Raw genomic sequence first — 235,776 nt, 5'->3', positions numbered from 1 at the left:
CTTACTGAAGGGAAAGTGCTGATTCTGCCTTCAAAACATTTAAAGCTAATGGTGAACTGAATTAAACTAAAGCCAAAATAAAGCCTAGACCTAGGTTAACTGAGCCACTACTCAAGTTGGTTGAAAGAAAAATGGGCATGCCCCATTTTGAAGGTAAGTAATATTTCCTTCGGTTTCTCCTGTTTTTGTGTGTGTGTGTGTATGTGTGCAAAATGTCCAGCATACAATCAAATCAAAGGCATGTGCAAAAGTAAGAAAATGAGAAACAGAGGAAAGGTTCAATAGAAGCAGAACTAGAGACAACCTAGATGTTGAATTATCAGGATCTTAACTCTGATTAAAATGCTAAAAATTCTGGGGGAGCCCAAACACTGGAATCAATAGATAGGGTTTTTAAAATAGCTATGATGAAAATGCTAAAAAATCTAGTGGAAATGTAGACAACATTCATGAAGAAATGGGAAATTTTAGCAGACACATGTTAACTATACAAACATAATGAAATGCTAGATATGAAAAATACAGTATCAGGAGCACCTGGCTGGCTCAGTCAGTGAAGCATGTGACTCTTGATCTCAGGATCATGAGTTCAAGCCCCACGCTGGATGTAGAGTTTACTTAAAAAAAAAAAACACTTTATTTAAAAAAAATACAGTATCAGAAATAAAGAATTCATTAGATGGAGTTAACAGGAAAGCATTTAGGGAACTTAAGGACAGCTAAATGGAAAGTATCCAAACAGAACAAGAGAAAAGAATGTGGGGAAAATCATCTGAGATCTGTAGGATAATATCAAATCATCTAGTATATGTGAAGGGGGAGTCCCAGAAGGAGAAGAGAGGTGAGAGAGTATGGAACAAGAGAAATATTTGAAGAGATAATGGACAAGAAATATCCAATATTAGTGAAAAACATCAACACAGATCCAAGAGATTAGGTAAACTCCATACAAGGAAAAACATCTGTAGTCAATCTGCTGAAGATCAAAGATAAAGAGCAGATATAATCATGGGAGGTGGGAAGGTGAACCTACATTATGCACAGGTAAAAAAAATAAAAATGGAGGATGACTTCTGACCAGAAACAAATGAGACCTGAGGATAAATAAATGACTTCTTTAAAGTACTGAAAGAAGAAAGAAAAGGTCAACATAGAATTCTATATCCAGGGGCGCCTGGGTGGCTCAGTCGGTTAAGCGGCTGCCTTCGGCTCAGGTCATGATCTCAGGGTCCTCTGATCGAGCCCCGCCTCCGGCTCCCTGCTCGGCGGAGAGCCGCTTCTCCCTCTCCCTCTGCCTGCCACTCTGCCTGCTTGTGCTGTCTCTCATCTGTCGAATAAATAAATAAAATACCACTCAAAGATAAAAGTAAAATAAAAACATCCTCTGACTCGGGCGCCTGGGTGGCTCAGTCGTTGAGCGTCTGCTTTCTGCTCAGGTCGTGATCCCAGGGTCCTGGGATCGAGCCTCACACCGGGCTCCCTGCTCCGTGGGGAAGCCTGCTTCTCCCTCTCCTACTCCCCCTGCTTGTGTTCCCTCTCTCGCTATGTCTCTGTCAAATAAATAAATAAAATCTTTAAAAAAAATAAAAAAACACAAAACATCCTCTGACAGATAAAAGCTGAGATAATGCATCTCCAGAGAAACTACAAGAAAAATGCTAAAAGAATTTCTTCAGATTAAAGAATAGAAAGTCTATAAATAACCACACAGTCAACTGATTTTCAACCAAGTTGCCAAGTCAATCTAATTGGTGAAGAAAAAATTTTTAAAACAAATGTTGCTGAAACTGGATATCCATGTTGAAATAAACTTCATTTTGAACACAAAAATTAATTTGAGATGGATCATATACCTAAATGTAAAACTCCAAACCAAAGATGTAAAGCTTAAAACCACTGAGATGGATCATAGACCATCTGTGATCCACCTCAACATAAAACCCCAAACCATAAAACTTTTAGAAGAAAATATGTTCTTTGTGACCTGGAGGTCATAAAGCTATAAAAGAAAAAATTGGTAAGATAGACTTTATCAAAATAAAAATTCCTGCTCATCAAAATATCCCAATAAGTGAGGAGATAACCCATTGTCTACAAACAACAAAATTCACAGCACATATATCCGTTAAAGGACTTGTATCCAGAATTCATAGAATAATCATCACAAAAAGACAATCCAATGGGAAAAGACATGAAAGACACTTCATGAAAGATATACAAATGTAAGGTAAGCATATGAGAAGTGCTCAACATCATTATCAGGGAAATGTAATGTAAATTAAAATCACAGAGTTATTTCATACCGACTAAAATTGCTAATAAAAAAAACACTCATTAACAACAGTAAATGCCGACAAAGATATGGAGCTACTAGAACTCTATCACTGATGGGAATACAAAATGGTAAACCACTTTGAAAAACAGGAAGGCAGTTTCTTAAAAAGTTAAACATACACTTACCATATGACTCAGTAATTTTCTACTCTTCGGCATTTATCCAAGATAAATGAAGACATGTATCCACAAAACAAAATTTAAAATTTACATAAGAATATACATAGCAGCCTTATTCATAATTGCCCCAAGCTGCAAACCTAAAAGTCCATCAATAGGAGAATGGATAAAAAAATTGTGGTATATTTATAGAATGAAATACTACTTAGCAATAAAGAATAATTTACCAAAATATACAATATTGTTGAATCTTTAGAGCATTTTAAGTGAAAGGAGAGATGCAAAAGCGTACATATTATATGATTCCATTTTTATAAAATCCAAAAGTAGGCAAAATCTTTAATGATAGAAAATAGCAAATAGTCACTGGAGTAGGGATGGGAGAAGAGATTATTTGAAAGATGCACAAGAGAACTTTCTGGGTTAATGGTAATGTTCTCTATCTTCTTCTGGGTTATTACACAGATGTATACAATTGTCAAAACATCAAACTTAGCATGTAAGATGTGTGCATTTTATGAAATATTGATTTCTATACATTAATTTAAAATAAAAGTGAGTGGAGGATTCCTATTCCAGGAGCATCTGTCTCCAAACCTTTACTAACCTATCTGATTTGTTCTCCTTCCTACGTGTCTGTTCAGATTGTAGATTGATTATAGAATGATTGATTGTAGAATTTATCTTGATTATACCTTGATTATAGAATTTATCTTAAAGGACACACAATTGAGTGTCTCAAGGAAATAGCATTTAGAATCTATGAAGCAATTTTGTTGAAATAATAGTTTATTTCCATTGGTTAGTGGGCAACCATTTGACCATCGTAAGGCACTGACTTGTACTAACATGATTTTAACACGAACAGATGGTACAATAATTAACCTACTCTATTGCAAGCTAGTAAAAAAAAAAAGGCAAAAATTAATTCTTCAAAGGCATATAGAACACTATCACTCTTCATTAAGCCCATTCTTTGACATTTGCAGCCGTGACCTTTACAATGCTCCAAACCAGGTGCAGGATTTTTGGATACAAACTCATTTCCTATCCAAAGCAGGCATCTTTCCCCAAAGCTGTTGGGACACTCGGGTTATGCTTTCTTTTTTATTAGAAAACTCTTTAGTATTTGCTCTAGTTATGTAGAAATGAACCACAAGGCAGGGTTATATGGTAGGAATTTATTAATGAGCAAACAACTTTGTTCATACCAGGAAGACCAGCAATTAGGTTATAAATGACTTGAGAGCATATGCAAGAACTTACAATTTTAGAGCATTCCATCAGAATGTCTACTGCCCAAGTAGGCCCACAAGAGGTGCTCCATAAATGCTGGCTATCGTTTTATGCTGTACTCCCTCTGAGCAAATGATGTGACCTGCAGAGGGAGAGTACACATAGGGAGCCTCCCTGTAAGGGTAAGCTGGAAAATTCAGTAGCTGGTGTTTTTAGATTCTGTCCCTCAGAAAATTTAGGATGAAATCCTATGCTGTTTGCTCACTCCCCAGGAATCCCACCATGGCCCATTGATTCCACAGAACCGAATCCTCACTGTACAACCCCCAGATTCACAATTCTAAGAAATAGCCATTTAATGCACACTTCAGTGGCTTCTAGGGCACCGCTTTATTCTTATACAGAAGCCAACATTAGCCATCGGAAGGCAATCTAAAATCTACAAAGCCTAGAGAGCTCTCTGGAGAATTAACTGTCTACTATACAGAATTAATTTTATATTCCTATGATCACCTTCAGAACTCCTAACCTGAAAGTAACTCGAATACTCCATGGCAAAAAGCAGGCAGCTTGAAAAGCAAATACCAAACTTTTATACAGGTGCCAAAGAAGACACCAAGCCAAGAAATGTTACTCTGTGCATAGGAAACCAGCTCACCATAGGTAAGATTGGCCTTCTGAAGAGGGTTTGAGAATATGAAGCTTGTTTCTTAACTCTCATTAAAACACTAGGGTGGTTCTCAAATGTGAGGCAGAAAAAGGCATACTTTGGGTCCTTCTTAGTACAGTATCTGAGTTAACAACAAAAGAAACATTTTGAGGAGAGAAGAGCCAAAAATAAGAACTGGTCATTGAGTCTCCAGGGCAATCTAAGGCTGGAAATCCCTTAGCCAGTGAAGGTAATTTTAGCAGGTACTTTTGGCCAGGCTGTCTAAAGCAACTAGTGTGATGAAATACAGTGTAATGGTCAAAATGTGCTTCCAGCTCTGCCACTGTCTGGGGGACCTTGGACAATCCATTGAGTCTTTATGTAGAATCAGGGTTAATAGCTTCAGACAAACCAGCAGACTCTGTTCACTGCTGTACCTCCAGTGAACAGTGCTTGATACTGTGGGTATCACTGAAGGATTCTAGGTTTGAATTTTCATTCTGCCATATACAAAAGGAATACCTCAGGAAAATTACCCACCTTTTTTGAGCTTCTATTTTCTTACTTATAAAATGGGTATGGTAATTCTTTCATAGGATTTTTATTTTTTTATTTTTAATATACGCTCTACACCCAATGTGGGGCTCACACTCACAACCCTGAGATCAAGAGTCACACGCTCTTCCAACTAAGCCAGCCAGGATTGTGAGTTTAAAAAAATATGGACCTGAAGCAGTTAGTAAACACTAAATAAGTTAGCCAAAATTGCCTACTATATACTAATTCTTTACATTTATTTTTAAAACAATTTCAGGGCGTTTTGGTTTTGTTGAAGACAATTTTTGTGACATGCAGCTAGCAAACCATGACCTCCCAAGATCTGCCTCCCAACCCATAGGGGTAAGCTCTCAGGAGCCACATTTGTACAGATGATCCTGGCCCACCGCTGTGTGGTTCTCTCATTTGTCTGGCACAGTTAATATGTAACACCTGGGGGGCTACAGGGTAGCTGACAGGAAAAGCAGAAGCTGTTAGAATGATGTGGATGTACAGAAGATACACAATGCCAGTTTAGTTCCTGGGTCCGATCTCATCCTGCCTTTGGGAGTCTCTGAGACAACTCTGGATCTTTTTTTTTGGTCTAAATTAGTACTAGTATGCTTATTATTTGTAACTAGGCTTTGTTTTCCAACTAATTTTCTTTGATTCTTACAATATCCCCATAAAACAGACAATAGAGCATGATGGAATGAACACATGGAATTAGACAAGCAGGACCCTGCCACAAACTCTAATTTTTGAGTTAATCGTCCATGAACCTGTTTTCTCATTTATAAAATAGAATAGCAATGTCTACTTTTAGGGCTGCTTCTAAGATATAAATAATATAAGGCATCTGGCAAGAAGCACTCAGCAAGGTAGGGCTCCTATTAGTATCCCCATTTTACAAAAGAAAAACCCATAAAAAACTATGGCTAATATTGAGATTTTTTTTCCCACTACACCACACTGGGAATAAAAACAAGAAAATCCACTGTTTTAAAAGACACAAGAATGAAAACAACGGTGATAACCTGGAGACTCTCAAGTGCTCTGAACTTAACTCTCAGTGATTAAGTACATTGACTTGGCACAAATAGCTTAATGACAGCTTTGCTAATAACCCATTCAACTACCTTTGCTCAGACTCTACACTAATTTACTCCCCAGACAGATTCCTCCCCCTTGGGAAGAGAATATATTACCAACTGATGGGAACATCCTACTCTGCTCGTCAGTTCCACTGTTCTTTTGGTTTTGTGAAACGAATTATTTTCTCCAAGGTGTACCACATACCAGAAAACTGACAGAAAACAAATTGGGTACTTTGCACTAGACCCTTAGAAGACACCAATCCACAAACCCCACTCAGCTAGGGCCTACAGTATAGCCCTTTCCTGAGCTTGTGAATTTGCCACAGGTCCATTGTCCTTTATGACCTAGAGTGCTCACCTATACTCCCTCCTTGAAACTCCTTGATCTAGACTGGGACAGTCTAGATCAACTGTCCCAACGTTGTCTGCATGTCTCAGACTGTGTTGCATAATCATCAGGGATAGGAGTAAGGATAGGACTTTAAAAATTATTGATGCCCAGGGCACAACCAAAGTGATTAAATCATAATCTCTATGGGGTGCAACGTGGGCATTAGTTTTTACTCTGCTTAGTGATTCCAGTGTCTCAGATGGACAGTGGCATTCAGCAGCAAACCCAAGATTAACACAAACTGAAAAACAGTATGGCCCAAGTGTAATTTTTTTTGACCTACATTTAAGAATATTGTGAATTACCAACATCTCAAAATTGAGAATTCACATAGTATTTCCCATGCTCCTCTCAGAGCCCACTTAGCCCACAGTAGTCTATTAAAATATTTACCTGGCTCTTGTAGATATGATTTTGAGATTCCTCTTACTTGACACCCCTGGATTACTGTAATAAAGTGCGTTTGGTATTGTCAGAGCTGCTACATATCAATGTGTGATTGACTTATATACTAATTGGCTCCTATTCTGAAAAGGCCCTAAACAAGCATATCTGTGGTTTAATCATAGTCTGAAAACTGCTTTTCAAAAAAAACTCATAGTATTTTTCCCAACCTGCTGCCTAGAGAAAGACCAACAGTTGCCTTAGAAACTGATTTAATTCCACAATAAGCAAAAAATTAAAACTCAGAAGTTGTCTGTTTACTCCTACAATAGGCACTATTTATTTCCAAATTGAGCATTTCCAGGTTAGTCATTTCATCTTGGGAGATTAAGCAGCAAATTCCTTAAAATGAACCAGAAATACACCAACTTTACCCCCAAAGAAACCTGACAAAATCTGAGGGGCCCACACTTTTTCCTGTTCCTGAAAGAGCGAAGATTTCCCCATAATGCTCACTACTTATATTCTTAAAGCCCCATATGCCATCCAGTTCCAAGAAATGCTGAGAACAAGTAGATTTCGGTTGTTTGTACATTTTCAGTTATCACTTACAAAACAAATTCTGTAACAAGTTCTAGTAGGCTATCCAAAATTCTTTATATTAAAAATTCACTTGAACAAATAACTAGACCAATTAACTACAAATTGCTTGGCCACTATATCAAATCAAATAATGTTGAACCCTTTACTCTCAACTATCACATGCGATAGTCTTCCCATGAGGACTGTCCTAATCAGCAAGGTGGGAAGGGCTATTTTCTCATGGCTGGTTTCATTTGATTGGGCAAAACATAGAGCCACATTTGTTGAAATTACATCAACAAATTAAAGGTCAGAGATAGTACATAACATTCCTCAAACAGTAGCAGTGACAGGCGTTTATATAGTCTTTTATGCGGTTTCAAAGTACAATGCTATAGTTAAGAGCCACCTTTCCAGCTACTGAATGCTAGGTCATTCTGAGACCAAATTAATATACAAAGAGGTAGTACAATGTTGATTGAGTCCCAGATAGAAGAAGCTGTGAAATCGTGGGCAAGTTACTTAACCTCACTGAGCCTTATTTTCTTCTCGCAGATGGTAATAGAAATTAAAGTGCTTTGAAGATAAAAGTGATACATGAACTCTCGTAAGTATAGATCCAAATAAAACCAAATTAAATTGTCTTCAAATCTGGATTTGGCTAGAATATCAATGATGGAGATCTCCGATTTATGGGGACCTTCTCTAAGAAAAAACTCTCCCTCCACCCCTACAGGAGATACTTAGTAGCTTTTAAGAGTGAGCTCAATGGAAGCAACGTGAGGGAGTTTAAATGACTTTTAAAATATTTTGTTTAAAAATTGACAAAAATCTGAGCATCTAATATCACTGTTACAACCCAAAGAGCAATTTAAATTCAACGTTCAAGACAGAAATTGGAAAGCTTTCAGAAAATGCTCCGAAGGCTTTATTAACCAAGTTAATTGTTGGGGATGGTCTCATTCACAGTTCCCTGCAAAGAAACTGAACCAAATCTCATCATTTTATATTAAGTAGGAACAGTGAATAAGGCACATTAATATAGGTGACTTGGGCCACCAATATATCTTTTTTTTAAACTATAAAAATAAACATAAGTAACTAATGGAATAACAAAATAAAAGTTTATTTTATTAGAATTAGGAATGTTCTTTCCCTCTGGGCAACCTGAACAGTCCAGTTACAATGAAAATCTAAGAACAGTTATTTCCACACCACAGGGTGCTCTATGCACAAAATTACAGGGTTAGGAGCATTTAATCAATTTACCAATCTGATTGTCTCACCAACCCGCCCCCTCCCATCCCCCAAGTGCTCTATACCGGGATTTGTAGCTAAAAGATTTTGTTACATCAAGTCCTTTTCTCTCTTGTACTAAATTTCAGTTCCTAATCATGGCTGAACCACATTTTACACTGCAGATTCAACCATTTCAAATCAAGTCAGTCAGTCTTGGATCTGTTATATATGTGTGTATGTATACACATGTGTATTTAATATATTTATTTAAACACACATAAAACACATACAATCTGGGTCGCAGCAAATTACACAGAATTTAGAGTTTGATGATATTATATGCTACTCAATTTTACCACTGTGTGTATCCTGAGCTTTGGATCAAAATTTTATTGAAAATCATTTAAAGTCCATCTACTGCTCAATGAATTGTTCAAATGAAGCATGCACTTTCAAAAGACAATGTAACTGCCCTCAAGAAGACAAGGAGACCCTGGTGCTTACCGTGAATAGAGCCCTCTGACAAAAAGACAGGTAGGTGAAATAGGGAAGCTGTCATACAATATGGCTTGCCTATCGCAGCTGGGGTCACTGAAGCTACTAATATTGAAAGCAATTAACTCAGGGAATTCCGTCAAATATGGAGATAGCTGTTAAAAGCTTGGAAGTTCAGAGAAGGCCAGTTCACCTTGATCCATACAAATTAGGGAATGCACCCACACCTGCAATACCCTTAGGTAATATGCCAACACTGAAACTAAAAAGCATCTCTAAAAAGCACTGTTCCTCCATGGGTGGGGGCTGATATTATGAAGTGCACACACTGTTTTTGGATACTTGTTGCAAGGGCAGCATGTAAAGAGGATTCATGACACTGAAACCTAGATACTGCAGTTAACTGGTAAGATTTTTAAAAACACCACACATACACAAAACATTTTAAGGGAGCCACATATATCTAGATAGCAACTCTGGCTGCTTTTCAAAGTTACCAGGGAAAGGAACTCATTCAAGCTTTCTGTTAAAAAAAAAAAAAAAAAATCTCCTTAGTTTTGATAAATGTCTTTTAAGATTGATGCAGTCATTTAAAATAAAGTCAAATGAATGACAGGGGAGAGGGGAGGAGAAGAGACTATGGAAGAAGCAGACACTGAGTTCAGATTTGCACCTGAGGTGGCAAGGGAGGAGGGGATATAAAAGGTATGGGTGAAGTTGATCCTAAAGCGACAAGTGGTTTAAGGAAGCAGCATAATATACTCAGCAAACATTCACTTGATTTTTGATGGGAAAAGAACAGTTGCAAGTACATCTCATGTAACAACCTTTTTCTAAAAGGAAAAGTAGGGTTGATTCAGCAAAGCCTAACTTAGGCAAAAGGCCAGAGGAAAGTGAACCTACTTCCCAATGGAGTAATAAGATGTACAATGCAAGAGCAGACAAAGCTGCCTCACAAATGGTAAACACTCCCTAGGCGCAAGACATTTAAAGGAAGACAAAGAGGTCACGGAAACTGGTATTTAATATTAAGACCTCTTGATCTAGTTGCCTAGCTCACTATGCACTCCTGTATAAAACTGACAGATTTAGGGATGCTGACCTGTTGAAAAATACCACAGCCAGAATGGCCTAAACAGGTATATAGTTAATAAAACCACCACCATCCTTTACTTTTAACATAGCTCTTAGTAGAAATTTCATAAAAATGGACATCACAGCTAAAATGCATTATTAATTCTCCTATCTGCTGACAATAGAAAAGAAGCGAACTCAGTGATTTCTATTTAAATGCACTAGATGGGAATATTATGTTCTAGGGGTGTTTGCCCTCAAACTGAACCCACAGCAACACACACAAGCAATTTCAGTATCTGCCATTTTAAATTCACAATCTGAAACTAAGTGAATGGCTATTTATTTATATTTATATTTAAAGCAAAAACATTCTATTTGACACCCTAATGTAAAGAAGGGGTGAGAGAAGAGCCATAACTAAAATCTTAAAAGGCTCAAAAGCAGCAATTAAGGGGGAAAAAAAAAAAGAAAAAAGTTGAAATGTCTCCTCTGGATGTGACAGGGAGCGTAGGAAGCCTTCAGGTATGTGCATGACACGGGTGCACAAAGGCTTAGGTAGATGAATGAGGCCATGGGGGGGGGGGGGGGAAGGTTGGGGACTGGGTCATTCTTGAACGACAGCAAAAAGCTCCCTGTTGCAGCCCTTATCAGGCCATGGCATTTAGTCAGAGCTTGACCTCCCTGTCCCTGATCAAGAGCTGGAATTCAAGGCATGAGGCCCATGGCCAGCAACAGACATATCAAAACGAGAAAGGGCAAAGTAATCTCAGGAAAGGAAAATCACAGAGCTCTAGTTAGGTCTTCCAGAGGTGCTAAACCAACACACCTTTATCCCAACCCTCAACCCTGGAAAGATAAAGCAAACTGAAAGAAAATGCACAGCAAATAGACATAATCTTGAAGATTTTTAAAGAATAAATATTTTTTGTAATTAAACATTATGCAAACACGTGCCACGCTTGCTTTGTCCATGCATATGCGCTATATACAATTTTGAAAAATACTGTGTTGTCTTCTTGTTTTAAAAGTCATATACAAAGTTTTTTGTTTTTTGTTTTTTTGTTTAATTCCTCTTGCTGCCTACCCCTTTCCCCGCCCCAAGAATTTTCTTTACAAGGAACTAATTCACTAATTCACTCATGACCTTGGGGTATGAGAGAAAGAGAGTCAGTCTGTGTGTGTGGGTGTATCTGTATGTGTAGGGGAGGAAGGGGAAGAAGTCCTTTACCAAAGTACAACAAAATGGCTGGTTTGGACATGAAAAGCAGTGTCAAGGAGCGGTTTTAAATTTTAACTGTACTATACTCAGGAAAAAGAAAAAGAAAAAAAGGAGTCAGCTTTGAGAATGAAGCTACGTTACAAGTTAAAGTTGGAGGGCTTTTAGTGTGTCTGTCACACTTCTGTTGGCGGCCTAGAATACTGTTGTACAATGGTTTATCTACCTTTTTTTATTACAATATAATTTACTTAAACTTTCCGTTAACAAAACAGAATTCTGGTACTACAGACCAGAGGTGTCAGAACAGGCTTAGTGCCTCCGTGTTTGTGTTTGTTTTGTTTTGTTTTAATTGCATGAGCACTCTAGATGGTAAAGTTTTCAGAGTTCATTTTATGCAGGGCCCCTCTCAGTCCTCAATGTACTCCCACAGGTCTTTCTCATAGCCTTCATGCACGTGCTGCAACAGAACCCTTCGGCGACTCTCACAGTATCTGCAACCAAAGAAAAAACAAACACTTGTCAGCCTCCAATAATAAAAAAGAGGCATTTACTTATTTTTAAAGGCACTCCTACAGTTTATCCAGACCTGGAAGAAGCATTTGTTTTGTTTTTTTTTAACAGGCACATTTTCAGGTCTAGATGTACACAACAAACCGTTTTCTGATTTTAAAAAGGTATTCTTCAAAAGTTGTGATTCCCAGTTTTGAGAATTAATTCTAGAGTAATAAACTGTAAGAAATCCCTAAGTCCCTTTAGAAAGCATTTGATTCAATTCTGTCATTCTACAGATAATAGTTTCAGAAAGAAATCATTTCAAGGGTTATTGATTCACATCTATAAAATCTTTGTTAACTGTGAAAGTGACCATAAACACAATGTAGTAACTATAGTTGACTAAGGGAAGTGAAAATATTACTTGGGACTAAATCTCCAAGTCTTCCAAATGCATTTTCCTACTACTATTAAAAAGATATTAGTATATGTATGTCAGGAAACAACTTTGGGGAAAACAGCTCCATGTTGAGAAAGTAGACATTCTGCATCTTTTTGTTTTTTTTTAAAGATTTATTTATTTCTTTATTTGAGAGGGAGAATGAGATAGAGAGAGAGAACATGAGAGGGGGGAGGGTCAGAGGGAGAGGCAGACTCCCCGCTGAGCAGGGAGCCTGATGTGGGACTCGATCCTGGGACTCCAGGATCATGACCTGAGCCGAAGGCAGTCGCTCAACCAACTGAGCCACCCAGGCGCCCTGACATTTTGCATCTTTAGCTTAAGAGGCAGCACATTTTGAAGTACCCTCTATCCCTAGGACAAAGTAATCCTCTCCTTAGAAAAAACAAATCTAATAAAAACTCTAAAAAAGCTTGGTTAGCTCACTTGTCGATAGCCATGAACCCCAGAATCCGCAGGCTACAACCAGCACCCTAATATCATCCCTCCTCATAATAACCACTTGCCCTTCCTTAGGTTCCTTACAATGTGGCAACTAAGTAGATAAAGCTGAATGGAAGACGCAGAACCTGCCAATGGGATAAATGCTTGACTAGCACTACTATCTGCAATTCGTTGCCCAAAAGACAGAAGCAATCTGTGGGAAACATGGCAGCAACACAGTTACTGAATATGCTAAATCCAAGTTTCACCATCATCTAACTTCACCACTAAGACATAGGGTCAGAAACTTTTGCTCAACAACTGGTAAAGAAATCTCACCTGTACTTATCTTGTACTTTTTGCTTTATATCCTGCAGAGAATCTTGAGAAATATCTCGTTCAAGGTAGCCCGAAAGCACCTCTGTAGCATTCTCTAGATCTGCTTGGTTATTCTGCAAGAGAGGAGGAAAAATACATAGTAAATTTTGGCTTAGATGAAAGCTAAAAAATACACCATCTGCTTCTTTGCCTATAGACTGCTCTCAACACTGACTGCGTAATTTTCACAGGTGGTTTCTGCACCTGTAAGCTCTTTAATCGCTTTCACCTCTAACAACTTGTTCTCTCTTTTCCAGGATAATTTTTTATATGTTAAAAGAACGAAAGATTTACCCATTACCACTGGAAGAATATCAAGAAAAAGTCCTGAAAGTGATTAGGAAAAGTCTTTTGGAATATTCTAGTTCTGCAAAATGCTATCTGCTGAAACACAAAGAGAGGGGAAACTTGAGGAAAAAATATAAACCCATTCCTGTTTACAGCTGGCTGCACCTACTTCTTCTAAGAGAACAATGCATGTAAGATTAAAATTGTTATCCTTTACTACTATGGCTAGTTCTGTACATTTACCAATTTAATTCCCATCTGCTAGTGAGGGTTATTGTCTAGTCACCTATGAGCATCAGTGTTTTATGCATCAATTTTTAATATGCAGTTTACGTTAGTTTCAGGTGTACAATACAGTGATTCAACAATTCTTTACTCAGTGCTCATCACGGCAAGTGTAGTCACTATCTGTCACCAAAAAACGTTAATGCCATCTTATTGACTAAATTCCCAATGCTATACTTTTCATCTCTGTGATTATTTTGTGAGTGGAAGTTTATACCTCTTAATCCCCATCATCTATCTCAACCATCCATCCACCCACTTCACCTCTGGCAACCACCAGTTTGTTCTCTGTATTTAAGAATGCCTTTTTTCCTCTTTTTTTCTTTGTTTGATCATTTGTTTTGTTTTATAAATTCCACATGAGTGAAATCAATTTACTTATTAGAATTACATTCTCTAGGTCCATCCATGTTGCTGCAAAATGGCAAGATCTCATTCTTTTTTATTATACATTAATTTTAATTTTTTTAAAAAGATTTTATTTATTTGAGAGTGAGCGAGTGAGAGAGAGTGAGGGAGCACAAGCAGGGGGAGCGACAGAGGGAGAGTGAGAATCAGGCTCCCCAGTGAGCAGGGAGCCTGAAGCAGGGTTCGATCCCAGGACCCTGGGAACATGACCTGAGCCAAAGGCAGATGCTTAACCACCCAAGCCACCCAGGCACCCCATGCATCAATTTTATTTTATTTATTTTATTTTTTTTAAAGATTTTATTTATTTATTTGAGAGAGAGAATGAGAGAGAGAGAGAGCATGAGAGGGGAAAGGGTCAGAGGGAGAAGCAGACTTCCTGCTGAGCAGGGAGCCCGATGTGGGACTCGATCCCGGGACTCCAGGATCATGACCTGAGTCGAAGGCAGTCGCTTAACCAACTGAGCCACCCAGGCGCCCTCATGCATCAATTTTAAATGAGCATCTCTACTTGAAAACCCTTTACTGCTAAAAGCCCCCATTAGTCATTACTCTTCCACTGAAGGTAACCACCATATTAACTTCTAATACCATATATTATTAGTTTTGCCTGAATAAAGGCTTTTTAACTGAGAACTTATGATGTGCCAGATGCTATATAAGCAATATACATGTATTGTCTCACTTAAACCTTGTTAACATCTTTGAGAAGTATTTACTCCATTTTAAAATAAAGATATAGATAACATTAAGTAATTTGCTGCAAGTCAACTGAGCTAAAAAGTGATTAAGTCCAGTTTCAAATTCAGGGCTGACTCCAGAGCCTGCACACTTAATCACTAGCTGGCTGAACCACATCAACTTGAATGCAGTTTAGGACAAGAAATCTAAATTCTCAGCAAATAGGAACCTTTAAAACTCTATGTATCTTATCTATGAAAGACCAAGTAGACCTATGACACAGGGATATTTTCCCCCACTCAGTAACTATTCCTACCTCAAAGATAATGGACTGGTTATTCTTTTTGAGGTAGAAAGCGAAGACATAAGTGTACATGAGTGTGGCACGACACTGGCAGAGGACATCAACTGCTTTCTTCAGGAATTGCACCTCAATCCAGGACATGTTGTGCTGTTGCATCTCCTCCATTTTCTGCTTCACCTGAGCATAGAGTTTGTGCTCAAAGCGTAGACTCTGCATGTGGTTCATATAGCGATTACAGTAGAACAGGTACCTCTGCAGGGCTGCCCTAGATCGCTGTCCCATTAAGAAAAATTATGGACATGTAATTATAACAAATGTATCAAATACACACAAAAGCTGGTGTCATATTTACAGATGAAACAGTATAGGAATTTAGGGTAAAATCAGGAATAAAAAGGTATCTCTTACCACCTTTTGTTATTTAATATGCTATGAATATCCTATAGCTGCACTTCCCAATATGGCAGACACTGGCCACCTGTGGCTATTTAAACTAAAATAAAAAATTCAGTTCCCCAGTGCTCAATAACCATTTGTGGTCAGTGGCCATAAAGAACATTTCCATCACAGAAAGTTATACTGGGTAACACTGTTCTGCAGTATGTAATAAGTAAACAAGTAAGAAGCATCAACATTTTAAAGCAGAAAACAACAGAGAGATAGCCAGACATCATCTAACTCCTCCTATAATACCAAACAAAGTCTACAGTATCAACAGGTAGGTGCCCCTCTCACTCCCCAACTGAGTTTGAATTTAAGTATCTAGAATTAACCACCAGTTTCAGGAAATACAGGGATAAAAGAACCTATTAAATGATACCAGGGAGTGACAATCAGCAAAATCCAGAATGTGAAAATTTAACAGAACAAAATGACTTAGTTTCCTCAACAAATAATTGGCAACGTGGAGGGGAAAAAGGAACGGCAGACCTCTAGTTTAGAGCATACTCAACTTGTGGACCTGTGTGGATCCTGATTTGAACCAACTATAAAAGAAAATTTATGAGATAAATGGAGACATCTGAACACTGGATAGTTAATGATATTAACAAAGTATTGCTTTAAAAACATATATATACAAAGATAATAATGGTATTGCAGTTATATTAAAAGTTTTTTGTTTTAAAGATTTTATTTATTTATTTGACAGAAAGAGACACAGCGAGAGAGGGAACACAAGCAGGGGTCGTGGAAGAGGGAGAAGCAGGCTTCCTGCCGAGCAGGGAGCCCCATGTGGGACTCGATCCCACGACCCTGGGATCATGACCTGAGCCGAAGGCAGACACTTAACGAGTGAGCCAACCAGGCGCCCCAAATCTGTTTTTGTTTTTGTTTTTTTTTAATTCTATTTATTTATTTGACAGAGAGAGACACAGCGAGAGAGGGAACACAAGCAGGGGGAGAGGGAGAGGAAGAAGCCCGATGCGGGGCTTGATCCCAGGACTCTGGGATCATGACCTGAGCCGAAGGCAGACGCTTAACCAGCTGAACCACCCAACGCCCCATATTAAAAGTGTTTTAAAGATACATGAAGTATTACCAAAGAAACAGTATGATACCTGGTCTAGATTTGTTTTATAGTATTTATCAGACTGCAAAAATAATTCACCTTGGTCTCTCACAGTATACTGTAAATCTCTAGAGACAGACTTTTTAAAAAAGTAATATTGTTATCTCTAGTGCCTAATATGCAGAAAATGATTAATAAATGTCTGTTAAATGCAACCACTATGAAAGGGTTTCTTACCACACATACACATTTCTTTTTTAAGATTTTATTTATCTGAGACAGCGAGCAAGAGAGAGCACAAACAGGGTAAGGGGAAGAGGGAGAAGCAGACTCCCCGCCGAGCAGGGAGCCCGATGTGGGACTGAATCCCAGGACTCTGGGATCATGACCTGAGCTGAAAGCTGATGCTTAACCGACTGAGCCACAAAGGTGACCCTACGTATTTCTTTTTACTGTCATTTCCTCCTCCTCTCCTTATGCCTCAGAGACTACAAATAGCACAGATGCTACTAGGCCCATGGTTGGGTTCCTGCTTAGAAATACTAACTCTGAACCACATAATTAGCCAATTACATGAGCCAGTATCAAACAACACTAAAACATCTAAAAAAAAAATCTATTCCTACTCAAGAATCAGAGAGGTATCAAATCAATGCTTATAGACTGGAAAATTATGCCAATTATATGTCATTGTTATTAGATTAAAAGCAATATTAATGTTATTAAATATGCATTAATTGAAAAATTAATGCCAATTATGTCTGAAATCTAATATGTAGAAAATAATCTGCTTGGCATTTTATCTCCCCCGGAAGCATTAATACTTTCAAGTCTGTCAAATTTCCAAGATTAAATGGAAACACTAAACTACCATATAAAATATATGATGTTAGCAGACTTTAGTAACTGATTTAATGATTCAATAATTCTAAAATTGCTTCTCAACTAAAATACCTCTAAAATTCAACATGAACCCATTCCACCATTGCAAATAAGACTAACTTTTAAATCAAATGACAGAACCTGGATTGAGAAATGCACTAAGTTTGGAAAAAAAAATCCAAAACAACAAACCTGACTGCTTAAGAGCTTAGAACAGGGATAAGCAAACTCTGGCATGTGAGCCAAATCCAGCTGCTTCCTGGTTTTGTAAATAAAGTTAACTTGGAACTTTGTTCAACTTCTGTCCATAACTCTGGCATGACTACTCATCTGACTCTATGGCTGATTTAGCATTACAAGATCAGAGGCAGAGTCGAATAGTTGTAAAGAGACCATATAGTCTGTAAAGCTGAAAATATTTACCATTTGACTCTTTACAGAAAAAGTATACTAATTCTCCTGGCCTAGAAAATAAGAAAATTCAAATGTCCACCACAATCAGCACCATGGCACAGTATGTTAAGTCAACAACTTTCTACAACACAGGTACACCTTTCTAAAGTACTCAACTACCCATCTATGTTCTTTCTGGACTGTGTGCCAACCTTCTAGTACTTTTTAAGGCTACAACTCTCAGTGAATAGTATGTCAGATTATGGGAGTAGGGAAAGTGAGGAAAGAAGAGGCCAGATGAGCATGTAATGGGTGTGCTCCATTCTGGGAGGAACAGCTCCCACTAAATAAAAAAACAAATAAAGCCACTCATAAAATCTTTCTCTGTACACCCACAGGATCAGAAGATTCTAGTTCAGTCCAAAAGATACAAACTAGAAAAAAATAATGTGTTCTACCCTCTAGAATCTAATGTTAGAAACTGGTTTAGAAGCTATGCACAATAATCTACCCTCCCTGTGGATCTTAGAAAGAGATTCTACCAGCACCCAAATGAGGCCAAGGATAACTCATATACTTTCTCTACTGATGAATACCATATCTGGCTAGATCTAGCTAGATTACTATTCATTCAGAAGTAAAAACTAAAAGCCTATACCACAGTAATTAGGAAAAATATAATGCAGCTTAAGAAAAAAAAGAACATTTCTCTGTAGACTATTCTCTGTAGGATAACTATTATCAGAATTATAATAAACTTCAGAGAAATTTAGGGTTTCTTCAACAGGATTTAAGACAATTGTGACTGCTTAAAACAGAAGGGGAAAGCCATAGGGAGAAAGGCTAATATTAAAACAAACAACAACAGAAAGAAATGCAATGACAAACTCAGCTAAATAAAAAAATACAAAGGTAGAATCAAGTCCAAATGGGAGGTTGGAAAAGCATGACTCTTCAGTATAGAACTTTTATAAAAACTACATGGTGTGATGCATCTCAAATTGGAGTCTAATCATACTCAATGGGAGTGGGGCAGGGGAGCCAAATGATCTGGTCTAAACAGACCATAGGATTTAAAAAGTATTTTAAAATCTGATGACAACCTAAAGAAAACACAAACACTCTGGGATAATCTCAATGAATTTGTAATTAAGAACCAAAGTTTTAGTTCAGGTCTTACATTTGTGAAATGGCTGAAACTGGCATTAAGCAACATTAATTGTACTAAGCTAATGAGGACACAAGTGAAAGCGAATACATCAATGATAAATTCTGATCAAACCAAATCATGATGCACTATAGGAATAAAGATTTGCAATGGCTGAGATCTAGAAAGTCAGTGGGAAAACAAGTTGCCACATGGCACTTAGTAGCATAGTACCATTCAATTTAAAAAAACTTGGGTCATCCAGCAGTTTATCAATAGTAATTTAATTTCAACAAACAATTTACCTGTCAAATTAATTTTAACTTGAGTCTCAAAGGTTTCGTAGTTTCCTTGGTTTGGTTGTATAGTTGTATATGAGCATAAAAGTTTATAGCTGGTTTTATGTTGAAACATTTAAGTAATATTATAGTGAATATAATTTAAATCAACACTGGAATTTGTGGGCGTTTTTTTTCCCTTTAATTTAAAAGGAACACAGATATTGTGAGACTCTGTGAAAACACCATTCATCATTTAAAAATACAAAATATTATTTTCCAGCTTTTTAAAAAGTGAGACACAGAACTCTCACTTCTAACAATATGATAGACTAGGCTGTATATATTCTTTTGTATTTATGGTCTTTTTAATTAGAAATCAATTTTAAAGGAACATTTAAAAGGTGAAAAAATAAGCAGATGTTTTGAATGAAATCCTAGTAAGGAAAACCATTTGAAAAGAACATTTTTGGGACAACTAGGGAATTTCAATATGGAATAGATGAATGTAAGGAATAATTAAATTCCAGGCTTCTACAATTATGACAGAATTACTAAGCTGAAAGGAACTCAAAGTGTCGATGAAGGTAATTCACACCTAGTGTTTGAATCCATCTACAACAGTGAGTTATATCCCTAACTAGTAATAGGGAACTCTCCCCTCCTGAGGCAGTCCATTCTAAATCAGCTCCTCTATAATCCTTACCACTTCTTGATGGATGAGGTTAAAAAAACAAACAAACAAAAAAAGAATCTATATAAACAGCAGCAAAACTATTTAACAAATACTGTTCTCTGGACTCCTTGCTGGGGTGAGAAAATCTTGACACCAAAACTAGATTAATGAAAAGCAAGCCAACAAATCTATAAACAGGAGTGCTACTGATAAGCATTTTGGGTAAGATTCCCTTTCTAAATGTACACAGATACCCAGTATTTACTGGGGTGTCTTTCCACAACTCTTTCAGAATTGAGAACTTCTGCTGAATCATTCCCTAATAAACCCGTGAGCACATTCTCGGTCACCTGTCACCTGAAACAAACGTACTTACCTCCTGTGCATCTCTCGCTGCCTTTGCGTCATCCTCATTATAGCGGTTACAGTTGTACCTTAAAGTAAATTAAAAGGATTCCGTAAGGCCAAATATCAAGGAAAAGGGAACAAATCACTGAAGTTTGGCCTGGATTCAGAGATTATCTAGAAGCAATATTGTTCTTTATACAGGTAAATGGAGGTATTTAAAATGCCCAGGGTTCTACCTTTATGACAGAATTACAAGACTGAAAGGAAATCAAAGTGTTGTTGGATTCCCCACCTCCTGAAGTAGTTCATTCCAAATCAGCTCCCTGGTAATCATTAGAAAACACTGTCACTCTAGAATTTCCGTTCCTGACTGCAGTGTGGACTTAAAAAAAAGAAAAAAGATTTTATTTATTAATTTGAGAGAGAGAGAGAGAACGAGTGGTGGGGAGGGGCAGAGGGAGAGAAAGAGAAGCAGATACCCCGCTGAGCAGGGAGCCCGATGCGGGGCTCGATCCCAGGACCCTGAGACCATGACCTGAGCCAAAGGCAGACGCTTAACGACTGAGCCACTCAGGCGCCCCTGCAGTTTGAACTTCTAACTCAGTTTTTGAAGAAAGAGGTCTTATTTCCTAGGTTGTCTGTTATATAAACCAAATATTTCCATTTTTTCCAGTTACTCACCTTCTTATCTTTATAAACCAAAGAGAACCAACAGTTGATGGACTACCATGTAACAGTTGCTGTGCTATATGCTTTACATGCTATTACAGTTTACAAGAGTCACTGAAAACTGAATGACACACAAAATGAGAAGCAGGAAAAACGTGCCCAGAAGTCAGCTCAGAGTAGAGATGAACAAGACTGGCATTTCCCTTGTTCTGATTAACTCTACCTCTGCTTTTCTGGGAGTCTACATTATGGGAGCAGCTGATACTTGAGTGCTTACTACATATCACCCACTTACTACTAAAGTCTTTAAATGTACTATCAGATTCAATTCCCTGAAACACCTTATGAAATGTGTATTATTATCTTCATTGAGCAGACAAAGAATTAAGTTTTGAGAAGATAAGTAACATACTTAAGGGTCACATAACTAGGGTTTCAGAGCTAAAAATGCTTGTCTCCCAACTGAGGGCCACGCCCTTAATTATGGATTATATTATTCACATGCTGTAAAAGTCATGTCTTCAGAATCTTTTTAACAGTAATCCTTTTAGATCTAAAGGAAGAATTCTGAATTTAATTTAAATCTTGTTAAACTGGACTCATTGTTCCAGCTTGTCAAGTTTTCCAGGATTTTAATGTCTATAAATTTAATGTTCTTCTATGATGTTACCCCAAAATGTATGCATGATTCTCTAATTAGTGAAAGAAAGTCATCAGTAAAACTGACCAGAAAAGCAATAGACAGTTTACGTGAATAAAAAAGGTAAGGACAAAACCTTTCGGCAAAACCTTGGAAGTATTCCATTAGGAAGACTCAAATTCATTTCCTGTAACTCCAAGAAATGGACATTCAATTAATCCTAAGTATCTCTGCGTGTATTCATAGCCTAGGCCACAAACATCTCAGCTCACACTGAAATACCTTGCTGAGGTCTACAAAACACTCCCTAATCCATCATCCTAATAATACCATTTGATTTGGGGATTTGACATAAGAGAAAAGTTATGTGGTTTATATGTAGTTTGTGGAATCAATCACAAATTTTGGAAATTTGGGATTACATTTTGTCTGCTTTCAGTTTTTGGTAGCTTTCAATTTTCCTTAACTACTCAGTAAAATAACCAACTATAGCTTAATGATCTCATCTTTCAGTTTTTAAAGTAACCCACACCACAATTCACTCAAGTCAGGAGATTTATTAACTTCCCCCCAGCTTGGGTTATAATCCTCTCTTACCAAAAATTACTTTACTCAATTTAGCCCAAAGATCGGCTCTTCTTGCCCTCTACTGGTCAACTATTAATACCTCTTCTTCCTATCTAATATATCCTTAAAAACGTTCCTTTTGATATTTTTAAGGTATTTATAAGCCTCAACTCATTCTGAACTTACTCAGCCAAAATTATTAAGGAACTGAAGGCCAGGAAAGCAAAGAGAATTCATCTATACTTCTAATTCAGATGATGGATAGTGCTACTTGGAATGCTATTTTGAGGATTCTGAGGCATTTTCAGATTTAAATAAGGAAGCATAGCATGATTCATTTGCAATGTTAGCTATGGGTAAAGGCAAGACACAGGAAACATTTCTGACAACCCCGGTCCAGGCCATTCTTCATTCTCCTGTATCCATCATTTGTTTTGCTTCTTTTGTTCAGTTTTCTTCCCTTTTTTTTTTTTTTAAAGATTTTATTTATTCATTTGACAGAGAAAGAGAGAAAAAGCACAAGCAGGGGGAGCGGGAGAGGGAGAAGCAGGCTCCCCACAAAGCAGGGAGCCCAATGTGGGGCTCAATCCCAGGACCCAGGGATCATGACCTGAGCTGAAGGCAGACGCTTAACTGACTGAGCCACCCAGGCACCCCTCTGTTCAGTTTTCAATATAGCTTCTTTAAAATTTGAGTTATGATCAGAGATTTCCTTACATACAAAAAATGTATCTTTGGGATACCCAGGTGGCTCAGTCGACTGAGCGTCTGCCTTCGGCTCAGGTCATGATCTCAGGGTCCTGGGATCGAGTCCCGCATAGGCTCCTTACTCAGCGGGGAGAAGCCTGCTTCTCCCTCTGCCTGCCACCTCCCCTGCTGTGCTCTCTCTCTGATAAATAAATAAAAATCTTTTTTAAAAAATGTATCTTTAACAAGAAATGTATCTTTTAATAACTCTTCTTCTCTATTCATTAGGCTTATTGGTTTAAATATACTAGAGTGAATTTAGTTTCTGGGCATAGTCTAATCCCCCAGTTTGCTTCTTCAAATCTAGAGTACCTGTCTTCTTGGCTTTGACAGTGGCAAAATCACTTTCTTTACTTCCACACAACCAACTAGTTTTACCTAAGTCAGAATTAATTTCAGGCCAAGTAATCCCTCTCACTATTCCTTTAATGAAACTAATAAAAGTTCCAATGAAACTAAAAGAAAAGACTTGCCATTGTCCTAAGGTGAGATCCTCCTCCTGTCCTGCCCCTGCAGTTTCTTCCCCTCCCACTCACTCTCTACAAAGCAGCCACAATAGTGAGGTAATGTATGTAAAGCACACAATACAGAGCCGTCTCATCTAAATTACAGATCTAATCAGGCCACTCCCCACTTAAAACCCTTCTGATAATGTCCAGACTACTTTAGGTCCCAGTCTACTTTGTAACTCTTTTCCTATGCCCCACAACTTAGGAGGGGCCACAAACTGAAATGCCAATAAGCAGGTAACACAAATTAGTGAAAATGGGTCATCTGTGTATTAAAACACTCAGAAATACCTTCATTTTTACCAGAAGATATGCTAGCTCCCTTTTTTCTCAAACCTCAAGACATCACGAATCTAACTTACATTTTCCCAAACTGCTAAGAAATATGGACAGAAGGGAGATATATATTATCTCTACTAAAAGTGATGCCATCTTTTAAATACATAGTGCCATCATGATATATGCAAATGCCCTTAAGATTCAGTCTTGGGGAAATATATCAAACTAGAAAGTAAAGGCCTCATCTAAGGGGCTACTAATCAATTCCAGGCAAATGCTGCCAAGCAGGAATGCAGGCTTGTTCCTATGTTTCAAAGAAAGGCTAAAAATCTGATTGCAGTGGGCAATTTTCCAATTTTTAAAGTTTGGGACATATTTTTGTCTAATAACATACAAGGGTAAATAAAACATAAGTGCAGGTTGGGTCTTGCCAATAATCTTTTAGTTTTCAACTATTGCCTAAAAAGACATATTAGACAATCCAACTCTTCTCTAAATAAGTCATGTACTTTCACATCGTTCTACCTTTGTTCATGAGGCTCCTTTTGCCCTGAACATTTTTCCTACCACTTTCAACTAATGAACTCTTAAGCCCCCTTAAAATTCTCAAATATTACCTGCTCTGTGAAATATGCCTCATTTATCCCTGTCTCTGGACATCTTGCATATACTTTTAACAATGATCACACACTATATTCATTTATCTAGCTCCCAAGTTAGATGGTGACTTCCATGAGGCAGAAACCTTGTAATACACAGCATATATTACATACTTATGTGAACATTTTCTCCCCTTCATTTCCCCAACCTACCAGGCAGATCCATGTGGTTCCCAAGGGCCAAGACACACCCAGCAAAACTCTGCTTTACAGTTCTGGTTACGACAGACCATGTGATTACAACCGCCATCCTTCTCAATTGTGACATGGCATTTGGGACATTCCTATGAAGAGAAACTATAAAGTTGGTGTCAATGCTACACTAGGTTGTATTACTACCACCAAAGAGAAGCCAGTTCTAGATTTGGTTTATTTTTAAATACCACATTTATTGTTACGAATACACGTAAAGAAAGCACTCTGAACAGTGGTGCAATACAGTAAGTACTACTAGAAAAGTTATTACCATTATTACTGGCTACTAAGATATACAACAATTAAAAGATTTGTTTTAGCAGGGTTGGGGACAAAAACATGGAAGTACTTTTAACCATACATGTAGAATAATAGTTTTACAGGAGGTAAAACATTTTGTTCATGTAAATATAATTAACTGTCCGGTGTCATCTAGAAATAATTATTGAGTACCTCCTGTATACCACACACTGTTCTCGGTGTTTTATATGCATTAACTCATAATCCTTAGAGTGATCCTATTTTCATTTGTCAGATGAATAAACTAAGGGAGAGAAAAATAATAAAAACACTGGTCTGAGGTCACACAGGTAGCAAATGGTAGAGTCAGGATTCAAGCCCAAGCAATTTGGCCTTAAGAATCAGGCAAGTAGGACTGGTAAGATAGGTAAATTCTTCTTGTGGCTACTGAATTCCCCAACTTTCTTCTGTCAAATACCCTTGTTTTATTTATTCTTGTTGTTTAAGCCCCACCCTCAACATGGGGCTGAAACTCACAACCCTGAAATCAAGAGTCACATGATCTACTAACTGAGCCAGCCAGGCGCCCTCAAATACCCTTGCTTTAAGTCTTTCTCATTGTGGTCCATTTATAACCGTGCTACAGAGATCACAGCTTTTTCCAAGTCTGTGTCATATTCCTGGTTACTAACGAGCCAAAGTTATTACCCTACAGCAGGTCTATTGTTTTTTTTCTTTTGGAAAATCTAGAAAATCAAACTTATTCATTTTAATGAAACTATAAATAAGATGCAAAGCTTATATTTTTGCTGCGTTTGTTTGATGCCTGTAACTCCCACGAGGGGGGAGTATCACCCATTATATTACTTACACAATTCTGCCTTTGTGAAACAGACTACCCTGGCCCATAAACTATAGTCATTTTAAATAGGTAAATATGGCCATTTGAAATCAAGTCTCTGAAATCAACTAAGATATTTTACATTTTCCCAAAGAAGCAAATTCCAGGTCTAAAATATCTGTTTCATTCTATATTTCTGGGCTATAATTAACGAAATAGTATTAAGCTCTCAATATGTTAGGATACCACTGATAATCTGCAAAGCTGTTTAAGGAGCAAATAACAATAATAAAAGCTTCTGAAGCCTCTCAAGAGAAAAACTCTTTGGTTTTTCTCAAAACTACCAAGCAGATAACTTTGTTACTACTAACTGCCATTCTTCCTTAATAATCTACTTTCTAAACAAAGTCAAACATATTCAAGCCTATACTCCATATTTTATTTTTTTTATTTTAAAGATTTATTTATTTTAGAGAAAGAGTGTGTGCAGGAGTGGGGGGTGGGGAAGGGGAGAAGAAGAAGACTCCCCACTGAGCTAGGAGCCCAATGCAAGGCGGGGCTCCATCCCAGGACCCTGAGAATCGTGGCCTGAGCCAAAACCAAGAGTCTGATGCTTCCGATGCTTAACCAACTAAGCCACCCAGGCGCCCTGTACTCCCTATTTTAAACATCTTGGGGGTTTAGAGTATTTGGGGGATTTCTCTAGATGCAGAAAGAGGGCTACAGTTTAATCAAACTACTTAGTAAAAATACAACTGTCCTATTCTAAATACTAGTTTTACAGAGCATACTAAAAGATTCTAGGGCTTTAATGAACACATCTGATGGAAAATCAATTTTCAAGAAAGTATGCCTGGCTAGGAAATTTTTTCAACAACAAAAGTAACCACTTCCTAACAACATAGAAAGGTTTTCTTAAGTGACATGAGTTATTTCTACCATGATAATTTTAGAGAGCACAAAAATACTGATTTCAACCACACATTCCTCAAAGGCATAGGCATTTGTTTAATGTGGCGAGACTATTTCACTACTAAGGCTTTCTGGGAGATAAAAATATATTCACATTTTAATCTTTTTGGGTACAACAGGGTACTAATGATATAAAATTGTGTGTTTTGGCCTCCATCGTTTAAATACTCTTTTTTATCACTGTCCTGTGACTGGGTGATGGAAAGCTCTAAATTAGCTAGTCAAACAACTCAGTATTCTTTAAGCATCACCTTCACATGTGAAAGGCAATACTAAAAATGAATAGTCCATGAATAACACTACCATTCATCACCCTAGTCACTTCCAATACAGATAGGATATAAGGTTGAATTAAATAAAGATTGTTATTTATACAATTTCTACTAAGAAATTGCTGGGTACACCGTTGGGACTCAAACATACACTTATTACTTTGTGACAGAAAAGAAGGGTGCTCAAGACTACATCCATTTGCAGAACAAAACATCTGTCTAGGGTTAAAGCAGGGGTCCACGGTCATAAGGAGACTGAATCTTAAAACTGGTATCATAAGCAGTAGTGTACTTCAAAAATAAAAACAAAAGAACAAGGGATATCTATATTACCCTCAAAACTTCCAGTTCTTAGGAGTCAATCCTCTTAAATCATTATTTTAGAAATTTAGTATGTTAAAGGTGTCAAACATGTTACGCCCAGTGCAGTTACATAATAAAAAGTTACTCAGTTACTCTTGATACTGCTCTAAAGAATGACTCCTTAAGGAGGGGCCCCTGGCTGGCTCAGTCAATAGAGTGTGTAGCTCTTGATCCCAGGGTTGTGAGTTCAGGCTCCACACTGGGTGTAGAGATGAAAGAAAAGAAAGGAAAAGGAAACAGGAAAAGGAAAGCAAAGCAAAGGAAAGCAAGCAAGAAAGAAAGAAGTAAAGAGTTACACCCAATGTGGGGTTCAAACTCACAACCCTGAGATCAAGAGTCGCATGTTCTACCACTGAGCCAGCCAGGCGCCCCAAACCATGGAGATTTTTTAAAGGCAGAAACATAAAGGCAGAACAATATGAAAAAGCATTATCAAACCCCTGGTTAGAAAAATTGTCAACTTTTTCTTCTATAGGAAACCAATGTTTTCCTAACAGATAAAAACTTCTAAAGAGTACTGTGCATGTTGCAGTAGTGCTCAATAAAATAAACTTGGAACACTAAAAAATTGACATTCTGGGGGAAAAAAAACAAAACAAAAAAACCACAAACTCAACCAAAACGCCCAGCCCCCAAAATAACCAAAAAAACCCCAAATCTTAACTGACGAAAAGGTAAAACGAAGTCCTTAACTAGGAAAACTTACTTATTCTGCTAATGCACCTATTCTTATAACAGTTTCACTACCAAGAGTTTACTGAAGGAAAACACCAACCTTTGTGTTGGCTGCAATCCAATTAGAGGTTTCACTATCATCATCACACTTTTTAATCCACTTCTTTAACCACTGTTTGAAAACAACAACTGTTAGGGTACAACAAAAGACTTAAGAAAAGGATAGCAAATCACTTCAACATTAAAATACAGTCAAGTTTAAATGTAAAAGGCAAAGCACGAGATTATCACTGGATTTACTTCCTTTTAAACCAAGGGAATCCTGTAGTTCTCATAACCTATATATATAAAATCAACCAAAGGAAGACTTTTTCTGGCTGAAGCCAAGTAGGGAACCTAGAGCTTGATGAGAAGCCCAGCTCCAAGATGTGTCATTCCCCTTAGCTAATTACAAAGCCTGCCCAGGGAGGTGCCTTAACCACTGTTATCCTGATAATCATCAGGAAGGGACTTATTCCTAAGGAATGCTTCACGAATACTTGCGATGATCATCTGAAACAGAAAGGAAAAACACAATCTTCTATCTATAAATGGATAACAAAATTGTGGGCCCTGGTTTTCAGTCAAGTCTCAGAAGTGTTCTATTACGTTATTTAAAAATGAAAATACCAGACAAACTCACCTTACATTTAACAGGATCGTGCCAATTTTCTCCACAGTTAAAGCTGTTAACATAAGAGTTAAAAGAAGTAAGTCCTACCGAGTGTAAGTAAGTAAACAAACAAACAAGCAATTTCATGTTTTATAATTTCTCAGTGGTTTCATCCATTTCTAGCAACTGGCAAATACAAGGGCATGAGCCAAGTTTACATTATTCCACAGATTATTTAGAATTTAGTGTTAGGAGAGCGTGTATTGTGGTGTGTGTGTGAAATAAAGAAATGATTATAGGCATGAAGACATGCTCTGATGACAATTATATAAGGACTCTCTAAACATCCACCAAACTGTTAAGATAAAAAAAATTCAGTTTAATCCCATCTGTATTTTTCTGATCGTTTTATATATGTACAGTTCTGTGCTGTAAACAATCTTGAATTCACCAAATAATTTTCACTATTTTGAACTTAAATTTTGACCAGTGCTTTATTAGCATGTATTAAATCTCTTAACACCCCAAATGAAGAGTAAAAGTCTGATTTTGTAAAGTAATTATGTAATTTAATGCTAATGCACAGTGAGCAATACTTGGGAAGTAAACAGGTCACATCTTTGCATGATCCAAACAAATGAACCTCAGCCCTATAGAGATAAATTGTACCAAGTAAAGTATAAAACAAAAGAGTGTGACGAAATATTTTCTAAGAATATACTAATTGTTAATTCCTTCCCGTACTCTAGGCACATGGTATATACATTTAAGAAAGTATAAATTAAGAATAAAAATGCTTATGAAAAAATAATTGCTGAGTGGCTATTAGCTAATCAAGTAATTCAGGGGTGCCAAAAATCCTTTGCAAATGAGAGGAACAAAGTGCTATCAATTTAAATGAAGTCAAAGATAATGGTTACTTCTGGACAAGAAGATGGGGAGTGGGATGGAGAAAGGAACAAAGGAGCTTCAAAGGAATCTGTCATGTTTTATTTCTTAACAAAAACAAAATACTAACTTTGTGTAAGCTGGGTTAATAGCTACATAAGTATTCACTGCTGTTATTCTCTGTATTTTGGTATCAACTAAAAATATGTTATAATGTAGGTATACAGGGGCGCCTGGGTGGTTCAGCTGTTAGGCGTCTGCCTTCGGCTCAGGTCATGATTCCAGGGTCCTGGGATCGAGCCCCGCATCAGGCTCCCCACTCAGCAGGAAGCCTGCTTCTCCCTCTCCCACCACCCCTGCTTGTGTTCCCTCTCTCGCTGTGTCTCTCTCTGTCAAATAAATAAATAAAACCTTAAAAAAAATAAAGTAGTAGTATATAATCAGACTGCACCTCCTGTCTATAGGGTAAACTCTAAAACAGTAATGTAACCTCTACCAAAATAGTATGTATTTCATACATATTTAATCTCTGTGAGTTTACCTGCTCCTTTTTGGAAATATTCAGTATTAATGACGTGTAAGTCTAATTCTATAGCTGTTTGTGGAGGAAAAAAAAGAATGGTACGGGATACCATTATAGTATCTATTTGCTAGCTCTTAGAGCTAACTGGTTTGATTGTTTTCTTACTCCTAAAAGATCCACAAGGAAAAATGGAAAATCATCTTAACTCTCTAATAAGAATATGTGGTATTGGAAATTCTCTATTAACTCAAATCTAGAATTCAAAGGCCGAGGAGTATGTTATAAACTCCAAGAACAGAGGTTACCAGGAAGGCTGGGGCCAGAGGAGCCACAGGGAAAGTGTTGGTTAAAAAGCATATCTCATCAACCATGTTTTATCTCTCCAAATTTATCTGCACATTTTCTTTCTAGGAGTAAGATTAAACTTGTCAGAGCAAAGGAAAAATAATCCTGTGTATTTTATTTTCTAAGAGATAACTTGAAAACAGAGCAAGAACCATAAAGGAACCAAACATAATCTGACAAAATAAGCAGTCCATCAGAAATGAGAAGAACTAAGTTCTTGTCCCAGATCTGTAAGTTTGCTCCCATATTAGTTCCAGTGGAGCACACAAGAAAATGTGATTATAGCTGCATTTTTTCCCCCATTAGAAAAAAGAGCAACAAGGAAAGAGAAAAAATTATTTAAGATGTGGCCTTTTAATCTAATTCTTATTTAAAAGAAATACACACTATTTTAAGTCAACATCACCTACCCTCCGCACCTGAGGTAAAAAAAAATTTTTCTACTATTTTACTACCAAGAATAAATAGAAAAGCTATGTGTACTATTTCAATTTGGGAAATCACTTGCTTACCAAAACTGGCGCCCACATTTGCAGCGAACAGGTTTAGCATCAGGATATTGGACTTTAACAACATGGTGGCAATCTGGGGCAGGACACCACTTTAACAGTCGATTGCACTGAAACCCAAGTTAGAAAATAAAAAATGACAACAAATTAAATCATGATGCAAGATTTTCTAGTACAACAAGCAATTAACTTACATTGCTTTCCCAGTGCAAGGGCCAAAGACAGAGATGATGACACAAGCACATAAAAGCCTGCCCCCAGTATTTAGTAGTCTTCTAAAGTAATGCTTTTAGATGCACTGTTTTTCTAAGATTACAGATCCCTTGAAGACCTGGTTTTATAAATATGTGAACTGTCTTACTGGTTCTACCTTCAAAATCGTACTGATAAACTTTAAAATAATTACCCATTTGTGATCATTAAGAAGCATCGATTTGGTTATGGTTCTACTTCAGGGCAATTTTCAAAGATGTAAGAAAACAACATACACTCCTACTTAGGGAAGGTGTTTAGAGCTATAGAATATACATGTAAATTTCTCTCTTTGACCATAAAAATGTCTTCTAAGAACAAAAGTCAGTTCCTAAACCATGGCAACAATCACATTTTCGTTCTTAAAAACAAAAAAAAAAGTAAAACTTTTGAGGTATTTTTATTATGAAACAAAACATGGCTCAACTAACACTCTGCACCAGAATTAAAGTTTATTGACCATTTTAAAAATATACTATTCCTAAAATACACAGTTTTCTAGAAGATCTGACCTTCAGTTTAATCTAATAGACATAAAAATTACTTTGCAGAATTAAAATACCAATTTACATTCACGATCTTATACAGAGGCTCACAAACATCTTCTATAAAGAGCCAGATAGTAAAGATTTTTGTTTGTGACAGCCACAATGGCTTCTGTAGCAATTACTCAACTCAGCCACTGTAGCACAAAAGAAGTCATAAAACAAATGGCATGTTCAAATAAATATTTACAAAAACAGGCAGGTCATAGTTTGCTGACCTCTGTATTTGATAAAAGAAAGGCATTTGATAAAAACAAGTAACTATAAGGGCACCTGGGTGGCTCAGTCAGTTAAGTGTCTGCCTTGGGCTCGGGTCAGGATCCCAGAGTCCTGGGATCGAGCCCCCGCGTCACGCTCCCTACTTGGGGGGTTGGGAGCAGCCTGCTTCTCCTTCTCCCCCGGCTTGTGCTCTCCCTCTTACTCTCTCAAATAAGTAAATAAAATCTTAAAAAAAAAACAAACAAAACTACAGCTTTCTTTATTAACGAAGTTTATTGCTAATGGAAGCTAAAACAAGCAGAAATATAGCAAGGTTAAACTGCCAAGCATTATTAAACATCACATCATTAATAATCAGCTATAATTTTTTGCTAGCGATAAAGGAAGAATACTGAAAAAATAATTTTATCACCAAAGTTCTAGATCTATGAAGAGACATCTACATACTGGTTTGTCACATTTCTTTGAGAATAAAGGTATTTGGTATACCTCATGAATAAAGTCCATAATCCAAGCCCTTTAGGTCTTTCTTACTATTAGGAGTGTTTCATATAAGAAAAACTAATTTTATAAACAATTCCTCTTATTAAAAAAGGGAAAACTTAAAGAGAAATCACTTACCTCTACAAAGCTATTTGTTATTAAATGCTGATACTTTAATTTAACTTTTGAATCTGTGATCAGGCGCCTGAGAGCAAGAATAAAAGTAGTTTATTAGGAAGTTCTCAGCCAAGAGTATTTTCCCACATTTATAAAATAAAATTTCAATGTGGTGGCTCTAAAAACTGCCCTAAATTGAAAATATTTAAATGCTTATAGACTATCAACAAATATTAACTATAGAAATCAAGACAATTTCAAAGTTTCTGTAGTTTTATTTGGTAGAACCCCCATCCCCAAGTTTCTTATACACAAAATTTTCCATTTTTACCCAGTTTGTTATTACAGTCTAATGACTTACTAACTATTGTGGAGTTTAGGCTCCTTCCAGTGTCTTACTTGCCTAAGACAGCAATTTGCAGCCAACTTCCCTAAGACGCTCTCCCAAAAATCAGTGTGTGAAATCAGAGATATTGACAAGAATGTCAAGATCCACGTTTTGCTATACATAAATTTGAGGGCCTTCTTCTGAGATCTTTTGGTAATTTACCAGAAATGTTTACTGACTGCAACCTGGCTTCTCTTGTCCACCTAGAACATTCTGTATATTCATAGCAACTTCTAGAACTCATAGGAATCCATGAAAGTAAAGAATCCTGAAGCTTAAGTTTTATTAGTTTTAATGGTAAACACTCCTGTGAGTGTTTAAAGAAAATGGTGTTAAAGCAGAAAAAGAGTTAACCACTAACAAAACCTATAAAAACTATCTAAAGTGAAGACAACAGACAATAAAGTTTTGTATAATCTGGCCCCATCAATCTTGAGTTTCTTATGGCACTGCTTGCCTTCCACAAGACCCCATCTTGTCCTGGGCTACTTTCAGTGTACTCCTGTCACATTTGTATTCTTTCAAAATAGTGGGTATCGTCCTTCCTCAGAGGCTTTTGCATAGGGCTACCTCTCTTGAAAAAGAAAGAAGAATATCACGGTGGGCTCAGATGGGACAGCATACTGAATGCTGGATTCACACTTACTAGCTATGTACTAGGGGTAAGTTCTTTGACCTCTCCATTTTTCAGTTTACTCATCTGTAAAATGGATAGCAGAAATAAGAGTTGTGAACTAGAACAGTGCCTGGCAAATAGTAAACACTCAATAAATATTAGATGCTGCTATGTTATTATTATTTTATTTAACTCAGCTAACATATAGTTACCAACTAAAGGAGGCCTTTTCTGACAATTACCCACACCAGTTCCTGCTCAGTTCTCATGGCAGCTTTTACATCTCCCCGTCAGAAAAGTGTCATAATTTTTTTTTACTTTTAAGGATTTAAAAAAATAATTATTTGACAGAGAGAGACACAGTGAGAGAGGGAACACAAGCACGGGGAGTGGGAGAGGGAGAAGCAGGCTCCCCGCTGAGCAGGGAGCCCGATGCAGGGCTCGATCCCAGGACCCTGGGATCATGACCTGAGCCGAAGGCAGACGCTTAAAGACTGAGCCATGCAGGCGCCCCTGTCATAATTTTCATTAGCAAGTTATCTGTGTAGAGCTGGAACAAACAATCCTAAAATTTGTATGGAACCAGAAAAGACCTTGAATAGCCAAAGAAATGTTGAAAAAGAAAACCAAAGCTGGAGGCATCACAATTTCAGACTTCAAGCTGTATTACAAAGCTGCAGTGATCAAGACAGTATGGTACTAGCACAAAAACAGACACACAGATCAATGGAACAGAATGGAGAGCCCAGAAATGGACCCTCAACTCTATGGTCAACTCATCTTCGACAAAGCAGGAAAGAATGTCCAATGGAAAAGACAGTCTCTTTAACAAATGGTGTTGGGAAAATTGGACAACACATGTAGAAGAATGAAACTAGACCACTGTCTTATACTATATACAAAAATAAACTCAAAATGGATGAAGGACCTAAATATGAGACAGGAATCCATCAAAATCCTAGAGGAGAACACAGGCAGCAACCTCTTTGACCTTGGCCACAGCAACTTCTCGCTAGACAAGTCTCCAAAAGCAAGGGAAGAAAAAGCGAAAATGAACTACTGGAACTTCATCAGGATAAAAAGCTTTTGCACAGTAAACAGTCGACAAAACTAAAAGGCAACCGACAGAATGGGAGAAAATATTTGCAAGTGTCTTATCAGATAAAGGGCTGGTATCTAAAACTATAAAGAACTTATCAAACTCAACACCCCCCAAAAACGAAAAATCCAGTCAAGAAATGGACAGAAGACACGAGCAGATATTTCTCTAAAGACATACAAATGGCTAACAGACACATGAAAAAATGCTAAACGTCACTCAGCATCAGGAAAATACAAATCAAAACCACAATGAGATACCAGCTCACACTGGTAAGAATGGCTAAAATTAACCAGCCAGGAAAGGACAGATGTTGGTGAGGATGTGGAGAAGGGGGAACCCTCCTACACTGTTGGTGGGAATGCAAACTGGGGCAGCTACTCTGGAAAACAGTACAGAAGTTTCTCAAAAAGTTAAAAATAGCCCCATATTGGGCTCCCTGCTCAGCAGGGAGTTTGCTTCTCCCTCTCCCACACACCCTTCTTGTGCTCCCTCTCTCTGTCAAATAAATAAATAAAATCTTAAAAAAAAAGTTAAAAATAGAACTACCCTACCATCCAGCAATTGCACTACTAGCTATTTACCCAAACGTTGTGATCCAAAGGGGCACCTGCACCCCAATGTTTATAGCAGCAATGTCCACAACAGCCAAACTATGGAAACAGCCCAGATGTCCATCGATAGATGAATGGATAAAGAAGATGTGGTACGTGTACATGTGTGTACACACACACACACACAATGGAATACTACCCAGCCATCAAAAAAAAAAAAAGAAAGAAAAAGAAATCTTACCATTTGCAATGACATGGATGGAGCTAGAGAGTATAATGCTAAGTGAAATTAGTCAGAGAAAGACAAATACCATATGATTTCACTCATATGTGGAGTTTAAGAAACAAAACAGATGAATACAGAGGAAGGGAAGGAAAAATAAAATAAGATGAAAACAGAGAGGGAAGCAAACTATAAGAGACTCTTAACTATAGGAAACAAACAGGGTTGCTGGAGGGGAACTGGGCGATGGGCATTAAGAAGGACATGTGATGTAACAAGCACTGGGCGTTCTATGCAATTGATGAATCACCAAATTCTACCCCTGAAACTAATAATAGAGTAATTATTAATAATATATAATATAAATTATATTAATAAAATTAATAAGTTACCTAAATTAAATTTAAATAAAAACTTTTAAAAGATTTTTATTTGTGAGAGAGAGAGAGAAAACGAGTGGCGAGGAGGGGCAGAGGGAGAAGGAGAAGCAGACTCCCTGACTGAGCAGGGAGCCCAATGTGGGGCTTGATCCCAGGACCCCGGGACCACAACCTGAGCTGAACACAGATGCCCAATGGACTAAGCCACCCAGGCGCCCCTAAATAAAAATAAAAATTTTTAATCATTTGTTTAATATCTGCCTCATGCTCCCTTAGCCCCAACCAAACAATAAGCTCCATGAAAGGATCCCTAGTATCTAACACATTGCTTGGCCTGTAGAAATTATTTTTTAAATGAGTAAAACCTCCACATTTCAGGGATGCTGGAACTGAGGTCTAAAAATAATTAGTGTATCTGGTGATTCCTCAACAGGTTAAAAACACAGGGGGTGCCTGGGCAGCTCAATCTGTTGAACTTCTGACTCGATTTCAGCTTGGGTCATGACCCTAGGGTTGTGGGATCAAACTCCACACTCAGCAGGAAGTCTGCTGGAGGTTTTTCTCTTGCCCTCCGCACTCCCGCCCACCCCTGTGCACTCACTAGAAGTGCCCTTTCTCTCTCTAAAATAAATAAATCTTTTTTTTTAAAGGTTAAACACAGAATTACCATATGACCCAGCAATTCTACTCCTAGGTACATTTATCCAAGGAAAGTAAAAAAACAGGTGTTCAAATAAAAAACTTGCACAGAGATGTTCAAATAAAAACACAAATTTTTTCACAAAAAATGGAAATAACCTAAATGTCCAAGAACTAATGAAGAAACAAAATATGGAATATTTATCCATAGAAAGGAATAAAGTACAGACACATGGTACAACATGGATGAATCTTGAAAACATTATATTAAGTGTAAGAAGCCAGGCAAAAAAGATCACATGCTGTATGTCATTTAAATGAAATGTCCAGAATAAGCAAATCCGTACAGACAGAAAACATGTGATTGTCAGGTTCTAGTGGAAGGAGGGAATGAGAAATGACTGTTTAATGAATATAATTCTTCTAGGGGTGATGACAATGTTCTGGAATTAGACAGTGGTGATGGTTGTACCACCTTATGAAAAACCACTAAACTGTATAGTTTTAAATAGTTAAAATGGTAAATATTATCTTACGTGAAATTTACATCAAAAAATAAAAAATAAGAATGAGACCCGAAGTCAGATGCCCTGACTTCCCATTTATTTCTATTACTCAATGCTTCTCTGATGTGACAAAAGCCAATGATTTCTTATAACTGATCTAGACTAGCTGGTGAGAACAAAGGTTAGCCATAGGTACTAAACCAAGGTTATTAGGTCTCAGTTATTAGGTCAGTTTATCTTGTGATAGAGAAGAATAAGGAAGTGATCTCTTACCCTTGAGAATGAGTACTCTCAAGAAGACAAGTGTTATCCTGGCTATTGATAAACTACTTCTCTTGACAAAGACCTGTTGCCATCACTTATATCAAAAATAGTTATTACACCAACTCTCATAGTAGAAGGCAGCTCTTTATGAAGGTAAACGTAAGGACTTCTACTGATAGTCTACTATACATTATAAGCACAGTGTCAGATGCATTTAAATACCCTTGAGTTTTGGGATAATTCTGTTTTTACAAATGAGATAACTGGAGAGTTATGATTTGAAACCAGGTGACTTTAAACAAAAGGATTTTAGTATACCAAGTAGTAAACCACATCTTATGCTGATTTAGCACCCTGAGTAAATCAATAAGATTGTTTCAATTTAGGACTAATGATAAAATATTTTTCTGTAAAAAGGGTTTTTTTCCCCTGACAGACCAATTATAGACAAGTATAAATAAGGAAATAAAAACCACCCGCAACTGTATCACTCAGGAGAAATAACCACTTAACATTTTTATAACCTGGACCTTTTCCTCTTTTTGGGGGGTAAATGTAGGATATATAATTTTATTTTATTTAAAAACTATATTCATTTTCATTTATTTGAGAGAGAGTCCTAAGCAGACTCTGTGCTGACTGTAGAGCCTGATGCAGGGCTCAATTTCACCACCCGAGATCACGACCTGACCTGAAACCAAGAGTCAGATCTTAACCGACTGTGCTACCCAGGCACCCTGGATATATAATTTTAAATAGAGAATGTATTACATATAATTTATTTTTAAGATTTTATTTATTTATTTGACAGAGACAAAGCGAGAGAGGCTCAAGCAGGAGGAGTGGGAGAGCGAGAAGCAGGCTTCCCACTGAGTAAGGAGCCCGATGCAGGGCTCAATCCCAGGAACCTGGGATCATGACCTGAGCTGAAGGCAGATGCTTAACAACTGAGCCACCCATGCGCCCCTGTACTACATATGATTTTATATCTTAGCTTCATCACTGAGATTATAGGCATTTTCCAATGCATTAAAATAATCCACAAATCTTTTTAAAGATTTTTTATTTTTTATTTGAGAGAGAGTACAAGCAGGGGGAGCAGCAGGCAGAGGGAGAGGGAGAAGCAGGCTCCCTGCTAGGGGGCTCAATCCCAGAACCCTGGGATCATGACCCGAGCCGAAGGCAGATGCTTAACCGTCTGAGCCACCCAGGCGCCCCCATAAATCTTTTTTTTTTAATTTTTGTTTTTTAGGATTTTATTTATTTGACAGAGACACAGCAAGGGAACACAAGCAAGGGGAGTGGGAGAGGGAGAAGCAGACCTCCCGCCGAGCAGGGAGCCCAATGCAGGGCTCGATCCCAGGACCCTGGGATCATGACCTGAGCCGAAGGCAGACACTTAACTGACTGAGCCACCCAGGCGCCCACACAAATCTTTTTTTTTTTTTTAAATAAACTTGAAATAAGGTACCCCAACATCCACACTTTTTTTTTTAATATTTTATTTATTTATTTGACAGAGAGAGACACAGCGAGAGAGGGAACACAAGCAGGGGGAGTGGGAGAGGGAGAAGTAGGCTTCCCGCGGAGCAGGGAGCCCAACGTGGGGCTCGATCCCAGGACCCTGGGATCATGACCTAAGCCGAAGGCAGCCGCTTAACCGACTGAGCCACCCAGGCGCCTCTCCAAACCTTTTCTTAACGGCTATGTTATATTCCATCTTCCTTGGACATTTGGGTTGTAGGGTTATGATAATGTAATCAACATCTTTATAATAAATCTGCTCAATTTCTGGTCATTAAAAATGGATATAACATTCACTATCATCTCTGGCTCATCTCTTCCTCTTATACTCCATTCTCTAATTCTGACTTTACCCTGAAAATAAATAAATTCAAAATCCAACCATTTCTTACCACCTCCTCTGTTACCATCCTGGATCAAATTGCCATCATCTCTCACCCCAGACTGCTCTAAGAGTCTCCCAACCTCCCCACTCCTACTTAGTCTCTTTCTAATGCCAGCAGTCAGAGCAACTCTCTATAACCATGTCACTCTTCTGCTCAGAATCCTCTCATGGCTCCACCTCAGAAAAAGCCAAAGATCTTATATAATGGCATATAAGGCCCTACACAATCAGCTTCATGCACCCCTCCCACACACTTCTCTGCCTCCCTTCAATATATTAAGTTTACATTTATAGTTCAAAAATATTTTCAAAACTTTAGATAATTATCATCAGTAACTTACTGTCTATATACTTGGTCTTGTGGACTACTGAATTTTGACAAATTTTTTCATTTTGCATTTCAAGGAGACTAGGAAATTATTTCAGTATGAACTTGAGCTCTGATCCCTTAAGCCATGTATTTTAAAACAGACAGTATTCTATAGCTTTTGTACTAAATTTCCTACTTTAGAATACTAAAGTAGTACTCTTCTATTTCACTGTGGAGAAATAATGGGAGGCATTCAATTTATTCCACTATGAGACACACAACTCTAATGTCACATGTTACCAAACCATTCTCCATAAAGTCTCAGTGGACTACCTTAAAAATAGATACAATCTTGGGGCACCTGGGTGGCTCAGTTGGTTAAGCGTCTGAACTCTTGATTTCAGCTCAGGTCATGATCTCAGAGTTGTAAGATGGAGCCCTGCTTTGGGCTCTGCACTGGGGATGGAACCTGCTTGGGATTCTCTCTTTTCCTCCCTCTCCCTTTGCCCCTCCTGCACGCCCCTTTTACCCCTACAACCTTGGAGTAAAAAAAGATTTGAGTAGCAATAATCATAAATGGGGAAAAATGATGAATTAGATGCCATTAAAATGAAAACTTTTGTTCATCAAAAATCATTGAGAGAGAGAAAAGGGAAGCTACACATAAGGGAATTTAGTTGTAATATATATCTAACAAAAGACTATCAGAATATTTAAAGAATTCTTATAAAGCAACAAAGTAACAAAATTTTAAGTGATCTGAATGGGCACTTCATAAAAAAAGATATCCAAGAGGCTAATGGAAAGGTGTTTGACATCATTACCCACCAGGAAATTAAAAGTTAAAACCCTAAGGAGATATGCTTACATACCAACCAGAATGGATAAAATTTAAAAGACTAGTGATTATAAATATAGGTAAGGAGTAAAGCAGTCACACACAACTATTTTGGAAAACGACTTGGCAGTATCTATTGAAGCTAAAAACCTCACTTCTGAGTATATACTCAAAAGAAGTCAGTGCATGTTCATCAAAAGACACATATAAAATATTTTTTTTAAGATTTTATTTATTTATTTATTAGAGAGTGAGCGAAAAAGAAACAGCATGAGAGGGGAGAGGGTCAGAGGGAGAAGCAGGCTCTCGCCGAGCAGGGAGGCCGATGCGGGGCTCAATCCCAGGACCCTGGGATCATGACCTGAGCCGAAGGCAGTCGCTTAACCAACTGAGCCACCCAGGCGCCCCACATATAAAATACTCTTTCTGGCTTTTTCATAGTAGTCAAAACCAAGCAAACAAACCAAAAAACTCCCAATGTCTTCTCTCAGGAGAATGAAATACATTAGTCATAATGGAAAAAAAAAAACAAACCTAAAAACATAGATATATTTAATACATGTACATATCTCAAAGACATTAATTACGTTAACTGAAGCAGATACACACTCACAAGAAGAATACATGCTACATGATCCCATATAAATGAGGCTCAAGAACAGGCAAAACTAACTGATGGTGACAGAAATCATGACAGGGAACAAGGGTGAGATGGATCCCGTCTGGTAAGGCGCCTAAGGATGAACACTCTGGGTACTGGAAAAGTTCTTGATTTGGGTGGTTAGTAAAACAAAGTTTTATGTGCTTTACATACCTTAGTCACTATATTTAAAAACTTAATAAGAAAGTAAAATAAAAATCAACATACAGCAAACTGAGTCTATTGTACTGAAGAATGAGGATTTTCCAAAGATGAGATGCTTACAGTACTGAGATTAACACATATCAAAGTTTAGTCTGTCTCTTGCCTCGGATGGTACAAACTGTATGACTTCAGCTTCTTAACTGTATTTGTAACCTTTAAGATACTGTTAGAATAAAAACCATATGGTTAAGATGTTAGGAATATTCTTCTTGGAGCAGCACTGACTTAGAAGACTACATTTACTTCTTTCTGGATCCATTCAACTACTTGATGTAGTATTTCTGTAGTTATATTACAAAAGTACTGGTTTACAATTTTGTGAATAAACTTATTGACAAAACATCAAAGAATCTGTTCCAGAACAGAAAAAAAACAATTATAAAGTTGGCAACATAAAGTAATTATATATCTAATAGAAACTAGGAGGTGAAAGAGATAAAAGTGAATGACAACAAAGAGGCATCAATTTCTTCACCTTCCACAGTAAGGAGTTAAGATATACTGCTTACAGCTGATGGAACAGAAAATAACTATTAAATAGCATTTAAATTATATTATGTAATTTAAAACAATTTATTTCTGCATATATGTAATATCCATTCTGTAAGGCATTTAGAAGAGAATTTAAAACCAAATGTAGTAACAATGGCTGTAAGAGTGCTACTTGCATTCTACTTTGAGAAGAGTCATTTCAGGGAATGAATGTAACATCTACTTTGTATTGAATGTAGAGAAGTGTTTAAAGTCATATGTAATAAAGATGGGTAAAAGAGTGCTTATAAAAAATCTAAAAATTAAATACATAAAAAATAGAACAATTTATTTTTCATATACCATTTTTAAAAAATCTTATGTATCATTAAAGCTCAAAGTAAAAGCATTTGGTTTAATTTTGCTAGAAGTGAGCAATGAGTTCCTGTCATCATCTGTTTTAAAACCTCCATATATGAAAATAAATCATAAAATTTTTTAGCAACATCTCCTAGGATGTTGAATTAGAACACCACAATTCCAGATGTGTTAGCACTACCAATGATTAGTCAAGATGAGACTAAATAATATTACTGGAAGGTATTTAAAGACTTAATAGATACAAGGTTACCTTTACCATCCCTAAGATTAATAGAGAAACTATACACAGAAAAGAAATTTAGGCCCTAAAACAACTATATTAAAAAAATAACTAAGTGCTAAGACAAATAAAAATAGATGAATATTTATTTGGTCTCAAGTGATAAATAATTTAGAGAAATGATTTTCATTAGTCCATGAAAACATCAAGGACAAATCTTAGGACAAAGAAAAATTCTCAAAGTATCCATTACCCTCCTGACTGTGGAGGTATAACATTGTGTAGGGGAGACCCACTTAGCCAAATAGCCTTGATGGTATAGCACAAATCCATCACTAATGTATACAATGATGATCTATGCTTATAAAAGAGAGAATAATATATTTCCAATTACTTATTCAAGGATACATGTGTATTACATACCCATTGCTAAGGAATAAAAAAAAGGATCTACGACATAACTTATCTTAGGCATTTATGATCACACATCTTGAATGGAAATAGGCATTTAGTGAACATAAATGGGGGTCTGGGGTCATACGGCTTATGGTCTAAGAAAGAATACAGACACGAAATAGGCAATTACAAAAATGTATAATAAGGGAAATATGGGCAAAATAAGGAGCACAGAGGATATCTGCCCAAACCAAAATGCAAATCTAAACTAAGACCTGAAGAATGACTAAGAGGATGAGTAGGTTAACAGAACTGAAGAACAAAATAGGAAGAGAGTATTTGCAAATAAGTCAAAAGACCTTACAGAAAAAGTAAACAAAGTCAAACCAAACCAAATGCAAATAAAATGCACAGTACTTTCAAGAAGCCAAGTTTCACATGGCTAGAAAAGAGAATGTGAGAAAAGTTGAGATGAAGCTGCACAGGTAAGCAATACAGAATGGAAATGAAGAACTGAAAGGTGATGAAACAATTTAAGGGAATCACTCACGAACCAGTCACAGATTGCCAGCTAAGAGAATATGACAGCCTGGATCAGGTTAATGGCAGTAGGAACAGAGGGAAATGGATGGATTTAAGACTAATTAGGATGTGGAAATAACAGAATGTGGTGTAAGGATCATTCTGGGAGAAAAATGAATCAGGGATATCATCAGGCTTCTAATTTAGGCAAGTCTTTAACACTTAGTGGTTACCATCTCTTGATACTGAGCAGACAGAAGAATGAGTTTGGTGGTGGTGGTGGTAGGAGAACTGGACAAGGCAAAGCCTGAGGAATATACATATGAAGATGCCTGATAGGCAGTGGCATATGTGGGTTCCAAACTCAGAAGAGAGAGTTGACCTGGACATACAAATCTGGGTCCAATGTATGATTAAGAAGAGTGTATAAAGTGAGAAGAAACCTAGAACCCCAAAGAGCAATATTTTAGGAAGAGGCAGAAAAAGATGATTTGGCAAAGTCAACCGGAGTAGATCTGAAATAGGCCTAGGGAGGTGGCCTTGGGCGTTGGTATCTGGGTAAAGGGAGTTTTACTGGAAATGAATACATTAGGAAAATGAAAGGTAGTTCTCAAACTCAAGCATACATCAGAACAACACTAGGAGAGCTTGTTCAGATTGCCGGACACCATCCCCAGAGTTTCTGATTCAGTAAGTCTGGATCTGGGCCTGAGAATGTGCATTTTTAACAAGTTCCTAGGTAATGCTGATGCTGCTGGTTGAGTGATTACATTTTGAGAACCACAGGGGTTAGGGTAAAGAATATACATACGGACAGTGAAATCACACTGGATGACAGCAAACCTTGGGAGAAAGAGAGTGAGGTGTTAACACTATAATTAAGTGGGAGCGACCCAAGAAGTCAAGCGAATAAAAGCAGAAAAGACTACAGCATAGTTGGATAACATAAGACTCAAGGGTATACATGGATTTTAAACTGAAGGAGAGAAACTAAGGGCTTAAGACAATGACTCTGCCTCCTGACCATACGGTATATCAGGGAAAAAGCTAGCTTCAACTTGAGAAGGTTACAGGAGAATGTGTGTTCAGGAAAGGATCTGGTTTCAGGTTCAAGTCAAGTTCCAAATGAGTTGAATTCAAATTAAAACAAGAAACTATTTTTTAATCTATCAAATTTAAAAATTAAAAATGATAATACCGTGACTGTGAAGGAGTCCATTTCTTTCATACTAAGAAAAAAAACTGTTAAGCATATTTCAATTATTTATTTATAAGAAAGAAAATGGAAGATATATACCAACAGTATACAACGATATAAAGTAAAAATAAAAATTCCTCTTCCTAATCCTCAAGCCCTACCTGATATCACCATTGAAATGCTCTTATAAGTATTCTCCAAATTTTCTGTGCAAGTGCCAGGCTATGTGCCAGGCTGCATATCTAAAGAGCACAAGAAACCCCAGAGGATACACACAAAGAGAACCACATCTAGATAAATCACAGTTGAACTATCTTAAGCTAAAGACACAGCAAATCTTAAAAAGTAGCAAACAGGGATCAATAAGATTAACTGCTGACTTTTCAGAAACAATGAAGGCATGAAGGCAGTAGAATGACATATTCAAAGTGATATTAGTTCATGAAAGGCCAAAGAGCATATAAATTTGTAGAAATTGTCAAACTGCATTACAAAAAGGTTGCAACAGTTTATATTCTCTACTGTACTATATTCTCACATTACGTTTTACCAAACTGTTTAATCCTTACTAATCCAAAATGCAAACAAAAAACACAACTTTTTAAAATTGGAGTATCAAATTCTGATTTACATTTACATAATGTTTATTAGCATTCAAATTTTTCTTTTCTTTTTTTAAGATTTTACTTATTTGTGAGAGAGAGAGAGAGAGGCGGGCGCACGCACAAGCAGGGGGAGCAGCAGCAGGAGAAGCAGACTCCTTGCTGAGCAAGGAGCGGGACGCAGGGCTCGATCCCAGGACCCTGGGATCATAACCCGAGCCGAAGGCAGCTGCTTAGCCGACTGAGCCACCCAGGCGCTCTTCAAACTTCTTTCATCGTGAACTGCTTTCCATAGGATTATCTTCTTCTTGATTTGTAAGAGCCCTTATGATATTAGCCACATTCATTTTATGTGTTGAAAATATTTACTCCATTCCCCGCAAAAAAAATTTCATTCATTTTCATAAATTCATAGCCGCATCTCCCTATCCAAATGCCTCCCCAATCTAAACTATTCTCCACTATACCAAAGTTGTATTTTTTTTTTTAAGCTCATTTATTTTTAGTAATCTGTATACCCAACATGGGGCTTGACCCCATCAAGAGTCACATGCTCTTCTGACTAAGCCAGTCAGGTGTCCCTGACCCCCGCCAAATACAATGTATTTCTCAAAATATAAATCTTATTATAACAGTCTTAAACCTTCTATGATGAAACTCAAACTATCAAGGTCCTTTTATCCTCATCTCTAATAACCTGCTACACTCTACTCTAGCCACCACAGAATACTTAATAGAGAAAAGCTCATGAAATATTTTAAAAATATTGGTATTCTTTAAGCAGTGTTACCCTCCACTCCCTCAATCCAAATTTTTACCCCATTTATATTACTCCTTAGACTCTTCAGGTGGAGGGGCGCCTGGGTGGCTCAGTCGGTTAAGCATCTGCCTTCAGCTCAGGTCATGATCCTGGAGTCCCAGGATAGAGCCCGATGCATCAGGCTCCCCGATCAGTGGGGAGTCTGCTTCTCCCTCTGCCCCTCCCCCTGCTCCTTTTCTCTCTCTTGCTCATTCTCAACTAACTAAAATCTTAAAAAAAAAAAAAAAAACAAACCTCTACAGGTGGAATAATTTGCTTCTTTCTAACTGTACTTTATACATGCCTCTATATATAAAATTTAAACTCTGCGTTTTAGTATTATGAACCCCTTGGGAGAAAGAAATATACCGTATGCTTCCAAGTAAGTGTTTGCATAATGGATAAAAGAATATAGTGACCTGTACTGATGAAATGTACTGATGAAACTGATGTATTGATGAAAGAACACAAGGAATCAAAGTATCAAGGGATAAGATATAGACAACTGGAAGGATGGTGGTACTTCAGGATGATACATAACTTATTTTTACTAGCTTAAAACAATAATGGAAAAAAGGTTCACTGAAAGATAGAACCAGTATTAACATAGAGCTAACAACAAGCAATAGTAAATATGTTTTAGTAAACCAAAGTAGGTTGAGGTTAATAAACTGGAATCAGTGAGCTATATAAACTGTATTGGTTAAGTCCATTTAAGGCTTTAGTAGGTAGCTTTGGAAATTTGCTCATTAAAGTCCATGGCTGTTTTTACTTTTATTACCTTCAAATCCCAGTGCTTAAACACAGACAAACCTTTCTGTAGAGGCAATTATCCAGTACTAACTACATAATTTGTTTGCAGATAGTTCAGGCCCTCAATCTGTTTATCTTCCTAGAGTGAAGTCAATTAGGTAGCCTGAAGCTATGAAACAGCACTGATTCAAGAATTAAACAACCCAGGATATCACCACAGGTTCAGGACTAAAATCTATGCTTGTTTCTTCAACTTTCTTTCTCCCTTCCTAAGAGAACCTTTCTCAAGAGCAGTTAGCCAACAACTTCCAGATGTAGTACCTTTGGGAGCAGTGTTCCAAATGAACATTCCCCCTGGGTACCTCCTAGTGAATGATGGAGCCTGGAAGGGAATTATGGCCCAGCCATTTCTGCTTCCTTAGTCTATAGGCAATCTATGGAGTGGAGTTCCCTACAGGGCTGCCAGAGACTCACAGCTGCCCCATAGTCAGCGTCTCTTCCTACTGAATCCTTCTTCCTTGTCTCTTTTAACAGGTGTCATACCTGAATCAAAATGTGTCTACTCTTTTCTCTTTAGCCTGCACAGATGCTATCCCACAACATCTCCTTCCCTTTTAACTCCTATCTTGGCATCTGCTTCCCACAGGACCTCAACTGACATACCAACATATCCTATTCTCCAATTCCAAGGTTTACTAAAATCTAGCCATCATATATTGCCCAGTATTTTGCCATATGTTTACAAGAATAGTGTCTGGGCATTTAACTAATAAGGTAGAAATGAACTTTTGTACAACAAAGGAATGTAGATTAGAAAGTCTCTTCAAACTAAAAATTCCACCTCCTCTGAGGTTTGAGCAAAAATTAATTTGGTTTAACCAACTAACCAATATTCAACATGCATAATCTATCAAAAATACTTACATAACTGTGTTGTCATCCACTAAGATATCACAACCATGAGCAGGACACGAAATAGTCTGAAAAAGATTGAAATTTAAACTATGTCTTCATTCAACAAATATTTACTGAATGCTTACCATCGCCAGGCACTTCAGTAGGTTGAGAATACCTTAACATTTATAGGATCTTAAATTGTTCCCTTTCTATTAAAGGAAATGTATGTGCGTGTTTATCACCATAAGGTAACTAGAACGGCTGACCTGAATAATTGGTTTCTCAATATAAAACTTGAAAGGCACAAGCAAGACACCTGACAAAATTGTTCAAGTTTAGCCTATATACACATCCTAATGCTGCTGAGAAAACATTCCCTGAACTATATCTTTAACTGGACTGCCACATTGTAAACAGAAAAAAAGCCTTAATTATCTTTTAGTCTTAATACAGAAAAAAGTTCCCCATGCAATTCATAATTGACAATGCTTCACCTGTTTATATTTCTGCAAAGGTCGAAACACTGAAGGAAATTCAACAAACACTAAAAATCAAATTGGCATCTTTACCTGTCCCATGCCTTCCTCCATTATTTTGGTAGTTAAATATTCGCTCCAGCACTGCATACAAAACTTATGTCCACATTCAAGGCCAGTGAAATACTGCAACAAAAATAATACATGGACTTTTAAAAGACATTATCAGAAAAATCACTATACATAGTTACTCAGTAAGTCTCTATTAATTAGGTCACATTTCTCAAAGTGGCTAAAATGTCCAATTTGACAAGACTAGCTGGTCTCCTAAAATAAACTTCTTGGTGGTGAAACTTAGACATGCAAATACATTTAACATAAAATACCTAACTAATGAGAAATGCATCTACAGTAGATATTTGTTTTTTTAGGAAAGGCAGACAAGTTCGTATTAAATATAAGAATGTTATACACCAATAAGCATATGAAAAGATGCTAACAATCCTTACTTATCAGAGAAATGTAAATCAAAACCACAATGAGACAGGACTTCACACTCACTAGGACAGCTATATTCAAAAAGATAATAACAAGTGTTGGTAAGGATGTGGATAAATTAGAACCCTCATACACTGCTGGTGGGAATGTAAAATAGTACAGGTGCTTTGGAAAACACTGGCAGTTTCTCAAACAATTAAACATACTCATGATCCAGCAATTCCGGTCCTAGGTATATACCCAAAAGAAATGAAAACATAGCTCCACACAAAAACTTGTATACAAATATTCACAGCACAATTATCCATAGTAGCCCCGAAGTGGACACAACCTAAATGTCCTTTGACTGAAGAATGGATAAACAAAATGTGGAATATCCATATAAAAGAATTCAGGCATAAAAAGGACTGAAGTATTGATATATACCATAATGCAGGTAAGCCTTGAAAACATTATGCTAAATGAAAGAAGCCAGCCACAATAGACCACATATTGTTTGATTTCCATGTATATGAAAAGTCCAGAGAATAGGCAAATTCATAGAGAAAGTCGATTAGTGGTTGCCTCAGATTGAGTGGCTTGCAGGGTAAGGGGTAGCAACTCTAAGAGGAGACGAGGTTTCTTTTTGGGGTTATGAAAATGTTCTAAAATTTACTGTGGTAATGACTGCACAACTCTGTGACTATACTAAAAACCCCTTTAAATTAAGTGAACTGTATTGTATGTGAATTATATCTCAAAGCTGTATTAAAAAATGTCACACACACACACAAAAAATGTCACACAAATATAGACTTCTGAGTTGCATAGAATATAGCTTACCTAGATAATCAATAAAATCTTATGGAAACCAAAAGATTTATTCAGATAGCTAAGAATAATAATAGTAACATTTGTTCTAATCTTGTATTACTGACATGATTTGAAATACTACTAATTTGATGGATAGTTAAATGAAGTATATTATATCCTATAATATACAAATAACGGTCACCAGTTTCAACTAAGAATATTTTACAATATTTACTCTAAAATATTTTTAAATGAATAGGTAATACAGGTTCATGGTTAAAAACAATTATTTAATAGTATGAGTTTATGTTGAAAAATAAGTTCCATTTTTTAAATTTATTTTTTTTTTAAAGATTTTATTTGACAGAGAGAGCGAGAGAGCACAAGCAGTGGGAACGGCAGAGGGAGAGGGAGAAGCAGGTTCCCCACGGACCAGGGAGCCCGATGGAGGGCTCGATCCCAGAACCCTGGGATTGTGACCTGAGCCAAAGGCAGACACTCAACCAACTGAGCCACCCAGGTGCCCCTGAAAAATAAGTCTCCCTTATGCCCAACCTTGTCCTCTACTTCAGGAAAGTAATCGCTATTTCAATATCTTACATATTCTGCCAGACATGTTCTAACGTACACAGGTACACACAGCAAGAGTAGGACACACTCTCATCTTGGTTAATTATTATTTAATAGATTTCTCACGTGGTTCTACATTAGTACACATGGGTTCACCCCCTTACACAGTCTGTGTGAAGGTACCATAATTTATTTAAACAATCCACCATTAATGGACATTTAGACTATTTTTTTTTTCTTCCACCATGCTACTGCACTGGCTATATATACATCATTGTGATCATGCAAATGCATCTTGGGACTAACTTGTACAAGTGACATTATAATATATTTACATTTTAATAGATTATTAAATACATTTTACTTTACATTTACACTTTAATAGATTATCAAGCTTCATTCAAAGAGGTTGTAGCAGTTTATACTGTTCGAGAGAACCTGGTTTCCCAACAACCCTGTCAACATAGTATATTATCAAAACTCCTTGAATTTCGCCAATCTAACAGGTGAAAATGAGGTAACTTCATTAGTTTTTAATTTATTTTATGAGTGAAGTTTAAACATCTGAAAGAAGATTTAAGGCTATATATTTCTTTTTCTGTGCACTCTCTTCACCTACTTTGCCCATTTTTCCACTGGGTTTATATTTTTCCTTAGTGATTTAGTGGGGATTGTTACCTATTTAGAAAACTGGCCACTTATAAGCATAGAAAATATTTTCTGTTTTAAATCCGAATGCTCACATTTTGTTGCCACGAAGAAGCTCTCTACTTGTATGTAGCAAAGTGTATTAGTTTTAAAAATTTCCGGCTTCTAAATTAACTTTAATATAAAGAGTTAGGAAGGAATTTAAGATTCTACTCCAGATGGCAACCAAGTTGTTCCAATACCATTTACTGAAATCACCTTATTTGAAATGCCCCCTTCTACAATACACCAAATTCCCCTCACACATATTTAACTCTATCTTGTTCCACTGCACTAATTATTCTTGTATTTGGTAGGACTAGTTCCTCCTTACCCCCGTCAATCTAGTCTTCTTTTTCAATATTTTACTATTATTCTATCTCTCCAAATACTCAAGTCATCTTTTTATCTCCTTTAGTATTTAAAGTTTTCTTCATAACAGATCTTTCACATTTCTTGCCAAGTTTATTTCTAGCTCTTTCATTCTTTTTGTGGCCCACATTAAGTGGTACTTTTTATTCCATTCCATTTTCTAACTAGCTGTTATTTGAAAAATGCTCATGAAATTTCTGATATTGCTTAATGATATTCAGATACAAATAGTTAGGATACAAAATTCTATACAATAGCACATCAACTATATACAGAATGGCCAGAAGCAGATATGGAAAAAATGTATCAAAGTCCTGAGACTAGTCTTATGGATCAAATGACATGGAAAATATCTACCCAGCTTAAAATGTGGTGCTATTCAGATTGACAAGGATTCTAACTCATTCACAGAACAAGGTAAGTATTTTAGAAATCAATATTCTCATCCATTAAAAAAAAAATCTAGGAAACAGAAGAATCTATTCTCAATACTCCCCATTGGTAAAGGAGATCTGGCACTAACTTGTTGTCAGATCACTAATGGAGAGCATCTGATTTTCAAGGCTATGAGAAGGAGCATTCTGTAAAGGACAATAATAGCAGTGTAAAAGATCAATAATTCTAAAATGTTTTATTCATGACTTAAAAATACATATGCATCCTCATGTGCTTTGTTTTGTTTTGTTTTGTTTTTTTCAGATAAGAATCCTTGAGATTGGGCGCCTGGGTGGCTCAGATGGTTAAGCGTCTGCCTTCGGCTCAGGTCATGCAGGGTCCATCGGGCTCCTGGCTGAGCGGGAAGCCTGCTTCTCCCTCTCCCTCTGCTCATGCTCTCTCTCTCACTCTCTGTATCTCTGTGTCTCAAATGAATAAATAAAATCTTAAAAAAAAAAAAAGAATCCTTGAGATTAAGAGACCACAGGTCACAATGGTTACCAAGTGATCATTTCAAGTAACATCTCTACCTTTGGGAACTTGTGCACCAACGATCATTATAAGAAAAAAACAAAGCTTTTTATTCTTTAAAGGCCTCTTTTTCAATAATTCTTCTAATTAGATAACAATACCAAACAAGATAAATTAGAAAAATAAATCACACACACATGTCTAAAGATATAGCAAAAACTAACCTGTGGTATAGACACATTTATCGTGCTCAAGAGTGGTGTCATTATCATGGACTATCTGGGTATCACCATCCGGTTCCACTTCCCTTTCTGTCCTCCTCTCACATACTTGTTCCCTTACTACCTTGTGTTTACCTACTCGGGTCCCTGACTCAAGGGATAGGATTACTTATCAGCAAACTTATTCATAAATAAATCTGACACAGAATACACTAAAAATACACAAAGTATTACCTAAAACAGAAATGAATGGTCCTTTAAAAAAAGAATTGAAAGAATAAACTCTTAAAGGGTCCATTTATCCCTGCCATGTTACATACACAGCAACTAATGTCAAACAGCAGTAAGAACATTAAGAAATATCTTTCCTCCATCAGAAGTTGCTCATATAATCTCTAAAGTTAAAGTCATTTTGTTTATAAAAAACGGAATAATCAGGGCATCAGTTCCCTCAACCAAAAAATGGAATGAGTTAAAAAGGAATATAGGTTCGGACTTAGATTCCCAGCACAAGGATTCAGAGGTGCCTAAGGGCTGAGGGATGGGAGGGTGGATTATCCTCACAATCGTCAAAGTTGCCTTTATGTAACATATCTGATTCTTAGAATATACAAATTATTTACTTCATAAAAATGAGATATCACAGCCCAACCTATATTCCCTAGTAGAGTGAGGGTGTTAGCAAAGCTAGATCTTATGCTTTAATTCAAAACAACATTATTATAAAGTGAATGACTGTTGCCAGGGCTAAGAAACCCTTGTGTTGCGGCCAATGTGTTGGGGAATTTATGAACTTTAAAAGTGCCCCAAAGTCTCAGGAACTTGTTTTTAAAGAAGAGATCACCCACAATAGTTAACCCCGAAGTGCTGAACTTGTTTGCATGTGGCACTGTATAAAGCTAAAGTTGCTTTCTGGAAAGATAAAGGTATTGAAGATATACATTAATAAAAGGCAAGTATCAGTGTTTGAAGAGAGTGATGGAAACTGAAACATGGGAATTGTACAACAGAGGTTAAAAAAAAAAGTCATTCACCCAATTAAAGCTTTCATGGCGTCTCAGGTGGCGTTTACTTGCAAAACTGAAGAGGTTAAAATTATCTTTCTATATTAGTCTAAAAACCATGAGAAAAGAAGTCCTAGTTTTATCACCCTATATTTTTCATAACACTTGGCATAGTTTCCATAACTCTTTAACTTACTTTCCAACCCATGTTGCTGTTTGCTTTCTTGTCCTGTCATTTACATAGCCAAACTTCCTTTAAAGAGCAATTTGTTCATCTTTAGTGCCTCCACTTCCTTTCCCATCTTCAAGTCAATGATTTTTCAGCCCATGCAGTGTGGTGTCTCATCTTACCATACTACTTAAATTAACTTTCCAATAGCATTGGTAAACTTCATGTTGTTAATTGCAAATTCACTTTTCGATTCTTTGAAGTTTTTTGCAATGTTTTTACCATTCTTGGAGGTACAGTCTCTTCCTCTGGCTTCTGTATTGCTCTATTTTCCTGGTTCACCTGACTATCACACTTTCAAAGGTTATTTCACAGGTCAATTTCTGTGGGAAATTCTCCCTGATCTGACACTGGGTTAGGTGTCTCTCTCCAACACGTTCCCACAGTATCATGCCCTATTCAAGTGCTTACCTTTCTTTCTGAATATGTCATTTTACTTATCTACCCAGCTAATCTGTAAATTATCTGAAGCAGGCATTATGCCTTTATTCTCCATTGTGTTTCTAACACTTAAAATAGTGCCTGGTGCATTGAATAAATGAATAGCAGGTTCTCTATCATCAGTTACAAGTGCAAGCAAAATTTACAATGCAAATCTCCAGTCTTGATTTTTAATTCTAATTTGTTAAGACTGTTAGACAATACCAAGGGCACTGAGAAAGTTATAGGGGATATTTGTAAGCAGCTAGCTTCAGTATTCAAATTACATTTAAGATTTAAACGAGGGAGGAGCTGGTTATAATAGAGCAGGAGGAGAAATGCCAGGGAATAAGGAAACCCTGTATAATCTGGGACAAATTCCTTGGGTCTCAGTATTACCTCACAGAAACTTATGAACTATACAAATGTCACCTGGCAAAGAGAATTTGTTAAAGACAGACAATAAAATAGTCAAAACATGAATTTAATTATTTTTAATAGTAATGTTTTTTTTTTAAATACTCAACTTAAGACTGTGATTTAAAGGAGGGAAATTATACAATTCTCAGAATAGCAGAGATCTGAAAGAATATCTTAACTCATTTGAAAGATAAAAATAACTCAGACCCAGTGAGATTTAATAATTATACAAAGCCAAATAATTAGCATCAGAGCTATAATCAAAACTTGAACATTTGGAAATTCAACTCAACACTTTACCTACAAAGTTATTTTAACTCATTGTTCTATTTCCCTAAGGGTACTTAATTTTCTTTTAAAACCTCTTTTCTAAGCACTTGGATGTGAGCAAATTGGTTCCCTTCAAATGGGCCTCTACAGAAATACATATATAAACTTCTAAAAAAACAATGAAAAAACTTCAATGTGTCAAAATACTGGTGACAAAGACTTTGTATATAGTAATTATTAGAAAGAGCTGCTTAACTATTAAAGCAGAGAATATGAATAAGATAGTTAGAATTAAGTTATTTCTTAGATATCTTGAAATATCTTAAAGAGGTGAATTCCAAGTGACTAAATACATTTATGCCACAAATAGTATTTTCTTGTAGTTACTAAAGTAAGGCCTTCATAGGAAGATTATGTTTAAGCCTAAAATTCTTTACTAGACACACCAAAATAAATCGTCTATATTCAATGGGTTTTAAGGGGGATACTTTCACTCAATTAACTGGTCCCAGTGTCTGCTCCAACTCTGTCACCACTTGCTATATTTAAGAATTTCCATCAGAATGGATCTGTATAAGTGAAACTCTTCTGTTATGAAAAATCTTGAAAGCTCCCTAGTAAAATACTATTAAAGACATTTTATTAGTGTTTTGGATATTTATTTTAAAATGTTAGTTTTAAATCTACCTTATTTTGGATAAAAAATAATTCTACTCACTGCCCACCTATTAAACAATTCTCCCATGATAGCAAAATAAACTCAAAATAGATTTAGGTGTTTAATGACAAGTTGCTGCTTTAAAAAGCAAACGGGGAAGAAGGGGAAAGAACAAGCTCTATTCTTTCTCTTCCTTTCCTTTATCCTTAATATTCTGATAGGTTATTGTTTTACTACAATACAATCCCAGACTCCCAGATCTTCCTTGGTTTAAATAATTTAAGTTGATTTACCCTCTGAAACAGAGAGTTAGTGCTAGCCTTAAACTACCAGATACTCACCGAGTTAGGGTAGTTCAAGTAGCAGATCTGACAAGGCATATCCTGTGCTGATGACCTTGTATTCATCTGGCGTGTTCGAGACTTTTTACTTGGATTAATTACATGACACTCAGCAAAGAGCTTCTCCAGGTTTCCATCAAAGTACCTGCATTATTTAAACAGAAAGGATGAGAGCCCAGCAATAGCACACTGTTAGAGCTCTCCAAAAACCTGATTTTCTATAGGGAACAGCAATGAACTGAATTAAAATAAACCCAGATCATAACCTTTTTGGCTCAGAGGAAAGGAGGTGTATGGCTACAAACTGTAGCAAAACAGAAGTGTGTGTGTGTGTGTGTGTGTGTGTGTGTGTGTAAAGCAGATTAAGTTTTTGTTGCTATTTTGGTATTTTTTACTTCGTTTTCATTCTGGGAAGTTAACCTATTAGAATTTTAACAGTACTACAACTAAAATTTAGAATGAAAGCTGTACTATCTCTAGTGTACTTTAATGAAGAGCAATAGTATTTTAAAAGGCTAGGCTAATATTTTAAACAAATGACTTTATTAATAATTTTAGTTACACCAGCTTAAATATATTAGCAAGTAAACTACCTACAAAGCATATCTTACCCCACAAATCACTTACGTGTCTCATTCTACAAAACAGATTTCATTTCTAAATTTTTTTAAAAATAATTTTTAATTTACTAGCAAAGGGGAGGGAGGAAACAAAAAAGTGTATCTTAAAATGTTTTTATATCAAATAATCTATATACTTAACTTTTCATAAAATAGGTTTATTCTTTACGTACAAAAAAGAGGTTCTCAACTTAAAAAATAAGTGATACTCAAAGGAGATTTCCAATTATTTTTAATGCAGGTCTTGTTCAGGTTTTGTGTCAAAGTACTTACTATATCTCTAGGAAAATCACTCAAATGAGAACAAATCACATCACTCTCCCAAGACTAACAAACATCTATTTATAAATAACTGCAGAATGTTTCAATGATCAAATTATTAATCAAAATGTCAACACATTATAAAAGGGGAACTCACATAAAGTTAAAGTTGTCACTGATAATTCAGCTAATCAAATTATATAGAGCAGAAAATCAAATGCTTTCCTTCTAATTATCTCTCAGAAAACCTAAAATGTCAAGTTTTATTTGAAAAGTAGAAAGCAGGGGCGCCTGGGTGGCTCAGTCGTTAAACGTCTGCTCAGGTCATGATCCCAGGGTCCTGGGATCGAGCTCCCCCTCAGGCTCCCTGCTCAGCGGGAAGCCCTCTTCTCCCTCTCCCACTCCCCCTGCTTGTGTTCCCTCTCTTGATTTGTATCTGTCAAATAAATAAATAAAATATTTAAAAAAAAAAGTAGAAAGCATATGAAGCTACTAAATATGAACAGGTAAAGCCATTAAACACCTCGTGTTTAGAAAAAATATTCATGCTCGTAAGAAGAGAAACTTCTGCCATCCAAATTTGACTACATGAAATTAGTAACTCCTAATACTCTGGTGATATTCTAGACACCATTCTATGCATATACAGCCAAAAAGACATGTGTCTATAATTTCATGTAAATAGTATTTACTGCAGATTTATAACCTTCAGTAAGCAATACATTAAGATATTTGTCAATAAACATAAGTTTTCATCACTACATAATATTCCACTGTAGGTATGTACTGTAATTTACCTAACTAGCCTTATACTAAGGGACATTTAAATGTTCCACATATAAATAATTCTAAATGAAAATCTTGGCCCATCTGATTGGGGGAAAATATCTAGACTTAACTTGCATTTCTTTGTTACTGAGGCTGAATACATTTTTCTGTGAAGATCTTACTATTAATTTATGAGTTCACTATGTCAACAGAAAGGGTAGACCTTCTCATGGACTACTTTCTTCCCCTCAGTTTCTAGTTTGCCCTCAACCTTGTTTAATGATGTTTAACTGTCACATTTAATTGTCATGTAGGCATACTGATCATGCAACCCTGTTGTGAGTTCTGGACTTCATATCAAGCTTTACAAGATCTCATTACCTAAAGATTATAAAAATTCATCCATGATTTATTTAGGCTTAAACTGTTTTCCATTAAAACTGTTGATTCACAGGAAATTATTTTTGTGTAATAAGGAATAAAGTTGGGATTCCGTTTTTTTTTTTTGTTTTTTTTTTTTAGATTTGTGAAAGTGAGAGAGAGAGAGGGAGCACACAAGCAGGGGGAGCGGCAGGCAGAGGAAGAAGCAGGCTCCTTGCTGAGCAAGGAAAGGAGCCTGATGCGGGACCCCATCCCAGGACCCCAGGATCAGGATGGGAACCGTTGGGAACCAAAGGCAGCCGCTCAACCCAGTCACCCAGGTGTCCTGGGATTCTATTTCATTTTAATCTAAATGGCTAACCATTTGCTGAACGGTGTTTCAACTACCCCAAACACTTCCTCCTACCTTTAGGTCTCAGCTTAAGGCTCAGTTCCTCCCCACTGTGGCCCCCAAATTAGGTAAGGTTCCCGGTATAACCTTCTCATGGTACTTTGTGCTCTTGCACAACACCTAATCACATGATCAACTCTGAAATCATTTACGTTTTCTCTGCTAGGGTGTAAACCCCATGAGGACTATCTTATTATTGCTGTAGCCCCAGTATCTAGAAGAATCTTATTATAATCATTTTTTTTTAAAGAGGAACCGAAGTAGAGTAACTTCTTAAAGATAATCCACAGTAACAAATCTGAATTCCTTTGCTTTAGGCATATTTCAGACTGTAATGGGTTTATCAACTTTTTGAGACACTCTGAAGACTTCAGAGAACTCTCAATTACTGCACAGATAAACAGAATGGGGAGTTTAAGAATCCACTCATATGGTCAGACATAATGGGCCTAGAAATCTTTTTCTTTTATTAAGTTCCATTTTATAAGAAATTTAACATTTTAAAATTTTGTTTTGTTTTTATTACATGTTCTACCAATGACTGTAATAGTTATTTGGAAATATTGAAATCTAATTTATTTTCACTAAACACTTAAAATCAGTACTTAAGTTTATTTCTTAAGTTGTCGACTTTAAATATATTGGGCACTTTTAAATTTTTAAATAAAAGATTTTTAAATCTTTTTAAAAGATTTTATTTATTTATTTGATGGAGAGAGAGACAGTGAAAGAGGGAACACAAGCAAGGGGAGTGTGAGGGAGAAGGAGACTCCCCACCAAGCAGGGAGTCTGATGCGGGGCTCGATCCCAGGACCCTGGGATCATGACCTGAGCAGAAGGCAAGCGCTTAAGGGCTGAGCCACCCAGGCGCCCCTGATTATCATTTTATGTAATTGTTTCACTAATCATATACATTGCTTTTACATTATATAGCTTTCCTTTCAAGAATGGTAAAAACTTTTTTTGTTCCTTAACCTGATTACTTAATTACTCAGACATAATTCAAATGCTTACTTTGGCCAAAATGTGTCTCCCCCGCCCCCATATTCTTTATACTGACAGCATCCATTTCCTTCTGGTACCTATTGTCATTGAAGTCTGTGGTCAAAATAATTTTTCTCATTTTATAATTCAAATCCTTTTTCAATTGGCGTATTTATAATTTTGTTTTCTTCATTCTTGAAATTTAGTAGTTCTGTAGGCTTTATCTTAGCATTCAAACTTTCTCTTTTTTTAAAGATTTATTTATTTATTTATTTATTTATTTATTTGAGAGAGAGAGAGAGACAGTGAGAGCAGGAAAACAAACAGGGGGAGTGGGAGAGGAAGAAGCAGGCTTGAGCCCGACGTGGGGCTCAATCCCAGGATCCCGGGATCATGACCTGAGCCAAAGGCAGACGCTTAACAACTGAGCCACCCAGGCGCCCCTCAAACTTTCTCTTTCAAAATGCATTCAGGTCTCAAACACTTCAAGATCCTTTTTAGTTATTAAGGCTGTGTCCCCCGGATTTGTACCTAGTCTTTGTTAATTTGTCCTCTGTGTCTACCATTTGCTAATTCCTTCTTTGTCCTTTTCCTGTCTTATATGTCTCTATCTTCCAGAGTATCTGCTCTGTTTCTTGCTGTTGCCAATGTGGTTTAAGTTGTGTGAGATTACCTGTCCCTTTTTTCTTCTTAGTTTCATCAGCTTCTTTTTTATCTTGTTCTGTTGTTTCATCACTTCATCTTTGATCCCTCATCTCACAGTCTATGTTTAATTTCCTTAAGAGAACAAAGAAGCTTTTTCTTTCTAATTATGATAGTTTTATTAAAACTACTATGCTCAAGAATATGGGTGGATTCTTAACTCCCATACTTTGTTTACCTGGTCACTATTTGAAAAGTCCTTTAGTTACATCCTCCCTCATGCGAAACAGGCCAAAATGAAGAGACTGATTCAGTGTGAAGCACTGCTGTTCAGGTATCTAGTTTAATCAGTTAAGACACATTTCTCTCTGCTTCTATGACTTTACTAAATAGCTGCAAAGCTTATCCTACGACGTTGCTTCCCTCCTTTCCTTTAACTCTTGCCACCCACCCCTTTCTGAGAAAACTATTCATTTGATGAAAACAGAAATAAGAATAGCAGTGTGGTCTTTCCTTTAGTGCAGTCTTTCCTCAGTCAGGGAAGGGTAGAATTAGAGTAACCCCACCTCATCTATCACATGGCCTAGACTTCTCTAGATTAAGGTTGTTAGAAGGGCAACTGGAGAGGTTTCTCAGTAGAGATTTTAAATCCTCTTCTCTAAGGTTTTCTGTTCATTTAGCATGTTTACCAAAATATGGTTAAGCAAACCGGCACTTAATTAGCCAACTTTCCAGAATATCTAGATCTTAATTTCTCATTTTACTTGACTTCTGGACAGAAATATACCAAACAATTTTAATTAAATTTTAAGGCACTAACAGTTATGGCCTAAGAACTGTGTGTGATTGTGGGGAAAGGAGACACGCTTGGTAGGGTACATAGTTGGCTATGTTTCTTTTTGAATTCTGAATGATGGTAGCATCATTGTTTGCCACTTCAATATTTAATTTTGCCATTAGGAGTTTACCTTAAAAGCCTCTACATTGGGCACCTCGGTGGCTCAGTTGGTTAAGCGACTGCCTTCGGCTCAGGTCATGATCCCAGGACCCTGGGATCGAGTCCTGCATCGGGCTCCCTGCTCAGCGAGGAGCCTGCTTCTCCCTCTGACCCTCCCCCCTTTCATGTGCTCTCTCTCTCAATCTCTCTCTCATTCTTGCTCTCTCAAATAAATAAATCTTTAAAAAAAAAAAGCCTCTACATCTTCACACTTCATAAAAAGACCACTGTTGAAGACGTACTTATTTTCACAACAGAATCAGAAAAGCAAAAAGGTTAAGCTAATTTAAAGTTATATAGTGTGCTTTTCTACTGTATGTTCTGAGGCTGTTCAGAGTTCAATCCTTACAGGTTTTTAATGTTCCCATTATGTATTATTTGTAACAAGTCCGTTATCTAATGCTATAGTCTAAGAGGGAACAAAAACACACACATACATGAAAACGAATAAAAATAATTATATATGTCCATGTATAACATGCATGTACACACACTTTTATTTTACTTCATTATTCTCGTGTGGCATTTCATGGGTACCAGACTTCAATTTCAAAAGGTCACAATTATCCTATACCTTAATTATAGTTCTGATAAAGCACTGAAAAAGGTCTGTGACTCCAACATCTCTTCCAGGAATTGCGATTTCAACTATTCTTTGGGTCCTATTAACCTGCTTCTAATGGTGTAATTTTTCTACTTTTAGAAAAAGTATCCTTGGGCAAAAATGTCAAAGGAGCAAAGGAACAGCTTAAGTTTGTTTAAATCATATGGATGAATAAAAACTGTGATATTTATGAAAAGCAAAAATAATAGACTATGAAGGAGTCTTAGAACGGTACAACTGAACAACAGAGTAAAAAATACACTAAGAGAGAAGGCTTTCCCACATATAAACATTAGTTTCAAAGCTTAATCCTCATATTTCATAGAAAGAAGCCAGGAGATGCAGTATAGTAGTATAAGAAATAGTAAAGCCAACAACAGTTCTCTCTTCTAGGGAATGAGATTGACTAAAACTGAAGATCTGGAGCAAGAGTTGTCATTTAAAACACTAAAACTATTAGACTTTTAAAAACCTGTTACTTTGATAAAAATTTAAATCTAAAAAGGGCTCTTCAAGTAGAATGTGGTTTTTAATGGTATTCTTTTAAAAGAAGGACTAAAGTGAGAATGTAAAATGACTGGTACACATATGAACCTGTACCAGGTAAAGTTCAGAATTCCAGAGAACTAAAACTTAGGGATAGAAAAGTAAGGACTTAGGGATAGAAAATCTTTTTTCTAAGGAAGACTTTTGGCCCTCATAAGAAAAAAGATGTCTATAAAAACTTGTTTTAAAAGTTTTGTGCTTTTTTATGCTAATCTAAAAAGTTTAGTTCTCATTTTAATATTAATGTATTTATGTGGTTTATAGCAAAATAAACATACTGGTCATGTATTTATTTTTTTTAAAGATTTTATTTATTTGAGAGAGAGAGAGGGCGGGGCAGGGGAGGCAGCAGGACCCTGGGATCATGACCTGAGCCAAAGGCAGATGCTTAACCCACTGGGCCACCCAGGTGCCCCGGTCATGTATTTTTTTTAAAAATACTTTCTGAGATTATAAGACTTTTCTCCTATGAGAAAATCAACCTAATTAAAAAAAAAAAACAAAAAACGCATGATCCTGAGCTTGCTTACTGCTGAGCAAGAGACCACTTAACAAAGAAGCTACTAAACAAGTTGCAGTACAAAAATTTTGTTTTTTTTTTTTTAAAGACTACATTTTTAAATAGTCTCTACACCCAACATGGGGCTTGAACTCACGACCCTGAGATCCAGAGTCACATGTTCTACTGACTGAGCTGCCAGACACCCCGTTATTACATAACTTTTTAAAGTTTTTATTTTGAAGTTTAAAGTTAACATAGAGTGTAAATATTACTTTCAGGTATACAATATAGTGATTTAACACTTCCATATAATACCCAGTGCTCATCACAACACAGGTACTCCTTAATCCCCATCACCTATTTAACCCAACCCCGCACCCACCTCCCCCCTGGTAACCACCCGTTTGTTCTTTATAGTTAAGAGTCTATTTCTTGGTTTGCCTCTGTCGCTTTTTCCCTTTGCTCCTTTTGTTTCTTAAATTCCGCATATGAATGAAATCATATGTATTTATCTCTGACTCATTTATACTCTCTAGCTCTATCCATGTTGTTGCAAATGGCAAGGTTTCATTCTTCTTTATCTTATTGCATAATTTTTGAAAAACTTTCTGCCATTTGTTCCTTCATACTTTATCCTTTCTGGTTCTGAGCCACGACAAAAGCAAATATATTAAGAAATGAACCTCAGTGAAACAGATGCAAGATAACTCCTTCTAGGCCTGAACTAGCACAATTGTAACAGAAACACAATAATCTATGTCATCTTCCCAAAAGACTCACACCCCATTACAAAAAAATTTAAATATACTAAAGTCGAAAGAACAGTAAATTGAACTCCCACATACCCTTCATCCAGCTTTGACCATTATCAACATTTTGCTAATCAAAAGGGTTTTCTGAGAAATAAATTTTATTCTCATACAAACTTTTAAGGTAGATCTGAAACTATGCCAAATATTTTAAGAAGAAACTAATGACTATTCCCTCACAGGCAGCTGTCCACGTTCCCTGGCTTGATTAGAATTATTTCAATTTACCTAATTCTTCTAACCTAAAGCTTCTGAATCTTCAAAAACATTACAATATCCAAAACTTTACAACTTATTTACACATGTGCATTTCTCCACACCACCCCCACCTGAGGAAAAGCTTCAAAGCTTTTACTATTTTCCCAAAAGATCTATGGCCCCCAAAATGACAAGAACCAATATTATTTTCTGAAATGACTATTTTACTTCAAAGAAAACGAAGACAGTGGCTTCTGTGCCCTCTGTCCAAATATGTGCATGCAAGGGAAATGTCTACACCCTCTCCTCTGCTCAATGGTCTTTTCCTCCTGCTACACAGAAGCAGCACAACTTAGTAAGTAAAATGAAACAAACTACTTGTTTCATGCAATAGTGGATCTGATTCCAACTAAAGAGAAATATGAAAAATACATACAAAATATTTTAAAATGGTATTTTATTATTTTGATAACGATGTCTCAATATATTTAATGAAGTCCTTAAGTCATAAATGTTGAAAGCTTATAAACCAAAAAAGTATATTTAAAATCTAGCTATGCTAAAACTAAGAATAAGGCATCAAAATACAGGACAGTATATATTTAATATCCATTTTTACACAGTTCCCTCACATATGAAGTAACTCCACGTGGGAACTGTGCTGGTCAGTGGCAGTGTTTATGGCTGTGAAGAAAAGAGATGGACAACTATTTCAATACGACATGCTAAGTGTACAAAAGGGAGGAGGAGAATGTCAGTTATGTATAGAAAACAGCAACTAACTTCAAGAAGTTAAAATGACTTACCAGTAAATGTGTTAAGAATTCAGACATTAAGGTGATCCTAGGGGGATCAGATGAGTTGCATATGATACAGGATTGTACATGACGTCTGTGAGTACAACCCCAGAAAGAAATATTACTGATGCTCTCTGAATTTGTATAAAATACAGCTCTTGAGAAGATCGGGGCCTGAATAGTCAAGGGCATCCTGACAGAACGTAGAGAAGTAAGTAGAGACATACAGAACAGAGTGAAGGTATCGAAGGTTTTCAAAAGTCTGAGGGTACAGCTTTGATGTGGTAGGAACCAGAAAGGTAGTGGAGGTTGATAAAATGAGCTGACATGGTCCAAGTTTAGGACGGATGTGATACTAGAGCCCAGGAAGGCAGTGAGGAAACTGTCTTGGCAAAATGTTGATTTACTTCTGGTAACCAAAGACACTATTAAACCTAAAACAATCCAGAAAACAAACCAGATCTTTCCCTTTTAAGGTTGTTCCTTTTCCTCTGTGTACAAATGTGTTTTAAAGTTATTTTTATTGTGATATAACACAATTCTAGAAAAGTGCATACACATCAATGGGCAGCTTACAAATTGTTATAAAGCAAACACCTATGTATAATCAACCTAGGACAAGAACTAGAATACAGCTAGTGCTTCAGAAACACTCCAACATCCCTTCTCAGTAACAAACTCCTCTTCCCCTGAGGTATAATCACTATCCTATTTTTCTTTATAGTTTTACCACCTAAATATGCATCCTTAAACAATATGGCTTAGTTTTGCCTGTTTTTGAATTGCGTATAAACAAAATCATATAGGACATAAGGTATTTAGAGGCCTTCCTATCACTCGATATGATGGTTTTTAAGATTCATCTATGTAGTCAGTTGCAGCTCTAATTTATTTTTTGTTGAAGTTATTACAGAAATATACCACAATTATAACCATAATTATAGGGTTGTTCGTAGGTTGGAGTTATTATAAATAATGCTATGAGCATGCTTATGACTTTCAATTTAGATGTGCATATTTCTTTCTACTAGGTACATACCTGGAAGTGGAATTATTGGGTCAAAGATATGTGTGTAAATATGAACAGAAAAAAATAATAAAACATTTTTACAGTCTTTCTAAATTAACTTATCTGTAGATTCCTTTGGATTTCCTATGTACACAATTCATATCATCAGTGAATATTAATTATCATCTCCCTTACAGCTATGATACTTTATACTACTGGCTAGGATCATCCTCAGTATTATGTTGAACAGAAGTGAAAATAACAGATATCCATGTCTTGAATTCTATCTAAAAAGGAATTTTTTTCAACATTTCAGCATGAACTATGATATCTCCTACAGGTGTTTTTATAGATTTACTAGATTAATATACTTCCCTTTTGTGCCTATTTTCCTAATGTCTTCTTTTTAAAATCATGAATGATGACTGATATTTAGGAACAGCTCCTCTCTATTGAAATGTTTTTCTCATTAAAATTTGTTCAAGTGACCATACTGAATTGTTCCAGGCTAAACAAACCTAGGATTCCTGGGATAAATCAGAGTTGTCCAGGCTGGGTTATTATCCTTTTTATGTACTGCTGAACTATATAATTTGCAAATATTGTGGGTTTTATTTTTTGCACCTATATAAATGAAAGAAACTAACAAGTAATGTTTCAGTTGGGTTTTGGAATCAAAGCTGTGGGTTTGGGGTTTTGGAATCAAAGCTGTGACAGCCTTATGAAAATGGGGGATCACTCATTTTGTTTTCTAAAAGAATCCAAGGTTACAGAATATAACGTTGGAGTTACTATCTCACTAAGTGTTGGTAGAACTTTCCAGTATATCCATCTGGACTTAGACTTTTCTTTACAGAAACTCTGACTTTATAGTGATAGCTCATATAGGTTTTCTATTTATTTCTTGTCAATTTCAATAAATTGCAAACTTCTAAGAATTTATCCATTTCGTTTAAAATTTCAAATTTTGACACAGTTATCCACAATACCTCAGAAGTTTTTTTTTTAAATATCTGCAGGATTCAAAGTGACATTCTTTTTCATTCCTGATATTAGTGATTTTTCTTGATTAATCTCACCTGGGTTGTTAATCGGTCTTTAAAATCTTTTGGTTCCTTGAGCCACTCTACTGTATGTTTCTTTTCTGTTTTATTAAATTCTGTGCACTGTTATTTCTTCTTGTAATTTCTCTGAATTTACTTTATTGCTCGTTTTCTATTGTGAAATGTCTAGTTCATTACTTGAGACTTAAGATTAAAGCTTAGTTCGCTTTCTGCCCGTGGACGCCGCAGAGTAAGCATCGTTTAAGTCTCCCCTCCCACCGCCGTCATGTCTAAGTCAGAGTCTCCCAAAGAGCCTGAACAGCTGCGGAAGCTCTTCATCGGAGGTTTGAGATTTGAAACAACCGATGAGAGTCTGAGGAGCCATTTTGAGCAATGGGGAACGCTTACGGACTGTGTGGTAATGAGAGATCCAAACACCAAGCGCTCCAGAGGCTTTGGGTTTGTCACATATGCCACTGTGAAGGAGGTGGATGCAGCCATGAACGCAAGGCCACACAAGGTGGATGGAAGAGTTGTGGAACCAAAGAGGGCTGTCTCAAGAGAAGATTCTCAAAGACCTGGTGTCCACTTAACTGTGAAAAAGATTTTTGTTGGTGGCATTAAAGAAGACACTGAAGAACATCACCTAAGAGATTATTTTGAACAGTATGGGAAAATTGAAGTGATCGAGATCATGACTGACCGAGGCAGTGGCAAAAAGAGAGGTTTTGCTTTTGTAACATTTGATGACCATGACTCTGTAGACAAGATTGTCATTCAAAAATACCATACTGTGAATGGCCACAACTGTGAAGTAAGGAAAGCCCTATCTAAGCAAGAGATGGCTAGTGCTTCATCCAGCCAAAGAGGTCGAAGTGGTGGTTCTGGAAACTTTGGTGGTGGTCGTGGAGGTGGTTTTGGTGGGAATGACAACTTTGGTCGTGGAGGGAACTTCAGTGGTCGAGGTGGCTCTGGTGGCAGTCGAGGCGGTGGTGGCTATGGTGGCCGTGGGGATGGCTATAACGGATTTGGTCATGATGGAAGCAACCCTGGAGGTGGCGGAAGCTCTAATGATTTTGGCAATTACAACAATCAATCCTCAAATTCTGGACCCATGAAAGGAGGAAATTTTGGAGGCAGAAGCTCTGGCCCCTATGGTGGTGGAGGCCAATACTTTGCCAAACCACGAAACCAAGGTGGCTATGGTGGTTCCAGCAGCAGCAGTAGCTATGGCAGTGGCAGAAGGTTTTAATTACTGCCAGGAAACAAAGCTTAGCAGGAGAGGAGAGCCAGAGAAGTGACAGGGAAGCTACAGGTTACAACAGATTTGTGAACTCAGCGAAGCACCGTGGTGGCAGGGCCTAGCTGCTACAAAGAAGACATGTTTTAGACAATACTCATGTGTATGGGCAAAAAACTCGAGGACTGTATTTGTGACTAATTGTATAACAGGTTATTTTAGTTTCTGTTCTGTGGAAAGTGTAAAGCATTCCAACAAAGGGTTTTAATGTAGATTTTTTTTTTTTGCACCCATGCTGTTGATTGCTAAATGTAATAGTCTGATCATGACGCTGAATAAATGTGTCTCTTAAAAAAAAAAAAAAAGATGAAAGCTTAGTTCATTACTTTCCTTATAAGCACAACTTAGACTGCATTCCACGATTTCCCCCTTAATATTAAAATAGTTGCTTAAATAACATTATGAACATGTGACACTCTGACAACATTGGTAGAACTTAAAATGTTGACTTAAAAGAATACAAAGGTTAGTTACAACATAAAAGCATTTATACTAATTAAAAGATGGTACTGTTTATGAAAACATTTTCCATGAACACAGTGTTTTGTTTTGTTTTTTTTTAAGATTTTATTTGACAGAGAGAGACACAGCGAGAGAGGGAACACAAGCAAGGGTGGTAGGAGAAGGAGAAGCAGGCTTCCCACGGAGCAGGAAGCCCAATGCGGGGCTCGATCCCAGGACCCCGGGATCATGACCTGAGCCAAAGGCAGATGCTTAACGACTGAGCCACCCAGGCGCCCCTGAACCCAGTATTCTAAATTGGCATTTGTCTTTCAACCTACTGAGGTATCCTCTTACTATCACTTCCACTGTTGCTGTTAAGTCAGCTGTTCTCTAAAAAGAATATATAAGTATATACTTTCTATATATTTTTTTCTCTATGTACATAATATATACACAAATTTTTACTCTTTGAAAGTAATCGTCCTTGTATCTAGCTTTCATGATTGTCTATTTTTGCTGTTGTTTCTGTAGTTGTACTATGATGTTTTAAAATGTGGATTTCAGAAAAAAATATGTGGATTTCTTTTTACCATATTTCATGAAATCTAAAATGCTTTGGACCTGAAATTTCATGATCTTACCAGAAAGTGAAATGGGAAAATTTTCACATAGGTCAGTCTATCAATCTTGTTGGACTTACAAGTTGCCATCAATTGAAAGATGCATTCAAATTTTAAGCACAATAAAATATCTTAGAATCAATGAAACAGTATTTATTATGCATGGGAACTATTAGGCTTCTTAAACTCTGTGGCGTTTTTTTTCTCTCACCAAACTGGAAAATTATCAGCCATTATGTCTTCAAATACTACCTTTGGCTCATTCTCTCCTAAAACTCAGTTAAGATCTTCTCGTTATATCCTCCACATTTTTTTTTTTTTTTAAAGATTTATTTATTTATTTGAGAGAGAGAGAATGAGAGCGATAGAGAGCACGAGAGGGAAGAGGGTCAGAGGGAGAGGCAGACTCCCTGCCGAGCAGGGAGCCCGATGTGGGACTCGATCCCGGGACTCCAGGATCATGACCTGAGCCGAAGGCAGTCGCTTAACCAACTGAGCCACCCAGGCGCCCATATCCTCCACATTTCTTAACTTCTCTTCTGCATTTTCCATCTTTTGGTGTATATACTTAATTTAGATAGTGGTTTGGTCTGATCTTCCAGTACACTAAGCCTCTCTTTAGCTTTGTCCAATATGCTGTTCAATTAATTCACTGAGTTAATTTTGCTTATTTTGTTTAGTTATAGAAATTGTCTTTTTCGAGTTGTTTTCCTAACCTTGCTGGAACCAGATCTTCCTGAAACTGCTGAAACTGCTTCCTAACAAGCAGTTTCAACACTTACACTTGACTTATTTCAATAGCTGCTTTCAGTGTTTAATTTGACACTGGTTCCATACCCATATGAGCTGCATATAAAGAAATGGAATTATGAATTGAAAAAATAAAACACAATAAACTAAAAATAAATTAATAATAAAAGAAAAAATCTTTTTCATATCTTTAAGATAGCTCATACTTTCTAGTTCCCTGTTGATGGTATACCCATTTGATCCAGTTCTGACAATTCTAGTATCTGGAGTCCCAAGTTGTTATGTTTTAATTAAAAAAAATAATTTGGGGAAGTAGTTTGAGGCCTTAATGTTCTTTTCCTAGAAGAGATTTTTATTTGTTTGTGTCAAATGCCTGGATACATTAACAGTCTGGGACCATCTTAATCTACATTCAAGGTTTAAGGTTTTCTAGGGTACCCAGATGACATGAATACTATCTTTAATCTTTAGAAGAACTGGTTTATCTAATCCTTATTCTTGGTGGGCCTAAGACTCCAACCTTCCCCCCCACTAATTAAAGGGCCAATAAAAATCACAGCTACTTTAGCTACCTCTCCTAGATCAGAATATACTTCCAGTGCAAAGCAGACTGGAATGCTTGGCTCATCTCTCTAGATTTCCATATTCTCTAAGGCCTTAACCCTCTAATTCCTATTTTACTAATTTTTTTGATATTCTTGATTCTTAAAAAAGATTTTATTTATTTGAGACAGAGCAAGAGAGAGCGCACGAGCAGGGAGGAGGGACAGAGGGAGAGGGAGGAACAGGCTCCCCAATGAGCAAGGAGCCCAATGTGGGGCTTGATCCCAGGACCCCAGGATCATGACCTGAACTGAAGGCATTTAACTGACTGAACCACCCAGAAGCTCCAGATATTCTTGATTTTTAAAAGATGTTTCAATATCATACAGATTTCGTTACTATATCTAGTGGATAGAATGGTCCAAATTACCAGGAGTTTCCCAGAGTCTCATATTTTCTCTGTCACAGTTAAAACTCCACCTTAACATCTCTTCCACCCACTCTGCTTTCAATTAACCATCACCATCCTAAGTCAAGCCAACATTTTCCTTTTACCTGGGTTATTAAAATAGTTTTCCAATGGGTCATCCTGCCGATGGAGAATCAGCTCATACTGTCACATTTTTTTACTGCAATAATGCCCTTATATCACATTTCTCCATAAAACAACCTTCAAACCTTTCTGCTTAATAGGAAAAAAAGCCAAGTTCACTTGCTTAGAATTCAAGGTCCTCCACAGTGTGCTTCCTACTAAACATGCCCCATCATTTTCCTTCTATCTTTCTTGTACTCCAGTTACTCTAAATCCCATTACCATACAACATATGCTCCTTAAACTACCCCCTTCCCCCGACTTGATTCCTGAACCTGAAATGCCCAGGTTCCCACTTTGCCTGCTCTCCCAAGCCCAATCAAATGCCATCTCATCAATAAATCCTTTCCTACCTGAGCCAGAAAGAACCTTTTAGGTATTCCTTTAAAGTTTTATCTATAAGTACCTTAAGGGCAAAATGGTGTATGATACACTGTTCTGTGTACCTCTTCATCACCAAACCTCTGCTCAATGTCTTTTACACAGCTGATATTCAAAAACATTCTTGAAATTTATGAAGTAGTAAGATAGGCAGACTAGGGACAACAGAATAACGTCAGATGAAGTAACTAATGGAGAAAACTGCTCCGAGTTCATACAGCTAGGTGGTGGAGCAGAGATTCCATGTTCTTAACCACTATAGTATAATAAGAAGGTACATTTGCCGCTTTCCATACATGCTCCCCGATAACATCTAAACTGTTTAAACAGTAAAAACCCACTATATTATATTAGAGTGATGAATGCCATCACAAAAGCCTAGTTTCTGACAAACCAAATTTACTCTCACATCTCAGAACTTAACTGTGAAACAATGTATTATTAGTAATGTGGCTAAGAAAAGTTCCGTACCATCATGATAACATACAAGTACTGGTTCTAGTAACTATTCACTAAATGGTGTTAATGCTTCAGAATGAAAACCGGAAAGCTATTTGCAACATAGTCTGCACTGAAATCAATCTTCAAGATTCTTTGATTATACCTGTCCATGAAAAGCAGTGAGTCATCGACCACCTATTTATTTCCCCTTACCTCAAATATACCAGTTAACTCATTAACACCAATCTTATAGAGAAGATACTTATTTATTTTTTTTTACTTGTCATCAACTCTAAAAAAGCTTGATTTGGGGGCGGGGGGGCAGTTGTCTCTAGTTCCTGACATATTGAAATCTGATTTACATGCTTGTCATAATTTACAGAAATTACATGCATATTATAAAAAAGAAAACCTAGAAATGGTTGAACTAAAATATTTACTAATCACTGACTACATATTAGGAATTGTGTTATGTACTAGTAATGGAAGATGAGTAAGATAGTTCTTAAGCACAAACAAGTCTAACGAAAGCATTTAAATATTATATCAAATACATATAAAAGGGCCAATGAAGAAGTGATTAACTGTCTTGAGAAATAAGAATAGCCATCTTAGAAATAAAGCTTAAGTTAAAGCTTTATTTAAAGAACAATTAAGGGGGCTCCTGGGTGGCTCAGTCAGTTAGGTGGCTGCCTTTAGCTCAGGTCATGATGCCAGGGTCCTGGGATAGAGCCCCGCATAGGGCTCCCTGCTCAGTGGGGAGTCTGCTTCTCCCTCTGCCTGCCACTCCCCCGCTTGTGCTCTCTCGCGCTCTCTGTCAATAAATAAATAAAATCTTAAAAAAAAAAAAAACAATTAGGAAAAGGGACAATATGGAAGGCATGCCAGGCATGGGCCAATGACAGTACAGTTCCAAAAGTGCTCCCTAGGGCTTTGTAGCTAACAGCCTACATAGATATCCACAGAAGCCCCATGTCAGACAAAGGAAACAATTGCAAAGTTGAGTCAACACAAAAATGAATTTGGTGACATCTTAAAAGCTGTGTACTACTAAAGTATAATATGAGAACAGAAATAAAGATAAAAGAAAGGCAGACAGAAGCTGGATTTTCAGAGGTTCATTTATTTGAGAGAGAGAGAGAGAGAGCGAGCACAAGCAGGGAGAGGGGCAGAGGGAGAGGCAGAAGGAGAGAAGCAGACTCCCCACTGAGCAGGGAGCCTGATGTGGAGCTCGATCTCATGACCCTGAGATCATGACCTGAGCCGAAATCAAGAGTCAGAAGCTTAACCGAATGAGCCACCCAAGCGCGCCAGAAGCTGGATTTTAAATGTCTTGTCAGGGGAGGTGGGTGGGAAGAATGGGCAAAATAGGTACATACTTCCAGTTATAAAACGAGTTAAGTCACAGAGATGAAAAAGTACAGCACAGGGAATATAGTCAGCAATATTGTAATAACATTACATGGTGACACAGGGTAACTACATTTATCATGGTAACCACTGAGTAATATATAGAATTGCTGAATCATTATGTTGTACACCTGAAACTAACATAACATTGTACATTATATTTCAATAGAAATAATAAAAAAATCTAAGATTAAAAAAAAGTCTTGTGATAAAAAGAAAGGGAAAAAAAGGACAACTCACTTTCCCAGTCTCTCCTGCTGAAAGGATTCAGGCCTAGAAGGAGCAGGGTGACCTATAGTTATGAAAAGCACAGTACTTGAAGAGTTGATGAGGAATTCATTCTGTCAAAGGGGTAGGATACATCCATCTTTCAGAGGCCAAAACAGCAGAAATACTAGTTGTGCTGTCACTTGCCCAATATTCATGATATGAGCTGTGATGCCTGTGACCAATGGCAAGAGCAATAGCACATTTACTAAAATAGTCTGACACTATGATTTGGGCACTTTTCCTGGATGCATAGTCTTCACTTACTGGCTGATTTTCCCATCTTTAATGTCATTTTCACCTATCCTCTTCAAGTATATTTACAACTAAAAACCCTGACTGATATACCAGGAAAGGAGAGGGCTCAAGATAATGACAGATGAAATAATGGAAGCAACATCCCACAAAAACTGTAAGATCAAAGCCCAGATGGAAAGGTTAGCCTTTAAAGTTTAGAAGTAGAAGGGCAGATAGAGTTGTTGCTGCACTTCTGATTCTCTGATTTGTTGTTCTGCTTCATGTGGAGGAGCATGGGAAGAAATCTAGTGAATAGAGAAAATTCTATTTAATTTATACAACAGAAAAGAAATTAGTCTACATAGTAAAAAGTCAGAAGGCTGGGCAGGAAAGAAAATGGCAAAGGCCTGGAAAGCTGCTATGAGAGAGAAAAGATGACATCAAAAAATTTCAATGGTCACTTCTCCATTAACCCCTCACCACCTTCACCAAAATGTATTTTTAAAAGAACAAATTACTTGGTTTTGGGGTCAAGACAAATTTGTTTAAACCATGGACTGGAAGTCTGGAGAAAAATAAGAATTATTGGCAAGAGGGCACCTGGGTGGCTCAGATGGTTAAGCATCTGCCTTCGGCTCAGGTCATGATCCCAGGGTCCTGGGATCGAGTCCCGCATCGGGCTCCCTGCTCCTTGGGAGCCTGCTTCTCCCTCTGCTTCTCCCTCTCTCTCCCTCTGTCTCTCATGAATAAATAAATAAAATCTTGGAAAAAAAAAAGAATTATTGGCAAGAAATCTTATAGCTCTATGGCCCTCACTAGACCGTAAGGTCCTCCTCCATGGCAGGGACTAGGGCTCCCTAATGAATAAACAAACGAACAAAAAATTAATATGCCTGGTATATGGAAATGAGGAAAGACAGCAGAAAGAGATGACAGAATTTGAAGTACTTCACAATTTTGCCTAGGGTAAGACTTCTCTTTAAGGATGTCAAAACGAATAGAAATGATGCTTGAATATATTGTGTTACCACCTGGGAAGTACGATTTTTTAAAAAAAAAATGCTATCTAGGGGGCACCTGGGTGGCTCAGTCATTAAGCGTCTGCCTTCGGCTCGGGTCATGATCCCAGGGTCCTGGGATCGAGTCCCGCATTGGGCTCCCTGCTCCGTGGGAAGCCTCTTCTCCCTCTCCCACTCCCCCTGCTTGTGTTCCCTCTCTGTGTCTCTCTCTGTCAAATAAATAAATAAAATCTTAAAAAAAAAAGGCTACGTAGGGGCGCCTGGGTGGCTCGGTTGAGTAAATGTCTGCTTTCAGCTCGGGTCGTGGTCCCAGGGTCCTGGAATTGAGCCCCGTGTCGGGCTCCTTGCTCAGCAGGGAGCCTGCTTCTCCCTCTGCCACTGCCCCCTGCTTGTGCCCCCCGCCCAGAAAGCAAGCAAGCAAGCAATGTAACAAAATTATTGGCTATACTGTCTAACTTTTCTTATGATTCCTGGGATCCTAAATTGTTACAAGATTGTCATACGAGTACACCTTCATTTTTATACTAAAGGAAAGGAAGATGCACAGTGTCACTCACATTCTGAGTTTCTTCTCATTTTCCAAAAGGGTATTAAGGGATGGGGAAGGAGAAAGAATGGAAAGGGGCCTAGGCATTGGTGTTCTTTAAAGTTCTCAGGTGATTCTAATGCGCAACCACTTTAATAGTTTATCAGTTCATTCTTTAGGGTTTCCCAGGTAGATGATTATATGGTCTACAAAAATTTCTCTTCCTTTTTTTAAATTTTTATTTATTTGACAGAGAGACAGACAGTGAGAGAGGAAACACAACCAGGGGGAGTGGGAGAGGGAGAAGAGGGCTTCCTGCCAAGCAGGGAGCCCGATGCGGGACTCAATCCCGGGACTCCAGGATCATGACCTGAGCCGAAGGCAGTCGCTTAACCAACTGAGCCACCCAGGCGCCCCTCTCTTCTTTTTTTAAATAAATGTTTTCATTACAAATGAGTTCTTATTTTCTGAATTACATAGTTAATGTGTTATTATAACACTTCTCCTGGGATTACTGAAGGAAGTTCACAGAATACATAAAAGTATAAAGAAAAATCTAAATATAATCCAAATACTCCCATCGCCAATTTTTATACCACTTATTTAATTTTCTATGTATTATTTTAAATAACAGTTATCAGAACTTCCGGTACTTTTAAATGCTGGTGACAGCCAGTACCCTGTTTGATTTTATTGGACATCCTTCCAATGTTTCAAAATTAAGGATAATTCTGCTTTGGATTATAGCTGATGCCTTTCATGACACTGAGAAATTACCTTCTTAGTTTGTTAAAAATTGTTTTTTTTCTAAATCATGGGTATCACTAACCCGTTAAAAAGTAGTAAATACTATAGATGAATTATTTTTTCCCTAATGGTGACATATTCTTGCTTTCCTAGGAGAAATCTACTAGACCATTAATTCTTCCAATTTAAATATTATTTATGAATTCAACGGCTATGTTCATAATAAAGGTGATTTATATCTTATGCAGTCTTTCTCAAATTTTGTAACAAGAGTTATTCTGATTTGGCTAATAGGAATTAATGATGTCTTCTCTTTTTCTATGTTCTGAAATAATTCTCAATAGAAACTTGCAGTTCCTTGATGGTTTATTACATAGAACTTGACCATAAAATCATCTAGTGGTTTTTGGAGGAGAAGGATCTTTTAGTAAATATTTACTACATTTTTCCATGGTTATTTTTCTACTTCTTGGGGGACAATGAAGTAATTTCCATTTCTAAGCTTTCAAATATATTGGTAAAAGTGGTACTCAGTATTTATTTATAATTCTGAAATATTTTTCCTATCTATAATTATGCATTATTCCCAATGTTGTTTATTTGTGCCTTTCTCCCCTACCCCCATCGTATTTGCCAATGGTTTACTTCCTCACCCTTTCCGACATAGCTTTTACTTTTTTAAGAACAATCTTGGCTGACAGCAAAACTCAGCAGAAAGTACACAGCATTCCCATTTACCCCTTGCCCGCCCCCCACACACAACCTGACCCACTATCAACAAGTCATACCAGAGTGGCACATGTGATAGAATCAATGAATCTACATCGACACATCATTATCATCCAAAGTCCACAGATTACATTAGGATTCACATTTGTGTTGTACATTTTATGGGTTTGGACAAAGGTACAGTGATATATATGCAACATAACAGTTTCATGCAGAATAGTTTCACTGCCCTAAAAATCCTTTTTGCTCTATACATTCACCCTTCCCTCCACCTAACCCCTGGCAACCACTGACCTTACTGTCTCTGTAGTTTTGCCTTTTCCAAAATATCATATAGTTGGAATCATACAGTATGTAGCCTTTACAGATTGGCTTCTTTCACTTAGTAACATGCATTTAAAGTTTCTCCATATCTTTTCATGACTTCATAGCTCATTTCTTTTTAGCACGAAATAATATTCAAGTGTCTGGACGTACCACAGTTTATTCATCCATCCACCAACTGGAGGACATCTTGATAGTTTCCAAGTTTAAGCAATTATAAATAAAAATGCTATGAATATTCATGGACAGGTTTTTGTGTGGACACAAGCTTTCAGCTCATTTGGGTAAACACCAAAAAGTATGACTGCTGGATCCTATCGAAAGAGTATATTTAGTTTTCTAAGACATTGCCAAACTGAAAGCAAAGCAGCTATGCCATTCTGCATCCCCACCAGCAATGAGAGTTCTTGTTGCTCTGCATCCTCATCAGTATTTCGTAGTGTCAGTGTTTTTGGATTTTAGCCATTCTAATAGGTATGCAGTGGTATCTTGTTTTAATTAGCAATGCCCTGATAATATATGACGTTGAGTATCTCTTCATATGCTTATTTAACACCTGCCTATCTTCTTTAATGCATTGTCTATTCAGATTTTTGCCCACTGGGTTTTTTTTTAATTAGTGAGTTTCAGGAGTTCTTTGTATATTTTGGAAAGTCTTTATCAGGTATCTTTCACAAATATTTTCTCCAGGTATATGGCTTGCTTCTCATTCTCTTGATATTCGCCTTTTAAAAAATCATTTTCAAAGATGTTTTTGTTTTATGTATTTTTGTTATCTATTTCAATTATGTTGCTTTTATCTTAAGTACTTATTCTACTGTCTTTGGGTTTGTGTTTTTCTAATTTCCCGTTTCAAAGGCTTTGTTTTCTACCTCTTTTTCTTTTTCTTATAAAGATACTAAGCCTGCAAATTCCCCTGTATCTCTTCAGCCATATCCTACATTTGTACTGTCACTGTTTAATCATAATCATTTTTGGATAATGAGTTACTTGAAAATGTGAAAATAGAATGCATATTGATTTTTACTGGAATTTATTATAGCCTAAATTTGACCAATTTGAAAATAACATACTCTGAAAGGTACCATACCAAATACCAATACATAATTTAAATTCTCTCTGTTTACTGATAAACAGTCTAGAAGAAAACACATTAGTGTAGAAAGAATTATGTGCCAAGGGAGATAAGGAAAGGAGCATCCACAAAACAAGAATTAAGTTACTAAAATAAATAAAATGGATACCGTTGAACTAAACAATTCAAGATGGCTCAATAGCACAATGCGTGCAAAAAGAAACGCAAGTTAGTGAATTAAAGATAAACATGAGGAACTTCACAGACCAGAGTAGAAAGACAAAGATAACAAGTACAGAAAAAACATCTTGAAAAAAAATTAAAATTAATTTCCAAAAGGGATCCAGAAATTTCAACATGTGACTAACAGGGATTCCAGAAAGCACTGAGAGAATCAAGAAAAGAAGAAATAATAGCTAAGAATTTCCCCAAACCAAAAATATTAGTTCTCAGACTTAAAGAGCCCAACTGAATATGCTTTCAAAAACTACCCAAAATTTCAGAATATTAAGGATTTCTCTTAGAGTCCTTAAAAATTTTAATACATATGAAATGACTTAAATGACTAAAGATATATTCTGGGGAGAAAAAAGTAAATTTGGAGAAAACGGTGGGATGCAAGAGACTAGCCAAAAGGAAAAAAAAAGTTAAATATATGTTAGTAAAAGTGCTCATAAAGGTGCCCACTAGAAAAACTGAAATAAAACATGTAACTCTGAGATTGGGGGGGACAAAGGGGGAGAAAGACTTGGTATCAAGGCAACAAAAAACCAAATAGAAAACATAATAAATACAAAGCACAACTTACAATGGCAGTAATTAAATCTAAACGTATTAGTAATCATAAAGTGTGGCAGTGTTAATATCAAACATAGAGTATAATGTGAAACTCATTAAATGAGACAAAAAGATATTGCATATTGGTTTTAAAAACACTATTTAAAGATTTAAAGGTTCCCAATAACAAATCTTCAGAATATACAAAAAACTGAAATTACAAAAAGAAACTGAAAAGTTCACACACACAGACATTTCCAAGGAGCTACTTTTTAATTCATACTTACCACATCTAAGTACAGTATTTAATTGAAAAATGCTTTCAGCAGTATCAACAGTGTTATAAGAGAAAATTTTCTTTGAAGAAATACATTAATAAGAAACAAACTGTTAAGTCAGAAGAATATCAGATATAAATAATGAAAACTCCTTTTCCTAATAGAAGTGTCACAAAATAAGCCAGAAAATAAATGTTACCAAAATTAAGAAATACCACTGACTTCAAAAAAGGTGGTCAGATCCACAGGGGGCGGCAGGGGCAATCACAGTCAGGAGCATTTTATTCTTCATGAACCCTGGGAAAACTATATATGTTTAAGAACATAAGCTTTGGAGTCCAACAAACATGAGTTTGAGTGCTAACTCCTTGTGTTACAAAACTGAGATAAATATATTAAGTCTTACTTTCCATATCAATTAAGTGGGGATAATAGTTTCTAACACCATAAAGCTATAAGGAGGATAAAATGAAATAATGCCTGGCACAAAGGGCTCAATAACTGATAACTACTACTTGTTACTATTAAATTGTAGTTGGGGTGCAATGCGTGAGAAATTGAGCAACAGGGACGCCTGGGTGGCTCAGTTGGTTAAGTGTCTGCTTTCGGCTCAGGTCATGATCCCAGGGTCCTGGGAGCCTGCTTCTCCCTCTGCCTGCTCCTCCCCCTGCTTGTGATCTCTCTCTCTCTCTGACAGATAAATAAATAAAATATTATAAAAAAAACCACACACACAAAAAAACACAAAAAACTGAGCAGTCCTCTTAGTATTATTTAATATCTGTTTTGCAAAGTTCTTTCAATTTTAAAATCAAATGGGAAGTATTTTCCATTTATTTCTCATAATATTGGGGTTCTCAATTCCCAACTAGTGTTAATTCTTTATTAAAGGATTGCTAATTTTAGACTGAAGAATATGGTTGACAGAATAAATATAGGCTGTCACCCTACCACCTTAACAAGTACTCCTGATTTTCAGTCTAAGAAAAAAGATTAAGAATGGCAGTAATATTGTCCTTCACTAGTCCTGTAATTTCTTCCCTTTTAGAACTAGAAACATTTTGAGAGAAAATATAAAAAAATACTCAATGGAATATCATCCTGCCTGAAATTAGAGAACCAGTCCGAACAGCTATTTTGATGGTCAGGATACCCTGAGCAACTTATTTTTACTGAATAAATGTCATTAATATGCTTAACATAGATTTAAAGTTTTATGGGCAAGAAAATTTTAAGTAATTAATGGAAGGTATTATTCATATGTTTGAGGACTGTATCAAGTGCTTTTTAAAATGCATTTTATCCTCTTCCTTTAAGCAGGCTCCACACCCAACTTGGGGCTTGAACTCAGGACCCTGAGATCAAGAGCTGCATTTTCCACCAACTGAGCCAGCCAGGTGCCCCCTCGACCACTTTTTCAAAACACATTTTTAGTTCTCAGTACTCAAGATGATGTAATTTTGAAGATACTGAAGGAGAGCCCCCACCTTAGCTCCAAAATAAAAGGAACATTAAGTCTGAGTTCCCTTAACATTAAGTTTATTGCAAAATTTACAGATGAGGAATACAAGAAATTAAAGCACATACTACTTGCTCACTGGTTATTTTCATATACTGGTCTATAAATCAATTCCTTATTTGCTTCTTGTAAATTCAGTTCAACAAGCTTTCTGTGCTACTTTTAAGTACAAAGCTGACAATAGTTCCTTACCTTTCCATTAGCTTCTCTTTATCCCAATTGAAGTGGCTAAGGAGTATTCTTGTGATAGTTGCTGGATTCTAAAGAAGGGGGGAAAAAAAGTTATTTTAAGGTAACAGTACTTCATTGACATTTAGTGAATTTTTAGGTTGAATTTAATTTCATCCCACCCAAATTTCCTTTCCTAAGATATTTCTTTATTCTACAAAGAAAATACAAAAATAATTGTGAGATCAAGACTATTTAAAAATAGTCTGCCACACAAATTTGTCAGTTTTCTATAGGATTCTAAAGCAGAATTCAAAATTAGCCAAAAAATATGAATAAGGAAAATGTGGTTCATAAATACAATGGAATATTAATCAGCCATCAGAAAGGATGAATACCCACCATTTGTATCGACATGGATGGAACTGGAGGGGATTATGCTAAGTGAAATAAGTCAAGCAGAGAAAGACAATTATCATATGGTTTCACTCATATGTGGAACATAAAGAATAGCACAGAGGACCACAGGGGAAGGGAGGGAAAACTGAATGGGAAGAAATCAGAGAGGGAGACAAACCATGAGAGACTCTGGACTCCAGGAACCAAACTGAGGATTACAGTAGGGAGGGGGGTGGGGGGATGGGGCAACTGGGTGATGGGTATCAAAGGGGGCACGTGTGGTGAGGAGCACTGGGTGTTATATGCAACTAATGAATCGCTGAACACTACATCAAAAACTAATGATGTACTATATGCTGGCTAATTGAACATAATAAAAAAAATTTAAAAAAAAGCCAAAAAGAAATTTAATGAAAACTTGCTGTATTAAATCAAGCACTAATTAAAATTAAATCTTACAATTAAGATTTAGCAGATTGTCACTCTGTTAATCAACAAAATTTCTAATTATAAAATTTCTAATACCTTATTGTATTGAATAGTTACAATTCAATAATAATATTGAATGGTTTAGGTCCTTCAGAGATATTTAATGAAAAAGACAAAATATTTGTACTAGGTAATAATTTAGAGAGTATAATCTGAGGATGCTGTTTCATTTCTAGAAGGATAGGCTAACAGCATGAAATAAACCCAAGTCTGACTGTCCTATTGTTTAATGCTGTCATTTATTTTTATTAATATTTATTCCCATTTCTCATGAAACTAGTCAGGTTACTATCTGGGTACAGAATTTTTACTTAAAATGCTAGTTACAATGTCAGAGGTGGAACTCAAACCTGAATCAAATAACATTTCAAAAAGGATCTCTGCATAAAACTACTTTTGTGTCACCAGAGTTAGACCACAGTATTAGTTAACAACTGATTTAATTAAAAAGTAATCTTGTATAAAAATGTCATGAAACAATGCAATTTGTCACAGGAAAATTCACATACATTCAATACCCCCCGCAAAATCCAAAGATGCAGACATGGTAACTCTCATTCACCCACTTTAGACACATTTTGCTAATCCATTTAGGTACTCCTTGCTTCTTGGGCCCAGACTCCCTTAAGAATCCTCCTTTAACATAGCATTCAGCAGACACCACCACTTTACAAGAGTCAATATGTGAAAAAACAGAACAAAACAAAAAACCCCTATTAACTGATCCTATTTTATGTTTATTTGTACAGAATATACAGACACTGTTCTGTCCAGCTCTTTCTCAGAAATATGATTCAACAATTTATTAACACTCCAAACCCCCTAACCCAACCCAACTCTGTTTGGAAACAGGTTTTCACAACAGGATTTGCGCCTGAAATTGAAATAGTTATTCCTTTAGGTTTAGTCATATGTAAAATAAAGGCAATAATCCTATCGACTGGGAGAATTAAGTCCAATAGCATCCATGAGAATTGTGTGACTATAACTCTGTGGCACCCAAATACACTGTGTTCTCTGCCACTAGACAGAGTGCTTGAGGGAAGATGTTTCAGGAGTTGTTGAGTCTTAACTTGCCAAGAGAAAAAAGGGAGAAGAGGACAAATGGCCTCTGATGCCCTTTGATGTTGCTGTCGGGTCTTTTCTGTGCTTGAGTTCCAGTATCAAAACCTGGTCCCATCCAGAGGTTCCCAAACCTGTTCCTGGCTCATCAAAAATTATTATGGAGGCGTCTTCTTCCTGCCTTGTTTTCGGCCTTTTTGCTCTCAGAGCCGCTGATAGCAAGATGTCTTCGGGAAATGCCAAAATTGGGCATCCTGCCCCCAACTTCATAGCCACGGCTGTTATGCCAGATGGCCAGTTCAAAGATCTCAGCCTATCTGACTACAAAGGAAAATACATTGTGTTCTTCTTTTACCCTCTTGACTTCACCTTTGTGTGCCCCACGGAGATCATTGCTTTCAGTGACAGGGCAGAAGAATTTAAGAAACTCAACTGTCAAGTGATTGGTGCTTCTGTGGATTCTCATTTCTGTCACCTGGCATGGATCAACACACCCAAGAAACAAGGAGGACTGGGACCCATGAATATTCCCTTGGTATCAGACCCCAAGCGTACCATTGCTCAGGACTATGGAGTCTTAAAGGCTGATGAAGGCATCTCCTTCAGGGGCCTCTTTATCATTGACGATAAAGGTATCCTTAGGCAGATCACGGTAAATGACCTTCCTGTAGGGCGCTCTGTGGATGAGACTCTGCGACTGGTTCAGGCCTTCCAGTTTACTGACAAGCATGGGGAAGTGTGCCCAGCTGGCTGGAAGCCTGGCAGTGATACCATCAAGCCTGATGTTCAGAAGAGCAAAGAATATTTCTCTAAGCAGAAGTGAGCGCCGGGTCGTTTTAGGGCTGGGCTGCAGTGGGTGGCCATGAAAACAAAATCTCTCTTGTATTATTGTCATGCTTAGAACATAAGACTTTAGACTGTGCAGATGTGGTATGGGGACAGGACAGGCCTTTTCTGCAGGGGTTGGGGAGGCCAGCCTTTCTTTTCTGGAGAGAAGGGCCTGAGCTGTTATGGGGCAGGCCAACTGTATGTACAGTAGCAGGGCATCACGTTTTGTCTTTTGTTTCTATTAAACTTGAACCGAGAAAAAAAAAAAAAAAAAAAAAAATTATTATGGAAAGTTCAGTTAAAACACAGATTACTAGGGTCCACCCCCATATAGGTTTGGGGTAGGGCATCCCCAAATGTGATCATGACCCAAGGGATTCAGAAAATTCGACCAGCAGTCCCCTAGGATGAAGAAAACGTGACAATTTTTCTATTTCTTATCTCATCCTTCCTGTGTAGGTGTATGTGCCTGATGTACATATTACATCGAAGGCAGATGCTCCAAAGTTTTTCCTAATGGGATAGACTGAAAAAATTCATCTAAACCACAGTGGCATGATAATGCCAAAATACTTATATATTCTGCCAGGGTCTAGGCTATGGGGCAGGAGATATTTCACAATACTAAATAATTATATTTTGGTCACTATTTCAACGTAGCTGGCTCAAGTCATTTATGTGCACTGCATATAAGGAAAGGCACTGGGAGAATAACACATAATGTGAATCTACTGTACGCCAAGCCCTGTATAAGGCACTTTATATACCCCATTTAATTCTCAAAGCTCTCTGTAAGAGAGCACTTACCTGCCATGTTAAATACGAGAAAACCATGACTAGATTCTTTGGAGGTTATAAAAATCACCCAATATTATCCAGTTAATTAAGTGAAAAAGTTGTGAATTTTAGCCTAAAACAATCTGAAACTAATATTCTTTCACTTATTCCATGTAGTAGAACCTAAAGGAATATTAAAGATCTCATTTAACTACTAGTCGTATGTATAAATACCCTTTACATACTAAACCAAACGGTGTTACCAGGACAGGATGAGGAGGGGATGGCAGAAAGCTAAGAGACGCAAGGGAGCTCTCTGGGAATGTTCTATTTTTTGAGTGTGATGGTTGGTTATATGAGGGAAAACATTTCTCAAAAACAAACTATACACTTAAAAATGGGTATATTTAGTCATATAGTAATACACCAATAATGTTAATTTAAAAACAAAACAATGTGACTTCTGGTCCTGGCCAAGACGGAGTAATAAGCTCACTGCAGGGGCTCTCTCTCCCACTGATTACAACTAAAAACTCGACAAAATGCTCTTAAAATTAAACAGCAGGCAGACTGGGGAGGGAAGTGAAGAACAACAAATAAGATGGCGGTGAGTATTCTGCTTTTTATCGTTTAGTTCCTGGCTTCGACCCATGAGTGGGCCAAATAGGAAAACTGTTGTAGCAGGCATGACTAATACTAAGGAGAAAGCATCTTTTTTGCTAGAGGATTATGGCAAAAGGCTCCTAACAATGTAGGGGAAATACTTATCTTTTTTCTTTTTCTCCTGTTTTTCTAGGTCCTGCCTGAGGCCAGCTGCAGCCATGAAACTACACCGCTGCAGAATGACAAGAGAAAATTCATTCCCTTGAACAGAAGAATCAGGAAGAGGGCCCCTGTTGTGAAAAAAAGTTGGGGGATCCCTATTCTTTTCTTTTTTCTCTTGCCACTTCACCTCAAGGCATGACAGGTAAGAAACTAAAACCTAGAAAACTCCATGCTTCTGGCTAGAGGAATGAAGGAAAGGGCTTCTGGGACTCAGAGTATAGGGGAAATCGCTGAGAAGAGAAAGATGGAGGAGTAGACCCCTAATTCTGCATATGAACCTGGGCTCACCCTGCAAGCTATGCACATGTGGAACGCAGCTAAAGTATAGATGAGGCTTTTAGAATAGAACTATAAGTCACCGCCCAAGTCCTAGATCAATCTAAGTGGGAATGGAAGGGCAACTCAACCCAGCAAAGGCTTTGAAAACTGAACAGATGATGGAACCACCACCTATATAAAGTGAGAAAGAATATGCAGTTATAACCTAACTGGATTGACTTGTTTACTGAAACAAAAAATCCTCACCTCTCTAAAGGATTTAACAGGATGCAGAATCTCACAACATAATATTCAAAATGTCCAGGATAGAATCCAAAATTTAACACACATTGCAAGAACAAAAATCTGACCAACTCTCAAGGGAGAAGATAATTAATAGATGCCAACCCCAAGATGACCCAGATATTAGAAATACCAAAGACGTTTAAAGTAACTATTGAAAACATGATCCATTAGGTGAGAATGGACACCTTAAAATGGATGAAACAAATTCTTAGGAAAGAAGTTATAAAAAACCAAATGGAAACTTTAGAACTAAAAAACACAAAGGTTACTAGATAGGCTCAATAGCAGAAAGGAGATGACAGAGAAGTCACTGAACTTGAAGATGTATCAATAAAAAATTATCTGAACTTAACAAAAGAAAAAAACTATCCTTTTTGTTTTGTTTTTAAAAGAACAGCCTCTCGGGGAGCCTGGGTGGCTCAGTCGTTAAGCGTCTGCCTTCGGCTCAGGTCATGATCCCAGGGTCCTGGGAGCGAACCCCCGCATCAGGCTCCCTGCTCAGCGGGAAGCCAGCTTCTCCCTCTCCTACTCCCCCTGCTTGTGTTCCCTCTCTCGCTGTGTCTGTCAAATAAATAAATAAATAAAATCTTAAAAAAAAAAAGAACAGTCCTCTCAGGGCCCTGTGGGAGAATACCAAAAGCTGTCAGCCTAGAATTCTATGTTCAGTGAAAGTATAGTTCAGAAATGAAGACAAAGATATTCTCAGACAAAAACAAAAAACAAACAAAAAAAACTGTGAGAACTCACTGCCAGCAGATCTGCTCTAAATGAAATGCTAAGTTCTTTAGGTGCAAGGGAAATGATCCCAGGGAGGAACATGGAATTTTGGGGGGAAAGAGCAAGAGAAATGGTAAATGGGTAAATATTAGGGACTATTTTTCTCCTCTTACGTTCTTGAAAACATAAAATTACTGAAACCAAGAAATTCTAACATGTAATGGAGGGGGAAAGGGTTAAACACATATGTTTACACATATGACAACTATAATATAAAGGGACTGGGAGAAAAGTAATCTATACAGATGAAGCTTCTATGTGTTACCTGGAGCGGTAGAATATTAATTCTAAGTAGAATGTGAAGAGTTAAAACATTTATATTATAATCCCCAGGGCAACCAACGACTAACTAGAAATCAAAAAGATTTTAAAGAACCACTTACAATAGCACCCAAATTTGAAATATTTAGGTATAAATTTAACAATATATATAAAGAATCCATATGCTGAAAACTGCAAAATACTGATGAAGGAAATAAAAATAAATAAATAAATAAATAAATAAATAAAAGACCTAGATACACTACCTTCATGGGTTTGGGAGACTCAATATAATTAAAATATCGTTTCTTCCCAAACTGATCTATAGATTCAATTCAACACCAATCAAAATCCCAGTAGGATTTTTTGGGTAGGTATCAACAAATTGATTCTAAAGCTTATATGTAATAGCAAGGAAACTAGAATAACGAAAATAATTTTGAAAAGAACTGATCAAGACAGTATGGTACTGGTACAAAAATAAACACACAGATCAATGGAACAGAATAGAGAACTCAGAAACGGGCCCACAAGCAGTAAAGAATATCCAACGGGGAAAAAAAGTTTCTTCAACAAATTGTGTTGGGAAAACTGGACAGTAATATGCAGAAGAATGAAACTGAACCACTTTCTTACACCATACACAAAAATAAAATCAAAATGGGTGAAAGACCTAAATGTGAAATCCTAGAGAACACAGGTAGCAACCTCTTTGACATAAGTCATAGCAACTTCTTACTAGATATGCCTCCTGAGGGAAGGGGGAAAAAAGCAAAAATGAACGATGGGGACTTCATCAAGATAAAAAGCAGGTGGTTGAGCAGCTGCCTTCAGCTCAGATAATGGTCCCAGAGTCCTGGGATTTTGTCAGGCTCCCTGCTCAGTGGGGAGCCTGCTTCTACCCCTCCCTCTCCCTTGGCCGCTCCCCCTGCTTGTGCTCTGTATCAAATAAACAAAATCTTAAAAAAAAAAAAGCTTCTGCACAGCAAAGTAAACAATCACAAAAACTAAAAGGCAACCTACAGAGTGGAAAAAGGTATTTGCAAATGACATATCTAAAATCTATTAAAAAAAGAACTTATCAAACACCCAAAAACCAAATAATCCAGTTAAAAAAGTGGGCAGAAGACGTGAATATATATTTTTCCAAAGAAGACATAACAACAGACTTAACACACAGATGAAAAGATGCTCCATATCACTCATCAGGTAAATGCAAATCAAAGCTACAATGAGATATCACCTCACAATTGTCAGAATGGTTAAAATTAACAACACAGGAAACAACAGGTGTTGGTAAGGATGCAGAAAAAGGGGAATCCTCTTGCAGTGTTGGTGAGAATGCAAACTGGTGTAGCCACTCTGGAAAACAGTATGAAGGTTCCTCAGAAAGTTAAAAGGAGAACTACCCTACGATCCAGCAATTGTACTACTAGGTACCTAAAGGATACAAAAATAATGATTCGAAGGGATACATGCACCCTGATATTTATAGCAGTATTATTAACAATAGTCAAATTATGGAAAGAGCCCAAATGTCCACTGACTGATGAATGGATAAAGAAGATGTGATACACACACACACACACACACACAGGAATACTACTCAGCCACAAAAAGAAATGAAATCTTACCATTTGCAACTACCTAGATGGAGATAAAGAGTATCATGCTAAGCCAAATAAGTCAGTCAGAGAAAGACATACCGTATGATTTCACTCATATGTCAAATTTAAGAAACAAAACAGATGGACATGGTAGGGGGAAAAGAGAGGCAAAGCAGAAAACAGATCCTTAACTACAGAGAACAAACTGAGGGTTGCTGGAGGGGAGGTGGGTGGGGGGATGGGTTATATGGGTGATGAGGCATTAAGGAGTGCACTTGTGATGAGCACTGGGTGTTGTATGGAAGTGATGAATCACCAGATTCTACACCCGAAACTAATGTTACACTGTATGTTAACTGGAATTTAAATAAAAACTTGAAAAACAAATAAATACATTAAAATGTTACTATTAAGAAAAGAACAGAACACAACCTGATCTCAAAATATACTATAAAGCTACAGTACTGGCAAAAGGATAGATATACCAATCAAAGGAACAGAAGCCACAAATAGATACATACAAATATGGCAAAATGACTTTTTACAAAGATGCTACAATTCCAAGGGAGGAAACAGTTTTTTCCAAAAACAGTGCTAGAATAACCAAGACATCTATATGTTAAAAAAAAAAAAATCAACTTTAACCTAAACCTTAGACTTTATACAAAATTAATAATGGATCAGACCTAAATGTGAAACACAATACTATAAAACTTCTAGAGGAAAATCTTTGTGGCCTCGGTTTGGGCAGAGTCCTTAGATAACAAAAGCACAATCCATAAGAAAAACTGATAAACTGGAATTCATCAAAATGAAAAGGACACTGTTAAGAAAATGGAAAGAAAAGCCAGAGACTGGGAGAAAATATATGCAAATCATATCTTATAAAGGACTTGTATTCAGAATACATATTTTTAAAATCTCTTGAAACCTAATAAGAAAACAAAAACCCAATTTTAAAAATAGGCAAAAGCTTTGAACAGACACTTCAGCAAAGAAAATCTACACAGAGGCATGAAAAAGAACAAGATGTTCAACATTATTAGTTATTTGAACACAGGAATTGAAGCCACAAGGTCACCACTACAAGCCTGTGTGGGGTGGAAGAGGCACCCTATCAGACAAACCCAAGTGCCGCAGAGTATGTGGTTTAACTGGAACTTTCATACACTGCTGGTGGGAATGCATCATAATACAGCCAAGAGGAAAAAATTTAGCAGTTTCTTACAAGGTTAAACATATACTTACTACAAGCCCCAAATCTCACTATTAGGAATTTACCCTAAAACTTATCTTCACTCAAAAAAACTATATAACAAAGTTTATAACAGCTTTATTCCTACCTGGCAAAAACTGCTAACAGCCCAAATATTTCACAACTGGGGAATGGTTAAAGAAACTGTGGTACATCCACAATGGAATACTACTCAGCAAAAGAAAGAACTATTGATACATACAACAATATGAATTAATCTCAAATACAAATTCTAAGTGAAAGAAGCCAGATTCAAGAGTCTACATATTGTATGATTCCATTTATATGACACCATGGAAAAAACAAAACTACAGGGATGGTATAAAAATCCCTGGTTGCCAAGAATTAAGGGTGGGGGAGGCTTTGAACAAATGGGCAGCAGGAAGGAATTTTTTTTTTTAAACATTTTATTTATTTATTTGAGAGAGAGAGAATGAGAGATAGAGAGCACAAGAGGGAAGAGGGTCAGAGGGAGCAGCAGACTCCCTGCTGAGCAGGGAGCCCGACGTGGGACTCAATTCCGGGACTCCAGGATCATGACCTGAGCTGAAGGCAGTCGCTTAACCAACTGAGCCACCCAGGCGCCCAGCAGGAAGGAATTTTTAAGAAGGCCATTATGGAACTGCTCTGTATGTTGATTGTGGTAGCAGATACAGAACTCCAGGCCCTGGTGAAAATTAATGGACTTGTACACCCAAAAGTATAAATTTTATATAAATTAAAACAAACTTAAAATATTAAGTTATAAAAGTAATTTAACCTCACTTGAGCATCTATAATGGAGTTCTGACCGTTTAAAGTAAAGTAAGTGTCAAAAGAATGATGCTGAATGGAAGGAACACAGACATGAAATTATTCAGTGCCAGGCACTCTTTATACATCATACTTCATTTAATCTTCACATCAATACTTTATACAAGATAGGCATTATTTACATTTTACAGATGAAGTTAGAAAGATTAAGTCATTTGACCCACGGTGAAATAGATTAATAGGATCTGAATACTAGGAAAATTTTATAAAAATTTATGTTGTAGCACCACCCTTAAAGATTCTGATTTAACTGCTTTAGGCTGGGGCCCAATCAAAGGAGAGAAATCACCTATGCATGCTACCAAAATTCTTGATTAGTTGAGTAGAAAGTCAATTCAAACTCTTGGCTGAAATAATTCTTCATCCTATTCTTATTGGCGGTCCTCATTTTTTAAAGATATAAACAAACAAAAAGATTTAAAAAGTTAACAAGCAAAATCAACATAATTAGAAAATTAGTACTAGCAGCAGCACATTTAACTTTTAGGGCAATAAAACAATCTGAAATCTCGTATATTCTCCAGTGGTAAACTCTAAAACAATGGTCCCTCATTTGGGCTAGATATTAAAATCTCTTGAGGAACTTTAAAAATACCAATACTTGGGGGCGCCTGGGTGGCTCAGTCATTAAGCGTCTGCCTTCGGCTCAGGTCATGGTCCCAGAGTCCTGGGATCGAGCCCCACATTGGGCTCCCTGCTCTGCAGGAAGCCTGCTTCTCCCTCTCCCACTCCCCCTGCTTGTGTTCCCTCTCTCACTGTGTCTGTCTCTGTCAAATAAATAAATAAAATCTTAAAAAAATTAAAATTAAAAAAATAAAAATACTAATACTTGGACTTCGCCACAGCAATTCTGATTCAGTTGTCTAGAGTGGGACATGGATACGTGAATTTCTCACCCCAAGTTTTTTTTTTTTTTAAGCTGTATTTATTTTGGAGAGAGTGCACACGTGCAGGGGGGAAGGGGAGAGGGAGAAAAAGAATCTCAAGCAGACTCCTCACGACCTAGCAGTGTAATACTGTAGTAATTTAAAGAAAATTACATTCTAAGGTTATGGCAGCAGTATATGGTTTGAAAGTATCTACAAAGTTCTGTTTTAAAAAGTGGGTGTGATGGGGAGCCTGGGTGCCTCAGTCAAGTGGCTGCCTTCGGCTCAGGTCGTGATCCCAGGGTGCCGGGATCAAGCCCTGCATCAGGCTCCCTGCTCAGTGGGAAGCCTGCTTCTCCCTCTCCCACTCCCGCTCTGCTTGTGTTCCCTCTCTCGCTATCTCTAACAAATAAATAAATCTTTTTTAAAAAATAAAGTAAAAAAAAATAAAAAGTGGGTGTGAATATGCCAACTCTCCAGCTGAGGCTTTAATATCAATGCACTATCATCATCCTCCATCCTTTGATCAAGTGGTTCTCAACTTTGGTAGCACATTAGAATCATATGAGGAACTTTTAAAAGCCCAATGTGCAGGCCACACCCCACACCAAATACATCAGAAGACCAGGGTGAGGGAAGAACCTTGGCATTACCGATTTTTTGAAGCTCCCTGGCAATTCCATTACATAGCCAAGGTGAAGACTATTCTAGATATATAGATGTAAGAATATAACTGGCTGAAAAACAAGAAAATATTTAATCTCCTTAATTACAACAAGTGTTTTTAATCTACCACAATGGCTAAGATCTTAAAAATTTACAATATCCAGGGACGAAGGAAAGGAAATTAACATTTCATGTTAGTGAAATGCAACTTTTGAGAGTAGTCTGGCAGAACTGATCAAAATTAAAAATGCACATGACCTAAGATAGGATCTAAAGATTCCACTTCCAGAAACCTACTCTGCAGAAATATGTTAAGTGTAGAAAGGGGGCACCTGGGTGGCTCAGTCAGTTAAGCATCTGTCTTTGGCTCAGGTTAGGATCCCAGGGTCCTGGGATCAAGCCCTGCATCAGGCTCCCTCTCCCCCTGCAACTCCCCCTGCTTCTGCTCATTCTCTGTCAAATAAATAAATAAAATCTTTTTAAAAAACAAAAATAAAAATAAAGTGTAGAAGGGGAAGAATAAGAAATTTCACGTGTACATTATTTGGGAAAGCAATGAAGCAAAGATAACCAAATTTTTCCAAAGGGGGACTGTCTATAAATTACGCCATACCCATACTCAGATTATGCAATAATAAAAAAAATGGAAAAAAAATCTGTATGCACTGACATGGAAGGATATCCATGAGACATCACCGAGTGAAAAAAGGAAGTTACTGAGCAACTTACAATATTCCATTTTTTAGTTACAAAAAGAAAGTTAAGTTCTCTCTCTCTCTTTTTTTTAAGATTTTATTTATTTGAGAGGTGCCTGGGTAGCTCAGTTGTTGGGTGTCTGCCTTCGGCTCGGGTCGTGGTCCCAGCGTCCTCGGATCAAGTCCTACATCAGGCTCCCTGCTCCGCGGGAAGCCTGCTTCTCCCTCTCCCACTCCCCCTGCTTGTGTTCCCTCTTTCGCTGTGTCTCTCTCTGTCAAGTAAGTAAAATCTTAAAAAAAATATATATTTTATTTGAGAGAGAGAAACATGAGTGGAGGGGAGGAGCAGAGGGAGAGGGAGAAGCAGACTCCCCGCTAAGCAGGGAACTGGATCCCAGGACCCTGAGATCATTACCCAAGCAGAAGGCAGATGCTTAACCGACTGAGCCACCCTGGCAAAGTTCTATGATATACTCAGTATGTAATAAAATGTTTAGAAGGATTTATATTAAAGCTGCTCTGGAGTTACCATCCCTGGGGACTGGTCTGGGAATGGGGTGAAAAAAAAATGTGGTTTTTTTTTTGTACTTTATAATATGAATAGAAATTTAGAGTATTACTTTTATAACAATCAACTATAAACAGTACAAGGCCTTGCTTCTCAAACTGTAGTTCACAAAATCACAATCACCTGAGTTTGTTAGAAATTCAGAATCGTGGGGCGCCTGGGTGGCTCAGTTGGTTAAGTGGCTGCCTTCGGCTCAAGTCATGATCCTGGGGTCCTGGGATGGAGCCCAGCGTCGGGCTCCCTGCTCAGCTGAAAGCCTGCTTCTTCCTCTCCCTCTGCCTGCCTCTCTGCCTACTTGAGCTCTCTCTCTCTCTCTCTGTCAAATAAATAAATAAAATCTTAAAAAAAAAAAATTCAGAATCCTAAGTCCCAATCCACATCTACTGAATCATTTCAACCAGACTCTCAAAAGTTCCTGAGGTGATGTGTTATGTACAGTGAAACTGACAAGCACTGATATAAGCTACAGCAAGTTCTGAGAGATGGTTATACTAACCATAAAAGGTTTCATTTCCAAATTCTCCTTAGATTCAATTAAATACTTGATTTAAGAAATTATCATGTGTAACCCAAGTATGATTTTTTTTCTTTTAAAAGGTATATAAGTATGCTGAGAGCTTTATACTAAGAGTTACTAAAAACTACAATATAATTAAAGCTTAGTCAATGACATACAATAAATTCTTTATGCATCCAAAGTTCATACAGTACCATATACAAAATGGAAGAACAGTACTTGTCACCAAAAGATGCTCTTGACTTTGATCATTCGGGGTTTGGTGAAGAGTATAAAAACCCAAACTAGATATCTTGAGAAAAGGGAGAGTTAATAAAAGGAGTTCATGCTTAATTAGTAGAAGGACTGGAGGAGTGGGGCTATAAGGCTATGTCTACAAGAATGACACCAGAACACAACACACTGAATCACAAGGAACTCTCCCTGCTTAAGCCACCAACAGAACCACTAAATTCAAGAATAACAGATGATTGTGATCCCAGGATTAGAAAGCACGAATCAGGAAGTCATCACTACCACTGCCACCACTGCCTCTATATACCCAGGATGATGTACACAACAAAACAGTCTAGCTGCTGCCTTTGCCACAAATGCCTCTTGATAATGCAGAATGATGAAGAATGGATAATGCAACGCTACCTTTCTACTACTGCAGAAAAATCTCACACCCTTACAAACCAACAAAAAAAGGGGAGGGGGTGATGGGGCAGTGGCAGAAAAGAGAAGAAATAAGTTTTTGGCTTCCTAGCCCAACACAGCACAGAAAGGTAATTTTGGAGAACTGAGGAAGATAATCACAGAATTCCCAAAAGTTATATGCATTTAAAACAAATTTACAACTAAACAACACAAATTCTAAGTTTCCAGTTTCAAATATGTACTTCTAAGCTATCCTTCAAGAAAGAAGGTAAAAGAGACGGGGGAAATGTTGAAAGTAATGATGTTAAGAGACTTTCCCAGTGGAGATGCTCCTTGGAAGATTACTTCAGCAAAAATCTCACAGTTTAACTCACTACCCTCGGAGATTAATTAAAATGAAAATTTAACACTGACAAGCTCTAACCAAACATAATTCTGTAGATCCATGACACTTAACTTGAAATTGTGCTGAGGTATGCATCTGAAATACAAATGTAATCCTGATGTACCAAAACTTGTCAATGAGTGCATTTAGTGAACTACCATCAATAACATCTCAAATTTGGCTTTGCTGTTCTTCACTTGCCCTTGTCCACGCATTTTATGAAGTTAATTACTTCCTTCTATGTCATCTCAAATTTAGAGAGTCAAGATTTCACCTCTAGAAGAATGTCAAGAGTTTAATCAGAATTTAATAAAATATATAAAATGTTTCTGTAAAAAGAAGCAAGGATCCTATTACTGTGTGTAATCATTTGATTTATTCTGTAAAAATTCAATTGCAAACCAAACAGGTGTGTGATGAAAGGGACACATTTATATGAAGGATAGGTAAAACTTCTATTTTACATCAGAAAACAAAGCACTGCATGCTTCAGCATCTAGTTGATCAAGAGCCACGTCACCTCCAACAAACATAACCCTTGTTTTAAACATTTACCATTACATGAGGCCCCACTCGAAGCAAGATTTTCTTGGGTCTCAGTCTCCTGAGGGGGGAAAAGTCCTGCATACTCTATCAAGGAGAAAAAAAAAATCCTACAAATAAAAGCATAAGAACCAAAAGGAAAGGCCAAGAACCAGGTAACTACCAATTCCAAATTACCGTGGTATAACGGAGTTAATTTAAACTATAAATGAAGATTCTATACAGACCACCTTATATTACTTTACTATTTTTGCAGTAATTCAGAACTGTTAGAGAATTACTTAAGAATCTTCTTAGTTATCTGTTCATAAGCTCACTTCTGGGTTCCAATTGTGAAGCCCGAAGTATTAGCATTCTATACATAGCTATTGTGGGACACACTGAAAATGTCCCACAAACACACAACGAAAACATCTGAGTGACTTCAAGGTACTGCACTTCACTTAACACAACCACTAGGCATCTCCAAACTACCTAAAGATGGCATACAAATTGAATTAGTTCTGCAAAGTGAAATGAATATTAAGTGTTGTGTAACAGTTATTTCTTCTGGAAGCACTTCAAAAAAAGAGATACATACACATTCCCAACTACTTCTTAATAACAAATTTTAACAGTACAGTATTTGAACTAGTACTTCCTCCTTTCTCATCACAGCAAATCAAAATACATATTGATAAGTGGTAGGATTCTGATTAGCAATTCACTATTTACTTACACTCTATATATGTGTAGATGGTACACAAAAATTTGTAAAATAGAAACATAAGTGAGATTCTTTAAAAATCATAGTGCTTATTTAAAGGAGTATAGAAGTTTTAATCTATCTCAAAAAGACCCTATTAAAAAAAAGCCACTGTAAATTTCTTTCAAGCTCAAAAAGTAGCATAAATCCAAATGATCTTGAAATAGACACAAATATACTGCTGTATCATTTAAATAAAGTTTTATAACCTAGCTGTAATAGGCAATGTATGTCTCCAATACGTTTTCCTGCCAATTATTCTCAAAATACACAGGCTCAATGACTAAGAATCATGAAAAAGGAACATGTGGCATATACAACTGGAACCTTCCTCCCTTCGTGAAGTTTATAATGAATACCTGGACTGAGAACACTTCTACATATATTTGCTGAGAGGATTTTAAAAGAATGAAGATAGCAGTGCTCACTTCAGCAACACATATACAAAAACTGAAACAATACAGAACCCTGTGCAAGTATGACATTCAAATTCAGGAAGTGTTCCTTATTTTTGTGTCAAAGAGTTTAGAGAACATCAATTAAGGAAGAATTTTCCTGGTTGATGAAAAATGACTGTTTAAACATTTAAACCTTTTAAAGATTTTATTTATTTATTTGAGAGAGAGCACACGTGTGCATGAGCAGGGGGAGGGTCCGAGGGAGAGGGATAAGCAGACCCCCCACTGAGCAGGAAGCCAGACATGGGACTCCATCCCAGGACCCTAAGATCATGACCTGAGCCGAAGGTAGACACTTAAATGACTGAGCCACCCAGGCACCCCTGCTTAAACATTTTTTTTAATTTAGTGTATGTGCACAGTTTTAGAAGTTAATTATAACCTCAAGGTTTAACAATCCTGTCTGCCACATCTCAGTCACTACTGATTTCCAATCCTCTGAGGCAAGCATTTTAAATTCTTTTCCCTGTTTCTTCTGGTGTTTACTACTTTTATCCTAAATAATACGCTTCTGCTCAGCTACTTACTATCTTTCTATTTTAGATATTATCTATTACCATCCTTGCAAATGATGAGGATTCAGCACTCTTAACATTCACCTTCCCTCCTATCTTTCTTATATAATTTTATTATCATTTTTATTTAAGCCACTATCCATTGTTTTTAACAATCATAACAGGAATTCCAGAGGAGAGAGAAGAAAATTACCAAAGCAGTATTATAAATTTATTTCCCAAAGCGTTAGAAGGACACAAGTCTTCCAGTTGAAAGTGTCTACCAAGGCCCAACACAATGAGAAGATTCACACTTAACACATCTCTTCAGACAACCAAGGATAAAGAGAAAAGGCTGAAACTTAAAAAAAGTCATCAAGAAACAAGAACCAGACTGGTCCTGGATTTATTAGCAACGGTTTAAGTGCAGAAGGCAGTTATCTTTAATAAACATTCCAATCTAGACTTTCTCAGCTAGCCCATCCAGCAACCAAAGTTGAAGGCAAATTAAAGACCCATCAGGGCCACAACGAATAATATCATAAGAAAAGTTACATGGGAGTTAAATTAAGGATGTAGCCCACCAAATGAGATTAAATCAAGAAAAAGACACAGATCTAAGAAACAGAGGCTCCAACTCAAGAGTATAATAAGAGGCTTAGTGGGAAGGGCATCCTGATTAGAAGAGCAGGATGGAGGATTCCAGGAGAGTGTAAATACAATCCAAATGACCTTGATACCAGAAGCATTGTTCTCAGGAAGGTCCAGAGCATCTGGTATTAAGCCTGTTTAAAAAAAAAAAAAATCCGAATATACTACTTAGACTGTCATAAAAGCAAACATTGTTCAATAGTGTCACTTAAAAAAAAAAATCAAGCTATGAGCAAATTAATACTTGGCTATGATCACAAACCAAAAGGACTTTGATAACATAAAAATAAAGGTGGCACAGAATGGGTTATCAAAGGTGAGAGAAGAAAGGAAGAGGAAAATGTCAACAGGTAATGGAAAAGAGATATATTAAAGTTATAAATGTAATCATTTGGAGATAATAACTTTTTCATTTGTTACCACATACATGTTTAAAACAAGTAACAAGTTGGAGAAAAGAGCTACAGTAACAATCATACATTAAGAACTCATTAAGAAAAGGTGCAAAGGATATGAAAGGACAGTCTAGAGAAATGTTCAATTAAACCAAGCAATAGTTTATCAGGGTAATGAAAATTTTAAGATTCTTAATAGTGTCAGCAAAGGTGCAAAGAAAATGACAGTTCACACACTACTGGTGTAAAGATAAACTCAGTAACCTTTGAAAACATTCCATCTTGTTTAATTTATAAAAACTATAAATGTCTATAACCAAAGTCCAGCAAGCCCACTTCCAAGGTCAGGTTAGGTCAAGAAAGGAAAAGGAAGGGAACAAGAGGAAGGAGACACACAATATGGAGAGGAAAAAATGCCAAACTGGTATGCTCATATCAGAAAATACTGTACAAACAATTTTTAACTCCACAGTAATACTGAAGGAAAAAAACAGCAACTTCCAGAATAAAGTGGAAGAGCAGGAAGTAAGAAAGAGCACCAATATAACCCACTTTTCTTCTAAAATATTTCAATTGTAGACTGACATTTATTGACATAAGAACACTCTTTTTTTTTTTAAATCAAATCTGATGGGGGCCTCGGTGGCTCAGTTGTTAAGCGTCTGCCTTCGGCTCAGGTCATGATCCCGGAGTCCTGAGATAGAGCCCCGCATTGGGCTCCCTGCTCCGCGGGAAGCCTGCTTCTCCCTCTCCCACTCCCCCTGCTTGTGTTCCCTCTCTCGCTGTGTCTCTCTCTCTGTCAGATAAATGAATAAAATCTTTATAAAAAAATAAATAAAAATCAAATCTGAGCAATGATAGATCCAGTTAACAGTTCCCATCTTCACACCCTTACTAAGAATCCCTTTTCAAAAAGACATTAACCAAATTTTGTAAAGGTACCACCAACATCCATTTTAAAAGGGAAAAAAACTGAGAAGTAGAAGTTATTTCTGAAATGTCAATCATGGCAGAGTCAGGATTAGAAGGAACCTAGGTCTCTAAAATTCAGAATTAGTTTGTTTATATTGATCTAGATTGGACAATTTTAAAGAAATTATAGACTTGTGACAAATACTCATTTTAATACAAGGTAAACAATGATTTACAATCTATTTAGACCATGAAATCCTTCAAATACATTTGGAAGAAGGGGCTAAATATGAAAATAGGAAAGTAAAAAAGTTAACCAAAAAGGTTTCCAAGACCCCCAAAAAAGGGCTCTCAAACACCAAAATATCTTGTTTCAACACAATTGATTCAAAAAACCTCTATGGTATACCATGAAACTTCAAAGAGATTGCAGACTAGTTCTTCTCAATGTAGTACACAGTTTATTATAGTATGAACTACTAACCCCAGCCTTTTGGGCCAGAATTTAAGCAGTGGCTACTTGAGATCTTAGGTTTTATAGTCATTTTGAAAATCCAGCAATCTTCACTTAAAACCAAATACAAACCTGTATCTGCCTTTTCATTTAGGAAGTCTTGAAAAGCACTGTATTAACCTATTTAGAAAAACATAGCCCCTTCCTTTGAGAAGCACATCAACAAAGAAAATGATGCAAATATCTGTATCATTCAGCTATCCCCAGAATCACTTTGTCAGCCAATACTAGAATAATATAAATAAGCAACCTCATACTTTACCTTATATGTAAGCTTTCCATTTCTTTTTCTTCAAACATTTGCATTAGACTGCCTGAGTTCTTAAAGGCTGCCTCTGATTTAGTCTTAGAATTCAGTATAAAAAATGCTGTTGTTCTCTCATTCTAACACAGCGTTTAAAAAAGGAAAGAAGCCAGGTACTGGTATTGCAATTGCTATCATTTTGCAAGCAAATGGATATAAAAATCTAAGCAAATGGTACAAATATTTAAATAGAAATCCTTAAACTTCCTCATAGAAGTTAAACAACATAGAAAATTTAGATTATTTCCATCAAAATATTCCAGATTCGGACATAATAAAATATACACACATGGCCAGATCAATCTAGCTTTCTTCCTCCTTTTTCTCCCAGTTTTACAAATGGATCTTCTGTCATCATAGTTTCTAAAAATCAACCAGGTCCATGAATCAAGCAATAACATTAATATCCTCCATTTAACCATTTCTTCTATTATCCAGCTTTTTTTTTTTTAAAGATAGTGGCAAACACCAATTTACTTTGTTGCCTAAGTAATAAAATTAAAACTGTGCCCTTTATAAGTGGATATATCAAGTTTGTCATGTCAGAACAGGCTTGTCATCAAGATTTACAGGATAAACGGTATGCCCTTAAATAATGAGGTACTTGCTACCAAAATGTGCTTGCACATATGTGTGTTTATAATGGTCCTTTAATGACTTGTCTTTGGAATGATTCTGTCCTACCTTTGCTGCTGCAGCCCGCCTGTCCTTTGCATCACTGAATTCATACTTCTGGAAGTACCCAATATGCACTGTAACAGACAGATGGACAGATCAATGGGCCACAGCGGCAAAGGCCAGATAGACAGACTTGATAAAAATTAAAATCAAGGTATATAAAGGGAAGGGGGAAACCAGAAGAGAACATGTCTACCTATATTCTATTAAGCAAAATACCTGAACTTCAGGCCTACAATCCCATACACATACCCAAATGAACTATTTCTGATTTCCATATCATTCCCTTCTTTCAAGCAGAAATAGTACCACTGCAATTTGCAAAATAATCAGTATTATTAATACCATCAACAGTTACAGAGCAGGCATTTCTGTAACCATGCCACACAATTTCCTCAGAGGTAGTTACTTTTTAATACAAAATTATTTTTCACATCCAAAGACTTTCTATGCCAAAATTAATTCGGCAATTATCACATGCAGAAAACTTCTGTAATACCAGGGTCTATGTGATTCAAGTATACTTGGAATCACAAAGTAAAAGTTGTATTTCAGCATTTTACCATTCTACATTTCCCTTTCTATGTAAAAATGGTTGCTAGCACCACATCTAGATAACTTTAGGGGCTTAAAAAAATATATTAGCATCATTTAGGCCAATTCCCAAGATACAGTAAAACATATACAAAATTACCAACAGTATCTTTAAAATCCATTTAGAGTCCTCCTGTTACTTCAAATCCATTCAAACAAGTACTCACACTTCAAGAAATTTCCAAGTTATTTTATATTTTTTGTAAAGATTTTATTTGACAGAGAGAGAGAGACAGCGAGAGAGGGAACACAAGCAGGGGGTGGGGGAGAGGGAGAAGCAGGCCTCCCGCGAAGCAGGGAGCCCGACACGCGGCTCGATCCCAAGACCCTGGGGATCACGACCTGAGCTGAAGGCAGACGCCCAATGACTGAGCCACCCAGGCACCCCCTGAGTTATTTTAAAAACACACCTTAATATCTCAAAATGCTAGCTCGCTTAAGCTTCATTAAAAGCTTAGATCCATGTAAAAGTCCCAAAATTTTAATCAAACATTTTATTTTGCATGCATCTAAGATAATGTAGATTCTTTCTCCATGTTTAAGAAAGACCGAGGAAAAACATTTCCCCTTTCAATTCCAAGGGGTCTAACCATTCATTTCTTATTGTAACCTCTCAAAAACATGAGCAGGTAATTAGACATGATAATCAAATGTAATGCATGATCCTGGATGGAATCCTAGACTGGAAGAAGAAAAACTATAAAATGAAGTATTGGACAACTGCAGAATCATGTGCATGTGGTATGTATATTAGTATTTTCTATGATAACGTTATTCAAATATAATCACATACCATAAAATTCACTTTCAAAGTATATAATTCAGTAGTTTTGATTATATTCAGAGTTGTGACAAACAGTTCTGTCAACCATTAATTTTAGAACATTTCATCAGCCCAAAAAGAAACCTTATACCCATTAGCAGCCACTCCCCATTCTCCCTTTCCCCACCCAGCCTCTGACAAACACTCATCTTTTTGTCACTGTGGATTTGCCTATTTGGGACATTTCATAAAAGTGACATCAGGACACCTGGGTGGCTCAGTCAGTTAAGCATCCAACTCTTGATTTCAGCTCAGGTCATGATCTCAGGGTGGTGTAGTTAAGCCCCATGTTGAGCTCTGCACTCAGGGCAGAGTCTGCTGGAGATTTCTCTCTCCCCCTCTGCCTCTCCCCCTGCTTGCACAAGCACACTCTCTCTAAATAAATCAAATCTTAAAAAGGGGGGGAATCAAAGTATGAGGCCTATTGTGACTGGTTACTTTTGTTATTTACTTTTGCTTATTTAGGAAGATCAACAAGCTGAAGGCTTGCCATGGACATCAAATAAATCTGTTTTACTGAGGGACTGGAGAGGAACGATTAATCTGGCAAGTCAGTTAAATGAAGGCTGCTTAAAGTTTCAACTAAACTATTTTTCAAGTACTCATTTTACAGATGAGGAATTTATTAATAAGAGAATTAAATAACTGACACAAAATCATAAAACTGGTAAAAAGCAAAGCTTTACCTGAATTTAGTTCTATATATGATGCCAAAGACTTAACTACTAAGCTATTTCGTCTCTTACTAAAATCCACCAGTTCTCACTGATTCCACCTCCTAATTGCTTGAACGCCTCTCCCTTCTCTCCAGCCCAGCCCCACTAACCTCACCAAGTATTTCTTGCTCAAATGGTTGTTCCAGACTTCTCGCTACTCCCCTTGCTCCCTAACCTCATCCTATTCTCATTTATTCCCTAGACTGCCATCAAAGTGGTCTTTCGAAACACTAATTCCACATTAATTTGTTTCCCTATATCCTAGGGGATAAATACATCTCATTTAGTACGACGTTAAAACCTTTCACAAACTGCCTATCCGTCTAGCCTCAGCTCCCACCACACTACTTCCCAAACCAGACCATTAACAGCTTCTGCCTTTGTACATTCTACTCCTCCTCTTCCTCTGGCTGGATGCCTTCTCCTATCCCACCTGCCTAGTGAGCTACGATTATTCATTTTTCAAAACCTACCTTCAGACCTATCTCCACCAGGAATTTCCTTCTCTGACCCTGTATGTCAGATATGTCAGTGATACGTTGCACCTATCACTATAACTTATTTATACGTGCCTCTTTAAAGAGTTGTCCGGTATTTATATTCCCCCAGGATAGCACAGCAGCTAAAGAAATATTAGTTGGTAAAAAATCAAGTACTCAACGTACTTAATGTTCCCGATTAAAGTGAAGTATTATGTTGAAGATCTCATTAGCCTCAGAGAATATGCAATGAGAAAAAGACAGCCTCTTCAACAAATGGGGTTCGGACACTGGATGGCTACATGCAAAATAATGACCACTGGCTTACACCATACCCAGCAAAGATACATTTAAAATGGATTAAAGACCTAAGGTGAGACCTGAAACCATAAAAATCTTAGAAGAGAAACACAGGTGTAATTTCTGACATTGCATGTAGCAACTTTTTTCTAGATAGGTCTCCTAAGGCAAGAGAAACAAAGGTAAAACTGAACTATTAGGACTACATCAGAACAGAAAGCTTCTGCACAGCAAAGGAAACAATCAACAAAACTAAAAGATAACCTACAGAATGGGGGGAGAAGGTATCAGCAAATGACATATCCTATGAAGGATTAATATCCAGAATATATAAAAAACTTATATAACTCAACACCCAAAAACTAAATAATCCAATTAAAAATGGGCAGAAGACATGAACAGACATTTCTCCAAAGAAGAAATACGGATGGCCAAAAGACACATGAAAAGATGCTCAACGTCACTCATCATCAGGGAAATACAAATCAAAATACAATGAGATATCACCTTGCACCTATCAGAATGGCTAAAATCAAAAACACAAGAAACAACAGATGTTGGAGAGGATGTGCAGAAATAGGAACCCTAGGGCACTACTGGTGGAATGCAAACTAGTGCAGCCACTCTGGAAAACAGTATGGAATTTCCTCAAAAAGTTAAAAATAGAACTATCTTATGATCCAGTAATCACACAACTGGATAAATAGCCCAAAATACAAAAACACTCACTCAAAGGGATAGATGCACCCCCATGTTTACTGCAGCATTATTTACAATAGCCAAGTTATGGAAACAGCCCAAGTGTCCACTGATAGGTGAAAGGATAAAGAAAGTGTGACACACACACACACACACACACACACACACACACACACACACACAGGAATATTATTCAGCCATAAAAAAGAATGAAATCTTGCCATTTGCAACATGGATGGAGCTAAAGAGTATTATGCTAAGTGAAATAGCCAGTCAGAGAAAGACAAATACCATATGATTTCACTCATGTGTAGAATTTAAGAAACAAAACAAAAAAGGAAAAGCAAAGAAAAAAAAAAGGAGTGAAAGATAAACCAAGAAACAGACTCTTAACTACAGAGACCAAACTGATGGTTCCAGAAAGGAGGTAGGTGGAGGACTGGGTAAAATAGGTGAAGGGGATTAAAAAGTACACTTATCATGATGAGCAATGAGTACTGTATAGAATTGTTGAATCACTATACTGTATACCTAAAACTAACATAACACTGTATGTTAACTATACTGAAATTAAAATAAACTTAACAAAAAAATTTCTTTTAAAGTACATGTGAGGAGGGCACCTGGGTGGCTCAGTCGGTTAAGCATCTGCCTTCAGCTCAGCTCATGATCCCAGGGTCCTGGGACTGAGTCCCACATCAGGCTCTCTGCTCAGCTGGGAGACTCTGCCTCTCTCACTCATTCTCCCTCTATGTTCTCCCTCTCTCTCTCAAATAAATAAAATCTTTAAAAAAAACAAAGTACATATGAGGCCTTTAGCAGTCAAGAAACACCTAGGCATTCCTGAAAAATCCATTCTCAGCACCCAGCATTCCTTCCCACCCCCTATAATCCCATAATTTAGAAAAACTGCCCCCACTCCCAAATATCCTAGGGTTATGAAGGCATTTTAATTGAGCAAATGACTTTAACGGCACAGTAGCAAGAATCTGAAGGTCCATTCCCAGAATGGATGAACTTTTTCCTTAGCTTATGGCTGCGTGCAGATCCTTACCATAACTCTAACTGTGGTTCTTCAACTTTTATCATAATATAGTAATTTGGAAAAACAATTTCATCTATATGGTTTATGTCACACTATAGAAATGAGTAGTTCTGGTAGTGCTAATCTTTTTTTTTTAGAAACTGAGGGGGCAAGGGCAGAGGGAGAAGGAGAGAGAGAATCCTAAGCAGGCTACACGCTCAGCGCTGGGCTCCATCTCACAACCCTGAGATCATGACCTGAGCCAAAATCAGGAGTACGACACTTACCCAACTGAGCCACCCAGGTGCCCCTGTACTAATCCCTTCTTAAAACAATTGTAGACAGCCCTCTTCCAATCAGGAAGCATGGGGTAGCTAGAGCCCTGGAAGCCTCCCTAGAAAGTCAGTCAGACCCAGAGAGACTATTTTTTAAATCTCTCCTCAAAGATTTGTTAGTATACGCTGAACTGTCTAGCTTTGACACACAAATAAGTGAGCTAGGGGAAAAGGTATCTAATCTTTGACACTTTATTTTAATAAAAATTGATTAGATTCATTCACTAAATGACTATACAATTAGAATAAAAAATATTCTACAATGTAGGAAGTCGAACATTTTATAAGTGTGACTCATCTTTATACATTACATTTTCCTCAAAAGTATAGTTGAATTAGAATGCAAAGAAGTGGAACACAAGACGCCCTGGCTAGCTGGGTAGCTACACAGAACACACATACACACACATGCGCACACACACATAGCTTCAAAAAAAAAATAAAACAATGTGGACCTGTTCCAATAGCTGGGGATGGAGAAAGTAAATATTCAGGGAGAAAGCATCATATCCTTCAGGTTCTTTTTCCTACCAGAAAAAGCCAGGTAGGAGATGAGCTTTTACCCTGACCACTATTCCAGTTTTCACAGGCTTTTGCAGATCTAAATATTCCAAAGTGATTATTACAAGAGATGCCATAGAATACACAGTGCTTTTCTGTTCCTAAATTAATAGGACAACTTTGTAGACAGAAAAAAAAAAAAAAACCATCAGCCTCAGAAATTCATAAAATAATCCTATATGATATTTAGGGTCTCAAAAGGAGGATAAAAATCAACTTAGAAGGGTGGAGGTTCTACTTTTAAGAGAAAAGTATTAAGAATGAAGATATTAATAATAGTGATTGCCTCTGTGGGCGTAAACCAGGTGGTGAAGATATAAAGGTAGGAGATTCTTTATCTTTTGTACTTTTTGAATTTTGAGCCAAGAAAATACATGCATAGTCAAAACAATAATTTTTTTAAATCCTAAAGAAAGTCTTATCAACAGTCTTAGAATACTGAGGTTTTAAAAAAGTTTTTAAATCAAAGGTTATGGAGGAGAGTTCAGTCATATTGAACTCAGCTTGCAACTCACTTCTGTATTTTGTGTTGGTAACAAAGAATGAAGAAAATCCTGATTATAATTATAAAGGTAAGTTTGCATTGCAATTTCAGGATATTCTTCACTTAAACTGACCCAGAAGCTTAAAAAAGGGAGAAAACATTTTATTCAGAGCTAACTAGCTAACACCGTCTAGCAACTGCCTTTATTTTTACAAAGCAGAGTCAGAATAAATGTATAGAACACGATTACTAATATGGTAACATTAGAATGAATAGGTATATTCACTTGCTACTACAAAACCTTCCAATGTCTACAATGAGGGTATGATTAAACAGATCTGCTGCCTTTGCCTTCTCTGGCATTTATTTAACTGAACAGGATACATGTGCTGCTGTAGCATTCCACCTTAGGTAACTTTCTTGAACAGACACGCACAACTCTGAATCCAAAAATAATCTTCCTAATCAACAGTCCATAAGAAGTAAAGCAGAAGCTTTATACCAGATTCTACACACAAAAAAATGTTAGTCTGGATATAGTTTAATGCATTGGTAGTCTCCAATATGTCAAATGAATCTTTAAAATAATAGAAAAGCTGGGGCGCCTGGGTGGCTCAGTCGTTAAGCATCTGCCTTAGGCTCAGGTCGTGATCCCGGGGTCCTGGAATCGAGCCCCACATCGGGCTCCCTGCTCAGCGGGAAGCCTGCTTCTCCCTCTCCCACTCCCCCGGCTTGTGTTCCCTCTCTCGCTGTCTCTGTCAAATAAATAAAATATTAAAAAAAAAAAAAGAAAGAAAGAAAGAAAGAAAAGCTATCAGGAGGAAGGGTTAGAATCAGGTAGGTTCAAGCAAAAAAAAGCTACAGAGAGACTATTAACATATGGAGAAAATCGAAATCACAGCTGTTTAAATATGAAATGCACTCACTTCTAGAAGTGGCCGTGAAGGTTTAAGTCACTAAGAATAGGCCGAGGGACCACTTAACAGGGAGCTAGTGCTTATTAGTAAGTGGTTGGCCAGAACAACCTTTTTTTTTTTTTTAAAGATTTTATTTATTTGACAGAGAGCACAAGCAGAGGGAGAGAGAGGGAGAAGCAGGCTCCCTGCTGAGCAAGGAGCCCGATGTGGAACTCGATCCCAGGACCCTGGGATCATGACCTGAGCAGAAGGCAGACGCTTAACCGACTGAGCCACCCAGGCATCCCCAGAACAACGTTTAAGATCCCTTTTCATCCTTGTTAATCTGACTCTGTGTGAATCAAAAACAGTGCTGACTCTGTATGAGACAAAGATTAGGGAAATTTACTGCCATCCTTAATTCTTTTGTTTGTTTTAAGTAGGCTCCACACTTGAAGCCCAACGCAGGGCTTGAACTCACGACCATGAGATCAAGACCTGAGCTGAGAACAAAAGTTGGAATGCTTAACCAACTGAGCCACCCAGGCACCCCCTTAATTCTTTAGCTATTGTTTATTTGTTTATGCTTTCATTCCTAAGGATGACTAGAAAATCTTTGTGAATTTTAAAGTCCTACTTTCACCCTTTAGGCTTTATAGTAGAGCGGAATGCAACATTATAAATCAATCTTCAGACACTGCCATATGTTCCAAGGACCCAGCTATTAACTATAGTAATGCAATATACATTGAGATGATTACAACAAAAAACAGATAGAACATTTAGGTCCAGTGAAATGAAATTATTACATTTAAAAAAATCAGTTAAGGGGCACCTGGTTAGCTCAGTTGGAAGAGCATACAACTCTTGATTTCGGGCTTGTGGGATTGAGCCCCACACTGGGTGTAGAGATACTAAAATAAATAAATAAACTTTAAAAAAAAAGTCAGTTAAACTGGTGAATAAAATTATACACATACTTTCCTTTCCACATTAAATAACAATCTGAGGTCCACTCAAGTTTTCACTTCAAGGTTGAAAGGTAGACATTTCCTTACATGAGTTTAAATGGTATCAGTAATAAGCTCCTCTGAGAACTTCACAAAAGAACTATCTTATTATTGAGCAAAATGAGTCAAGTCAGCCATTCTCCCTTTAAACATATCAAGCACTTGTTATCTTGTGCATCTGTAACAATTTCACAATGTTATTCTTCCAAAATCTCTTGGTGCTTCTATCACAAAAGAATGTTGTTCGACTTTGCAGACCACTGGTCTCAATTTGTAATTTCATATGTAAATCATGAATACATTTTGCATAGTATAAATGCATTCTGTAATGTAGGTCAAGCAATGGAATTATTTAATGTTAAAATGTTTTTAAATGCTTACACTGGACTCCAAAAAGTAAATGTTAACAGCAATTCTGGCTTGAAATTTTGAGGTACATATGTAGGTTGTAAAGTTTAAATGGGGCATGTGGTAGACTTCTGACTCTATTCCATTCTTGTTTATTACTTATTTGGATTCACAGGTCATAGCAATGAAGTCACAAGTCAGAGCCCATTGGACTCAGTCTGTACAAGTCAGTCTCCTGGGGCATAGAGCTGGATGGAGAAAAGTATAGTGGATCTAGAGGGATAAACAGAAAATACTCAGCACACAAGACAGTAACATTCACGTTTTACATTTACATGTTTTATATTTAATCATATAAAATCCTGAGTTCCAACCCCAGCTATGAAAACCTTGGCAAGTTATTCAATTCCTCTAAAGTCTCGATTTCCTTATCCATAAAATAGTAAAAACACCATCTACTTCAGAGAACAGTTGTGATGACTAACATTCTCTTAAATAACCGGTTAAGAACAAAAAATGGAAAGCAGATTAGAAAATGAGAGAAGAGTTAATTCAGTGAAGCCAAGAGGAATGTGAACTGACAAAAAAAAAAAAATGAATAGTATCAAGACTAATTTTTATCAATAACAAAATCAAGAAAATTCATTCATATTTAATTTTGACTATTCAATCAATGTTTGTTTAACAGCTATGTTCCTGGAACTGTGCTGGTCAATGGGAATGCCAAAATTAATACAATGATCCTACCCTCAAGGATTGCAGAATCTATTTTGTGGAAGAATAAAGAATAGCGATAAGAGATTTTTAAATAATAAAAGTATGTACAAAATTTTGAGACCCACTTACAGGTAAGGATTCAAAGAAGAAATGACGTTCAAGGTGGGTCTTAAAGTATGAAAGAGTTTATCAGGGGAAAGCATCAAAAGCAAAGGTAAAGACTTAACAAAGGATGGAACTGGAGGGTGTTATGCTGAGTGAAATAAGTAAGAGAAAGACATGTATCATATGACCTCACTGATATGAGGAATTCGTAATCTCAGGAAACAAACTGAGGGTTGCTGGAGTGGTGGGGGGTGGGAGGGAAGGGGTGGCTGGGTGATAGACAATGGGGAGGGTATGTGTTATGGTGAGTGCTGTGAATTGTGCAAGACTGTTGAATCACAGACCTGTACCTCTGCAACAAATAATGCAATATATGTTAAGAAAAAAAAAAGAAGATAGCAGGAGGGGAAGAATGAAGGGGGGAAATCGGAGGGGGAGACCAACCATGAAAGACGATGGACTCTGAAAAACAAACTGAGGGTTCTAGAGGGGAGGGGGGTGGGGGGATGGGTTAGCCTGGTGATGGGTATTAAAGAGGGCACGTTCTGCGTGGAGCGCTGGGTATTATGCACAAACAATGAATCATGGAACACTACATTAAAAACTAATGATGTAATGTATGGTGATTAACATAACAATAAAAAATTAAAAAAAAAAGACTTACAAAGGCAAGAAAAAACTTCACATCATTACTTTGCTATGCCACTATGAGTAAGAAGAAACATCAGATAAAGCACACAAGGGTCCAATTAGGAAAAGCCTGATCTGTCATGCTAAGGAATCTTTCACCGTAATATGCATCCTCTTGTAACCTAGTCATTGCAATCCCTCAGCTTAAGAAGGTTTCTCATAAGCATGATTTCCTATCCCATTTCCACCCCACTGCTTATCATAAATGAAAAAGATTTGGTATACTTTGGTCTCAAACTATAAACTAAGGCCAAATATGAACATTTTTTACATTGTTATAAACTGAAAAGGATGACCACCCTGTAATAAAAAGGAAACAGGCAGCATTTTATCTGTGGTGACCATAATATTGTCACAAGGCCCCACTTTCTATCAATATCATCCTTTTCAGGTTCTTTGGATTTTTCTAATTTTGCCAATGAGAGAGGCTTTCTAATAACCTCTAATAGTTATAACAAGACTCTACTTGTCCATACAAAAGTCAATTAATTTGCTTCTTTCCCAAAAACCAACAAATGTCTTTGGAAGGCAGGGCTTTCCTTAACCAAGTAGCAAAGGTAGGTCAACACACAACACAGTGAAACACAACAGGGTTCACCGGTATAAAAATAATACTTCAAAACACAAACTGGTAAGTTGTGGGATTTCTGAGTAATGGCAATACACTACGAACCTCAACTTTGAAAACCAGGCCAGGGCAAGACCAGAAACAGAAAATAATTGAGATCAGGCTACAGATGGTTAAAACTGAGCATGAAGGGTCCTGAGTTACTGCCTTTATAATCAAGTACTTATTTACACGTCTGCCCTTCCTAGATCAGGAGCCCTGGGAAGAAATGTTCTCTGCTCATCTTTATACACCTGCCAACCACATGAACTGAGGGGAGGCATAGAGATGTAAAAGTTAAGTACTGATTTGGCAGAACATGGTGACAGGGAGATGTACAGTAGTCTCAGGAATAGTAAAATCTAATAGGAACAAGTTTAAGATAGACTGTGGCATTAGAGAAGATGGAAAGGAGGTTTGGTCTTTTAGTTTCCTATCTTGAAAGCATCCACACTATCTTTTGCCACTTGTACTTGAATTTCATAACTGGGTAAGAACTTCAGAAATCATCAAATCCAAATCTTTCCTTTGTAAGGGCAGATTCAGACCAGAGCCTGATTTAGTCTAAGGTCACACAGTAATACAGGTAAGAGGACTAGACTCTAGTCTAGACTATAAGGTACAAGAGTTTTACAAAATGTGAATTAAATAGATAAAATGATTGTTATGTACCTAAAAGTTTCAGAAATACTTGTTCTCTCACATATGGAAGAAGTTTTTAGATACTGATTTTGGTAAATCTACTGTATTACACAAAAGGAGGCTGGCTGCTCTATACCCTTCTTTCAAGAGGGCTTTCAAGTTCACGTTTTATTACTTATTAAATGTAGCCATCGGGCGCCTGGGTGGCTCAGTCGTTAAGCGTCTGCCTTCGGCTCAGGTCATGATCTCAGGGTCCTGGGATCGAGCCCCACATCGGGCTCCCTGCTCGGCGGGAAGCCTGCTTCTCCCTCTCCCACTCCCCCTGCTTGTGTTCCCTCTCTCGCTGTCTCTCTCTCTGTCAAATAAATAAATAAAATCTTTAAAAAAAAAAAAATGTAGCCATCAAAAAAAAAAAAAGTAGCATCAATTTTTTTTAAATCTCATAACCCAGGGCGCGTGGGTGGCTCAGTCGTTAAGCGTCTGCCTTTGTCTCTGGTCTTGATCCCAGGGTCCTGGGATTGAGCCCCACATCAGGCTTCCTGCTCCAAGGGGAGCCTGCTTCTCCCTCTCCCACTCCCCCTGCATGTGTTCCCTCTCTCGCTGTGTCTCTGTCAAATAAATAAATAAAATCTTTAAAAACAAAAAATAAATCTCATAATCCCAGAACTAAAATCTAGTCTTATAGCCATATCCCTATATTTTACCCTTCCTTTCCACATGCTATCTGTAGTAACTAGCCTCCTAGATGCCACAAATGATCCTTTCCTCCTGGTATTTGCTTAGACCCCTCCCACAGTAGGTTCAAAGGCTAGGTCATAGAAGACATTACAGCATCTGTCTTGCTTTCTTTGATTACTTGTTCTGGAGGAGGAAGGACACTAAAATAGCCCTATGGAGCCCATGTTACCAAAAGCCAGTGAGTGAGCCATCCTGAAAGCACTTCCAGCACAAACCAAGCCTGCAGCCTCAGCTGACAAGATAATCACAACCTCCTTAGAGACCCTGAGCCACAAACACCCAGCTAAGCCACTCAAAACTGAGATAATAAATGTTTGTTGTTTTAAGCCACTAAGCGTTGGGGTAATTTGTTATGTAGCGACAGTCAACTAGCTAGTCAACGAGCTACAGTGAAAATCATTTTAGTATTGTAAAGTTTCTCTACACAAACACAAAGAAAACAGTACAAGAATTTGGCTCAAATAGTCCAACTAAAATCTGGAAAGTTCAGTATAGCAGAAAGAGCTTAAAAGGCGGGACACCTGATTGGTGTAGTCCGTGGAGCAACCAACTCTGGTTTCCGCTCTGGTCATGATCTCAGAGCCCCAAGTTGGCCCGGCACTGGGCTCTGTGCTCAGCACAGTCTGTTTGGGATTCTCTCCCCTCACTCTGCCCCTCCCAACTGTGCTCGCTTGCACTCTCTCTCTCAAATAAATAAAATCTTTAAAAAAAAAAAAAAGCTTAAAAATCAAGAAGACCCAGTGTCAAGGACCTCCACCAGTCAGCTTCTCTAACTTCAAATTACTCATCTGTATAATGGAAATAATGCTATTTCCCTGGGATTTATAACAAATTAATACATGTGAAAACACCTAACACATTCCACAAATGTCAGCTATTACTTTTGTCTATGTGAGTCTCCCCTTACATAAAAATTAGTGAGTCAGATCTTTTTCCCCTCCATACTGTTATTTTCCCACATCTCAGATTCCTTACTCCAATCTTTAAAATGTCATACTTTCTGGGGGAAAAAAAAATGTGTGTGTGTGTGTGTGTGTGTGTATATACATATGTAACTAAAAAATTAAAAATGTCATACTTTCTGGCTGGAATCCAAGTTCAAAAGTACATTCTACAGTCCACAAAGTAGTTGCTTGCTCCCATGGAATGCAGGTTTCAAAAATCCCCAAGACAAATCTCATAGACTAAAAATATATTCACAGTTTTTTTTTTTTTAAGGATTTTATTTATTTATTCGACAGAGAGAGACACAGCGAGAAAGGGAACACAAGCAGGGGCAGGGGGAGTGGGAGAGGGAGAAGCAGGCTTCCCGCTGAGCAGGGAGGCCGATGTGGGGCTCCATCCCAGGACCCTGGGATCATGACCTGAGTCAAAGGCAGACGCTTAACTACTGAGCCACCCAGAGGCCCCTATTCACTGAGTTTTTGAATATTTATTGTTCCCTTTCCAGGTAGGATAGAGTAGCTAAGAGGTAAACCAGCATTCCCTTCCAGAACTGGAAAAGCCAGATAATGTCCAGATATTATTTGTCTGAAGGCAGTAGAGAGCTTTAACCTGGCAGCACTTAATAAATTCTGGAAGCAAGCAGAATAGTGGTTCTCCCTAAGATGTTCATATTCTATTACCTGCAACCTATGAATGTTAAATTACATGGTGAGGGCACCTGGGTGGCTCAGTTGGTTAAGCGACTGCCTTCAGCTCAGGTCATGATCCTGGAGTCCCGGGATCAAGTCCCGCATCTGGCTCCCTGTTCGGCGGGGAGTCTGCTTTTCCCTCTGACCCTTCCCCCCATCATGCGCTCTCTCTCCGTCTCTCATTCTCGCTCTCTCAAATAAATAAATAAAATCTTAAAAAAAAAAATTACATGGTGAGAGGAAATTAATTAATGTTGCAGATGGGAACTAAAATTGGTAATCTGCTGACCTTAAAGAGATTATCCTAGGTTATCCAGTCAACCCAGTATAATCAAAGAGTCACATTCAAAGTTAAAGAAGTACAGGGACAGGGCGCCTGATTAGCTCAGTTGGTAGAGTATGCGACTCTTGATCTCAGGGTCATGAGTTCAAGCCCCATACTGGGAGTAGAGCTTACTTAAAAATAAATAAAAATTTAAAAATAAAGTAAAAAAAATAAAGTGAAAGAAGCACATGTGAGATTTTTTTAAAGTGGAAGAAGGGGACAAAAGTAAAAGAATCAGAGATTTAAAGATGCTATGCTGCTGGCTTTGAAGATCCAGTAAGGGGCCACAAGCTAAGGAATGCAAGTAGCCTCCAGAAGTGGGTAAGTAGGTGAGATAGCCCAGTGAGATTCACTTCGGATTTCTGACTTTCGGAACTGTTAAATAATGAATTGGTGTTTTAAGTCACTAAGTTTGTGGGAACTTAATGCAGCCAAAAAGGGAACTAACACTGAGACTTGAGGGGTGTCTCAAGAAATGGAGGAATGGTTGGCCTTTCATCAGGACATCTTCTGAATCCCTGGACTAAAAATAGGGCCAAGACTAAAAATCTAAAGGTAAAGTCTCTGAAATCAGAGTGGTGCTTCCAGCAGTCTTGGGAGTCGATGATTAAAGTCTGAGATCCCTAGGCAAGGGACTGCTGAGAATAAAGCAAGTTCCTAGTTGAAGATTCTAAAGGGCCAGAGGCAGATCAGAGGCTGAAACTAAACAGGGCTAAAACTCAGCCTGGCTGGATTAAGATCATTATTCACTCTCTAACCACCAAACAGGAGGAGGAATGAAAATCCTCTCTGGAGAAATCTATCGTCATCCAGAATCTCTAAAATACTTTATACCCAACATACAGCATGCAACCAAAAGTATATCAAGGACAGGAACAAGGAACACATGACTGAAAACTGGGAGGGAAAAAAATATATGAAGAGACTAACAGTTAATGGAATTAGGTGACAAAACTTTTAAGAATAAATGATTATTATGCTGGAGAAAACAGATGAAAAAGAAGTCACCAAAAAATCAGCACCTACAAAAAAGAATCAAATGGAAACTCTAGAATTAAAAAATACGATATTGGGGGGCGCCTAGGTGGCTCAGTCTTTAAACATCTGCCTTCAGCTCAGGTCATGATCCCAGAGTCCTGGGACAGAGCCCAGCATCGGGCTCCCAGCTCAGCGGGAGGCCTGCTTCTCCCTCTCCCACTCCCTCTGCTTGTGTTCCTTCTCTCGCTGTGTCTCTCTCTGTCAAATAAATAAAATCTTAAAAATAAATAAAAATAAAAAATAAAATATTGGAAATTAAGAACTAATTAGGTGTTTAATAGCAGATCAGACAAAGGAAAAGACAGAGTTAGAGACCCAGAAGATAAATCAATAGAAATCATCCGATCTGAAGCAGAAAAAAGAGAAGATACACAAAAGAGCAATGAACACATCTGGCACTAACAAAAAGCTCTAATACATGGGTAACTAGAGTCTCAGAAGGAAAGGGGATGAAGGCAGAGCTGAGAATTTCCAAAATTGATAAAAAGACATCACCCCCAGATTCAAAAGGATCTGAAAACCCAGAGAGAGATAAACACAAAGAAAACCACTAGACACAAAGTAAAAAATCTCACAAACACCCAGAGTAAAAACTTCATTAAGCTTCCTCCCACCACAAACAACAGAAGCCAGACAACAGCAGAATCTTTAAGGTACTGAAAGAAAATAACTACAACCTAAAATTATATACATAGTAAAAAATTCTTCAAAAATGGAACTGAAATAAAGTACATAAGAAATATTTACTAAGTACCCAATATGTGCCAAGGACTGTTCTGGGCACTGGGACTGCAGCAATGAATAAAACAAAGTCCTGCTCTCACACAGCTTTCATTCTACTGTAAAAAATGAAAATATAGACAAATTAACAAACGGAATATGTTGAGTGGTATCTCTACTAGCTCCTCCTTGAACAAATTAAGCCTCCCATCCCATTTCCAACATCTTTCCCCTACTAGTCATATCTTATGATTCACATTTCCTAGATTTTATTTAAGTACAGAGGCTAATATTTGTTAATACCCCCCAGAGCATCTAACATAACTTATAAGTTTCTGATTAATCAGTAATACTTAATTTGTAACTTATAAACTATTGCTAATTTATACTAAATTCAAATAGTGTGCTTAGTCCTATCTCCTGTTTGCAAGCCTACATGACATTTTCTTAATGATTCAGAAATATTTCAGAGTATCAGAGCAGCAATTCTCAACCTGCTTGATCTCAGAACTCCCTATTCACCTTAAAAATTAAGGACACCAAAGAGCTTTGTTTATGTGAGTTATAACTATCAATATTTATCATGTTAGCTACTAAAACAGAATTTTTAAAATATTAACTCATTAAGATAACAGTAATAGATCCCATTATAGATTAATACAAAAAATACTTCAATGAAAATAAATTATATGTTCTAACACAAAAAAGAGGGTGAGAGGAGTGCACTATTTCACATGTTTCAAAGTCTCTTTAATACCTGGCTAAATAGAAAATAGCTGGATTCTCATATCTGTTTCTGCATTCAGTCTCTTGGATGTGTTGTTTCTCTTTAAAAAAAATTTTTTTTAAATTTTAGAGAGAAAGCACAAGCGGGAGGGGCAGAGGGAGGGAGAGAGAGAATCTCAAGCAGACTCTGTCCTGAATGCTGAGCCCAAGGCAGGGCCGGATCTCATGATCCCGGAGTTCACAATCTGAGCTGAAACCAAGAGTCAACTCACTGTACCACCCAGGCGCCCCTCTTCGATATGTTGTTTTATTTGAAGAATAAAGGAAATGTAGCTTCATAAAAATAAGTAGTTTGAAAAAAGAGGAGCACTTGGGGCTCCCAGCTGGTTCAGTGGACAGAACCTGCAACTCTTGATTTCGGGGTTTTAAGTTTGAGCCCCACACTGGGTGTAGAGATTACTTAAAAAAAATTTTTTTTAAAAGAGGAGCATTTTCACTGGCTTTTTAGTTAATTATGGATATTCTTTTTGATAGTACACCAAAATTCAAAAAGTGGTTGTTTCTTTTTTATTTTTTAAGATTTATTTATTTATTTTGAGAGAGTGAGAATGAGAGAGAGAGAGAGTACGTGAGAGGGAGGAGGGTGAGATGGAGAAGCAGGCTCCTCGCTGAGCAGGGAGCCCGATGTGGGACTAGATCCCGGGACTCCAGGATCATAACCAGAGCCGAAGGCAGTCACTTAACCGACTGTGCCACCCAGGTGCCCCAAAAAAGTGGTTGTTTCTTAAAGGCTGTTTGCAAGGTAGAATTTGAAACCATGTCAAAGAACTTTTCATACTCTTATATTAAAATATGGTGGTCTATCTTGCACTCTGAATGGATCATTTACCAACGCATGATTGTGAAGTATCATAACTGGTCAATGGAAAATTGGTCATCTGGAATTAAGTTAAACTGATCTTCCAAATATTGATATATTTTATTACACAATATTTCATCAGAAGTTTTTAAATATTAGGAAGCAGTCTCACAGTGGCAAATAGAAGTTTTCCAAAATTCTAATTTTTACTTAAAAACTTAAACAAATGTTATCATTAGCAAATACATTGTAAGCAGGTTTCCTTGAAATAACAGGTGTATTTCATTCATTTGGAGAAACATTCACCATATGTTTGCCATTTGTCTAAAAAACCAGTTTGTCATTCTTTCAAGAAAATATGGTTTTCCATCAAACAAGCGGCTTGTTCCACTCACAAATCAAACTGCACAGATGTTTATCTTCTAGTCAACCTCTGAACTTTAGTATGCCCAAGTGCTTCATGCTTATCTCCACCTAAGCCTATTTTGCCACCAAAGTTATGAAAAAGATGTATACTTAAGTGATAAGATATAATAAAACTAGTAACTTTTAGTACTTCATCCAGAACAAGTGAAAATGGTATTTTTTACTGTGTGTAGAAGATGAAGAATACAATGACTACTTGTATAGTTGAGTAACACTGATTTGATTTGTGCTAGGATTCCCATGGTTTTACCTACCCACTGCTTTCTGCACCATCAGAACAAAGGTCAGCACATTAAAAAAGGCAGAAGTCTTAGTATTATCATACAGTAGTTTTGCTTTCATGGACCATACTTTGAGAACCACAGCATTAGTGACTCAACTGTTTTTAAATCACTGTCAGTTCATATAAAGTGCCAGGGAACTGCATGCAAACAAAAAACTTTTTAAAAGTGTCACTATATATTCAGAGCGCTTAAAAAGCTTGTCCTCTTGGAATTTAAACACTTTTTTCTTGCTTCTTACATTATCACTGTGGCATTACCTACAAATCATAAAATAACTTCTTAGCACCAGAAGAAAATCTTATCTGGCTCCCTTTGGTTTATGATAAGGAAATTAAGGGAGCAAGCATTTACTAGCAAGGACAAACTTCAAGTATTTACTGAGTTTCTACTATGGCAAAGACTGTTAGTATGCCATATGCTATGGATGCAAAAGATTCAGCCCCAAAACTCAAAACCCTCACATCCAGCTAGCTGGAGACACTTAGGTATTGGGATGGCTGTATTACACAACCTCATGCAGGTTATACCAATATGCACATGAAGTGCCATGCAAACAAAGATAAGGAAGCACTAGAAAGGTAGAGAAGAGGGACCTGGCAAGAGATATGGTAATATCTGAGAAGGGTCTGAAGAGAAGTACATCAGGCAGTTGAGAGGAGAAAGAATATCACAAGAGGGAGGAGCATGAGCAAATTCAAGAAAACACAAATGTGTTTTATATATTAGGAAATTATAACCCCAACACAAAGCAATAAAAATAAAGAAATTATAAGTGGTGCAGTTGGGGGAGATGGGAGAATCAGAAAAGCAGCAGCTGACACTGAAAAAAAAAAATCAGCTGACACCAATATGAGGAAGCCATGAATGCCATATAAAGGAATCTGGACTAGACTTACAATAGTAAGGGGTAGGGGTGGACAATGAAATTTTTTTTAGCAGGAAAATGACTACTACATTTGTATTTGGTAGTATGACATAGACTGGAAGCCTGGAGACAATGAGGCAAAATAAAAAGAAGTCTTAGATTAGGATTAGTTAGTAAAAACAGGAATAACAAATTTCAGAGGTAACTTGATCAGGGCTAACTGGATATGGGAAATGCAGAGGGGAAAAAACTAAGGATGACTCTCAAATTCCAAGAACAATTAACTGGTAAATTAGTCAAAGAAAGAAGAGCCTTGAGGAGACAATGCAGTATAAATTTGGGTTTCAAATGGGTTTCAGAGAAATACCTGTCCAAAATGTCACATTTTACAGGTTTTGACTTGTAAATACTTGCTAAGAATCAGAAAATACTTCTCAGTCTCTAGCTTATACTTAATCCCTTAAAAAATGTATAACTGTGATTAAGAGAAAGGATATATTACCAAGTAATTGGAGTCTGTTAATATTTGAATTAGAAGTATGACAGTTTCAAAGGAGATTGCAAAGTAAGCCTGGGGAGAAGTGTCTGGGATTATAGCTATTCTTAGCTTTGTCTAAACAAATGTCTTAGTTATAAGGAAATGTTACCTAATACTTCATTATCTGCTGTACTTTTTGCCAAAATGTATTAAGTGTCAGGTCACTTCTGACACTTCCTTTAAATGGAACATAGCAAAAATGAAAAATGTTATTGAATGATGTTTACATTAAGAAAAAAATCACCTGGGGGGTGCCTGGGTGGCTCAGTCAGTTAAGACTCTGCCTTCAGCTCAGGTCATGGTCTGGAAGTCCTGGGATCAAGCCCACATCAGGCTCCCTGCTCAGCAGGGAGTCCACTTCTCCCTCTGCCCTCCCCCCCTGCTTGTGATCTCTCTCTCTCTCTAAAAAATAAATAAAATCTTTAAAAAAAAAAAATCACATGTAAAAACTTCCAGTACAATATTTGGATTTCTCATTCAAATCCTCCCAATCTTTTGACCTTAAATGAAAAAAAAAGTTGAGCTCTGAAAAGTTAATCTGCCAGAGAAACTGCTATTTCAGTAAGAATTTTTTTTTTTAAGATTTTATTTATTTATTTGAGAGAGAGACAGAGAGAGAGAGAGAGACAACACAAGCAGGGGGAGTGGGAGAGAAGCAGGCTTCCTGCTGAGCAGGGAGCCCTACACGGGGCCTGATCCCAGGACGCTGGGATCATGACCTGAGCCGAAGGCAGACGCTTAACGACTGAGCCACCCAGGCGTCCCCAGTAAGAGCTTCTTAAACTGCCTTCTGAGATACAAACTACCCATCAGCTTAACTCAAATACCAACTGGGCATTTACTGTTCACCAAGATACATCAAGAAATGAGACATTATTCAAGATAAAGCCAGATGACCCCCAATCACTGATTAAATGAAAATTTAGGAATAAAGCAAAAATTCAGATTCTTACATATGATTGTAGAAATCCAATGACTCTATAAAATGTGCCATTCTTTTAGAACTGAAGACCCAACAATGGCCCACATTTAATTCACTTGGGCAGTTCTGTTTTGCTCTGTTTTAAATATACTAGGTTTTTTTTTTTTTTTTTAAACACTGGGGGGAAAAAAAGGGCAAAAACTGCCACTACTATCTCCACAGGCCCCAAAGGATACGGCCAAGCCATGTTAGAAGCCTCTTACAACTGATCATCAAATGCCAGTCCAAATAAATTCTTTATTATATTTATCCCATCATTTAATAAGAATAATTAAGCTATTTAACAAAAATACATAGTAATAGTATGATAACATACAAAGGATGACCTGTATATTGTTGAGGTCTTAGCCAAGTTACGGCCTGTGATACTATGCCTATTAAGAGAAAGTGTCTAATAGAAAATAGAAAAGCAGGCAATATTCATTTTATCAAAAATACGGGTTCATTGTTGTACGAAGGAGGGTCTGATTAACTTCAGGAAGAAAAGCTTCCAAAACAATAATTATGTTAAAAAAACAAACAACTTTATCCAAAGGGTGACCCTAGGAACAATGGGTGAAAGTTACAATAGCAGATTTTAATTACATTTAAAAAAATCAAGAGTTAAATTTGAAATGAACTACATCACAAAATAGTTCACTGTCATTTATTTGTAGTTAAGCAGAGACTGGAATGTTACTGAGAAGATTCTTAGAGACAATGAACAAGAACAGGCGCTCTCAACCCTGGGTGTGCATTAAAATAACCCAGGGAAAATTTCTGTTTAATGAAAATGCCTGGTCCAAACTCCCAGAGACCCATTGCTTAGTCTGCTGTGGGGCCTGAGTGCCTGCATTTAAAAAAAATCTCAGGGAACGAAATCTTGAGTAAGACTGAATCAATGTCAATATACTGGTTGTGACATTATGCTATAGTTTTGCAAGATGTTATCATTGCAGAAAAATCAGCAAAGGGTATGTGGGATCGCTATGCTATACATTATTTCTTGCAACTGCAATTTAAAGTGGGGGAAAAAAAATCCTCAGGTGATTCCACTACGTAGCTAAAGTTAAAAAAAAATTAGTGGACTGAAGAAAAATTTCTGCCAATTCTAAGAGACTGCAAATTATTCTTTTAATCTTAGCCATTGAAAAGTTATTAGGAATACTTATTTAAAGTTATAACGCTCTGCAAAGCCAAATACAAATAATTTATAGTTAATCCAAAATAAAAAATCCAAACTACTATGCCTCTCATTTGTATATAAATTAAATGGATAGATAAGCATTATACAATGGTTGTCATTCACCTCTTGATGAAGCTAAATGATATATATATGATGGTAGAATGTCTAAGATGGCCCCAAGGATCCCCTCACCTCTTGGTCTTCACACTTGTGTAACCTCCTCCTGAGTGTGTGGATACAGTTAATCACTTAAAACAAGTAGAACAGGACAAAGTGATGGGATGTCAACTGAGATGAAATTTTTATAAAGACTGGCTTCTATCTTGGGGGCTCTCGGACTCCTCATTCTAAGGAAAGAAACTGTGTTATAAGCCACTTTCTGGAGAAGCCCACATGGCAAGGAACATGTATCTCTGGCCAACAACCAGCCAGTGAAAATCTGAGGCCTGACAATAGATGGGGATCCTCCCCTCCTCAAGCCTTGAGAACTGCAAGTTAGCTGATACCTTGGTTGCAGACTTAACAGAGTTAACAACAGACCCTGAGCCAGAGGCACCTAGCTCAGCTGCACCCAGAAACATGACCCATAGAAACTGTAAGATAGTAAGTGTTGTTTTTAAGCCACCAAGTTTTGGGGAAATGCAGGGTTAAAGATAACTAATACATAATGCCACCACAGGTCAAACCCAAAATTAAGGAACCTAATCTGATGGCTTCCGCCTACCTTTCTTCAGAGTATCAAACCCCTCAGCTTCTGCAACATTATCACCCACAATTTACAAACTGTCACCATTATCCAGTCACCTTCCTTGTTCTCCCTTCATTCAATTTCTTAAAATGGCTTTCTATCCCTCTTTCCTATCTATCCAAATCCTAGCCATCTTCCAGATAACACCCACAGATTTCTCTTCCATAAATACCTATTCCTATCCACTTAACGCTTGATGAAACAACTTTCTGACCTAATACAGCTTTGAGTGTCTAAATTCAAAGAGATCATCAACTCCTTGGGAATGTCTTCTCATATTCGCTTCACTATTTAGTACAGTACTGTACATTTACAGTATCCAAAAGCTTATGTTTTTTCCAATATATTAAGTAAAGAAACTCAAATACTTTTGTTTCAAAAAAAAAAATAAAGAAGTGGGAGGAAAACCAAGTGCTCCAACCTAGAATGTAAGATGCCACTAATTTGGTTTGCATGTTTGAAATAACTGAGTAAAGACCACTTTATCTGAAGGATAGCAATAATGACAAATCCCCTCCAACTCTATTAGCTCAGCAAGTGCTGTCCAAGCTCTTGAACAAATGTTCCTTTTATTAGTTCTTAAACAACTTGCTTTCCACCATTAACCCACCTCTGTTGTAATTTATCACTAGTGATAACACACGGAGAAACAGTTAAATTTCAACTAGATCAGTGGTTCTCAAACTTGAGCTTGCATCAGCATCACCTGGAATGCTCATTTAAACAGACTGCCGGACCCCACCCCCAGAGTTTGATTCACAGTACTGCCATAAGCAATTTAACAAGAATTAATATAATTTGAAACTTACGACTCAAGTAAGTTCAAGGAGATCAGGTGGGAAAAGATAGAAGTTCAAGAGGAATAAATCATCCCGAACACTTTTAACAGCTTCAAGATATACAATTCTCTCCCCTTCCTCTCTCACTCTTCCACCCCCTACCCAAATAAGTTAACCAATTGAGTTCATCTTGATTTGCACACTTGAATTCATTTCTTGGAAACAATGAGCGTCTCCAATTAACTAAGGTTTTAAAAGGATGTTACATAAACAAAACATCAATGTAAAAAAAAGGCCAATCTAGTAGTTCAACTCTCTTCACTTTCCAGATTAAAAAAACAAAACCAAAAACTGAAGGTTCTGAGATATAAACAAAACTTGCCATTTGGAGGAAAAGCCAGGGCTAGAACTGACTCTGAGCCAATATGCTGGTATATACTGCCTCTCAATTTATGCTTGAAACCTCACTTCAGAAGTTCTTTAAGTGTTTTTTTTTTAATGTTTTATTTATTCATGAGAGTCAGAGAGAGAGAGAGAGAGAGAGAGAGAGAGAGAGAGGGAGGGAGAGAGAGGGAGGCAGAGGCGGAGGGAGAAGCAGGATCCCCGCCCAGCAGGGAGCCCGATGCGGGACTTGATCCCAGGACCCTGGGATCATGACCTGAGCCGAAGGCAGACGTTCAACCATCTGAGCCACCCAGGCACCCCTTAAGTCTTTTAATTAAATAAATAGGTGAAACAAAATTAAGAAATTCAACAGCCACCAGAAAATTTCCCCTGTAAGGACGAGATATCTGTTGTCTTTAAAACAGGTTATTTAGCATAATAAATCTTAAAATAGCAAGACACCCACCCACTTCTTTATACCTCCTCTGTGACCACTCACATCCATCAGCCCATGCTCCTCTTCTGCAGCACATCTTTTAAAAGTGGTATTCCCGGGGCGCCTGGGTGGCTCAGTAGGTTAAGCATCTGTCGTCAGCTCAGGTCATGATCTCAGGGTTCCTGGGATCGAGTCCCGCATTGGGCTTCCTGCTTAGCGTGGAGCCTGCTTCTCCCTCTCCCTCTGCAGCTTCCCCTGCTTGTGCTCGCTCTCTCTCTCAAATACATAAATAAAATCTTAAAAATAAAATAAAATAAAAAAATAAAAGTGGTATTCCTAGGGATTACTGCCCTTCTCACTCTACTATTCTCCCTGAGTCAAAATCATGACAGATGAACTATGACTATTCCAGTGGTTGAGAACTATCACTGGAGTGGCTAAAAATATATAAATGCTCAGGCTCCAACTCAGACTTAACTAATGAACAACAATCTCTGGGAATGAAGCCCAAGGACCTCTATGTTCCCCACCTTTATATGCTCCTTAGGCAAGAACCATGCCCTCTAATCTACTTAACACAGTTGACTGGCATACATACACAAGCACAACCAACATTTGCTGAATAATGTTGTGGAAACACAAAATAGCAAGTTTAAATGCCCCTCAATTGCAGAATTGTGTGGTGTTTAATAAATTACCGAGCTACTAAGGCAATTACATTAGAAAGCCACTGTTTAATAATACTAGTTAAGTAAATACAGTTGGGTAAGTTAAGGGCTTTTAGTACTTCTCTAACATTGGTATAGGTTAAAGAAAACCCCTGATCTTTTCTTGAAAGTTCACAAGATAATCTAGGCAGCCATAAGGATTTAAATATAACAAAGCCAAATTAAACAAACTGTAACAAGAGCGTTATAGAAAGCTAGAAAACCAAGAGTCTTCTAAAACAAAGTGTTTACTCATTTGAAAGCTAAAACTAACCTGCAGATATCTACAAATTACAATATTAATCTACTGTTGCCCAGAACTAATCTCCCCAAAGTAGTAATCAAATTCCCAAGGAAAAATTAATCTGGCAATCTTTTCACATTTCAATCTTTTTCTCCTGCAAATTTATTTTCAAATTCACTAATAACATACCTGATTTCATACTGAAAAGTAGCACTGGAAGCAGGGGATTTAAATTTTTTAGAATTAACAATAAGCTCTCTAATGTGAAGTAAAACAAGGGTTTTAACTTGATAAACTTAAAACTTATTGCCACACTAAACAAACATTAATTTTTTTTTAACGTAAAAACCTAGACGGGGCGCCTGGGTGGCTCAGTCGTTAAGCATCTCCCTTTGGCTCAGGTCATGATCCCAGGGTCCTGGGATCGTGCTCAGCAGGAAGCCTGTTTTTCCCTCTCCCACTCCCCCCCCACCCCCCACCCCCGCTTGTGTTCCCTCTCTGGCTGTCTCTCTCTGTCAAATAAATAAATAAAATCTTAAAAAAAAAAACAACTAGACAACTGATATTTAAAACCTCAATGAATATAAAAAGGTCTTACAAATCAATAAAAGATAAAAATCCCAAAAAGGGAGCAAAATGAGCAAAAGCAAAGGGCAATTTACAACAGAAATAACAATGTCCAAGAAACATGTTAAAAGTTCAACTTCACCTTTTTTTTTTTTTAAAGAAGCAAATTTTTGAAATGATGACTATTTTATCCTAATCGAGCACTGACTGGTGGGGGGAAAACTAATAACCTTTCTGAAAGCAACATGGTAGGCAGTATGTATCAAATGCCTTGAAAATAAGCACATCATTTGACTCAGCAATTCGGTTTATCCTAAGAAAATAAAACATTCAAAGATTTACCTATGAGGATATCCCCAGTGGAGTTAATAAAAGCCAGAAACCAGAAAATAAAAAGGAAGGCCAATAATAATGGACTGATTAAATAAATTAGTTTAGATTTATAATCAGATATAACACTGGAAATGGTTATTAACAAGAGAAAGTTGTTGAGATTCCTTGTTTTTGTAACATTTTTTCTACTGAAAACATAGAATATATAGTATGATTCTGTATGATTTTATAGTACGGTTTTCCTTGCCTAGTTTTTTCTTAGAGTGTGCATGTATGACCAGTGTAACTTTTTAAGTTTAAATCTACTAATGTAAAAAACCCCTAACATAACCAAAGCCTAGTTTAGATCTAGGAAGCACACCATTTCGAGAAAAGATGACCTGGGATAAATCCTGTTCTTTGATTTACTGGTAGCTCAAAACAGAAACTTAACAAGGAATTGATATTTATATATTCAGGAATTCCATTTAAGAGCATCCTTAACGCGACAGTTTTCAAAAATCAGCCATGGACACCTAAAAAAAACACAAAAAAACCCTAGTATTTTGTGGCCCTTATTAGCTCTGTTCATCTGGGTTTATTCTCTCTCCTCTAAACTAAGAAAGAAAGAATGATATCATATGCATTAGGTACATTCCTGTTCCAGAAGTGACATAAAGAACTTGTAAGGTTTGGCCTCAGTGCTTAAGACACACCTAAGAGCTGAGAAAGTTGGATGAGATTTACTACATGAAAACAAAAAAGTTAAATAATATCCACTATCCATGAGTTTTTAAAAACCTAATTAACATGTCAATAAACTAGGTAAGTTTGAAAACATCGGATTTTATATACTGTAGTGGTAAATAAAAAGAGAATTCAAGGTTTTACTCTAAATTCTTTTAATAAAGTTTCCTCAAAAAAAGAAAAAAATCTCCACTTAGTGGCCTAAGAACTGTCATATTTTTAGAATCAGAAAAAGGGCAATAAAACTTATCTTCCTTCTATATCCCTTCAATTTCCTCCTTAGATTGCAGTATCCCTATGAAAGTTTCAGACGTCCACTGTTTAGTAGTACCACTATATACCACAGATATTTTTTTACTATTATTCAAAACAGGGTCTCCAAATGAGCCAAAATAGAGGGCTCAAGTGGAAGTGTTGCTTACTAGACAATATTGTAAAAATCTGTTAATCATGGAAACTGAACAAGTGGGCAGTGACATACTACTGCCAATTTCCCAGTGAATATTAGCCAATTAATTTTAAAGGAGGAAAAAAAAAGTAATGACTGACATACAAGAAGGCAATAGTAACTTGCTCCTGTATATAGTTTCTACATATGTAACTAATGTTTCCTAAAAGTTGCCTTCTTGAATCATATCCCTCACCCATTATAACTGTTTTTCCCCCAAACAAATGTAAACTTTGGAATTCCTGAAGCTAAAAATGCAAAATCTGACCCACGCGGTTAAATGAGTTGTGGTTATCAACTTAAACCAAGCCTAACTCACCAAGAAATAAAAATTATCAGAGAAAAAGAGTCCAGAAGCAAAAAGCCCTTCCTAACTCACAATAGTCTTATCTAATAATAGGCAGTAACACTGCGTTTTGTTGTTTTAGCTGCAGGGCTGGGTATGCAATCTACAATAACTATTCCAACAGCTTCAAGTAAGTCATAGGCTACCAATGAAAAAGTAGCATTAGGTCTCAAACAAACAGCAAAGACATAAAAAGATGAGAGCAGAAGCCTCACCATCGGAAAAGAAGGCCCATCAGCACCTCTTCCGAGATACAGTTCCCTTCCCCCACCCTTAAGTAGGCATTTAAGACTGCCAAGCAGATCCATTTCTTTATTAACTGGTGCCCACTTGGGGCAACCGTACACCAAGCTGCTCTTAGGCCTACTCCAACCCCTTCCAAAAGTGCTCAAGCAAGACTGAAGGCCGGGATAACCCTCTCTGGGGCCGCGTTCTTCCTGCTCTTCTCCACCCGCACCCCCTCCACCCCACCCCGCCCCTGTAGGCGCTCCTCCGGCTAGAGGAAGGACACCGGGCCCAGGGACGGGCAGGAATTGCCCGCAAGTGAAGTCTTAGGCGGCCAGAGGCCTCCGCCATAGCAGGACCTGGAAAGCACCGCCCCCAGCGCACCTCCCCACACCCGGCTAACCGGCGAATGTCTGCTTTCAACACCCCCTATCCCCAGCAGAGGCAGCGGAGAAGACAGGGCTGCGCACCAGGCCGGGGCCTGCCCCTCGGGCCGCCGAATCTGCTCCCCTGTCTGGCCAGGTCAAGCCAGAGCGGCAGCCACCCTCACCTGGATGACCTCGTTGACCTCCCGGATACATTCCACCATGTGTTGCAGAATCTGCTCGGCCGTGAGCACCTCGTAGCGGTAATCCTCCTCCTGCTCGTGCCCTGGCCCGCCGCCGCCGCCGCCGCCGCCACCGCCACCGCCGGGACCCAGAGCGCTGCCGCCGCCGCCGCCCGTCTCCCCGCACAGCAGTCCGTCCCGCTCCCCGCCGACGCCCAGCCCGGGCTCCACCAGCTCCACCTCGCCCAGATCCAGGTTATCATCGTCCGGCTCATCATCGTCCTCGTCTTCCTCCTCCTCGGCGCCGCTGTCCTCTTCGCTGCACTCTTCGTCCTCGTCGAACTCGTAGTTGTAGCCCTCGTCCGAGTCCATGGCGCGACACGCGAGGGCCCGGCGGACGCTGGCCCTGAGGCGGGGAGAGGGCGGGGACGCCGAGGCCCCGGCTCTCGCTCCGGCTCCGGTTGATGTCCGGACGCAGGCCTGGCTCCGGCCCCGCGGGCCGCGGCTCCTCCCCGGGCGCGGCGGTTGGCGGTTGGCGGCTGGCGGCGGCGGGGAGGGCGCGGAGGAGGGAGGGAGGGAGCGAGGGGGCCGCTTGCCGCCCGCCTCAGTCAGACGCGGCTCCTCTCCGGCCTCCGAGAGAAAACAGTCCCCAGCGCCACCTCCACGGCCGCTGCTACCGCTACTGAGCCAACAAAGGGGCGTGCGTCACCGCGTCGCGCTGCGTCGTCGCGTCACTCCTCTTGGCGTCACTGCGCCCCGCCCCGCCGCCCCTGCGTGGAGAGCGGGGAGACCCCATGGCCCGGTCTGGCCCTGGGAGCGCGGCACCGCGGGAGTCGCCTTCTCGGTTCCGGCTGCGGTCGCTTTGTGGACCGACACCAGTGAATCTTGTTCCTGAGAAGGGTGCGGCCTCCTCGTCACCGAGAGAAAGGCCCCTGGACCCGGTGGTAGTTTTTGCCGCAGGCCATAGGGATGCAACCCCCTCACTGAATCTAGCGAAGGTGGCCTTCCCACCGGGCGGTAGAGACACTTCCCGCCCGCCCTGGAGTAATTCGGGGAAGTCCTTGGCTGTTGAGCTAAAATTCCTGTTGCCTGAGCTACTAAATGGAAACCTGTTTCATGCGGAACCCGTGAACTGTGTGACAGGTGAACCTCGTAGTAGTTCTGTACTCCGGTACAACGTGCAGTGGTTAAGTCGCTGATAGTGACGTCATTTTAGAGAAGCGTTTCCTGAACTGAGCTCAGCAGGAACCTACCTATTCAGAGCCCTAAACAATGTAAACAGTCATGGCGTTCTTTAATGGAGCACCATGTAAGGGCTCTACACATGTTCTCTCTTCTTTACGGAGTCACAGTACCCATTGTATATCTGAGGCTCGAAGGGAAAGGGACTTAGACCAAGATCACAGAACACGCCCTGTTTCAGCGGCTGGGTCACCTAAAACATCAATCATAAAAATACTTTATAATGCATAATATGGATTGGGTACTACAGAGTATGTAAAATGCATTGTGATATAACCCAAGACAAGCAATAATAGAAATATCTACAAGGACCAAATAATAGCAGAGAGACAGTGCTTGTCTCTTCCCTAGAAATGTACTGTGTGAGCTGCGTGTTAATTGATGGCTAGGAGTTTAACAGAAGGTAGGGAAGATGATCTAGCCTGAGAGAATACCAGAAGCAAAAGCAAGTAGGTGTAAAGTAGTTTCGTTTCAGCAGCTTATAGTGCAAGGAGGGTAAATGGGAAAATATTAGGCAAGTTAGGGGTCAGACAGTAAGAGTATTTTATGCCATTCTAAGAGTGGACTTAAATCTTTCTAAAGTAAGCAGAAGTTCTAAGTTCTCTCAGGAGAACCAGAGAAGTGTCCTGAAGGAGGAAGAGGCCTAAGAAAGCACCCTCATGGGATACCCTGAAGGATTGGCCAGATTGGACATTTAAAAAAAATCTGAATCCCGGGGCGCCTGGGTGGCTCAGTCGTTAAGCCTCTTGCCTTCGGCTCAGGTCATGATCCCGGGGTTCTGGGATCGAGCCCCACATTGGGCTCCCTGCTCAGCGGGGAGACTGCTTCTCCCACTCCCCCTGCTTGGGTTCCTGCTCTCGCTATCTCTCTCTCTGTCAAATAAATAAATAAAATCTTTAAAAAAAAATCTGAATCCCTAATTTACTGATAAATCTTACTGTTAAAACGACAGATTCCCTTTGGAAATTGATTTTTGAAATTGAAAAATTCCTTTATAATGTAAATAAGCTTCTACCAATTTGTCAATTTTGTAAATGTTTAATCAGATTTCCTAAAATAATCAGGATTTGTAATTTAAAGCTTTTAACATAAATGCTGGTAGGACTTGGTCCTTTGATTCTGTTTCTACTTAGCAATTTTAGGTTGTTGCTCCAGCTGGGGTAAGCTAACGACACTAGCAACCCTTCTCTCCTCTACCCCATCCCCATTGTTACGTATGTGGGGGGAAAGTTCAGTAACACTTGTGAGTACCCTCAACTCCTTTGCCCCATTTTTCTTTTCATCCTACCCCTATCTTGAATAAATCCTACCATCCTTATTGTCCCCTTTGGTACTGGAGCAGCTGACCACTACTGGAGAAATTTGCATAATCACATGCATTCTATCATTAAATTCCAATTATCAAGCACAACTGAACCATCAACACCATTCAGCAATCCTGTTAAATTTTTCTGAACTGTCCTCCCTCTCTAGACAACTTTTGCAAACCTTCACCAGTTTTCTCAAACCCCCACTGCTGTCTTTTCAAATCCTCTCGATAACTTCACATCACAGAGAAATTTGAAATCATAAGGACCAATGTGACAAGCTTGCTGAGCAAAGAAGAGAGTGTTAAGGGATAAAGTCAGAGAAGGCCTATCAAGGCAGTGGGGCCAGCCGGGCTTGTAGGCTATCTTAAGAAGTTTACATTATTGCAAAGGGAGGCATTAGCAGGTTTTAAGCAGAAGAATGAAACAATATAATATGCATTTCAAAAAATAATTATGGCTAAAAGAAGATAAGAACTATGGCTGCTTTGTGGAGAATGGACTATGAAAGCAGAGACCAATTATGAGGCTATCTCAGTAGTCTGGGTGAATAATGATAATGCCTGGGCCCGAGTTGTGACAGTAGAGATGATGAGAAGTAGTTTCAGGTATAATTTGAAAGTAAAGCCAATAGCTTTACTGATGGCTTGACTGTGGGGTTGATAGAGGAATCAAGGATGCCTACTAGATTTGGGACTTGAACTGGGTGAACGGAGGTACCATTTTCTGAAACGTTAAATTTGAAGTGCTTGTTAGACATCCAATTAGAGATATTGAATAGGCAGTTATATCTACTGGTATACAAGACAGAAGGTCAGGGGAGGTAGGGCTGAAGATAGAAATTTCTGAGATTATGTCAACAATGTTGATAAGCAGCATAGGCTAAAGGTTAAGAGCTCTTAGGCTTTGGGGGAAACAGACCTGAATTTGCCTATGCTCCTTCAGTTGCTGTCTGTCACCTTGACCAAATTACTGAACCTCTCTGAGCTTGACTTTGGAGGACTATAATTCCTATTCTCATAAGACTATTTGTGAATATCAAATAAATAATGTATTTAAAGCACTTGATACAGTGCCTGACACATAGTTAAGTGCTCACAAAATTTGAACTTTAAAAAAGTGTCATAAGGCACCTTGCATCTTGTGGGAGAAACTATAGCCAGTTGGATTTATAACCTTTTAATTGATTTTTTTTAAATTATGCAAGTATGCACATGGCCTCAGTCATCCTCATTTTCTGAGGAAGAATATTGGTCTGCTTCTTTCTCAGAAATCTTTTCCATAGTCTCATAACTTCTTTTTTGGTTAATATCATGGACAACATCATAGGGCTTCTGAATCTTGGGGCCTCTTATTCATGGATAAACGTTCCTAACCAGATTTTTAGCAACACTCATTCCATTGATATTTTAGAAATTATCTTGCAATCAGGTTAGGTTATAGTGCTATTTAAGGAAACCAGTATAACAACTTCTCTCTGGCCCCAAATTGTCCAAGGGATGACCCACATACGATGTTTTTTTAAGTGACTTGAGCTTAAAGGTATTGTCGGTATACTGCTTTCTCAGTTGTGGTGATTACTGGGTAGAAGTACAGTAATCTATAAACAACAGGACAAGGTCCTTGAAAAAAATAGACAAGTTAACATTTTCTTGATGCACAAAGAATCGCTATTGGTAATTAGGTACTCCCATTACCCCCATGTCCTAAAAAGGTCAAAAGATATCAGTATACATTTATTAAATATCTACTCACAGAGCAAAACCCCATAAATATTGATACGCTCACCAAATGGTATTTAATGAATTTCCAATAGGAAGAATATGCAAATGCTTTTCAGATATATAAAAATTAAAATAGTCCTGGAATTTTTCTAAGGGCAGATATACAGAGCTATAAGCTATGGCCTCTGGTAATGGCGGGGAACTAGGGTGAGCCAACCCTAGCTGGTACAGAACAGGGGTTTGCTGGGATGTGGAATTTTCAGTGCTAAAACTGGGAAATATAAGGCAAACTGGGATGGTTGGTCACCTAACCTGGCACCTCACCAAAAATTTTTCCATAATGTAATTAAAACACCGTTTCCAAAAATAAGTGGAAAGAAATTATTTTTATCATGTTGTTTATAAAGTTTGTTTTAATGCAGCATTTTTTGCCCTTTTAAAAAATGTTTTAGTTGTTCTTGTGCTTTGCCAGGCAGGAGGTAAAAAAATTAAATTTTAATATAAATTTAAGATTAAATTTTAGCACAAGTGTAGAGATACTAATAAAGTAATTGAGTACTTTGAATTTCTTTAAAAACATCTGTCTGTGTACTTACAAATTAAGTTAGTACACAAACGTTACATCATTGTTGAGAAGTAGATCTTATCATACCAGTTCTTATTTTTTTTTAAGATTTTATTTATTTATTTAAGAAAGAGAGCGCAAGCAGGGAGCGGGGCAGAAGGAGAGGGAGACCGACACAAGGTTCAGTTGCAGGACCCTGGGATCATGACTTGCGTCAAAGGCAGACAGACACTCAACCGACTGAGCCACCCACACGCCCCTTGTTATACCAGTTCAGTGTGGTAAAAATAAGGCTTTGAGAAACTGAGGTTATATGCTTCATTAGAAGTCTGGTAGAGATACTAATAACCGAGATAGAACCTGAAATTCTTGACTGCAGCCCTTACTCTATCTTTCTTCCAGAATACAGGGTCTAAGGACTCTATTATTGAACTTAAGATTTTATGAAAGTAATTATCTACAACAGGTGGTAGGATAATGCTGAAACTAGAGGGAGAGTACATGCCCTCGTGCAATTAGACAAATGTACAAAATGTACCATAATGTCTCTGTTCCCTGTAAATGCAAGACACGCTAATTTGGCCTTAATGTGTGCTTATACTCCAGCAAAAAATAGCAAATGATCATCCCCCCAAAAGGAAACATGTTTGTCCTAATGACTTAACCACTTGAAGAAAAGAGTGGGTTTATTTTTTTTAAGATTTTATTTATTTATTATTTGAGAGAGAGGGGGAGATTGAGAGAACGAGTGGGAGGAGGGGCAGAGGGAGAACCAGACTCCCTGCGGAGCAGGGAGCCCGAGCAAGACTCAATCCCAGAACCCTGGGATCATGACCTGAGCCGAAGGCAGACACTTAACCAACTGAGCCACCCGGGTGCCCCAAAAAAGTGGGTTTATAACAAAAGTTTTCAAAAGAAATGCTTCTCTGTGGTTTGCAGTATTTCTAGTTTGTTGTGTTGCCTTATGAATGTATTTGAATGAATGGATGAAAAATAGGCAGAAAGTGAACAAATGTATTATTGAGTCTCTTATGCCGCAGTAGGTGTGTGTATGTTTTTAATTTGGTCCTTACGATCTTGTGAAGTTGGAATTCTTAATTTTGTTTAATAGATAAGGAAAAAGGCTCAAAGATGAAAAATAATAAAAATAAAGTTCACAATGGATACAGAGCTTTGATTCACATCCAGGTTTTTAGAGTTCAAGTCCATTGTTTTTACCATGCAATTCTCACTAATTGTAATAAGATCTTATTCCTGTTCTAAAATGTGCCTTTGTATTTGTTATAATGGAGTAATGGCTATCAAACCTACAGTTGTCCAGATTGGCAGCATAAACTGACTGTGTGAAATGTTTGTTCCTGCTTAGAAATAGGTCATAAAAACAGAATAGTGAATAAGTAGTGTTATCCTCTATTTACATAGTCCTGCTTTATTCTTGTAGATACAATCTTAGCATTTTTAATGAAAACTTAAAATATGTAAGTCATGATTTTTTTTGGTCAATGAATCAATAATTACTTATTAGTGTTTACCAAGTGCAAAGTACCTTTCAATGGCATTCTGGAGAGATTAAAAAAAAGAAGACTGCCACCTAAAAAATCAAATTATTTAAGGGGAAGAGACTTAAATGAACAGGTTAGCTATAAAAATGGTAACTGTGCATCAACAAGAGATCACAAATCAAGAAGAATGTTACAGGTGGTAAATGCTAAAGGAGCTTAAAGAAGACAGATGTCACTAGACTGGGGTGTTCTAAGAAAGTACTGTATGCCGGACTTTCTCATACCTTTATGCCTTTGCATCTGCTATTCCCTCTGCCTGACATCCTTCCCAGCCACTCTTTACCAGCACCTAATCCACATGCTTAGAGACGGCTGTTTTTCCAAGCTATTCCAAATCTGGCACTTGATGCCTAGAACATGAGTAGTCTATGTATCTCCCATTCCTAACAAACTTCCAAGTTTTTGATACTGTTGGAATGCATTAATATAAACCAGAAGCTGTAGGCCAATAGACATTTATTGCCTTCTTACCACAAATGTGTTGAATCTTGTCAACATTATATCATCGTTGATATTCTTACCTCTTAATTCTAGGTCTTTATGAAAACATGAAGGTTGTGTGGAGGAGGAGGAGGGGTCCGTTGTGCATGTCCTCTACAGCTCTCCTGATCTAGGGTTTCTACAGGGCAAATACCATCCCCAGAGGTACCTCAGCTTCTCACACTTCATGGCAAGAGAGGCTTGATGTTGGCATTCAGGAGATTGGACGCAACTGATACAACACAGCCAGGTTATGAATGGGTAAAGGACTACAGCAGGGAGCCAAAGGGAAATGCCTCAAGGACCTGAAGATCAGAGTGACCAAGGGGACCCCGGAACAGCGGCACCTGACAGGCCCACCTGGCCCCAAAGATTTCAGAAATGAAAAAGCTTTTTGTTTTTAAAAGTCTTCCCTTTTGGGGGGGTTCTCTCTTGGTTTGGTTTTTTTTCCCCCCATCTGTTTTGTTTGAGACAATAACCTTGATTTAAAAGGCATAGTCGCCTCTTCTAGCTCCAAGAACCAGACGCCACTCCTTAAGGTTATTTTGCAATGTGGCAGGAACCGGTTTTTCAATTCTGTCCTTCCAACTGTACCCTCACAGACAGCATCAGTAAGGTAGTAATGGAGGGCTTGTGGTACATGACTTCTCATCCAGAAGTCTTCATAAGCTGCTCCACATTTTGCTTTCATGAAAAGATAATTTCACACGTCACATGTGTGGTTTAACACACTCGAATGCTGAAGCACTGAAGAGAGTTCCCATTTCAAAGATTTTGGAAGGTCAAAATAATGAAAATTGTTACATTCTATCTAAATGTTATAAAGTGGAATAGTCCCAAAGGATTATTTCATAGTTATTGATTGGTATTTTTTTTACATAAAGCAAAGCTGAACAATAACAAACTGCAAGGATGACGTTGAGCCTTTGTTTTCTTCTAGGTGAGTGTGTGTAGGAGGTTGCAGGTGGAGAGGGTGAGACAGAGGAATGTTGTACTCAAGTGAATATTCTCACCCAGCTAACCTTGAGAGGCACTGTAGGGTGACAGCACCATAGACTCCAGAACAAGAAGCCTCACTTATTAAGCATAAGACCTTAGACAAGTTACATAACCACTTAAGAGCCTGTGCTCCCATCTAAAAAAATAGGAATAACAATAGGATTTTCCTCACTGGATTGTAACACCTGACAATGTGAAAGACTCATTATGCTTATCATTATTGGACAGAGAAAATGTACAATGTTTTGTTTTAGACCTGAGAATGTATACAAAGATGATTATTCAGGGGCACCTTGGTGGCTCAGTTGTTAAGTGTCTGCCTTCAGCTCAGATCATGATCCCAGGTTCCTGGGATTGAGCCCCGCATCGGGCTCCCTGCTCAGCGGGAAGCCTGCATCTCCTTCTCCCACCCCCCCTGCTTGTGTTCCCTCTCTCACTGTCTCTCTCTGTCAAATAAATAAATAAAATCTTTAAAAAACAAGCAAACAAAAAAACCCAAAGATGATTATTCAATCAATTTTTTTTAATTTAAATTTTAGTTAGTGAACATACGGTGCAATATTGGTTTCCAAAGTAGAATTTATTCAGTCAGTTTTAAAGCAATGGCTCTTATCTATCAAATTGTTGAAAAATGTGGCTATGCTCCTCTCTCATGCCTGTATTTTTACTAGTTGATTCAACAAGCCCATTGTTCATTCGCCAAGTATGTTAGGCACTGCTAGATGTTGAGAATAAGAAGATAAAACCATTTCAGTTCCCAAGATGCTCACACTAGTGAGGGAAACAGACATGTAAACCATTAATTACATTACAATATGATAAGCACTGTAATAAAGTATGATCTGAATGTTAGGGGAGCAAGAAGATAGGCATCTCAGTGTGGGAGGCAGACAAGGGTGTCATGGAGGGCCTCTTAGGGAGGATGTGGCTTGAGCTGAATATTGGTGGAAAAATAATGTTCTGGAAGGGAGTGTGTATCAGTATGAAAGAATATGGCATATTGGAGCCATGACCTGTTTGGGGAATTGCCAGTAGGTCAACATACCTGAAATTTAGGGTGTAGATAAGACTTTTAACAATGCCCTTATCTCTTCTCTATATTCTTTCTATATATCTTTCCCTTCTCTCATTCTTTTTGGTCCTCTTTCTCCTTCCTCCTTCCTCCTCAGGTAACTTGGCTAAAGATTTCACAACTTTCAAATGGTAGAGCTAGAAATCAGGACCTGATTTTGTCTTTCTGTTTCCAGAGTCTGTACTTCTCCTACTATGCTAAGAGTTTTCACTCTTTTAATAAAGTTTGTCATTATTTTCCTGGGATTTTTGTGAGGAAGACTATGTCAGGTTGTTTGCTTTTACTAAACTAATTTTGATCATTGTATTTAGGTTTTATGGGGCAGTAGATTGGGTACAAGGAGGGTAAGATATGTTGCATGTTAATTCAACTAAGTATACATTTACTGAATGCAATTGAACATAAACCATTGTAGTGGGTGTTATTGAAAATACAAAACAGGTTACACTTCCTATCCTTAAACTTACAATCTAATGTAGGAAGCGATACAGGAAATAATCTATTGCAAGACAGCTCATCTACCTGCTGTCTTTTAAGCTTAGCACGAGAGCAGTATTTCTCAACTTTTTTTTTTCATTAAGAGCCCCCAAGGAACCTTTTTAAACCTTTCCATCTTAGTCACTTACCCCCAATGAAATTTTACTACCACAGATAGACTGTATATCTATGTACTGTATGTCTATCAGTGCTTTATACGTAAAAAGATTACTTTTTTTCACACACACACACCCAGAACCAATTTTTGCCCCCTTAGGGTCAATATTGGCAGTGTTGAGGATGTATGCACTCGGCTAACACTATCACTTTCAAAGTCTAAGATTGGCGGTCAAATTCTAGTTTCAGAATTTCTGTAAATATCTACTAAGATTAAATATAATTTAAAAATTAAATTTCCTGAGTTAAAAATAAAACCCATGGAGGGGCCTGGATGGCTCAGTCGGTTAAGCATCTGTCTTTAGCTCAGGTCATGATCTCGGGGTCCTGGAATCAAGCCCCGAATAGGGCTCTCTGCTCAGCGGGGAGTCTGCTTCTCTCTCCCACTCTCCCTCTGTGTTCTCTGTCTCTCTCAAATAAATAAAATCTTTTAAAAAATAAAACCCACAGCATTAGATCAAAAAACAAAATTATTGGATATATTCATGCCTGTGTGGCTGAGTTTGGGGCTGCCACCCTGCACCTCCAGGGGAGTAGATTCACAGTACAGTCTGTGTGATAGGAATGGAGGGAGAGAATGAAAAATAATTTGAAGCTATAACCATGATGTGGTTGAAAGAGAAACTCAAGTTCATAAATCATTTCAACTTCTGCCCGCTCTAATCATCTTAAACTTTTCCTGACATTCCTATCCTATACAGAATTACGTGTTTGTCCCCTTCAATATGTAATTCATTCTTTGTGAATGCTTCATTCACTCACATATTAATTTACATACAGACCAGAAATACACACCAACCAGAAAATTCACAGTGTGCACACACTGATTTTAGTCCTCAGTCCCCAATTAGGAATACAAATGCTATGCAAATAATTTTTACACCACCTAGATACCTCTTTACAAATCAGTTTATTAAAACTGAAGTGCCCACCCTGGGACAAAACTGAATTCTCCTGGCCTTAAATGTCAAGGAACTGAGGGGAGGTCTCCAGCCAACAGCCTGTGAGGAACTGAATCCTCAGCAAGGAACTGAAAGCCTTGGTTCAAAAGTACCGTGAGGAGCTAAGTCCTGCCAACAACCACGTAAGCACACTTGGACGTGATTCTTCCTGCAGTCAAGCATTCCAGTGAAGTTGGAGGCCTGGCCAACACCTTGTTTCATCCTTGTGAGAGATCCTGAGACAGAGGCCAGCTAAACCACACCCAGATTCTGACCCACAGATACTCTGAGATAATAAGCGTTTGTTGTTACTGTGTTTTTTTCATTGAATTCTCCTTCAATTCCAAAAGATCTCCTTTTAATCGTTCAATAGGTGTCAGAATAACCGATTAGATTCCACCTACTCTACACGACCGTAGAATTTAGCACTTCTTTGTAGCACTCACCAAACTTGTATGATGTCTGTCTTCTCCAAGTTGGTTAGTTATGTAAGGGCAGAGACTATTCCTGTCATGTTTATGACTAGGGACTACATACATATACAACACAGATTTCCGTACTTAGAAGACATACAACAAATAAGGCGAAGATCTAACTTGTTTTGCCATGTATTCCTTCTACCAAGTTAGATGCTAATCCTGTCATATGTCAAAATAAAATCCAGATAAATATTTAAGTACAAGGAAAGAAAATATAAAATCAGCACAAGAAATATTGGTGAATATTTAATCATCCGGGAGTAGGAAAAGCCTTCTCAACGATAGTACCAATGACAAATCCACAAAGCAAAAGATTAATAGGTATGACTACATAATTTGATGCTTCCTTCTGTAAAAACAAAATCATAAATAAAAGACAGACAAAATAGGGAAAATCTTCACAATGTGTATGACAAAGGGCTATTTAACGTTAACGTATGAAAATCTCATGAATTAAGACATATATACACAGACTTAGTGCGTTTGGGGGGTTGGACAGAGACATAAACTCAAATACAAATATCCAATAAGTAACCAAAAAAGTTCAACTTTACTAGTAAATGAAATGGAAATAACAATATACAATTTCACCTGTCAAAATTTTCACCTGTGTAAGTTTTATAAAATTCGAATACTGAGTTTTGATGGGAGAGAAACAGGAACAGAATGATGACTTGTAAGAATACAAATTAGTACAGCTTTTCTAGAGGGCAGTTTATAAGCAAGAAAAACCTTAAAATGATCATATCCTTTGATGCAGTAACATATTTTCTAGTAACTTAACCCAAGGAAATTTGTACCAAAATCTGGCTGCAAAAATGCTCAGAGAATGAATTGGTTAAACAAATTATAATATAAAATCAAAAACTGTGGTACCATTTAGGGGTGCCTGGGTGGCTCAGTTGTTAAGCGGCTGCCTTCGGCTCAGGTCATGATCCCAGGGTCCTGGGATTGAGCCCCACATCGGGCTCCCTGCTCCGCGGGAAGCGCCTGCTTCTCCCTCCCCCACTCCCCCTGCTTGTGTTCCCTCTCTCACTGTGTCTCTCTCTGTCAAATAAATAAAATCTTAAAAAAAAAAAAAACAACTTGCAAGAAAGGCAGCCATCATTTAAAAAAAAAAAAACTATGGTACCATTTAAAATGACACTGTAGAAAAATATTTGATCTGTAAAGATTGTGATATCTGGATAAATAAGGGGGGGAAAAGGAAGTTAAAACCAGTATTAGAGGATGGTCATGTGGTGTATGTACATTTGTATGCGAGAAAGAAAGCAAGAGGATTTTAAATTTACATATCATAAAATTTTATTCATATATCATAAAATTCAACCATTTTAAGTGTATGACTCTATTATTTTTAATAGGTTTACAGAGTTTTCCAACCATCACATTTCACTAAAAGGAATTTTTCTCATTTACCTGTTTTTTTTTTTTAGTACTTCCGCAATAAGGGTATATAACTGGTCACTTTAAGGGTTAAATTCCTCTTTTACTACTGACTTCTCCAAACAAAGAGGAGGCAAAATACAAAATGTCAAAATAACTATAATGGTAGTTAAAATGTTTTCCAAAGAATGAAAAAGGAAGCGAGCAAACACACTTTAATTCTTTTGGAGGGACTGAAGACACACAGAGATTGAAAGACCTGCTTTCAGCTTCTGGAAGTGTGCCTATTTGCCAAAGGGCCTTACTCTTTTATCCCTACCTGCTCTCTCTCCTTGATCTTGCTGATCCTCTCCACGTATTTCAGCTTAAAGGAATAAGGGGTTTTAATTTTGGAGCCATTCAAATTTCTAATTCAATCTTAATTCTTCTGATTTTTTTTTTTTTTTAAGTAAGCTCTATATCCTACATGGGGCTTGAACTCACAACTTGGATATCAAGAGTCACATGCTCTACTGACTCAGCCAGCCAGGCGCCCCTAATTCAATCTTAGTTCTTAAAATTAAATTGGACTTAGACTTGATAAACATAAGGGAAAATGAATTCAAGAAATAAATAGGAACATGGAAGAACATGGAATCAAAAAAATGATAACAGAATAGATTGATGTTTCAAGGATCAACATGTAATAACCAATTTTATAGCTGTGGAAACTGTATGATACATGCCAAAGAAACACTGATTTCAAAACCACAATAATTTTCCGCCTTTAAACATCTAATGCCGCCATGGAGAGATCAGATTTTTAAATGCCAGATATATAGAGATGAGATTTGAAATTTTCTGAAGTTTTATCCTACCCAAAGATATTTTGTTTTATAGAAATAGAACACATACCTGTGTTTCACTGTTAGCATGTAAATTAGTTCTGGAATAAATATGAAAATATGGGAGAGCAGGGTGAAATTCCAAAACCTTTCCATGCAACAGCAGGAAAAAATAAAATTCAAAAATACATTTTTCACACAACAGGATCACAGAATATTATGAAATGACATACTAGTTATCTCTACCTCAATCTCTTTATTTTATGAATGAGAAAATCATAAAGATCATGATCTGTCCTCAGTGATATTAGCTTAGTGTCAAAAAACTTAAAACTCTCATCTCTTTCTTCTTAATCTACTGCTTTTTATTTTAAGCCATGTTTTTATGGGAAGCAATATAGTAGAGTCTCTGGAATCGAAGTGTTTGGTTTTGCAAGAAAAAAAGAGACAAATACAGGCTCTTAACTCTAGAGAACACACTGATGGTTACCAGAGGGGAGGTGGGTGGAGGGATGGGTGAAATAGGTGATGGGGATTAAGGAGGGCACTTGTGATGAGCACCGGGTGTTGTATGGAAGTGTTGAATCACTATATTGTACACCTGAAACTAATGTAACACTGTATGTTAATTATATGGAATTAAAAAAAATTTTTTAAGTGGTTTCAAATCCTGGGTCACCACCTAACTAGCTACGTAATCTTTGGTAGGTCACTTAATCTTTTTGATTCTCATCTTATAGCAGTAATGTCCACAATAGCCAAACTGCGAAAGGAGCCGAGATGCCCTTCAACAGATGAATGGATAAAGAAGATGTGGTTCATATATACAATGGAATATTACTCAGCCATCAGAAAGGATGAATACCCTCCATTTGCATCGACATGGATGGAACTGGAGGGGATTATGCTAAGTGAAATAATCAGAGAAAGACAATTATTATATGGTTTCATTCATATGTGGAATATAGGAAACAACACAGGGACCACAAAGGAAGGGAGGGATAACTGAATGGGAAGAAATCAGAGAGGGAGAAAAACCATGAGAGATTCTGGACTCCGGGAACCAAACTGAGGGCTGTGGAAAGGGAGGTGGGTGGGGGGATGGGGTAACTGGGTGATGGACATTAAGGAGGGCACAAGATGTGATGAGCAATGGGTGTTACACACAACTAATGAAACATTGAACACTATACCAAAAACTAATGATGTACTATATGTTGGCTAATTGAATTTAAATTTAAAAAAAGAAAAAAAAAGAAAGTAGAGGAACTAATAGAACTTCACAAGAGTGTGTTAAGATTGCGATATTATATGTAAAATGCTTGATAACATCTATTATTATAAAATGGCGTAAGTGCTTGATAAAGAGTAGCTATTTATTACTCAATGTAAATAAAGTGTTTATATGGTAACATGATAGGCAGGAATGTGACTAAAACATTGTTAAACAGGGGATCAAAGAAACTGAACTTATGTGTGGAGATGGGGGAGAGAGAAAAGGGAATGGGGTGGAGAGAGAAACTATGGATTAGGAATGGGGTGGAGAGAGAAACTATGGATTAGGAAATACACTAGGAGTGAGTTAATTAGAGAAAGATAACCAGAAGAAAACTGGATCGTATGAGAATTTTAAATCAACGGACCAAAATCTCTATGGAAATCTGGGCTGTGGTGGAATTGTGAGCCTTCGAGTGTTAGTAGGAATAGGCTTCCAAGACCATGTTCCCTGAGCCAAGCGAGAGAAAAAGCCAGTGTTAGGCGCTTGTCCGCCCAGAGCAACTGAAGGAAGGAGCTGAGCAGAAGTGGGTAGAAATAGCAAGGGATTAGGAAGATGTATCAGGCTTCTTTTGGGAAACCGAGGCACAGGAGAGATTGACAGTTGCATGGAAGGAAGGAGGTCAAGATGTTGGACAGTAAATGCACAAAACTAAGAAACACTCGCCCATAACCAAATCATCCATAACCGTTAGTTCTAAAACGGTAATGCCTTATACTCTTAAAAAGCCAGCCTAAGGGTGATGTGGTTTGCAATATCCTACCAAACCTAGAGTCAGAGCCAAAAGTTTCCAGGGGTAGCTGATGGCACACCCATTTACTTTTGGTAAACAAAGAGGCTTTTGTCCATATGTTTAATGGCTTTTGTCACCACTTTTTCCAGAGAGATTTGTTCAGTTACCATCACAGTGATACGACTCCCACCAGTTCTATGGACCCTATCTAGAACTTTTCTTGTGAGATGACAGGGCTCAACATGCATAATCTCTCTAAAACAGCAGAGAGAACTGGGAATTAGAATCTTTAAAATACGTGCTTGGCTCCTCTGAATGTTCAAACAAGTAGAATCGACTAGGTTTAGAGCTGCACGGACTTAAGAAGTCCCTCATTTTAGTGATTTTTAAAGATTTTATTTACTGGGGCGCCTGGGGAGGGGCTCAGTTGTTAAGCGTCTGCCTTCAGCTCAGGTCATGATTCCAGGGTTCTGGAATCGAGCCCCAGGTCAGGCTCCCTGCTCAGTGGGAGCCTGCTTCTTCCTCTCCCATTCCCCCTGCTTGTGTTCCCTCTCTCGGGGTGTGTCTCTCTCTCTGTCAAAAAATAAATAAAATCTTAAAAAAAAAGTTTTATTTATTTTCGAGAGAGCGAGCAAGATCGGGCATGAGCTGGGGGAGGGGCAGAAGATGAGGGACAAGCAGACTACCCGCTGAGCAGGGAGCCTGGGAACCTATGGGGAACAAGACTGGAGCTGAAGGCTGACGCTTAACCGGCTGGGTCACCCAGGCGCCCCAGTCCCTCATATAATAAAAGGAGAAACTGAAGTTCCACAGAGTAAACTGACTTGCCTGTTCTCTAAGTGACCAACAGCAGATTTGGCACTAGAATTGCAATTGCCTAACCTCTTGGGCAATGCCCTTTTCACCGTAATGGATTATTAACTTGTATTTTTAAACTGATCTATAAAAACAAAATCTGATCCAGAGATAACTAAATATGCATCCAGGAACTGGTGCTAGATTGGCTGCAACAAATTATTAGTAGTTCTTCTTAGCAATGCATATCTTGGGCTCCAAAATGAAATTAATGAACACAATTCCATTTACAATAGCATCAAAAAGAATAAAATAATTAGGTATAAACTTAACAAAAGAAGTGCAATGCTTCTAAGCTGAAAACTACAAAAAGAAAGAAGTTAAAAGATCTAAGTAAATGGAAAGACAACCCAGGCTCATGGGTCAAAAACCTTAATATTGTTTAGACAGCAATTTTTGCCAAATTGATCTACATATTCAACACAATCTTTAACAACAACAACAACAACAAAAACCCAGCTTGCATTTTTTTTGCAGAAATGTACAAATCAATTAAAAAATTCATATAGAAATATATAGCGTACCTAGAACAGCCAACACCATCTTGAAAAAGAAGAACAAGATTGGATGCCCCACAGTTTCTAATTTCAAATCTTACTCCAAAGCTACAGTCAGTAATCAAGACAGTGTGACACTGGCAGAAGGATAGACATACAAAAAAATTAACTCAAAATGGATCATAGACCTAAATGTAAGAGGTAAAAATATAAACCACTTAGAAGAAAACATAAGAGTAGTTCTTTGAGACCTTGAGTTAGGTAATGGTTTTTTCGATATGACACCCAAACCACAAGTGACATAAGAGAAAATAAATTGGGGGGGGTGCCTGGGTGGCTCAGTCAGTTGGGCATCAGACTCTTGGTTTTGGCTCAGGTCATGATCTCATGGGTTGTGGGACTGAGCCCCCCATAGGGCTCCACGCTCGGTGTGGAGTCTGCTTGGGAATCTCTCTCTCTCTCTCTGCCCCTTCCCCCACTCATGTGCACGTACTCTCTCTCTCTCTCAAATAAATAAATAAATCTTTAAAAAAAGAAAAATAGGGTGCCTGGGTGGCTCAGTTTGTTAAGCAATTGCCTTCGGCTCAGGTCATGATCCTGGAGTCCCGGGATCGAGTCCCACATCGGGCTCCCTGCTCAGCAGGGAGTCCGCTTCTCCCTCTGACCCTTTTCCCTCTCGTGCTCTCTGGCTCTCATTCTCTCTCTCTCAAATAAATAAGTAAAATCTTTAAAAAAATAAAAAGAAAAATAAATTGGATTAATCAAGATTAACAACTTTTGTGCTGCAAACAGTACCATCAAGAAAATGAAAAGACAATCCATATAATTACAGATGACTCACAGAAAATGAAATCCAAATGATTCCTGCATTGCCTTGGCTTTTTACCTTCTTAGTGATATTTTTTGATGAACAGGAGTTCTTAATTTTAATGAAATTCAGTGTATCTATTTTTCTTTTACATTAGTGTTTTTTGCGTGTGTGTGTATTTCCTGTTTAAGAAATCTTTGCCTATTCTGATGTCATGAAGATGTTCTTTTATGCTTTCTTCCAGAAACTATCGTATTTAGTTCTATTCAATTTTATCATGCGGTTAGGTTCATGTATTCACTACCACAGTCAAGATACAAATAGTTCCATCAACACAAGGATCCCTTCTGTGTCTTTTAACAACCACAACACCCTTTCACCCTGCTCCCCTCACTCGTCCCTAACCTGTGGTAACCAACAATTTTTTTTCCATCTCTAAAATGTTGTCATTTCAAGAATGTTATATAAATGGAATCATTCAGTATGCTACCTCTAACGGTTTTTTTTCATAATTCCCTTGCGATCCATCCAAATCGTTCTATCAGTTTTTTCCCTTTTTTTCAGCTGAGTAATATTTCATGGTATTTATAGACCACAACTTAACTGTTAACATTTACATCTCTTCCAGTTTGGGGCTACTATGAAGCAAGCTGCTACAACCATTCATGTGCGTGTTTTTTGTGTGAATATAAGCCTTCATTTCTTTAGGATAATTGCCCTAGAGCTCAATTGCTGGATCGTATGGTAATTGTATGTTTAGTTTTATAAGAAACTACCAAACTATTTTCCAGAATGGGGGAACCACTTTACCTTCTCACTAGCAATCTATGTGTGATCTGGTTTCTCTGCATTCTCAGTAGCATTTGGGAGTATTATTATGTTTTATTTTAGCCATTCTACACAGGTGTGCAGTGATATATCACTGTGGTTTTTAACTGAGTTTTTTCTAATGCTTAATGATGCTGAATATCTAATGTGCTTATTTGCTGCCTGTATATCCTGTATGGTAAAATGGCTGTTCATGCATCTTGCATATTAATTAATTGCATTGCTCCATTTGTCTGTTTCTTTTTTAGTTGTTGAGTTTTGAGAGTTCTATATTCTAGATACTGGTCCTTTGTCAGATACGTGGCTTGCAACTATGTTCTCCCAGTCCTCTGTAGCATGTTTTTCTTCTTCTTAATGGGGTGTTTCACAGAACCAAAGTTTTTAATTTTCATGGAATCCAATTTATCAACTTTTCCCTTTTATTGATGCTTTTGGTGTCCTATCTAAGAACTCTACAGTTTGCATTTAAGTCCATGACCTATTTTGAGTTCATTTTTGGATAAGGTGTGTGGTTTAGGTTGACATTCATATTTTTAGCTATGGGATGTCTAATTACTCTAGCACCATTTCTTGAAAAGGCTATCCTTAGTCCACTAAATTGTCTTTGTGCTTCAGTTGGGTATATTTGTGTGATCTCTAGTCTGTTTAATTTATCTACGTATGTACTCCTCCACCGGTACTACATTGTCTTTATTACAGAGTTCTTTAAGCAAGCCTTAAACAGTGACTCCTCCTACTTTTTCTTTTTACTGGTTTTAGGTTTTCTAAGGACTGTGTCTTTCCACATAAATTTTAGAATAAGCTTATCTATGTTACCAAAAATCCTTGCTGGGGTTCTGATGGGAATTACCTTAAACCTATATGGGGAGAATGAACATTGTTACTATGTTGTCTCCTAATCTACAAACATGGTATGTCTCCCCATTTATTTAGACTTTCACTGATTTCTTTTTATCAATGTCTTATAATTTTCAGCATACAGATCATGTTTCATTAGGTTTATACTTAAGTATTTCATTCAAGTTTATACTTAAGTATTTTCTTTGAGCAATTGTAAATGGTATTATTTTCTGAATTCTGGTTTCTACATGTTCATTGTTCAATCCTCCTATTTTAAAATCTTCTGAATCCCTTTGCTTGGGAGATACATTTTGTATATAACACTCAGATTTTGTTTTGTGGTCCAATCTGAAACACGTAGTCCTTTTATTAGTTAAATATTAAGTGTCCACATTCATTAATGAGTTACATTTGGCTTTTTGAGCATATAGTTTTCAGATATGCTTCTGTTATAGCTTTAATTTTCTTCAAAATGTGGTCTGTGCTTCCTTCACTTTGTGTTTATATTTCTTCTGGCAAGTTGGAAAGTTTGCATTTTTTCTAGTGAACACAATTATACTGATAACTTTATATAAACCTTTAATTCTCATTTTCTATAGATGGGTCTAAAGACTTCCTATTTGGAGAATGATTAAATCAGTAGTAGTATTTTCCTTCTCTTCCACCATCTGATTTTATATTTTTGTTTTGTAGTATTCACACTTTGTATTTGCTAGAAAAGTATGTAATAGAAAACTAACACTGTTTTTTTTTTGTTTTTTTAAATTTACTTATAACTTTATTATAAAGTGGATAAGAAACAATTACAGTAAACACTGTCTTTAAAAGTAAAGCTTTATTTTTCTCACAGAACAAGAATTCTGGAAGGAGGTCATTCTCAGCATTGTTTCACCTGCTCAACAAAGTCATTAAGGACTCGAGCTTTTTTCTACATTTCTGCTCTGCCATCCTCAAATGTTAGCTCTTGACTTCATTCTTGTTGCTTTGTGTTTCTAAGATGACTGCTGCAGCTTCAGGCATCACACTAGCACTTAAAGCAAAATGAAAAACCTAGAAGCAACACCCTGAGTGTCTGTAAAGCAAATATATAATCTCTGTAACTCCACAACATACTTCCTCTGATGTCTCATCAGCCACTCGTATGTAACATGATCATCACTAGCTGTAAAGGAGGCTGGAAGCAAAGCAGACTAATTGACTGACTAATTAGGTGGTATATTACTATTTAAATAGGTTTTCTGTTCTGTCTTACAAGAAAGTTGTAGTTTTCTTCACATAGATCTTTCACATTTGTGTTTATCCTTATGTATTTTCTTATTCTCTACTGTTGCAAACTTTGTTACCTTCTCTACTAGTGATTGTGCTAATTTTTAAATTAGCTGTTGATTTTTGAACGTTGATTATACTGATTTTTTTTATTCATCCGTAAAACTAAAATTTTTGTATTAGTTCTTTTTTTTTTTTTAAGATTTTATTTATTTGAGGCGGGGGGGTTGGGCCAGAGGAAGAAGCAGACTCCCCGCTGAGCAGGGAGCCCGATGCGGGACTCAATCTTGGGATTCCGGGATCACGACCTGAGCCAAAGGCAGTCGTTTAACCAACTGAGCCACCCGGGTGCCCTGTATTAGTTCTGATAGTAAGTTGGGATGGTGAAGTGGAGGAGGCTGGAACCTCTGACACTCTGGAATGAGGCATTAGGACTGCTCTTCCTTAGGCCCTACTGCAAAGGGAGGCCCTTTGAGCTAGCTTACCCACCTAGGGAGGCCTGGGGGCCTTGAAGAGGAGAGCAGTGGAGCAAACATCTCCTCTAAGAGTGGAAGAGCTATAGCAATTGCCCACAACAGAAGGACGAGAAAGGAAAGCATCGCAATTTAATACTGTTTTATCTTTTCATCTACTCTTAGAAGGGGAAATCATAGACCAGCTTTTCAAAATACTGCAAAGGGCAAGTGTAACTGAGGAACTAAATCCTTCCTCTAATACAAGGGGATGGACCTTTTCTAAAACCTAGAGTTTTAATATTTTCAATAATATTTTCAAATAATTAGCTGAGTCCTTGGGTCTCCATAAAGAGACCCAGAGGTGATATCGGGTATAAGGTTTGAAGAGAGGTGAAATTTCTGTGTAAGAAAATGGGGGGGGGGTGCGTCTGGGTGGCTCAGTCGTTAAGCGTCTGCCTTCGGCTCAGGTCATGGTCCCCGGGTCCTGGGATCGAGCCTCATGTCGGGCTCCCTGCTCAGCGAGGAGTCTGCTTCTTCCTGTTCGGAAGGAAGCCTGCTTCTCCCTCTCCCACTCCCCCTGCTTGTGTTCCCTCTCGAGCTGTGTCTCTCTCTGTCAAATAAATAAATAAAAATCTTTTTAAAAAAAAGAAAGAAAGAAAAGAAAATGGGGGAAAAAAAGAAATGGATATTGCTCCAAAAAAGAGCAGGACAGCAAAAAGGAAAAGAAGACAAGGGAAAGAAAGGAGAAAGGAAAGCCAAGGACTTATGACAAAAAGCTAGAGTCCAAGGAGCAAAAACAGCCGAGTAAATTTTGTTTTCGCTTTTTACCTTTAAAACTGAAATATAATTTTAAGTTGTTGTGTTGCTGTTATGTTATTCTGTTTCCAGAATCTTTGAGAAAGTCAGCTTCACACTAAAGACTTATTCAGTGGTTCTTCTTCTAGATGAAATCCTATGTTATCATTTTTCTTTTTCAAGACCGAGCTCATTCATGTTTTACCAATTCAAGTAGCTTTCCAGTAAGCCCCTAGACTGAATAGGGCTGTGTCTTCCGTGTACTATTAGAATTCCTGAAACCAGTGTTTTACCCTTTACTCATATTTTCTCTATCCCCCTCTATGCAGTGAACTACTTGTTAATGTTCAATAAATCGTTCACAATTTTTTGATGGATGGATGATGCATGGGAAGACGAGTATGAATACAAGAAAATGGTGGGTACAGGTTTCCAAAGCAGCCAAACTCTGAATACGTTCATGGTGCTCGACAAAATTGTAATGGAGGTGAAGTCTGTCTTTATCAATCTCCCACATTTCTTCTTACTCTTTCAGTTTGCCTGCCCCCCGCCCAGGTAGTCAGCCCCTTCATCCCGACCAAAAGCTCTCAAAATTCTCCCTCCCGTTAGACCTTCACTTTGCAAAGTTTCTTTTTCTCTTCTCTCACCTGTCAAAGCATCTGCTTAGTTGTATTTGGCTATGTAATTATCTGATTGATGCAAGCAATACAAATTAAAGTACGACCAAAACCTTAACTATCCCCTTAGAGAATCTGTACTTTAAGGCAGACATCTGTTAATTCGTATTTGCTGGGAGGAATATCTTTTCATGCTTCCTGCCCTGTCCATCTTCGTCTCTCTCCTGGTTCCTTGCCTAATATTCCAGAAAGTCAAATATGTGGAATGGAAATGATATCATTTATTAAAATCTCTTTTAAAGATGACAAAATTAAGGGTCAGAATATTTGATTAGCTAGAGGCCCAGGCAGCCAGCAATAGTAAAACAGTGAATGGTTTAAGGAGTTAAGAGTGGGTTCTCATGGTGAACGACTAATATTTCCAATCAAAAAACTAGCTTCCAGTTTCAAAGGCCACAGTCCCTTCTGTGAAACTGCTTAACGCCCCAATGAAATTCCCTCAGTCTGTATGGTACACTCTCTATTAGAGAGTCTGGGCCCTTTTGCCTTTATTTTTTCCCTTCCTTTCCACTTCTTCTAAACAGTTGGAAACAGTGAGATTCACCTATATTTTTAAATGAGATGACTAAATAAAAAATAAGAAGTGAGTTGCCAAAAGTAGCATTGGAGGTAGATAACCGAATTTAGTGGCTCTGGCTACACTGGGTTACCTGTTAAAATAACCCAGGGTTGTCTGAGCCAACAGGACTAACTTCTCCATTGCTTATCATTCGTAGCCATAGATAACACTAGAGGAGATCTCAAAGCCTTACCTAGTCAATGAAGGGTGTTGGGACCAAGAAAGTTAAATGTTTGCTAAAAGTCAGCCTAACAAGTTAGGGAACTAAGGACCAAAAATGAGAGTTTGAATTTCCAAGCCAGAAGCTCTTTCAGACCTGCTGAGAGGTTCCATCGTGGGGTCATGGAAAGCGGGAAAGTCTTGTTGGTCTGGGCCTGTCATCTCTTGACAGCCTCTCCCAGTCACAGCACACAACACTAACATGGAAACTTCCTTTAATAAGCTTTGCTTTGTTTTCCTCATGGTCCTTAAATTATTGGTGGCTTTGCCCTAAGCCATCCTAATCACCTGTATGGTTCACCCATAATATCAACTTGCTCAGTGAAGGAGGTGTAATCCGGGGCGGGGGAGGGGGGGTGTTCCACAGAGCCATTCTACTGTTACCTCAGAATTACTTCAGATACTCCTACCACACTTGTTACAGACCCAACAAAACATCGTTAAGCCTGAAGGGAAACCTTTCTGCCAGCACCCCCCCTTTTCTTTAATATCTCTGCTCTCACTACCTTGTATCTAGGATTAATTTTTTGTCTTGTCATCCTTATTTTTCTCAGCTGACTCTCTGTCCTCATAATCCTTGACTTTGGTCATTCTGATTTCATTACCTTCAAGGCAATTACTTGACATATCACCAGTCACACTCCCAATTATCTCCGCCTCAGGCCTTGGCTCTACTGTGTCAATTGGTTCTATCTCAGGAGTCAACCTTGTAATTTTCAATGCATGTCTTATCACTGATTCATTTCCTATCTCTGGCTCTGTCTGGGTCCTTGACTTAACCTGGACCTCTGATCCGGTCTGAGTTCCTAGCACTTTTTGGGCTACTATCTTTGTCTGGGTCACTGGCTCTGTCTGGGTCCCTACCTCTGTTTGAGTCCCTGCTCTGTGGACCCTTGATTGTGCCACTGAACCTGACTACCTTTCTAGTACATGGCTCATCTGTGTAGAAGCACCTACATTCGTTTCAGTTAGCCCCAGTTGTACTGTGGCTATACTTCCTATCCTTGTTCTTGTTATAGGGATCACAAGGAGATTTTGATCTGGAGGGGTAACCCGAGAACTTTAGATTTTATTTATTTATTTATTTATTTATTTATTAATGATTTTATTTATTTATTTGAGAGAGTGAGAATGAGAGATAGAGAGCACGAGAGGGAAGAGGGTCAGAGGGAGAAGCAGACTCCCTGCCGAGCAGGGAGCCCGACGTGGGGCTCAATCCCAGGACTCCAGGATCATGACCCGAACCGAAGGCAGTCGCTTAACCAACTGAGCCACCCAGGCGCCCAGTAATAGATAAAATCTTAAGTCATCAAACACCCCTGATACACTGGCTTAATTATAATAGAATTTGATTTACAATACATTTCTGAATATCCTGTTCATTATCTTTAGGGACCTGGGATTCAAGCATTGATCCCGGCTTTTCTGTAGTACAGTGTTTCCCAAGGGGTATGCAAGTCAATTCACTGGGCCATGGGAAGAAAATAGTAGTTTCTTTTTGTATTTTTAGCAAATTTTGTTTTCAGTTCATTTTTGAGTATATTTTACAATGTAATGAATATATTCATGATATTCATTCATATTCATGGAATGCTTGCTGAGAAGTGTTTTACTAATAGGGTGTATGATGCAATGGTTTGGAGACTACTGTTAATTAATGAATAAAAATAAGTATATGGCTTAGAAGGATGAAAGGAGAAATGTTATAAAGGCAAAACTCCTATGTTACCATTTTGTTTTATATTGGTAATATGACAGAGGAACATACGTCATATGTTGAAGCTTTATTTTGGAGATTCATAAAAGTGGAGAGGTTATTTGATATGATAAAAGGAGAGGAGGACTTAAGAACTGTCTTCTGGAAGGACAGAAGAACTATGAGTAGCTCAGTTAATGCCTGTGCCTTCTTCCTCTTCTTCCTGAATCTTGCTCCTATCTGTGTAGGGACAGGTATCATTATAGAAAAATAATGTTTTAGATAAATTGGAAGGACGTGCTCTTAAGAATTGTTCACTGACATGGAAATAACTCTTGTAGAGCCCTTCCAAATTATGAGATTCTAATATGTCAAACCAAAAGAAAACAGAAGAGAGAGAGATGGGACCAACCATGTAGAAATGTCTTTTCTGTGCCTTCACTGTTTACATGAGTATTAACTCACCAGCGATCATGTAGAAGATACTGCTCCATCAATTGAGGCGGTAGACTAATAGGAAATGGGGCTCTAAGACGTTCCTACTGTACAATTGCACTTGCATCAGGAACAAAATGAGGCAGAGGAGTAGGCAGGTGCCTGGGATCAGAAGGAAAACTATCACTATCCATCATAACCCTCCTTCTGCCATCCCTCCCATCCACCCTCTTCCCTCTCTCTGCACTTCCTTGTCACCCAAACCATCTCAATTATGTCATGGAAGCCTATTACCTATGGCAGTTGTCATGGGAAGACCCACTTGGCAATTAACCAAGGTGGGAGAGCAAAAGGCTTCTGCTTTGACTGGAATAAGGTTGTCAAGGTGGAGCCTAGAGAAAAGACCAATAGAACAGGTAGAAAGCTAGCTGCATAGTAATTTTCTGGGTTCCAGAAGGGCCCCCAGCCTATGATATCTCCTCTACTAGTCCATCAGATAACAACTCCCAGAGATGTTTCCAATGGGTTAAGCATAATCTCTTCAGGGTTCCCTCCTTAAGAGGAATTAGCCCCAGGAGGAGTCAAAGCTTATCAAAAGTTTTCTTCCTTTTGGGAAGAGACACTGTCCTATGATAGCAGTGTTCATGTGAGGGAAGGAACAACTTGGTAAAATAAGGGAAAATGGCACAGAAGGGGAAGAAATACAAGGACCCCAGGGACAAACTTTTCCAACATCATCATGTACCTGAGATGAAAGAGAAGATGGATATGCCCAGATCTATGTAGGTTTTGTCTCCTGGTCCTTTGATGAGAGAGATGCTGAACCATATAATAATAATGAAGATGATGAGGGCAGAGATGAGGAAGAAGGCCCTGGAGAATTGGAGGTAGTCTGCCAGGAAAAGTGGAGAAGGAGATGTTTGGCTGGAGCAGAGGTGACCTGCCCTTAAATAAGGATAGACAGGGTCTAGGGAAGGAACTGAGGGTCAACGGAGGACAGAATTAGGGCATGTCTTACATGTAATGGAGTCGGAGTAAGGAGCCACCAAGTGGGTGGCTTCACAGGCACCAGTAAGGACGCTCTTTCCATCTCCTCATTGACATGTGGAATTCCTTTAACAAGGAAAGAAATTTATTGCACAGTGAGTGACAAGTTGAGATTATAACTATAACCTTGAGAGGTACATTATGAGGTAACTTTCATATTAATATTTCTTTCTCCTAGGAAGTTGTGAGTGCAAAGGTAATAAAAAGCACAAGGTCACTAGGCATTAGCTTCCAATAATTAAGGAGTTGTGGCTTTTAAGTCATTGGGGAAGTCTAGTCCCAACAAACCTGGGTAAATTTACCCTGTTCAGAGGAGTTGTCCTTACATGCTTGTGAATCAACAGAGAAAAAAAGAGGCAGGGCGCCTGGGTGGCTCAGTTGGTTAAGCAACTGCCTTCAGCTCAGGTCATGATCCTGGAGTCCTGGGATCGAGTCCCACATCGGGCTCCTTGCTCGGCAGGGCGTCTGCTTCTCCCTCTGACCCTCTTCCCTCTCGTGCTCTCTATCTCTCATTCTCTCTCTCTCTCTCTCCCTTTCAAATAAATAAATAAAATCTTTAAAAAAAAAAAAAAGAAGAAAAGAGGCAGGGTTGTGGGAAGGAGAAAGGAAGAGAGGGGACGTGGAGGATCTGAGCAAATCTACCAAAGGAGGGGGCTCTAGGATATGGAAGGCACTCACATGGTGCCTTTGGCACATGGAGCCAGCAGAGATCATGGTGACACACAGTCCAGAGCCCTGAAAAGAGCATCTTCTTCTCTTTCAATATCATGAACTTCACCCAATGTAAAAGGGACAAGCACAGCAGCAGGACAAAGATGAAGCCCAAGAGGCCAGCACAGAACATGCAAATGTAGCTTCAGGTCTTCTCTAGAAGCTGTAGCTGGTGTGGTGACAGAGAAGAGAAGCGGTGCATGCAGTAGGGGAGAATTGGCTGTGGTGGGGAAGGGAGGAGGACATCATGAAAGGAATGTCATCTCAGGCATCTCCATCTCCACTCACAGGAAACACAAGCCCTGGGTTCTCTGCGGGGCAGGAACTCTTCCTCCCTTCACACTTCAGGGTCTTTTTCTCCTCTGACTCCCACAACTTCTAAAATATATTCCTTTTTAACTTGTCCCCAGTTAAAAAAAAAAAAAAGATGGAGTGACCTTTGCCTCTCCTAACTTGACATTTCCCCCATCCATACACAAGCTGCTTCCTGCAAAAGGACCCCACCACTACCTAGCCTACAAAAGGTTTCCTCGCCCTGTATGTTGGGCAACCCAGGATGCTGGAATTGTAAATACTGTGGAAGGCCATGGTATGTCCTTCCCTTCTTTCCATCCTAGTCTCTGGCCCACTGCTCTTAGAACCTAACCCACTTTCCTGTCCCTCCCCCCGCCACCCCAGGAAACAGAACTAAACAGGAAGTGTCCAGTGTCTCTGCTCATTTGCCAGATCTGGTTCAATCCATTTCTCCCATCCCGGTGTCTGTTGAGCTCCAGAAACCTATAGCAAACTGCCCGCCAAACCCAGGTTTCTCACAGACACACCACACCCAAGAGGTCATTGAGAAATGGAGGCATCTTTTCTCTTCATCCTACACCCCCTTCTTGTGCCCTTTACTTATCTCCTGCCAGTCAATCACAACATGTCCTGACAATTCCAACTCTTTAATGTTCTCAAGCCCATCTTGGATTTCTGTTTCCTCTTCCTTAGAACATCTTGTCATCTCTGTCCTAGATTGCTATAAACAGCTTTTTACCTGGTACCTCTGCTACAAGTCTTCAGTTTATTCTCAACAGATTTGCCTCTAAAATGCAAATCTGATGTGTCTCTCCTGTGTTTAAAATGCTCTGATTGCACCCCACTGCTATGAGGTAAGGTCCTAACTTGTTAGCATGAATTAGCTAAACCCAGCAAGATCAGGTTTCTGCTTGCTATCCAACTTCATTCAATCATTCAATACCTCCTCTGTGCCAGGTGTGGTGTTAGGTACTGAGGGTGGATGTCTTCATCCTGATGATCCAAAGGTATGTCCCTTTGGATCCACTCTCCAACCTTATTCAAAGAGGCTGACTGATATGGACTATATCAATGGGTGCCCTTGCTGTCCAGTTTCTGATTAGGTTTAACCAACAGCAGTCATGGGCAGAAGATCAGAGGTCCAGAGGTCTGTGTGTTTATTCACTGGATCTTTCCTTACCAGATTACTGAGGGTTGTCTGTGTTCTCCTACTTAAAGCAGAGTTCCTCACAGGCAGCCTTCTCCATAGAGCCACCTTTTTCTGTTCTGCTCCTTTCAATTATGTGATCAGGCTTAGGAGTGGTAATAACTTTTTCACTGATGGTTTCCCCAAATCCTTTTCAGTTCAAAGAGGACTTTATAAATAGTCCTTTAACTCCCCCAGATTAACTTGTTTGAGCAAGCCATCTGTTTCATGCTGAACATGGTCCTTATTTTCAAGAAGCAGAAAGCCTAGTGACATTTAGGCTCATTTTCTCCCTCCATGTTCTCTTGTGCTCCAAACAAATTTATTTTTCTTGCAGTTGCTTAAAACTACCTTGGTCCTTCCTTTGCACGTGGTGCAAATGCTATCTACTTGCATATGGTATCTATCACACTTCCCACTTTATCTTTGTCTGAGTTAACATTAGTCAAGATTCATTTTAATCTAACCCTTTTGGAGAAGCCTTCTCTGAATTCAACCCTCAGTCCCAGACTTTGTGCTCCCGCAGCACCTTGTGCTTGCTTCTTTCTTAACCTTTATACATAGTATTGTAATTTGCCTGTCTATATTTCCTTTTGTAATTTGTCTGTGAACTTCCGCAGCAAGGACTTATCTTATTCTGCTCTATAATACTCGATATCTAGCACAGTGCTTGGAACATAATAATGATTCAGGAAATGCTTATTGATTGAAAATTAAACAGGTAAAAAAAAAGAGTGGACTTCTAATTTCTAGTCTGGCATGCAAGGAGCTTGGAGGTGGTCACTCCATTATAAGATAAGTAGAAAGCTAAACAAACTGAAAAATCAACAATTCTTTTAGGCTCATCAGAGAAATAAGATCACAAGGCAAACTGTGGCTCCCAAAATTGGAGAGATGGAAAGATAAATACAGACAATCACAACTACTAGAGCACAAATTCCTGCAGGAACCAGTACAAGGATAGGTAAATCTGAATTGTAATTGATGAATTGCTGGAGGTTCAGTGTGGACAAATCTAAAAGATTACAAACTCTGTATCCAGTCTTAGAGAGGTCCATACCCTTTAGTGAATTTTAGCTCCAGCAGCTTGACCAGGTTTTCACAGTGAATATCAGAGAAAAGTCCCCTTACACTTGGGGATGGAGGAGAAAAGTAACCATCTGGAAACATGCTAGAGCATTCTGTTCTTCTTACCAAGGCCTTCCCTGAAGGGAAACTATCTTACCAACACCTAAACTATTGGAGTTTTATCAGAGCTTAACCAATCTGGGGGAAAGAAAATACTCAATTCCAGCCTGCTCTAAACTTTCATGTGGGGCAAGGGAAATGCCCAACCCCAGCCCACTCTGCCATCCTGTCTCTCCCAAGGACGGGAACCGAGAAACACTTGTGAATTTCACAGAAGCTTTCCCACAAAGCTCAGGAACAAGGAAAGGGTGTCCCCTCCCACCACTCATTTTCAACATCATACTGGAATGCAATAAGACAAGAAAAGAAAATGTATAAATATTGGGAAGGAAGAAATAAAACTGTGTTTACAAATGACCTGACTGTGTAGAAAGTCCAAGTGAATTGACAACTACAACAAAAATTCTGGAAACAATAAGTGGGGTGCCTGGGTGGCTCAGTTGGTTAAGCGACTGCCTTCGGCTCAGGTCATGATCCCGGAGTCCCGGGATCGAGTCCCACATCGGGCTCCCTGCTCGGCAGGGAGTCTGCTCCTCCCTCTGACCCTCGTCCCTCTCGTGCTCTCTATCTCTCATTCTCTCTCTCTCAAATAAATAAATAAAATCTTTAAAAAAAAAAAAAAAAAAAACAATAAGTGATTATAGCAAAGTTGCAGGAAATAAAGTTAATATACACAAGTCAATCATTTTCTGGGGTGCCTGGCTGGCTCAGTTGGTAGAGCATGTGACTCTTGATCTTGGGGTTGTGAGTTTGAGCCCCACATTGGGTGTAGAGATTACTTTAAAAAAAGAATTATGAATTTTATTCATAATAATGAATAAAAAATTCATTATTATTTTTGATGAAATTTGATGCTCACATTTCCTCGATATATATATCATTTTCCCATATACCAGTAATGAGCAAGTAAAATTTGAAATTAAAAACATAATATCATTTCTCCACAATGAAACACTTGCGCTTACAGCTAACAAAATACGTACAAGACCTATATAAGGAAAAATACAAAACTCTGATAAAAGAAAACAAAGAATTAAATGAATGGTAAGGGGTTTATTGATCTTATCAGTTCTTTCAAAGAAACAACTCCTAATTCTGTTGAACTGTTCTACTGTTCTTTTGGTTTCTATTTTGTTGATTTCTGCTCTAATCTTTTATTATTTCTCTCCTGCTGCTGGGTTTAGGCTTTATTTGCTGTTCTTTTTCCAGCTCCTTTAGGTGTAAGGTTAGCTTGTGTACTTGAGACTTTTCTTGTTTCTTGAGAAAGGCCTGTATTGTTATATACTTCCCTCTGAGGACTGCCTTTGCTGCATCACAAAGGTTCTGAACTGAAAATTTTCATTTTCACTTGCTTCCATGAATTTATTAATTCTTCTTTAATTTTCTGGTTGACCCGTTCATTCTTTAGTAAGCTGTTCTTTAACCTCGAAGTATTTGGGCTCCTTCCAAATTTCCTCTTGTGATTGAGTTCCAGTTTCAAAGCATTATGGTCTGAAATATGCAGGGAATAATCCCAATCTTTTGGTACTGGTTGAGACCTGATTTGTGACCCAGTATATGATCTATTCTGGAGAATGTTCCATGTGCATTTGAGAAGAATGTGGATTCTGTTGCTTTAGGATGGAATGCTCTGAATATATCTGTGAAATCCATCTAGTCCAGTGTGTCAAAGTCCTTGTTTCCTTCTTGATCTTCTGCTTAGATGATCAATAAACCCCTAGCCAGACTAATCAAAAAGAAAAAAGAAAGGACCAAAATAAATAAAATCACAAATGAAAGAAGAGAGATCACAACCAACATGGAAGAAATATGAACAACTATAAGAACATATTATGAGCAATTATATGCCAACAAATTAGGCGATCTGGAAGAAATGGATGCATTCTTAGAAGGCTATAAACTACCAAAACTGAAACAGGAAGAAATAGAAAACCTGAACAGACCCATAATCAGTGAGGAAATTGAAGCAGTACTCAAAAAACTCCCAACAAACAACAGTCCAGGGCCAGATGGCTTCCCAGAGGAATTCTACCTAACATTTAAAAAAATTGTTTTAAATATTTTATTTATTTATTTGACAGAGAGAGACACAGCGAGAGAGGGAAAGGAAGCAGGGGGAGTAGGAGAGGGAGAAGCAGGCTTCCCGCGGAGCAGGGAGCCCAATGTGGGGCTCGATCCCAGGACCCTGGGATCATGACCTGAGCCGAAGGCAGATGCTTAACGACTGAGCCACCCAGGCACCCAAAGGTTTTATTTATTTATTTTTAAAGAGAGAGAGAGAGAGAGTGGGAGTAGGGGGAGGAGCAGGGGGGTGGTAGAGGGAGGGGAAAGAATCTCAAGTGGACTCCGCACTGAGCACAGAGCCTGATGCCTGGCTTAATCTCACAACCACTGAGGTCATGACCTGAGCTGAAACCAAGAGTCGGACACTTGATTGACCGAGGCACCCAGGTGCCCCACCCCTCACCTATATTTACCAACTATTAACATCTTGATACATTTGCTTTATCTTTCTATCTTTCTATTTTTTTCTTTTTGCTGAATCATCTGAGAGTATAGAAATCATGACACTTCCCCTCAAAATATTTCAGTTTATCTCCTTAGAAACAAGTACATTTCATACATATCCACAGGATCATTAATACCTCTGAGAAAAACCACACGATTTCAGTACAACTCCCAACATACTCTCTACACTCAAATTTCCCCACTTGTCAAAAAATGTTTATACATCTGAAAAAAAATTCAGAATCAGGCGCCTGGATGGCTCAGATGGTTAAGCAGATGCCTTCGGCTCAGTTTATGATCTCAGGGTCTTGGGATCAAGTCCCCCATCAGGTTCCCTGCTCAGCAGGGAGTCTGCTTCTCCCTCTGCCCTTCCCCCAACTCATTCTCTCTCTCCATCTCTCTATCTCATCCTCTTTTACTCTCTCAAATGAATAAGTAAAATCTTTTTTAAAAATTTTAAAAATTAGAAAAAATTCAGAATCAATGAATTTCATGTTTTATGTCTGTAGTCTCCTTCAGCTAGAACAATCCTATCACCTGCCTCTGTTCTTCACGATATTAAATCCTTGAATAGTTTGGGTCAGTTGTCTTGTAGAATGCCCCGCATTCCTGATTCGTGTGACTATCATTAAATTCAAGTCAAATATTTCTAGCAAAACTCCACACAGATGATGGTATACACCTCCTACTGTTTTACATCATGAAGCATGTGATATTAAGCTATCCTTCTATTGATGATGCCAAGCTTGACTATTTAGTTAAAATTGTGATTGCCAAATCTTTCTATTGTACATTTCCCCCTTTGAAATTAGTAAGTATTCAGTGAAGGTATAATTTGACATCCCGTTCCCCAATAACTTTTCACTCAATGATGATATACTGATGATCCTTGCTGAATGATATTGGGGATTATAAAATAATGATTTTCAATATCTATCATTCCTTCTATATTTATTGGCTGGCATTTTTCTATAAAGAAAATCTGCCTCTTCTTTTCTTTCTCCTTCCACCGTTTCCCTCTTTTTTTGAGTGTCACTACAAACTCATGGATTTTTTTAAAATTCAAGTGTTGTAATCAATTACTGTCATTATTATTTTTGATGCTCACATTTCCTCGAGATGGGCCAATGGAGGTTTCTAAAGTTTTGCATTTCACATTTAGGTCCTTACTCTATCTAGACTTCTTTTTTTTTTTTAATATGGCCATAGACCAAAGATCTAGTTTTATGTTTTTTTTCCTTATTTAACCAGTTGCTCCAGCCCTACTAGTTGAACAGTTCATAGTTTCCTCATTTATGAATAGTTCACAGTTTCTTCATTTTTTTAATACTACCACTATCATATGTTACATTTCCACTTGTGTCTATTTTTAGGTTTTCTATTCTGTTCCATTTGTTTGTTTATATCTGTGCTAATAACACACTGTCTTGATTACAATAGATTACTAAGTTATCTCCATATCAGTAAGTATCTCCATCTTCTTATTTTTCAAAACTGCCTTGCCTCTTTTTGGTTCTTTGCAATGAGAAGAGAATAACTGCCCTATATCTTAGGACCTGCTTGACATTCTCCACAAAAAACAAAAACAAAACAAAACTGTCAGGCCTTGTTTGGAATTGCATTGAATCCACAGATTAATTTAGAGCTTTTTAAAAAAGATTATTTATTTATTTATTTGTGTGAGAGAGAGAGAGGGTGCATGAAAAGGGGGAGGGTCAGAGGGAGAAGCAGACTCCCTGCTGAGGAGGGAGCCTGATGAGGGACTCGATCCTGGGACTCCAGGATCATGACCTGAGCCGAAGGCAGTCGCTTAACCAACTGAGCCACCCAGGCGCCCTAATTTAGAGATTTGATATCTTAATTGTTCAAAATGTTCAGGAGACACTGATAGGATTACAAGGAAAAAAACGGGAAAATCTAAAGCTATCAGGGAGATTTTAACAGAGAAACACACAAATAAAGAGTAGTAAAGAAACAGAAACATTTTCATATTTTTTTAAAGATATTATTTATTTATTTGTCAGAGAGAGAGAGAGAGCACAAGCAGGGGGAACGGCAGGCAGAGGGAGAAGCAGACTCCCCACTGAGCAGGGAGCCCAATGTGAGGCTCCATCCCAGGACCCTGGGATCACGACCTGAGCCAAAGGCAGACAACCGACTGAGCCACCCAGGCATCCCGAAACAGAAACGTTTTTAAAGTTTTTATTAAAATTCCAGCTATTAACATACAGTGCAACACTAGTTTCAGATGTACAATATAGTGATTCAACACTTCCATACATCGCCTGGTGCTCATCACAAGTGCACTCCTTCATCCCCATCACCGATTTCATCCATCCTCCCACCCACTTCCCCTCTGCTAACCATCAGTTTGTTCTCTGTAGTAGTTAAGCGTCTGTTTCTTGGTTTGCCTCTCTCTTTTTTCCCTTTTGCTCATTTGTTTTGTTTCTTAAATTCCACATATGAGTGAAATCATATGGTATTTGTCTTTCTCCAACTTATTTCGCTTAGCATTATACTGTCTAGCTCCATCCATGTCATTGAAAATGGCAAGGTTTTATTCTTTTTTTATGGCCACATAATATCCCACTGTATATATGTATATACCACAACTTTTTTTTTAAAAGATTTTATTTATTTATTGGACAGAGAGAGAGGGAACAGAAGCAGCGGGAGAAGGAGAGGGAGAAGCAGGCTTCCCGCTGAGCAGGGAGCCCAACATGGGGCTCGATCCCAGGACCCTGAGATCATGACCCGAGCCGAAGGCAGACACTTAACGACTGAGCCACCCAGGTGCCCTTATACCACATCTTTTTTATCCATTCATCAGTCGATGGACACTTGGGCTGTTTCCATAATTTTGCTATTGTGGATAGTGCTACTATAAACATTGGGTTGCATGTATCCCTTTGAATTAGTATTTTTGTATCCTTTGGGTAAATAGCTATAGTGCAATTGGTGGATCATAAGGTCGTTCTATTTTTAACTTTTTGAGGAAATTCCATACTGTTTTCCACAGTGGCTGCAGCAATTTGCATTCCCACCAACAGTGCAAGAGGGTTCCCCTTGCTCTACATCCCCTCCAACACCTGTTGTTTCTTGTGTTGTTGATTTTAGCCATTCTATAGGTGTGAGGTGATAGCTCATTGTAGTTTTGATTTGCATTTCCCTGATGATCAGTGATGTTGAGCATCTTCATGTGTCTGTTGGCCATCTGTATGTCTTCTTTGGCAAAATGTTTGTTCATGTCTTCTGCCCATTTCTGAATTGGATTATTCATTTTTTGAGTGTTGAATTTTGTAAGTTTTTTACATATTTTGGATACTAACCCTTTATCAGATACGACATTTGCAAATATCTTCTTGTACTCTCTAAGTTGCCTTTTAGTATTTTTTTTAAGATTTTATTTATTTATGTGACAGAGAGAGAAATAGCGAGAGAGGGAACACGAGCAGGGGGAGTGGGAGAGGGAGAAGCAGGCTTCCCGCGGAGCAGGGAGCCTGATGCGGGGCTCCATCCCAGGACCCTGGGATCAGGACCTGAGCTGAAGGCAGACGCTTAATGACTGAGCCACCCAGGCACCACAGGGCTTTTAGTATTGTTGATTGTTTCTTTCACTGTGCAGAAGCTTTTTATCTTGAAGTCTCAATAGTTTATTTTTGCTTTTGTTTCCCTTGCTCAGGAGACATATCTAGAAAGAAGTTGCTATGGCCATTGTCAAAGAAGTTACTGCCTGTGTCTTCTTCTAGGATTTTTATGGGTTTCTGTTTCATATTTAGGTCTTTAATCCATTTTGAAGTCTTTTTTAAAAGATTTATTTATTTTTATTTTAGAGAGAGAGTGAGAGTCGGGGGGGCAGGGGGAGAGGGAGAGAGAAAATCTTAAGCAGACTCCCCGCTGAACACAGATCCTGACACGGGGCTTGATCTCATGACCCTGAGATCATGACCTGAGCTGAAATCAAGAGTTAGATGCTTAACTGAATGAGCCATCCAGGCTCTCTAATCTGTTTTGAATTTATTTTTGTATATGATGTAAGAAAGTGATCCAGTTTCATTCTTTTGAATGTTGCTGTCCAGTTTTCCCCAATCCATTTGTTAAAGAGACTGTCTTTTTTCCCATTGAATATTTCTTCCTGCTTTGTCTAAGACCATGCAGTTATGGATTCATTTCTTGATTTTCTATTCTGTTCCATTGGTCTATGTGTCTATTTTTGTGCCAGTATCATACTGTTTTGATTACTACAGTTTTATAATATAACTTGAAGTCTGGAATCGTGATACCTCCAGCTTTTCTTTTTTATTTTTTAGAGGTTTTATTTATTTATGTGTCAGAAAGCTAGAGAGCACAAACAGGTGGAAGGGCAGGCAGAGGGAAGAGCTGACTCCCCACTGAGCAGGGAGCCCAATGTGGGACTCGACCCCAGGACCATGGGATCATGACCTGAGCCAAAGGCAGATGCTTAACCAACACAACCACCCAGGTGTCCCAAGCTTTGCTTTTCTTTTTCACAATTGCTTTGGCTATTTGGGGTCTTTTGTAGTTCCATACAGATTTTAGGATTGTTTATTCTAGTTCTGTGAAAAATGCTATTGGTATTTCGATAAGGATTGCATTAAATATGAAGATTATTTTGTGTAGTATAGACATTTTAACAATATTTGTTCTTCCAATCCATGAGCATGGAATATCTTTCCATTTCTTTGTGTCATCTTCCATTTCTTTCATCAGTGTTTTATAATTTTCATAGTATAAGATCTTTTACAACTTTGGTTAGGTTTATTCTTAGGTATTTTACTATTTTTGGTACAATTGTAAATGGGATTGTTTTCTTAATTTCTCTTTCTGCTCCATTATTGGTTTATAGAAATACAACAGATTTCTGTACATTGATTTTGTATCCTCTGACTTCACTGATTTATCAGTTCTAGCAGTTTTTGGGGGGAGTCTTTAGGGTTTTCTATATTTAGTATCATGTCATCTGCAAATAGCGAAAGTTTGACTTCTTCCTTGCCGATTTGGATGCCTTTTATTTCTTTCTGTTGTCTGATTGCTGAGGCTAGGATTTAGAGTACTATGTTAAATAACAGTAGTAGAAGTGGACATTCTTGTCTTGTTCCTGATCTTAGGGAAAGGCTCTCAGTTTTCCCCACTTAGGATATTAGCTGCGGTTTCTTATATATGGCCTTTATTATGTTGAGATATGTTTCCTCTAAATCTACTTTGTTGAGGGTTTTTCATCATGAATAGATGTTGTAGTTTGTTGAATGCTTTTTCTGCATCTATTGAAATGATTATATGGTTCTTATCTTTTCTTTTATTAACGTGGTGTATCATGTTATTGATTTCTGAATACTGAACCACCTTGCAGCCCAGAAACAAATCCCACTTTAAAACCCCACTTACATCAATGGACAGATCATCTAAGCAGAAAATCAACAAGGAAACAAGTGCTTTGAATGACACACTGGACTAGATGGGCTTCACAGATATATTCAGAGCATTTCATCCTAAAACAGCAGAATACACATTCTTTTCAAGTGCACATGGAACATTCTCCAGAACAGATCACACATTATGTCACAAAACAGGCCTCAACAAATACAGAAAGATTGAGGACATACCATGCACCTTTTCTGACCACAACACTGTGAAACTAGAAGTCAACCACAAGAAAAGATCTGGAAAGACCACAGATACTTGGAATTTAAACAACATGCTACTAAACAATGAATGTGTCAAACAGGAAATCAAAGAAGAAATTTAAAAAAAAAACATATGGGCACAAATGAAAATGAAAACACAACAGGCCAAAACCTTCAGGATGAAGCAAAAGCAGTCCTAAGATGGAAATATGTAGCAATACTGGCCTACCTCAAAAAGCAAGAAAAATCTCAAATACACAACCTAACCTCGCAACTAAAGGAGCTAGAAAAAGAACAACAAATGAAGCCTAAAGCCAGAAGAAGGAAGGACATAATAAAGATTAGAGAAGAAATAAATGATATAGAAACTAAAAAAAACAATAGAACAGATCAATGAAACCAGGAGCTTGTTCTTTGAAAAAATTAATCAAATTGATAAACCTCTAGTCAGGCTTATCAGAAAGAAAAGAGAAAGGACCCAAATAAATGAAATCAGAAGTGAGAGAGGAGAAATAACAACCAACACAAAATAAACAGAAATTTTAAACAATAAAATATGCTTGAGTAACATATATTTAATGTTATATATATAAATATATAAAAATGTGTATGATATCATTCCTGAAATTATTTATGCTTTTTCTTTTTTCTCTTAATTAGATTTGCTTGTAGTTTGTCTGTTATTTTATTGTTTTCCAAAGAATTAGGTTTTAGGTTGTTTGAACCTAAAAATTTTTTCATATTTTACTGTTTACTTTAAATTTTTTCTTTCTTCCCCTGTTGGTTTATCTAGTTATTCTTTCTCAAGTTCATGAGTTGACTGTATAATAATTTATTTTAAACTATTCTTTGTTGTTTATTTTGCTTTAAATAAATGCACCTGTGGGTTTTTATGGTAGCAATTCTTTTATTGTTGTTCTAGATATTTTGTCATTTCCATTGTGATTTCCTCTATACTCATTTTTTTTTAAAGATTTTATTTATTTATTTGACAGAGAGACACAGCGAGAGAGGGAACACAAGCAGGGGGAGTGGGAGAGGGAGAAGCAGGCTTCCCACTGAGCTGGGAGCCCGATGTGGGGCTTGATCCCGGGACTCTGGGATTGTGACCTGGGCAGACTCTTAACGACTGAGCCACACAGGTGCCCCTACTCATCATTTTTTTAAGAAGCATTTTTTAAATTAAAATATAGAGAATTTTTTTAAAAATTATTATTTTTATTGAATTCTAACTTAATGTCATTGTGGTCAGGAAACACTGACTGATTGATAGCCTTTTAAAATTGTTGAAACTCTGGGCACCTGGGATACGAGCTCCCAGCGGGGAGCCTGTTTCTCCCTCTCCCTCTGCCTGCTGCCCTGCCTGCTTGCTCTCTCTCTCTGTTAAATAAATAAATAAAATCTTTAAAAAGAAAAAGAAACTTAAAAAAATTGTGGAAACTTTCTTTCAGACATATTATTTGGTCAATTATTCTAGATATATATGAAAATAAAATATTTCTCTTTTTGTTGAGTGTACTATCTAGATTTTTTATTTATTGACTTTTTATTTTAATGACTACTATATTTTTCATTTCTATGATTTCTATTGGGTTCTTTTTCATTTGAACCTGTTCTTGTTTTATTTCCCTGTATTTTTGTTTCATAGTTTGGGGTCTTTTTTTGTAATCAATGATTCTGTCATATATTTCTGTATGTATCCTAAGAATACTTAAAGCCTCTATCATACTATACTGCAAATTAATCTGAAATTAATTCATATTCTGATTGTTGACTTTGAGTTTTTTTCTGAACATTTCTTTACATGCTTGGAATTCCTATTTGCAGGCACACAAATTTTTTTGTTGCCTTTTTTTTTCTTTCTCTCCCTTTATGCTCATACCATCGAATGGTTTGGGGGTTTCCTTACTTTGACCAAGTGCCCCAGTCCAGCGTCAGTTCTCATAATATGGTATTTCAGATTTCCTGTTCTGCTATGTTGTCAGGGAATATCACAGACCTGGTTAATGAACCAGTGGGCTGCTTGGTTAAGCCCCGTTGTATTTGTGTCTTTTTACCTCTTCAAGGATTGGTCCAAGTAAGCTATAGCCCCAGTCAGGCCTTGGTGACTTTCCATAAGTCCCTAGTTTGATCTAGAGCCATGAACCCATCTCTAGTCCACGTCTTGAGAAGTACTTTAACCCTTTTCACTTTCTGGCAGCTGACTTCCTGTTCACTTGCACTTACTTTTGGACTTAGAGCCCATTAAATCCATGGCTTAACTCAAATCACAGCCTTGTGTTTGGGTCATTTTTCTGGTCTGTGAAAATGCTTGTCTTGTTTTAAACTGGCTATATTTCTCATCCTTGCATCTCTCTCCCTCTCTCCCTCTTCCACCTTCTTGCCTCCCTCTCCCTCTCCCTCCCCCTTCCACTTCACCTATCATACAGTGTATTTGAAGTAGAGGGAAGGTATTGAAGGGTGATTTACTGAGCTATCTTATTGGAAATTCACTTAAGTTTTTAAAGGAATCTCTATAAGAAAAGAGAGAAAGAAGAAAATAGAGCATTCAGTTTCTAAAGGAGAAATGAAAGGTTGTCTCTTTCTTATAAGATCATTTCCTGCTTGCAAAGTAGAAAACTAAGTTATAATTACTACGCCTTCTCTCCTAGTAGCCAGGGCCTTTATGGTTACTCTCTTAAAATCTAGCATTTTCCGGGGCACGTGGGTAGCTCAGTCATTAAGCGTCTGCCTTCGGCTCAAGTCATGATCCCAGGGTTCTGGGATCGAGCCCCACATCGGGCTCCCTGCTCAGCGGGAAGCCTGCTTCTCCCTCTCCCACTCCCCCTGCTTGTGTTCCTTCTCTTGCTATCTCTTTCTGTGTCAAATAAATAAATAAAATCTTTAAAAAAATAATCTAGCATTTTCCACTCTCACTCAGACCTACTTCCTTCTTCTCATCCCATTTAAGACTTCCATTTCCTAAAGAGTCATGAATACTTAGCTGTCAGTTTAGTCCTACACCTAAAGTATTCCAACTGAATTATAAGTAAAGCTTGTGACCTTAATGAACTCTTCCTTAGTCAGTGTGTGGGGTATACTTAGTGTATGAGGGGTGTGGGAGGAAGGGGAGCTAGACTTCAATACATACCTATTCTTGCAAAGGCTCAGGAATAGCCTGAGGAGCCTCTGAAATGAGGCCCCTTGAAGTAAGGAGGCACCAGTCATTTTGCTATAATTAAGGTCACCTGCTAAGAAGAGGCACCAACATGGAGAAAGAGTTTTCTAAGATAGGGTCAAAATGAAGTGTGTGTATATATGTGTGTTTGTATCTGTGTCTCTATGGGTGGGGGCACACGTGCTTGTACTGCTAAACTCCTATCCTTAGGAATAAAAGCTAAAATATTAATCTAGGGCACCTGGGTGGCTCAGTCAGTTAAGCGTCTGCCTTCGGCTCAGGTCATGACCCAGGGTCCTGGGATTGAGTCCCGTGTCGGGCTCCCTGCTCAGCCGGGAACCTGCTTCTCCCTCTCCCTCTGCCCCTCTGCCTCCCACTCATGCTCTCTCCCTCAAATAAATAAGTAAAATCTTAAAAAATATTAATCTAATGGTCTTTCAGTTACCATTTGGAAATGTTTGGGTATTCCTGATCAGGGACCAGGATTATAAAAACTACATAAATTGTAAGAACCACTCAAATAAAAAAAAAAGAACTACATAATTTCTCCATGTCTGCTATGTTGGTTTTCTACAAAGGTTACCAATAAATCTCTAAATTAAACCAAAAGGACCCAAAAGCTTATCTTTAAGAGCAGCAAGGGGTGATGTTGGGCATTTTAGTCCATTCCATTGCTAGATTTGGGGAGGAGAAGTATGGACCTCAACCAGTGGAGTAGTCATGGTAGCTTCTAAAGGAATAAAGGACAAAATGGATGTCAGGGACTTTCTGCATGGAATCTGGTTTGGGTTTGAAAGGGATCTCTAGGCATCAAAAGACTTATGTGATGGCCTGAAATCATCACACCCCCCCTTTACTTAGTTTTAAGGGTGTGTAAAACATGGACTAATCTTTCAACTTGATTCACACAGATACTTAGGCTGAAGAAAGTCCTTTAGCCTCATTTGGCTCATTAAAACAAAATTGATGCCTAAGGAGTCAAAAGAGTCACAGGCCTATCAAGAATCTGGTGGAGTCTGTGGCTCTCTTCACAGAAAAGTGCATACATAAATTTTGTGTAGAATATCAGAGAGCTTGTGGGGACCTGGTTAAGATATTTTCCCACCTAGGGAGAAGCACTGGGTTCAGTAATAAGACTGTAAGTGTTCCAAATTACCAATCCTCATAGGCAATGGGACCTCATGGATTCCCCAGAACCACCCCCCCAGCACCCTTCAGCTTCTTTGGATTGTAGATATTATTGCCACTCATATTCATTCCATTGCTGGTAATGATCTGCAATTCAGATTCAACAATATTGATAAAATGCCTTCCACCCTGAGTGTGCCCAAGGCCACTCATAAAAAGAAAATTTCAAGTAGAATTAGGTGGCATCTTTCTCCATGAATCCTTCTGGTCTGTAAGATCCCTGATGCCCAAAGATATCTCTGATCTACACAATGCACCTGTTGTTAGTTTCTTTCATTCACGACCATAACCACTGATGTTTTCTCTTAGAAATTTTTTAAGTAAAATTTTATTATTTTATGACTATAATACATATTTTAGATCCAGTGCACACAAAACACATTTCAGCAGCTTTAATGCTTTCTCTTTCTTTCAGTAACATGGACATGATATTAGGAGAGTTTCCTAGAATCTGCACCATCATTTCCAATTCAGCCTCTCCTCCGTTTTTAAGACAAGCAGTAGTTGGGTTTTCCTATCACCATCACGGTTCTGCTTCTGGGGCTGTTTTCTCTTCCTCAACTGGAGATTCCTTATCAGACTTTAACCTTTCATCTTCATCAGGTACTACTGTAGTCACTGGACCAACCCCCAGCCTTGACTGCTCTATGGGAATCGCACTGACATTTCGATCAAGGGAAGGAAATCTGAAAGTTATGTAGTTGAGGAAGGAGATGATCCCTAGAGGAGAAGAATTTGAGGTGAGTTTCAATAGATAGATAGTCTTTAGACTTTTAAAATTCTTACTCATGCTTTCCTCAGTTCTAAAAGCCAACCCTCCTCTCCCCCAGCACAGTTACTTTATCCTCCTGTGCTATCATTGCATTATAGTATTTCTCACATGGTGAAGACAAAGCTTGAAACTCCTAGATTCAAATGATGGTTCTACGACTTTCTGTGTAGTCTTAGGCAAGTCACTCAACCTGAGCGTGCCTCAGTTAATGGTAGAACAGGTTGCTAAATCTAGGTTTCCAGACTCCAAAATCCATGCTTTCCTCACCATACCATGCTGCCTCTCCATGTATGAATGTTCTAAATGGCAACAGTCAGTGCTTCTATTTCTCCTAGACTTCTACCTCCCTTTCAAGAAGTGACTTCCTCTTCCATCCTTCTTGCATAAGGGGATTGACTCACCAGAAAACATGTATAAGAAGTCACTCCACCAATTAATATGATAGGCCCATAGGAGATCTGGCTCCAAGGCATCCTTAGCATGCCAGTGAACCTGTGCCAGAAATAGGACGAGGCAGAGGAGCAGGGAGATGGCTAGGACCAGAAGAAAAGATGTCACAACCCATCAGTGTCTTCAGTCTGCCTTGACCACCACCCCCAACTCTCCTTCTGCTTCCAGATGCCATAGGTATGGCAGAATTAAAATGTAGGGATTGACCAAGATGGGAAAAAGAAAGGAGCTTCTACCTCTCCCCCGGGCTAAGTCAGCTGAAGTGTGTTTTATACAGTAAGATAGGACAGGTGGCTGGCAACTTGATGTGATACTGAAGAAGAGGAAAGGGACAAGAGAAAGAGAATGAAAGGCCCAGGGAGAAACTTGGTCCCCTTGACAGTTTCACCCTGGTATTACCCTGCCAATCTAGGTCTGTACCTGAGATGAAGCTGAGTATGGATACCTTCAGATCCAAGTTGGTGGTTATTAAGCTTCCTCTTCTAGGCAGGCAAGAGCTGATGAGCCAGCCAAGGGTAACGAGTGTGGAGAAGAGAGAGATAAGGAAGAAAGCCCTGGAAAACTGAAGGTAATCTGCCAAGGGAAGGAGAAAGGGAAGGCTTGGTTAGTCCAGCGGGGGACCTCTCTTAAAACCAGAAAGAGTCTTAGAGAAGGGCATGAGAACTAAGGAGATGAAGCAGGGCTTGTCATGTGGCATCCAGGGCACAAATAAGGATCTTATTTCCCAGTTTTTCCATTGATACTCAGAATTTATTTACTGTGAAGGCAAAGCCTTTGTTGTAAAACTGAAGATAATATACAAATAGTTCTGGATGCATTAACCCATTTAACTTAGACGTAAACTAGCTTCTAAGAAGTGTGACTCTAACATCACGACACATATTAAAACATTTTCTTATTCCTAATTCTAATTCTAAAAGTAATACATTGTTCAATATAAGCATTGGAAAGGCTACAAAAGTACCAAGAAGCAGGAAAAAAATCAGCCACAATCTCACTACCCAGGGCAGCTATTGTTAGCATTTTATATTATTTCTTTCCAGTATTTTTCTATCCTCTGTACATAGTGGGTATGATACTGAATATCAAGTGATTTTTTTCTTAAGATTAAATGGTAAGATATTTTCCCCAGTCACGTGTTGTAAACATCATTTTTAATGGCTACCAAATAATTTATCATATTAACATATTTCGCTTAATGATTTAACCATTGTTGGACTTGTAATTTGTTTCTATTTGTTTTTTCTCTTTTTCTCTTTTAAAATCTATCTGCACAAGCCTTGTCAGCCTATGACTACAAAATGAAGTCCCATTTACTTAAACCCCCATACTGTAATGATTTCAAGCCTGAATTTACTGGATTGCAGGAATTTAACACCCTAAAAATATCTTCGATTTGTTTTTGTTTTTGTTTTTCTTGAGAGTCCCTCAAGACCCTGCCTCACGTTTGCTCAGGGAGAGGTCTGCTAGAGTTCTTTAACTCCAGAGCCCTTACCCAAGTACCATAACACTGCTTCCTTCCTCATCTCCTGGCTCAAGATCTCTGCTCTCTGCAGACTGGATGTTGGTAAGGGAGAAGAAAGGGCATGATAAACATTACTTTTTGCTACCACCTCCCTAATATGAAACACATCCTTCCCTTGACTTCGACAGCAATTTTTTAAGATACATGCACCCCAATGTTTATAGTGGCATTATCTACAATAGCCAAATTATGGAAACATAATCAACAGCCCATGTCCATTGATTGATGAATGGATAAAGAAGATGTGACACAGATATATAGATATAGATAGGTATCTATATCTACACATATATCTATAAATATACTTGATATTACTCAGCCATAAAAAACAATGAGATCTTGCCAACCGCAATGACATGGATGGAGCTAGAGAGTATTAGGTTAAGCGAAAGAAGTCAGAGAAAAGACAAATACCATATGATTTCACTCAAATGTGGAACTGAAGAAACAAAACAAACAAGCAAAGAGAAAAAAAGTGAGAGAGAGAGAGAGAGAGGTAAACCAAGAAACAGACCCTTATCTCTAGAGAACACACTGATGGTTGCCAGCACGGAGGTGGATGGAGGAATGGGTGAAATAGGGGATGGAGATTAAGGAATGCCCTTGTTGTGATGAGCACCGGGTGTTGTATGGAGGTGTTGAATCACTGTATTGTACACCTGAAACTAATATAACACCGTATGTTAACTAACTGTAATTTAAATAAAAACCTTTAAAAAAGAAATAAAGGATAACACACAATTGCAAGTAAATATAGCTCTCCTGAGATGCTACAGATCCTGCAATCTCTGTAGTATCCTTTAGAGGGTGCCTACTTGGCTAGCTTTTTTCCTTTCTCAAGGTAACAGGGGCCAACTTGTCTCTACCACTGAAAGTTCTCTAAGCACTTCTATGCCTGAGAATCCTAGTCCAGCTTCCAAGTAACCCAGAGAGAAGAAACTATATCAAAGCTTATCCCAGTTTAAGATCTGCCTCTTAAGTCTTATTTTGTTCTCTAGAAATCACCACTTACTAACATCATCGATAATAGTAAAGTCCATGAAGAGAAACCACACGCCTACCCATAGAGATGAGTTGTTCTGTGGCCAAAACAAGTTAGCCACATTAAAACATGATAACCCAAGAGCAACGCATTTCCTGAAACCCAGGTCATTCAGAATTGCAGGATATGTAGCCAGTCAGAACCATCAGCCTGCTTTGAGCTGCATGAAGCCCAGTGTGATAGGCATCGTTCATGGTATTTAGCCCACAATCCCCCACAAGACCTAGCAGCCCTTGCCTATAGCCCTGGCCCTTTGCCTATAGTCCCCTGACCATAGCTAATTGGAAAAAGGAAGGAGATCTGACCTAAGTTGGACCAATTTGATTCTTATGCTTGGAAATTTGGATTTGAGACTGATTGATGCTAATTTCCTTTTTTGCTTGCTTGAACCAAGAAGATACATAGCCAGACTGAGATACCACTTTTTGGGCACTTGCACACTAATAAACAAGGAAAACTGAGCTGTAGTGATAAAGCAAAGTATAAACAAAGATGAATGACAAAGCAACTCTAGAGAGACTGAGTGGTAGGCTTGATTTTCTTCGTCTGAGATCCCAGTCTCTTCTGGAATCTCCTAAGGTACAACAAACTTCCTGCCTTTGGGAATCTATGAGATTCTTCTGAATCTTCATGAATAGTTCACTCTTTATTTTTTTTAAAGATTTTATTTATTCATTCAAGACATAGAGATAGAGAGCGAGCGAGCACGAGCAGGGGGAGAAGCAGAGGGAGAAGCAGGCTCCCTGCTGAGCCAGGAGCTAGACGTGGGGCTCGATCGCAGGACCCTGGGATCATGACCCAAGCCGAAGGCAGATGCTTAACCATCTGAGTCACCCAGGTACCCCTAGATTCACTCTTTAGCTTATGCTAGTTCAAATGAAATAAAACACAAAAGTATACTGAGATATCCAGTCTAAGTCCTGTCTAATATATGTTATGGTCTAGTCTTTCTTCCACCAATGAGGGGAAAACTTGCCTTCATGTTCTTCCAATCTTCTCTGTCTTAGATCCTCATCTCCTGAAACTACATAAACAAGATCACTCACACCTCCAAAGGAACAGCTAAAGATTTGCAGCATAGGATAGTCTCACCTCCAAAGGAAGCAAGCCTACTAGTCATACACAACTAATTATTTGACCAAACTGAACACTTAGCTCCATAATATAAAATGGCTGCATTTGGTTAACTTTATGGTTTTTTTCTAATTCACTGAGCAAAACAAAAGAAACATCCTGAACCTGAGTTTGAGCCGCCATCTCCTATAAGACCAAAAGCTATGTCAGCTTTTAAACATCAGTTTTTACAGCAGCTTACCTGTCAAAGTTTCAAAGATCTTAGGACCTAAGTTACAAAAGGCCCTACTTGTCAGTAAGAAGTTTTGGTCCAGGAAAAGAGAAGCACCCTAGATATAAGGAACACCCACGGGTAGGTCATCTGTATCCAAACATTTCTGAAGATTTCCTTAGTAATATTCTTTGATGTGGCCTTGGGTTGCAGGAAAAGCAAGGCAAACACCCCAGTTTACTGAAGGCAATGAAGCTAATGCCCTGGGAAGAGAGGAGATGTCACTTTGATTTTGGAGAGGAAGAAGTCCAAATCATTTGAAAAGCTTGGTAAGATCCTTGGTAGGGTCCTCAGGGTCGTCCCAGTCAGTGATTCTGTACTTCAGAACACCATCGGGTAAGACATAAAAGCTGCCAAGACTGGAAGCAATACGACCCTCCCAGAAAGCAGTAATGATTCTCGGTGAACTGAGAACACTCACCATTTGGTGGTTTATAACTGGTGGGCAGGATCTCCTGGAATTCCTCTTGCTGTACCCTAGGTCCTTCAGCAAAAATCAAAGCCAGGATAGGGAGGCAGTCCTCCAAAAGGATCAGGATCCTTTTAATTGTGAAGGAGCTAGACTGAGTGAGTAGAGGTGGGGTGTGGATATGGATGAAGAAGGTGCTGCTGAGGGATCGGCCCACTTATTTAGCCAAATCTAAACCTCCACACTGTTGACATTGCACCTTCATTCCAACAACAGAAGGCTGAGACAAAACCTCCCCAGGCTCAAGGAAAAGAAGGAGGTTTGGGAATGGAAAAGATCATGGATGGAGACCTAGCATCCTGGAGAGGAGGCTGTGGAATTGGCTGAGGATTTGGGTTCCCTGGTAACCTGGTTGGAGTGCCAGAATTAAGCATCCCCACACAGCTTGGCTGTGTTTCTTGTACAGTGGTTCCCAGGGCCCTGGCTCTGGAGGCTCCAGTGCTTGGACTAAAAGACCTACTCTTCTTTCCCACAGTCTTCCAGATGGTTTAAGTTACCCTCTGTGGCAACACGTTCCTTTACGCTATGGTCTGATCTCACCTGTGCTAGAGGGGAGGAAACAGAAGGGTCTGTCCCACACTTGAGACCTAGCAATAAAAGTGAAGGATGGTGCCTACTACCTCCCACCCCTTCTCCATTCCTTTAGCAACAGCTACAGCAGAGAGGCTATCAGTCATCTAGAACCAGGTGAAGTCAGAGCCAGAGCCACAATGGCCTAATGTGAGTCCAGGACACAAGATCATGAGCATACATATTCTTGAGCCCACCAGAGAGAGTCCCCATGAAACTCTCAGAAATGACAGGGGGTACCATGGGAGAGGGGGCTGAATTCTTGCAATCAGTACGGGAAAATTCAAAGTTCTCGAATTTGGATAATAATGTTTGGGTCAGTAATAACATATTGTCACAGGTTGATGCGGCCTGGACATACTCATTACATTTGGGGAATTCATTATAAGCTCTGTATTGCAGACTACTTACTGATCTTAGCATTAGGACTAGTTAACACTGGAAACAGGGTAGATACTTGACTTATAATTGTATACTTAAAGGACTCAGTTGACGTTCTCTAAATCATTAACAGTTGGCCTCAGGTGAATTCCAGGCTGCAAGAAATAAACTATTTGCTACTGTAAGTGACAAAATTCCAAGATTCTGACTCATTAAACATTCAAATAATAATCTCAAGTCCTGAATTTTAGCCTGGGCACAAATACATAAATATGATTACAGCTCAATTTTTATGCCTATATCTTTTACTCCATTTCCCTAGAAATGGAATTCATGAGTGTAAATCTCCAGATATACATAATCATATTGCTTTGGTTGTACCCATTTATGGTCCCCAGTGTATGTGAGAGTGTCCGACATTGTGCATCATCATTTAAAAATCTCTGCTAGGGACGCCTGGGTGGCTCAGTCGGTTAAGCGTCTGCCTTTGGCTCAGGTCATGATCCCAGGGTCCTGGGATCGAGTCCCACGTCAGGCTCCTTGCTGAGCAAGGAGCCTGCTTCTCCCTCTGCCTGCCTCTCTCTCTCTCTGATAAATAAATAAAAAAAATAAAAAAATAAAAATCTCTGCTAATGTCCTGTTTGAAAAATCTTATCTCATTGCTCGTTTGACTTGCCTTTCTTTAATGATTAAGGTTAAAATAGTTTTTCTGATGTTTCTTAGATACTTTTAGTTTTTGTTCTATGAATTGTCTATTTATCAAGAATTTATTGGGGTATTCACCTTTTTGGTTTTTTTAAAAAACTATCAAGGCCATTAGTCTTTTATCTTTCATATTTGTTGCAAATATTTTCCCTAGTTTTTCTTTTAAGCTGAAGATGCTCTTTTGTTAGGGGCCTGCTCCTTAGTTCCACATGCCATAGATGCTCCAGTTCAGGGTTGAGCCTACGTGCAACCCCCAACTCCACCTCCAGCATCTGGGACCCCTGCTTCTCTGAGAAGGAGAAAAAAATGCTTTATTCGTGCATGTTTTCTTTCACAATACCTGTTTCTCTATGTAAATGTATCTTTTGAGGATGACAGGGAAACTGTTTAGTGTAGTTATGTCTTTCCTCTAAGTCTTTGTTCTGATTTAAAAACTTATGTATATGGTATCTTCTAGCCCTAGAAACTTATTTTTAAATGTTTTGTATTGCATTTTCAGATTTACCTAAATTCATGTAAAATTTGACGTTAATAATGTATTCTAAATAGTTGGCATTTGTTATACCACATATCTGACATGCATTTCTCTTCCCTTCTACTGTTAGCGGAAGAACAAATTGACCTTAAAAGTTAAATCTGGGGGCATCTGGGTGGCTTAGTCGGTTAAGCATCTGCCTTCACCTCAGGTCATGGTCTCAGGGTCCTAGGATCGAGCCCTGCATCGGGCTCCATGCTCAGTGGGGTGCCTCCCTCTCCCCCCTACTTGTGCTCTCTCTTTCTCTCACTCTCTCTCAAATAAATAAATAAAATCTTAAAGAAATTTTTTTAAAAAGTTAAATCTGATGGAGGCTGAGACACTTTGCTTTGTTTCCCAGTTCTGATCAATTACTTCTATTTCTGCAAGCCACATTAGGATACTCATCTCATTGCTTCACAGTGACAGCTTATAAAGGCCCAAAGAGTTCTTCCCAGAGAGTAAAGAGAGTATTGACTACTAAGTTGGGAGAGAAAACAACCGGGAGTAGGAGGGAGAAAGGGTACACTGAGACACCGGAGAAAAGGATGGCTATATCCACAATTTGCCTGAGACCCATCTTGGACTCGGAGCGGTGAGGGCAAAGAGATCTTGGAGGAAGAAAGATGAAGAGCCAATGTGGCAGAAAGCTCTGGGAACTGTGGGGCCTGTGGCATTTGGTTTGGTGGCACTCACAGGGCGGTTTGGGTGTGCGGCTCCAGCACAGCTCATGGTTGCATGAGATCCAGAGTCCTGCGTAGAGTTCAAGGCCATTCTTGACCACCAGGAACTGTACCCAGTTCAGTGGGGTTGTGCAGAAGAGCATTAGGAGACCAAAACCACACAGGCTGCCACAGAACATTCGGATGTAGATGTGTGTCTGATCCACATGGTGCTGCCGCCTCTGGGGTGGTATCGTGGCACTCGGATGTTTGCTGATGGGGAGGGTAGGCTACAAGGAGGAGGGAAATATTGCCTACCCAAAAAGATCACCCTTGATCCCCAGGGTCTCCCACTCATCTCTCCCTTAAGTATCCCCATGCGGGTTTGATCTGTGGATGTCTCTCCTTACCCAGGGTGATATTTCTCTATCTTTAGGGCACTCTGTCTAGGCCCGCCTTTAGGTAAGTCCTCTTTCTCCCGTCCGACCTACAATTAGGTACCTCCTCACCCTTTGGTAGTTCCGATTCCCCTGAATTTTGGGAGCCTTAGGATTATAGAAGGTCAAGACTAAGTGTTCCCTCGTCTCCATCTTGGCAGCCGGCTCGCTTTCTAACTGCCACGGAATTTGTCTCCGCACCTCCCACACGTGCTGGCAGAATCAAAAGGGGCCAGAACCCATGGGCCAGATTCCATGTCTGTTTCCTCTTCTGGGTCTGATCAGATCAGGAACAAGTCATCACATTTTATTCGGGTGCATGCGTATACGCTGCTCCCTACCCTCCCTTGTCTGACTCCTTTCAGCTCCTTCATTAAAGAAATCCATAAATATTCTGTCAGCAGTTACTGTGTGTCAGCCTTTGTGTTAGGACCTGGGAGAGAAAGATGGATGAGACACAGCTCCCTAACAGCAAATAAAGAAGTTAACTCAGGTGGCTTCGGGACTTAGCAGCTTGCGGTTAGAATTCAAGATCACCAGTAGCCGGGATGGCCCCAATCCTGTTCCCCACCCTGGACATTTATTCAAATTAATTGCCAGCTGCATTGCCTGCTCTTGTTTTCCACGAGCAGATAAACTCTGAGTCCGCAATTTGGGCTGAATCAGAATGCCCTATCACACTTTTCTCTGAGCATGCCCTCTCCTCGCCCGCCCCAACCTGTCAAAACCTATACTTTATGGCAGCTGGGGGTGGGGGGGCAACTGGCACTTAGCTAGCTTATGTCCACGCTCTAGCATGATGTCCTCTTTCTCGAAAAGTGTCATTTGACTCTCTGTTTCCCAGCACTTAGCCTAGTGCCTGGAAAGAACAGTATTTAATGTTAAAGGAATGAATGAGCAATATATATATACATATATATATATATTTAAAGATTTTACTTATTTATTTGCGAGAGAGAGCGGGAGATCACAAGCAGGGGGAAAGGGTAGAGGGAGAAGCAGACTCCCCTCTAAGCAGGGAGCCCAATGCGGGGCTCGATCCCAGGACCCTGGGATCATGACCTGAGCCGAAGGCAGACACTTAACGACTAAGCCACCCAGGAGCCCCTGTATTTTATTTTTTTTTAGGTTTATTTATTTTTTTTAGTAATCTCTATACCCAGTGTGGGACTCGAACTCTTGACCCTGAGACTAAGAGTCACATGATCTCCTGACTGAGCCAGCCAGCCATATTATTCTTTTTTAAACTGTCTTTCCAAGTTTGCTGGAGCATGACCTTGGCACAGGCCCCCTTGAGACAGAGGAAATATTAACGTTGATGGACAGGATGTGTCACCAGTCCCCACTTCACTAGTACCACTAGACCGGAACATTACCAAAGAGAGGATATTGATGTAATGTGGGGTAACAGGTCATTTTGTGACCAGTGTCTGATTGGTAAATGATGCAACTCTCCAGCTATTGAAGGAACAGGTCAGGCACCACTGGACTCTCAGGCCTACTGAGAGGTAGGATGCTCTGGCCAGCTGGGAACTTGCTAGGGCCTGCATGCATATGACAAAACCAGCATTCATGCGTAACTGGTGACTGTGTATACTGCTATTTCCCCACTTTATTTTATTTTTTTAAGATTTTATTTATTTATTTGACAGACAGAGACACAGTGAGAGAGAGAGAGAACACAAGCAGGGGGAGTGGGAAAGGGAGAAGCAGGCCTCCCGCTGAGCAGGGACCCCGATGCGGGGCTTGATCCCAGGACCCGGGATCACAACCCGAGCCGAAGACAGACGCTTAACGACTGAGCCACCCAGGTGCCCTATTTCCCCACTTTAAAAAGCAATTTGGGGTCCCCAGCCTGTCTAGCAGCCACTGCCCTGCAGCCTCCGGGGTCCAGGAGGAACATGGCTGAGGCCAGTGGACCCTGAGCCTCCAGTGCCAACTTGACACAACATGGAGCTGCTGCAGAAAGCAGATTATGGGGGCTTTTTATGCTCCCAGCCCCACCCTGCAGAATCCTGCAGCTCCACTCTTGCCCTGGTGCCCTTCAATGTGGAACTGGCTCAGGCTGGTTGAGGACTCAGTCTCTGAGAAAACAATTGGACTGATGTGAATGCAGTTTTGGAAAAACATGTGGATGGTGTATCCTTTAACATTTCACCACCACAGCAGGTGGCCAGTGAACTAGATGAGGCACCAGCAGAGGCAAACCCCTCTCCTGGGCCCCCAGACTGACCCTGCAGAGCCCCAGCGGGAATGAAAAGCCAGGCCCCCACCACGGGGAACTGAAGGAAAAAAAAAGCAGCTGGGAAGTTGCTATCAAAAGATACACTCTGACTAAAAGATGGCTTATGACAATCATTGGTAAAGGAGACTAAAATTTGGATGACAAAGCATATAACATCCGGGAACTGAAAAATTCTGCTGAAAACGCACAGAACTCTCCTCTTCATTTAACAATAGAACTATTTACCCAACAGGAACTTCATGCAACTCATGCCACAAGTCACGCCGGAAAAGCACAGGGCATTGTCACATGCTTGACAGCAATGCCCTATCGTGGTAGCAGAGGAGGGGCGTTCCTTCCCTTGGATATTTGTATATTTGACAAACACAACACATGGTGTTTCACAAGAGGATTTTCTATGGAAGAACCAAGCTATAAATGTGAGAGATGAAATATTTGTGTCATTGCTAGCCCAGGACTCTGGCACTGAAAGCATGCTATGTCCTTCCACAAAAGTGTTCTTGTGAAAGCATTTCCTGCTTTTCTTCAAGTTGCTCTGGAGGACTACTTAAAGAAAATTCAGCAAATGAATTTTTATATATTCCACCCATCTTTACAGCAGAAGGATGCTTCCCATTACTTCCATTATCTGTGTATATTCAGTCATGAGGAAGAAGAACTTAATTTCATGGCATTGGGTAAAAAAAAGCAGTTTGGCTAGAAGAAAACAGAGTAATATGTTTGTGACCTTGCAGTAGGCCAAGAATTTTTTTTAAAGATTTTATTTATTCATGAGAGACAGAGAGAGAAAGGCAGAGGCAGAGAGAGAAGCAGGCTTCCCACCGAGCAGGGAGCCCGATGCGGGACTCGATCCCAGGACCCAGGCGTCCCGGCCAAGAATTTTTTTAAAACAGGGCTTCTAAAGGTGCCTGGGTGGCTCAGTCGGTTAAGCATCTGCCTTCAGCTCAGGTCATGATCCCAGGGTCCTGGGGTTGAGCCCCGCATCGGGCTCCCTGCTCAGCGGGGAGCCTGCTTCTCTTTCTCCCTCTGCTGCTCCCCCTGCTTGTGCTCTCTCTCACTCACTCAAATAAATGAATAGAATCTTAATAAAATGAAATAAAATAAAATAAAGAGGACTTCTATTCACCAGAAGATGCCATTGACACGTAAAAAGGCAATCCATAGAGTGGGTAAGATCTTTTCAATATGTGTATCTAACAAAAAACTCATAGCAAGAATATATAAAGAACTCTTACAAATCAATGAGAGAGACAACCTAATAAGGAAATGAGCAAAGTCCTTAACTGACATTTTGCCAGATATGACAATGGCCAATAAACATATAAAAAGGTGCTCGGCTTTGTTAGTCATGAGGGAAATGCAAATTAAAACCATAATGCACTGGGGCACCTGGGAATTTTGGATTGATTTAACAATGAATGACTTTTGAGGTAGAGGTAGATGATTCTTAATAAGAATAGAGTAGCAGGGGCACCTGGGTGGCTCAGTTGGCTAGACATCTGTCTTCAGCTCAGGTCGTGATCCCAGGGTCTTGGGATCGAGCCCTGATGGGGCTCCCTGCTCTGCGGGGAGCTTGCTTCTCCCTCTCCCTCTGTCTGCTGCTCCCCATGCTTGTACTCTCTCTCTGTCTCTCTCAAATAAATAAATAAAATCTTTACAGAAGAAGAATAGAGTAGCAGTTATGATTGTGCCTCAATTAAAATTTTGGCAGTACTACTTACTAGCTCTCTGATGTTGAGCCTGTTATCTAACCTTCTATACATCAGTTTCCATATATGTGAAATGGAAATAATGGTACCTTCCTCCCAGGGTAGTTATGAGAATTACATGAATTAATATTTGAAAAGCATTAGAATGGTGCTCAACGCATAGTATGACATTTGGGTTCCTTAATCATATAACACCTAAAACTAAGTAAAAGTAGTTTCTGATCATGGATATGTAGAGAAAATAATATAATTTATACCAAATTTTATTTCATCCTTTTAAAACTCCTATGTTGTATTTAAATGTGCTTCTTTAAATGACAACTAATCTGTGTATATAATTTATAAATTGTGGGGGGTGCCATGCAATTATTTTTTGTGCTGGATCACAATTTGACAACTGCTGTTCCAGATTAAGAATCGGTCTGTAAAACTGAAACAGATATTGTATAGGAATAAGTTATGTAGAGAGCATCACTGTTCTTTCATCATGATTAGTATTCTGCAGATATTAATGTGTCTTGTACATTTTTAAGGGTGTGTTCTGGGGAATCTACACTTCACAGAGCCTCTCTGGGGAAACCTGATGTACCACGTGATTGCTGTCAATTACCTCTATTGGATAATAAAAGGGTTAACCACTTGAAAAAGAAAAGAAATCATAATGCAATATCACTACACATCCACCAGAATGGTTCAAATGAAAAAGAGCTGGCAAGTATGCAGAGCAACTAGAATGCTCATACACTTCTGTTGGGAGTATAAATTGGTATAATCACTGAAAAGCTGCTTGGTGGTATCTGCTGGAGCTGAATAAAAAAATGCCCTTCTCATTCTAGGTAGGTAGGCAACGGCAAAATGTCCACATGTCTACCAAAAGACATGTATTACCATGCTCATAGCAGCACCTGTCATAATAGTCCCAAATTGGAAACTACCCAATTGCCCATCAACAGAAGAATGGAAAACTGTGGTACATTCATACAATGAAATACTATATAGCAATATGAATAATCTACAGGCACACGAGCAATATGGATGAATCTCATAAACACAATGCTGAGCAAAAGAAGCCAGATACAGAAGACTACATAGATATGATTGCATTCACGTGAAGTGCAAAGCAGGCAAAATTAATCTGTGTTTTCAGAAGCCAGAAATACCCTTCGGAGGAAGATGACTAGGGACTAGGAGGAATACATAAGGGGATTATGGGGTGCTGGAAATGTTCTATTTCTTGATCTGGGCATTGATTACCAGAGTCCTATATGTATACCATATTTTAAATAATTTAAACGTTAAAATAATAATTCGCATGTATAAAATCAAGAATCTTTTTTTTTAATTTATTTATTTGAGAGAGAGAATGAGATAGAGAGAGAGAGCATGAGATGGGGGAGGGTCCAAGGGAGAAGCAGACACCCTGCTGAGCAGGGAGCCCGATGCGGGACTCGATCCCGGGACTCCAGGATCATGACCTGAGCCGAAGGCAGTCGCTTAACCAACTGAGCCACCCAGGCGCCCATCAAGAATCTTTTTTTTTAAAGATTTTATTTATGTATTTCAGAGAGAGAGAGAATGAGAGATAGAGAGCACGAGAGGGAAGAGGGAGAAGCAGACTCCCCGCTGAGCAGGGAGCCCGATGTGGGACTTGATCCCGGGACTCCAGGATCATGACCTGAGCCGAAGGCAGTCGCTTAACCAACTGAGCCACCCAGGCGCCCCTAAAATCAAGAATCTTAAAAATTTATTTTTTGTCTCAGCGATTTCACCTCTAGGAATCTATGAAATCAATATTATTTTTATAGCTTGTTAATATAACCTCTTCTCTACTAGGAACCGTGCTAGATGCTTTACATACATTAACCCACTTGCTTTTGTGAATCACATTTTTCCCATTTCATCTTCTAATTATTATTGCTAACATATAAATTAGCTATTTTTGTTTATGTATTTATCTTTTATCAGGCCACTTGACTGAGTTATTTTAATTCCAATAGTTCCTTTGGCTAAATCTCTAGGGTTTTCTAAGTGAACATTGTATCATCATCAAATAGTAATAATTCTGTCTCTTCCTTTACAAAACTTGCCTTATTGAATTGATTGGACCCTCCCAAATAAATAAATAAATCTTTTTTAAAAATTCCACATATGAGTGAAATCATATGGTGTTTGTCTTTCTCTGATTTATTTTGCTTAGCATAAACTCTCTAGCTCTGTCCACGTTGTTGCAAATGGAAAGATTTCATTCTTTTTGATGGTTGAGTAATATTCCATTGTATATATAATCCACATCTTCTTTATCCATTCATCAGATGATGGACATTTGGGGTCTTTCCATTATTTGACTATTGTTGATAATGCTCCTATAAACATCAGGGTGTGTGTGCCCCTACGAATCAGTATTTTTGTATCTTTTGGGTAAATACCTAGTAGTACAATTACTGGGTCAAAGGGTAGCTCTATTTTCAACTTTTTGAGGAACCTCCATACTGTTTTTCAGACTGGCTGCACCAGTAATATCAACATGCACAGTTACTGGTCACCATTTATAAGGAAAATATAGCTTTGTTGAATTAATACATTAGCCATTCTTTGTATAATATTGATATTTTTTCCTATCTGAACTTGGGACATAGGGGAAGCTACAATAATTTCAATATCATAATCAAAGCATAAGTTTCTAGTACGTTTAGTTGTCCTTTTATTTTTCTATTTTTTTAAAGATTTATTTCAGAAAGAGCACACGAGAGGGGGGTGGAGGGGCAAGACGGAGAGAGAGAAAAGAATCACAAGCAGACTCACTGCTGAGCACAGGGCCCAATGCAGGGTTTGATCACAGGACTCTGAGATCATGACCTGAGCCAAAATCAAGAGTCAGACACCTAACCAAACACTAACCAGGTGCTCCTTTTTTAGAATTTTAAAAATATATCCGCATGTTTAGATTTTTTTCCCAGTTTTAGTATATTATGGTCAAAGAACATGCCCTGTAAGAATTCTACTTTTTGCTTCTCATCACAAGAAAAAAATGTAACTATGTATGCAGATGGATGTTAACTGGACTATTGCAATGATCATTTTTCAATATATACAAAGATCAAATCATTAAGTGGTACACCTAAAACTAATATAATGTTATATGTCAATTATACCTCAAAAAATGAAAAAAGAATTCCACCTTTTGGAATTTAGTAATATTTGTTTTTTTTGCCAGTTTTTCTCAATGTCCTATAGACATTTAAAAACAATGTGTAAGATACAAAGCTTTAAATTTACTTGTGTAGAAAATGATTCTAAATCTATTACACATTATTAATATTATTCAGGATGTTCCTATTATTTACTTTTTCTGCACTTGATAAGATATTCCCAGATAAATTTTAATTTATCTTACTATAATTATAGTCTTTTCTTTTCCCTTATAATTTTTCCAATTTTTGCTTTATATTTATACATTTTGTTGCTGTTAGTTATGTGATAGTTCATGATTTCCATCTTCTTTGTGACTTGAACCTTGTATTATTAAAAATATTCACCTTTGTTCTATTTAATTGTTTTGCCTTGGGTTCTGTCAGATGTTAACTTGTTCTTTTTGTTTACATTCTCCTGGTATATCTTTGATATACCATTTTTTTTTACTGTCATCGTTTTGGTATCATTTTATTTTTTAATTTCTTTGAGTATAGTTGACCCACAATGTTACATTAGTTTCAGGTGTATAACATAGAGATTCAACTTCTCTATATGTTATGCTAGGCTCACCACAGTGTAGCTACCATTTGTCACCATACACCACTATTACAATATCATTGACTATATTTCCTATGCTGTGACCTTCTATTCTCATAACTTACTCCATAACTGGAAGCCTGTATTTTCCACTCCCTTTCAACCCATTTCTCCCATCGCCTACCCCCTTCTCTCCAGCAACCTTCCATTTGTTCTCTGTATTTAGAGATCTAATTCTGCTTTGTGTTTATTCATTTGTTTTGTTTTTTAGATTCCACATATGGGTGAAATCATACAGTATTTGCTTTTCCCTGTATTATTTCATTTAGCATAATACCCTCTAGGTCCATCCATGTTGTTGTGAGTGGCAATATCTCATCCTTTTTATGGCTGCATAATGTTCTATTCTATATGCATACATATGGGATATATATATGGGATATATATGTACATATATATGTGTGTGTATATATGTACATCCCACATCTTTATTCATATATCTATCAATAGACACTTAGGCTTGGCTATTGTAAATAATGCTGCAATAAATATAAGGGTGGGTATATATTTTCAAATTAGGGTTCTCATTTTCTTTGGGTAAATACCCAGTAGTGGAATTATTGGATAATATGGTATTTCTATTTTTAAATTTTTGAGGAACCTCCATACTGTTTTCCACGGTGGCTATACCAATTTATATTCCCACCAATGGTGCATGAGGGCTCCTTTTTCTTCAGATCCTTGCCAACACTTGTTATTTCTTTTCTTTTTGATTTTAGCCATTCTGACAGGTGTAAGGTGATATCTCATTGTGGTTTTGATTTGCATTTCCCTGATGATGAGTGATGCTGAACATCTTTTCATGTGTCTGTTGGAAATCTGCACGTCTTCTTTAGAAAAATGTCTATTCAAGTCCTTTGACCATTTTTATCTTCTCCCATTCAGTAAGTTGCCTTTTGTTTTGTTGATGGTTTCCTTCACCATGCAGCTTTTTGTTTTTATGTAGTCCCAATAGTTTCTTTTTGCTTTTGTCTCCCTTGCCTTAGGAGACACAGCTAGGAAAATGTTGCAATGGCCAACATCAAAGAAATTAATGCCTATGTTCTCTTCTAGGAGTTTTATGGTTTCAGGTCTCACATTTAAATCTTTAACCCATTTTGAGCTTATTTTTGTGTAGGGTGTTAGAAAGTGGTCCAGTTTCATTCTTTTGCATGTGGCTGTCCAGATTTCCCAGCACCACTTATTGCAGAGACAGTCTTTTCCTCCGTTATATATTTCTGCCTACTTTGTCATAGGTTAATTTGGTATCATTTTAATATTTTTTAAAAGATTTTATTTATGTATTTGACAGAGAGAGAGAGCTGGTGAGAGCAGGAACACAAGCAGGGGGAGTGGGAGAGGGAGAAGCAGGCTTCCTGCAGAGTAGGGAGCCCGATGAGGGACTCGATCCCAGGACCCTGGGATCATGACCCGAGCGGAAGGCAGACGCTCAACGACTGACCCACCCAGGTGCCCCATACGTAAAGTTTTTTTAAGTTTTAATTTAAATTCCAGTTAGTTAGCATACAGTGTAATATTAGTTTCAGGTGTACAATATAGTGATTCAACACTTCCATACAACACCTGGTTCTCATCAAAGTGCCCTCCTTCATCTCCATCACCCATTTAACCCATCCCCCTCAACTCCTCCCCCCCCCCCCCCCGTAACCATCCGTTTGTTCTCTATAATTAAGAGTCTGTTTCTTCGGGGCACCTGAGTGGCTCAGTCATTAAGCGTCTGCCTTCGGCTCAGGTCATGATCCCAGGGTCCCGGGATTGAGCCCTGCATTGGGCTCCCTGCTCCACGGGAAGCTTCTCCCTCTGCCACTCCCCCTGCTTGTGTTCGCTCTCTGTCTCTGTCAAATAAATAAATAAAAATCTTTAAAAAAAAAAAAAGAATGACATCTTTTCCTAGCTGGACCAATCATATTCTCTCTCGGAGAACTTAAAACTGGAATACTGAGGGAATAAATTAGGAAGAGAAGGAGAATGAAACAGATGCAGGGGCGGGGATGACAGGTAGGATGGGTCCTGAGAGACCAAAGGGAGACCTTGATTCCTAATAGATATTACAGCCCATTTGACCTTGGCTATAACTAACTTCCTATGTCTAGATGCTTGTGAAGATGATAAACTGCTCACTGTTGAGCTATCTGGGGTTCTCTTTCTCTGAAAGATCTCTAACAAGAATATCAAGTGTTTAACCTTTTGCACATAGAACACGAAGAACCATTTTGATTTCTGAGGCATTCTTATATTACATATCATCACTCATAGTAATTAGAAGGATCACTGTTTATTTGACCTTTTTCTCCATGGGTAGAGCTCTGATTACCTCGTAATTACCTGGGTGCTCACTTGTTGACTCTGAACAATTCTTTATCCTTCCACTGGCCTCCTCCCACTATCTGGCTAATGTGAACTCAAGGAAGGTTAACGGATTTTATTATTTCCCTAAGCAAACTTTAGGAAGTCAGCTACTGTCAAGGGAGAGAAGCACTGGCCAAACACAGTGACTTTTATATTACTTGCATCGTTGCTTCTTTCTAGCTCTAAAGTTAATTGAAAGTTGCCATGCACATTCAAATCCAGTGATCATTCCTTTCTAGAATAAGGCAGGGGGCTAAGAACAGGATGTAGGCTTAGTGGACTCCATGATTAAACTGCATTCAATCTCAAGGAGACTAGGTGACTGCAGGCATTTCCAGAGGCACAATCCAGTGGGGTAGAGAGAATCCCAGTCAGGAAGGCCACACATCTGTGGTCTGGTTTCAGCCTTACCACTCTCTGACTATATTTGCACCTGGTTGAAGAATTGCAATAGAAAAATTTATTGGTGTACCTACTACACCAATACAAAGCACTGTATCATGTGTAGCAAGGAATGGATTTAGTCATTTGACAAACTTTTACTGAGTGCTTGCCATGTATGTGTCACTAGGTGCTGCAAGTTTCACTATGAACAATATCCTATTCTTGCTCTTGAGGAACAGCACTTCACCTCTCTAGTTCTCAGTTCTCTTAGCTCAAATGAGAAGTAAACTAGATAATTTCTAAGATCATATCTAGGTCTAAACTTCTATGCCTCTCAGAATTTCCTCCTAGACCTCTGTGGTTTGTTATTGTTTTAATTCAAGCAAAAGTTTACAATAGAGGATTAAACAGTTCTCAAACATACATTACAAACAACATATATATAATTTTTTTCATTTTTAAAAAGATTTTATTTATTTGAGAGAAAGAGAGAAAGCACGAGTGGGGGGCAGAGGCAGAGGGAGAGGGAGAAGCTGACTTCCAGCTGAGCAGGGAGCCCGGTGCAGGGCTCAATCCCAGGACCCCGAGATCATGACCCGAGCCAAAGGTCGATGCTTAACTGACTGAGCCAACCAGGCACCCCTATATATTTCCTTCAAATAGCATATATTGATTTGAGTTCAGTAGTGTACTGTTCCTCCCTAAATCTTTGTTAGAAGCTGAACCTATCTCTATGGAATTTCATGAATGCTTGACCTACTCATGATTGTATGAGGCCAGGAGCAGAATATTCAAACCACTGAATTTTGACCAACTGCCTAATGTGGTCAGGTCCCTATGGAAGAGGCATGCTGAGGATACTCCAGGCCAAGGAACACTATAGCTGGGGCCTTGATCCAGATCTTGAATGAATACTCGATACAGGTAAGCTAGGCATTACTACCCTGGTGCCACAGGGACTCCTGCCTAGCCTACATATGCATCGTGCTCCTCCCTTTCTTCTGGACACCTCCTGACTCATCTCCCCATTTCTCTCTCAAGTGGGAGGAAGTCCCAGGGCATTTTCTGTGCCATCCACATGGCAGAAAAATTCTGAGAAGGATAATCAATCCCGATACAGAAAAAAATCTAAGAGAAATCTAAGAGAAGATCCAAAGGCACTCCCAACAGAAGACCTCTTAACCGTGCTCTTTTGACAAAGAAGTCTACCCGTAGAATCGGTGAAATTGGACATTTTGGAAACCTGAATCACAGCAATATACCAGTAATGTTTTCTGAAGTCAAATGTTAGTAGATGGCCAAAGAACAGAGATGTTGAAGGGACCTGTGCTCTAGGTTTCTTGGAGGCTATATCATGGCTATTAGTCAAGGAAGGAAAATAAGACATGGAGGACCCAAGCAGGAAGAGAATGGTAAGAAGGCAAGGAAATGAGTGATAAATCTTTTAGGACTGATTGGGGAATTCCAGTGGGCAAAGGGGGTAAATTATTTTCCATAAGGCACTTACATAATCAGTTTAAGGTTTCATCAATACCCCACTCCCTGAAGGGAGCTGCAGATTACATCTGTGGGTTTGGCTAGCATGAGCATTTATAACCACTGAGGCGCTAGGCAGAAGGCTTAAGAGATCAGACTGGAGCCAAGATACTCCTAATCCAGAGCAGCCACCAGGTTTCCTGGAGCAGGATGTAGTTTAAGCAAAAGAGGCCCCCACTGAAAGGGCCTTAAACACCACACAACGGTCTTACCTTTAGAAACTAGCCCTTTTTTGGTCCAAAAATCCCAACATCAGAGGCTGTTGCCCTAACCCTGGATAGGATTGCTGATATTTTCCCATGAGAGATGAAAGCTTAAAGTAGGCAAAAGTCTTAATCAAACGATGGTAAAGGGGAAACTAACATCTTTATCAGTACTCCTCTTCATACACTGTTGAGTCTAGACCAACAGAATTCTTACCTCCCCGATATTACTCCAGATTCTTCAGAGATCTCTGCCTAGGTTCGGTGCCATTTCATTCTATTCTTTCAAAATTATTCATTAAATATCTCTGCACCAGACACCATTCTAGGGCCTGCTGGATCCTAAACCAAACAAGTTAGATGAAGTTCTCCTTCAAATTTGTAGTCCTCCTTCATGAACTGCTTTTTGTCTACACATTGATATTCTGTCTTTAAAATTTTAACACAAATGCTCCCTCATTCATGCATTCTTGTGAAAAATTCTGGTTGAACACTTAACTATGTGCAGAGTCCCGGCTCAGGCAGTAAGGATTCAACTGTGAAAAAGACACCATTCACTCAGCATGTGGTCTGTGGTAGACACAAACAAGAAGCTAAAGTGAGGGTGTCATAAAGAAGTACCCAAAAGGAAGAAATGCCTAAGTGCTTCTCAAAGTTTCTCATAGCACATACAAGAGATTGCTCTTGGCTGGAGGTGACCGGCTAGAAGGTCTAGCTGTCCCAGGCTCTGCCTGGCCAACCTAAGGACTGAGAGGATCACTGTCTCAGCACACTTGTACCCCATTCATAGCATAATTGTTGGTCTGGTCTAGGCTAAGGCCTGAAGGATGAGTAGGTGCTAAATTAGAGAACACATATTCAGTGCCCTGTAGGTGTTCATTTAACAAGTCTTCATTGAGCATCTACTATGTGCCAGACACTGTGCCTGGGGCTAGGAATACAACAGTGAACACAGAACCTGTGCTTAAGGAGATTTTACTCTAGTGTGGAAGACAGACAATACAATACTATGACATAAGTGCTCTACTGGAGGTAAAATCAAAGGGTTATAGGACTTTACCCAGGTCTGAGAAGTCAGAGATTTACAGGGTGGTAAAATAAATGTTAAGACCTTCAAGGAAGTGGAGTGGGAGTGGGAGGTAGGAAAGGCATTCCAAGGAGAAGAGTATGGTAAAAGTGAGATAATCAAGGCACATCTCCTTTTGCTATCTCCAAAAACCCTATGCTCAATACAGATTCCTCACTATCTAAAAGTAGAGCATTCCTATGACACCTTTCATAAATCAAAATAGTGTAAAGGTGAAGCAATTACCATTCATTTATATGGAAAATTTTTGAGCATTCCCAGACCCAAAAAACAACCTCTCTTAGGCTTTTCTGATACCTTAGGACACATCTTGCTAATGGATGCACAAAATAAACTGAGATAAAACACAGATCTTCACAGACACAGTTTAAAGCTATGGCAGCTGAGGATGGTTCCCAGGGGAGCTTGATGAGGCCACTCTTGCTGCTTGGGACGCGCACTGCCTCTATAATGGCTGGCTGCAAGACAAATGCTGAACAACACTATTTTCGCTTTATTTATTTATTTATTTATTTATTATTTTTTTTTTTGGAAAAACAAAAATCCTCCAGATTTCTTTAGGTTAGTGAAAACAGGTACTGATGTAGGTCTTTTGTAAAAGGGAGTGGCTTAATGACAACTTTCAAAAACCTATATGCCATCTTTTTTCACTCCTCTGTGCTTTGCCCATGCTCCCTTTCCTGCTTGGCTAACTCATGCTTTAGGAGCCAACTCAAAAGTCACCTCCTTTGAGAAAGACTTCCCCAGGCAAAATTAGTCATTCCCTCCTCTCTGCTTCTACAGTGATGACTGAATGAACTAAAAATCTGGACACGTCTGATATGTCTTTTTCTGATATGTAAACTAATTTTATAAGAAGCCATAGATATGAAATTAAATGTTTTATTCATTTAACAAGCTCTTCAATAAAGGGAAAAATTAGGAAAACAACCAAATATCATATACTATATTATCTGTGTCATTATTCTTGTTATTCATCTGTTAAAATTGATGGCAATGTTGAATTGAATATAGACTAATTTAAAGAATCCATACTGTTAAATAACTGTTTAATTTACTTTTGCTACTATCTCTATGCTGGTCTCTAAATATTTATATGGATTATGATGGGTTTTTTTTAAGATCGTGTTTATTTATTTGAGATAGCAAGAGAGAGAATGAGCGGGGAGGAGAAGGAGAAGCAGGCTCCCAGCTGAGCATGGAGCCATGGCCGGGCTGGATCCCAGGACTCTGGGATCATGACCTGAGCTGAAGGCCGATGCTTAACCAACTGAGCCACCCAGAAGCCCCTAATGTTGTTTTGTTGTTGTTGTTGTTTAACTTCTAATAGTTGTTCATTACTTTTCTGATTGTCTAATATAGTGGTGAGAGAGAGGATAATTGGAATAATACGTTTGAAATATTCTCTCAACAGGACTCTTTGTATTTCCATTAGTTTTTACAGTGTTTATTCAGAGTCCAGCTCCTTTATTTTGTAACTTAAGTAAATGACTCCTCTCCCTTGGTACACGCTGAATATCACCTAAAGGGGTGCCCTGGCACATGCTCAGTCCTGAAATCGTACTTTGACCTACTGTTCCTGTAGTAGTCCCTCTGCTTCTGGATACCCACTATTTCCTGGATCCGCGGTCCTCTTCCTGCCCCACTGCTCTGGGTAAGCTCTCATTATCTCCCACCCCCAATAAACAAGGGCCCCCTAACTGGTTTATCCATCCAACTATTCGACGTGAGATTTGTAAAATGCAAGCCTTTGGCATGATTTTCACTTGTCCAGCCCACGGAATAAAGTGCTGACTCTGGGGCTTGCTACGTAAGCCCCTGAAGGGGCCTGTCTGATTTCCGGGTATTCGCCATCTTGCACCCAAAGTCTAAGCACTGTCTTAATGCTCGCAGTAAGTATATACCCCAGTTCGCGGAGTTTTGTTTTGGGGGCAGGGACTTGGGGGGGACTTCCTAAGAGATTATCAACCATCGAGGAAAGAGCCCACACCCGAGGCAGGAAATGGGATGCCTGCAGCTAGCTCTGAAAGTACAGATTTTTTTCCAGTCATAAATACATCTCATTCTTGTGATCTCGTGATCTCTCTCTAGAAGAACCAGACTACCCGATTCCAGCCCCTTCCGCCCCACAGCGTTTTCCATTAAAACCACCAGTGGTTTGCATCCTCCCATTTTCCCGCTTCTGAACTTCCCTGAGCCCGGGACGTCCTCCAGCTCGTTCGCCCTTCGGGCTGGGGAACATGTCCGTTCCCGCTCGCCCCCGCCGCCCGCCGCCTGGCGCTCGCACCGCGGCGTGCGCTTCTCGGTCTAGGCGGCCGGGGGGGCGCGGGGCGGGTCGTCCGGGGGCGCGGCCGAGGAGCCGGCCGGTCACGTGGCACGCCGGTAGTCACGCGGGCGCCGCTCAGCTGACCGGGGGCTCACGTGGCCCCGCCGGCCGGGAGCGAGGAGAGCGGCGAGCCATGGCGGGCTCGGGGCTCTGGTTTTCGCTGCTGCTGGCGGCAGGGCTCGCCGGCCGGGCCGCGGCCCTCTGGCCCTGGCCCCAGTACATCCAAACCTCCGAGTCCCACTACGCCATCTTCCCGCACAACTTCCAGTTCCAGTACCACGTCAGTTCGACCGCGCAGCCGGGCTGCTCCGTCCTCGACGAGGCCTTCCAGCGCTACCGCGACCTCCTCTTCACCTCCCGCCCTTGGCAACCTCCTGAACCCACAAGTGAGTCGGACCTGCCCCGCCTCGTTTCCGGCTCCGAGAGAGCCTGCCCGGGGGCGCCTCCCCAAACCTCCCGAGACGCCCTTCTTCTGGCTTCTGCCCAACCCTGTCGTCTAGTCACAACCCTCTGGTCTCCACTTCCTCCCGCGCCCTTTCTCCAGCTGTCATCTCAGACCCACCCCCATCCCCCCCGCCACCACCTTTAGTCCCCAGCTCCATTCTCTGCTTCACTGAGCTGACTTCTGGAGCCAGGATCTCTCCGGAATCCTGCTCCCCCCACCCCGCCCCGCCCCGGGCTCTGTTTCACCAAGAATGCCTGCTACCGGACTGCAGTTCAATCAGGATATCAAATTGCTGAAAACATTGGGCCAGGAGACGTCGAAGGTGATCCCTCTGACCGCGTTCAAGTGTCGCAGGGTCCCAGTGAGGCTGTGACCGGGGCTGGGTAGAGGACGTCAGAGCGGACACCAAAGATTGGCAAGATAAGACATTAGAAATGACTTGACCTATGCAAAATTACATAAAAAGTGTCTGATACATGGCATGTCCAGTAAATGTTTAAACTGTGAGAGAGATCGGAGAACACTTCCATAGGGAAATGAGTTTTGAGCAACCACTTAAAGTGGGGCGGTGGATATAATTGGCCAGGACTGAAAGTATTCCCGGGAGGAAGAAAGGCTTGAGCAGAGGCACCGATGGTTATGATTGAGCTCAAAGTGCTTTGAGGGTGTATGTGATGAGGGTGGGGCTGGGGAGTGGGGAAGAATGAGGTTGGGGAGAAGTGTGGGATTGAGGGCAAGTCAGGAGTGCTTTGAATACTAGTTTCATCTAAAACAGCAGGGGTGAGCAGTTTTCTTTAAGGTAGTTGCTGAAGATTGTATTTGTGGATTATTTCACAGAAAATTGGTAAGAAGAGTCAGTAACGCAAAGGAATAAAATTCTGCTTTCGGGGCTTAAAATTTAGAGTTTTCTTCCCGCTATTTTGGAATCCAGTTCTCTGGTTATGATGTGTAGGTAGTTATGGGGGGAAGCCATATTTATGATTGGGCCATATGGTAACATCATCTTGTACTGTGTTTCAAGTGTGATTAAATTACTTTCACAAATGTTCTCATTTGACTTATAGAATTAAATGCATTTCATTTAACAGATGGTACTTAGATAATCTAGGGAAAGAAATAGAGTCTCAGTATCAGGGTAGTTCTTAACTGGTAAAATGGATTAGGCTGGGAAGGATAAAAGGCCTGCTATTGTGTGTGGCAGATCAGGTATTTCTGTGAATCTTTTGACAAGTAATGCCTTAGACAAGATTGGCATTCAGAATGTGTTATTTTTGTATAGAACAGTTAAGGCCTGGCTTGTCCAAAAAAAAAAAAAAAAAAAAAGATCTGTCATCTAATTGGTATGTGCCTATTCTAGTGCTGGGCACTCTGGAGGTTACAAGAAAAACATGCTCAAAAGTAGACTCAGGGCGCCTAGGTGATGCAGTCGATTAAGTATCTGACTCTTGGTTTCAGCTCAGGTCATGATCTCAGGGTCTTGAGATCGAGCCCCACATCAGCCTCCACCTTCCGTGGCAAATCCGCTTGAGATTCTCTTTCCTTCTCTCTGCCCCTCCCGCTGTGTCCTCCCTCTCTTTCTCTCTAAAACAAATAAGTCTTAAAAAAAAAGTAGGCTCAAGCTTTGAAGTCCAATTGGGGAAATATGAAGCAAAACCACACAGTGTGTTATAAAACGCTTAAAAGATATTCGAATGTTTGCTACTATGGTATAAATTCGGATAATTCCTATATATCTAAATTAAGCCATTACCTCCATTGCTATAGGTCTAGAGTATAAGGAAGAAAATAGAAATGGGGATGATATGTGACAATGGTGTCCTAGTAAATTCCCTAATGAAAGATTTAGAGACAGATAAAAAAACTAAATAAGATGTTTATTTCAATTTGTTACCTTACTGTGAATCAGTTTGCTGTATTTGAGGGTTCTTATCCATTAAGAGGTAATGAAAACTGGTTTGGATCAACATTACCAAAGACACAGAAGTAACTTCCTTCTCTTTCGTTCTTCCTATGAAGCCTTCCCTTTGGAATATTCGTTTCCTGGAAGGCTTTCAGATGACTTGAACTGTAATCCTCTTTCTGCAAAAACAAGGATGAATCCCTGGAGGGAAAAGCAACATAAGCACAGCCCAAATCAGACTGTATTTCTCTATGGGGCTGATTTTAGTAAAGAAAACAACATATGCAATTTAAATCTTAGCTTTAAACAGCTTTCCATCTCCTTCTTCCACATAACTTCCTTGTAGGTTCTGGGCGAGTGTTCTTCTTAATATAGCACCACTTCTGGTTTTGATCTGAACCTGGAATTCAGTGGAATCCATACTTCCCGGAAAAACAAATCTGTTATTGAGGTTTGATTTGATTCTGAATTCACCTTCAAGGATTAGCTGTAGCCCACCAATTGCCGAATGGTCTACGGAGGTGTTTAGTGTTTGCTACCTGTCTTTGTCATTGAGAGGTGTTTCTGCCAACTGGACAGTGTGTGTTGCATGTTGTTAAACCTGTTAAATGGAATTAGTTTAAGCTCTAGATACTTGAGTGAACCCAATTCTCTGTTTTGATTATTGAGCCACATCTTGTTTATGAATCAAAGATCTGATCACTTGGGATAGTACCTATCTAATGTTGCCCCAGATACTTTTCTGGGTGCCTGATGGAGTTGATAAAGCCCAAATTTTTTCAGGTAAAATGGCTAAATCTGATTATGTCATTTGACTGAATTCTTCTTTGCTTTTCTGAAACAAATTGTTTGAAGCCATAGTACTTAATGGTTTTTATTAAAGTTCGCATCCAGTTGTGATAGTCACACACATATCCCTATGAGTTACTTAGGATGCCATTGTCCCTGAATAGAGTAACTCGTTTTAGGGGCGCCTGGGTGGAAGCGGTTGCCTTCGCTCGGGTCATGATCCCAGGGTCCTGGGATCGAGCCCCGCGTCAGGCTCCCTGCTTGGCGGGAGCCTGCTTCTCTCTCTCCCTCTGCCTGCCGCTCTGCCTACTTGTGCTCTCTCTCTGTCTCTCTGTCAAATAAATAAATAAAATCTTTAAAAAGAAAAAAAAAGAACAAGTCCTTTTATTTTAGAATGGAAGGAAGATTATTATATGAGTATCTGGATCCTTCTGCAGCCATTATCAGTATTTGATTTGCTCATCCTCAGACATGACACAAGTGACTAATAAGTGGCATAGCTGATTACAATCTAAATCTCCTAAAATACCTCCTTTGACCATTCCTTCTATTACAATGCCTGGAACATAAGAGATACTTAATTATTTGTTGGCTATATTAACTTAAAAGGGCTACTTTGTATAAAAGTAGAAAGTCATACAATTTTTGTCTATTTCTAAGATCATCAAAAAGATGATTTGCAGATTTCATTTAGAAATTACTGCCTTTCAAGTTTCAAATCTGGAATGTTAGCATGTGGATTCCAGGGAAAGGAGGCTCACGCTGTGCTGTGGTCCCAGCTCAAACTACTCTTATCTCATTACAAAATTGGAGATGCTTTGGGAGTGCATCTAGGGAGTGTAGGAGGGAAACGGTTAAGGTTGGGCAGCTGGGCTGGCAAGAAGGAGCAGTCCTGCTTAGTGCTGCACTGTAATTGCATAGTGGCTATGTACCTTTTAACCTTTTCCGAGACAAGGACAAGTTATTCCTGCGAAGACTTTATTGCCACTAAATTTATTGTTTGAAAGCAAAAAGGAAGAAAACCACACAGGAAGAATGTTTTGTAGTAGAATTATTCTTGTGAAGGGGTATGTGGAGAATGGAGGGATACATAAGGAGGAGAAATACAAGAATTTGGAAGGAGATGGGTCGCAGGATAGTTTTTAGTGAGGGCCAGAATAATTGTTGTGCTCCGTTTTGAATCCCAAGGCCTAGACTAGCTTGGCCTCCAATCCTCAACCAGCCTCTTTCCCCACAACCTTGGTTTTGCTTTATTGTTAAGTCACAATATTTTTCCAACAGCCCGGGATAGTGCTGAGCCCAAGAAGCTCAGCTTGGTCAGGATGTATGTGGGTAGCCTGGGCCTGGTTTATGAAAAACTCAAGACTTTCTTGAGCTGTCGTCACTCCCCCTGCCTTGGATGTTCTGCTTGAAAACCTATACAGTAGAGGACTCAGGGTCTGGAACAAGATTTATTCAGGAGTCAGCCAGAGAATGTTTATGAATCACTTGTTTAGCTATGTGCCCTCAGGCAAATCGCCTAATTTCCAAGTAGTTGCTGCTTTTTTTTTAATCTGTCTCCATTTCAAGAATTTCTGAAGATAACGGAGATAGTGATGACTATCTTTACAATCTTTGAAGGAGGGTACAGGAGAAGGAAGAAGTAGGTCATTTTAAAATAAAACAAAAATTAAGTCTGAGCCCCAGAGCTGTCCTTCCTCCCATCTCCTTCCACCTCACTTCCTCATCTCCAAACAGAAGAGTGAAGCAGGGCATTGCCGGGTTTTTGCCAGTTGGTACTTTGTTTTTGTTTTTAATAGCAAGTGTGAGCTATCTTTTCTTATAGCTGCACAGTTTTTTGCTGGGGCACATTGTCAATTTCTTAGCCTCTTTAAGGCATAAACCTCAATCCTTTTCCTGTGGATTACATTTACTGCCCAACCAATACTTCTTTTAGAAATAAAAGAGGTAACTTTTATATTTCTGCATCTTCCTAAATTTCCTCTGCTGTCCCTGGAAATAATGGATAAGGGGTGAGACAATGTGTATCAAGAGGGTTAGCCAGTTGGATTAGGAGTTCTCCCACCTTTGTAGAGTCAGTGACAGTGAGGACAGCTGAAGAGAGGTGGTTGGATCTGTGGAGGTGATAAAGTTTTTTTTTTAAATGTTATTTATTCATTCATGAGAGTCAGAGAGAGAGAGAGAGAGAGAGAGGCAGAGGGAGAAGCAGGCTCCCCGCCCAGCAGGGAGCCCGATGTGGGACTCGATCCCAGGACCCCAGGATCATGACCCGAGCCGAAGGCAGACACTCACTATCTGAGCCACCCAGGCACCCGAGGTGATAAAGTTTTATGTGTGAAGCGTTTTCTGGGATCTGCCTCAAGGTTTATGGATCTGTATAATCCATCGTAATAGAGAAATGGATTTGCTTTTCTTCTCAATTCCTGGCTATAGTGAAGAAGACCCATTACTGTCAACTTCTCTCTTTCATTTCCTTTGCTTCTGTTTTAAGCTTTTGTTACTGCTTAAGCTTCCTTAGCATTGCACTCAGCCCTGAATCTAGACAATAGTGGTGTGCTATTGATGTCCACTTCTTGAAGGTGATTGGGCTTGGGTATGGTGTGGAGCTTTTTCCTTTGGAAGTGTATGCTCGGATGCAGGAAGTTTGGGTGCTTATCACCTTGGGTGTCAGTAAGCAGCCTCCCCTTCTTTTGCAAAGCTTTGGGAGCAAGGGAGATGGCTTACCAGGTACACTGTATCCTAGTTGAAAAGTTTAACTGTTGTCTTATTTGACCTTGTCCTGGTAGTAACTAGTACTGAGATCCCACATTAGTGGCTTTGATCTTTGGACTAGAGCCACAGTCCTAGTTTGAGGTAAATTCAGTTCTAAGCTCATGTCCCTTTTATATTATTGGAGTCTCAGCCTGTTTGCCATACAGGGTGTCATCACACAGTAGTGGAGCCTTCAGGCTCCTATGAGAAGCTCATGAAAAGCCCTCAGAGGAGCTGTTCTGATGGTGTGGTTATCCCACAGGACACCCCAACTCTGGGCTCCTCCAGCCAAGTGGCAAAACTGACTTTTTAAGAAAAAGGAGTAGAAGGTGGAAGGAAACTAGCATTTATTGAGTGTCTGGCACTTGCTTTATATTACGCCCTTTCATCTTTTTAATAGCTCTGTGAGGTTGGTGTTATCCCCATCCTTCAGAACTGAGACTCACAAAGGCTAAATAACATGTGCAGGGTTTCACAGCTAGTATTGGTGGAGCAGAAATTCCAGTCAGGTCTTTTTGTCTACAAAGATTTTGCAATCTTGGGGCAGTCTACTACTCACAAATATTTTCAAGCATTATACCGATTAGTGATTTGGAAAACTACTGGCCTTTGGTAGGAGTAAGCCCTGATCATACTTTAGTGTTAATTACCTCAGATAGTAACTTCTAACATCTAATTGCTTAATCATTAGCACTCAAGTTATGAATGTTTTGATCCCAGGCCCATCATTATCAGATTCCAGTAGTGTTTCTGGCCAGCTTCCTTCTTTCCTTCCATCCTTAGTACAAGTAGTATTTACTAAGCAACTATAATTTGTCATTAGCACTTGTCCAAGAATATTAATTGAACTGTCCTTGTCCTTAAAGAATTTATAGTCTCTGGAAGTGGGAATACAATAAAGTATCAGTAAAGTGATTTTTGCTGATAAGTACAAGGTACTTTGGGAACATCTGACCCACGTGTGTGTGTTGGGGTGTAGGAGAGGGTACATTTTGAGAAGGCTTCCATAAAGAGCTGTCCAATCATATTCGAAAGTAGGAGTTGGTGGAGTAGGTAGTAATCCACATGGAAAGAACTGCATGTGGGAAAAGGCTTCAGGAAAGAAGTCTTCGTGTCATGTATTTAAGAAACTCAGTGTCACTGTGGTTGAAGCACACAGATCTAGGGTGGTTCAGCAGGTTAGTTATACAGTATGGAAGCTTGAGAGAATGAGTTGGAATATCTCCAGGGGACAAGAAGTTCCAAAAGGTGACCATGGGAGGTTGTTAAGGTGTTGTTGGATAACTGCTAAGCTAGAATGTGGGTTAGTACTTCCTCTTGACTGTTGAAATCACCTAGGATGAAAGCCAACCTTGGAATGGAGAGGAAGACTGGAGACCAGGATCCAAAGTCTTGGGTAATAAAGAGGTGACCAGGATGTTGCAGTGTTGGTGACAAGGAGAGGCTCGAGATTTTACAACTGAATATCATGAGCCCCAGAGAAGAGGTGCTTTTTTCACTTGATGGTAGAGACTAGTTGTCCTGGAAGCAGCTGAAAAGGAGCTGCCTCTCAGAGCAAGTTGTAAGGGAAATAATATTCCTGGGGAGAGCCAGTCTTCAGTTAAGGAGGAAGTAGAAGAGACTGAGGATGTTGGTAGTTCAATAACAGGATTCCAGAGTCTTGTGGGGGTAGGTGATATGTAGTTCAGGTGGCTTGGTGGAGGACAAGAAACAACATTTATAGGAATGGGAGTGTGGGTCCAGAACAGAAATGAGCAGAGGCGTCTATATACTGGGCAGCATGACAAAAGATGATAGCAGTATGACATGGTGGATCCTCCCAACTATAAGATTGCCATGAAAATAAGCTCCAGAGACAAACGAGTTCATATACATGGGAGAATTTAATATATGGTAAAGGAAACATTTCTAATCAAAAGTGCAAAGATGTTTAGTCAATAAATATGTAAGGATGACTGGTTATCCATTTGGGAAAAAATAAAATTAAATCTATATCTCATATCAAACACAAAAGTAAGTTCCAGGTGGTTAAAGATCTAAAGATAAAGGCCATGCCATAAAACTATTAGAAGTATAGGAAACTGTTTATATGGTCCCAGAGGCAGAGGTGGCCTTTCTAAGCAAGTGGATAAAGGAAACCATAAAGGAAAAGATGAACAAATTTGACTACATAAAAACCAAAACAAGAGAACCATAAGGTTAAAAAATAAGGACACAATGGGGGAACTATTTGCAGTCTTAAAAGACAGGTTAAAATCTAAAAAGAGCTCTGTAAATCAAGAAAAAAACTTTTAAAACGTGCAAAGAGGGCGCCTGGGTGGCTCAGATGGTTAAGCGTCTGCTTCGGCTCAGGTCGTGATCCCAGGGTCCTGGGATCGAGTCCCGCATCGAGCTCCCTGCTCCTTGGGAGCCTGCTTCTCCCTCTGCCTCTCTCTCTCTCTCTCTCTCTCTCTCTCTCTCTCTCTCATGAATAAATAAATTAAAAAAAAAATCTAAAAAAAAAAAAAAACGTGCAAAGAGTATGGCCAGTAAAGGGGTACCTGGGTGGCTCAGTCGGTTGAGCGTCTGGTTCTTGATTTTGGCTCAGATCATGATCCCCTGGTCATGAGATTGAGCCCAGAGTCGCTCTGAGCTGGGCGTGGAGCCTGCTTAAGATTCTCTCTCTCTCTCTCTCCCCCTGCCCCACTCTGCTCCTCCCCCGCCCCCGCTCACTCCCTCTCTCTTTCAAAAAAAAAAAAAAAACACACACACACACACATGCATATATATGGCCAGTAAATGTGACTGATTTTCAAATTCAGTCATATTTAAAATACAGATTAAAACAGTGGTATATTTCTTTATCAGGCTGGCACAGTTGAAAAAGAATTGAGATAGTCTAGTTTTGGAAGGATGTGGAAGAATGGGCTCATGTATGTTGGTTCAGATATAAATCAGTTTTATACTTTGGTTCAAATATAACAATTTGGAAGAGTAATTTGGCAGTGTCAGAACCAAAAATTTTCATATCTTTGGCCTAGCATTCTCTAGTAATTTTCCTACAGAAATCTCTCAACCAATGCTTAAAAATATATAGATATAGATATCTGAATGTTTACTAGAGCATTGCTTATACTATCAGAAACTTAGAAGCATTCTATAATGTCCACAAAGAGAAGTTGGGACTTGCTACTTTTTAAAGTATATTTCAAAAATGGAATTCTATTTAGCATTTATAAGTAAAGATACAGATCTATATATATTGACATTAAAAGATCTGCAAATCATTTGGTAAGTGGGGGAAAAGTTACAAACTATTATATATTAGGATCTCATTTCTGCCTTAAAAATAATAAATCTGTGTATTTAGGGAAAAAAAATTGAAAGACTGTGCAAAATGTTAACCTAAGTTATCTTTGGGGATCCAGAATTACAGGGAGGTGCCCTCTTGTGGGTAGGGAGAGAGGAAGAGAACAGATTAAGTTTTAAAAGTAGGGGAAGACAAGAAAACTTTTAACTACAACATTTACAAAGAAGGTAGAAGGGAGAACATTCAGGATTCATTTATGGGCTGAATAGATTGCACTTCTGAGTGGATATTAGTAGTCTCTAGAGGGTGAAAAGTCTTGGGACTCGTAGGAGGAGGCACTATGGTCCAGACTGAATTCAGCAGCACTGTGGCAGGGCTCCAGGCTCAGGGGCAGTTGGGTTCTCAGACTCCTACTTTACTGGGATAAGAAGTTTGACAAGGGGTGGCCTTGCCTCTTCCCCTAGCCACAACAATGTACTTTTGCATTGGCTGCTTTTCCCCTGTTGGTAGCCTGGCAAACACCATCTCAGGGTTCAAGGTTCTGCTCAGAAGTCCTCTCCAAGGTGAAGCAACCCTTCCTTTCTGGAGGTAGCTATAATATCCATCCTTAACCCTAATCACACTGCTTTGTAATTGTTGTTTGTATTTGTCTCTGCTACTAGACTGTGAGCTTCTCAAGGGCAAGGACTGGGCTTGTTTTTATTTTGAACTGCCCCAGCACCTAGCACAATTCCAGATGTACAGTAAATGCTCAAAATATTCTGGTTGGAATGAAGAAATGAGTGGTAAATGAATGATTTCTAGGGCTTTCATTAGACTGAATATGGGGAGAGAAAGCCTGAATATGACAGAGATAAAGGTGGGAGGGGGAGAGGAACAATGTGGATATGGAGAATCGACAGGGCACCAGCCTAGGAGAATACCAGGACACAGCGGGACAGGGTACACCCGAAAGAGCAGGAAGGTGCCTGGGCTGGGTTGACTTTCCTAGTGTCCACTCCAGAAGCCAAACCAATGCCACTTTATAACCAAAACGAATGTTTTCTCCATGCTGCTAAAATCCTGTGAATTAAACATATTGATAATGATGGAAATATTTTGGTTCATGGAGGAGCAGGTTGGGTGCAAGGAGAAGCTGTTGTGCACTGAGGTAAAGACATATTTTCTGGGTACCCTGATGCAGGAATGAGTGCTCCCTTCCAGAGAGTAGAAAGACCTGAATCTTTGGATTAATGGAGCCATGGTTCTTCAAAGCAGTGTCTGAAAAGGCACTTTCTGTATGCCTGGGGGTCGTCTTACCATTCCCCACCCTAATCCCAGGACTTCACAAATACTGGGTTTGGGCGTATAAAAGTAATCTCTCCATTAACTACTTGCCATTTATGCCTGATTATCATGTAGCACAATCATTATGCATACATAGCATTAAATGTGCATTTTTTAATTCTAGCATCATTCATTTTTTCAGCAAACATTTATTGAATGACTACCGTGTGTCAGGCACTGGAAATACAAAGGCCCTGAGATTGGCCCCTGCTGTTGAGGAACTTACAGCTTCGGTGAGGAGATAGACAAATAAACAGCAAATATTAAGATAAGTTATGAAAAAATGTATGTATACGTTGTTTCATGATCTACTAGGAAGGTCTCTTAGGAAAGGGTGGGGGAGTGACAGAAAAGTTTTATAAAAGGAAGAATCAGCTATTTCATAATTAGGTGAGAGGTGGAGGCAAAGCAAAGTTTGCTTCACTTGGAGGAAGCAATACGTGCAAAGGAAAGTATGGAGAAAATGTGGCATTTTCAGGATTCTGTAAAGAGTTCATTGTGTTACTGTGAGAATTCCTGCACAGGAGCAGAGAAAAGATCTTCATATTAAAAGCTCACAGACGATGGTAGATTGAAATGGGGTATATATGGAGGCAGAACAACTGGGAGATTTTTTTAGTCATTCAGGTGAGAATTTACGAGAGGCTGAATTAAGGCATTGACTCAGTGAGGGTGGGAGGGTGGTAAAGATGTTGAGATAAGGACTTTGTTATAACTAGACTTACTTGGTTGGGTCTTTCTTTTCTAGTGTTGTAATCTCAGTGCTTAGTTTGACACATAGTAGGCCATCGGTAAATATTATGGGGGCATGAATTTTTAATCTCAGAAAGATGAGGGAAGGAAGAGGTTTCTAGTCTGGATAAATCAATAGATGGTACTGTTATCAAACTGAGAGAGAAGATCAGCCAGGAAGAGGAATGAAGAGTTAGTTCAACTTAGTATTTAAGATTTGAAGGGCTTTTAAGCTATTTGAGTGTAGGCCTGTGAGTCTAGAGTCCCAGAAGAAGAGTTGGCATGGAAAGGTAGATTTGTGAATCATCAACCAACTGTGGGTAGATGACATTGTCCAAGGAGAGTGTAAGTGAAGAGAAAAAGAGAAGCCTAGAGACTTTGGGGAACATTAGCACGTAGGGGCTGACGAAGGAAGGGGAGAATGAGGAAGCATATTCAAGGAGCTTGAGGGAAAACCAAGAGAGAGACGTGTCCCCTAAGCTAAGGGAGTGTAGTTTCATGAACATTAGGGATGTCTGATGCTGCCAGGAGGTCCCCCAAGAAGTGAGTGGCCACCAGAATATTACCTCTGGGACAGCAGGGATTTTTGTCTGTTTTGATCACTGTGTTGGGACACACTGTGTCCCCAGCACTTAGAACAGCCTGGCATATAGTAAGCACTCAATAAATAACTGTTGAATGAATGAATGAAGAATGAATTGAAAAGGGTTCCTTGAATGTAGTTGTAGAACCACAGGACCTTGGTGAAGGCATTTGCAGAGGAGTGGAGGAAAAGGAAGCCATGTTATAGTGGACTAAGGAGTAGATAAGGATGTCAGAAGTGGCTACCAAGAGAGGACTACGGTTGGCCAACTCCATGAGCTCCTGTGTCTGGGCACTGACTAAGCCCTTTACATGCACTGACTCATTTAATCTTCCCAACAGCCCAGTAGGGTAGTTACCAATCACGATCCCCATTTTTTGGATTAAGAAACTGCAGCACAGAGGGAAAATAACTTGCCCAGGGTCCCACAGCTAGAAAGTGTTGAAACTAGGATTTGAACCCAGGTGTGTATGGCTTTGAAGTTCAGCACCTAACTGCTTAGGCTGCATTTTCTCTGGAGTTTCTTTGGGACCAGAAGGCAGAAGAAAGAGTCTGTTGGAGATGACATGGAGTTGAAACCAGGAAGACTTGCAAATATTTGAATGCTGTTGGGAAAGGATCAGTAGAAACAAATAATTGGAAGATTTGGGGGGAAAGGGAAATCATTTATACAAAAGGAGACTGAGGAGAGATCCAGAGCACAGGTGAAAGGAAACCCCTTCAACCAGGATAGGAGGCAAAGATAAAGACCAGGTGTATGTTGCAGGTGTTTTTGTCAGGGAGGAGAGGAGAAGTAGAGATGGATGGGAGTGCTCTTTTGATTGTCTACTGAGAGTAAGGGTGGTGGTGATCGAGTTACAGGCTTGAAGAAAGTGGCTCAAATTTGAAATAGCTGTTGCAGAGAATAGAAGAAAGCAATGGTGGAGACGGGAGATGTTCAGGGCACAGCATCAAGGGCCCAGCCAAGATGAGAGACCATGATTTTACAGCAGCCCAATCCTGCTGTTACATGATTTTCTCTCTTCCTTCCAGTAGGATGCAGTAGCCAGGGTCGGTGCACAGAAGGCAGGTGTTAATTGATCCACTGGATGCAGCAGAAGAAAAGGACAGGTGGCTGAGAGCCCTGGCTAGGTTGTGTTTGAGGTGATGGATCAGCACACCTAGGCCAGCAGGGAGGGAAGTGAAGATGGGAGAGAACTGAGAGCAGAAGGGTAATAGAAGGGTCATAGCACTGGCATCTGGAGGAAGTTCAGCAGCAGGACTATGGTAGAAAAAGGGTCTCAGGAGTTCCAGGTCCAGAGCTCACCTGTCTGTGTAGGCTAAATGATGCTGAAAGGGGAGGGGTGCCAAAGGTAACTAGCTCTTTTGTTGTAAACACTTCTGTACTGTTTGAATATTTTCCCCTTCCTAAATTTAGAAGGTGCAAACTTTTCAGTAAACCAGAGGAAAAGAGCAGGTGTACATGAAAGGGGAATGGGGAAGCAATAGAGATAGGAAGTAATGGTCATGGACCGGGACCTTGGAGCATACTATCTGTGTGTGGAGTTACCAAGTATTACCTCTTTGGAGGAGTAGCCGGAATGTGGTCCTATCTTGCCATTGTTTGCAGGGGAGAATATGGGAGCCCTGAGACTCGCTCAGCTTAGCAGCAGCAGAACCAGAACCAATCTTTCCTGATTTCCCAACTCAGTGCTCTGTTTGCCATGCTTCTTCCTGAGCACTTGAGGCTTCAGAATTTCCTGTTGTCCCAGCCGCGCTCATTGTGAGTGTGCAATGCCATGCTTCCTACACCTCAGTTCTTCCCAGTGCAGAGCACGTGGGTGCGTGTGGAGGAAGCTGGCCTGTCCCTTGCCTATTTCCTGCTTGCTTCAGGGTAGCAACTTGGAGGCAGAAAACCACAATGATGATACGCTATTTACATCCTTTTAAATGACCCAGTGCCCCTCCTGTTTTTGCCAGTTCTCACATTGCCGCCTCCCCCAGACCTTCCCCCTCATGGCTTGTTTAAATAGCAGCCATGACTCTACCTCCTTTATCAGCCCAAATCCAAATGAGTCACTGAGAACGCTTTGGACAGGGATTCTTCACCATAAGATTAGAGGCAGGGGGTGGAGGGATGAGTCCTTAGTTAGGGCCATTGTTCTAGGGGAAACAGTCCTTTCATTTTTATTTTCATCAGATCTTGTAAGGAGTCTACAGCCCTCCCCCCGAAAAGACTCTGGTTTTAGAGGACGGAGTGCAGGTGTGTTTTAGGAAAAAAAAATATTAGCAACAACAGAAGTTAGAGGTTTTTGGTTTTTTTTTATGTTCCAGGCAATAGTTCAGATAAACCTGGTGTTTGTGCAGCCTCTAAATGTCATTAGGACAGTGACTGTGGCAGTTGCACATGGATAGTTGTGATTTCTCCTCAATTTCGTAGGCTGAGGTCCAGGGAATTAACACTAAAGCTCAGGACTTTGCCCGCTTTTGGATGGCCGCCTGGGTAGTATGCAGATGAGCTCTCCACATATTGGTACTGGGGATCTGTGATGTATGGGATTGGAGTGGGGGCAAGGTAGCAAGGGATGAGGGCATAGTTTAAGGAAGAATATTCTTTTATAGTTTTCTTCGCTCCTACCTCTCAGTTAAGTCCTCCTTGGTCTTAGGGGTTTGTAGAGATGGCCTGTCTGCTTGGGGAGCTCGGGAGGGCCCTACAGATTCTGCTTTGAGGGTAGTCTCTGCCCTGACAGTCTGTTTGTTCTCTGTTGTTGGAGATGAGTTTTCAGGGTTTAGAATGGAGTTGTGAGTTGGTCTGGCCCAGAGTGGCCTCAAATTCCCTTCTCCCTGCAGGATTTAGGTAGGTATTAGTGTGGGATGCAGGATATTTACAAGGAGGGGAAAGAATACATTTTGTTCTTGATGATAGAAAGAGGCGCCTTATTGGCCTGCTTCTTGGCAAGCCCAAAAGCTGAGATGTGGCCGTGTGGTAGTGCTCAGGAAGTTTGAGCAGGTTTTCTGGAAATGGCTCAAGGCTCTTGGGTTACTTTTGTCCTAGAGATGGATAACATTTGGGATCCAGTTTGGTTCTGAATCCTCTCTCCCTGCCTTTTCCCAGGCCATTCTATCCCTGACTTTGTGGTTCCATAGGAAGTCATGGTTGTTGTGGTGCCAGTGTGGATGCATGTGGTTCCAGAAAAGAATAGAAAGAAGGAGTTCATTGAGGTCAGGTTTGGGGCAGTACAATCAGAACCACCTTGAAGGTCACAAAGAAGAACCATTAGGTGGATGGGAAGGGATGGTGCATTAGTATTTTGGCTTTGGCTCTGTATTTTTGGGGGTGGGGTACATCTGAAGAACTATGCTAGATGTTGGCTCATACTTGGTGGCTTTCCACTGTTGGGCAGAAGACTGCCTCAGACAGAGAGCCTGTTTGGGAAGAGGGAAGGAAGCAGGATGGGCTGGTAACCATGTACCTTTGCTGGGGCACCAGCTCGATGATCTCAGGCCTCCTTTGCGTAGGAGCTCCTCTGGTCATCTGCTTCATCTGCTTGCATCAGCTCCTGGGCTTTTACAAAGCTGGAAACCTTTTACCTGGAGCCCTCCAGAACAGTGCTCTTTCAAGCGAGAGTCTGCAGTGAGAGGAGAGGTACACCGGAATGTAAAACTATTCCCTTCATTAAAAAAATGTGTTATGAAAAATGTTAGGACTAAACAGTGTGTTTATTCTGACATAATTGATTTACATTCTGGCATTGTATAAGCTTCCTATCTATCAGTACCTTTCCTTTCAACCAGTATTGCAGTTTGCAAGTCAGCAGCTAATCTGCAGACCACGCTTTGAGTAGAAATGCCCTCAAGCTGCCTCTAGTTTAGAAGCAGCTGTTGAGGTATTGGAATCATGCTTCCTGTACCAAACTAGAAGTATAGAGCCCTGGTTACAAAGAACTGCTGCTAAATCATTGATACATGGGTCAGGGCAGGTTACTGGGGAGAGAGGGCAACACAACCAAAATGGGAAAGTTGAGCAGGTGATGAGGCAGTGCCTGTGCCAAGGGTAAATGCCCTCTCCTCCCTTGCCTCTTCCCACACGCATGCGAGCAGAAGGGACTAGAGCTTAGGGACCTTCCTGCAGCACCTTGGTTTTGCCTGTCGCTTCTGGTGGCAGGTCAGCCACACTGAGTTTACCCTGTCCCTTTCAGGAAAACAGCATGCACCGGAGAAGAATTCATTGGTTATCCTTGTGGTCACTCCTGGATGTAACCAGCTTCCTTCTTTGGAGTCGGTGGAAAACTGTAAGTACCACCCTGTTCCCTGTTGTAGGCAGCAAGCACTTGTCTGGGACCGTAACTCTGGTTGGTCTGACCTAAGTTCCTGATGCTAGGCCTACAGCCCTCCAGGACTGTGGAGACCCTGGGTCATCAAGGGCTGAGAGCCATAGAAGGTGAATTTTTCATATGCACTCTAACCAGTGTCTGAAGGTTGGCTGTGGAACATCACAGTGGCTTTTCACGGAGTCCCACAGGACACTTGCCTTCTGGACTGTGTCTAATTCTGTTGCCATTTTAGGAGTTTGTACCCTTTGCTGATTTTCTTTAAGAGACCCCACTCTGGGGAGAGAAGGAGTTTTTGGTCATAATGTTTTTGGACATAATGACTGAATAAAGTCAAGTCATTAGCCCTGTGATGCCTCCTGTCCTCCCTGAGCAGCAGTATCTGGGAACTTCTCAGTCTCCAAAATGAACGTTCCAAGTCTTGGCTTCCTCCTCACATTCTTGGATGAAGTAGCTATATGAAGCCTGGAGACGAAGGGAAAGGAGGGTGATTACAAAGGCTTTGGGAACACCATAACCTGGACACGCCCTCCAAGCATCCCTGTCCGCCTCATACTTTCAGCTAAGGGCTGGCAGGAACTCATGCTTCTGGAGGGGTAGACTGAACCACAAGGCAGGTGGTACTTTTCTTCTCTAGCCTGGCCCTCGTGCATTATCTTCTAGGGCCCACAGAGCCTCTGGGAGACCACCCTCCCACTCTGACCCAAGCCTAGCTGACCTGCAGCTGCTCTGCTCTGGGGATATCTCCTCTTTGAAAGGAAAAAAAAAATGTGATCTTACTGTTGTTTTTTAATCCAAGGATTTACACAGGGCATATGATCTGTAATCTGAGAGTAGAAGTCCTTAACCAATGGAGTCATTCCTGTCGTTTCAGACACCCTGACCATAAATGATGATCATTGTTTCCTCCTCTCTCAGACTGTCTGGGGAGCTCTCCGAGGTAACATGGGGACTGATGCTGGGAGAAAAAGAGAGGGATGAAGTGGGAAGGTTGGCATTGGTGGGTTGGGAGCACCAGGCTGGGGGCCCAGCACGTACCTTCAGTGTAGGAAGCTTTCTTTATGAGACCGATTGGAGTGTTTCCCCATCTCCCTGAAGGGTGTGTTCTCCTTAACAGCTGTCTCTAGAAGTTGGCAGGTGTCAGCCCGTGCAATGGTGGCAGCAGCTGTCCTGGGCAGGTGCTCTGGGGAAGCAGTGAGAGACTGCAGGCTGATGCTCCGGGTGCCAGCAGGGAACAGGCTGCTTGGGACTCTGCCACAAACACTGCCTGTTCGGCTCTCACTAAACACATGTAATTGGAAAGGTTCTTTATTTTATTTTATTTTTTTTAAAGATTTTATTTATTTGAGAGAGAGAGAGAATGAGAGATGGAAAGCACGAGAGGGAAGAGGGTCGGAGGGAGAAGCAGACTCCCTGCTGAGCAGGGAGCCCGATGCGGGACTCGATCCCGGGACTCCAGGATCATGACCTGAGCCGAAGGCAGTCGCTTAACCAACTGAGCCACCCAGGCGCCCTGGAAAGGTTCTTTAAAAAGGAAAACTTGATCACAAGAAATAGATAAATGTCAAAAAGAAGTAAATAGTATAAGTCATGTAGAACTATAGTATTTCAGGAGAAAATTGGAACTTTACTAGCTAACATGTGATGGGCCTCTGCCCTTCCTCTTGCTTTACTGAAAAGGTATTTCGTCCTTAGATATAGACTTAGCCAAGTACCTCTCCTACTTTTGCAAAGCCCCTGCTGGTGAATGAGGAGGGAAATTGTCACAATTTGAGACCTTGTTTTGGTTCGTCTTTGTTCCCTTACCGCCCCTCTCCTCCTCTCCTGCGTTTTGGAGAAACAGGGAGCTGACTCCCTTCTCTGCTCTCTCTATACCTTTTGTGCAGGCGCTATGATTAGTCGGGTTGGGGCAGCGGGAAGTCTGGGACCCCAGAAATGTGGGTGTCAGAATCAAAATGAAAAGAAGCCAAAACAATGTCAGAGCAGAGTGCCTCGAAGTAGGTGCCAAGTGACCGCTAAGACCTCAGATTCTTTCATGCGGAAATTTTGGGACTCTGGAAATCCTTCTGGATTTTCAGAAGAGGGGCTCCAGCTGTCGAGAACATAGAACACTCTGGACTCAGCCTGCCTACCCTTGCGCCTTGCTAGAATCTAGGAGTTTGTGTCTGGGGCAGTCCTTCTGGGGCCGTTGCTGCCTACCATATCTTAGCTCTCTCTGGCTAGTTCCCTTCTCAAGAGGAGAGGTAGATGATTCTTGGTCTTCGCGGTCCAGCTGTGGACCCAAGCTCCTTGGAAACTTCAGCTTATGACTACTTTTTCACAATTCAGTCTTGGATAATAGAAGGGGCAGTAGATTGAGGACCCCTTTTTCTCAGCTCCCTTAGCTCCTGATCAGTATTAATTTGGAAAGCCTTAACCCATGTGAGCTGGCTTGTCCCCGTATCTGTACTCATAAGCAGACATCTTGGCTTCTCTTAATACTCTTGTGAGTTCAAGGCTTAGGAAATATGGATAAGAGGTATGTGGATTTTGAGGGTTAGTATGTTCCTAGGAGAGGCACTAAAGTCCCTTACACTGCCCAAAATAAAATGCGGAGTAAAAACAGATACTGGCTTCCTAGTATCCCCTTTGCATCCGTGTTGAGACTCATCAAGCCCATAGTATATCCACTTTTACCATGTGCCCAGGCATTCTCCTCTGTCATGTTGGGAACCTTCCAAATGGGTGCATCTGTTTTCCCACATCCCTAAGCCTTTACTCTGTCTCTCTACTTCCGCATAGGTCTGGAGACTTTTAGCCAGCTTGTTTGGAGATCTCCTGAGGGCACGGTGAGTGGGGGCTCTCCGAAAGGGTTCCTTTTATACCTCTGGGGATTTGCTCCGAATGTTGAGAATCCTGGGAATAACTTACTTTGTCTTAGACAGAGTCCTGGTGGCTCATGATGGCCCCAACAAGAGTTAGAAGGAGACATGAGTGGAAACCAGTTTGGTAGATTTGGCCTATTTGTAATCACTGTAATTTAGTTCCCCTGCGTCATTATTTAGTAATGACCTTGAGACCACACTGCTTTGAAGAAAAACAGATTAACAGTGAAAATCCAGAATGTGTAGGCTGGGTAGTGTGTGGGACAGTTATATCTGGCTAGCATAGGACCGGTACCCTCTGACAGGTGCCTGCTTGTGGTCGCCGAAGTTGAGATGTGGGGCATTTGGGGAGATAGTTGCTCTGCAGAACAGTCATAGATTGGCTTTTGAAGGATCAGGAGAGTTTTCCTCATTCCCCTCCACCCCCATGGTGAGTTCCCTTTGAATCTTGATATGTTCAATGTTTGGTCTGCACAGTTCTTTATCAACAAGACTGAGATTGAAGACTTTCCCCGCTTCTCTCACCGGGGCTTGTTGTTGGATACGTCTCGCCATTACCTGCCACTGACTAGCATCCTGGACACTCTGGTACCCAGGCCTTAAGGCCATCTTTGCCGTTAGTGTTTGGGGTGATGGGGCAAGGGGTAGACCAGTTGCCATATTTCTAAAGCGTTGGAGAGGGAATGTATGTAACTTCATGAGCTCCTAGGGAAAATGGAAAAGATGACCCGCTCTAAGACAAAAAAGGAGTGATTTAAATTTACCCCATTGGCTGCTCTGGATCAATGTCCAGGTTATCTCCAGGAATACAGAAGGTGGTTTGGGGAATTGGCTTCTTTGATCAAGCCGAGCTTATTTTAGCTTAGTTATGGACAAGGTCATAGGAGAGAGATGTTCAAAAGCCATAGCTCAGGATGTTCCTAACTATCTTAAGTTTGCTGGGCAGTCTTACCTTACAGTTGCTGATCGAACTCATGTGTCTACCTTTCCCTTTGTTCCTCTTCTGGAGCCAAAGGAGGGGACACATCCATCAGTCTTGGCTTCTGAGATTTATGGATTATGGGGCCTACTAAATTCAACAATAGACTTCACAGTTTGGATAAATGTTAGACAATCCAGAACAAATGGCAGGAAGATATATTAGTCTTCAGGGCATGGTGGTGCTTTTGGAAAACCAGGGTACCACATAGTTGCAGCTGTCCTCTCAGTGTGGCTAAAAAGGAGGAGGTAATGCCTTTGTCAGACGTCTTTGGATGTGCCCTGGGAGAAGAAGAAATGTGCTAGGTCTTCCTTCCCTCTATGGTAAGGCATTCCCTGATATGGGAAGATTTGATAGATAGACCCTATAAACATTGATCAGGAAGCTGGTACAGATTGAGCCTGGTGGGTATGTGGAGCAGCCTACCAGTCTGCCTTACCTTACCAAGTTTGAGGCTGAAACTGGAGAATCTCTGATGGGTTTACAGTGTGTGCTCTGATCTACAGGACGTCATGGCATACAATAAATTCAATGTGTTCCACTGGCATCTGGTCGATGACTCTTCTTTCCCATATGACAGCTTCACTTTTCCAGAGCTTACCAGAAAGGTACGTCTTAATTTCTCCAAGAGCAAGTTTGTGGGCTGATGTCTGAGCCAGGCTGTGGCCCTGCTGGCAAGGACACTGGCTCTCATCCTCACCAGCCAGTTTGAGGGACACACGAACTTAGGGGAAGGGCACTGGATTTGGACCAGGAGACCTAAGTTTGAGTCCAAACTTTGCCATTAATTTTCTCTGACAGATAATCTCTCCTGGTCTCATTTTCTTTTTGTTTGTTTATATTCTGCTACCAGCCTACCTTGTTGTCTCACTGGCATTATGACTCTCAGGTAAAGCAATAGATGTGCTAGCTTATGGGAAATTATGATAAAGATCCTTGGAGATGGTCCCTGATACCAAAGAGCTGTGGGTAGATTTCCTGATATGCAATGAGTCCTGGAGGCATTTTGAGTATCTTCTACTCTGCTAGCCTTCAGGTAATGACATTGTTAAGGGTGTCTTGTGCCTTTCAGGGGTCCTACAATCCTGCCACCCATATCTACACGGCACAGGATGTGAGAGAGGTGATTGAATATGCACGACTTCGGGGTATCCGTGTGTTGGTAGAGTTTGACACTCCTGGCCACACTCTGTCCTGGGGACCAGGTAAGAATAAAGTCAGATAGAGTCTACTGATCCCCCTCGGTGGGGCTTCAGGGCATTGACTCTTGGATGTGGCATGCCCCGGCCTTGGTCCCTGGAAGAATGTTTTCCATCAGCTCCTTCCACCTGGGACTTGAGGTAGGCAGAACTTACTTTGGACAAAGGAGGCCACTGCTTACCATTAAACTATGGGCAGATTCTTCTCAGATGTTCTTGTCTTAATGATGCTCTTGCAAGTTGTGCCCTAGAGTGGAAGAAAAGGTCTTGCCAGTTTGGCTGGATCAGGCAGTCTCTCTCTACTGCCTAAAGGCAGTATGAGGAGAGCAGCCTTTGGGAACAAAGGTGAGCCCTGCTGTGTGTCAAGGCAAGAGTGTGTGTGTTGGTAGCTCTCTGGGAGTAACCCATCTCTGACTGTCTGTGATTGTGGATATACTTATTTCTTTGACTGTGACTAAAAGCTCATGATCACCACAGTCTGTGAGTGCCTGATGGTCCCTACCTATGTACGTGTAATGTTTATGAACATGATTATCTTACTTTGTGCAGCTTAATGTCCTTAAGTATATGACAGTGTGGGGGTCTATGTATTTGTGACACTTGTGTGGGATTCTCTGTCGGCTTAGGTGTCCCTGGATTATTGACTCCTTGCTACTCTGGGTCTCATCCCTCTGGCACCTTTGGACCAGTGAATCCCATTCTCAACAGTACTTATGAATTCATGAGCACATTTTTTCTGGAGGTCAGCTCTGTCTTCCCGGATTTTTATCTTCACCTTGGAGGAGATGAGGTTGATTTCACCTGCTGGTATGATCCCTTTGATCTTCCCATCCCTGCCTGATGAATTGGTCACTCAGAATGGAGGTTAGGTCCTAAGAGGCTACCTACCTTAGGTGCTCCTCAGGGGCTAACCTCTGAGAACAATCTGTCTCTGTCCAGATGGCTCAGCCTTGGGCCTTTCCTCTCTCCACCTACATCAAGGCCCTCCCTGATTTTGGCAAGGCTGTGAACGTGAAACTGTCCCTTTTTCCTGTCATATCCTTGATATACTTAGGGAAGAACCAGGTCTGGGAACAGAATTGTCTTGGGAAAGTCCAGGATAGAGAAACATAATCCCCACCTTTGTAAAATAGTCTGGTTGAAGGGTCAAGACACAGATGAATTTGACACTAATGTATGAAAGTGTCTAGTCAGTATTAAAGTGTGAGGTCCAAACCCTCAGATCCACTTTGCTCAAAAGAGGTTGATGGGCTTCTCTGAGAAGTGGACATTAGAGCTGGATCTGGGTGAAATAGGCTTTTCCAAGAAGTGGAGGAGGGGGAAAACATTCCAGGAAGAAATGTGAGCAAAATGCAAACGTTCTTGGGGAGGGAGCCACAGCAGGTAACAGCAACACTTACATCCAGCTGGAATAAAGAATAAATGAGAAGAGAAGAGCAGAATATGCCTGAGTGTGGGGGGTTAAACACGGAAGCCAGAATCCAGTGTGCCAGAGCCCCAGACCAAGACCTCAGAGCCACATGCTATAGACTAGACAGGTTAATACGTGTTCTTGTTGAGAGTTTAAATTGAAAGCTCTTGGGGTCGAAACTCCTCCTTGCTCAGCCTATGTCAGTGGCCCCCCCTCACACAGCTTTGTTCAGCCGCACCTGCCATATTTGGGGCCTCTGAGATCCGAAGTTGACTGGTTTTTCAAGTGAAAAAAGAAGTTGTGGGAGGCCAGGTGACTAATCCCCAAGCTTTGGGCTTTGAGGATGTTGAAAGAATTAATCTTCATTTTCTCTTGGGATTCAGGAAGTCCAACCCAGATATCCAGGCCTTTATGAAGAAGCAAGGCTTTGGTAATGACTTCAAGGAGCTGGAGTCTTTCTACATACAGACGTGAGGAAGGAAAGAGGGTGGGCAGGGTATCTTGGGGTTACCTCCTGTGCAGCCCTCCCTTTCCATACCAGGGCCAGGCCCTGCTTGACCACTCTCTGGGCCCTTGAAGGGGTACTTTGTCCTATCTTTTCAACTTTGGGGTAGTCAGTTCCCAACTGGGGAAGACACTGCTCAATCAGGAATGAGCCCCTAGGCAGCCTCAACACCTTGAGCACTGGCACCAACAGCCTAGAACCTATTTGAGCTGAGCAGACCCTTTCTTTACTCTCCAGGCTGCTGAACATCGTCTCTGCCTATGGCAAGGGCTATGTGGTGTGGCAGGAGGTGTTTGATAATAAAGTAAAGGTGAGCCAGGGGCAGAGAGAGAAGGAGCCACCTACAGTGCTTCCCTCTGGTCTCTCAGCCCTTCTCTGCCTCTGCACAGACTGGTCCTCCCTGGGTTTGGATTAGGCTTTAATATTCAGAGCACTGAGGGGCCATCTCTCCTTTCCCCTCCAGAAAGGTCACAGAGGTCTAAGCCCTGGGTGTGAGTGTCAGAACATCTGTCACTCTTCCCTCACCACAAACTGATCAAGAGTTATTTCTGCTGCCACGTTACTTAGGATTCCTGAGACTGGCATGCTGGGTTGGCTTTTCCTTTCTGAGTCATAGACTAGGGGTCTTCCAGGTTTGGGAGCAGGACTCCTTTCTCCTTCATTGTTGATCAGTTAGGTCCCAGCCTCTTGCCAAATGCAGGGGCTCTGCAGGAACCTTGTTTCATCCTCAGAAACATCTGGAGATTCTTGGACATGGTAGCTCTTGATGAGTCTCCTGGGCCCCACTGCTTGTCTGCCTTAGCTCATAGCCAGTATTACTGTCTTATTCCCGACAAGGAGGCTGCAGAAGGACTGGGGGTGGAAGCAGCAGGGAGGACTCCTAGGTCCTATAGAGTCCTTGGCCTCTGTTCTGTGCCAGGCGCCCAGGGGTTAGGAGTCACAGAGAAATGGTTAGCTGCCTGAGAGCAGAGTGGGCACATATCCCTTGGCCTGGGTTGCTTGCATAAGCATGTGGGCCAGAAATCTCAGCTATGTGCCATTAATTTTCTGACAGGTTCGGCCAGATACAATCATTCAGGTATGGCGGGAAGAGGCGCCAGTACGTTATATGAAGGAGATGGAGCTGATCACCGGAGCTGGCTTCCGCGTCCTGCTCTCTGCCCCCTGGTACCTGAATCATATAACTTATGGCCCTGACTGGAGAGAGATCTACATGGTGGAGCCCCTGGAATTCAAAGGTGAAAGCAGGGAGCTCTCCTTGCTGACCAGAGGAGGCTGGGCTGGTGCACAGAGCGGGAGACAGGAGGGTCTGGGCTAGACCTTTCAGGTGAGATGAGATATGAGCTATCTGGAGAGGGGCCTACGATAGGAAGGTGGTTGGGGGGAAACCCTAGGGTTACCCCCACCCCTGCCAGCAGCGACCTGTTGGTCCTTGTTTCCCCTTAGGTAGCCCTCAGCAGAAGGCTCTTGTGATTGGTGGAGAGGCCTGTATGTGGGGGGAGTACGTAGACAGCACCAATCTGGCCCCCAGACTCTGGTAAGGGCTTCCTGAGAATGTGGGTGGTTGAGCTTGTGGGCACGGGTTCTTCCTTACAGACTTGCTCCTGTCTAGTCACCCCCAGACAAGTACCCTCCTTCCAGGCCTGAGAGAGAAGGAGCTGTACATTTTGAGAGCACCTGCTGCTACTGTCAAAAACAGTTCATGATCCCTTTACAACTTACTCTGGTTCCATATCTCTGGGAGAGGACGGGAGTGGGATCACGATCCACCTCTTAATGGAGATGGAGCTGAGCCCTAGAAGTCCCCAGGAGCCCCCCAGCCAGGTTGTCGCTCTAAATGACCTTGGCCCTGAGTGCAGGGTGCCCTAAATAAGAGGCAGCAGCCTATGAGTGTCCAGCTCCCTTGAAGGGAGCCAACCTGGTGCATGACCCTTCCCTCTAGGCCCAGGGCAGGGGCTGTTGCTGAGAGGCTGTGGAGCAACAAGTTGGTGACTAACTTGGACTTTGCCTTTAAACGTTTGACACAATTCCGCTGTGAGCTCCTAAGGTAAGCAAGCAGGCCGTGTTGGGGCCTTCCCACAGTGGGTGGGCAGATGGAGGACTTACAGGAAAAACAATAGCGAATGCTTACAGAGGCTTACTTTGTGGCAAGCACTGCGCTGAGCCCTTTATGGGCATTATTTCATTGAATCTTAACCATAACTCCGGAAGGTAGGCAGTTTTATCCTCCCTTTAGAGATAGGCAGCTGAGGCACGGAGAAGTTAATGTAAAGCCGCAAATCACTCAGAACCAGAAATTGATCCAAGCCAACTTCAAAGTCTATGCTCTTAGCCATGGCCATGCCTTTATGGGCTCTCATGGCACCCGTGCCACTGTTGGGGATGGGCCTGCATAAGATGGTCATTTCCCTGATTTATTCATTGACTAAGTCTTGAGGACCTGGAGGACTCAGCCTAGCATAGAGCTGAGAGCCAGCCGTGGCAAGGTCTAGGCCTCAACTGTGTGTAATTCACTGGGCGACTTTGAGCTAGTTCCTTACCATCTCTACGCACATTGCTCGTTTGAATAATAAAGAAGGCATGCCCAGGGGTCCCCTGTAGAGACTGGTCACATCCTGGAACTTGTGAGGCTAAACAGGATTTCATGTCCACACCCTGTGCGTGAACAGGACAGCACATTGGTCCCCCACCACCACTGCATTTATAGCATTTGAGCCATTATAGGGGGGCTCGGTGGGCCAAGAGCACTAGGCATCCCTTAGGCATCAGCTCTTTTCTAAAGGTACTGCATTATTTGGGACTCGGGTACAGAGACAGGCAGGTTAGAAATAGGTGTCCCCCCAAATTTCTGGATGTCCCTGTGTCAGAATCACCTGGGGCGCCTGTTCAAAATGCAGATTCTTGCCAACACGTGAGCCCAGGCCAAGTAAGAATCTCTGGAAATGAGATCCCTGAGCAATTCTGGTGTACAGTGGCCGTTCAAGATGCACTGAGATAGGGGAAGGGGAGACTGTTGGTTGTGGCAGAGGTGTTGCGGGGGCCTTGGACTGACCCCTGTCTGAGTGGCTCATCTTGCCCTGTTTCTTCATGTCCTCTTGCAGGCGAGGTGTCCAGGCCCAGCCCCTCAGTGTAGGCTACTGTGAACAGGAGTTTGAACAAACCTGAGCAAGCAGCCCCAGGCACTGAGGAGGGTGCTGGCCCTGGGAGATTGGGAGTGGGGCCAGGCTTCCACTGTATCCCGGCCGGGGGATGGAGCCCCTTGCCCACATGCCCCTGTGCACAGAGAGAAGGGGGCCAGTGTTGGCACTAGCATCCAATAAAGAGTGATGTGGCATTTTTCCGTAACGAACATGGATTACCTGTGTAAGAGAAATGTGACCGGCCCTGGCGTAGGGAGCTGCCTGCACTGGCCTTCTGCTCCCGAGAGCGACAGGGCGCAGCAGCCCAGCCAGGCTGGGATCAGTGTCGGCCCCTGGAGGAATCTCATAAGTTGACAGCTGGAAATGAAACCCTGTGCAGCCTCTGAGCTGTGTGACGCCTCTCTCACCCCCAACACTTAGTCTAACCACATACCCCCATGCTCAGTCTGCTCACTTCCCTTCCCTCCAAGTGCAGAGGTCACTTAGGCCTCCAAGGCTTCTGTGTATGGAAGAAGGCATTATAGTAGCCCCAGGAAGTTCTGGAGAGTGGCAAGGGCTCCAGACCCAACCTAGTTACAGAGCAGCCCTCCCCCATGCATACTCACACACTTCCTTCCCCTAGAGCTTTTCTTCTGCTTTGGGTTTCTTGTTAGTTCAGTTTTGTACTACCGTTATTTTAATAATATTGAACATACATTGTGGTCTTGACACTGTGGTAGGTGTTGCATTTGAAGGATTTGGTCCCAGGAGGCCCTGGTCCATTCCCCAATATGCCAGCAACTTCGACCCACCTCCTCCCATCCATTTGCGGCCCAATAGCATCTTCTCAAAGACTTGATGGCTCAGCTGAAGCCATGAGGGGACAGCCCCTGAGGACCGGGAGGTGGGCAAGTGGCTCTGGTAGAGGGTCTTTACACATGTGACCCACTTTGCCTAGGAAGAAATGGCTCACTGTTGGGCCAGACTGCCCCTTGATGGTTTCGTGTTCAGAACCAATGATGCAGGGGCGCCTGGGTGGCTCAGTCGTTAAGCATCTGCCTTCGGCTCAGGTCATGATCCCAGGGTCCTGGGATCGAGCCCTGCATCGGGCTCCCAGCTCCGCGGGAAGCCTGCTTCTCCCTCTCCCACTCCCCCTGCTTGTGTTCCCTCTCTCGCTGTGTCTCTTTCTGTCAAATAAGTAAATAAAATCTTGAAAAAAAAAAAAGCAGGAGCAGCAGCAGTAATGCAGTCCAGAGGCTGGGGCAGCAGTAGACAGCAGCTGTTTTAGATGAGAATCTCTTTGACAATTATTTAATTCTTTTACCTGGTCCTCGGTTGCAAGGGCAATGGAGAAGTCTGAGACGTTTCTTTCAGAAGGTTTCTAGTCTGGTGGACACAGAAACTTGGGGAAGACAGGCTGAGAAGGGGTCTGAGTAGAATTTGGTCCCTAAACGACATCTTTCAGTCCCTTTATCACGCTCCCGTGGGGACCTGGTTGGAGGTACACCAGCCCTGCCTTCTTGTGCTGTTTTTACAGGGACAGGGTGGGCATCTTCTGTCTGCAGAATCCTCTTGGGGACAGGGTCACCATACAGCCCAGATTAGCCAAGCCCAGGGCTCTGGCCTAGAGAGATACAAGCTAAGCCTCTACCATCTGCACTACCAAAGGAGCCCCCTTACCTGGGACGCTGAAATGCTCACTTTAAGTGCCCCTGCTTCCTTCCTGATCATAACTAATTGTTACTCTTTGAGATAATGTTAAGTAAAAAGATCAGACACTTAGGTTGTCTCAGTCAAGTCAGTGAAGGAAGAGGCCATGAAAACACTGTCGCAGCAGTACATTTCTATGATTTCTTATTCCTATTATAAACATTTTCTATAATGTTGTTATTTTTACAATTAAAAAAAATTCGTGTGGCCCAGTCAAGACTTTCACTTGTGGGATGTGCTGTTCCCCAGCCTCTACCATTGCTCCCTTGGGCCCACTGATCATGAGCACGTTGACCTGAAGATCCTCATCAGACCTGCAGCTGCTGAGGGGTCAGAGGCAGTGCCTGCAGCCTCTGCCCAGTCTGTTCTAGTGCACAGAATCACTGCTTCTCCATCTCCTCCTTTTTCACTTGGGCTGTGCATTTAGTGCCCCACCCTGACAGGGCCCGCCGCCTCCAGCCTGCTCATGTTCCTTTTGCACCACTAGGGGGCGAGGAAGTGCCCAGACTGATTTCCTGACTTCATCTTAGTGCAGAGTCCGTCCCGCTCTCTTAGGAATCTTAGTAAGGACGCAAAGCAGGCCTAATGGGGGTACAAGTAAAGGAGTGAATGGAGGCTGGAAGGACACGCAGCGTCCCCTCTCCTTGGTAGAAGTTGAGCTCAAGTGCCAGATAGCCCGCGCCCTTGGAATCTAGGTGCACCTCGGTGCATTAGCATAGGGATGGGAAAGCAGAGGACCTGACAGCACAAGGGAATAGCAAGGGGGTTCAGAAAGCCGAATGACAATGGGAAAGGGTGAAAAGGGGTTCTGTGGATATAGACTGACTTAATTTATACTGATGTACATATACACACACGGTGGCAACATTGCTGCATTCGAAAGTTTAGGTTTTTATAGTTTTGTCAACATCACTTGTAAGATTAATCAATACAGGCCATGACAATTGTGTTTCATATACTTTTTTTTCCCCACTAAGAAAGAAAATAAGTAGGAATTGGGTACTTGGTTAAAATCATTCTGTATTTTTTCTTACAAATAAATAAACTCTGAAAATTTGAAAATTAGTATCCTTTTATTCCAACTGTTAATAAATAAATATATACATAAATACACATTAACTAATTTCAGTGAAATGTTTACTTGTTGAATTTTTTCATTACTATTCACTCTGTATATAAATCTTTACAGTCCTCACAGTTGTTTTTAAAAATCCTTTTTGCAAAAAAAGAAAAAAAACCCTTTTTGCAGCAGTCCGTGTGTGTGTGTGTGTTTTCCTGCATTTTTCAGAGATTTTTAAAGTGAAAAAGTCTGTGAGTCTTATTTTCACAATAATTACTGTACTCTAACCACATCCATGTTATCCTGTCTTCTCTACCACAGTAACTACTTACATTTTTTCATGATTTCAAATGTTTCAAGCAAATGGAAAAGTGTAGAGAATAAAATAATAAACACAATATAACCACCACCCAAATTTACCACATCTCAGTAGTTATATTTGCTTCAGATTTTTTTAAAAGAGATGAGATGTTATATATGTCCCCTTTCCCAGTCACTTCCCAAAATAACCGCTTTCTAAAATTTATTTTAAATCTCGTTTTCTTTGGAGTATCTGATACTTAGCTGTGATTTTTCTTCATTGTTAATAATTTTTTTATAGCTCACTTTATAGCAAATTAGGGGTATTTTACAAGGCACCCCCAAAAGAGGAGACAGAGAGTGTGTGTGTGTGCGCATGTGTGTGTGTGTGTACCAGCCAGCAGGCAGACATAGGCTGAGAAGAGGGACGTCTCTGCCCGTGCTGGGGTGCTGCTGAATGTAAGAGAAAGCATGTTGGAGTTATCTGGATAACCTATTATAAAAGAGAAGATATTGACCATAGGAATTTTGAGAGAACTATGTGGATGTTTAGACTCACATAAATCAGAAATTTGAATGAAGATGCTTGTGAAGATCCATCTAGGGGAACAGTGCTTCTTCATTTCTATGAGCTTTCTGTGTCAGGCACTGTTATAAGTACTTTATTGGATATTAACTTCCTTCCTAACCAGTGAGTTAGGTATCAATATTATCCTCACTTTTTATTTTATTTTTTATTAGCTTCAGACAGATAAGGAAACAGACACAGAAAGATTAAATGGTTACACAGTTAAGCTGAGTCAGGATTTGTACTTAGGCAATATGGATCGAGGCTCACCTGGTTATTTCTACCTTACACTGCACCCAGCCATTAGCCACTACCCCACACCACACTCTTCTGCTCTTCGACACTACACTCAGGCACATGGATAAAGCTGAGTACTCAGCTATACCTGGGCTCAAGTCCATTTCCTCTTGCCTTGCTCTTCAAGCCTTTTCCTTATGAATGGTTCCTTTCTCTCTGCACACAAACAGGCATAATATGTCAGTTTTCTGCTTTTAATTTTTCAAAATCGCCCCCTTGTCCAATTCACTTAAGGTATGCTAGTTTTCCCCTTCAAAATGGGGTGTCTCTTGAGCTCTCCATCATTTCCTGACATTCTACCTGTGTTAGGACTCCTTGAGTTGCAAGGAAACAAACTGGTTTAAGCAAAAAACCATAACATTGCCTCATGTAATTGCATACGTCATGTAATAGGAGTCAACAATTCTATGATCCTAGGAATAAATCTGAAAATATATAACTATAGAGAAAGTCATTAAATTTCTGAAAGACACAAGAAGACCCAAATGTAGAAAGGTAACATGTTCATGAGAAGATTCAACATTGTAAGGATTTAAATATGATCTGTAGATTCCATGTGATTCAAATTCAAATCCAAATTTTAGTTTTTATTTTTTTTATTTTTTTTTTAAGACTTTTTATTTATTTATTTGAGAGAGAGAGAGAATGAGAGAGAGCACGAGAGGGAAGAGGGTCAGAGGGAGAAGCAGACTCCCCGCTGAGCGGGGAGCCCGATGTGGGACTCGATCCCGGGACTCCAGGATCATGACCTGAGCTGAAGGCAGTCGCTTAACCAACTGAGCCACCCAGGCGCCCCCAAATTTTAGTTTTTATGCTACATTGGTCTAACAGGTAACAGTTTGTTCAAAATAATGTATTTGGTTATTACAGCTTATAAGTGAGATAAATGACAGTAATGTTATCAAAGATGGGAGGGAAGAATTGGAAATACTCTTATAAGGCTTTTGTACTAGTGAAGAAGTATAGTGTTATTTAAAAGTGGGTTTGGATTAGTTGTAAATGTATTTCACAAGAACTAGGGCAACCACTAAAAAAAGTGTAACTGATGGGCTAATAAAGGAGAGAAAATATAATCATAAAATGCCCAATTAAAACCATAAAAGGCAGGAAAATAGAATACCAAAAATAGAAACAATGAAGAAGGGCAACAAATGGAAAACAGTAACAAATATGTTAGATAGTAATCTAACTTTTCCAATAATCAGTTTAAGTATGAATGGTCTAAATACACCAGTTAAGGGCGCCTGGGTGGCTCAGTCGGTTAAGCATCTGCCTTTGGCTCAGGTCATGATCCCAGGGTCCTGGGATTGAGCCCCACAGCGGGCTCCCTCTCAACGGGGAACCTACTTCTCCCTCTCCCTCTGCCCCTCCCCCAACTTGTCCACTCTCTCGCTCACTCTCACAATCTTTTTTAAAAAAATTTAAAAATACTCTCTCGGGTCTCGCTACCAGGATGACCAAGAAAAGAAGGAATAATGGTCGTGCCAAAAAGGGCCGCGGCCACGTGCAGCCTATTCGCTGCACCAACTGCGCCCGTTGTGTGCCCAAGGATAAGGCCATTAAGAAGTTCGTTATACGGAACATAGTAGAGGCTGCCACCGTCAGGGACATTTCCGAAGCGAGCGTCTTCGACGCCTATGTGCTTCCCAAGCTGTATGTGAAACTACATTATTGTGTGAGTTGTGCCATTCACAGCAAGGTAGTCAGGAATCGCTCTCGTGAAGCACGGAAAGACCGAACACCCCCACCCCGATTTAGACCTGCAGGTGCTGCCCCACGACCTCCACCAAAGCCCATGTAAGGAGCTAAGTCCTTAAGGACTGAAGAAAAGCTGTTCTCCAGAAAAAAAATAAATGGCGATTACACTTCAAAATAAAAAAAAAAAAATTTAAAAATAAATACACCAGTTAAAAGACAGAAATTGCCAGAGATGATTAAAAAAAAATAAGACCCAACTACATCTTGTCTATATACATCTGATATACTCCCACTCCCCCTGCCAGGATAACAGTAATGGAAAGAAAAGCTGGAAAAATGATACTAATTTCAGACAGAGCCACTTGAGAGCAAGGAAAATTATCAGGGAAAAAGGGGAATTACATGATAATAAAGGAGTCAATTCCCCAAGAAGAATAATCCTTAATGTGTGTGGCCTAACAATAAAGCATAAAAGTATATGAGGGAAACATTTATGAAACTGCAAGGAGAAACATGCACTATTACAGTTGGAGTCTTCAACTTGATCAGTTGAAGACTCAGCAACTGACAAATTCAGCACATAGAAAATCAGTAGTGACATCACATCATTTTATATAATTTAGCATCATCCGTCAACTGGATCTATACATTCCCCTTGAATTTACATGGAACATTCACCAAGATAGACCACATTCTGGGACATAAAACACACCTTAACAAATTTTTAAAAGTTGAAGTCATACAATGTATGCTCTCAGACCACAATGGGATTAAATTGGAATCCAATAATATAACCAAAAGTCCCGAAATATTTGAAAATTAAGAGTCTCATGCTCTACCAACTGAGCTAGCCGGGCACGTCCGAAATATTTGAAAATTAAACAACATAGTTCTAAGTAACACACAGGTCAAGAGAAATTTTAAAAATATTTTAAAACTAAATGAGGGGTGCCTGGGTGGCTCAGTCAGTTAAGCACCTGACTCTTGATCACAGGGTTGTGACTTCAAGCCTGGTGTTGGGCTCCACACTGGGCATGGAGCCTACTTAAATATATTTTTATATATTAGATAATATATATATGTATATAATTAAATAGGTATAAATTATATATAAAATATATATACACATATATATAAAACAATAGGATACAATTTATCAAAGTTTGTGAGATGCAGGAAAAGCAGTACTTAGGAACACTGAATATATATTAGAAAAGAAGAAAGATCTAAAAAAATAAGCTTTCACCTTAGGAAACTAGAAAAAAATCCAAAGTAAGCAAAGGAAAGAAATAATAAGAATTAGGGCAGAAATCACTGAATAGAAAAAACAGAAAATCAATAAAACCAAAAGCTGCTTCTTTCAAAAGATCTATAAAATCAGTAAGCCTCCAGCCAATCTAACCAAGAAAAAAAAAGAAGACACACATTACTCTTAACAGAAATTAAAGAGGAGCCATCACTATTGACTCCATGGATATTAAAAGAATAATAAAGGAATATTATAGATAATTCTATACCCACAAATTTGATAATCTAGATGAAATGAACTGGTTACTTGAAAGACACAATCTACCAGAATTCTCACAAGGAGAACTAGATAATCTGAATAGGCCTATATGTATTAAAGAAATTGAATCAATAATTAATATTGTTCCAAAATAGCACCAGGCCCAGATGGGTTCATTGGTGAATTTTACCATATATTTGAAGAAGAAATTGACACCAATTCTCTCTAATCTCTTCTTGAAAGTAGAGGGCAGGATTATCCTAATATCAAAACCAGATAAATACACTATAAGAAAGGAAAGCTACAAACCAGTATCTCTCCTAAACGTAGATGCAAAATACTCAACGAAATATTAGCAAATCAAATCCAACAAGGTACACAAAGAATTATACACCATAACCAAATGAGATTTACTCCAGGATGCAAAGCTAGTTCAACATTTGAAAATCAATTAATGCAATCCATTGCAACATGCTAAAGAAGAAAAATTATATGAACATATCAACAGATACAGAAAAAGCATTTGACAAAATCCAAAACCCATTCATGATAAAAACTCAGTAAACCAGGAATTGAGGGGAACTTCCTCAACTTGATAAAGGACATCTACAAAAAACCTACAGCTACCATCATACTTAATTGTGAAAAGCTAGATGCTTTCCCCCTAAGAGGAATAAGGCAAGGATGGTGCCTTTCACCACTCCTGTTCAACATTGTACTAGAAGTCCTCGCTAATGCAATAAGAACAAGAAAAGGAAATAGATACACAGATTGGGAAGGAAGGAATAAAACTGCAGATGACATTATTGTCTATGAAGGAAATTTAAAAGAATCAACAAACTCCTAGAACTAATAAGCAATTCTAGTAATGTTTTTAGGGTGCAAGACTAATATACAAATGTCAATTGCTATCCTATACATCAACAATGAATAATTGGAATTTGACATTAAAACACGACACAATTTACATTAGCACCAAAAAAATTAAAGATGTACAAGATCTATATGAGGAAAAGTACAAAACTACGATGAAATCAAAGAAGATTTAAGAGGTATTACATGTTCTTGGCTAGGAAAATTCAATATTGTTATCAGCGCTTCCCAATGTGAGCCATAGATTAAATGTAATCCCAGTCAAAATCCCAGAAAGTTATTTTATGGACATTTACAAACAGAAAGTTTATATGGAAAAGCAAAAGACAGCCAACACAACATTGAAAGAGAATATTGTTAGGCCACACACATTAAGAGAACAAAGCTGAGAGGTCTGACAATGTCTAATTTCAAGACTTACTGTAGTCGGGGCACCTGGGTGGCTCAGTTGGTTAAGCGACTGCTTTCGGCTCAGGTCATGATCCTGGAGTCCCACATCGGGCTCCCTGCTCGGCAGGGAGTCTGCTTCTCCCTCTGACCCTCTTCCCTCTCGTGCTCTCTATCTCTCATTCTCCCTCTCTCAAATAAATAAATAAAATCTTTAAAAAAAAAAAAAAAGACTTACTGTAGTCAATATAACCAAGACAGTTGGCATTTCGTGAAAGAAGTCTAGACAAATAGGGGCACCTGGGTGGCTCAGTCGTTAAGCATGTGCCTTCGGCTCAGGTCGTGATCCCAGGGTCCTGGGATCGAGCCCTGCATCGGGCTCCTGGCTCCACGGGAAACCTGCTTCTCCCTCTCCCACTCCCCCTGCTTGTGTCCCCTCGCTCGCTGTGTCTCTATCTGTCAAATAAGTAAATAAATAAATAATCTTAAAAAAAAAAGAATAGACAAATAGATCAATGGAATGGAATAGAGAACCCAGAAAGACTAACACAATATAATCAATTGATCTTTAGCAAAGGAGTAAAGGCAACTTAATGGAGAAAGCATGTTCTACTCAACAATGGTCCTAGAACAACTGGACACCCACACACACACAAAAAAAGGAACATCCAACATTAGTTAATATAATACAGCATATTAATAGAATAAAAGACCCACATTCTTATCTCAATAGTCACAGAAGAAGCATTGGACAAAATAGAAAACATAATGAAAGCCCTCAACAATATACTTAATAGGAAGGAATTTCCACAACCTGATGAAGACTATCTAAAAAAAATCTACAGTTGACACCATACTTAATGATGAAAGAATAAAGGTTTTCCCCTAATATTGGGAACAAAGCAAGGATTTCCATGCTTTGCTCTTGTTTTAAAGATTATAGTGGAGGAGAGGGGTGCCTGGGTGGCTCAATCGTTGAGTGCCTGCCTTTGGCTCAGGTCATGATCCCAGGGTCCTGGGATCGAGCCCTGCATCGGGCTCCCTGCTCCGCGGGAAGCCTGCTTCTCCCTCTCCCACTCCCCCTGCTTGTGTTCCCTCTCTCACTATGTCTCTCTCTGTCAAATAAATAAAATCTAAAAAAAAAAAATTATAGTGGAGGAGAATCAAACGTTCCAGTTTTCTGAATTTTATGAATTCAATTTTAGTAATGCTTACCGCAGATGTGTGCTATAGACATTTATGTAATAATAATATAACATATACTAAAAACAAAAGTGCCTAAGGTAGAGTTTATATATCATAGTATGATCATTATGAGTAATGCCACTATGTAGGAGAAAAAACTCCCTACCACAGATTTGGATTCCATCAATATCTTATTTTTTATATATATAAAAAGAGGAAATTGGATTAGATTTAGCTAAACTTTGTTGGGTCCTATAATTCTTTGATTATTTCCTTGATGATTTATTTTGAAATACGGCTAAAATATTAAAACACCTTTTAAAAACAATTGTATTGGAAGTTCTAGTTAGTGCAATTAGGCAAGAAAAAGAAAGGTATAGGGACGCCTGGGTGGCTCAGTCAGTTAAGCGTCTGCCTTCGGCTCAGGTCATGATCCCAGGGTCCTGGGATTGAGTCCCTCATCGGGCTCCCTGCTCTGCAGGGAGCCTGCTTCTCCCTCTGCCTCTGCTTCTCTCTCTGTCTCTCATAAATAAATAAATAAAATCTTAAAAAAAAAAAAGAAAGGTATACAGATTAAACAGGAAGCAGTAAAACTGTCTTTATTTGCAGATGATGTGGTTGTTCATGGAGAATATCCAATTGAATCTATAAAAAAGCCACTAGAACTTATATTTGAGTTTAGCAACATTGCAGGATATAGATCAAGAGACAGAAATCAATTACATTTTTATATACAAGCAACAAACTACTAGAAATTGCAGTTTTTAAAAAAGATACGATTTGCAATTAAAAATTTGAAATTCGGGATGCCTGCGTGGCTCAGTCGGTTAGGCATCTGCCTTCAGCTCAAGTCATGATCCCAGGGTCCTGGATCGAGTCCCGCACTAGGCTCCCTGCTCAGCAGGGAGCCTGCTTCTCCCTCTGCCTGCTGCTCCCCCCTGCTTGTGCTCTCTTTCTGACAGATAAATAAAATTTTTTAAAAAATTGAAATTCAACAAAATATATAAAAAACCTTATACACTGAAAACTACAAAATATTCATTTGAGAGAAAAACCTAAACAAATGGAAAGACATACTTTCTTCAACAAGCAGAAGTCTCAGTTTTGTTAAGATGTTGATTCTTCCCCATAATGATGTGTAGATTCAATGCAATTCCAGGCAAAATCTCAGCAGGCTTTTTTGCAGAAATTGGCAAGCTGATTCTAAAATTTATATGGAAATGCAAAGGTCCTAGGAATGCCAAAACAACTCTGAAAAAGAGCAAGGTTGGAGGTCTCACACTGATTTCAAAGATTACAGTAAAGCTCCAGTAGTCAAGGCAGTGTGGTATTGGCATAAAGATAGAGAAATAGATCAGTGGAGCCAAATAGTCCAGAAATAAACAAACACATATTCATACAATTGATTTTTGACAAAGGCAATTCAGTGGAGAAAGGATAGCCTTTCTCAACAAATGGTGCTAACACAAATGGATATCCATATGCAAAAAAATATATATCTTTTAACTAGCTCAATCCATATCTCACACCATACACAAAAATTAACTAAAAATGATGCATAGAACTAAATGCAAGACTGAATGCTATAAAACTTCTAGGAGAAAACATGGAAAATCTTTGTGTCCTTGGCTTAGGCAAAGATTTCTTAAATATGCCACCAAAAGCATTATCCATTAAATTACAAATTGATAAATTGTTCATCATAAAAATTAAAGCTGAAAACTGCTCTTCAAAAGTTACTGTTAATAGAATGAAAATATAAGCCACAGCCTGGCAGAAAAAAAATCTTTGCAAAGCATAAATTTGACAAAGGATTGGAACTAATTAAAGAATATAAAGAACTCCCAAAGCATAACAAGAAGAAAACAATGCAATTTTTCTTACTGGGTAATAGATTGCGGTAGATTGTAAATAAATGCATGAAAATATTCTCATCATTAATCATTAGGGAGATGGAAATTAAAACTATAATGAAATATCACTACATGCCTATTAGAATGATTAAAATTTAAAAGACTGACAATAAAAACTGTTAACAAGAATGTGAAAAACTTGAATTCTCATAACACTGTGAGAATGTAAAATGTAACAACCACTTTGGAAAACAGTTTGACATTTTCTTAAAAAGCTAACCATACACCTGTGACGTGATGCAGCTGCTCTACTCCTTGGTATTGACCTAAGAGAAAAATAAATATATGCCTATAAGGAGACTTGTACATGAGTGTTCATAGCAGCTTAGCTTGTAATAGCCAAAAACTGGAAATAACTCAAATGTCCATTAAAGGTGAATGGATAAACAAATAGTGGTATATACATACAATGAAATAGTACTCAGCAATAAAAAGGAGTAAACTATCCATGCACACAACAACATGGGTGGTTCTAAAATTAATTTGCTAAGTAAAGAAGCCAGAAAAAAAGAAGAGTACATAATGTATGATTCCATTTATGTAAAACTATAGAAAGTGCAAATTAATCTATACTGGCAAAAATGTATCAGTGATTGCTTGAGGATAGGATAGGCAGGAAGGAGCAGAAGGGAGAAACAACAGGAGCACAACTAAACCTTTGAATGTGATGGATCTGCTTGCTATCTTGATTGTGGTGATTTCACAGGTTCATATGTCAACATTTATCAAATAGTATATTCTAGGGGTGGCTGGCTGGCTTTTGATCTTGGGGTTGTAAATTTGAGCTCCACATTAGGTGTAGAGATTACTTAAATAAAATATTTTAAAAATTATATATTCTAAATATGTGCATTTTATTGTATTCAATCATACCTCAATAAAGCTATTTTATTTTTTTAAAAGATTTTATTTATTTATTTGACAGAGAGATAGAGAGCACAAGTAGGCAGAGAGGCAGGCAGAGGGAGAGGGAGAAGCAGCCTTCCCACCAAGCAGGGAGCCTGATGCGCGACTCGATCCCAGGTCCCTGGAATCATGACCTGAGCCGAAGGCAGACGCTTAACTGACTGAGCCACCCAGGCGCCCCAATAAAGCTATTTTAAAACACACTATCACCCGATAACCCCCCCAAAATACTAGCATTTGGGGATGAATCCATGCCTATACAACCAACATGTATTCAGTATCTATGCAGGAAAAAGCAAGGGAAGGCAATGAGAGGTATAATATTCTTGAGAATAGGAAAGCCCACAAATAACTGACAGGAAGTAAATGGTAAGTACAATCTGAGAATCACTCCAAAACTGAGAGGAAGTCATACAGACTCAGTTTGCAGGCAAATGCAAAGGATCTGCAGTAATTTCTGGAGATGTTGAAGTGGTCTGAGTGCTTATAATATCTTGATACTAACAAATCAAAACTTCCTTCCAGGACAAAGCCAAACTGAGAAGAAACTGATGGGAGTAGAATCCAAATAGAGCTGGGCAGGGACTATAAGGGCAAAAGACAGAGAAGGCCCTAATAAAAGTGGGTGGGACCGTGGAAGATGCAGATCTCAGAAGTCAGAGGCCATATTTTCATTATTTCTTTAAGGAAAAATAAAACTCTATAGCTTTGAAGCTAAAATACCTATTCTTCCCATTGTTCCTTGTAGTCAGAAAAGCTCATTGCCCTCAAACATGAGCAATTGAAACTGATCTCAGCTGAATCCCATAGTCATCATAAAAAAGAAAATATAATAATGTCCCCGTTGACAATGAAAGCATGGTGGAAGGATTTGCCCAGAAAGAAAAAAGGAAGAAAATCATTAAGAAAATGAAAAAAATTATTAAAAATCAGTATAAGAATTAGAAAATTTCAGAAATGCAATAATAGGAAAAACAAGATTTTTTAGAAGTCAGTTTACAGAACTCAGGAAAGAGAATAAACTAAAAGTTATTTCTGAAATGAAAACTAAATGAGAAGGAACCCAAGAGAAAATGAAAATGCCTAATATTTTCAGACAAGTTTCAATGAAGGACTTTTTTACAATACAGAAGAAAGAGATAAAAATGGATTTGAGAGAAAGTGATAGAAAAAGAAGATAGTCAAAGAAGATCTAACATATGTATGATAGGATTTACTGAAGAGGAAAACCAAAGCAATGGAACAGAATATGTACTAAAACTATACTATAATAATATTTTTCTTGGGACGCCTTTGTGGCTCAGTCAGTTAAGCGTCTCCCTTCGGCTCAGGTCATGATCTCAGAGTCCTGAGACTGAGTCCCGCATCGGGCTCCCTGCTCAGTGGGGAGCCTGCTTCTCCCTCTGCCTTCTGGTCCCCCTGCTTGTACTCTCTCTCTGACAAATAAATAAACTCTTAAAATATATATATATTTTTTTCTCATATAAAAAGGCTTCAAACTACAGGTTGAAGAGACACACATGTACCTGGAAGAACAAACCTGGATTGACCAACACAGAAGAAATGGTAACACACATCTGCAGTTCCAGTGCTGGGCCCTTATCCAAAGATGGTCTCTGTATGCTAGCCTATGTTGTTTACTCCTTCAGACAGACTAAGACCTACTAGCGCAAAAGCCCACTGGCAACATTTCTACACACTGAATAGCTTTATTTGTTTTTAACTTTTTTTTAAGAGATTTTATTTGTCTGAGAGAGAGAGATCATGAGCAGGGAGGGGGGTGGGGGGGATAGAGGGAGAAGCAGACCCCCCACTGAGCAGGGAGACTGATGCAGGACTCGACAGGACTCCGGGATCATGACCTGAGCAAAGGCAGATGCTTAACTGACTGAGCCACCCAGGCACCCCCCACTGAATTCTTTTAAAGATTGTTCAAATAAGCAGATTTTTAGCCATTTACAACCTGTCTGCTTTGTGTAATGTTAACCTTAAAAATAAAACTGCCAGTTATTTTACCAGCAAAATTGAGTTTATGCAGGAATAACAGAATTGTGATTCAGGAGAAGCAAACTACAGCAAGCCCATAGGCAAATACAGTAAACAAAGGGGAGGAATGCTGTCTTGTAGAAGAAAGGGGCAGTTCTGGGAGGGCTGTCGAGTAAAGCTGGGAGTAAAAAAAAAAAAAAAAACCTCAGTGGAGTAAATTGGGAGTTTGAAGTAAAGTGGAATTTCATTGGCTGAGTTGTGGACAGTCTTTTATTGGCTGGGCTGTTCCCCCGAGAGGAGAAAAACCTTTTCCCCTCCTTCTGGGGTAATAAAGTAGTATTGACTTGCAGGTGTGTCTCTTCCTGCTGGATCTGCAATCTACTAGGAGCATGAGAGCTCCCCCTGCTGGTTTCCTGACTCCATTCTAAATGAGGTTTCATTTCATTAATTTTCATAATGCCTGTGAAACTGAAGCTGACATAAAAAAGCCATAAATAAGAAAAACCCCAGAGCTATAAAGACCCTGAGCCACTGTTGAGCATCACGTAGACATGTAAACCCTCTCTTTGGTCTCCCTCCCATCAGGAGTTCTCTTGTTCTCCTCCCCTTCTGGGTGGTGGCCCCTGTACAGGTGCCCTTGGAAGGTCTCCAGCTGGGAGAAACACCAACCCCCAGGAACCCCTTGCAAACCTGTCAAAGCGCCGCACAAATAAAACTCATTGTGTTCTACTGCCACCCTGTGGTCATATCTTTTACATTGATCAACCTTTTTGATTTATTTATGTATTTATTTATTTGACAGAGAGAGCGAGACAGAGCACAAGCAGGGGGAGTGGTAGGCAGAGGGAGAGGGAGAAGCAGGACCCCGGGATCATGACCTGAGCCAAAGGCAGACACTTAACCAACTGAGCCACTCAGGAGCCCAAGAGATTACAGAATAGTCTTAAATATAACTTTCATATGAACTGGGAAACAAAAAAAAATTATTTGGCTCAATTTATTGTGACATTCACTTCATTACAGTGGTCTGGAACTGAACCTGCAATATCTCTGAAGTGTTTCTATATAGGGTAAAATCAGCATAATACCAGGTATATCACTAAAATCAGAGTAGTTGCAACTAGTTGTTTTAGAGAGCCAATCCCTACCTTGTGCCAAAAAGCAAGTAGTAAAAAATTCAATTAAGATGAACATAGAAATTAATGAAATGAA

The 235,776-nt window shown here is 39.2% G+C and overlaps 6 protein-coding genes and 2 pseudogenes across 8 annotated transcripts; 6 read left to right on the top strand and 2 right to left on the bottom strand.

Annotated features, from left to right (window-relative positions):
* Nucleotides 1–8,440: 8,440 nt before the first annotated feature.
* ARIH1 (ariadne RBR E3 ubiquitin protein ligase 1) lies at nucleotides 8,441–128,044 on the bottom strand. Of its 2 annotated transcripts, XM_027568743.2 has the most exons (15): nucleotides 127,378–128,028; nucleotides 99,561–99,628; nucleotides 79,892–79,959; nucleotides 55,169–55,313; nucleotides 47,874–47,966; nucleotides 47,332–47,387; nucleotides 32,496–32,562; nucleotides 30,862–30,968; nucleotides 28,624–28,666; nucleotides 28,042–28,113; nucleotides 24,537–24,667; nucleotides 20,342–20,399; nucleotides 15,092–15,352; nucleotides 13,075–13,187; nucleotides 8,441–11,851 (listed from the first exon to the last, which is right to left on the bottom strand). In XM_027568743.2, exons 1-15 carry the CDS (start codon nucleotides 127,406–127,408, stop codon nucleotides 11,767–11,769), a joined length of 1,398 nt encoding a protein of 465 aa, XP_027424544.1. In that variant the 5' UTR covers nucleotides 127,409–128,028; the 3' UTR covers nucleotides 8,441–11,766. The 2 variants fall into 2 exon arrangements, with proteins under 2 accessions (XP_027424544.1, XP_027424543.1); XM_027568742.2 differs by lacking the exon at nucleotides 99,561–99,628 and having other exon boundaries at nucleotides 127,378–128,044.
* LOC118357057 (heterogeneous nuclear ribonucleoprotein A1-like) lies at nucleotides 65,788–66,915 on the top strand (the record flags this gene model as incomplete). The annotated part of the gene is made up of 1 exon (XM_035727964.1): nucleotides 65,788–66,915. A coding segment is annotated over exon 1 (909 nt), but the record flags the coding sequence as incomplete, so codon positions are not given.
* Nucleotides 81,989–82,925, top strand: LOC113924674 (peroxiredoxin-1). Its single transcript, XM_035727965.1, has one exon. The coding sequence runs from the start codon at nucleotides 82,041–82,043 to the stop codon at nucleotides 82,638–82,640; it is 600 nt and encodes a 199-aa protein (XP_035583858.1). The 5' UTR covers nucleotides 81,989–82,040; the 3' UTR covers nucleotides 82,641–82,925.
* Nucleotides 95,569–95,661, top strand: LOC113910654 (annotated as a pseudogene).
* A 41,777-nt stretch (nucleotides 128,045–169,821) lies between the features above and the next one.
* On the bottom strand, nucleotides 169,822–178,520 carry TMEM202 (transmembrane protein 202). Its single transcript, XM_027571959.1, has 5 exons — nucleotides 178,417–178,520; nucleotides 177,942–178,197; nucleotides 171,115–171,267; nucleotides 170,646–170,777; nucleotides 169,822–170,192 (listed from the first exon to the last, which is right to left on the bottom strand). The coding sequence occupies exons 1-5, from the start codon at nucleotides 178,495–178,497 to the stop codon at nucleotides 169,996–169,998; spliced, it is 819 nt and encodes a 272-aa protein (XP_027427760.1). The 5' UTR covers nucleotides 178,498–178,520; the 3' UTR covers nucleotides 169,822–169,995.
* A 1,774-nt stretch (nucleotides 178,521–180,294) lies between these two features.
* Nucleotides 180,295–181,237, top strand: LOC113910259 (annotated as a pseudogene).
* Nucleotides 181,238–194,056: 12,819 nt separating this feature from the next.
* HEXA (hexosaminidase subunit alpha) lies at nucleotides 194,057–220,400 on the top strand. 2 transcript variants are annotated; one of them, XM_027570810.1, is made up of 14 exons: nucleotides 194,058–194,358; nucleotides 209,966–210,058; nucleotides 210,972–211,037; nucleotides 212,879–212,925; nucleotides 213,439–213,549; nucleotides 214,447–214,548; nucleotides 215,013–215,145; nucleotides 215,766–215,946; nucleotides 216,934–217,020; nucleotides 217,293–217,365; nucleotides 218,110–218,293; nucleotides 218,502–218,592; nucleotides 218,998–219,102; nucleotides 220,157–220,400. In XM_027570810.1, exons 1-14 carry the CDS (start codon nucleotides 194,106–194,108, stop codon nucleotides 220,218–220,220), a joined length of 1,590 nt encoding a protein of 529 aa, XP_027426611.1. In that variant the 5' UTR covers nucleotides 194,058–194,105; the 3' UTR covers nucleotides 220,221–220,400. The 2 variants fall into 2 exon arrangements, 1 of the variants encoding a protein (XP_027426611.1); XR_003515761.1 differs by lacking the exon at nucleotides 218,502–218,592 and having other exon boundaries at nucleotides 194,057–194,358.
* A 5,158-nt stretch (nucleotides 220,401–225,558) lies between these two features.
* Nucleotides 225,559–225,982, top strand: LOC113909794 (40S ribosomal protein S26-like). The gene has a single exon (XM_027571357.2). The coding sequence runs from the start codon at nucleotides 225,563–225,565 to the stop codon at nucleotides 225,908–225,910; it is 348 nt and encodes a 115-aa protein (XP_027427158.2). The 5' UTR covers nucleotides 225,559–225,562; the 3' UTR covers nucleotides 225,911–225,982.
* Nucleotides 225,983–235,776: the final 9,794 nt, after the last annotated feature.

This window comes from Zalophus californianus, chromosome 6 (assembly GCF_009762305.2).
Source record: "Zalophus californianus isolate mZalCal1 chromosome 6, mZalCal1.pri.v2, whole genome shotgun sequence".
NCBI lineage: Eukaryota > Metazoa > Chordata > Mammalia > Carnivora > Otariidae > Zalophus > Zalophus californianus.
The sequence above is the reverse complement of the archived record's forward strand: the minus strand, read 5'-3'. Positions and strand labels throughout refer to the sequence as shown.

Coding starts and splice junctions, on each gene's coding strand:
- LOC113909794 (XM_027571357.2), top strand. CDS start 225,563: ATGACCAAGAAAAGAAGGAATAATGGTCGTGCCAAAAAGGGCCGCGGC.
- LOC113924674 (XM_035727965.1), top strand. CDS start 82,041: ATGTCTTCGGGAAATGCCAAAATTGGGCATCCTGCCCCCAACTTCATA.
- HEXA (XM_027570810.1), top strand. CDS start 194,106: ATGGCGGGCTCGGGGCTCTGGTTTTCGCTGCTGCTGGCGGCAGGGCTC. Junction 213,550..214,446: donor CTAGCATCCTGGACACTCTG/GTACCCAGGCCT, acceptor TCTGATCTACAG/GACGTCATGGCATACAATAA. Junction 218,593..218,997: donor AATCTGGCCCCCAGACTCTG/GTAAGGGCTTCC, acceptor CCTTCCCTCTAG/GCCCAGGGCAGGGGCTGTTG.
- ARIH1 (XM_027568742.2), bottom strand. CDS start 127,746: ATGGACTCGGACGAGGGCTACAACTACGAGTTCGACGAGGACGAAGAG. Junction 28,667..30,861: donor AAATGTGGGCGCCAGTTTTG/GTAAGCAAGTGA, acceptor TTATGTTAACAG/CTTTAACTGTGGAGAAAATT. Junction 20,400..24,536: donor GAACCACATGGATCTGCCTG/GTAGGTTGGGGA, acceptor ATTTACTTTAAG/GTACAACTGTAACCGCTATA.
- TMEM202 (XM_027571959.1), bottom strand. CDS start 178,497: ATGGAGACGAGGGAACACTTAGTCTTGACCTTCTATAATCCTAAGGCT. Junction 171,268..177,941: donor CCGCACACCCAAACCGCCCT/GTGAGTGCCACC, acceptor TTCCCTTGGCAG/ATTACCTTCAGTTTTCCAGG. Junction 170,193..170,645: donor CTTCTTATACATGTTTTCTG/GTGAGTCAATCC, acceptor CTTCTCCTCTAG/GGATCATCTCCTTCCTCAAC.